At 43.8% G+C, this 288,358-nt stretch overlaps 2 protein-coding genes across 5 annotated transcripts; one reads left to right on the forward strand and one right to left on the reverse strand.

Moving 5' to 3' along the window:
• The first annotated feature begins 4,721 nt into the window (after positions 1-4,721).
• On the forward strand, positions 4,722-42,992 carry OTULIN (OTU deubiquitinase with linear linkage specificity). Of its 4 annotated transcripts, none has more exons than XM_083188097.1 (10): positions 4,722-4,876; positions 7,171-7,335; positions 12,474-12,698; positions 14,450-14,701; positions 21,741-21,826; positions 22,877-22,974; positions 23,611-23,754; positions 28,175-28,294; positions 36,398-36,664; positions 42,758-42,992. In XM_083188097.1, the coding sequence occupies exons 3-10, from the start codon at positions 12,535-12,537 to the stop codon at positions 42,947-42,949; spliced, it is 1,323 nt and encodes a 440-aa protein (XP_083044223.1). In that variant the 5' UTR covers positions 4,722-4,876; positions 7,171-7,335; positions 12,474-12,534; the 3' UTR covers positions 42,950-42,992. The 4 variants fall into 4 exon arrangements, with proteins under 4 accessions (XP_083044223.1, XP_083044221.1, XP_083044222.1 ...); XM_083188095.1 differs by having other exon boundaries at positions 4,723-4,876; positions 14,447-14,701; XM_083188096.1 differs by lacking the exon at positions 4,722-4,876 and adding an exon at positions 4,954-5,193 and having other exon boundaries at positions 14,447-14,701.
• Positions 42,993-64,320: 21,328 nt separating this feature from the next.
• On the reverse strand, positions 64,321-194,718 carry ANKH (ANKH inorganic pyrophosphate transport regulator). Its single transcript, XM_083188099.1, has 12 exons — positions 194,213-194,718; positions 103,857-104,073; positions 92,761-92,879; positions 90,903-90,986; positions 88,587-88,757; positions 86,783-86,917; positions 84,160-84,252; positions 81,284-81,379; positions 76,828-76,957; positions 75,192-75,315; positions 67,200-67,299; positions 64,321-65,266 (listed from the first exon to the last, which is right to left on the reverse strand). Exons 1-12 carry the CDS (start codon positions 194,306-194,308, stop codon positions 65,150-65,152), a joined length of 1,482 nt encoding a protein of 493 aa, XP_083044225.1. The 5' UTR covers positions 194,309-194,718; the 3' UTR covers positions 64,321-65,149.
• Between the last annotated feature and the right edge of the window lie 93,640 nt (positions 194,719-288,358).

Below are 288,358 nucleotides of genomic sequence, written 5' to 3' on the forward strand. Positions count from 1 at the left end.
CATCGCAAAAAGTTTGGACACCCCTGCACTGCATAGGCTCCATGAGTGTTATCGTTAGTGTTTTCCAGCAAACTCTGGAGCAAAGATACAGTCATTGACGATATAGTCAACATGAGCTGCATTCAAATGATGGGGGGTGTGCATTAACGTCTCACGGGAGCATTGTTAATGATATAGTGCATACACACTAGACCAGGTGTAGCCAACTCCAGTCCTCGAGAGCTACCAACAGTTCACGTTTTCCAGCTCACCTTACAGGTACACAGGTGCACTAGTTACTGACTAACACATTTTAAAAGCTCCTCAGGTGCAGCTAAATACTTCACTTGTGATTCTGTGAGGAGACATGGAAAACGTTAACTGTTGGTAGCTCTAGAGGACTAGAGTTTGCTACCCCTGCACTAGACAATACAGTATGTAAGATATAAGGGGGTTATTCTGGTTAAGAGTCAACCAAACCCCGCCTTGCGAATGGCGGCCGTCTGCCACCCATTCCCAAGGTAGATTTGCATGCAGGGCTTGCGAACGGATGTTACACAGTTACATCCATATGCATCCTTGTGGTATCCTAGTGTTTATTCTAGCACCCGCTATATTTGAAAACCCATGCAGTTCCTCTTCCTTGCCTGGGGTGTCGCTGTCTGCTGTAGTGCTTCTAGCACAGGTCTGGTTTGCATATCAGTGCTGATATACAGAGGCCATAGGTTAGTGCCGCGCTCAGGTGGCTTTTTCAATTTTTCCTGAATTGAAAAAGCCACCTGAGCGCGGCGAAACTAGTTTTCTTGAGGAGTGTCTTACTGAACACGGCAGCCTAGGACCCAATGGGTACATCACTGCCGCTGTGCTTTTTGACCGACATTAACCTACGGCCTCCAAGTCACGTTCACTTTTAAAGGACCTGATCCTCGCAAGAGGGTATCTTCCACTACTGTGACACTGACCACTGCAGCCGTCCGCAGACATCAGAAGCGGTGAGGCAGACGCCGACAATAGAAGCGGCACGATAGACGCCGGTAATTTACCAACTGAGGCGCAAGCCTGTTTCTGGGTCTCTAATCACGCTGCCCTACAAGGACCTGATCCCCGCAAGTGGGTACCTTCATCCACTGTGAAACACATCACCCCAGCCGACCGCAAACAACAGAGGCGGCGCGGCAGACGCCGGCAACAGAGGTGGTACTGCAGACGCCGGTGGATTACAACTGAGGCGCAAGCCTATTTCCAGTGGGAAGGTAAAACCAGGGGATGCTGTAGTGACAACTATTCAGCCCTGTCTAACACAAGATTTGAAGTGTCACTCTTGCGTGAATAAGTGCTACTTACAACACAGGTGCCACTAACAACTATCAGGCATCCAAATAGTGAGCGGCAAGAGGTGATTAACCCGTCTCGTTCTGCACATTATTATACAGCTCTTCCTATTATAACTCTGGAGAGGTCTGAACCCGTGATGGGACTATAAATATTGGCCCCTACACCATCCAATCAGGACTTGGTAAATATTTGCTGCAGTTCAGTTTTTATATCCATTTTTTCATTTTCATTTTTTTTTCAATTTTTAGAATATCTCTATACGGAATATACATTTTTATTCTGTTTGCATGCATGCATACTATTCGTCATATGTAATCTGTGTTTTGTGTATTGTATCTATGTGTATATCGATTAAATCTTTATAGTGTACAGAAGGCGCCCACTGGCTCTCTTTTCTTTGTAAGCACTCTTGTTAGGGCGGCATCCCTATACCAGAGGGCAGCATTCTGTACCACACAGCACACGTGCCCCTAGCGTTAAAGAAAACCCCAATTGCTTACAGACCACACTGTGCTAGAAGCACTACAGCAGACAGCGACACCCCAGGCAAGGAAGAGGAACTGCATGGGTTTTCGAATATGGCGGGTGCTAGAATGAACACTAGGCGCATGCAATATCAAAGTGACTCTAAAGTGGACACTTGGGGAGAAATGGGCAGGAACAGACATCTGGCGATGTCAGCTGCCGGCCCCCGCACCTGCGTCATTGGCTATTAGCATAAGAATGCACACCGTTTTCATGGGAATGCCCATGAAACGCTGGGTGTTCCCATATGCTAAATATTGTATGCACCTTAATCTTTTGACTTCTGATTTTTACCTGAAGCAAAACATTGGACAAAAATCGTGTTAACTTAATATATCATATTTCTGTGCTAAAATTATCATGGACAATTGAATACACCCCTTTGTCTTGTTTTATTGCTTGCAACTGACTTTATATCCCTATATACTGTAAATGTTAATAAATCTTTGTACAGACATACTTTAGATTCTAGACATGCTTTTTATCACTATTGTTTAATATGGCGCCACATGGGTTCAGAATACTGTACATAAATACAGAAAAGAGCCAAAAGGGGTCAGGACACTGAAGTCATTATTAGGGTGGGAGATTAAAGAGAGAGCGAGAGAGGGAAAGAGATAGGGGGCAAGCAGCCTGCACTCCATCAGATTACTTGCCCTTGTGCCCTCTGGGGTAGACCTATTTTTACACTGCAATTTAGATTTCAGTTTGAACACACCCCGTTTAAATTTAAAGCCCCATACACACTAGGCGATCTTGTTCACAATATCGCTCAGAAGGGCTTTCTGGGTGATATTGTTAACAACATTGCCTAGTGTGTACACTCAATGTTGTTAATGATGTACGATCCCGAGGTCCTCGATAACGATGACCGTCGCTCCACTAGCTGACACATTGCTGTGTGCTGAGTGATCTTGCTGAGCCATCTAGGAACGCGCAGATCGTCCAGGGCAGCTGCCCCATGTGTAGGCCCCATAAGGCAGGAAAAAGCACATGAGGAGAGAGCACTGCTTGTGAGAGCTTACAAATTCTAAGTTAATTTATTTTCTTGTTTTTTGCTAGTGAACTTTCAATGAGAAATGTTTTAGTCTGTGAGACTCTGGAAAGTCTGTCTCATATTGTGGCAATTATTTAAAATGCTAAACCAATCTGGTGGTGTGGCAATTGTGGGTCCACAGGAAAGGGATGGGTCTAAATGAATAATTACGCTATTTTGGTCCGCCCCCTCAAAACGTGTGTTTCTTTGAGTTGAGGATGGGGCGTAATGATGATCAAGTTTGGCCCTGACCCCCAAAAGTGGTTTGCAGTGTAGGGATGGCCATCAAACATTGATGATTCAAAATCATTGATGGTTTTGCCATTGATGAGGAGAACCAGATAGTTTCCCTCCATTGATATCAAGCAAACAAATAGATTTTTTATTTTTCCCTAAGGGTCCGGGACACGGAGCATAGCTCCACCCCTGATGTATGTGAAGCTCTGCCCCTATGTTTTGACAGGACAGTCAAAGAAAATGGAAGACCATCGATAGGTAAAAACATTGATGGTTATCCATTGCAAAGTATATAACTATCGGCCAGTTGCACTATTGCAGTGGTAGCCAACTCCAGTCCTCGAGAGCTACCAACAGTTCACATTTTCCAGACCACCTAGCTGCTGCACAGGTGCACTCATTACTCACTAACACATTTTAAAAGATCTACAGGTGGAGCTAATTACTTCACTTGTGATTCTGTGAGGAGATCTGGAAAACATTAACTGTTGGTAGCTCTCAAAGACTGGAGTTGGCTACCCCAGCACTATTGCATACTTACCTCCCATCCCGGAATGGCTGGGAGGGTCCCAAAAATTGGGTCCCCCTCCAGGCCCCCCAGAAGGGTGGGTAAGTGTCCAGCATTTAGAGGGGACTCCCTGCATCAGCCCTGAATCCCCTCCCTCTGCCGGTCAAACACGGGCATTTGCGGCTCTTCGGGTAGTACCACCCCCTCCCTGAAGAGCCATGACTAGCGGTATTTACCAGAATGGGCTTGAGGCTTAACAGAGCGAGGCTTGAAGATGACAAGCCTCACCCCCGGAAAAAGCTGCAGTGTCCTCTCCGGGCTTCCAAGTTCTCCCCGAGAGGAGACAATGAAAGTAGGCAAGTATTCTATTGCCATCGATAGCAACAATCAATGGCAATGACAACGATGGCCATCCCTACTGCAGTTTCCTACAGACCACTTCAGCATAATGAACTAGGTAAGTATAATTTTGAGGAAATACATACAGATAACTGGCGGTCAGAATACCATACCTCCCAACATAACCCACTCGAGAAGGGACAGAATGCTCTATTCCTGGACTTCCGTCTTAATTTATGATTGTCATCACCTGTGTGGAAACACCTTTCTTATCACTTAACCTGTTCAAAGCAGGCGATGGCAATCATAAATTAAGGGGAAGTCCAGAAACAAAGTATTGTGTCCCTCCTGGAGAGGGTCATATTGGTAGGTATGATTGAATACCAAACCTTTCATCCCAAGAAAGGGAATCCAAACAGTGGTCAGGTAAGTATATATACTGATAGTATGAATTTAGAAGCAATTGGCCAGTACAATATTATGTATCTGAAATTATTTTATAACTTTTTGGACCCAGGCTAATTCATGACAGCAGTATCTTCACGAGCAGTCCAATATCTCATATCTGTCAGCTGTCAAGAGCAGCATGTGCAGCTGTGGTGGTGACAACAACCTGTCTCTCCTCTAGTCGTGCATTTCCTCCTCTCTGCCAGTGACAGTGTGATCACTGCAGTGAGTCTGTTCTGCTGTAGCCACAAGCAAAGATTACATTACAGCCAATAAGCGCCCGTGTCTCATAATGCAACAGACAAAGCAAATGCGTGTAGATCCTCTGTGATTGGTCATTTGCACAGAGCACGCTGATTGGATGTCAGTGACAGACTGGATAAGTTGGATGGAGCAGGAAAATAAGCAGCAGCAGCAGACGGAGACTCGGAATTGCAAAGATTACGCTACGTAGCGTCTCTCTGCGGCAGGTATGATTGCGTCACGTGTGTTTGTGTTGCTACGTACTTAGACGGCCGGGTCGTATTGCGTCAGCGGAGACCCGGAACCACACTGCGCTGCACGTTTATGTGTGTGTGCGGAGCCGGCGTTGCGGATACCCGGTTGGCCCACTGTGTTGTCATCCCGGCGCTGCTTCCGCTGCACCAGGGGCTCAGTCCCAGCCGCCGACTTGCCTGTCTTGCGCCTGAGCGCTCGCTGTTCTCATTACACACTGGTACTACTACAGGCTGTGGTGCTGAGAAGTGTCACACAGATGGAGCACCCACCATGCAAACCAGCAGGCCAGGTACTATTCCTGTTCACAGGGATGGGTCTGGCCTCTGGCCAATGTGTGTGTCAGTGTGCATGTACAGTGAGTGTGTTTGTGTAAGTCAGTGTACCCCTATACCCTGTACAGTGTGTGTCAGTGTGCCCCTAGACCCTGCACAGTATGTGTGTGTATACCTATATCCTGTAAAGTATGTGTTTGTATTTCACAGTGTCCCTAGGCCAGAGATAGGGAACCTTCTGCCCTCTAGCTGTTGTTGAACTACTCATCCCAGCATGCCCTGCTACATTTTTGTAATTTGACCATGCTTAAACTGTTGCAGAGCATGCTGGGATGTGTAGTTCAACAGTTGGAGGGCCGAAGGTTCCCCATCCCTGCCTGTACAGCGTGTGTATATATGTCAGTGTGCCCCTAGACCATGTACAGTATGTGTGTGAATGTCAGAAGTGTGCCCCTAGAAGACCGTGTAAAGTATGGGGCCCACGTTGCCTAACCTTACCTTCCCCCCCACAGCCTAACCCTAAGCCCACCCTTAGTACTTCCTTAAACCCCCTTTCCTCACCCTAACCTGCCCAGGTATACTCGAAATCAGCATCCTGGCAGTTAGGATTCTGGCGCCCGTATCTTCATTGATGCTGGGTTTCGAGCGCCGGTCTCCTGGCAGTAATCAGCTTGCCGGTGTTGGTTTTGTGACCGCAGTCATCTTGACCCCCAGCATGCCGGATGCATCTTTTGTGCACATATATTTTATTAATTATAGATATCAAGAGATATTGATACATGGATATATATTTATTTATATTTGACAGTTCAGTGTTCATCCTGTCATGGCATGCCACCCTTCGCTCCCTTCTAGCACAGGTGTTGGGGGCCCTTTCAGGATTTTGCTATTCTCCTACAAAGATGTAGTTACGCCCCTGGTGGCAGCTGTCAGTCTGTGCGTGGCTGAGTAGACAGTGATGAGCGACGCCACCGCTGACAAGATTCATGATGGCAGTGGCGCTCGTAACTCGAAGCACGGGGACAGCTGAGCCGAGACTCTGGGTCCTCTTTCCTTCCAGGTCCAGTCCAGAGTAATGTGTGTGACGTCATCTCACCACACGCCTAATGGGGCGGCCTGACCCCTAAATCTGGCCCTGAGTGGACTAGTGTAAAGTTTAAGGTATTTACCCTCTTCACTAAGGTTTTTAGTTGGTATCCTGGCACAAAATATCCCTACGGATCCCAACTCCGCGGGGGTCAGGGGTTTGCGCAGTGTGGGAGAGTTAGGATTACACTGTGGGTTAAATGTTAAAGTATCAGTCGGGATTTTGATTGTTTGGATTTCATTCTAGGATCCTGACTGGTGGTATGCTGTATTCTGTACTCAACCATCTGTGAGATCATTCCTTAGACCCAGTGAGATGGCTAGAGGATGTATATTATTAAAGCCCCTTTCAGACCTGCGACCTGGCATTGTGCGTGCCGGATCATTTTGCCGGGTGCAGTCTGATCCCCTTGTACACTGAGCAGCAAATGACCAGCTGAAATATGTCAACCCGGTAATTTTCTGAATTACACTGGTATTTCTTCAGTGTTAAAGGGACAACACAGGTCGATAATCCCAGGTTGGAGACACAGGATTTAAGACCCAGGTTGACCCTTTTACACTCAACAAATTACCGGGTAGAACTGCTTTACCTGGTAATTTCTTGTTCGGTGTAAAAGGGATATATATATAACAGTACTTGTATTAGTGTTAACTGCACTGATGCATGGTAATTTATAACCTAGTTCCTCTTTTTGCAAAATGTCAATATTTAACTTTTGTCATTGTTTGAACTACTTGGAATTACAGGTACAAGACTTGTTGGACGCTGCTTTCTGTGTCCTGACGTGTATTATCTATCTTGTATGTCAACATGGGAAAATCTGCAGTTGAGACACCTTATTAAACTTTCCATTCAACTAATCACTTTTGTAATAGTACAATTTTTAAACATGTTTCTGTTGCAGCAAAGAAGAGACACACATAACGTTGACAGAGGAAGTGGATTGTTCCCCTGAAAGCTCACAACAGCTCGAACCGGAGATTCTCAACTGTGCTGCAGATTTGTCGTGGTATAAAAGGACTAATACCTTACTTTCTGCTAGTAACAATGGGCAGGATATAGAAAATGGGTGAGTTCTCATGTTCTTATACAGAATTGCAACTCTGGGAAGTTATTACTGTTTCCCAATTGTTGTTTAATTTAATGATTTTATGCTTTTTAAAGCAAAAGTTTGCAAGATTCTATGTAATAGATACTTTATTTTTGTTTTAAAATGGCATTTCTTTTATTTTTTATTATTATTAATATCATTATTTGTAGTAGTACACGTGTGCATGAAAGGTTAATCATGTAACATGCTGTATTAAAGTTAAGAAAATAAAAAAACAATGATTCCAGTTTATTTTGGGTGAAGATTGCAGTTTAACCACTTGAGTGGTATGGCCGGAAATCTTCCCGGCTCAGCTGCGCTGCCGCAGCGGGCTGTCCAGGAATATTTCCAGGCATACCACGAATATCAAGGTGTGCGCCAGTAGTGCCTGCAGCTGTGCACCACTGGCGCATCACCTGCGATCGTACACCAGAGCTCCCCTGCCACTGCCGGTATTATTTGCAGGGGGACTCTGGAACGCTCTGGAGTTCAAGCGTCCAAGTCCTCTCGAGCCACCGCGAACATCCCCGAGCCTTGAGTCCATAGCGCGTGCACAACGCGATGGAGGGGGGGCACATATGGGGTTGAACTGATTTGCACCACTTATAATGGTGAGGTGGAACAACCTCTAACTTGGCCTTGCGCAGCAATAATAACAGAAAAGCATTTTCATTTGCATGGGGCTTCCATAAACCTACCACTGGCCCTGTCTCTGCCTGAGGGGGGGATTAGGGTGCAGGGGGAAAATGTGTGCCCCCCCCCCCACCTCTCCAGGACCACTTTAAGCCCTAATATGACTCATTAATGTATATGGAGTCACAACAACCAAATAAGATAGTTATAAAGGGTACACTCTATGGGTTGGGATCGTTGGGTCTACAGCAAGCTGGTCGACATGGTTCTAGGTCGATAGAGTCTAGGTCAAAATGGGGTTTTTCACCTTTTTTTTTTTTACCCAAATGTTGATATGGATACAGTTTCCAATGCATCGCTCGCAATGCTTCTGGCACGGTTCCTCGCTGCACTTCGCACGCTATTTTATTCTCCCATAACCCCCTAGTGGATGGTAGGGCATGAAATACTGCATGTCTCCTCAAAAAACAGTGAAAAACCCCATGTCCGACCTAATGACCCATGTTGACCTAACTGTGTCGAACCCACTCTATGGCTGTGTGCATGGGAACGGTAGTGAGAACGAATCAGACTAGCCGACTGCGAGTTGAAGCATACTGGAGACAAGGCTAGCTCATGGCAAGACCCAAGAGGATAGACCGCCCTGCTTGTGCATGCTTGCAGTCAGGTATGGGTCATTTGGTTGACCCATATTAAGTTGACATGGCTTAGGTCAACACCTGAAATCGGTTTGAAGGTCACTCAAGCATTAGGTCGACATGAGTTTTTCATGTCTTTGTGGAGAGAGCGTGTGTGAGCTAAGCATGTGCGGAAGGCTTGTAGGCTTTAATTGTGTGTTTTCACAGCATGTTTGAATCCATACAGGTCAATAGACATTTCAATATATTGACAGGTTCAGAGTTCAAGAACATGTTGTTTGAGATGCAGTCAGAGATGTATGAGTGAGTACTTGAAGCGTGAGTGTGAGGTGCCTTAAATTGCATTTTTCCTGAGTCTTCCTCCCTTAATCCAAAAATTTGCAATCATGCACAAGGATGATGTCACAAGAGCCTGTATTTTTAAATGTACAGTGTGACCACCTGTGGGAACTGCCTTCTGAGCACGTATCTTTTCTACATATCAGATAGTTACTGAACATCCACTTGATGTGGCCACATACATCTTGGCTTTTTTTCTCAATTTGTCACAACATGTAAAACACGGCTTAGCTGTTTTTCCAAATGTAGCAAGTAGATAGAGTCTAAAAAATTTCTGTAGCAGTAGAACTTGTATAAAGTAATAGATTAGAGAAGCAATTTTTTGGAAAAATCACAAAGTGTGACTTTTGCAGAGTCCAAGGTGTGCCATGTTGTGCCATACATGGTGCAGTAAAACCAAGATGTACGTGGACATACAGTGCATCCAGAAAGTTTTTACAGCATTTTTCACATTGTTATGTTACAGCCTTATTCCAAATTGGAATACATTTATTTATTTTCCAGAAAATTCTACACACAATACCCCATAATGACAAAGGGGAAAAAATATTTTTGGATATTTCTGCAAATATTTATAAAAAAAAAAAAAACTAAGAAATCACATGTACATAAGTATTCACAGCCTTAGTCAAGAAGCTCAAAATTGATCTTGCTACCACATTTTCTTGAGGTGAAAATAACTTAAAAAACATCATTGCTTTAGATGGGAGATCGGGCGCAATATAGCCCTTAGTATAGTATATGCTCTTCAGTATAATTGAGTCCTGGTAGTTTAGTGTTACCTAAAGGTGGTCACTGAGCGCATTGGTGACTTTCCCTTTTGGTAGGTGTTTCTCAGGATACTAAGAAAAGGTTGAAGAAAAAATAACATAGTATGCGTTTGGTAAAAAAATGAAATCCTAAAAAAGAAAAAAAAAGCCTCTTGCAAGTAAAGTAATCCAAGAGAAGAAGCCTGGCAATACATACTTACTGTAAGTCCTGGTGCTCATTCCACATCCCACGTTTTATAGTCCTGAAAAATGTATTATTTTCCTTCCCTCAAAAATTCAGGTGTTTATGAAATAGCCAATTAACTACTATATGGCAAAAATTGTGATATAAAAAAAAATAATAATAATTTTTGAGGTGGAAAATGATCACTGCTAATAGACCTCCCCCCCCCCCCCCCCCCCCCCCCCCCCCCCAATGTCTCCCATAGCCAAAGTGCTTGGTACCAGAGGTATTTTTTATATATAATTTTTTTTGTATATTGGAATATAAGTATATAAGTCTAAACACGGAATGCGGATATGTTTCATATAGACCCTTTTTTTTTTTTTTTTTTTTTTTTTTTTTTAAATAAAAAATTCTTATTAATGAAAAGATGGAAAAATATGTTCTGACAAAGGCTCTGCCTTCAGATAGCTGTAATCTTTTTATAGGTTATTATTTATTTATCTATTTACACTTTATTGTCCTGGAACATAACATTTAAATTTTGCCTTCTACAATGATTACATTTGTACCGACAGTAGCACAATCGAGTTGCTATGAAAAGTGAAAGCATGACTATAAAATGTAAGAAGAAGCTACAAAGATCAATCCTTGTATTTAGTGAAGGTTGCGGGAGGGCGCATGTAGGGAAAAACAGATGAAACCAAATCTGTATTTTTTTTATTTGTTATTATGAATAACCTATGTTTATCTCTGGTTCCAGATGATAGGTTGACAGTCAATAAGTCAACACTATATGGTCGATGCACGCAAAGGTGGAGATGTGAAAGGTCGACATTAGTTTTTCCACTAACTTGGAACAGTAAAGCAGCATGGCTCGATGCAATACACATGGTACACATGCTCAGGTGCTGACATTGACATAATAAAAAAAGAAACCTTTGCTTTGTCGATTTTGTGCATGTCGACCTCTTGGTGTAGACCTATTGACTGTCTATCCTACAATCCATACCCATTCATCTGGGAGGAGTTGTACTGGGTGTACTAAACCTGCAACTTGATCAGCTTCCATTGTATAGCTCGTGTCTCAGAGCACTGTGATGAAGATGCCGCCAGGACTGGTCAGAATACATATCTACAAGATTGTATGGTTAGATCGGCCATGGCAGAATACAATTCTTTCCTCATGCAGGATTTACAAAGCTCTATGTACAGTAGCAAATATAATGCTAAATGGTACCTATGTAGTATCTGGGCTGCCGATTTTTTTGATTGTATGCCTTAAGTTAAGGCATACAATCAGATGCGATGCGATATCGCATCGCATGCGACCATCGGATGCGATGACCCGATTTTTCCATAGGAATCAATGTTAAAATGGACTGAGTCCATTTTAACATGGAATTGAATGGGAAAAAGGGGTCCTTTTCATACCCCTACTATCCAAGTGGGCATGGAGTTGGATATAAACCTGTGGCGAGCCCGAAGCGTGGCGAGCGGACGGTATTCTGTGTCCCCTCGCGGGGCTCGCCACGCTTCGGGCTCGGTGGCCCGCTACGCTCGCCACAGGTTTATATCCAACTCCATGCCCACTTGGATAGTAGGGGTATGAAAAGGACCCCTTTTTCCCATTGAATTCCATGTTAAAATTCCTATGGAAAAATCGGGTCATCGCATCGCATCCGATGGTCGCATGCGATGCGATGTGCCCGATCCGACCCGATTTAGAAATCGGCAGCCCAGATACTATATAAGTACCTGCTAAATTATTCTCCCTTTGACTTTTTTTTTTTTTTACATTAGCATATACCTCTTCTGGGCGCTTAGGAATAACTTCTAGGTCACCAGTAGCTGATTTACATCATGCTGTACTGTTACTATACAGAGGTGTATTCAGAAACCCGATAAGAGTATCTATGAATAAATTGTGTGTAGAAAAATAACTCACTTTTTGGGTGTGAGAGAAATTCCTGTACTTGCTGCGGGTTGGGATCATTTGGTCAACACCATTAGGATGGGAAAGGTCGACATAGTTACAGGTCATTAATTCGACAATGTCTAGATCGACAGTCAATAGGTCAACATGGTTATTTTTTACCTGAATGTCAACATGGACACAGTTTAAAGTGCACTGCTGCGCTCACAATGCGTCGGGCACAGTGCCTCGCTGTGCTCTGCACACCATTTTATTCTCCCACCACGCCCTAGTGGATGGTATAGCATGAAATACCGCCTGTCTGCTCAAAAAACAGTGAAAAACCCCATGTGTTGACCTGACTGTCGAACTTATGACCTTTCGACCTAGAATCATGTCTACCTTTTCCCATGTTGACAGACCCATGTCGACCTAATGACCATCATGCTGTAGACCAAATGACCACATCCCACTTGCTACCATTTTCTGATGCACGACAGCTTGTGAATTGCTTATGTCTTGCTTTTCTAGTTCTGTCAGTTTTCTGTGCTAGCTTGCAACCTGTGGGAGTGTAAGGATGAGTAATTGATGACACGTTTCATGGAAACCTTTACTACTGAATGAAATTCCTCACAAGCAAAACATCTTTTAATATTTAGAAAAAAGCCTGATGATTTCCTGGATACGGAAGAGATTTCTACTGACCAGCTTCAAGGAATAATGGCCTCTGTGCCCCTGAATGCTGCTGTGGTGAATGCGATTACAAAAAGGTCATCTGGCGAATGGACCACTGCAGGTGATGGGAACACAAACATGGGAAGCCTAATTGACTGCAGCAAGCGGTCCAAGTTGCTTCAGGATTCCCATCCTCAAGTGATTGATGGGTAAAGATTTGCTATTTTACCTTTTTCCCATCCTCCATGTATCTCTTTACTTTACTAACATATGAGGTTGAAAAAGACATAAGTCCATCGAGTTCAACCTATTTATAAAATTATATATATATTTTTTTATCCTATTGGAACTCCCAGTATGCGTTTAATGGTTGTATCACTGGATGTTTTTCTCTGCTAAAAATAGGTCCAACCCTTTCTTAAATATATTAGGTGAATCAGCCATCAGAACCTTTTCTGGCAGATAATGCAAGATCTTAACTGTGAAGAACCATTTCCTTTGCTGTGTGTGAAATCTCCGTTCCTCCTGCCTTAGGGTGTGACCTCATGGTAAACAGAGCACCTCACAGTTCTCTGTAATGGCCCTTCATGTATTTATAAATATTAATAATGTCCACCTCTTACACACTTGCAGAACAAGTCAGTGCTGCACGAAACGCCCACTTCTCCTCGGCTGCACATCGTAAACACTATCAAGCCATATAGGGGTCTTTTTGGGGCCTAGTTTTTCAAACTGCCATCCTGTCTTGCGCTGCAGTGCCACTCTTGCATGAGCCATGTGTTTGTGCCGCACACTTGTGTGGCTTAGCATAGTTATCCAGCTACCTCGGTGCAACCGTTTGCCCTAAAAACAATATTGTGAGGTGTTCAGAATAGACTGGAAATGAGTGAAAATGAATGTTTATTGAGGTTAATAATCACGTAGGAGCAAAAAAAAAAAAAAAATTCTATTATTTTTGTTTTGGCAAAACCCATTAGAACCCAAAACCTGAAGGTAATCGGAACCCAAAAACGCAAAAAGTGGCCGGTGCACATCGCTAGTATTTACAAATACATTTTGTCTGTGTCGCTAATGCTTTTTCCAGTCTGTGTAGCCAGAGGGCTACTCTATGCAATAATGAGGAACATTGACTGCTAAAGTCTACATGTGTGTACACCGTTGTGAATGAGTTTGTGATGGCTCCAGTGGGCTTCTATATTTTCTGGGTGGAGGCTTCATTTGCGATGCTTAGCAGTTCTGTACCCTAAACATTTGGAGCAGCATAGGCATGTGTGTGTACAAACATGAGTTATGCCCAATGTTTCTTAGTTAAATTCTTGACATCCTGGTGTAACACTTTAGTGAAGTCATTGAGGCTTTCCTGACCCTGATATAAATGTATTACTGTGATAAATATATAAGCAAGATAAATTATATAGCATAACAAAAATAAAGGTAATCCATAAGCAAAAATGCAGTGTTTTAATAACATTATTTCTAATTCTTGTGTTAACACCAAAATACATTAGATGCAAGGTGAGCTGTTGACATCACAGCAAGAGTTGCAGACGCGGCCCAATCTTGCCAACACCCTCTGGGTGCTCCGAGGAATGGGCAGGTTGCTGACATGCTGTGATGTCAGCCGCCCGCCCCTGGCAGACAGGTTTCCACCTGCATTTGCATGGGGATGCCCAGCATTTTCCTGGGTGCACCCAGCATTGCGAACTGCGCCCCTCGTGTGGGCGACATGGAGACTATGCAGTCTCTGAGGGCGCATGCACAGAAGTCCCGTATGTGCAGAGCTTCACAATCGGTCCCCTGTGCAAACATGCGGGGGATCAAACAGACCCAAATCGGGGCCTCTCTGTCTTGTATAGTATTTTGTTATTTCATCTAGTTGAAGCTTGAGAAAAAATAATACAAACTCTTCATATACACCGCATCTGTGAGTCACATACTTTGTCTCATTTTGTTTTAGTAGCCATGATTCAAGTAGTGAACAAACACATTTGTCAGAGGTTCTGGCAAATGTAAACACCTGTGAAGACTCCAGAGATGATGATGAAATAAATAAGTCTCATGCACCAAGTCATGAGTCTCAGGACCCAGAACTTAGCATCGCAGAGGTTCCAAATCAAAATGCATCTGATGGGATCAGCAGTTCACAAAGAACAAACACAAAGAAAACTGTGGTACAGTCGTGTGCAGTAGAAAAAGATTTGTCCCTGGACATGTGAGTAATTAAATTGTCGTGATGAAGTTAGCAAATTCCATTATTTATTTATGCACCTAGATTATTACCAAATTATCTTTTAGGTCAGTGATTTTTTTATTTTTTAACAATATTAAAGAGTTTTAAGATGTCTGTCTTCATTTCAAATACGTTTTGACAGGAATGAAAATTGGGTACTTGTTTCCTAGAACGGCGCCCACGATTTCCATCGTATGGGCTCCTAAAAAATGTCATTGCATCGCATCCCCTTGGAATATTGCGGCATGCGATGCGCTTTTTAATTGTACAAGCACTCATGCCATGAGATGTGATGGGTGCTTACAATGAGATGTAACCCCCCCCAGTATCCACTCCATCCCGAAGCGTGGCAGTACACGTCCTCCAAACTTTTCATACCCCCCACTATCCACGTTGGCGTGGAGATTATTTTAGATAGTGTGGCGAGCACAGCGAGCCACCAAGCCCAAAGCATGGCAAGCGCTGCGAGACCCTTGTGGGGACACGGATTACTTCACATGTATTCCGCGTCCCCTCGCGGGGCGCGCTGCACACGCCACACTTTGGGCTCGTATTCCAGGTCCGCTCGTCACGCATCGGGATCGGACTCCACGTCCCCTCACGGGACACGCCGGACTCGGTGGCTCGCTGCGCTTGCCACACTATCTAAATTCAACTCCACGCCAACGTGGATAGTAGGGGTTTTGAAAAGGTCTGAACGCATACCACGTCCCCTCGCGGGACTCGCTGCGCTCGCCATGCTTCGGGATGGCATGGATACTCTGGGTTACATCTCATTGTAAGCACCCATCACATCTCATGGCATGCTTGTGCAATTAAGCATCGCACACCACTAAATAAGGTACACGATGCCATGCGATGGGCGCCGTGCTAGGAAACAATTACTGAATTTAGTATGGCGTACTTATGATCTTTCCTGCTACAGAATTGCTGTATGCTGCTGATAGTACTCCTGTACCTGTCACACTGGCAATGAAAAATTGCTTTCAAGTAACTTCTTGATTTGTTATATGAAAAAACTTCACGCTGTGTTTTTCCTAATGTGTTACTGTATTAAAAAAATAAATACTTCCTGAAACCCTAGTGTGCCACTACAGTAAGGCCACGTCCCCATTGACATGGTTACTAGTGTTCACATTCGCTGTGAAACTCTACATATGGAGAAAAAAAACCTGCAGTAATTACTAATAGTGGGTACATTCAATTAGCCTAGACTTGTATTTACATAAGTATAATTGAAGTGTGTGTGTGTGTGTGTGTGTGTGTGTGTGTGTAGTGTTCCTTCTAGGAACTAGGGCGGGGGGGTCGGACCGGGCCCACCGACATCACTACTTTGGGTGTGCCCGGGCCGCCGACCTCACAAAAGGGCGTGCCCGGCCGGCGTCACGCAAAGGGGGCGGACCCGGCCACCCGGAAGGCTGTACACTGCCGGGGAAGTGCCGGGCATCGCTATGTACAGCGGCGCCGGGCTTCCCCGGTCACAACAGCGGTGACAAAGGCAGGCTGTTTTAGTGGGGCGCTGCCAGAGGGGCAGGGCGCATTTTTCACTTTAAAAATCGGGCAGGGTGCAGCGCCCTGCTAAAACAGCCTAGCGGGAACACTGTGTGTGTGTGTGTGTCCTCTGCTTTCTACTCCCACTGCCCAGTCTCTGCAGCGCGGGCCCTGGGACACTGGACCCTCCTGGGACACTGGCCCCTCCAACAGGCCCGTGTAAGAAGTACCTGCTCACCCCCCCTCTCGACTGAACTGAATATAACACCATAATCAGACTTCCTTAAGTGGATACTTAACCCCTTGAGTGGTGGATTTTTCTGGGGCAGGACAAACTTACCAGGGCAGGCTTGTCCTGCCCCAGATATACTCACTGCAGAAGGGGCAGCTGCTGCATTCTACAGCAGCCCCTGCAACCCTGGGGGCTGCTGCAGTCTGCTTCGGCGGTTTACGCCGCTTGGAGAAGTTTGGGGCCACTTGAGGGGTATTGGGGTGCTCAGCCGTTTGTCTGTTTGGGCATTCCTGTGTTTTGACGCCCGCACGGCCGATTCTCCCTGAGTAGCGACGAGGAAGATCAGCGATGGGGAGGAAGATCAGTGACAGGGGGTATGGTGGTTCACTGCTGGGGGCACCCTTTCTTTATAGTGGCATGCCCTGGAGACCCTGCTCCTGCAGCACAGTTCAATCTGAGAAATTTTTGGGCATACCACCGAAGGGGTTAAAGGCCTGTAAGGGTCCATTAAATGAAAAACATTTTTCACTTTACGAAACTTTTGAGAATTGCATAAACTTTCCCCCATCTTTCGGACGGGCCTTAAGACTAGTCATGAATAATTAATGATGCTTATATGCCACATTTAAGGTCGCAAATACTATACAGGGCTTCATATAAAACATGTACAAGTTGAGTGCGTGTTGTGCCATTGCTGGTGTTTCCAAACCATTGCAGTGGCACATTGTGATGCTTGTGACTTATTGACTTGTGTGTGTGTGTGTGTGTGTGTGTGTGTGTGTGTGTGTGTTCACACAACAGTGCTAATGTTTGCTTTGCATTTAAGTTCTGTTGTGTTCCGTGACAGATGCACATCTGAGATTTTCCATCTGCCAAACCAGAGACATATGGTTTGCTAAAATTCACTTGCCTTATGAATTACTCTTACACATCCTTAGGATATCCTTACATAGCAATAAGGATCAAATAGGGTTTAAGGGCAACAACATGGTTAAAAAGGGCAGACTAGATGGGCCGAATGGTTTCTTTGACTACTACTATGTTCTGCAACTGTGAGTGTTGATTGCCAACATTGCTGTGAGCAATACGCCAAATATTGCTCACTGTTTTTTTTATTTTTTTATTTTTTATTTATTTTTTTAGTATACATAAATACAAATATAGCCAAGTCTTTTAATTGAAGTTTTTGTTAAATATTTCACCCCAAAAAATGAACTGTCCCTTTGAGCGGCGCTGCCATTTTTTTTTATTTATTTTTTTCAACATTCAATCTTTATTTCAAATTTTCATATTAATAACAAAGGGGTAAACAAAATAACATAACAAAGGGAAGTTGGAATTGAGGGAGCAGGGCGTACAGAGGTATTGATGATTTAAAGTACTAACAAAGGTAAGGACAAAAGATAAGCAAAGTACATTGAATATGTTAGACATCAGAGGCCGTTAAAGGTGACTCGTTTAAATCAAAAGGAGAAGGCTGAGACTGTGACATGGTATGTGTTGATGGTGCTCCCTTTCCCTCTGTGACATAGACATGCCATGGGAGCCAATTAATAACAGGAGAAGAGAGTACTGTGGTCTCCATTTCAAAATTGAACTGAGTTTTAGAGACCACTTTGTCAAATGGGGGTATGAAAGGGGATTTCCAGTGTTGGGCAATAGTGGCTCTGGCAGATAGTAGGATATGGCCTAAAACATAGCGGGCAGACTGGGGTACTGAGCTAGGGTACCAATGTAATAGAGCCACAGAGGGGTCCGGAGATAGTGTGAGACCGAGGACTTCAGAGATGAGGGTAAACACTTTAAACCAAAAAGACTGTATAATAGGGCAATCCCAAAAAACATGGAAAATGGTACCTTCATGGCTGCATAGGCGCCAGCAAAGTTTAGAGGTAGCAGGCCATATTTTATGTAATTTAGCTGGGGTAAAGTACAATCTATGGAGTAATTTAACATGCATTTCAGCATGATTGGTACATTTAGAGAGGTAAAAAGACCTATGGATAGTTTCCCATTGTTTCAGAGTAAAGGTGCGTTGGAGGTCATTCTCCCAATTCAGTTGAGCAGGGGACTTAACTAGCGAATCCGGAGGGGACAGTAAGTAGTACCAAAAGGATATGGCCCCACGTGATGAAGCTGTAGTTAATCTCTAAAATATGGTCAGGGGGGGCATGGAAAGACTGGAGATCCACCCACCTTTTCTACCCAACGTTTAAGTTGGGAGTAATAAAACCAAGCTGAGGGGCCCAAGGGAAACTTTTCTCTAAGGTCAGAGATTGATAGAAGAGAGGATTGTGAAAAGAGGCCTGTAAGAGAGTCAATACCCAGGCTTTCCCAATAGGAAATATGGAGATGAGGCAATATCATATCTAAGGCCCTAAGGGATACATTCCTAGTAGGGAGGGTACAATCAAAATGGCTAGAGTGTCTAAGGTCCAATACTCTCAAGAACAGAAGCAGGGGACGGAGGGGAATTAGGTCGAAGTTGTCGGGGTAACCACAGAAGATCAGCAAGTGGAAAACCATGGTAGAGGGCACGTTCCAAGTCAACCCAAGGTTTAGAGTGAGGTGGGAGAGACAGATCACATAATTGGGAAAGTAAGGCTGCTTCATGGTATCTGTTCAAATCAGGAAGGGAGAGACCCCCTTGTGGCCGAGAGCGGGTCATACGAGTGTAAGCTAATCGGGGGGCTTACGTTTCCACACATATGTCAGCATCAATCTTCTCATCTGGATCAACAGTTTACTGGGGACAGCATAAGGAATGGAACGAAATAGATACATTAATTTTGGGAGTAACATCATTTTATATGCCGCTAACCGGCCTAACCAAGAGACCCCGTGGTTCATCCAGGACTCAGCTAAGGTAGTCAACTGGGTCAGCCAAGCAGTATAATTAACTGTATGAACATTTTGAATATTGGAGGGAATAGAAATACCTAAATAGAGCAGGGAAGTATCTTTCCAGTTAAAGGGAAAGCGTGATTTCAAGGACCTTACGGTCTGAGGAGTGATATTAATGGGGAGGGCATCTGACTTAGTGGTATTCAGTTTATAAAATGAGGCAGCACTAAAGCTATCCAGTATGTTATGAAGTGAAATTAACGAGGTCTCTGGGTCCGTTACAAATAATAAAACATCATCAGCAAACAAGCACAGTTTATGAGAAGTATCACCAATCTGTAAACTGGGGAAATTAGAGGATAAACGGATCATTTGGGCAAGGGGTTCAATGGCCATAACAAACATAAGCGGTGAGAGGGGGCACCCTTGTCTAGTTCCATTAGAAATTTGGAAGGGCGAGGAAAGAAATCCATTACTATAAACTCTTGCTGAAGGACCAGTGTAAAGGGCAAAGATAGATCGTATAATGTCCCCCTGGAGACCGAACTTGCATAGTACGGCGCTGCCATTTTTAATGGGTATTTTTAGGATATTTTGAAAAGGTACTAAAGGCTGACTGCAGTGTCCACTATGTTCTTAGTAATCATTGTAACTGTTTTGTAACGCATTTAAAGGCCCATACACACTGGGTGACTTTGAGCTGAAAGTCGCTCAAAACCGCATGTTTGAGCGGCTTTCAGCTCAAAGCCGCCCAGTGTGTATGGCCCAGCGATCACCGGGAAAGCCGTTCATCTACTGGTAATGCCAACAGATGAGCGGCTTTGAGGACAGCTTTGCATAGCGCCTCGGATCTCTTAAGCCAGTAATGTGAGGAGTCTGACTTAACAGACATTTCAGTGATTTTTCAGACTCCTTGGATCTCTTAATGAGCGATCAAAGTAGCCCTCAGAAACATGGAGCTGTGACCCCATGCTGAGATGCAGTGGTGTATCTATAATGTGTGCTCAGTGCACATGGGCCCTTGAGTCCCAGGGGATTTTTTTAATACTAACTCCCTGCCATCCAGCAGGAGCGCTGACAAAATCCAGGAAAAATAGTGCGGGTGACCTTTTTTCTGGCGATCTGCGCATGCACAATGGAGTCCGAGCGCTCTAGTGCTCAGACTCCATAGCGCAGTGTGGAGTCACACCCTACTGCTCCCGGGAGAGAGAGGAGGAGGCTGCACACGAACCTCCTCCTTTAATGTTGTCCCTGCTGGGATGGTGTGTGTGTGTGTGTGTGTGTGTGTGTGTATATATAAGCACACTTATGCTGGATATACATCAGTCCAACTTTTTTCCAACTAGTTATTTTGGATGGAGTAAAAAAACCTGGAACTGGATGGGTGCAAATGTTGTTTATAATTCAGTAATTTGCTCCCAAAATATGGAAATGTACAAAAACTGTCGTTCATACACGGTACTGTAGTTGAATCTGTTTGATTTAAACAATATGACTGAATGTTTTTGTCCATAATCCTGGGTTTGTGAGCAAATAGCTAATAGTCCTATGCTCCCATACAGCCAAATAGATGAATGGTTGGGTTAAAGTTGGTATGATGAGCAGATTACGGTACAAATGGTAGACCATGTCGACAGTCACTAGATCAAACACTGACTACTAGATCGACACCTTGAAATGGTTAACCTACCCAAAGTCGCCACACGCTTATGGTCGAGTTTTTCACTTTTTTTTTTTTAATCTGTCAACATGGACACCATATAAGTGATGCTGCACTCAGCACACTGTTATATTCCCACTCTATGCCCACTTTGATAGTAAAGTATGAATAACCACCTTTTTACACAAAAAAGTGAGAAACTCATGCCGAACATATCTATGTCAACAATTTCAACGTATCGACCATTAGTGGTTTACCTAGTGACACTGTCTACCCAGTGATCACATACGGGTGAGCATTGGCTTCTTATTATGCATGGAACCAGGCAATTGATGTTGCTAAGAATACACCATAAAATATAAGATTTGCCATGACGTGAAGGCATATACCTATAATAATGTGTGTTAAGCATTGACCTATCCTCCACTCTGAACTGCTTTCAGGTTAAATGAGCTGCCCTGTCTGTAGTTTGCCTCTTCCAATGTTTTACTGAATGAACCTATTTCTGTACAATTGTGTTCACAGCTGATAATATGAAGCTTCTAGTGCAGCAGTGGGCAGGCTGTATGCAGAGGGTGTAGTATGGCCAGCTCCTCACCAACATTGATATTATGGCTAGTGCTAGATGTACGTATATAGTTGTAAAGTGCAACGGAATCTGCTGCTATATAAGAAACTGTAAATTAAATAAAAAATAAATATAGCAAATTGTTAAAGATGGGATAAGGAGGAGAAATTATTTGAGGGCTCTTTTCAATGTTGTCCCTATAATGTCTATTAATGTATAAAAATAGGGATGAAGACCTTTACCGTGATGAGGAGGAAATTGAAAAAGAAAAGATACAGAAAGTAGCTCCTACACTTGAAGAAAAATCAAAAGGTATAATGGTTTGTTTATGTGCTTTTCCTCTTTCAATTTTCACCTGCGTTGTGGACGATGCGCACCATGCATATTGGACTAGATTGCATCGCAACTGCTTCAAAACTCATGCAATATGTAGTGTTCATTCTAGCACTCGCTATCTTTGAAAACCCATGCAGTTCCTCTTCCCTGCCTGGGGTGTCGCTGTCTGCTGTAGTGCTTCAAACATAGTGTGGTCTGTATATCTGCGCTGATATGCAAACTAGACCTGTGCTAGAAACACCACAGCAGACAGCGACACCCCAGGCAGGGAAGAGGAACTGCATGGGTTTTCAAAGATAGCGGGTGCTAGAATGAACACTAATATGCTAAAGCAGTGTGCGTTTTGAACTAGACTATAAACTATTTTGCAACCTTGTCCAAAAAGTGCTGCACTCACTTTTTGTACCTTGCAATATGATGTATGCAGGAGAGCGCATTGCATCGCAAAGTAGAATAGCAACGTGTGTGGGCACCTTTACACTGTTCATACTGTACAGATGGGGCCAGTCCCATCATACCTGGCACATCGCCAGAGATGACATCGCGGCCGATCCCGGGTTTGGCCTCCCTAGTTGTGGCGAGTGAAGCGAGCAGACAGTGGTGCTGCAAAGCATTTTTTTTGCTCGGATGCATGTCTCTAGCAGCGTCAACATTCATTTGCAATACAGAATTTCACTAGAGTGAGGTGGCGTCTGCACATTTGCTTAGAAGTGTAATTTGTGGCCAGCGATCAGGTCTGAATTAGGCCCATAGTACATACGTAATGAAACACCAAATTATAAAATCAAAGCTGCACTATTCAATTAAATATAAAAATGAACATACTCATTGTACCAGTATATATGACTAGAATGTAGGTGGAAAGAAGAGTACTGTTCCTGATAAGTTGAGAACCTACAAGATCCACTCATGGGTCTAAGGTTGGAAATGCAACTCATGATGGCATTGATGGGAAGCAGCAGTGCCAACTACTTCGCAAATACACATTGTGGAATGACCTCTGAAATTTTTTTTTTTTTGCCGTAGATTCACTTAAACTAGGGGTGGAACCAGAAGTTGACATCATAGAATATTGTCAAAGGGAGTGGAGAGGCACAACTACAGTAGCACAAACAATGAAGAAGGTATTTTATATGGACAATGTGTATATGCAGTGCTGTGCGCTAATCGTGAAATAGTTTACCAGACAACTTCGTTATTATCTTGGACCCATCGGAATTGGTTTATTTAATAATGTCCAATACAGCTGCACACCACTTCATACAATGGAATCTCTAATTGATCTGAGGTGTTGATTACCCTTCTCATGCGTTATCTTACAAATACAAAATACAAATGTCCGCATCTTCTGTTTCTTGTGGGGTGTTTTTTTTTTTAAAGGCAATTTGTGTACAGATATATTTATCTCCTAAATATACAGCTAAGGCCTGTTGCTACAGTTTACATAATCTATGACCAGCACTGATGTGGTTGCTAATGCCACATTATTATAACCAGCCACATATGTTTTTCATGCAGTCAAGATAGTATGTGGACAATGAAGGTGTATCAACATAAAAGTAAAGGGTTGCTGGCCTTTATTTTGTAATATTACATAATAAAAGCATTTACTTTACTTTGTTTTCAATTTTTATTAGTCAAGTATACAGTAATTTAACTTACAGTTCTACAGTATTTTGGAATGTTTCAGGTGATATGATCCTTTTTTGTGTGTTTTTATACAGTTCATTTACTTTTTTTTTAAATATATATTGTTACAGGGCTATGAAGAAGTGTCTCACTTTTTTGGTTCCATAAGACGAGTGAGAGGAGATAATTACTGTGCCTTAAGAGCCACTTTATTCCAGTGCCTTAGTCAGACTACAAAGCTTCCGCAGTGGCTAAATGATGACCATCTAATGGAAGTATGTACTGTTTATCTTCATTAATTCTGTTAAAGCTCACACTTTTTTTTTTTTTTTTTTTCTGTGCAACATAAATGTCATTTTAGTGTTAGCCAGCTACTCACATTTGGACCTTTATTCAATTTGTCAGCTGACATAGGGTGGGATGTATCAGTGCAAGTGGATGAAACCGATAAAAAGTATCTGATGGGGCGCTGGGTGGTGAGCTGCTGCAGTTAAATGTCACTCCCGTATAACAGATAATAGGTGAAAAAGGCATAACTGCTGTGTGTTGGTAGGTGACACCAAATTTGTTAAAACCATAAGTTTATATAACATAATTTTAATAAAAAAATATAATATATATTAAATTTATAAAATTGACATATATGTGAATAAGAGCAATAAATGGTAAGTGACTTGTGGCTCAGGTGGTCTGTATGAATTGTTATGGTCACTGATAGGTCATGCGACCTGTTGTGTCCTTTCCTGCTAGTACCTTGTTGATTTATGCAAAATTTTGGGAGCAAATAGAAATACTACTTCTGTAGCTTTATGGAGGATGCACCCAGGAGAACCAGATGCTGTGGTGCCGAGGCTGGTCTGGACACTGGGCTCTTGCAGGGCTGGAATGTATGACCAACATAGGCAATATAGAACAGGAAGATATGGGAACATTTACTTCTACTAACTGTAGGAACTTGAAAATTTCACCTCCAAAAAGGACTGCACTTCCATTATTAGAGGAGTAAATCTGGAAAATGCTACTGAAGTAGAGAAACAAGTAAGGTGCTTACCTGGAGCCACAGCTCCAAGAGATAAAGAACGCATGCTAAGAATTGTAAAGGCAGCAAGAAAAGATGGGGAGGTGGATGTCCTCGTCCACCTAGGCACAAATGACCTGGTTAATCCTGACGTCATGGCCGTAAAAGATGAAGTTAGGAACCGCTCTAAAACAGGTGTCATTCTCTAACTTTTTCAGAAGTATTGCCAGTACACCAAGGGGAAGATAGAACTCTGAGAATCAGAAACTTCAATGTTTGGCTAAGGAATTCATGCAACGAGGAGAGATTTGGATATTTAGGTCAAAGTCAAGCTACCTGGCAAGACAGAGCCTTATATAAAATGGATGGCCTGCACCCATCTTCAAGGGGAACGAGAATATTAAGTGAGAAGTTTGGAAGCTTCATCAGCAACTATTTAAACTAGCAGAGGGGGGCAGTGAACCAAATAAGAATGAAGAAATCTGCTCCCCCAACCTAGAGGTATTGTCTCTGCAGGCAAATGGAACAGGAAGCCTATCCACTGCAACAGACGATAATGCCAATCAAAACCAAATAGATATAGGCAGGAAGATGAACATAACTAGCACCAGGAGAAGCACAAACAAAACTTTAAGAGCTATGTGTGCAAATGCTCGGAGCTTAGGAAATAAAATCACAGAACTAATTGCAAGGGATGAACTGGATATTGTGGCTATTGGAGACATGTGCAATTAAAATCATGACTGGGACATAGCTATACCAGGATATGCTTTATTTAGGAAGGACAGAATGGGAAGAATCGGAGGAGGGGTTGCAATATATGTGAAAAAAAGCATAGAGCCTACCTTAATACAAAATATTGAAGAAAAAACTGATAATGGTCTTTCTTAGTAAACCTTTTACGGTTTTACACAAAAAAGAGAAAAAAACTGCAATAGTGTAATACAGTTTTGTGAACAAATGTATGCATATATACTTTACAAGGTCTTTGTTAAGACTCGCACCCTTTAATTTTGCATACTTATTGTATACAATATTTGCATCGGGGGGGGGGGGGGGGGGGTGTTTATCGTCAATGTTAGATCAATTATATCCAATCCGGCATTCAACATGTAAAACAGGTCTGATATGGTGCAGTATTTTTAAATAAAATCCAAATAAATACATGTACAATGTTCAGAAAAGTGTGGCAGAGTGGACGCTCACCCAGCATGTGGTCCCCAAAAAATTGCAGACATACGAGCAGATGTTAACAACAATCATAGGCGTCCCTAGTTGGGGTTCGGGTCACGCAAGGTCCACACTTTCCTCCAAGGCTGGGCAATTGCAGCCCTCCAGATGTTGAGGAACTACACATCCCAGGATGCTTTGCATTAGTTTTTTGCTATGTGGCCATGCTGAAACTGATGCAAGGCATGCTGGGATGTGTAGTTCCTCAACATCTGGAGGGCCGCAATTGCCCAGCCCTGCTCCAGGCCAACGTGTTTCATTTATGTCCCTATAGATTGTAAGCTTGCAGCAGGGCCCTCCAACCTCCAGGTTGGTCTGTTGTTACCCAGTTTGTTTTATCACTGTCTACAATTGTAAAGCGCAACGTAATCTGTTGCGCTATATAAAAAATTTAAATAATACAGTATGTACAAGCTTGATTCAAATCTGGGCTGTGTTTGCACGATTAAGAACCACAGTGTAAACCAGACACATCATTAACTTGTGATTTTCTTCTATGCAGGCCTGAGTGTTTGCTTATGAAATGTTCTATAGAGGCTTGTTGGCATAAACTGCAGCTGCAATTTCAGTAAATATGTTAATTTTATAAATGTTAAGTGATGTAAGTAAACCATATAGCAAAAATACATAATGTATAGATTTGCATACTTTGTTTTATGATTAATCTCACAAACCTTCAGCTACAAGATCTAGACAGATAGCCTAAAGATGGATGCTCCCATAAGATTCACAACTTTTGGAGAGTGTTTGTACACATCCACAGTCCTGTTTTATCTAGAGAAGATTTGCCCTGCTTGCTGATCTGATTTGATGGGAATCCAATAATTTATGACAGGGCTGGGCAACACCGGCCCTCCAGATGTTAATGAACTACACATCCCAGGATGCTTTGCATTAGTTTTGCTATGTGGCCATGCTGAAACTGATGCAAGGCATGCTGGAATGTGTAGTTCATCAACATCTGGAGGGCCGGTGTTGCCCAGCCTGGATTTATGAGATATGTGATCGTACAATGTCTGACAAAGTTGGAAGTGTGTATGCACAATCATTTATTCTGTCCAATATTACTACTACTGCTGATCTTGCTGTCACGGCTTTTTTTAGTGGATTAGACGGTATGTTGTAATGTGTGCACAAAAATATATATGCATGTTAATCTGGAGCTACACACATAATTGCATACCTCCCAACAGTCCCGATTTTATCGGGACAGTCCCGATTGTCAGGGCCTGTCCCGATGTCCCACCCGCGGGCGGCAGTGTCCCGCGGAGTGGGGGGGCTGTTGGGAGTCCCCCCTGTCGGCTGCTAAGCAGCGGGGAATAGACGCTGTGCGCATGCGCACAGCGTCTATTCCCGCAGCCAGGGGGCTGGGGGCATGGCTAGAGGCTCACTGAGCCTCTGGGTCATGCCCCCATAGTGGCAAAATGGGGGCGTGGCCTCGCGGGGGAGCCGCGAGTATAGGCCATGCCCCCAAAATTAGGCCACGCTGGGAGACCTGGATTATTGTGGTCCTGAGGGGTCTGTAATACCCAGCAAGCTGATTTTCGAATGATTCTGACTGGAGTGCTGCACATCTTGATCAAATATATATATATATATATATATATATATATATATATATATATATATATATATATATATATATATATATATATATATATATATATATATATATATATATATATATATATATATATATATATATATATATATATATATATATATGTATGTATGTGTATATATATATATATATATATATATATTTTTACACATTTGCCAGCAGGGGGCCGGGAGCCGTTCATTAATATTCATATATTCACTGCACTCTGGTCCCGATCATTACATATGCCGCATCGGGACCAGTGAGTGCAGCTCCTATCCTAGCCCCCTGCCAGCTCTAGGGGGGCTCTCCCTGAGTCAGTGCCAGCCCTCCTTCACCCCCACAGTGTCCGGTGCAGGCAGGCTTCCATCTTCCTGCCTGCAGCCGTCGCCCAGCTCCCTAGCGGCATTTACTGGGGGGATACAATTTGCCACCAGCGGCAGAGAGCCCGTGAGGCGCTGAATAGGGCGGAGGGGCGGCTGCCGCCGAGCGAATCTCCCTGAAGGGAGAATTGCGGCGAAAGTGCAGCGAATCCTACACAGGATCCGCTGCCGCCCACGATTCTACCCATGTGGACACTGGGCTCAGCTCACCTACAAAACGGTCAACATGCACACATTTTGTAGAATGGCCCCGGTCCCTACATCTGCTTTTCCACCAAACACAGCAGCATGGGAATCATGCTATATTGCCGTAAAGGGGTGGGGGGTTGTGACCACTCAGGACCAGTTCTGCCCGCTGGATCCCCAATCATAATGTTTCTATGAAAACCTTTTGGGTTTAAGTACAAATCTGAATATACCTTTTATGGAGCTTATGGTTTTATTAATTGCAATTTTTTTCACAGTTGCCTGAGGAGCTTATTAAGAAGTATGAATGGATTATGTCGTGGAGATTCTGGCATTCACATGGGAGCAAAAAAACCTGGGTGCGGATAAAGATGTTTCTGGAGCTGCTTAAGGAAAAGGTACGTGCAACGCATGTAATTTCTTCTTGGAGCTAGTGTATTTTACAAGCCTCAAAATAGGCGTCATCCTATTCATTAGCGAAGTATAGTGCAGGATATGGAAGTAATACAGTGATAATTTAGTTATAATTATAAAATGCCTTTGTACAATTGAATGACACATTCAATGTGTTTACAAATACCTTTTATTGCAGGCTAAAGATCAAGTACAATCTGCCATTAAACATTTTGACTCCAGGGATATTAAATGGTATTGACAGAAAGGAAAGCTGGCAATTTAATGCTAAGAATCGGTATTGATGCAGTCACTGCAGAATGATCACCGTGTATGTCAGACCTGTTTATGAACTTACCTGCTTTTTTACTTAATTTAAAGCCTGTATTATTGAGCGATATATCCTGCTCACTGGGAAGTCTATACCACGGGTATGGACCATAGTATAGACAGACCTTTAGGTCTACAAGCTTTAGGTCGACATGACTGAAGGGCAACATGACAGTCAAAAGGTCGACATGGGGGTTTTCACTTTTTTTTTTTTTTTTTAACCGGAATGTTGACAGTCAACATGGACACTAAAAAAGTGCACCGCATCTGCTCGCATTGCTTGCTGCGCTCGGCGTGCTTCGGGCACGGTGCCTCGGCATGCTGTTTAATTCTTCCACCTAGTGGATGGTTGGACATGAAATATTGCGTGTTGGTACATGTCTGCTCAAAACAAGTGAAAAACCCCATTTCAACCTTTTGACTGTCCACCTAATGACCATGTCGACCTAATGCTTGTTGACCTAGTGACCATATCCCTATACTACTGCAAATCTTGGCTGTTTATTTTTTTGTTTTGTATGTTTTATTCAGCAGAAGAAAGTCTGTTTATTTCATACACTAGATTTGTTTCAAGTTTTGTTTGATACTTACGTGCGGGATGTCGGTTGTCGGGATTCCAGCATTGGGATTCAGAGTGGTTTTGGGATTCCGGAACCAGTCTTCTGTCTACCAGCATCATGAGTGCCAGGATGCCAACTACATCCCTATGGCACCATCATTTGAAGTTGAGCAGTATCCCTCCTAGGTGCCTTTCATAGTTACCATCTTGCGGGCAAGTGTGGTATTTTTCCCACAATTTTGGCAGCATTTATGTAAAAAAAACACAGCAGCCAGTGCACCGCTGCCCTCTGTGATAAAGTGGCTAGTAGCAGTAGCAGCAGTACTTATGAGTCAGACTCATTACTGTATGCTGTGACTGGCTGGGCTGTAAGAATCAGGGGAGAGGAGATGCTCCACCCTTCCCTTTTCTCCCCTTCCTGTTACCACCATCTACCTGCGTCATGTGCCCACTACAGGAAAACACTAGACTGGTATTTAGCGGTAACTGTGCACTGGTTGGTAAATCAGTAGCCTGGGACGATACAAATAAAAATAATAATAATGTCTTAAACAATATTAGTAATTGCAAAAAATGGCAGCGATGTTAAATTAAAGACTGCAATATACAGTACACTGGAGTAAACTAATGAGGAATACTGTAGATAGTCCAATATCTCTCGTTTGAAATAGTGTCTCTCTGGAATTATTCATCTAGAAAAATGGCATATTGTATGCATGGCAGTTTCTATGGTTACCAAATGCAAACCTTTTATTTAAAGTACATTTTTAAATGTTGCAGCTAAATTGGCTCAGTTGATGTCAGGGCTCCTGTTCAGTCTAAAACTAAAGTCCCGTTTACATACATCAATGTTTTTAAAAGCAAGAAGTGTATCTTATGTTTATATAAAGAACATTACATCTCCGCTTATATTGAGCCCACTAATATTTTTGTGAATTTTTGGACATGAAAAAAGACGGCCACCTGACTGAGGGGTGCATGAAGGTGTGTAATATTTTAGTATTTTGTTCCTTATTTTGGTGGACTCTCAAATTTTACAGCCTTGCGAGTCCCCCAGACACCACCAGCACGGCCAGCTGTCCACCAGACACTGCCTGCGGCACTGTTGGCTCTTGGGTGGGGGCATAAAAACCTATGTGCATAATTTATTAGAAACTTGAAGGGCAGTCCCAATATTAAACAGAGGAAAACCTATTCGTACATTAGCCCGGCACTGTATACCACCAGAAGCTGGCTTTCACCAACTAAGGGTACCTTCAAATGTACGGGCTGCGTCAATTGTGCATTTGTAACAGTGGGCACACATTTCACCCATCCTTTGACTGAAGCTCAAAATGCTATACCATTTTTTTTTTTTTTAACCTGTGAAACCAAGTATACAGTCTATGTATTAATTTTTATTTATTTACAGTATCTTATATAGCACAACACTTTTGTTGGTAAGCTGCTCAATCAGAGGTGTTTCACTCAGGTGCCAAAAGGGAGGGGTAATTCTGTCTAGGAAAAAAACATTTGGTATCCCAATTGCACACTGAGTGAAACATAACTACATAATAATCACATAATGCAGAGATTTTGGTTGCGTATATCTTCAGATATAGGGCTAAGCCCCCAGGCCGTACGTCAAGGCATCTCTGTCACTGGGGGTCCCTAATACTGGGTATGGGTCTGGGGTGTGGGCCCCCAACATGCCGACACAGGCTGAGTACTCCAGTGCAGCGCACAAATGAAAATTAGTAGGGTTTAATATGAAGCACATAAGCGCTATGTAGGGAAGTGAAGGTGTGATTAAAATACAAAATATATACAATGTGATAGGAAAAAATAAGTGTTAATAAAGTGTTAGGGTGTGCCAACCTGGAGCAGACCAGCCCTACCAACACAGGGGGCACCACACTCCCAAACCCATCCCATCCGCATTATCTGATTATTATGTAGTTATGTTTCACTCAGTGTGCAATTGGGATACCAAATGTTTTTTTCCTAGACAGTATCTTATATAGCACAGCAGGTTCCGTTGTGCTTTACAATTGTATTAATGTGCCCGTAAGACATATGTTGATAAAACTACTAGGATGGTTAAAGAAAGGATTGGTTTGCGCAGAACCTCAATCAAAAGGCCTTGAGTTTTGTTGCTGTGAATACTCCTCTGGCGGCACACCATTTTCATGATGCTGGACATTGGCCCTTATTTAGATCTGATTGCAGTACAAATTTGTTCTCAAAATGGGCAAAACCATGTGCACTGCAGGTGGGGCAGATGTAACCTGTGCAGAGAAAGTTAGATTTGGGTGGGGTGTGTTGAAACTGAAATCTAAATTGCAGTGTAAAATAATGTAACCAGTATTTACCCTGCACAGAAACAAAATAACTCTATACATTTTACATCTGCCCCACCTGCAGTGCACATGGTTTTGCCCATTTTGAGAACAAATTTGTACTGCGATCAGATCTGAATAAGGGCCATTGCTTACATGATTTTGCTTTTCATACAGTACCAGTTGATCACATACCCTCGCTTGAGGAGGGGAGGTGACAGGCATAGGTTTCTTGTGCAGAGGGAATGCCAGTGGATACATAAACTAAATGTGCAGTCTCCATTTGGATTAAACGAGGAGTCCCCGTTTAACGGCTTTTCTCTAGTCAGTTCCCTCTGATATTTAGAAACTTGCTGTATTGTGCTTCTTCCCTGATAGTCATAATTGGATGCGTGCTATATATATATGATACCCAATATTCAACTTCTTTTTGCTTATTGCGTATCTAGGTTCTTTATTATTTTCATTTTATATTTTACATTTTTTCCCTTTTTTTTTGATCTATACTGTAGTGTTGGTGATGCATATTGATGTTTAAAAAGTAGCGGCTGGACAACAATGAAGTTCAATTTTTTTTTTTTTTTTTTTTTTTTTACAAAAAGCGCAAAACTAGTTATATTAAAAATATATGGTTACCAAATAAAAGTGAATTAAAATATAATTATGATTTGTATTCTAAATACACATAAAAACCTAATCCATTCAATGTGGGTTATCACAAACACAATCCGTTTATTTCTTAAATTAATAGTGCCATACGTCTTTTTAACTAAAAATAAATATTCTGCTTAATAGGAAATTAGTTCCTTATTGTGTATAGTGGAGAGCTCAATAGGGATAGTTACCAATAATGATCCTGCTTAATATAGGACCAAATTGACTCCAATATAGCAGACGATCCCAGACAGAAGTTGGTTCTTATCCAAACCGCACAATGGGTTACCAACTATGCCTTCCTTCCAGTGGAAGCCTTTAGTCCTTTGATCGCAAAGGTTAGGAACAGTGTCCACCGCCGTATGACGGACCTCACACTGTTTGCCGCACTGGTGGCCGGTCGGAAACTGCGTCCACTCCATCTGTCAGAGCTGGAGATCAGCAAGTGATCAGAGATGATGGTAAGCACCGTCGTGGAGTGTGAGCCAGGAGTTGTACTCGCTGCCGAGAACTGATGGTTAGTGGCCTGCTTATGGGACCCTCAAATCTATCTCTAGAATCAATCTATGGTATCCATATTTTGGCTACACTTAGGTGACACAGAACCAGTAATCACTGATGGTACTGTGGTTCACACTGTGGTCCATCGGGATTGCATTGTGTAGCATCATTGGAGTGGCGGGAGCTGATGATGCGGTGGCCATGTCGGCATGGCCGAGCCGTTCATCACCGCCTGAGCAGCCGAGGATGCGACACTGTTGCTATGACTACCGTTGTTGTATCTATGAGCGCCGTGACATACTAGATCAAAGAGCGCTCAGCTCATAGGTAAGCTACCTTTTTTTTTTTTTTTTGAGTTCCGGTAAGGGGTGTATACCTATTAGTTGACCCAACTTGCCACCTTGCACAGGTGTTTTGGCTTATGATAGCTTTATTAGGCTGGCTTGGGTCAGTCCCGGGTGAAGCTGAAATGGGCTTGTCGACTGCCACTCTGATGTATTGGATGGGTGAATATATGTGCCCTTAAATCCTTTCTTTAAAAATGTCTGCTTTGCATACCAGCCCACTTGCCTATCATGCTATGGATAAATGGATTGTTTCAATTTAAAAGGAGTGCTGCTTTTATATAGGTCTGCTTGCTACGGATATATGGTTTTTCTCTGTGTGTATGTATATAGATAGATATAGATCTGCGCATATTACAGTATATCAAAACACTTTGAACAGCCATGGGAGTGCCGCTTCCTGTATATGCGCTGATTGCTTGGCATTTAAATTCGGTGTCTGAGATGTACACAATCTTTGTTTCATGCACAAATTAAATATATATTTGTGTGTATTTCATGTGTTTGTACAACATAAATTCAAGCTACATCATTGAAATATGAAAGTATTCCAAAACACGGAATAATCCATTATCCAAATGCTTCTGTGTGTGTGACTGACTAACACACTGACTAATATTAGTAGGGCTCCTATATTTTACTGTAACTAATATTTTGCCTGGGAGAACATATTTCTTGTATAACAGAGGTGTAATATAACCAGGGTTGCCTACTTTTGAAAAATCATTTCAGGGAGAAAAGAAAAAGCCAGGGGGCGGGCCTTTGCGTCGCCAGGGGGCGGGCCTTTGCGTCGCCAGGGGGCGGGCCTTTGCGTCGCCAGGGGGCGGGCCTTTGCGTCGCCAGGGGGCGGGCCTTTGCGTCGCCAGGGGACGGGCCTTGCGTCGCCAGGGGGGTACACTACACGTGAGGAGGACTGGACCTGAGAGCAATGCTCTGCAGATAGCATATATAGTGAGGAGAACTGGGCACAGTGCAATGATCTGCAGATAGCATAAATGGTGCGGTCTAAGAGCACAAAGCAACCACTACAACTGAGCAAATGAAAGGCTGAATATTACACAAATGAATGGTGCTGCACAGGGACACCTTGCTGTAAAGAATTAATGTTTTTATAAATCCAGAAGTTTACACATGAGGCAGGCATTCCCCAAACCCTGCAGAAGCACAGGGCACCCAAAGGCATGGCATACAAGGGGGCATACTCAGTGTGTGAACTGATGTACTAAATACTAAGGTAGGAGATAGAGGGAACTGGGAGTGGGTGTGGCAATGCCAGTAGCACTGTGCCTTCCCCACAACAGCTACCAGGCCCCATACTAACAGTATGTAATAGGAGCAATAATACTGAAGAGCCATTACCTGTCACTGGACACCAGACACGGGGGCAGTGGGGAACGCAGTCCCTGCATGATGTGGCCTCTCCAGCAAGACGCCCAGAACTCCATTTCCCAGCATGCACGTGTCTTTGCTGCCGACTTGGCTTGCCGAGCTCTCTATCTGCCGGCAGCATGCAGCGCAGGACACGGAGAAGTCAGACTACAAGTCCCGGCAACCATGTAGCTGAAGCTACTGGTTGGCCAGCAGGTGGCGCGGCGTCATCGCGTCGGCAGCGTTATAGCGCGTACGTAGTGAGCGCAGATGCCTTCCTTAAGCAAAGCGGTGGCTACGGGAGAAAGGGGCCCTCTTCCGGGAGTCCGTGAGATGTCCCAGAATTCCGGGAGTCTCACGGACATTCCGGGAGAGTCGGCAACCCTGAATATAACTTGAATTTCTATTGCCTTTTATATTTTACCACATACTTTAATACTAAGCTTGTATTACGTAATAAAGATCTGTTAGTGAACGGAACATAAGGGTTTATTTTGTACGAATAATAATTCTTCTCTTAATCAGCTTTGAAACTTCATCACAAATGGATTTGTGGATAGGCAGCTGCCAGGAGTTTTAAATGTACCTTTTGGCAGGTGCAAAAAGCATGGACATGACTCACCCAGGCAGTGAACATGTAATGAACATCTTAACTCTAACGTTAGGGGTACCTTACCTAATCCTAAACTATAAATTGTGTATTATGAAATACATGTTAACCTAAATTAAAAAAATATTAACTTATTTAGTAGGGAGTCGAGCACAGAAATCCCTGGATTTCCAACATTAAATACAGGCCTGATGTTCAGTATTATTTTTGTCTGTCATGTTGTGTTCATGTTTTTTGTTATTTGACATCCTGCTTAAAACTCCATCAGAAGCTATGGATTTTAATGTTTCTGTTAAGGTGCATACACACTGGGAAATGCCCACTGTATCTGCCTAGACACCTATTAGGTCAATTTCCCATGTGGCTGATGCCCGGGTTGGGCAATTGGTATAATCCACTATGTTAAACCTAAAGGTATGGGACCCTTGTGTTTGCCATGTCCATAATTTTAGCATGGCTGTTTACCATTCTTATTCATATGTCATTACAACCAAAGTTGAGTAAAACCTTGAGGTTACATAGTCTGAATTGAGTCGGTGGGTGTTATAATTACCAGGCGTCAAAGAATAAATAGTAAAAATGTATTAACAAATAAAATATAAAAACATCAAAAGGAGATATTGGTTGAATTCTTACCCCTCAGGGTATATGGAGCCAGCAATGATGTGCACCCTGCTGTGGCCCCAAATACTGGGTAGATCCAACCAGAGTCCAGTCAGTCAGTCGCTGCACCGATGCGTTTCAAGCTTCGAGTGCTCTTCTTCCTGGGCACAGTGGAAATACTCTAAAGTGTTGTCAGTGGGAAAAATTAAAATTACTTATTTAAATTGAGATGTACATTGTGTAGTTGCAGTCACTTAATTTGATAATTGCATAAATAATGGCTTACTATGGTCTTCAGTCTTGGAGCCAGATGTACTAAGCTTGAAAAGTGATAAAATGTAGTGTTCATTCTAGCACCCGCCATCTTTAAAAACCCATGTAGTTCCTGTGCCCTGTCTGGGGTGTCACTGTCTCCTGTGGTGTTTCTAGCACATGTCTGGTTTGCATATCAGTGCTGATATACAGACCACACTGTGCTAGAAGCACTACAGCAGACAGTGACACCCCATGCAGGGAAAAGGAACTGCATGGGTTTTCAAAGATGGTTGGTGCTAGAATGAACACTAAAATGGAGAGTGTTATACCACCAGCCAATTAGCCCCTAACTGTCAGGTTACAGGCTGCATTTGAAAAATGACAAGTTGGAGCTGATGTATTGGTGGTTTATCACTCTCCATTTTATCACTTTTCAGGGCTTAGTGGAAAGAACAGAAATGTTGTGTTTGTTATAGAAAGAACATTGCAGCATGCTCTCCATCTGAGAAGAGCAGTGCTTGAATTCTGTGCTCTTCTGTCATGGTCTTATGTTTTTTGTTATACAGTGGGCTGAATTGAGTGAAATGAAGAATCCAGATAAAAAGCAGGCTGCTTGTGATGGAATCTTCCAGAATGAAGAGGAATACGCTTTGTATGAGGCAGTGAAGTTTTTAATGCTGAAAACTGCTATTGACTTGTATAATGCCAATGCGGACGGCAAAGAAGTACCTGTTTTCTCTTGGCTGCTGTTTGCTAGGAACACATCTAGTAATCCCTGTGACTTTATGAAGAATCATTTAAATCAAGTTGGGCACTCTGGAGGCCTTGAGCAGGTATGCTGTGTGAAGAGCAATAGTTGTATGATGACACAATCTATTCTGTCATTCATGAAATACATTTAATTTATAAGTAAGTTTTATTTATATAGTGCGCTTTCTCCAACAGAAAAACTCTATGACCACAAATCTTTTTTAATATTTTGTTTAACCACTTAATAATATATTAAAATATTTCATTTGTAAGCACAAATGTATATCAAGGGCTCAACTAATCCCGGGGGCCATGTCACGACCAGATTCTGCTTCCCGGGGACTATATTTTTTATGCATTGAGGAAGCAGAATCTTGCCCGTGGGCAGATCAGCACGGGCAGTGATTTCCCCCAACTCCGCTTCCTGACAGACTAGCGGCAGCAGTGCCCTGCCCGGCTGTCTTTAGGCTCCGAGCAGGTCCACAGCTATTTTTAAATTTTGCGCTAGCTCACAAGCCAATCAGGAGCCTTTATGGCTGGTTTCACACACTCTGGCTGCTGCCGGACGGTGAAATCCCGCACGGCCAGGGAGCCGTGCCGCACACATTAGTTGTGAATGGACACTATTGTGTCCATTCACACGGGACGGCCACGGCCCGGCCGCACGGCTGCAGCCGGATCCCATCACTGGAAGGGACGGCTGCCGGGCTGTGGCCATCCCCACCATTGTAATCTGCTGAGTGCGGCACGGCTCCCTGGCCGTGTGGGTTTTCGCCGTCCGGCAGGAGCCGGAGTGTGTGAAACCAGCCTACGGCTGCTCCTGATTGGCTGCCGGACTGCAAGCTTCAATTGACTCATGAGCCAGCACACTTTTTTAAAATAGCCTCGGACCTGCTCTGAGTCTGAATACAGCTGGGCAGCCCCAGCTTTCACCGCTTTCAGTTCTGCCTGGCTGATGGCTGTCTCCTTCCCGCAGGTGTCAGCATTTAACTCCTGCATGAAGCCCTTGGAATTTAGCAAGAAACCCCTAGCAATGACCATGTAGGTAAAGGACACTTAGGTGGCATAATGCGCATCACGGTGTGTGGCACACTGGGTAACGGTCATCACGGTGCGTGGCACACTCTGTAATTTTTTTTTTTCTTCACTTTATGGAATGTATGGGTTTTGGAATAATTTGAAAAACTGATATAGTGGATTTACTCAGTGGAGGATTTTAACTATGGGCTTCAGGTAAAACCAGCCACTTCCTCAGCGTTAGTGAAGCTATTGGATTCACTGTGAGTGGCAGTGATTTCTTATTGGAAGTCCTACCTGACAGTCACCCGCATAACAGGCAGTTCCATTGGGCGGTGTTCCCTCCCTCCGGTACTGCCAGTCCAGGCTGTGATAGTCAGTCAGAGAGCTGGCTTCCTATAAGAAACCACTCCCTACTGTGCAGTCCTAGCCTGCTTCTATGGGCTACAGCCGATACGCCATAGCCCATAGAAGTGAGGCTTTTGCAAATGAGCAGTACCACGACTGGAACTGCACATGTGCGCCGGGCAGGCTCCTGACAACTGTATTGTACAGGCATCGGGACACCTGGCAGCAGGTTCTGGTGCAGACCCAACTGCTTGGCCAGCGGCAGCCCCCCTCCTACTCACAGGTAGGAGCCACCGCTGGATTTAGGATTTTCTTTTAACATGCTGTAATCTTAAAAAATTTTTAACTCGCAACAAAATTGAAACCATAATACTTAAGTCAAACACTTTTATTTCTAACCCATTATATTGGATCTGTAAACTGTTAGTTTCAGTTTGCCTATCATTAAGACTTAACCACTTGCCTGGCATAGTCTTATGTGATGGGACAGAGCCAGGAGTAAATGGGTGTGTGCGTTTTAATTTAGATCCCAAATGTGCGCGCTGCAAAAATTTTAGGGCGTGACCATATAATCGCACCAATTTACATTACACCACAAAAGTAGTGCCCCTTAGACACACTTCACCATTAGACAGTGTGCCACACACCGTGATGCCCATTATGCCACCTGGGTCGTTTACCTACATGCTCATTGATTAGGGGTTTCTTGCTCAATGCCAGGGGCTTCATGCTCATTGCCACGGCCTAAATACAGCTGGGCAGGGCACCACTGCCGCTAGTCTGTCAGTGCAAAAAAAAATCTAGTCCCCAGGAAGCAGAATCTGGTCACGACATGGCCCCCGGGATTAGTTGAGCCCTTCATATACATTTGTGCTTATAAATTAAATATATTAATATCCAATTCAATAAAGTGTTTTTAATAATATAAGTAATATTTTGGTACTTGTGTACTAGCACGGCGCCCATCGCATCGCAGACCATAAGGCATGCGATGCGATGTTACGCGATGGCAGGCGATGTTATACAATTTTAAATTGTATGGCTTTGTATGCCATCATATCGCATATACAATGGTATGCGATTTAAAATTGTATAAGCACCCTAATGGGTTTTTCAATGTAAAAAGTGGCCCCTATAACATAATTAAAAGTGATGGGTGCTTAGTATGTTAAAAGCACCCCCACTATCAACACCAACCCGAAGCGTGGCAAGCGCAGCGGTACGCGTCCTACGACCTTTTCATACCCCTACTATCCACTTCGGCGTGGAGTTGATTTTATATAGTGTGGCGAGCGCAGCGATCGGTAGCGTAATACATGTAAAGTAATACGCGTCCCCTCGCGGGGCTCGCTGCGTTCGCCACACTATATAGAATCAACTCCACGCCGACGTGGATAGTGGGGGTAGGAAAAGGTAGTAGGACGCGTACCGCTGCGCTCGCCACGCTTCGGGTTGGCGTTCATAGCGGGGGTGTATTTAACATTGTAATTTAAAATCGCATCAGGTGTATGCCATGCGATTATATGTCGTGCAACCTAATATCGTGGGCGCCGTGATAATACACAAGTACCAATGTTTTTTTAGGTCGGTAAATTTTCTTTGTGGTTTTGTGGGGAGGGGGGGGGGTGTGGTTAAACAAAATATTAAAAGCTATTTGTGGTCATAGAATTTTCCTGTTGGAGAAATCTCACTATATAAATAAAACTTGTTAATGAAATATGCAGGCAGCACTATTGGGGACATGTAACTGGCACTAAATATGTGCAAGAAAGTGATTGCTTGGCATTCAAATTCAGTGACTGAGATCGTACACATATTTTGTAAGCTTTCCCAAAATTGTTTGCAAAGATTAAAATATGTATCAATTCAAAGAAACAAAACATTGCATTAAAGACTAGAGAAAATGTGTTATATAGACATTGTATTTACATTAGTTTCCCGATTGTAGATTAAACTGTGGACCTTATGTCAGTAGAGAGAGATATTTGAATTGGGCGTAAAAATGAATATCCTTACTAAGAACTAAGGAACAAAAAGGGTTGGCATTGTACCTGCCACACAAAATAAGGTTTTTTATAAGCAGTGGGGAAGATATTATAGGGGATGTTGTTTTTTTTTTTTTTTTTTCCTTTCGAACTACACTTGAAATGGTTCTTCAATGTCACTTGTACTATGTAGGATTAAGTCCGAATTTAGGGGAGACCGAATACAGCACACCCTGTATAACAATCCAATCAGCAGGCTGAGGTGCACTAATATTGTTAATGTTTCTAGAGCAAGTAGTATCACCCTTCCTCTGGCCAAAACAGACCTTATTAAAAAGGGAATACACTCAACATCTTACTGTCAAATTCCTTACACCCTTTTGCACTCGGCAGCCCTGGGATTTAGGTATTGCAGGTTGAAACAGCATATCTCATCACAATATCCACTGTTCTTTGTAGAGATTAGCCTCATGGCTGTCTCTCACCTCAAGTTACTATAGGGATGTTGGCTGTTTCGTGGGGATGCGGTCATCTATTAGAATGAACTTAGGTCGACCCCACTAGGTCGACTGGCAGGAAGGTTGACCTGACTTAAGGTCGACATGGGCCAAGGTCGACATGACTTAAGGTCGAATTTGCATAAAGGTCGACATGAGGAAGGTCGACTGGTCATAAGGTCGACATGGGTTTTTCACTGTTTTTTGAGTCGACATGTGCCGACAGGCGGTATTTCATGCCCTACCATCCACTAGGGCGCGGTGGGAGAATAAAATAGTGTGCCGAGCGCATGTGTGTCCGAAGCATTGCAAGCGAGGGTCGGATTCTCATTGCCAACTGTGTCCATGTCGACTGTGTCGACATTCGGATAAAAAACAGTGAAAAACCCATGTCGACCATATGACCAGTCGACCTTCCTCATGTCGACCTTTATGCAAATTCGACCTTAAGTCATGTCGAGCTTGGCCCATGTCGACATTAAGTCACGTTGACCTTCCTGCCAGTCGACCTAGTGGGGTCGACCTAATGACTGTAGACCTAAATGCAGTCTGACGAATGATCCCATTCCGTTTCGTGATAGTGCAGTATAACCCACAGTTATGCAGCCAACCAGCCTCATCACGGAGACCTGATTAGTCTCCTCATAGTGTGAGTGACAAAATGTTCATTTTTTTTAAAATTTTCCTTGGTTATACTTACTACAATAACAACTAAAATACACAATCTGAATTTTAAAAGACACCACATACTTTGTTGTGTAGTGATGAGTCAATATTGTTTAACTCTGCTACTTAACGAATGTGTCGTCAAAACATTTGTCACATATGGAAATGATGTGAGTAAAAGTGAAGCTTCCAGCATACAGTATTTTGTTATTCATTGACTGTTACAACTTTGGATGCAGTAACAGAATGAAAATATATGGAAGGACTAAATCCCAGCATTGTTGTTGTGATGGAGTGTTCCATGTTATGCTTTTGTAAGGACACACATTTTGACAGTGGATTATTTAGCAGTAATCCGCCTGGTTTCTTATGTAGAATCTGACATTTTAGTACTTTAGATAAAATCTGTATTTCCTTATTTGGTGATCTGCCCATATCCTTTGTTAGGTGTTCCCTCAGCTTACTTCCTGAATACTCAGCTCTCTTCCCCAACCCAGGCGGATCGATTACTTCCCTTCTTTTATCCATATTACCGATGTATCCACAAACTCTATATTGCTGCTGCAGAATCCAGTGTCTGGCATGCTGCGCTAATTACCACTGGCTGGTCCCCTAGTCAAAGTCAATGTATAGCGGCTGTTTGCATACAGATGGAGCTGTTCTCATCTGAGCGGCTCCCGGGGTGCCGATCGACAGCCCCCTGGCACAAGTGGCTGGTGGGTACGAAGAGAGCGACTCCATCTATATGCGTACCCCTAATATTCTCGCACCATGCATGTACACATCATGGCAACAATGTATGAGGACATATCTGTACATTATGCTTTACACTTCTGCTACTTATACCCATTTTATTTGTCAATTAAAAACTGAGGTGACGCCAAGTAAAAAAGTAGCTCACCCTGCAATGATGAAATCACCTTGATTTAGTACATCGTTTTTTAATCAGCTGTACATACATAGAGTTTCAGAGCCTAACCTTAACATAGGTCTGTGGCTGCATGCTGGCTCCCTGTTATCGTAAATCTGCTGCTGCTGCATAATGTCCATTTTTCCAGCACTTCCCCTCTGGCTGCCACCCTCTGTATTGGGGAGGTAAGAGCCAGGGGTCTGTTTGTTATCACACAGATTTCCTTGCCTCGCATCCCCCATTTCCATGGTCCAGGTGAGTAAGTGGAACATTATGACCGATGTTGGATCCCAGCTTTCAACTTCAGTCACAGTGTTGGCATCGTAGCTACATGCAGGAGACTTTTTTTCTACTTGTGATCGGATGAAAATACATTGCTACTTGCATGCACCATTGAATTTTTAAATTTTTTGCTTTTGATAAGATAGGAGAGTACTTTAGGAAGGAAAAACTTTACAAATGGGTTTTTAATGTATACAACTGTGCAATATGTAATTGCATTTATATATGCAAATTGACCAGCGGCATGTGAGGTACTGTATCACTCACCACACCAGTGCATCAAATAGTGATTAGCGTAACCACGTCTCCCCATTCTTGTCATGAATTTCAGCAACTGTACAAGGTTGTCTGTGACCATTTTATCTTACACTGTCCTGGTCGAACAACAGCATAAATGAGCAAATGACACATCTGTTTGACATATGGCATTATACAGTACATTCACCAAATTTTTATTTTTTTTCATTTTAGGTTGAAATGTTTCTTCTTGGATATGCATTGCAGTTGACCATAAAAGTCTACAGACTGTACAAATATGGAACAGATGAATTTATTACACAATATCCTGATGACCAGGCACACTGGCCTGTTGTAACGCTTATAACGGAGGATGACCGACATTACAATGTCCCAGTTAGAGTGTGTGAAGAGACAAGCTTATAAATAACTCTTTTCCCCCAACCCTTTATTAAAAGTTTATATTCCTGCCGTGGTTTATAATTATACTAGTCAGTGGTGTACTGATAATGGGTGAAAGGTGTCCGGTGCCAAAGCCACACACCCTATCACCATATCTTGAATACATACCTCTCTGGAGTTCCACGTTGGTGGCTGCAGCACTGCACACCTGCCTATTTCCTGGCATTTCACTCATGCGCAGTAGGGAAATTGCTAAGCATCTGAAGCATTCTCATATCTTCCCAATTTCTAGAGAAATATTTTATTTACAGTGGGCCCTGAACTGATTACAGAATTTTTACATCTGCTCTGCAAATTTCCCATAAGCCCAGAGGCAAACTGCAAACATTTGATAGGTAAAGGTTCTTTAAATTGACCGGTGAATGTCAACTGTTTTGCATTCTATATTTTTTCTGTAAGGTTAGAAGCTAACATAGGATGACTGTTTAAAGCATTTATTGTGGATCCCAAGACTATCCTTTGAACACTCTTTCAGGATTAATAGATAAACTAACATTTTATGCTTTTGGAAATCTAAAAAAGGCCACTCTACTATCACATACAGGACATTTGTATCATTTGTTAGCCCATTTTTAAGAAATTTTATTTGATAACAATCCAAATGTCACAAAATGTAATTGTCACATGCAGGAAAAGCCATGTCCAACAACATTTTGTAAAGGAAAATTCTACTGTTGCCTTGAATTTAAAAACCTTTTTATTTTTTTATATGAAAAGCTATTCGAGACAGAGCTATAATTTCATTTGTCAACCAATGCTGAAACTTAAAAGATACACAGCTACAGAATTATAAAAAAAATGGGTACTTATGAGTTATCCGGGCGCCCGATTTCTAATTCGGGTCGGATCGGGCACATCGCATCGCATCGCATGCGACCATCGGATGCGATGCGATGACCCGATTTTTCCATAGGAATCAATGTTAAAATGGACTGAGTCCATTTTAACATGGAATTCAATGGGAAAAAGGGGTCCTTTTCATACCCCTACTATCCAAGTGGGCATGGAGTTGGATATAAACCTGTGGCGAGCGTAGCGAGCCACCGAGCCCCGCGAGGGGACGGTATTCTGTGTCCCCTCGCGGGGCTCGCTACGCTCGCCACGCTTCGGGCTCGGTGGCTCGCTACAGGTTTATATCCATCTCCATGCCCACTTGGATAGTAGGGGTATGAAAAGGACCCCTTTTTCCCATTGAATTCCATGTTAAAATGGACTCAGTCCATTTTAACATTGATTCCTATGGAAAAATCGGGTCATCGCATCGCATCCGATGGTCGCATGCGATGCGATGTGCCCGATCCGACCCGATTTAGAAATCGGGCGCCCGGATAACTCATAAGTACCGTACCAAAAAATGTTTTAGGTACTTGTGGATAATCACGGCTCCCACGATGTGCATCGCATAGCAAAAAATCGCATCGCATGCAATTTGATCGTATGCGTTTTTTAACAGAAAAGCATCCAAATGCATTGAAATTAGTATCAAACATGTTCAATGGCCCCCAAATGTCATTTTTGAGGCTGTACCACCCCCACTATCAACGTGAACCCGAAGCGTGGCGAGGGGCGGCGGTACGCGTCCTACGACCTTTTCATACCCCCACTATCCACGTCGGCGTGGAGTTGAGAATAGAAAGTGTGGCGAGCCACCGAGGCTGTAGCGTGGCGAGCGGACACGGATACCTTCACAGGAGCTCGCTTCGGCCTCGGTGGTTCGCTCGCTGCTTTTCTGTTAAAAAACCGCATGCGATCTTGTAAAAATGGTTAAAAACTGCAAAAATCGCATCCAATCGCATGCCACTATATATGGCATGCGATGGGAGCCGTGATAATCCACAAGTACCTTTTTTTATTACAGTTGCCACGTATGCTGTGTATGGGACATTTCTATTATTTATAATAGAATGCCCAAAAGGTCATGCAACACTTTGCTGGTCAAAATAGTGATTGTTGCTTTATTTGCATAAGAAATGGAATATTACAATGTTTAACCGGAAAAGACTGTAACCTAATCAGATACAGCTGCATTCTCAAACTGAAAAACATGCATGCCACAAATCATTTTAATCAGCTCAGCAAAAGCTGCATGTGTCCTATTTGCAGTGTAAAAAATTGCAATAAAGACCCCTGGTGCTGCAGAGTGTGCGACTAGAAAAGTTGTTCACGAAAGTAGGCTTGATGTATGTCACCAACATTTTAAAAATTAGTTTACGTAAACCCCAAAAACTTAATGTTCTAAAATAATTTATTCTGCAAGGCCTGAAATGACAACTTTGTGGCCTCCAGTGTAAGTGATTAGGCATGAGTACACAACCATTTTCGCAACACTCCCACAATACTGTATCTCTGTGTGTATAAATAGCCTATTATCCCAGGAACACCCAATATGGTTCATAGATATATATATATATATCTGAGAGAGTGTGTCTCAAGCAGAGCAGTACTGCAACACTGCACACTCACATGGTAGACAACATGCGCTGTGCAATTTTCTTTTAGCTACTTAGATGCATGCACATTTTTAAAATATCAACAATTTGCGTGAATATCAACATTGCTTCTGACCAATTGCATACTATAGAAGACTTCCATTTTAGCTCTATAGCAGCTATTATATACAGCATGGGTTGACAATTTTAGCAGAGTAGACACAAATACCTCTAAAAAGTTTCTTCTTACCTATTTTTGGTACTTGTGTATTATCACGGCGCCCAATAGGTTGATCGTAGTACATCGCATGCGCAGCGATTTTCTATTGTACAAGCACCCTTGTGAGTGCTTACAATGTTAAATGAACCCCCACTATCAATGCCAACCCGAAAAGTGGCGAGCGCAGCGGTACGCGTCCTCCGACCTTTTCATACCCCCACTATCCACGTTGGCGTGGAATTGATTTTAGATAGTATGGCGAGTGCAGTGAGCTACCGAGCACGAAGCGTGCCGAGTGCATGCGGATGACTTTACATGTATTCCGCATCCCCTTGCGGTGCTCACCACACTATCTAAAATCAACTCCACTCCGACGTGGATAGTGGGGGTATGAAAAGGTCGGAGGACGCATACCGCCGCCGCTTACCATGCTTTGGGTTGTCATTGATAGTGGGGGTCGTGTTGACAATTTGGGGGGGGGGGGGCATTTAACATTGTATGCACCCATCAGGGTGCTTGTACAATTAAAAATCGCATGCGATCATATCGCATGCTATTTGCTGGCATGCGATGCAATATTTATTTATACATTTTGCCTTTTTCACGCGAAAATCTATTTAGTGGTATGCGATGTGATGTGATGGGCGCCGTGATAATACACAAGTACCCTATCTTCTTTCTGTCTCTCAGCTGAAAGTATCAAATGTGAGTAGAACCGTGTAGAGCTGGGGTAGCCAACCCTAGTCCTTGAGAGCTACCAACAGTGCATATTTTGCAGGTCTTCTCACAGAATCACAAGTGAGCTAATTAGCTCCATCTGTGTATCTTTTAAAATGTGTCAGTGATTAATGAGTGCAGTTGTACAGCAGCTAGGTTGTCTGGAAAATGTGAACTGTTGGTAGCTCTCGAGGGCTAGGGTTGGCTACCACTGGTGTAGTGTTTTGGTGTTTAAGCTAAGTAACTTGCCTGTTACTGACAAGTTTGATTGGTCTCTGTGGTGTATTGCAACTAGGGATGCCAATCCCGGAGCATTTTTTCAATCCCGGGAATCGGGATCCCATAGGTCACTCTGCACAGGCCACAGTGCTGTACTTCCGGTGCTGAAACCCGCTCGTCTCCCCTCCAGTCAGTGTCACGGAATAATGGAGGGGGAATGACCGGAATCCTCTCCCTGTCTGACCCCTCTCGGACGTTCCCCTCTGCGTCGGTAACAGCCGGGTAGCGTCTGAGCACCCAGTAATAGACTGTACAATCCCTAAATCCCGGGATTGGATAGTCCAATCCCGGGATGGAAATCCTGGACATTTTGGGGCCAAATCCCGGGATCCCGACGATCCCGGGATTGGCCACCCTAATTGCAACAGTAAGCAGGGACAGCTTGGATTCCCCAGGGGTCTTCTTGCTAGTACAGATTTATAGATTCAACCACCTTCTTACATGTTTGGTGAACTTATGGTGGTATATACTATGGACTTGGGAGACTATGGGAGAGAAGATGTATACAGTGCAATGCTTGGAACATCTACTGTATGTAAGAAATACCATTTCGACAAAATGCAGTATATGAAACCATCTATAGAGCAAACATCACCATTTATAAATAACCCTCTTAGGCCTGCTTTCTTACATACTTTACATACTATGTATCCCGGTCCTCCTTTTGTAATTTTTCAGAGCCTGTTGAAGGGAATTAAAGAACAGCAATCTCATCACCGTGTGTGTGGAGCTTATGATGAGCCTTTATTTGATTGTTACAAATGTTCAATGTTCTTTATATGTGGATTGTACTGTATACCTTTAAAACAAAAAACACCACTCACATTTATTAACATTTTAAGCATTTTAATTATATGTAACAAATACAAAAATTTTCCTTAAATCAATGGCAAAAATTCATTTAACAAAAAAATAGGTGGCACAATACACATAGGTCATCCACAAATTCAATATTTGGTAGCAACCATTTATTGTAAAAGAATCTTGCACAATTTAATTATAAAAATCAAATCACAGGTTCTCAAAGTCTGTCCTCAACACAGTGCATGTTTTGCACGTCTCTTCACAGAATCAAGTGAAATTATTAGTTCCACCTGTGGCTCTTCTAAAATGTGTCAGTGAGTAATGAGTGCACCTCTCAGATGACCTGGAAAAGATGAACTGTATTTTAAATGAAGAACTCCCAGCAGTGGAACGATGTTACCTTATCTCATTGGTCAGGGAACTCGGTCCTCATTACCCCACACAGTGCATGTTTTGCAGGTCTCCTCACAGAATCACAAGTGAAATAATGAACTCCACCTGTGGACCTTATAATATGTGTCTGAGTAATTAGTACACCTGTGCACCTGCTGGGTTACCAGCAAAACATGCACTGTGTGGGGTAATGAGGACCGAGTTCCCTGACCACTGCTTTATCTGGTATAGTTCATGAGCACAACATTGAGAGGACTGCACATTGCCATTTGTTTCAAGAATACAATAAGAAAAGGGAAAGAAAATTTGACTTGCCCACATTGCTCATCCCAAACCGCCATCACATGCTTCTTAAGCTGTGTACACACGGGGGCGATAGGGGCTGAAATCGCTGGTAATATGGTCGCTGGCGACCGTATTGCCAGTGATGGGAGTGTGCTGGGATAAATCGCCGGGTGCGCGCTCCCGTTTTCAGCCCCGTTCTAATCGCTGGTCGCAGGAGCTTGCTCCTGCGACCAGCTGATTACCTCTGCTGCTCCCCTGGCAGAGGTTCTCTTTCACCAGCGACCATCTCTGGTCACTGATGAAAAGGAGACACTGAGCAAGATATGGCTGAGCAATATATCTCCCACATGTGTACGGGGCTTTAGATCTTCCACTTGTCACAAATTAGCCCCATATGCACCAAAACCCTGCAAATCCTCAGACATCCCATATTAACGAGCACCATATTAACATGGGCACACTGAGCAGTTGCCCAGAAATCTAGGGGCCTTGGATCAGGGGGAGATCTAATCAAGGGGCATCTGCCTCCCTCCCCCCCCCCCCCCCCCCCCCCCCCGGCTGCTACCGTGTTTCCCCGATAATAAGACACTGTCTTATTTATTTATTTTTCCTCAAAAAAGACCATAGGTCTTATTTTCGGGGGAGGGCTTAAAAAATGCCCCAGTCCACAATTCCCATCCCAGTCATCCATAATGTAACGTACATGCCCCCACCTGTTTGTGTAAGGGGATCTCTTTAAATGGATTACCGTACTGTAACGGTATTGTTCGACCAGCCGGCGCTGTGTGCTGAGCAGCAGCCGCGTGATGTGCGCGGCATGACGTCACGCCGCGCCTACCGCAATGCATCCCTGGGAACGGGAGCCGCGGTGTTGCAGGCGAGGTGAGTGGGCGTGAGAGGAGGGCAGCGGGGGTCAGCGGGGCTGAGCGGGGGCTACACTTATAAAATACATAAAATTACATGGGAAATTTGATACGGCTTAATTTCGGGGGAGGGCTTATTTTGGACCAGCGTCCAAAATCTGGGGTAGGGCTTATTATCGGGGTAGGTCTAATTATCGGGGAAACACAGTATCTATCTCAATAAGGTTATCACTAAATTGGTACATTCAGACCAGGCTGGTTTTATACCGGGACAGTCCACCTCTTAATATTAGATGTTTTTATTCAGATCTCCCGGCCTCTCACGGGGAGGAGTCCTCCTCTGTTATAGTATCCCTGGACGCAGCGAAAGCCTTTGGGAAGTCCTGCAATGTATGGGAGTGGGATCGGTGTTTGAGATGGATTCAATTGCTATATCACAAACCTGCTCATGTTCCTGTGAATGGCTTTATTTCTCCTCAGTTTGTACTGTCTAGAAGTACTAGACAGGGTTTCTCTTTGTCCCCAGCCCTTTGTGCTTTAGCTATAGAGCCACCGGCATGTCTTCTGCGTACTCATCCTAATATTGTCGTCCTTACATTAGGTAATCGGGTGGACATAGTAGCTTTGTATGCAGACAACATGTTACACTTCCTTCACAATTATACAACAGCTATGCCTGCAGTATTACTGGTTATTGACACCTATGGGAAATATTCTGGCCTCAATATTAACTGGGATAAATCATCTATTCTTCCCCTTAGAAGCAGTCCTCCTTCCAGTCCTTTGATTTCCCTTCCTCTGGGGTGGGTTGATTCTTTTAAATATCTGGGAATTTGGGTGTCTAATGCCATTAAAGACTACAATATCCTTCTATACAATATAAATCTATTACCTTTTGTTTTCATATTAAAGGGAAAGGACTAGATCCTGGTGTACACTCCCCCTCACATTTACAGGGCGGGTTAGTTTAATTAAAATGGGAGTACAACCTAAATCCTTTATATTTTTTTTTTGCAGGCCCCAATTTATCTTCTCGTTTCCATCTTCTGTAAACTGTATGATCTCCACTTTGATATGGATGGACAAAAGGCCACGTATATGGTTGGATGTGCTTACCGGGTCTAAAGGCTCTGGTGGCTTCGCGCTTCCTCATTTTCAATACTATTATTTTGCAGCTCAGTTGGCGCATCTATGGCTGTGAGTGCAGGACAGTATTCAGGACTCCCTTCTGGCCCTTTTAGTCTTTCAGGTATTACCAGGTCATACACCAATGCAAGTATTGTTGGGTGACAGATTTGCTAGCACTGATCCCCCCTTGTTTATCCAGGTCCTGAATATTTGGCGGGCATCTCCTATATTAATACATTTTCATGCTTTTGACCAGGATACTTTCTTATGGGGTTCCTGCCAGTTGACAGAACTTTACTCCCTCTGTCCTAGAGAGGTGTGGGACAGTAAAAGTATTACTATGATTGACCAACTATATCAAGATGGGATTCTTAAAATTTTCACCCAGTTAAGATAGTTTAGTCTTCCCGCTTCATATTTAAGTTTTTGCAACTTCGCCACACGCTGACTACCAGAAATATGTATCCATCAGTCCCCATTAAAATCTTTCCTTTTACATTTAAGCCCTCAACGGACTCTCTTGTTTGTAAACCTTTTTTAATGTCATACCATCAGTCCTCTACTCTGCCCCTATTGCAGCAGAGCTGGGAATCAGAGTTTGGTAATCTTTCTGAGAATCAGAATCAGCTTTATTTGGCCAGGTATACTTGTGTATACTAGGAATTAGATTTGGATTGCTGTGTAACAGCCAGGATAGGAACAAGTAAAACCGTGACAGTACATAGATATATATATATATATCTATCTAACACCTACAAATATGTGTATCCTGATGATAGACATGGGGAACATATATTTGCTGAGCTGCACAGCACCCAGGCAGCCATTCAGTGGCGCCACTTGGTGATTGCACCAGACAGATAGGTAACAAGTGAAACAGTACAGATATAGAACACGTGCAGATGTCCACTTGAACATCAACGTTTCCGTCCACTAGGGACTGTCGTCAGGAGTTATAGCAGCAGCTGCGGAATCTGTGTGCGCTATATAAGAAACTGTTAATAAATAAAATAAATAATCAATCCAATGTAATCAGCACAGCAGAACCATGCAGCATTTCCTGCAGGCTGTAGGAAATGCTGCGTGGTTCTGCTGTGCTGATTACACTGGATTGATTATGCTGCTATAACTCCTGATGATGGTCCCTAGTGGACGGAAACGTTGAGTACAGATGGAGCCGGCCTCATTCTTGCAGGGGCTGGCGATAGTAGCGGCCGGCTCCCGGTGCAGGCGCATGAGATGCTTGTGCGCCCCGTCGCTATGGATCTGTCTACGGGTCATAGCCGCCCCGCTGTCCCCCATATCCCTGCCAGTCTCCCTTAAGTGGCGGCGCCGTCCTGAAACTGGGATGCGCATGCGCGTGAGACGCACGCGTGACCCAGTCAGATGGAGCACCTCTGCGACAGCGAGGACATTCTGGCGATCCCCGGCCAAGGAAAAGAGGCGCTCCATCTGTATCTCTTATGATGTATTTGATGCATTTTCATTAAATCCACAGCTGGTTTTAAATTGCAAAAAGATTGGACAGTGCTTCATAATTTTTATCTTTTTTTTATTTTAAGTTTCTTTTTCTTTGCATTGTTTTAATGTTTGTATGTTTTGAAAATTTAAAATAAAAATGACACAATTTAACAAAAAAACTACATTTTAGTACTTTGAAATTAATGAGGGTGAGCATGTAATGTGCATAAGAGGGAGAGTGATATAACTAATACTGTATATATTGTGTAAGATGGACAATGCAGTATCCTGAAATGTTTTTAAGGACCATATATGGGAGCTAACAACTATAAAATATATAAAGGGAGCATTTATCATAAACCCCATATAATTCACTGAAAAAGATAGAATAATGTATAATATTGTTATGTATACATAACAACCAGGATGTGCAAAGACTAATAGTAAAGCAGAAAGGGGAACCACCAGTGTTGCTAAAGCTGCTGTATCGGGAGGGTGTAAAGCTCCCAAAGAGTACAGAAACGAGAAAAAAGGCTAAGATGCAGCGCTAGGTTTTTGCTGAAAAGAATTTATTACAAACTATCTAAGAACATTTAATAATAAAATATCGGTACTTATGTATTATCTGGACTCCCATGTTAAATGCACCCCATTTTTTCATACCCCTACTATCCAACTACGCATGGAGTTGATTTTATATAGTGTGGCGAGCGCAGCGAGCCACCGTGCCCGAAGCGTGGTGAGCGCAGCGAGCCCCGCGAGGGGACGCGGTCTCATAAGAAAAACGGTAGTCCAGATATTACATAAGTACCAAATAATATATATATATATTTTTTTGGGTAAAAGGTGATAATAAATGGGGATAATTCCAGCTAGCATTCAAATGTATTGGAGATAATCAGTTTTTATTCAAATCAACACCAATGGATGTATATTTACCAGATTTGAATGTCCCTTTTAGGAAGAATTGAGCAAAGTCCTGGTGATTACCCAGTGATGGATACCAAAAGTCACTCAGATTTTTGAATAATGCAGTTTTGTGGTATACCAATACCCAGTTTGAGTACTGCAGAGTGAAACTCAATGGTGGGATCCAAAATGGTGGTGTAAACTGGTCCGGACAGGGTCTGGTATGATGGCTCCAAGAATGGCTGGAGGAGGTGTGAGATGGAATGTCTCTCCAAGTGCAGGCTGGAATGGGAATGCTGTGGCTCAACGCGTTTCAGCGTGTTTACACGCCTTCATCAGAAGCAGGAGCACATTTTATTATTAAATGTTCTTAGATAGTTTGAATTAAAAACAATTCAGCAAAAATCTAGCACTGTATCTTAGCCTTTTTTTCTTGTTTGTGCAAAGACTAATAACTTGTGCAACAATGACAAATGGTAAATGCTGTAAAAGCAACAGACCTTTGTACAAGTATGCCAATTTATTACATACAGTACATGCAGTGAACGTGATGGAATGCCTTGTTATATAAGCAATAAAGGTACTGTATAAAAATGAATAAAAGTCAGTGTATGCATCCATTGAAATTACTAATAGAAATAGTCTGAATCCTGCAATGACCATTTTCTAAAAAGGCAGAAGATCCAGATCAATGTTAAATCCATTTGGTGGTAAAGCTTTTAATTGATACATCCTGGTTTCTGCCTGCTACTTCCTTGGTTACTCTCTCAATGCAAATAAACTTTAGTGCTCTATGCTAACTTTGGTACACTACAGAAAAATGTTTAGACTCTTTCACACTAGACCCTTGTTAATGTACTGGAGGCTATTCTCTTATGTGGGTCTTTAGGGGTTATGGGTCATATGGTCCACTATAAGAAGGTTGACAGTGATTAGGTCTGCATGGAAATGGTCGACATAAGGTTTTCTTTGTATGCTGGACACAGCATAAGTGTACCATGTCCCCTCACTTGGCTTGCTTAGCTCGCTGCATTTCGGGCACTATTATATTCTCCACCTTTGTCCACTTGGATAGTACAGTATGAAAAAACACTTGTTTTGGATAAAAAAAAGGTGAAAGACTTCTCATGTTGACCAATTGTATATGTTGCCTTTTTGTACATGTCAACCTTTTTTCATGTGTCCACCTATTGACCGTCAAACTTTTTATTGTTAAATTGCCGACCATATATCTTTAAGGGGGCTGGAAGTTATTCCCATGTATTGCAGACCACCACAACAACAAATACATGATGTAATTATTAGCACAGGTGGTATTTTCCTTAATCTTTTAAATATTATGGGCAACGTGATTTGAAGTTGTTGATTTTTATCCCTGATTTATACTGCTTTCACATTGCAGAAATGGGTAATGACACGGTATTCTTAAATGGGACTTTAAAGCGGGTCTGAGCCTTGAGACCTTTCACATTGCAGGTGAAAACTGTTTTAAAAATCATTTAATACCATTCAAAATTCAACCCGTTTAACCCCCAAGGGACATGTTTCAAGCCATTGAAATAGAGCTGTTCAAACTGCCCAAAAAACGGCTTCAAAACGCGTAGGACTCTGCTTTTTAACCGTGTTGAAATACCGGTTAACTTTAACTGGTAAATCAACTCTGGCACTTTCACATTGCAGCCTTAAACATTTTAAAATGGGAAAAAAACTGCAATATACCGTTTTAAAAGTGCGATGTGAAAGGGGTATGAGATGCCTGAGACAGGTTTCTTGTTTTGTTAAACTGGATTTAGGAAACATGGACAGCAAGTTTTGTTTAACATTGGATGATCTCTTATAAATCACAAATTGGAAGGTAAAATATGTTGAAAAAAGAGGTCTTAAACTGTGTACACACGCTTCGATTTTTCCCTGTTTTGATTCGATTTTGCTTATAGAAGCAAAATCGAATCCACATCAAATGGTTTTTAGGACACTTTTGATCTGCATTCCATTCGATGTTCGCTCCCGTTTTCTTAAAATCGAACAGAAAAATAGACTGTGCAGCCAAGGAAATATCGAATTTGGCATATGTATCAAAGCTGAAGAAAGATAAAGTACCAACCAATCTGCTCCTGTCATTTTTCAAACACAGCCTGTCTGTTAGCAGCTGATTGGTTATTAGGTTATCTCTCTAGAAGCTTTGATGCATATGTTGTTTATATTTAGTTTATTCTTTCACATGGTTGACTGGGTTGATCGTTCTGAATAAGGGTACGGAATGTTTTTCACCCTTTAAGTGCCAAAGAGATGTGCACGATATCTGCTAAAAATGCCCGGGTTCTAGTCGAGGAATATGAATCAATTTAGTTAAAGTAGGAAAATTATCTGAAATCAATTAATTGAAATTAAGTTACATATTGCACCAAAAACCACAAATGCTGCGAGCGATGCTGGCATTTTTAGTGGATATTTTGCACATTACGCACAGCAACTTTGGCATTCAAAGGGGGAAATTTACGAAGATGGGAGTTCTATTTCACATTGGATGTTGCTATGGGCAGCCAATCAGAATCTACGTCTTATTTATTTAGCTCCTTCTAGAAGATACTGTAAGAGAGTATTAACATCTTGTCTGCCGAAGAGATTCAGTTATTGTAGTTAGTTCTAGGTTGCTTAATTAAAAATGGCTACATTTTATTGTTTTTTTCTTGGGGAGGCTACGTCTATACTTTCTTTTGAAGTGCAGCTGGACCATTGTCTCAGTCTTTCTAAAAACCATCAGGTTCCATGTTCAGTGAATCCTCTGGAGTGGTAATATTGCTGTGAGAATCCACCCTTTCCTGTGATATGTCTGAATCGCTGTTTAACTCTCACTTTCTTTGTTGCAGTAAAATGGTAACAGTGAAAATCAATTGTGATGTTGCCAAATCCCAGCTATGCAAATTGCTGATCCTTCAAAGATTTGTTCCTCATAAACACAAAGGTCTGAAAAATACCTTAAAAGTGTGGACTTCAACGATTACAGATATATCATTGGCATGTTGGAGATAGTAGCATGCTAGAATTCCACAATGTGGGGATACATACACATGACTGTCAGTTGGGATGATGGTGTTCAGAGTACCAATAGGGGTCAGGTGTGTATACTTACCCTCCCTTTCCCCCCTAACCTTCTCTCCTAGCAATCTAGCTCTGACACCCTTTCTAAGTGCCTAACCCTCCCTCCCAACAACCTAAACCTAAGTGCCCCCCCCACTCCAGTGCCTATACATAACCTCCCTTCACTTAACACACACCGGCATACTTCCAGCAGTCTGGATTTCTAATTAATGCTGTTACTGGTCTCCCTGCGGTAGTCAGGATTTAGAAGTTGAAACCAAAGTATAAAACATGATTCTGCTCAGGTTTAGGTGACTCAAAGAGAAAAAGTGAGGAAACATATGCTGCCCACGAGACCCAGAATATGTCTAGCAACTATTGTAAGGCAGCGGGCCTTGACCTGGAGTGATCTAAGAACTCGGCAGCCATCATTCAGAGTTTACACCAGATTGTGCATTGGAGACAATTTTTTATTTAAGTTTTAGTGGGAATAGAGAGGGTACCAATATCACTCTCACATATGGAGAAAAATTATTTTGGGCAGGAAAGGCAAGTTTAACTAAGAAAAGAGATAGATGTGGAGATTATATGTAAAAATATCCTGACATTTTTTCAATTAGTGAACCAGCAATGGTTCTGCAAAACATCCAATGCCTTTAAGGCCTTGATGGCTAACCTTGACAATCCAGATGTTGTTGAACTATACATCCCAGCATGCACTGCATCAGATTTAGCATGGCCAAATATCAAAACTGAAGCAGAGCATGCTGGGATGTGTAGTTCAACAACAGCTGGAGTGTCAAGGTTAGCCATCAAGGCTTTAGGAGATATGTCTGTAGTGCCTCATCTTTCTGTGCTTTGAACAATAAATGTAATATTCCTTTCTTTCTTAGGTTACATGACATAACTGCCAATTTGTCTGTTTAAATTTAATTTAAGTGTAGTGCGACATATGTTTGTTTAAAAAAATAAATTGGAACTAGAATCTCATCTTTCTTTGGAATTTTGGTACAGGAACAATTATTCCTGAATTTGAAAAAGTCTGTTTACAGACTCATATATACTTCTGTTTGTCGGTTGTCTTCTTGTTGTTGGACCTGAGATGCCCGATAACATAACTTTTTTCTATTATGTCTGTTAACCATCCTCTTTTCCCATTCAGCAAAGCTTGTAGGACACTAGACCTCTGGACATTGAACAGCCGTCCCCAGGAGATGTAATGCACAGGCTGTATGACCGGAGAACTGTACTGCCAAATTGGTATTCACCTGGTGCAAAAACACGAAAACAATAAACATGCGTAAATGTGTGAACAGACTACCAGGCAGCTGCATGACAGACCTGTTCCTCCAAATCTCTGTGTCACACTGCCCAGGTGGTAGTCCCTACCATAGTGGAATGTGCTAACACCCAGCCTGGAATTGATAGTGATCGTGTCTGACTGCGAATGATGTCCTGCTCAATGAGAATGTAGAGATATGTGTCTCTGAATTCCAAGGAGGCCAAAAGTGTATTGTGCCCTGATGCTGTGGGTCACCGATCAAAGAGATTCTATTTGAAAATGTTTAACACACAAGTTGGTGGTCAAGGTGCGGAGATTCAAAATCTGTTACAGAACAAAAAAACAAGTTTAAGTAAGACCCCAGTTTCTGCTCTAACGGTGACACAGGGGAGGGATGCAGTTTTCTGAAATGAGAGAGATGATAGACTGTGTCAATGCAACTCTTTTCTTGGGATCCAGAGGAGACAGACCCCAAAGGTCTATAACATAACCTCTGTAAATTATGCCTAGCACTCAGGAATCTGAATAAGACTCCATCCAAAGGTTTCTGAACTGGAGCAACTGCTCCCCAACTACCATACTGGGTTTAGAGGGACCATGTCAGGCACTTGAATTTGCTAGGGGCTTGGGGGGGGGGGGGAATTGTGCCCTTTGATGCTGAATCCCTGGTCAACTGAGTTTTAGTGAATGCCATACCCTAATAGAAGGGTCCAAAATGCATACTCCATGTCACGCTCTCAGGCTCATGACGTTGATCACCAGACCAGGGATTGGCTAGACCTGATGCAGAGGTTCGAAATCTTACTATGCTGATGGTTCTCGCCAGTGACATATGGGCTTTGCCGCACCAGAGACGCCGGTTGCGGTCCCTTGATCAGGTTCTCCACTTAGGACTTATAAACCTTGGTAACCTGGAGTGGAGTGGAGTCAGGAAAGCTCATGGTCTTCATAGCCATTTCAGGATCAAATGGGCAAAGCAGGTACAGAAGGATAAGGCAATAGAAAGTCCACGGTCAGGCCATGTCATACACGAGGAGGCACAGTTCGCAGTACACTGGGATGAGGCAAGAGAATAATCAGGACAGCAAGCCAAGGTCAATCACAGGTAGTCAAGAATCTCTGGATAAGTCACGGTAAATGCTGGAGCAGGTTAGTGAACCTACCTGTATACTCCAGCAGAGCACCAGGAGGTGCCTTTTATAGAGATCTAATGAGCTACAGCTGTCAGCACTGAGCTAGAGCCTCACAGGTTCCTAATGGCCTCACCCAGGTCTGCAATGCTCTGACTAAAACAGGGCTGATTAGCAGCATGCAGCAGATCAGAGGCAAACAGGACAATATCCTTTAAATGCACCTCTTGTGCGGCGCGAGCACCCTAAGGAGTCCGCGTGAGTGTCTCTGCCGCTACGTGAGACTCCTGCGCTTACAGGGACACTGGAAGCCGAGCACCTGTTGTTGTTGCTAACAGTGAGTCCGGTGCTGCAGGAGGCCTTACTGCCGCCCAGAGCACTAGACAGCAGAGAATCAGACGCCAGCCCAGGACCTGTTGCCACCACTCGCTTCTCCTGCAGACCCTGGAATGGATGAGTCACCAGAAAACCAAAGGTTGTGACGCTCCACTGCTTAGGCATAGTTACCAGAAGGAAAGTACCTCCCTGTAGCCTGGGCAATTTCAGTATTTAGCTCTGGGCCAGGCAGAATGCCCCAACCAAACAGAAGAGCCTTCAATTAACGTCTCAATTCAGAATTGTCTGACTTTGAGCAGAGCCACAGAAAGAACTGTAGCAGAAAGTTTAACTGTACAGCAGCCCAAAGACAATGTGCCTGAACTGAAGGTAAATAAAAAAATAAACTTCCAGTGCCCCACAAGCCTTACTGAAACAGAAAAATAGGTTGCAACAGCAATACCTTTAAGTTGCCACATTTAATTTCCTGTCTTCACTTCTGTTTTTTTGATAAGCCTGGTTACCTGCATGGTTACAGTACTAGTATAGTCTGGGCTCCAGAAACTGAGGTCCATCCTATGAACCCTTTTACTATTCAGTACATGTTTGCGATGCATACCTGCAATAAAAAGTTATAATGGCATCCTAACTCCTGATGCTGCTGCTCAGTCGAAAGGCAAATTATTTCTCGGTTTTATATAAAGCAGGAGATCACACTGTGCTCCTTTTCCCAAATACAAAAGTATGTTTTACATTTTTTTTAGATTTGGTTAGAGGAAAACATTTATCTAGATTCTGGAACAGTAGCATTTTTATGGCAAAGGGCAAATAGCCTTTGTTGCAAGATGGGTACATTCTTACATTCAAAAAGCCTATAACATTAACAAATTCAAATATGAGATCATATCGAGCACAATCTACTGGAGCAATAGCAGCTTCCTGGGCAGAGAAAGTATCTCCATTGTATTAAGAACTATGGGGGTTATTCAGACCTAATCGCATGGGGAAGAAGTGAAGGATTTATTTGTTAAATATGTTTCGTTAACCTATCAACCCATTTATACCATCGTCCTTCCATGATTTGTAGTTTCATTGTTACCAATATGTTGGAAATGACGTATTTCACAGCTTGTGGTGCAAGACAGGTAAAATGAAGGTCTACATATCCCTATAAATCTTATTTCCCTCTCCTCTATGTGCAGTGGCGCAGTGGCAGACCTAAACCATTGGGGTTTAGAAAAAAAGAAGTTGTTTGCAGATGCACTCCTGATGGATAATTGGTATAGAATCTCAATGAGGATTTCATCTATTTCTAAAACCGTGGGGGCACCTCTTATCCCACAATGTAGTGAAATAAGAGGTCAAAAGACACATATAGGGTCTTATTCTGGTTGACTCGTAAGGCTGCGAAATTCACAGCCTTGCAAGTCCATCAGACGCTGCCCTCCACCCGCAGTGCCGGCCGCCCAACCTCGCACGCAGTACACCCCCCAGCAGTGAATGGATGATTTACATAATCATCCATCGCAGGCAGGGAAGTCATTGGAATGACGCCGACCATCGAATGATTTCTCCCTTGCACGCAGTTCAGAGTGACCGATATAGTCACTCGAAATTGCGGGCACCCTGTGCAAGGACAGGGTGGGTAGCTGACATCCGGTGATGTCAGCTGCCCACCCCCCGCATGTCTGTCACTGCCTCATCCGCCTGGGAACGCCCATGGAACGCTGCGCATTCCCATATGCTAACGGGGCTGGCTGGTGCCCCCACCCTTATCCGCCCCCCCCCCCCCCCCCCCCCCGCTCGGCGTGTGAGAAACGGGCATGTGCAGACACCAAAACATTGGTCCTCCGTGCGAATGCATGGAGGACCAAATTAATCAGAATAAGGTCCATAGTGAGAAAAAAAATAAAGAGTGTGTTTGTAAAGTTTAAAATGTGGGCAGAAGTAGCTGGAGCATCCTCCAATTGTCCATCAGGAGTGCATCCGCAAACAACTTCTTTTTTCCTTCTTCTTTTCTAAATGACGACTCTCAGTTGGTCAGGATAGCATCCACGCTGTTGCAAACCCATACGCAGCGGTCCCTTGCCCGCCTATTAGAGGGCATCAATCTAATTTATGTGCAGAATCCCAAAAAATTATAATTTACCTAAACCATTGGGGCCCTGAAGCTTTAATTGTTACGGAGGGGGGGGGGGCTTTGCAACCAATAACAATAGTGCAATGTCCAACAAGGTCCAAATGTCTGCCTCCCACCCCCTTCAATGTTCACCTCACAGAACTCTCACTTCATCTCACAGCACTCTCCTCCCCTCAGCTCTTCCCCAGAATTATTATCTTACTATAGACACATCCTTGCCCCGGGCTCTCTCTTCTCTTTCATTGCTCCCAGCCTCATACCTAGTATGGTCACACTCTAAGTCACACCGAGCAGTTCTGCACGCTGCCAGGAATTGTAGTTTACAGCGCATACGCTCTTTATACTATTTAGAGAGCACAAACCACTGTGGGGTAAATGTATGAAGCAGTGTTAAGGGATTAGAAGTGAGCCAGCGGAGACATGGCCCATGGCAACCAATCAGCACTGAAGTAGCATCTATAATTTGCATAATATAAATAGTGCATATATAGTGCAGCTGATTGGTTACCATGGGACACTTCTAACTTATCACTGCTTCATACATTTACCCCTCAGTGACATACATCCAAGGTGTTTTGGTTGTCATAGTGTTATTGGTAAACTATAACCATACAGTAAAAATAAGGACAAAATCAGATTGTCAGTATACATATGTACAAGCAAGACAAGTGATGATTCTGTCACTAAAATAACCTTGGGGGTTATTCTAGTCCATTCTTTCTGACAAAATCCTTCTTAGATGGACAAAACCATGTGCACTGCGGGTGGGGCAGATGTAACTTGTGCAGAGAGAATTAGATTTGGGTGGGGTTTTTCTTCAAAGTGAGATCTATATTGAAGTGTAAAATCATGCAGTCAGTATTTTCCCTGCACAGAAACAAAATAACTCACCCAAATCTAATTCTCTCTGCACATGTTACATCTGCCCCCCTGCAGTGCACATGGTTTTGTCCATCTAAGAAGGATTTTGTCAGAAAGAATGAACTAGAATAAACCCCCTTATTAGGAGAAGAAAAAATCTTAATTGATGTTCTTGACAAACTCATTAACTGAAGCTTAGGTTTATTAGTCTGCATTTTCCTGAATGGTAGCCCACAGATTCCACCTTAAATTCCCAATATATGGGGTTCACCGCATGTTAAGCCCCAGATGGTGCATATTATGCCGATTTACTCTTTTTTTTCTGTTTTGCTGCTCCAAAGCCTGCAAGGAAAAATTGGGCTTCATGCAGTGATGCCTCACTGATTGTACTGTATATTGTTGGTCTGGGCTGATAATTAGCTGCAGGGTTTAATTGACTTGCCATTAAATGTTAAAACATCAAGAAGCCAATGGAGTGATTGAAAACAATGAAATGGAAAACTATAATTAGTGTTAAATAAAAAAAACATAGATACATTAGAGATGGATCATTAGGAGCTACTGAAGCTTTGAAGCTATAAGTATCTTAGGTGATACCAAAACAATCTTTTTTCTTTATTCTTAAATCCCCTTATTTCTTTATGAAACACTCCTGAAAATCGCTTACGGAATCCTCACATTAGAACAAGTGCAGGGTGTGGCATACAGTACTGTAGAGCAGAGGCATGTGATTTATTTCCAGATAGAACTCTGTTAACTCTTAACTTTGTTAAAACAGGTGTGAAAATTACCAAGCAAACATCATAATGACCTGTAATATTTACCTTTATATAGGAAATCTATTTTTACGCAACCTTTGATATTTTAATTTATATAATGTGAGTGATGCTGGCATTTTTAGCGGATATTTTGAACAAAAAGTGTTAAGGCAAAGGCCAGAAATGAAAATGGGAACTATCACAGCAGTACAAAACTAGTAGTCATTTTATGATAACATTGATGAAAGTTTATTTTCATGTATTTGGGGATTTATTGACCAGGCCTAATGGGAAACCAAATCTAAATATGAACATCACAGTACATGACATACCAGTGTTCACAAATCTGGTCAGGAAACTGATGGACAGTGGCAGAACTCTGGGAGGCAATGGAGTCATCTGCCGCCGGGCTCCTGCTCCCAAGGGGGCACCTCTCCTCCCCTGAGTTTGAATCAGTTAAATGAGAGCCGTTGATATTGCTTCTGTGGCTGACTCCTCCTCCCAGCAGAACCATAGATGTCACACTCTCATTATTCATAACATATGTACATGCATACATCTATTTATATAAGATGATGTGTGTTCGTTGGGGGGGGCACCAATATTTATCTTGCCTCCGGGCAACTGGGACAAACTTACGCCACTGCTGGTGGAGTTTTGTAAATAAATGCAACCCTGACCACACTGTTTGTATGCTTAAATTGTTAGTAAGGAAGCTGAGCTGGATTACAAGCAGCTCTATTCTTAAAAATATTTCATTTAGCTGAATAATTGCAAATAAATGTACTCCTAGCAGCCTGCATCTGTTATTAAGATCATATAATGTGTGTGAAGCTGATAACAATGCTACAAAATATATACAAGACAACATGATCATGGTTTCTTAGTTTAAATGTTTTATTGTATTCCCTTTAATCTCTACACTAAATGAGTCTCACTCTCCCGGCATTCAGTAAATGTGTTGTGTAACACATTCAAATACATTTCTTTTATTATAGTTTTAAAAGTAATTGGTTTTCCAGCCATAACCCCACACACATTTTAAATATATTCACAAATATCCAAAAATACTGTTGATTATATTTCTAGTCAAGTACCCAGAGAGAAAATATTATTAAAAAAAATAGTCCACTTTGACTTCTGCGTCTCCAGAAAGGTAATGACCAGAAGGAAGATGGAGCTTCATTGGAAATAACTATTCATTACAGAATCCATCGAACATTAACATGAAGTGAGTGTAGCAGAGAGATACATATGCTATGTCATATGTATTGTGTTTTTATACCACATGTATGACAGTTCAGAGATTTGCAAAGAGCGTAGCAGGGATAAAAATAAAAAAGGCATATTGCAGAGTTTTCTGAAATATATACAACAGTTCTTTCCATGAATGTTTCACCTCAACTTAAAGTGCTAGACTAACATATGAAGACAACATAAACATGCGGTATATAATTTTATGATCAGAACGAAACAAACAAAATAACTTATGGCACTAAATAAATAGTATAATATAGTGTAGGAAAAGTTCCTTGACTGGACATGGAAAAAAAAAAAATTGGGAGTATAAAATATTACTGTAAGTTACCATCCCAGTAGTGCCCATGTCTAAATGAAAGTTTTAGTATAATGAAGGACTGTGTAGCTGGTGCCGTCTTTCTTTAAAAAAATAAATAAATTCTTATTAGTGATGATGATAGATAATTTGTAATTTTTGTAATTTTGTGCTCTTTATAAATGCATTAACTGGAAAAACGCCGGATACTTGAGTCTATCCAATATAGAAATGTCTACAATCACTGAATTCGGTACTTATGTAGTATCTGGGCTGCCGATTTTTTGATTGTATGCCTTAAGTTAAGGCATACAATCAGATGCGATGCGATATCGCATCGCATACGACCATATCGCATGCGATGACCCGATTTTTCCATAGGATTCAATGTTAAAATGGACTGAGTCCATTTTAACATGGAATTCAATGGGAAAAAGGGGTCCTTTTCATACCCCTACTATCCAAGTGGGCATGGAGTTGGATATAAACCTGTGGCGAGCATAGCGAGCCACCGAGCCCGAAGCGTGGCGAGCCCCGCGAGGGGACGGTATTCTGTGTCCCCTCGCGGGGCTCGCTACGCTCGCCACGCTACGCTCGCCACGCTTCGGGCTCGCCATAGGTTTATATCCATCTCCATGCCCACTTGGATAGTAGGGGCATGAAAAGGACCCCTTTTCCCATTGAATTCCATGTTGAAATGGACTCAGTCCATTTTAACATTGAATCCTATGGAAAAATCGGGTCCATCGCATCGCATCGCATGCGATATGGTCGGGTGCGATGCGATGGACCCGATTTCAAAATCGGCAGCCCAGTTACTACATAAGTACCCTGAATTTTAATCACAAAACTATTAGCGGGTTCAGAAATGTCTGCAAATAACAGTTGACTTTAACTCCTCTTTAGATCCAGTTCAATATTTGGTTACTAGCTATCTACTAAACTGTTAGTAAATGCAAGTAGACATACTGTAAACTTCTTGTGACAAACCTTAAGGAACTAACATTTCAAAGACAACTTTTTTTTTTAACGTTCAAGACAATAAATTAATTTTAATAGAAAACTAATTTCTGGAAAATGTTCAATTTAGGTGTGGTATAAAAGCACGCTTCTCTTTTGCAGTGAATTCACCAGTGTGGTGTTTGTGTTTCTGAACAATAACTCCCTTTGCAGTATAAACGAGAAAAAAAAATGAATTATAATCTAATGTATTAAAACAGAGGTTGATTAAATAATAGGACGGCAGCTTTGTTAACAGCAGAGACAGACAGCAATGCTTTGGTTGATAAATGAAAATTGTCCAATGAAGCTCAATGTAGAAAACGCCTATCCAGTAGGATGTTGCTAATTAAATATCCATGGATTGAGAAGATAAATGCATGGTATTTGTAAAGCGATGAGCCTATGTCCGGCTCACTCTATAGCAAGCATACCCAGTATGCTAAACATTGGAGCCTTCTGTAGTTTCCATACTAATAAAATAAACTGATTGAAGACTGAAGACAGGGAAGGGCCATTTGTACTTCTGTTGCAAAGAGCCACCCAGTTATCTGATTATTCTCCATCTTCTCTCAATTCAACAATGTCTGTTAACTCCTCACTCTGAGGCATGTCAGTCATTGCTGAATCTTCTCCTTCCACCGCAGTCTCCGTCTCATTTTTCTTCTTTTTCTATGGTGACAAAAGAACAGATTAAGACATGACCTTCACAAAGCAGCCATATTATGGCTGGGAAAGAATACACGTCACAAGTAAATTAGGACCAAATTAGAAATCTATTTATACTGTATATAGATTACAATTATCAAAGATAGGATGGTTTATAGTTTAGATTAAAATTCTACAGAATACTGAAAACTATTTTTTAAATCAATTCTAATAACTTTATACAAACCTAATGCTGAAACTGAACAAAAATAGAAGTTTCTTCAGAATAGACATGTGTTGTATTCAGATGTAGATGAGAAGGTTTTTGTTCTTTACATTTTTATTTTACCGATCTGACACATGCTGTAAGTATTTACAAAACACAGTGAGCAGTATTCAATGTTTTTTTCACTATGTGCAGCGAATCCTGGTTAGGATTCGCTGCACATTCACATTCACCAGGTTCCGGAGGGCTGGTGGATTTGCACCCAGTCCTCCCTCTCCCCCTATTCAACACGTCAGGGGCTCGTTGCCCCTGACGGCGAATTTTAACCCCACGGCAAATGCCGCAGGAAGCCGGGGAGGACGGCGGAAGGAAGGGAGATGGAAGCCTCCCTGCCTGCGCCGGACGCTGCACACAGCAGCAGGGGGGAGAAGGAGGACTGGATGGGTCTGGCAGTGCAGGGTCAGGTAGCACTGGTGGGCAGGGGGTCGGTTCCCATCCACTGCAGGGACCCGCCGCTGATCTCACATACACCGTAGGGACCCCCTGCCCACCAGTGCTACCCGACCTGACCCTGAGCTACCAGACCACGCTGCATGCCACCCACCAGCAAGCAGCGGGTCCCGGCATTATCAGGGAGAAGGAGGGCTGCACTGGTCCCACTCGTGCATATGTAATGAGTGGGACCAGTGCAGGGAATATGTAATGAGCGGCTCCCCCTGCTGACATCATGTGTAAAAAAAATTAAATATTCATGTGCTGCAAGCAACCCGATTCGCCGAAAAAAAAAACCCCGGTGAATCAGGAGCATTGAATACTGCCCCAGTGGCTCGTATCTCCTCCAAAGACAGATACTATGTATAAAGTATGTTGCTATGTACATTTTATATTCAGCTGATCTGATATTTAATTATTTCCCATTTCACTAGGAGCCATAAAATAATAAATATAAGACCGCCTTAAGAATATTGGAAAGGTTGTGCAGCTGATCCTCTATAGGTTAATGAAAATATAATTATACAATCATGAGTATATGCAATTTGTCAAGAGCTTAACAAATGTATCTTATTTATTTATTAACCGTTTCTTATATAGAAAATAAAAAGTGGAGGGGTTTCCCATCGCAACCAATCATAATTTCTCTATTGTATTTTAGAAAACTATAGTATCTGATTTGTGGCTATGGGAAAGACGTCTACTTTAGTAAATTCTTATTTTAATCTCTATATTTAAACTGCACTATATTAACTAACTGCACAGGGTAAATTTTTTGCACACTTTCTTCTAAGTGTTTTACTTTGCTCACAACTTTTAAATACATTGCATTACTTTAGTAGAAGTGCAGCCTTTTCCTTGTTTACATACTGGTTACTGCTTAGCCTAGTGGTCCAACGCCCCTACTTTCCCTAGTCGTCTTTTGTCTGCATGTGCTGGCGTATTCAGGCTGACAAATTCATGCGTACATCCCATTAAGGTTTTCATTTGCATTTCAGTAGAGAAAAACTGGCTTATGTACATGGTATTCTGGATCAGGACAGTCACTAACTATAAATGGCATTGAGAGGTAAAGTATTTATTTACATTTTAAGTTTCCAACAGGGCACAAATAATACACAATATATTTCACCGCTAGATCAACATAAGAAACCTAATGTCACAAATGATTGGTAAATTTATAAGAGGGCATAATATTTAGCTGTCTAAGGACTTGCTCACCAGGACCTTATGTTTTACCTGTTTTCGGTATACGTAGCAAGATGCAATAGCAACCATTGTTGATTCGCCTACAAAGCCTGCGAGAAGGGATCCTACTCCTAATGTGGCTCCATGGACCCTGCATTAAGAAATGGCACAATCAACATGTATTAAAAAAATAAGCATAGTGTACGTATGCACAGTGTTTGCAATGCATTTTGTTTGACTTATGGTAGCAGACCTTTAGTGAATTGAAGCAAAACAGCAAATATGATTTATGTCATGGTCTCCACTGTGTGTATGTATAAAAGTAAAGGGTACTTTAAAGTAGTACATATATAGGTATAGATATGTTCTACTATAACAAGTTTTAAAACGTTGATTCATAATTTCAGACATTGGTGTTTGATTTAAAAGTCTCTGCAGTGCCGTCTGCTTTACAGGTACGGAATACTCCGATTGGTAGAAAAATAATATATTAAATAATTCCAGATATATATTTCGTGAAGAGTATACCCGTACTTTGTTTATATACTAATAATATCCATAACTAGTACAGAAACCAATAATAAGCCTCTAAATGGCATTTTCCATTTTAGAGAGTACAATTTTCCCTATTGTTTGGATGTTTTCTCTTGAGGACTGCTGACCAGAACAGTATCACCTGCACCAGATAAGGCAAAGCCCAAAAAAAATTCCCAGGGAAAGCTCATTAGGTAAAATGTATATGTCATTGTTCTGTATACTATGTGAAGGCTGCACATGCTAATTTTCTAGAAGCGTAGCAATTGTGTAAAGTGTCAAAACAGTAAAGCATGCAAACCCTTATACACATTCATTTTAGTAAAGAAACACATTTTGTACTACATTTAAATGTCAGAGTATGTCCTAAAAATGCAATTCCACAAAACAAAGGGTAGTATTGTTTCATTGTTGCAGAACCATTTAAATATAATAATTTTTATTCAGATTTTATTTACATGTTTAGCTATTGTACCTCCTATTTTCCTTTATTTGCTACTTCAGGGGAAGTCACTGATCGAATAGAATTAACTTTTATAATGAAACAATATTTAACATTCTCCCCAAACCCTTCCGTCTAAATCAACAAGTGTTCAATTCTGCGTGTTCATTGTTTACCATAATAAACTGTCCTTTAGTGGTTCAAGAACAATAGCAATTGTTTATTGACTACAATGTTCATATTGAAAGCATCCATCCATTTAGAAAATGCTGTGCAGAAAAGTATAGGGAGATTAATCCTCCTACAGTGTAAAGTGTCTCTCTCACTGGTCGCACTGTTTCAAGAATATCCCATAGCTCAACTCATTTTTTTTTATGTCGAAAAGCAGTTTGGGAAAGTAGGTTTCTTTACAGTGATCTCTTGGCAGCATATTAATGTCATGGCTAATGTCTGCACAGTATGAAGATGATGTGTGTTCATTTTCTTAACACTGTGGGGGAAATTTACTAAGATCACCATTCACTGCAGATATTGTGTATGAACGAGTATGACTATAATCGGACCAAAAATACGGTGTGAGAACTCGGCTAATCTACAAGCTGCTGTGTTCTCAGGATTTGTATTTTCAAATGTTGAACTCCTTTGTATTTCACTGCCATGTTTCCCGGCAGCCAAATACAGATTAATGTGAAGCATTGCATGGATCAGTCAGATGCATAAAAAGAAACAAATACTTAAAAAAAAAAACTGCGTGGTTCTCCCCCCTCACAAGTATAACCAGCTCCGAGCTCTTGAGTCAGTGCTGGTTGCAAAAATACAGGGGACAAAATGAATAGGGGTCACCTGTATTTCAATAACCAGCACCCGGCTCTTGGACCAGTCCTGGTTACAAAAATATGGGGGACAAAAAGAATAGGGGTCCCCCAGATTTTTATAACCAGCACTGGGCTCCAACAGCCAGCGGTGTCATGCCACAGCCAAGGAAATCTTTTTAGATAAGTTCCCCCAGCCAAAACGCCCTGGCCGGGCCCCTGGGGAAATGAGGACCACCCAATAAAGGGGTCCCCCCTCCTGACCCAGACTGAAGTCTGGGGATGTCCCTGGCCCCCCTGGGATAAGGTATTGGGTTTTGTAGTAGAACTACAAGCTCCAGCAAGCCTTCCCTATATGCAGGGACTTGAAGAACCAAAAGTCCAAGCACCCGGGGCATTAATGGGACCACTGGGACTTGTAGTCCCACTACCGAACCAATACACCAAAAACAGACACATAATAAAGTAAAACTTTATTACGTACACCATCCATACATACCTATAGGGTCCCTTTCTTAGAACTATCCTCTTCTCCAGTAGAATTCCAAATGGGTACTGTGAATAAAAATTTTACTCCCCTGTCTTTCTATTCTCTCTTTCTCTCTATTTTTCCATATATACATGAAAAATACTCTTGTTGGACCACGTCACTCATGTAATGTAGACCTGACTTCTGCTCATATCTCTTGTACTAATTTTTGTCTCCGTACCTGATATTGTACCTTCTGCTTGAGTTCCAACTAATAAAATGTGTTTAAAAAAAAAAAAAAAAAAAAAAAAATTTTACTCCCCACCCCACCGGCATAGATCGTGTCCTCTTCACTCCAAGTAGCATCCACATGGTAAAATAAGAAACAGTCATTCTTGGGGAGAAGCCACAAGTGTAAAGATGCTTGCGGCTCCTCAGTCTGATGGTGTTGGGTTTTTATTTATTTATTTTAACCCTGTGGATTGCCTACATGGACTGAAGAAGACCGATCTATGGTAAGCATTTTTTTCCACAATACCCATTCGTATATCTACTGGAAAAGTGGACCAAATCCCAGCATGCATGGAGAGACTTGCTGGGGCTTGTATTTCTACTAGAAAAATGCAATACCTTATTTTTAATTTTTTTTTTTTTACACTTTATTGCCATCAGCCTGGCGCCCACGACACATGGGTGCTGTGGACAGCTCCAGGCTTCAGCCTGAGCTGGGACCCCTTTATTGGGGGGGGCCGCCACTCCCCCAAGGACCTGGTTCATGCTTTGGCCGAGGGAACTTATGTAAAAAGTTTCCCCTAGCTGTGGCATGAAACGGCTTGCTGTTTGATCGCAGTGATCGTTATAAAAATACAGGGGACTCCTATTTTTAATTTTTTTGGGGTTTTGTAACCAGGACCTTCCCAAGAGTCGGTTATATAAATACAGAGCACCCCTATTAATTTTGTCCCTTGTATTTCAGTAACTAGCCCTGGCACAAAGACCCCGGGGGTTGGTTGTATTCGGGGAGGGGGGATGCAGTTTTGTTTTTTTCTAGTTATTTTTTTACACACCGAATGGAAAAGATGGAAAATGTGTCGCATTTTCCCTTATTTTCTGCTGAATTCACGGACAAATTCAGCAGTACAAATGCTAGTAAATTTTGCCATCAGATCAAGAAAGTTCTGTCAATGGTGTCATTCACACAAATTTGACTGGGCTTGCCATATGTAAATACGGCGAATCAGCGGAATAATAGATCAGCCAGACGCCGTGTCCCAGTCGTATTTAATTTGTACCTATTTGGTCTTAGATTTCGCCCTATGGCTTCTACCATAAGGCATCTTATATTGTAAGTTCAGGGTACTTGTTTCCTAGCACGGCACCCATCGCATAGCATACTTGGTGGTGTGCAATGCGATATTCATGCTAAATTAGCAGGAGTGCTTGTACAATGAAATATTGCATAGCATTGCATGCCAGCAAATGTCATGCGATGCAATGCGGTGCGATTTTTAATTGTACAAGCACCCTGATGGGTGTTAAATGCACCCCCATTGTCAACACCACCACCACTATCAATGGCAACCCGAAGCGGGGCACGCTGCGCTCGCCACGCTTCGGGCTTGGTGGCTCGCTGCGCTCCCACACTATCTAAAATCAACTCCACACTGACGTGGATAGTGGTGGAATGAAAAGGTCGGCGGACGCGTACCGCCGCCCCTCGCACGCTCGCTGCACTCGCCACGCTTCGAGTTGGCATTGATAGTGAGGGTAGGGTGACCAACTCATCCCTTTAATCCGGGACACATATTAATTACACAGGTTCTGTGGCAGTTTAAAACCAGGTGAAATGGAGTCTTGAGGTGTGGCAGTTTAAAACCAGGTAAAAGCCAGCCACAGAACCTGTGTAATTAATATGAGTCCCGGATTAAAGGGATGAGTTGGTCACCCTAAGTGAGGGTGGCACTGCCAATGGGGGTACATTTAACATTAAAAGCACCCATCAGGGTGCTTGTACAATAAAAAATCGCGTTCCGCTATATTGCATGCGATGCAATCTGATTGTATGAGACGTAATACAATCAAAATCGGGGGTGCCGTGCTAGGAAACGAGTACTAAGTTCAGCCTTAAGTTAGCTACACTTTGCATTTCAGCACCTGTACACCTCATTGCCCAAATTCGCTCAAAAGTGCTTGCAGCCCTATGGCATAAAGGGCAGCTGTTAAGGTGCCCACACACTAGAACGATTTTTGGGCCGATTGGCCGATTTCCGATAAATCGGCCTATATATTGTCCGATTTTTATCGAAAATCGGCCGATTTTTGTCCGATGCGCGCTCCCATGCATCTTTAGCTGAATCTTCTGATCTTACGTGCTGCACAAATGATCAGAAGATTTAACAAAAGATCCATAGGAACGCACACGGGATCTTAAGAAAAATCTTTGGTAAAGATGTGCGCTTGCCTGAAATCTTTTGTCCAGGACGGAAAAAAGATTTCAAGGCTAATTTATGTGCACATCTTACGATCGCAGATCTTTCTAGTGTGTGGGCACCTTACTGTGCTACTTTCAGGTCTGGAAAACTAGCACCCAATTGGATTGACCCCTAAATGCATAAATCACAGAACAATTCCAGTGGCAAAAACATATTGTACAGTATATTTGTATTCAGAGGTCATTGTACAATGCCTGCAGCACTGCTATGTCTTCTGACTCCCATAAAATGTAAGCCTATCGTGTTTGCATTAAGTCATCTTTAAGTATAAAAGGTAAGTTATAATTGGTCTGTCCACATTCCACAAGAGAAAATCATTAACATTATAGGACCTTGTGCAACAAGTGAAAGGTGTACATAATAATGTTTAGCACAGACTAAAGGTGCCCACACACTAGAAAGATCTGTGAGCTTAAGATTTTCCTTGAACTCCCCGTCAGTCCTGGACAAAAGATTTCATGCAAAGAGCAAATTTTGACAAAGATTTATCTTAAGATTTCAGAAAAAAAAAAAATCCCCTTTGGTGGTATGCAAGGAAAGTTTCCGGGCTGAGCCGCGCTGCTCTGCTGTCGTGGGCTTCCCCGGAAGATTACCGTGCATGCCACTGACATGTGTGCACCCGTCGTCGCCCCCCTCAAAAATACACCCCACCCACCCCACTGCTACCCCAGCCGATTTCCCGGTCCCGAGCCCCTGAATACCCGAGCGCACGAACGTGCCCAAACACCTGAATACTCAAGCCCGCCAAAACACCTGAGCGCACAAATGCACCAAGCGCCCAAATACCTGGGTGTGCCCAAGCACATGAAAACACATGAGCGCACGAGCGCAGCTGAACGTGCCCGAATGCATGAACGCACCTGAACACATGGACGTGCCCGAATATCCAAGCGTGCCTGAACACCAGAATGCCCAAACACCTGAGTGAATGAATGCGCCCTAACACCCAAGTGCACGAATACCCAAGCACCCCCAAGTTTGTGAAAGAACTCAAACACCCGAGCGCACAAATGCTCCCGAATGTGCACAACCATCTGAGCGCACAAACGTGATGGTAAATGCCTAAACACCTTAACGTTTTCGAACCCCTTAAGCGCAGGAACTCACTGAAGTGCACAAATGTGTCCGAACATCCTAGCGCACAAACATGCCCAAATGCCACAACACACCCAAACGCTGAGCGCAGGAACGCGCATAAACGCAGGAATGTGCCCAGATGCCAGAGCGCAGGAACATAACTGAACACCAGAGCACAGAAACTTGCCCACGCATAGGACCGCCCACAAACATCCGAGCACAGGACCGCCCTCAAACACCGAGCACAGGACTGCGCCCGAGTACAAGAACATGGCCAAACGCAGGAAAGCACCTAAATGCCAAAGCACAGGAACGTGCCTGAGCGCAGGAACTCACCAAATGCAGAAACACACCCAAGTGCAGGTCCAGGCCCAAAGACAGTAACTCAAATGAACACAGGAATGCATCCAAATGCCAGAGTGCAGGAACGGGCCTGAACACCCAAACGCGCCCGAATATCCAAGGATGCCTGAACACTCGAGTCCCACAGATCTATAGCTGCTTCTTCTGATCTTCCAAGCAACAGGGAAGATCCGAAGATACAGCTAAGGATCTGCAGGTGTGCGCATTGGTTAGCGATCGTTCACAATTGCAAACGATTGGCAGTAAAAATTGGCCGATAATCGCTGTAGTGTGTGGGCACCTTAAGTACTGTGGTGTTAGAAAGTCTAATAACCTTTTTGAATGTTTAAAAATGTCTCTATAAATGTGACCAATGATAAAATAATTCTTAATACGAAAAACACATGAAACGCAAACTACTTTTTCATTAATTTTTTAAATCTAAATTGTGTTTTATAGATGTGTTTCTATAGTTGGGAAAACAGTGTTTTCTTTAAACAACATTTTCTTTTAGTTCAAAGATTGCTTTTGCAGACTCACCTCAAAATTTTTAAATGGGCCACTATTTTTTTTGGGGGTGGGGATAATCAACGGGGCGCTGAAGCTTCGGAGGTCTGTCGGAAGTGACTGTCACATGGCCACTCAGACCCAAAAGAAGCTGCAGCGGCTGACGGCAGCACTACAGATGGTTTGTCAACAGTTTATCATGGCAACATATCACCCGGCAGACATACTAAATATCAGTATGGTCACTGTTGACATGATTAGCATTTTGACAGTTTGACCGTGTCGACATTCTCAAGTCAACCTGTTCATTATCAACCAATCATACCAAACCAAATTGGGTACTTGTATACTATCACGGCTCCCATCGCATGCCATATGTAATGGCATGCGATGCGATTTTACCGGGTTTTTAATACATTTGTGAGAAAAATCGCATGTCATCGCATGCCATGCGATGGCATGCGTTTTTGTTCAAAAATGCATGCAAATGCCTTTAAATTAGTAGTAAAGATGTGAAATGAACCCTAAATGTCATTTGTCACACTGTACCACCCCCACTATCAAGGCAAACCTGAAGCATGGCGAGCGCAGGGAGCCCGCGAGGGGCGGCGGTACGCGTCCTACAACCTTTTCATACCCCCACTATCCACGTCGGTGTGGAGTTGAGAATAGAAAGTGTGGCGAGCGCAGCGAGCCACCGAGCCCGAAGCGTGGTATCCGTGTCCCCTCGCGGGCTTCACAGGTATCCGCGTCCCCTCGCAGGGCTCGCCACGCTTCGGGCTCGGTGGCTCGCTGCGCTTGCCACACTTTCTATTCTCAACTCCACGCCGACGTGGATAGTGGGGGTATGAAAAGGTCGTAGGACGCGTACCGCCGCCGCTCGCCACGCTTCGGGTTGGCGTTGATAGTGGGGGTGGTACAGTGTGGAAAATTACATTTGGGGTGCATTTTACATGATTTTAACACATGTCCATGATTTTTGAGAAAAATGGAATCGCATCGCATCACATCGCATGTGATGCGATTTTTTCCTGTACGATGCCCATCGTGGGAGCCGTGATAGTATACAAGTACCCCAAATTGTTTTGTGTAATTTGCTTTATTGGATTCTTTTCAAGGTAACAATTATTCTGAAATTTGTATTCTAAAGTGTTCCCTTTTTAGCACCACTGTATATATGTATCAAAACATTTATTCATTGTGATGCAAATGATTAAATATTCTCTGTAAAGCGCTGGAATAAATATATATATATATATATATATATATATATATATAATATGTAAATTGTGCAAGCACACACAGGTGGTATTGTATCACAGCACACAAGGTCATGGTTTTCCATTCTATGTAAAAACGGAAACTTACCCTAAGTAAGGCAAGATAATAAGACTAGAGATGAGGACGATAATTCTTAGAACTGAGCTTGGTGCCAGCACAAATGTCTTCTTGAGTGTCATCAACCAGCCAGTTAAGTGGGCCCGCACAGTGACTTAATAGGGATAAAAATAAAAAAAAAACGAACAAGGTAGTAACACAATGTAAATTGTAACATACAGTATGACCTAACTGCTTCTGGGTGCAAGTGAAGCATAAACAGCATTTCTAATTTAATTACTAGTGTCAAATCTTGTAAGTGAATTCCTAGCAATTATGCATATATATATTATATATACCGTATATACCCGAGTATAAGTCGAGGCACCTAATTTTACAACAAAAAACTGGGAAAACTTAATGGGCGATATTCAATGAGGCTGATTCGCCAGGTTTTTATGGCGATTTTGTGCTGTTTGGCGAATTTCTGAATAAAACGGTGAATCACCCTATTCAATGACCAGATGGCGAATACATTTCAAGGTTTTTTTCGCCATGATTCACCGAGTAGCAATTGCTATCTTTTTATGGTGAAGTGGAAGGTGAACTTTTAAAATAAAGTGTTTTGTTTTTTACAATTGGTGTAAAAAAATCTGGAATTTTATTCTGAGGAGGGGCATGCTATTTTTATTCATGTGCTGTAAGCACATGAATATATATTTAATTAAAAAAAAAATTATATATATATATATATATATATTTTTTTTTTTTACACAGACCAGCCAGCAGGGGGCCGGAGCCGAGCCGCTCATTAGATATTCAAATATTCACTTCACCCGATCATTACATATTCATGATCGGGTGTAGTGAATATACCCGGTCCCCTGCTGGCACCCCCGGGGGGCAGCCTGTGCTGCCTGGCTCCCAGGGAGCCCACCTCCCCCCCACAAACGTTCTGGGGCAGGCAGGGAGACTTCCATCTCCCTGCCTGCCACCATCCTCAGGCTCCATGCGGCGTTCGCCGCAGGAGCTCATATTCGCCGGTCAGGGGCAGCGAGCCCCTGACTCGTTGAATACCGGAGCCGGCGAGGTTCCGGAACGCGGCGACCAGTGGCGAATGTGCAGCGAATCCTAAACAGGATTCAATGCACGTCGCCGGTATTCACATTGAATACCGCCCATTGACTTAAGTGGGACCCTCACTCGAGTATAAGCCGAGGGGGGCTTTTTCAGCATAAAAACTGTTCTGAAAAAGTAGGCTTATACTCGAGTATATATAATATATGTCTGTACAGTACATTAGTCAGCATGGAATGCACTGTACCATGAAAGAACTCAGTTTACACTTGCCTTCTCACATAGTACCTCCCAACTTTACCTTTACTGCTTCATTCTCTAGGTCAAGGATCATAAGAAATATAAAATGTTAGCAGTACTGTGCTGGCTCATGTAAACTGAGTAATTGCAGCTGCAGTAGGATAAAGACTGGAAAACACATAGTGTGACTGGCATTCTCATTAGAAAGGAGAATGTAACATATTATGTAATTGTGTAATCTGCCAACTACTGCATAGTGCAACTCACACACTTGAAAGTGAAGTTATACAATTTACATAATTTTGTAGATTATTTGTATTATAAACCTATAGCAAAAATTGCAGGGGTATCAATATGCTATTCTACCTACCTGGCACAGGGAAGAAGGAAAATAACCTCAAAGGAACCACACACAGCTCTGCAAATGCAAAATCTACTCCAATGATATCAATCAGAATCTTCTCGGATACATTTGGAGTCCAGAACATCACGAAGCACAGCTGCGAGTAAAGATAGGACAATTATAAACCATTATTTTTGTAAAATATGCTGTGAAAGGTTACATTCACTTCAAACTGCAGTGTGCCTGACTCTGGGATCTCTTGTGCAGTGATGGAGAATCCCTTCAAAAATGCGACCACCTAGCCAGTTACCACTAGCTGGTATTATGGGGGTGTCAGTCAACAGTAGACCCTGTTTCCTCATAGCTCGCTAAATGGCCTCACATGGGTAAAAGACCAGTTATTAAAGGTCTGTGTGGCACAAAGGGAAGAAGTCCTGGGACCTCTACTACATGGGTATAGAATAAGGGGCCTGCCGTTTTAAAAGGATATGTGTAGAAGTAAAAATATTCTGAGACTGTTAACCCTAACCGCCCCCTTCTGTATCCTAAGTATATTCCTCCTCTATGTGAATAACCATAAAAATCAAGAAAAAACTTTGTCAACCTTTCTTGTCGACCATTTGCATGTCTACATTTGACCACGTGACTGACATTTAAACGTTTGTCCCTGCTGACCATCTGGTGTTGACCAACTAATACCCTTTTCACACCTCACTTATAACCAGGGTTATTGCTGAGTCGTCCCAGGTCAGGTGCATTCCTAAAGCACCACAGTGAATAACCTGGGTTGAGCAACCCAGACTCAGATTTGCCATGTGAAAGTAATATAATTATCTATGTATTTTCTATCTATAATCTGGATACCCCTTGATACCATCTCTAGTGTGCCTAGCCGTCTCTCTGCATTTTCAAGTCATATTCCAGAACCTTCTTAAAATTAACATTTCCAAAACATCTAATTACTCCTGCCCTCCAACACTGTTAACAATGCTACACTCACTGTTTGAGTGTTTGATGCCCGAGGGTCTAAGTTCCTCCCTTACCTTCTCACCCCTCATTCAGTCGCTCTTACAAACCTGCTGCTTCTGCCTTCACAACTTTGCAGGATTAGTCCTCCCTCACCTTTACATCACCAAAACTCTTATCAACTCTCTTTATTGTTGAGTATTCTACCTTCTCTGCATGGCCTTCCTTCCTCCCACTCAGATGTTCCCACATCATCCCATACCTAGCTGCTAGATTCTAGAATGATTTTCCTTTTTGTGTTCTTCCTCCCTTCTCTGCTAACCATTACACTGATGCACTATACCCCAACATAATCCAACACATCATCCTGACACTCCTACCTACCCTCTCTTTTCGGCTAACTACTATCAACACATCGCTCCAACTCAATTAAACTAGAGCAGCTTTGAATACGTGAAACACTCCTTAAAATCGTATTTATCAAACTTTATTTGTCCACCTCCTCTGCAGACCCGTCCCAGCCTGCATCCCCACTCCATTGCTTTAAGATTGTAAGTTCTAACAAGCAGGGCCTTCCTTGGCCTTCTGTTCTTGCCTGCTCCCATTCTGTTGCCCCATGTATCCATGTCTATTACTTCCTGCATGTTTACACTGTTAGCTATAATTAAACACTTATGTGCTGCACCTTGCATATCTGCTTACACTTTTATGCTATCTCATTCTTACATTTTGCATGGTTTACCTGCTCTTATCTAATCTATGTAATATAGACATTACTTTCCTCTGCTGCAGACTTATGATGTGCCTTATACATAAGAGATAATCATCCTATGTACACTGAGCATCAATCATCTTGCTCTGTTCACCATACAGTTGCTATATACATAATTCTGTAAATGCGTACAAAAGTAAATAGGTGTAAAACATAACCCAGCAATGTGTAACCTTTCCTACGTAGTTACAATCAGCCTCATGTGATTCTCTTTCCACTTCCATCTCCCTATGACAGTGAGGAACAGAACAAAACAGGGGTTGTCAGGGTCAGTAGTGCTGACTCCAACAGACCTTATCAGCAGTTCTTCCACAGTGACTCAGCAGACCTGTTCTGCTCACATACGCAGCAATACATGTACTACTGTACCTGACAGGACAGAGATGATGATGGCACAGGCAGGAGAAACACTTAAATTTAATAAGATGAGAGATTCAGAAAATTAGAGATTTGGTAAGAGATCTTTTTTTTTAAAGTAGCAATCATTTACACTGCAAAACCAGTTTGTTTATGTAGCTTAAATGATTGCCGCTTTAAAAAAACCTGGAGATTTCTTACCAAATCTCTCACTTTCTGAATTTCTTATCGTATTAAATTTCACCCTTTATTTCCAAATAATAACCTAAAATATTATTATATCTCTGCAAATTTCCTCTTTTCTAAATAAGTTCTATGACAATTACTCACACCGGTACAATCACAGCGGCTCAGTTACTGCTGATGGGCAGCTGATAAGAGTTGTAAATGTAATAGGCCGCGAGTAGCTGGAGAGGCGGGTGTTTGTCCGAGAATGGCCATATTTTTAAAGTGGCAATCATGTACAAGGCAATTCTAGGTTGGTTTTACATTGTAAATGCATTTTAAATAGGGTTATTCTATAACAAACTCCAGCTTCTTTAGCTACTCACATCCATTTATCCCAAGGAATTTTTTGTCAAAAATGAACCACATCCTACTGGGATGTCATTCCTTATGGGATGGCATATCTTGTGAATTAAGCAGTTAAGGATGAATACACAGGACCTCATGACAATAGGAGCAATGCTTAGGTATACTTCAATAATGAATTAGTGTATTAAGGGTCCGATTCAGACCTGATTGCTGCTGTGCTAAGTAGCAGTAGTCAGTGATCAGGTGAACGCTGCCCCGATAGTGTAAAACCCTGCCTTGCAAATGATTGTGCTCCCTGTGCGGATAGATGTGTATGGCTGCTAATCTATCCATATCCATTCGTAAGTCACTCACCATCGAATGATTTCACTGATCGCAAGCTCTGAGTAGCCAGCCACTTACCCGGCGGCTGTGATGTAATCAGCCTGATGGAGGCTCGCGCTAACGACAAACACCCTCCCCTAAAACACTTGGGCACGACTGCGTTTTCCCTTGTCATGTCTGCATTTATTCCGGCACGCCTGTATTTTTTCTAGGGCGCCCATGAAACAGCCGGTTCCCACCCCCAGACGCAGCTTCCTGTCAATCACCTTGCAAATGGCTAGAGAGAAAAAAAGTAGCAGGATTCCTTCGCTAGACGGCATTGCGCACGCGCGTTATGGCCCAGACCCTTGCACAGTATATGTGGGATGCTGGAAATAATACAGGAACAACCAGAATATCAATAGTGTGCAATATGTGCCATTTATGGACCATCAGGCAGACATTGGGGAAAGAGCACATTGTAAAACTATATAACATTCACCTTGGTATCCGTATTGTTATTTGTTGACACTGTTATCATTGTTAAACTGTGTACACATGGGCCCTTATTCTGCTTGGTGCGGCCGGAGCCGCATATGCGGCTCCGACCGTGCAGGCGAATCCCCGCCTTCCATACGGATCGCCACGGCCGTCCGTACGCGGACATGTGGCGGTCCGCATGAAAATGGCGGGGGATACGCCTCCACCATCTTGGAGCAGCCCCCTGCATTCGATGGTCACCGACCATCGAAGGCAGGGCCGCACGCTCCACCAGCTCCCGCAACCATAGACCTCACGGACACTTGTCCGTGTGAAAGCATGTATGGGGGCGGGCAGCTGACATCCGGCGATGTCAGATGCCCGCCCCCAACACATGCGTCACAGCCTCATTACCATGCGTACGCCCCGCGTTTGCATGGGAACGCCCATGAAACGCGGGGCGTATGCATAGGGAAATGAGGCTAAGTAGCCCCTCACGCCCCTATCCACCCCCTTTGCGGCGGTAAAATAAAATGTGCGGCGATTTCGCCTGCACATGCGCAGAGTGCCCTCTGCACATGCGCAGAGCGAAAACATCGGCGGAACGGCCGCAAGCGGCCGTTACCGCTTAGATCAGAATAAGGGCCATGGTCCGATTCAGTGTCATTTTTGGATTTCATTTGGACTATATAGATTTGAAAATGACCCTGAATCAAACAGTGCTAGCTGCGTTCAATGCAGATTCGGCTCCAGGATCGCAAGAGGAAATAGACTTGCTAGGCATGTCTATTTCTGTATCGATCTGCTAGATAGAAGGCAGTTCCATGCTGCTCAATGCAGCATCCCATCTCCCTCCCCCCGCGCTCCATCCCTCTTTCCTGGACGATGCTTGAACCCGGCAGTCGTCGATGGCATTGATGGCCGCCCGGTCAGGCCTGTGTACACGGCATTATTCTTATCTCAGCAATAAAAAAAATATTGGGCAAAATAAACAAAGAACCATAAACTCATGTACTCTGCAATGAGGTCTAGGCCGTACAAGCTATTTGCTTACCGTACTTGTCTCCTTACCGTTAGGGAAAGAGCCATGCAGACAAAAGTGAAGTTCTTGATGTTGCTTTTAGTCACCATATTCCCACTGTTAGACAATTTATTGCTAGGATTAGTCTAGAAAAAAGATAATATATTCAGTTTTAAAACATATTTAAAAATATAACAATTTTTAGGGGGAATATTTATCAAAATTTTGAGAGACATGAAGTGGAGAGAGATAAAGGGCCTGATTCGGATTTCAAAGCATAGCAAAAAATCAAGCAACTGGGCAAAACCGTATTGCACTGCAGGTGGGGCAGATGAAACATGTGCAGAGAGATTAAGACTGGGTGGGGTCTGTTCAAACTTTAATCTACAGATGGAGCCCCACTCATGCTTTCAGGGGCTGGCGATAGAATTGCCAGGCCCTGCCAGTTGTCGGAAGGGGCCCGCACGCGCAGAGACGGGCAGGGAGCCGCCGCTGACTGACTGGGATGCGCGTGCGTGTGAGACGCCCAGTCTAATGGAGTCCATCTCCGCCAGCGCTCGCCAGCAGGGATGTTCTGGCTTTATCTGTAAATTGCAGTGTAATAACAAAGCTGTCTAAGACTTGTGGGCAGCATGCAAAGAAACTGGTATTTACCCTGCACACAAAAAAATAAAAATTGCCCCCCTTGCATGGCAACATGGTTTGTTCCAGACACAAATTTACTTTTTTTTTTGCTTTACTTACAATTCTGAATCAGACCCAAAGTAAAAATCAACTTTTGTCATTTTTAAAACATGGCCTGTAAAAATACAGGTACAATTGAAGCGGATTCGTTAGTAGTTTATATCTCTCCAAGCTTTAATAAATATCCTATGCATTTAATTAATTAATTTTCTTAAATTAACATTTTTAGATTTTAATCTCTGTTTTTTTCTACCACAAGGCAATCTAGAAATATAAAAGTTAAAACTTAAAATGTGTATTCTACTAAGAATTAAGCACCCTGGTGAATCTATAATGTGTGCAAGGGTGCCCATACACCGCACACCTAGCTGCAAATATTACTGGGAAATAGGCTGCCCTAGCAATTCGTACATGTGCATTAGAGATGTTCCCAGCATACTTGCCTACTTTTGAAAACTAGTTTCATGGAGATTATGGTTGGTAGTAGATGAGCCCTAAAGCAGTTAGTAAGAGCTACTGTACTTGCTAAAGTTATGGGAAATGGTGCAGATGATTCAATGTAAATGTATCTACATGTATCTCTCATTCCTTTTTTCCTCCAATAATGTTACAGTGTAAAGTGGGCTAGGTGAAATGAGGGAGATTGCTAGACTAATGAGGGAGAGAGGGAGATTGCTGCTATTTCAGGGAGTCTCCTGCAGAATGCAGGAGGGTAGGTAACTATGGTTCCCAGGAGTGCAGTACGGACCATCTACAGCAACACCGGAGAGGAGGGGGACCTGCACACGGGCCCTCTTGACTCTTAAAATGCTTCAGATGAAAAAAGATTTACTATTCATGAAAATCAACTTGGGAATGCAAAATCACTCTCAATCCAGCTCTTAGTGGTATCACTACATTAAATCAAGACACAATTTTAATGTGTTAAACCAGCTACTGTATAAATAATGCTGTTTGAATAAATGAGTGTGAATACTTATGTAGTAAATGTGAAAGTGAATCTGTGACAGTGGAATTATGGGAGAGGAGATAAGCACCCTAGCTGGCTAGGGTGCTTATCTCCTCTCCCATAATTCCACTGTCCTGTTCCCTGAAGTTCCCTGAAGCGGCCCTTATTCTGGATGACTCACAAGGTGGCAAATTTGCATCCTTGCAAGTCCCCCAGATGCTGCTCACCGGTCTGACCGCTCACCCTCGCTCGGCGGGTTTGCCTGCATGGCTGCAAATGGATGTTTACATAAAATCCATTCGCAGACCATGGGAAAACACCCACATCATTCGATGTTTACCGACCATCATATGATGTGGAGAGTGCACGCATATCTAAGTGACTCTCAAGTCACTCCGATTTGTGGGCATACTCGACAGGAACTGGGAGGTCAGCTAACAGCCCCCCGCACCTGCGCCACTGGGTCATTTCCATGGGAACATCTAACGTTTTCATGGAATCACCCATGAAACGCTGGGCATTCCCATGGGCGAATCCCCCAGTTTGCCACCCCCTGCCCGCAGTCTTGGGTGCGTGCGCCCGACAAACACACTGTTTGCCGTGGCCACACGCACCTGGCACAGAAATGCGCATTTAAGAAACATTGCGCTCGCATTCTAATTTGCATGCTAGCGTGAGAACCAGAATAACCCCCAGTGTGTATACAGCTTGCAATGACTATGTGCGCCCCATGAGATCTGCATTGCAAAAAAAAAAAAATAGACTATATTGTGTACAGTCTAGTGTTCTAAAATCTCAGTGTCTGTATGCGCCTATACATGTCATTGTTTATATGTTGTATTGTCTCCCCCTTGTTATGTTTTTAACAGTAATAGGGCACCACCTTGATACTATCTACATAGTTTTTGTTTTTAGTGTTTTTATTGCACATGACCGCAAAAACGTTGTTATTTAAATTATGTATTTTCCTTATTCGTACATAGCTTTGAGCTGTAGTTTTTGTTTGGTGGAGTAATGCATGATCAACATTGGACTACTAGAATCAAAAAACTTGAAGATATGCTGAGTGTTCTATACAAAGCTGTCTGATCCCACTGCCCATATGCACCAGTAAATAGTTGTAAAGTTACGGTATACTATCCACACCTCCTATATGAACAAAATGAACAAAAATAGACACACTATCATTCTCCTAACTAAAAAAAGGTCTTGCATAATAAATAAATAAAAATAATATACTTTATATTGCTCTCCAAGCTGATACATTTTCTCGATTATTATAGTTAATATTACCTTGTCAAAGGCAGGATACACCGCGCGGATCTCTGTTAGCCAACCGTATGGCATGTGTCCAACAGGGTATGTAGCCGTAAGAATTGCCACTGCCTGCGAATAATATAGGTAAAAGCTGATAAATGCTGTAGCAAGTGATACATCACACAAACTCATATGGCTTTGTTAAGCAGTGATATTTGTTTCAATGATTAATAAAACTTATGGCTCTTGAGATTGACATTATTGTTAAATATATTAAATTACGCAATTAAGTAGAAACTTTTTTTTTTTTCTTCTTCTTTTACTATGCACAGTTACTGCACTGTAAATTCCATAAATCATCAAGGACGTGTGACATACATTGCTGAGAGGCTCCCCTGGGGACTGCTGAGTCCTTTTTCTGTGCAATTACAGTAATGAAAACATCACTCATTTTTCTAAAACGAGCAAAGATGAAGATGATCACAGAAATATCACCTGGAAAGATGTCTTGTCATGCTAGTCGTAGGACCAAGCAGCTAAACAGACTGGCCCCTAATTCTCAAAATTCTCATAAACAATTGCAGAATCTTGTAGTACAAATATTTATTGTAATGCCTTTTTTATAGGAACATAAATCAGGTTAAAAATAACCGAGGGAAACAAAACAATTAACACCACCTACGTCACTGCTAACGTATGCTGGAGTAGGATTTTTTTTTTTTTTTATGAATGGTGGGATTACATTTAGAACGACCAGTTTAAAAAAAAAAAAAAAAAAACTTTCTAGCAAAATGTGAAATGTTATCAATTCAACGAGTATGGCAAGTGTCTGCATAATTAATAAATTCATGTCAGGCATGGGCTATTTCACACACTCCGGCTCCTGCCGGGCGGCGAAATCCCACACGGCCAGGAAGTCGTGCCGCACACAGCAGTTAATAATGGACACGCGATGGTCACGATCCCACCACTGGAAGGGACGGCTGCCGGGCTGTGGCCATCCCCTCCATTGTAAACTACTGTGTGCGGCACGGCTTTCTGGCTGTGTGGGATTTCGACGCCCGGCAGGAGCCGGAGCGTGTGAAATTGCCCTTAATCTATATGTATATATGAAAGGTTAACTACTGCTCATATCTATGAGGTGAAGTACCACTACTAGAGGCCACTCGACGGACCAAATGACTCCTTTTGTGTGCTAAAAGATGTCATAACAGAAAGTGAAAGCAATTTTTACAGGGACACTGGTCGGTTTCAAACTTACTGGGGTACTTGTTTCCTAGCACGGCGCCAGCAATTTTAATTGTATCCGTCGGGCCCCAAAAAATCGCGTTGATCGCATCGCATGCAACCAAATCGCATGCGATGTGATCAATGCAATTTTTTTACATTGGAACCAATCTAACATGGTCCCTGAGACCTGATTTTACATTGGCCCCAATGTAAAATGCCCCCCAGACCCCAATTTTCATTGTATACCCACCCTCATGGGTGAAATGCCCCCCCATTGTTAACGCCACCCGACGATCAACGCCAACCCGAAGCGTGGCGAGCGCAGCGAGCCCGCGAGGGGCGGCGGTACACATCCTCCGACCTTTTCATACCCCCACTATCCACGTCGGCGTGGAGTTGTATAGTGTGGCGCGCGCAGCGCATTACTTCACAGGTATTACGCGTCCGCTCGCCACGCTTCGGGCTTTGTGGCTCGCTGCGCTCGCCACACTATATAAAATCAACTCCACGCCAACGTGGATAGTGGGGGTATGAAAAGGTCGAAGGACGCGTACCGCCACCCCTTGCGGGCTCGCTATGCTTTGGGTTGCCGTTAATCGTGGGTTGCCGTTAATAATGGGGGGGGGGGGGATTTAACATACACATTACCCATTAGGGTGCCTTATAATGGCATGCGATGGACGCGATCAATGCGATTTTACATAGCCGGCTAATTTAACATTGCTCCCTATGTAATATCACGTTGATCGCATCGCGTGCCATTATAATGGCATGCGATGGACGCGATCAACGCAATTTTCTCATTGCCGGCAATAAAGGCTAAAAATAGCTAAATATCGCATCGGTCGCGTCCATCGCATACCTTAAGTTACCTTAAATTAAGGTATGCAATCACTCACGACGGGCGCCGTGCTAGGAAACAAGTACCCTTACTGGATATGGAGAGAGGTAGCTGTGAAGACAGAGATTGGAGGTAGGAGCAGATAGGGACTGGGGGTGGGGTGGAGAGTTCCTGGGCTAAAACTGTCACAGCTTAAAGAGAAAGTACATTGCGGAAGCCATCATTTTGACTGGCTTTGAACTAATTCTTAATAATCTTCTATCTATATGTGACACATGGTGACAGAATTGTCTTTCACAGCTTTTTAGTATGAGCAATGGGAGAAAGTATAGCTTATGCACATATTCAACAGGAAAGCTTCAACACCGCAAGTTATTCTGTGCTGCTTGATGGGGAAATGTATGGGATGTTGCTAGATGCAGTCTGCTGCTTTGGGATGTTACAATGAAAATACAGTAATATTATATATACAATTACATACATATGTTATTTAGCGCTGCTGCAACAAAATAAATGTTTTACTCCTGTCTTTATACTCCAGCAAATAACAATCCTAACATCACTTAACAGTCGTGAAGCCTGACCTACCTCAGTTGCTGCTGCACTGCCACCCAAGTCTCGTGAAACAAAAAGGTTAACAATGGGTCTGCTGATCCGTTGAGTGGCCAAAATAAGTGCTAAAGGCCACCAAAAACTCAACATCTTCTTTATTGTGGCATCTCCCTGCAGAGAAACACACTAGGTTAGAGCAATAATTATCAGAAGAAAATTGTTTTTTACCAGATACCCTATTCAATTTAGTTTTAGATTGTTAAAGTCCTATAATAAAAAACACTCACAAACTGGTCAATAAAGTGTAGAATAGAACATTTTACATGCTCATTTAAGCTATTGGACCAGATTTATGTGGTGAAAAAACAGACTAAACGGTGAAAGACAGGGATGCATATACACATCCCAGCATGCTCTGCCACAGTTTTTCTATTAGAGAATGCTACAACTGCGGCAAGGCATGCTGGGATTTGTATTTGCCCAACAGCTGGAGGGCTTGATGTTGTGCACCAGGATACAAGACATAGCTAATAGTCAACTGACATCTTGAAATGTAATTAAACATTATGATCTCAGTAAGATAATTCACATCACTGGAAACGTACAACATTTTAGATTCTAAATACCAGTTAAACAATTAGGAAGTATTTAGGGTTCTTGTTTAGTTTCACGGCGGCAGCATGGCCGCCCGCTACTTCCGGGTTTGGCGCTCGGCAAACTTTCTATAATAAAGTCCATGCCAACGTGAATAGTTCATACCCCCACTATCCATGGAGTTGATTTTAGATAGGGTGGCGAGCGTAGCGTGGGCGAGCGAAGCAAGCCCCGTAAGGGGACACAGACGCTGCTGCGACTGAGACTCTGCCGCCGTAAAACTAAACAAGTACCGTATTTAGGAAATGTAGCCAATATGGCAGAGATAAATAATGAAACGTTTAAAGAAAAAAAAAGTATAGTATGCCGGTTTAGCTTAGGGTAGGGGTTCCCAAAGTTTTTGAATCACGGCACTCCAAAGCATCAGAAATGTTTTCACAGCACCCTTAGGCTAAAGGTTTCTCATTGAGAAAGTCAGAAACAAATATTAAGTTAAATTTATTGTGTTTATATTTCATCCTTAGGATAAGTTATGTGGTAATGTACAGGATTCCCTTCTGTTTGTCCACAATTTGACTATTATAATGGACATAAAAAACTTGAATTGGTCCTGGACCACCAACTCAGGGCACCCCTGCAAGTCCCCCAAGGCACCCCAGGGTGCCACAGCACACAGTTTGGGAACCACTGGCTTAGGGTATTATACCAGCTTATTGATCGCATTTCTGTAGTGTTTTTCTAGTTCTTTTTTTAAGTGACTTTTACTATTATTATATTTTATTTATAAGCTGCCACAAATATTTTACAGCGATGTACAATGGGCAAACACTAGAACAGTACAGGGACAAAATTAACATTACAGTAAAGAGCACAGGAAACAAAGAACATCACAATGCAATACACATTTCAGTAAAAATGTAAGAAGTGAGGACATAATCAATGTACTACTAGGGGCTGACAGCCATAGATAGAGATGAGCCATAGCCACCTGGAGAGTATGCAGACAAGGATGGTCCCTGAGTAGGGAGAGCTGTAAGTGAAATGTGAGAAGAGGGCCCTGCTCTGAGGAGCTTACAATCTAGTGGAAAGGGGCATCAGAAAGATGACACGAGGTGCAGTTCATGAAACTATAGTGAGTATGTACGAATGACAAGTAATTGCTGCATATGTTATATACTGCCATAGAGCTGTGTCGTTTATGAATGATCTTGACATATATCTACTGTGTTTATTATCTCATACATACTCCCAGCTCTGGTCCACAGCTTTCAGGAATCTTATCATGTATATTTTTGTAGTATCCCAAGCACAAAGTGGTACATCGCACAAGTGCTCCTATATATAAGGACAAGATTGGAATAAGAAGCGGTTCCCGACATTCCAGGTGACTGTGTAGCAGAATGGCAACAAACACAACCTACAAAGAAGGAAAATAAAAAATAACATGTAAATAAAACAGTATGCAAAAAGTATGCCACCCCCTGCATGATAACACACATTAATTATGTAACATCTCATCTCAAATCCCAATAATATCCGGTGCATGTGCATATTTGGTATATTGAACATGTGTAGTACATACATATGGAAAGTACATGTCTACAACGGTGAATACAAGATGGCATCAGTGATTCATTGTATTGGCCTATCCCTATCGACCTTTTCTGTGTTGAACTTTTGCTTGAGTTTACCTTTTTCCAGTATCGACATTGTGCATGTTGACTTTTTGGGGACAACTTAGACACTGTCCACCTAATTACTGATGACCCCATGATCCACACTGAAATAAGTAACCTGTGACTTTATACCGATTCCTTTGCAACAAATATACTAATCCCACGTATCTAACACACTACTGTATAAGCAAGTAAGAAGAAAAACTAAGAGGAAGGAGCACAACCAGAAATCACTAATATGGCTCAAAAAGCTTAGGTGTATGAGGATACATATGTACCATGTAAAGAGCAACATAACTACAGGAACATGGCTATAATACAATAAACAGAAGAGCAGTAAGAATGTGTGTCCAAACACTCTAACCAACTGGTCTAACAAGGTTATCATTGTAGCCTCTCTGTTGATAAATAGATTTTTCGCTGCTGACGGCCACAGGTTAATTGATGTGCTTCTTAGGTCATACATAAGTAGAATTTTTATTATGAGATGTAAATTCTAAATGTACTGTAAATAATACTCATCACTCATTAATGCTCACATTAAGCACACATCACCCCGTGTACGGACCCCCGCGTAGCCATCACCCGCTAAGATATTTAGTGCATACATTAAATATCTAGCCACATCGAAGGGGCTATATTACTTAGCATGGATCGCTGAGCACACTATCGCCCTGTATGTATGTGGATTTACAGCAGTCAGAGCAAAGGTCATCCCTAAAATTGGGACATTTGGGAAGTGTGCACCATATATATTACATTAATTCTTGGTTTACAAATTATGCATACAGAGATCCTTCAATAACCGAGCATCCACCTACAAGGTTTTGGACCAAACCTCAATGGTAGCAAAAGTTAAAATTTAGAAGTGAGCTGGAGTTTCTGCGGCTTTTACTAATGATTACATAGACCAATGAGGATTATCCTAAATATATGAAATTGCTGCATGTTGTGCAATTGCTGCACTTTTACAAAACCTTTGCGCTTCTTTATACTGTACTTACAAAACCTGCTGCTAATTTCTGCAAGCTCTGTATAGGCTATATACAGCCATCATATATTGAGCTTCAAGGGGTAGTATCTTCCTTTATATATCTGGTATATACCCCAAGTAAAGAGAATGGAATAGATTGTCATGATAGGTTTAGAATATAATTAACTAAATGTTTCTGTGGTTGAGTAATGTATTAAATCTTTTTATTAAAGGCCAGTAGGGGAATTCACGGACATTACAAGTAAAGTAACAGACCTCCTCCTACCATTTCCTATTGAGGCTGACATAGATACAGTATTTGGGGACTAATTCTTAATCAGATGCAGCATCAATATCGAACACAGTGGATTGATAACTTTGTTTGTGGATGTGTCTGTGTTGAGCTGTGCATACATGCCAATTTGAAATCTTAACTGCAACTCTGCATGTACAAAGCAGAAATGTAAGGACCCTTCGGACAGGGAAATAAATGGTGCACAGCAAAAAAAAAGAAAAAAACAGACGTGTCGGAGGTGCAAATGTTTCCATACAAAGACGATGCCCCACTCACATTGGAGGCCACACTCTAATTGAGAAAACTTCTGTTGGGACAATCAATGTCTAAAGATGAACCAATCATTTTTCAACATCTTGGACACTGACAGTGGGCATCTTACTCCATGCACATTTGGACACATGGATTTAAACTTAGGAGTACTTTGGTACTACCAAGTACCATTAACATGTAACTAGTAAAGAGGCTACTGAGTTTGTTTTTGCTCAACATATTAATTAAGCAAATATTAGCCGAATCTTATAACCATGCAGTACATTTTTTTTACGTTGTTGTAGAAAGCACATGACAATTATCTTATACATATTACACCAGTACAATAGAACTTGCCTACAGTACCTGTGCTATGACATCAGAGATAGAAGCACATCCGACTAGAAAGCTGTGTTTGTGCTTAAGCAAAATGCCAGCATGTGTCCAGGCCTGTCAGAAAGTAAAATAATCAGAAAATAAGGGTTAATTGGGTCTACAGGTTTAGACAATAATGAACAATAACAAAAAAATAGACAAACAGTACAAGGCCAAAACAATCAACAGACTCAATCTTTCTTTATATTAAATACTAATTAATAAAAAAAATATGCTCTAAGTTTTGCAATTGTATAAATTAGTTTCTGTGCAGTTAAATGTATGCTATTTATATGTGTTAGTAACCAATTAACTCAAAATGTATTATTTGTAATTATTTTAATTACAACATAGTTTGAGGGAATGATGTTTTTGCTTTAACTGTAAATGTATCTCGTGTAATTATTGTAGAAATAATTGGCTTAACATACATGCATAGAGAGCAGCATCTCTAAACAATTGTAACACAAGTGCTCATTACAGTGGGGAAAAGTATAAATTATATATGGAGTATCCCTGGGCTAAATATCTATACTACTGAACAGCAGAAGCACGTATCGAATATAAATAAATCAAATATATTGCAAGTTTGCATTTAAGTGAAAGAAATGGTCATGTGACCTTTTTCTTTTTTCTTGGTTACAAAGGAAAAACTGTTAAGAAATTGAACAATAGAACATTAAATAGACTATCAGTTTACAAATACCTTATTTTCAGTAAATGGGTTTCACATTCCGTTATATTTAAATCTAAAATTATGTATTTTACTAAATACCAATTATTACTGAAGATGAAATCAAACGTTTTGTAACATACAGTATTCATTAACTGAATTCAAAATCACTGCAAATATCTATTAACCACTTAAATGACAATTTTTTTATGAAACTTTTTTTTTAAATGAATGAAGTTAAAAACTTATTTGTAAAAATAAATTTCAATACATTTCAATTCTGTATTTAAAAAAATATGCCAAATTCTTGTTCCGCACAACCGAACCCTAAGTCCTTTGCAAAATTACCACCTAGACCCCAGTAACAATGCAACCCCAGAAAATATCACGTACAGTGTTAAAAAATACAGTGACCAAAAAAAAAAAAAAAATTGTCATTACTACCCAACTACTTTGCCAATAGAGCACCAAAGAGCATTATTCACCCCTTCTATGACATTACACTGCCTTCACCCCATAATGCAGAACGTAGCGGACAGTTTGTAGGATGGGATTGACGAGTCTGAAATTTCCCTCCACGCAATGTTGGTAGCAACACATGTCCCCCAAAGTGTAAGCAGTTTGCATGACATTAGGGTGCACAAATTTGGAAGTCAGGTCAGCATTCATAGATGGCTACATAACTGCCGGGAAGCTGGAGGAAACCTGTTTTGCAGTGGAAAGGTGTGAGCACTTCAATAAATGCCCAGCTGGCTTCATATTTTTTAGCCATTATATTTATTTATTTATTGCAAACTAGAACTTTGTGTTGCTTTGTTTGGCGTTTGGGGGACTGGTGGTGTGGGCTTGCCACTGTCCTGTCCCGGTGGGGCTGTGGGTGATGGAGTGATTGGGAAAACTGTTACACTTCTGTTTGTCCACATATTTTATGATTGGAAGCCACTAGCACTGTATTTGACTATCATATTGACCAGAAACAATGTGATTTAGTCTTGGACCAACCTCTGACACCCTTGCGAATGCCTTGAGACACCCAGTTTTGGAACCACTGAGTTAGATGCTTAGCTATGCATCATGGGAAATTAAGCCCCAACCTAGGACTAGAAGATGCCCCAGAATAAATGGCATATATAATTCACATTTTGTATCTACAGTATTAGATAACATAGTACCCACCATAGCATCCATAAAGGGGAACGCTGCCAGATAAAGGAAGGCCTTCCGTGTTTTATTTCCCACAGACTCATCCACATGGTGAAGTTTGTTAATAATATAATATCCCAGCTCACTATATGCTGTGAATGAATATAAAAAGAGCAGATCATGTCAGTTATATATATTATATGCAGCCTTCAGCACTGATTTGCAATACATTACTCATATTGTCTATCAAGTTATGTAAGGAAAGGAACAGCAGACATAGGCCCTTATTCTGATTGACGCGGACTTTACCGCATTCTTACGGATCGCGTCTTTTCGCCGTCTGCGCATGCGTGGAGAACGCAACGCGCATGTGCCACGCCTAGACTCCGTACCAGTTCGGCAAAATCCCGTCCAAAACTGTTGGCCGCAATCAGTCGGGAAATATGGGCGTATTATGGGCGTCATGCGGAATGGCACATGGGCGTAGTTTCAAAGTGGGCAAAACGGGGCGGAAACATGGGCGGACACGGGGGAGTACACTTATGTTGGGGGGCGTACATTCGGAAACCACTCCGAATGCACGCGATCAAAAAGGCCAGAAATGTGCGGTGTCCACAAGTGTACTATTGCTTTGCGTACACCACTCGTTCATGCGGTAGGCGAACGTACGCCTAATGACTACAACCATTAACACCTGAACCCAATAGAATCTACTCCTTTACTCATTACTCACTAATAGGACGCTTGTCAGTGCTTTAATTGAAACCATTGCTGCTTCAAGGAACCCGTACTAAACACCCACATATGCTGTACTTGTCAGACACTTTCAAACTGCTAACAATGGACATGACAGAATATTAATACTAGCAATACCCATGTGTATTTGACATGTACTCATGAAACCACACATTTTGGGTAAAGTAAACACATTTATTTATATTCATGTCACAGTCAATGGCAGTGTGATGCAATGACCATAAAATAATACATACAAACAATAAACAACATGGCAGGAATGCCGCAAAATAAATAATAATACAAAACAAATATAATTGCACACAGATGGACTCCAGCACCTCCTATGTGCCACTGCACATGCAGCCAGTGGGAAATGATGAGGCTGCTGGCCCTTCTACAGCAGGGCAAGCTGCACCTGACCATTCAACAGCAGGGCACCCTACACCTGGCCCTTCTGCAGCAGGCCAACCTGCAGCTGGCTCATATGCACCATCAGCAGAATCATTTGGAACACAACCGGGGACTTCACAAGATAGTACCATGGCCATCACTTCAAGTACAGCTGACAGTAATGCCAGGCAAAAGAGGGCAACAGGGGAACCACAAAGGACATATGAAGCAAGGCCTCAGCTGGTTCCCCTCAGCACGTGATTGGACACAAGAAGCTGACACACACAGCACAATGGAAGATTTGGGAACACATAACGGCAGAGATTAATGCAGCCACAAGTTCATTTCCGACCACGTTTGGCCTTGGTAGGCTCCTTGGCCTGTGCAGCAGCTCTTCGGGGACGGCCAGATGCTGGGGCAGGTGGAGCAGATGATGTGGAGGGGTTGGCTGGTCTACCCCTCCTGCCAGCAGGGAGTGTTGCCGCTGGTAATGCACCAGAAACGGATGCCATTAGGACCCTGTTGCTGGTAACCAGCTCCACCATAAGCTCATTATGGTGGAGGAGGAGATCATTTTGGCGGGTGGCTTGCTCGGCCAGCACCTGAGCACTTGCAGCCATGGCCTGCATGCTCGCAGCCATGGACTGCTGGGTGCTGACCAAGCTCGCCAGGATCTCCTCGGTCCTACGCACCCGTTCTGATGCCAAGTCTCCCTGCTGGTTGATGTCCCCAAGCACCTCGGCCAAGGCGGCCAAATCGGCTTGGCCCGATGCCTGCTGCTGCACAGGCCTACCTCTGGGGCCAGGTGGCACGGACTCCTCCACCTCCTGAACAGAGTCGTCACCAAGCGGTGGGGTGTCTGTGGGCAAAGATAAACACAATTAGGAGACATTCTACGATAATTACTTGCCCAAGTTTATGGCATGACCAATATTTACCTTCCAGAAAAGACGCAAACACTTCAGCTGGGGCCTCGCTATCCATAGTGCTCACCCCCCGGATCTCCTCAACTGATATGCAGCTCTCGGCCATCACCTCCAGGGGGGTGAGCTCTAGCCCTGATGGCATGGGGCCGGCCCCAGATGTCTGGCTGTGGTCCCACCGCTTGGTCAGCTTCCTCTTCAGGTTGGTTTTGAAGTCCTGCCACCTGCAATGTAAGTTGACATATTAATACATGTCACTCCCAATGTTAGCTGTTGCAGCCATTGCTCTGTGCTACATATTACAACATGTGATTATTGTCCCATATATAATATTACATGCAACTATGATATCAACCGTTACAATACACATTCACAATCACCCTACTCTAACTCACAATGAAATTACATGGCAATAATGTATGTGTATCGTAACAACCTCACGGGCCATTTGCTAAATGCATCTAAGCATCAATTCAATCATTACTTGGCTATTACTGGCCACATGTATCACAAAACAACTTGCCTCTTCTTCACATGGTCCGTCTCACGAACTTGTGGCGCTACTTCATTAATCTCTGCCGTTATCTGTTCCCAAATCTTCCATCTGCGTGTGTGTGTCAGCCTCTCGGATGGACACTCTATCCAATCACGTGCTCGGGGAACCAGGATGGCCAGCTCCTGTGCTTCATATGCCTTATTTTTTTTGGGTGGTTCCGCTGTTGCACTGGCTCGCCCCTTGCCACGTCCCTGGCCACGCCCCCTGGCACCAGTCGCTGCACTTGAAGTGCTGGCCATGGTACTACCTTGTGAAGTCCCCTGTTGTGTTCCAAACAATTCTGCTGATGGTGGATATGAGCCAGCTGCAGGTTGGCCTGCTGCAGAAGGGCCAGGTGTAGGTTGCCCTGCTGTAGAATGGTCAGGTGCAGGTTCCCCTGCTGGAGAAGGGCCAGCAGCCTCCTCATTACCCACTGCCCGCATGTGCAGTGGCACATAGGTGGTGCTGGAGTCCATCTGGTCAAATAGTTGCTGCAGCACTGGGTCCACCTCTGGTTGGGATCCAGACATGTTAGCAACAACATTGTCACCTTCTAATACACCTTTATATACTGTTTGTGTAATCTGTTTGGCGGACATCAGCGGCAGCTGCGTTCCGTGCGTGAGCGTACGTCGCTGGTTTTTCGCGCCGCATACGGTGGCGGAAATTCCATTGTGTAAAACCTGGCGAAAGTTCGACATGAAATACTGGTCACCAATGCTAACATTGCATAGAATCTTCTGATACACCTGTGACTATTGCTCAATACACATGCTATTTGCTAGCATGACATGACATTTCATTCATGACTACTGTGGTATTGTGGCGTTTTAGTGCAAGCTAAAAGTAGCCCATTCCCTTAGAGAATCCAGGCCACAAGTCATGCAATACTCATCTCTACTGTTATAGACCACACATGTGAGAGCCCTATAAATAATGTCTTCCTGCTAGAATCATTTGTCTTCAGATCTGGACTTGTCAGGGTCTAAGGTAAGCTCTTCCATGCTCCTTGTAGATATGATATCCATTAACAATGTAAGTGTATGAATGTATGCACTATTGCCTCACTGACTACAGATTGTTGGGCCAGCAAAGTGGTGTATTATTATTGCAACATGTCACATGTTCACTATTTCACTCACAGGGCTTAAACCTGTGTGGGTTCATCTATTGCAGGACAACATGTCCCAGCAATAGATGAAATGTGTCATAGTACATGATGTCGGCAAAAAATGCTGACACCTTTATCTGTGTGTTTTGGACGGTGTGTATTGAGTTCATATTATTGTGTCATCATTAGAGAGTCAAATGGATCTGCGGGATTTCATGGGGCGCCCATCTATTGTACGTATTGAAGGCTACAAATCTATTTGTAGTGGGATATGGCCATTATGTGCATAGGTGCATCAGTATTTATGTTCATTTCTTTATAGGTTGCAGAAGCTATTATGCGCTACATGGAGAGGAGGCTAAGGGCACTTGCGGCTCTCCCCACTCGTCGGCCAAGGAGGCCAGGACGTGCTAGAATCTATCGCACACGGGTGACTCTGTTTGCTATGCCCGATGATGAGGTACTTACTAGGTACCGGTTACCGCCACATGTCATTCTGGATCTGCTCACCTTAATTCAGAGCGATCTGGAACCTCTACACGGGATCACGACAGCAATTCCGCCTCACACACAGCTGCTGGCGGTGTTGCATTTCTGCGCCTCAGGATCATTCCAACAAGTAGTGGCAGTACTTGCTGGAATATCTCAGCCGGCCTTCTGCCGAATCCTGAGGCGTGTGACGTCGGCCATGTTCAGGCGCAAGGGGCACTTCATGGCCATGACATTTGCCACCGAGACCCTGCGCAGAAGCCAGCAGGCCTTCCATCAAATTGCTGGCTTCCCTAATGTGATAGGGGCTGTGGATGGCACCCATGTACCATTTGTGCCTCCATCTCGAAGTGAGAAGATATATAGGAACCGCAAATTGTTCCACTCACTGAACGTGATGGTGGTATGTGGCCCATCCATGGAGATTCTCGCCTTCAACTCGAAGTTTCCCGGAAGTGCCCATGACTCTCATGTCATCCGACAAACCGGGATATGGCATAGACTCCAAGAGCTGGAAGGCCGTGATGCGTGGGTTCTGGGTGACTCCGGTTACCCATGTACGCCCTGGCTACTTACGCCGTACAGCTACCCAGCACCGGGCCCACAGGAGGCATTCAATCGGGCGCATGTTGCCACCAGGCAAGTGGTGGAGCGCTCAATTGGCCTTTTAAAAGGTCGATTTAGAGTGCTCCACCGCACTGGTGGTGACTTACAATATGCGCCTGAAATGGTGTCGAGGATCGTGGGCCTGTGTATATTTTTCCACAACATTGCTGTGCGGCGTGAGATACCCTTTGATGAGTGGGAGGTACCATCTGAGCCGCAAGATCCGCCCATGCGCCCATCCCGCGCCCCTGAATGCCGGAGGGGATACCAGCTGCGGGACTCTGTGGCGCAAAGATACTTCAGGTACATGTTATTGAGTTGACATAACACACCCATTTTAGTCACAATCACCCCTTCAAATAAGTCCAGTGTGTTAGTTGTCAGTGTTACAAAACGAACATTAGCCAGCCTGCCCTCCTAATGGCAAAGAAATAGGAGATATTTAGCATATGTGTTTAGTTTTGGGGGAAGTTCAATATAGGTGCTAATTATTATACCTTGGACAAGGGATCTTATGTGTTTGTTATATCTTCATTATTGTAGTTGATACTATCCCTGATGACTGGTGAGTACATTGATTTATTCTATCATGTGTTGGGGATTATTTCCTGTGTTGATGTATGATTTGTTTGCATATATAGATATATATCTATATATGATGTTGGAATTTATTCACATGTTTCAACATTTCAAGGAGCATGCAGGCAGGCAGGCAGGCAGGCAGGCAGGGCTGGTGTATAATGCTGGTTTCAGGATACCTGCAAGTGTGTGTATGTGTCTTTTACACATAAATGTACGCATACACATATATGCATAGAGTAAGTAATGCTAACTACAGCTATGCCTTGCTAAGCTATAGCACGCGTTGCTTGGCGGAGCGCGGCCTTATTGGATTTGCTAAGGGCATACACACTGTGTTTTATATATATCAGATTTGTTCATTGGCATACATCAACACTACGGTTTTGAAGGCATGCGAATTTTTCACCATTTGTGTTGGCGCAGAGACGCTGTTAATGTTAAAATGAACAATAAAGTTATTATCACAAATAACTGTGATCAACCAATGCCACCACCTGATTGGTTGATAGATGCCATTGTCAACATGGCGGAGACACGAAGGGCAGAACCCTTCACGCATGAGGAGCTCAGGGTTCTTGTCTCCGTCATGGAGACAAGGCTGGGCCGTGCGGGGCCCTTCATAACAAACCGCCATAAGCGGAGGGCGTACACAGCGGCAGGGCGCCGAATTTACGCCCGCACTCGGGTGCGGAGGTCCCTCGGGCAGCTGGAGAGGCGGTGGTCGGACCTCCGCAGGCGCCAGCCCCAGCTGCTCACACAAATAAGGGGCGAAATTGCTGAATGTGAGTATTTTAGCTATGAAATTTCGCACTTACAACATAGCATATATAAGCAATAAAATGTGTCTCATGATAAGTGGGTGTCCATGGGTTTAAAAGTCCATAGACTCTTATGTGTGCTTCTTCCTGGTTAACATGCAGTCATGTGCCTTTTATATGTCATGCCATAGCATTGAGGATTCTGATGCATACAATGTGCCCAATCTAATATGTGTTACACATTGATAAATGCCTGGGTTGTAATGTGTGAACAAATGACTAACAATCACATAATAATTTAAATGTCACAATTTGGAGTCCATTAACAGTAAGGAGCTACTTTCCTGCATCGTTTGCCATCATTATCACCCTTCCATGTATGTCTTGTTATGGATGAATAAATGTGCCCCAATGAGCCGACATTGACCATGATGTTTTTTTCTACCACACAGCACGAGCCCGAGCCCGACAGGCCCGTGAACAGGCGGAGGCAGGCCTGGCCCAGGACGAGGCCCAAGACCCCCAGGAGGAGGTGGCGGCAAGGGTGGAAGAGGAGGAAGTGGAGGAGGAGCAAATGGTGGAGGAGGAGGTGGTGTGTGAGGAGGTGGAGGAGGAGGAGGTGGAAGAGGAGTTTGTGGCGGAGGAGGAGGTGTTGGTGGCGGAGGAGGAGGTGGAGGAGGAGGTGCTGGTGGTGGTGGAGGAGGAGGTGGAGGAGGAGTTGGAGGAGGAGGTGGAGGAGGAGTTGGAGGAGGAGGTGGAGGAGTTGGAGGAGGAGGTGGAGGAGGAGTTGGAGGAGGAGGTTGTTGTGGTCGAGGAGATGGCGGAGGAGGGGGCTGAGGAGGCCACGGTTGCCCCGGACACATCAAGTTCCGAGGGGGAGGAGGCGTGCCAGGCACCGGACTCGCCGCAGATCGGTATGTTTACATAATGCATCATTCATGAAGTAGTTGTACTGGTATATGTTATGTAGCACTGGTGATTAAAAATTTTGGGCACATACTAATCATATAGACCCCAAAGTGGGTAGCTACAGATACAGGTACGGGTTAGATGGGGAGTCCAAGGCATCCATTTCATCCAGGACACCTCTCAATTACACAGGTTTGTGGGATGGGTTGGAGGTCCATTTGGACTGCCACATAACCGTTGTAGTTAAACAGGATCCAGGAGTAAAGGGATGTGTGGATCATTTGTGGATTAAAATCACCTGCTGCAAGCGTAGATTATGACCCATCAAATAGTGGCATCGATATTGTTGGTGAATGTTATTTATAAACTGTAGGATGTATGCTCGAAATGGAGTATGGGCCGGCCTACCTTGGAATGGCGTCACAAGTTGGCAGTGTCCCCGGAGCCTCCTCTACCTAAACCCCCCCTGTAGTTCTGATTTATTTTTGTCACTCACAGAATTGTAGGTTGGTTTAGACAGAATTATGATTTAGAGGATGTGTATTGTGCATTCCTGACATTTGCATAACTCCCATGCCACCAACCATCACTGAACTTAGACTGAGCAGATTGTGACAAGTTGTTATTGACGTAGGCCATGACCTGCTTGACATTGGTTAGTCATGGGTGGGTTGTGACTGAGAAGAAACAATATGACTGTTATGTCTTCTGCAGAGTTAAGGGTCGAGGGCAAAATAGACAGTATGTAGTAAATAAGTTTGCATGTATGTATATATGTATGTGTCATATATATTTATCTATGTGTGTCTCTATCTCTCTACATAGATAGATATATATCTCTATATATATATATATACACACATGTCACCTAGCATTTGTGCAATTTATGTCGTAGTATGTGAAATGTATGCATGAATAACATGACTAATTTTTGCCCCTTTGACATGCCCACAGATGACACCACACCGGCAGATGAGGGGGTGCGTGGGGCCCTCCTGCGAGCAGAGCACCATCTCCGGCTCCTTCAAGCCGACTTGCAGGACCTAAAAGACCTGCTCATTTAATGTTTCCTTTTTTTTTGTTTATCATTATGTTAAATAGATATTTTAATAAATTCTTTATGCAAGTTCACAGTTGTTGGTTTTATTAGCACTTTAAATAGTATATGTGTAGAATGTTTATAATGTTTGACACAGGGTGTAATAGAAACCATTGCACTTACATTGCTGTAAGGGTTAATGTGTGCTATGCATGTGTTAGGCATGCTTGTAAGGATATATTGGAATCTAATTGATTCCAATTACAAATAAGCTGTTTTTTATGAGGGTAGGTAATTGAATAAGTGGGTCATGTGATGTATTGCAGAAGATACTTCATAGTGGGTTGTTTGGCGGAAATCCTCCGCTTACGTGCGGTAGCACCGCTTGGCTCCCGTTCGGATGCGGTATTCCCGAGCATACTCTGTAATACTCTGTAATACCGTGCCGAATCGGAGTGTTTCTCCCGCACACGCATGATTTGTATGTCGTCCGTAAACACGCCCTGTTCTTAAAGAGTGAGTCCGTCCGAATGCGGAGGACACGTGGGCGTTTCTACGGACGATGGCCGCACGCGGCAAAACACCGTGGCGTGCGGACCGCACCGTAAGAATGCGGGAATATCCGCACCGATCAGAATAAGGGCCACAATGAGGATGAACATAACAGATAGGGTTCTTTGTGCAGTATGTTCAGCTTTAAATGTAAACCACAAGAAAATAACATTGAGATTATTTGCTGCATACAATTTAAGACTGTCGGTTGCTGAATTTCCATCTTTATTTCATGAATGTAGTATTCACTGCATTGTTTGTTATTACTCGGTGTACCTTCTCTGGCTACATAAATGTGTGCACATTATTCAAATGGGAATGAGAGAGAGGGGTAGTTTACTAGATAGACGTTCATTAAGTTGACATGATCAATATATCAACATTTATCATGTGGACACTGCTAAAATCCTGACATGATAGAATGTCGACAAATAGTCCAACTACGGCAGCAGCAGATTCCAGGTTCTGACGGTCATGTGACAAGTAGTTCCAGCAGATATCAGTGTTAAGTGGGTTTCAATGAGTAGAATCCTCCTGTCATTAAACCATGAGCAGGTGCCTAACCATAACCCCACACATAACCTAATTCTGACCAACCTCCAGCAACCTTTGCTGACATTCCAAGAATTTGCATGTCGACATTTCAGATGTCGACACTGAACATGATGGCTTGTTGCCTGTCTACATATTCACAACTTCGACATCATACTGTCAACATTGTTGTATCAACATTATGGTGGTCAATATTGGGAATGTGGACCTTATGAGTGGATAAATAGATAGACAGTAAACCCCAGAGGCGTCACCAGGTGTGGTGACACCCAGTTAGCACTCTGCAATGTTAAACCCGCCATGTTGCCCTAAAAGGGGCGTGGCATGTATCAAAGAAGCATAAACTGGCAGAAAACCTGTTTTAGGCACTCCGATGGCATGGCCAGCATCCCCGGAGATGCTGGCTGCCCCTGAAGACAGTGCTGTCTTACCCCTTTCGAGGGTACACCCAGATGCGGGCCGCACTCCGCACACCTGGATAGTGACACCACTGGTCAATCCTTAGGAATTATTTGATTTCTCTGTAAGTTTGTCATAATGTGTGGCCTGATGGTCATCTGAATGAACAAACAAACACAAGACTGACAACACAAATATTGCAGTATATTTTTTACCCATACATAATAAATCTTTTTAACATGTAAGTCTAAGTAGAAAAAAAAGTATATCAGCCCCTATGCTAATGAATTCATAAAATGTAAATGCAAAATAAAATACTAGAGGAATTGGTCAGCGTTGCCCTGCCTCAAAAAATCCACTCTTACATTTTGAGTTTGCTATGCATGAAGTAGCCCCAGCTATTTGGAATATTCTTATTTGGTACCGTTATCTAACACCTTCAAAGACTAGAGATGACTTTATCATCTTGGACCGACTGGGACGCTGCTCCAGATACTTTCCTCCAGCGGCCTTATTCCATCAGCCATATATAAGAGAGGATTCATTGGATCGAGTGTGTACAGCTCCAGCCTGTCTCCTCCAGTGGTGGTACCATGTGGTAAAGTGCACTTACCCCTATGAACTGCTCTCCAAATCCACTTTATATTGCTGAGAGTCCTATCTAATCCCTGAAAGTGTGGAACCTGGATATTACTATTTTAACCATGCGTCTTTTTATGCTTCTTTGATGCCAGTAAAAATATTATTATTTATTTTATTTACAGTCTCTTATACAGTATAGCGCAGCAGATTCCGCTGTGTTTTACAATTGTAAACAGTGATAAAACAAACTGGATAACAACAGACACACTTGGAGGTAAGAGGGCCCTGCTGCAAGCTTACAATCTATATTATTATTATTATTATTATTATTAATTAGCGCTGCTATTGTTGATAAAAAAAAAATTCAAGGAATTTTGCAGCTCAACAGAAGTTGGGCAAGGCAACAGGGCTGATCTGCAGCTACATGAAACCTTTGGATTAGGTTATAGCTGCCAAGGGAGGTTCATCCAGTTCACATCATTTTTCTATCCTGCACTTTAAATGCTTGCACAAGGCAGTCAGTGAAAAACTCAAAAAGGATAATTGTGTGTTAATAGTTTAAGCAAAATGTATATGTCTATTCTTGTAAATGACCACTATCTACCTATCTATAAGTATATATATATAGAGAGAGAGAGAGAGAGAGAGAGAGAGAGAGAGGAACATGCATATGAATATATATAGAAGTAATTCTTACAACATGGACTAGGGGGTACATTTACTAAGATGGGAGCAACCAATCACATTCGATCTATTATCTAGAAGATGTTAAACAAATAAGAAGTAGAATCTGCTTGGTTGCTATGGACAACATCCATTCTTCAATAGAACTCCCATTTAGTAAATTTGCCCCTAGTGCTAACATATTATCCAGTTGACAGCAGCCTAGAAAGGAACGGAAAGGCTTACTGCACTCTGACATCATGCTCTATAGGGCATTATGTATATAATAGAGGATACATACCTATAAGTGTGTGAAAGACAGCAGCCACAATGCCTGCCACAACCATACACAGCACGGCCTTTGTCCGGTCCCTCTTACTGTTCACAAACACAAGGCCAACATTTTTGAAGTCACTCATAGGACCCGTAAAAAATTTCATCAGGGAATATGCCAGGCCATAGCTGGCAAGCATCTCAATGGCATCTTCTTTGACAGCAGCAATACCCCGATTTAAAGCCTGTGGGGAAAGCAAGACATAAATGAAAGTTTTACTGCTACTAATAGGAACTGAACATATAAATCCCTAATATTTACTGTTCTTAAAGAAAAATGATGGCCTGCTTTAATAAAGTGTGCCCTAATATGCAACAGTATCAATATTTTACCACTTTTGAAATCTTTTAAAATGTCCCACCCTCAATTGAATTCTCCCCATACTGTGCATAGTACACATAAAAATATTTTTTGGGGGAGTCATGGAACAAAGGCACACCAACTGTTTGTGCCACCAATAAAGAGTAATAATAACTAGAGCACTATACAGCACCCAGCCAATACAGTCATTAATAAGACCAATAGCAATATCCAGTACGAAGAGCTATTGCTGTCTTTCTGATGCAGAATTATACCTAACAACATAGATGTTTTGCTTACTTATGCAAACCCTACAGTAAATGATAGTACACATGGATACCTGCAACACATTGTCAATGAAGAAATGAATAAAGACAAATAAATTGACATTGACACTGTAAAAAGGTAAAAGAATAAAAAGCCCTTTCACTGTGCTTGTTGCCTGTCTGCCAGGCTTACATGCTCTACTTGACAGCCAAATAGGAAATGCTGATCAAACATGTGATAATATGAATGCTGTAATAAAATCAGTGACATCCATTATACAGCAACGTTTTGTAACATGTCATGCAGTAAATTTGCTCAGCCTCCTACATGCAATGTATTGTATTCAGAGAACCCGCTAATACAGAGGAAATGTCAGCCACAAACTACACTATGTTTTGTAATGACTGAATGTTAAGTCAAGATAAAGTGAATGCACAAAAGAACAAAATGATTGCTTTTATTCATTGCCTGTTGAGTTCCTGTCACCAGCTTGAAATGGATGCTTTTTGTGTGACAGATATCTGTATAGATTAATGAAAATATTTTTTGGGGCCAAAATTGAAAGCCAATGACAATAGTTAAAAATTTGTTTTAATGTGCTATGAAATTTTATGATTATATATCAGGAACCATTTCCTGAGTGAGGAGTCTCTGACATGACCACTATGGTACAGTAGTCAGACCATGATTTTGGGCTGCCTGTTAAGAATATTCACAGAAAAACTCTCCAATAGGTGGTTTACATAACTAATATGCGTAAAGATTATATAGAGAGTGGACTACTAACTAGAATCTTTCTAATATCAACCATGATCCAAGGATGCCATACACCAGGCCTGGCCAACCTGTGTCTCTCCAACTGTTATGAAACTACACATCCCAGCATGCTCTGCCACAGTTTTAGCATTTGCTAACAGCAATACTGTGGAAGGTATGCTGGGATGTGTAGTTTCAAAACAGATGGAGAGCCATAGGTTGACCCTGCCCCAGTAGCATGGAAACTGACCTGTCATATTTGACAATACATACATTATTGTGTGGTCAGTGAGATGTGATGGCAAACATAAACATATCTATATAATAATCTGCTGAGGTCTGTCTCATCTCTGACATGCACAGCGTGCACCTCAAGAGCCAACGATCCCCAGTGCAGCAACGGGAAAGACCTTAGAGGACCGTGTACAACTCTGCGGGAGCTGAGAATAGGGGAATGTAGAGCTGAAGGGAGTCCGAGGTACCAATGACACTTTTCTACTGACATAAAAATCCCAGGATTTTGCAAGTGAATGCGCATCAACCCGGATAAAGGGCAGTATAAAAGCAAACTACACAGGGGGGAATCTTGGGTTCCTGCTCTTTACCTGGATTGGGGCCGAGACTCGGAAAATTGTCACAGCCACAGCAAAACAGCCCATTTTGCCACATTAGGTTTGTGTAAGAATCTTCAAGCATACTGGTTGCAATGCAATGAGGGGTATTCAATGCCGCAGCGAGCGGCCGGCGAGGGGGTTAAACAGCGAGGATTGCTGAAAACCACCGATCCCCGCTGTTTAACCCCCGCGCCGGCCGCTCGCTCTATTCAACGTACTGGGGAAATCCTCGCCGTCACAGGACGGCGAGAATTCCCCAAAACAGCGAGACCCGCGGCTGCTGCAGAAAACTCGCAGTTTTTAGCCGCGGGTCTCGCTGCTTCTGGAGCCGCATCCGCCAATTCCCCCTCGCTCAAAAAACGGAGCGAGGGGGAATTGGCGGATGCGGAGGCTGTGTTGAATGCTGTCAGGGTGAGTGGTGACAGCGAGCAGGAAGACCTGCTCGCTGTCACCACTCGCAAACAGCATTGAATACCTGCCATTGTTACTAACATGCACATGTGGACTGTGCTGATTAATTTGATGTATAATGATACTGTGATCCTTCTAGAATTAGGGTGGGGCAGAACGCTGTGGTACAGGGGCAGCATGAGGTGGGCTGGCGACACTAGTGCAGGCCAGGCATCTACAGGGGTGCTGGGTTTCCCCCAAGTGCACCAGAGGGGTTGGATGGTATTTTGCCCATTAAAAATCAGGCTAAAACAACCGAGAGTGAACACTAATACTTGTATATCTGTGTGCGACTAAGTTTCTTATTATGTACACTGTAGACAATATTACAGTTTATCTTAAAACTTGTCAGTGGAATGGCAGATACCAAAGTGGCTGATGGCTGGATACCAACAGAAAACAACAGATGCCTTGGTACTTGTTTCCTAGCACGGCCACAATCTTCTTGGTCGTGTGCCTTAACTTTAAGGCACACGATGCCCACGATGGACCCGATTTTTTCTTTCAAATCAGGTCCATTTTACCGGCAAATGGAAAATCGGGTCCATCGCGTCGGTCGTGTGCCTTTAATAAGGCACACGACGCGACCGACGCGATGGACCCGATTCTCCATAGGCTTCAATGTTAAAAATATTTTAACATTGAAGCCTATGGAGAAATCGCGTCCATCGGGTCGGTCGCGTCGTGTGCCTTAACATGGCACACGACGCGACCGACGCGATGGACCCGATTTCTCCATAGGCTTCAATGTTAAAATATTTTTAACATTGAAATCGCGTCGGTCGTGTCGGTCTTGTGCCATTATAATGGCACAAGATAAGATAGACTTGATTAAGTCCATCTTCACATAGTAATCAATGGGAAAATGGCCAATATGGGCCATTTCTCATTGTATATGGCCCCGTCATGCCCCCACATTGTAAACGCCACCCCACTATTGACGCCAACCCGAAGCGTGGCGAGCGCAGCGAGCCCGTGAGGGGCGGCGGTGCGCGTCCTCCGACCTTTTCATACCCCTACTATCCACGTCGGCGTGGAGTTGAGAATAGAATAGTGTGGCGAGCGCAGCTAAAAAAAAAAAAAGGTCGGAGGACGCGCACCGCCGCCCCTCGCGGGCTCGCTGCGCTCGCCACGCTTCGGGTTAGCGTCAATCGTGGGGTGGCGTTACCAATGAGGGGCCATTTCAACCATCAGGGGTGCTGAAATTGGGGTCTGGGGGCTATTTTACATTGAATCCTATGTAAAATAGGGTCCCAGGGACCATTTTACATTGGATCCAATGTAAAAATCGGATCGCATCGGTCGCATCGGATGCGACCAAATCGCATGCGATGCGACCGACGCGATTTTTCCGACACGACCATCCCGATGCTAATCGGTGTGGCCGTGCTAGGAAACAAGTACCGATGCCTTTTTCGGAGATGTGGTTTTCAACGACTGGAGCTCCCTCTCACTGGGGAGTGACCAATTCCCCCCTCTTGGGACTTGGTGAACTGTATTTACTGCACATTTGTTACTATTGATTTTTAATCCATTTTTACTATAAACTTTTTTTTTTAAATACTACATTATGGTATGTCTTTTGAATGCCCTAGAGTCTAGACAGATACCTTGGAGCACTGCTTCCCATCCCATTGCTGGCACACACACACACACATGTGTGTGTGTATGGGTTGGATCCTGTCAGAAGACTGGATCGCAAAGCACATTTTTTTCAAAGTTGAATCTGCAGCAACAAGTCATGGCCACATTAAATAGGTCATGGACGATATTTCCAACTATCGTAAATATCAGCCAGGATTAAATACACCCCTAAATGGATTAAAACAGTTGTCCTTTTATGTAAAGTGTGTTATGGTGAAGGCCTCAGTTAGTACAATATAATGGCTATGGTATAAATAATAGAGTGACTCTAGGTCCACAGTCATTATTAGGTTGACCACTATTGGTCTACAGTGGGTAGGTTGACACTTTTAAATGGTCCACATACTCAAGGTCAACACTGACAGAAGGTTGAAACAAGCAAAAGGTCAACATAGTGTTCACCATAGGCTGTGTAGCCCCACTAGCAGCGCCCTGCTAGAACAGCTTGCTGCCTGTCCCCGCCGATGTGCATGAGGAAGCCCAGTGCCGCCGCAGTTGCCCGGTGTCTCCCCGGCAATGACTTCGGCGGGGCTGGACCCACCCTCCATTGGTGATGGCGGTGGCCCGACCGCTTTGGTGACAACGGCGGCCGAGCCTGCCCCTTTAGGTGATGGCGAGCTCGGTCCATCCCCTTCATGCTGCCCCTGTGCAGCACCACCCTGCCCAGTTCCTAGAAGGAGCACTAATAGACATGGTCGACACTGAAAAGGTTGACCCGAGTTTTGCATGTTTTTGTGTCTATGTAGACATATGTCGACATGGGCACTGTATAAGTGTACCGCTGCACTCCCCATGCTTCCTCCACAGTGCTTTGCTGCACTCGGCACACTATTTTATTCTCACTCTATGGGCCTTATTCTGGTTGAATGGGACGGATGCGTACTTCGGCCGGGCACCGAGTGTTCTTAGCCCCGCCTACCATACAGATCGCTCACGCCGTCCGAATGCGGTAAGATGCCAAGTGAATGGACCGCAAGTGGGTGTTTCATGTGAACACCTCCCCCATCTGTGGGAATCTCCCCCAGTCTCCGATGGTCGCACCGAGTGCTCCAGACCACTCGGACATTTTCCCAGTGTGAAAGCAGGGATATGGGCGGGCAGCTGACATCCGGCTATGTCAGCTGTCCGTCCCCCACACGTGCTTCGCAGCCGGATTACCATACGTACGCCCAGCGGTTTCATGGGAACGCCCATGAAAAGCGGGGCGTGCGCATATGGTAATGAGCCCAAATAGCCCTTCACGCCCCTCTCCACCCCCTGCTCGGATGGTTCCGTACAATCGTTTCTTTGCATGGAACTCACGTCGTGTTCGGACGTGCAAGGCGTTCGCACATGCGCAGAAACGCCTCTGCACATGCGCAAACACAAAACATTGTCCGGGCGTCCGCACACGCAGCCATCCGACTCAATCAGACTAAGGGCCTATGTCCACTTGGATAGTAAAGAAGGAACCAAGTCGGTCATTATAAAAAAACATGAAAAACTTGTGTAGACCTTTTCAGTGTCAACCATTTAAAGGTGTGGACTGTCGACCATTAGTGGTCGACCTAATGATTATTGACCTAGAGTCAATCATTACCCAATATAAGAGCATACATTTTACACAGGTAAAATAATTTGCTAAATTGCATTAACTTTTCTCATTGCAGCTCAGATTTTATATTTTGAGCTTAGTATTTGGATCATTAATGGAAAAACTGTGACATAAAACACATGATTTGAATAAGCAGAAGCTGAATTAAAATCATATATTCTCCATCTGCCTACCACATCAAAGTCATTCTGCATTCTGATCACAAGAAACTGAATAGAGGTCAGGAAATAATAAAATATGAGACACTGAAGAGGAACTATTTTTGTATGAGCACATTGTTTTTTCTTAGTAGAACAAAAAAATGATTAAATGTGAAATAAAGATATCTACACAGGAAATTATTATTGTGCCCTACAACCCAAAAAAAACAATCTGAAGATCCACACTGGAAAAGTTATTAAACCCACTATAAACTATACACTATGTACATTTTTTTATCACAAATAAGGAGAAAATGTTAAAGTTTTCTGTTCAGGGGCACTTTGGAGCCATCTGAATTTTATACAATCGAGAATTTTAAAAAGGTTATAAACAATATGCATTGTTTTGTCATGTGAAAAAATAATCAAAATATAGACTCAAAGGGTGAGATTTAATATGATGAGAGATTCAGAAAGTGAGAGATTTGGTAAGGTTTTTTAAAGCGGCAATCATTTACACTGCAACTAGGGTTACCACCTTTGTGTTGAGCGATTCCCGGACAGTGACCGCCCCTTGACACACACCCAGCCCACCCATTGATCCGCCCCCAGCCCCGCCCCTTGACCCGCCTTATTATTATTATTTTTTACATTTGCTTCAAATCTATTCTTGATTTCGCACACAGTAATACCATATACACGTTACGTCACACACACTGTAATGCCCATTACATGTTATGCCACACACTGATGCCTATTATATATTATGGCACACACTGGCCCTTATTCAGAATCGTGCGGTACGGCCCGCGTGCGGCCGTACCGCCGATGTTTTTTGTCTGCACATGCGCAGAGGTCATTCTGCGCATGTGCAGCCCCCTTCGCCGCAGACGGATTTCGTCCGCCGCAAAGGGGGCGTATAGGGGCGTGAGGGGCTTCAGCCCCTCATTTCCCTATGTGTACGCCCCGCGTTTCATGGGCGTTCCCATGCAAACGCGGGGCGTGTGCATGGTAATGAGGGCATGACGCCCTCATTACCATGACATGGGGGCGGAAAGCTGACGTCGCCGGATGTCAGCTTTCAGCCCCCTTACAAGCTCCCACACGGACGATTGTCCGTGTGGTCTGAGCTTGCGGGAGCTGCCGCGGCGTGCGGGCCTGCCTTCGATGGTCGTCGACCATCGAAGGCAGGGGGCAGCTCCCACCATGGTGGAGGCGTAGCCTCCACCATTTTTGTGCGGATCGCCAGCCGTCCGTGTATGGACGGCCGTGGCGATCCGTCCGGTGGGCGGCCCTTGGTTTGTGCGGTCGGAGCCCCGTGTGCGGCTCTGACCGCACCAACCAGAATAAGGGCCACTGTGATGCCCATTACACGTTATGCCATGAGTGGACAATTTAAAAAAAAAAACAGGGAGAAGATGGACAGTGCGCGCCGAAGGCGCGCACCAAAAATTTGCCCCATAATGCCTATTACACGTCACACATCCATATTATACCACATGCCATAGTGCCTATTACACATTATGCCAGGGCTCAACAATTTTTCCATAAAAGAAGGACAACAGTGACCGTGCGCACCAGAGGCCATGATGACCATTACAAGTTATGCCAGGGCTCAACAATTTTTTAAACCTATGGATAACACCGTAATGCTTGTTACAAGTCCCACACCCATTACATATTATACCACATGCCATGATACCCATTACATGTTATGCGACACACCGCAATGCCCAATTCATATTATGCAACATGCTATAATGCCCATTACACGTTATACCAAACACTGTAATTCCCATTCCACATTATGCCACACACTGTAATGCCCATTACATATAATATCACATGCCGTAATGCCTATTACATATTATGCCACATAAGTGCCGCTTACCTACATGCTTGCTGCTACGGGTTTCATGCTCTATGCCAGGGGTTGCATGCTCTATCAGTCAGGTCAGCAGGAGCAGAAGAGAGGGTCCCTGTTGAGGGCAAGAGGGGACCCTAGGGCCTGCTAAGGCAGGGGGGCAGCCTCAGCCACAGGCAGCCCACACAGGGCTGGAGACAGCACTGGCCTGCAATACACAGTGGTGGGGCTGGGGTGGGCAGTGGAGGGTGCCTCAGTAGTCTGTCAGACAGACACTGACTGGGACTTGGGTCTCTGGGACAGCTGGTATGGTGTCAGTGTCACTCAGTCTGGACAACAGGCCAAGCATTAAAGCAGCAGGGGGCAACTTAGGGCTCCTCAGATAGCCAGTGCCAGTGTGCCACACAGCAGCAGCCATGGGGGGGGGGGGGGGGGTGTCACTTTTACTGTTACTGATGGTAGGCAGTGGAAGCACACTAGAATGGCTGGACATGCAGCATCCAGCCTGATGTCAGCCAACCTTATAATTAAAATGTCGTCGGAATCCTTGACACTGACCGTGACAACTCTCTGGCACAGCTCACTGACAATGCTCCCTGACACATCTCTCTAACATTGACACTGCTCCCTGACGCTGACTGACACTGCTCCCTGACGCTGACTGACACTGCTCCCTGACGCTGACTGGCACATCTCTCTAACATTGACACTGCTCCCTGACGCTGACTGACACTGCTCCCTGACGCTGACTGACACTGCTCCCTGACGCTGACTGACACTGCTCCCTGACGCTGACTGACACTGCTCCCTGATGCTGACTGACACTGCTCCCTGACTGACACTGCTCCCTGACGCTGACTGACACTGCTCCCTGACGCTGACTGACACTGCTCCCTGACGCTGACTGACACTGCTCCCTGATGCTGACTGACACTGCTCCCTGATGCTGACTGACACTGCTCCCTGACGCTGACTGACATTGCTCCCTGACACTAAACTCCACACAGACATAGGCATTCATCCACACTCACGCTACTTATCTAAGAAATAAAGACGCGTACAACTGAATGGGCTTAAAGGGGACGGCTTATTTATTTTGAGCAGGGGCGGCCTATTTGAATCTAACTCAAATTTATGTCCCTGCTCTAACTAAGGTGGCGGGCAAAGAACGGCATGCAAGATAAATAACATTGCTGGAAAATAACAAAGTAATAAAAATAACAAACTCCGGATCTAAGGGTCTCCTGCCCTTAATTGCCAAGGACCGGCCACCTGCCAGCGTCCAAGACAACGGCACAATTTGTAAGCGGACTTTTCATAAAGGGGGCCAATTGCCCTTAAGGTCAGGGGGTTGACCTTCTGCTTCTGCCCCTGACCTCGCAATATCACTTAAGGCAGAGCTCACCACTCTGCCCGAGTCCTCAAAAAATTGGGCCACCTGCCCTAACTTACAAATGTCCGCAACAATTTACCCTATCCGAAGTAGATGATCGTTAAGGTCCAGATGTGGGCCCACCTGGATCGGTGATGCCCACATCTCGACATCAACCACCAGCTAAGTGTAGATACAGCTCTAATTTAAACTACCGTTCTTTCCGCCAAGACAAAAATAAGCCGACAACAACTAAACAAATAAATGCGCTCGACTTCTCAAAATGAATTCTGACCAACAATTGGGGTGGGAGGGAGGGCAACGTTTCCTGAAGCAAGAGGCAGAATCTTCTGGAAGCAAGAACATCACCCCATCAATCTCCACCTCTGACCTCAAGCAGCCTATCCTGGACCGTCATTCAAATCAGCCGGCCCGTCAATCAAGATAAGCCGAACCCCCGGACCCAGATCCAGTGTGTGAGCTAAGGATTCCTGCCAATAGCCAGGTGAGTTTATGCTGTTTTCAGCCAGACAAGCTGGCTTCTACAGTCTTAAACTCCACACAGACATAGGCATTCATCCACACTCACGCTACTTATCTAAGAAATAAAGACGCGTACAACTGAATGGGCTTAAAGGGGACGGCTTATTTATTTTGAGCAGGGGCGGCCTATTTGAATCTAACTCAAATTTATGTCCCTGCTCTAACTAAGGTGGCGGGCAAAGAACGGCATGCAAGATAAATAACATTGCTGGAAAATAACAAAGTAATAAAAATAACAAACTCCGGATCTAAGGGTCTCCTGCCCTTAATTGCCAAGGACCGGCCACCTGCCAGCGTCCAAGACAACGGCACAATTTGTAAGCGGACTTTTCATAAAGGGGGCCAATTGCCCTTAAGGTCAGGGGGTTGACCTTCTGCTTCTGCCCCTGACCTCGCAATATCACTTAAGGCAGAGCTCACCACTCTGCCCGAGTCCTCAAAAAATTGGGCCACCTGCCCTAACTTACAAATGTCCGCAACAATTTACCCTATCCGAAGTAGATGATCGTTAAGGTCCAGATGTGGGCCCACCTGGATCGGTGATGCCCACATCTCGACATCAACCACCAGCTAAGTGTAGATACAGCTCTAATTTAAACTACCGTTCTTTCCGCCAAGACAAAAATAAGCCGACAACAACTAAACAAATAAATGCGCTCGACTTCTCAAAATGAATTCTGACCAACAATTGGGGTGGGAGGGAGGGCAACGTTTCCTGAAGCAAGAGGCAGAATCTTCTGGAAGCAAGAACATCACCCCATCAATCTCCACCTCTGACCTCAAGCAGCCTATCCTGGACCGTCATTCAAATCAGCCGGCCCGTCAATCAAGATAAGCCGAACCCCCGGACCCAGATCCAGTGTGTGAGCTAAGGATTCCTGCCAATAGCCAGGTGAGTTTATGCTGTTTTCAGCCAGACAAGCTGGCTTCTACAGTCTTAAACTCCACACAGACATAGGCATTCATCCACACTCACGCTACTTATCTAAGAAATAAAGACGCGTACAACTGAATGGGCTTAAAGGGGACGGCTTATTTATTTTGAGCAGGGGCGGCCTATTTGAATCTAACTCAAATTTATGTCCCTGCTCTAACTAAGGTGGCGGGCAAAGAACGGCATGCAAGATAAATAACATTGCTGGAAAATAACAAAGTAATAAAAATAACAAACTCCGGATCTAAGGGTCTCCTGCCCTTAATTGCCAAGGACCGGCCACCTGCCAGCGTCCAAGACAACGGCACAATTTGTAAGCGGACTTTTCATAAAGGGGGCCAATTGCCCTTAAGGTCAGGGGGTTGACCTTCTGCTTCTGCCCCTGACCTCGCAATATCACTTAAGGCAGAGCTCACCACTCTGCCCGAGTCCTCAAAAAATTGGGCCACCTGCCCTAACTTACAAATGTCCGCAACAATTTACCCTATCCGAAGTAGATGATCGTTAAGGTCCAGATGTGGGCCCACCTGGATCGGTGATGCCCACATCTCGACATCAACCACCAGCTAAGTGTAGATACAGCTCTAATTTAAACTACCGTTCTTTCCGCCATATCAGTTCAAACTTGAACTGACCCGCCACCAACCTAATGACAAAAATTCCCTCAACTAAACCTCTAAACTTCTCAATGCGTCTATCAAATTCTGAAAAAACAAGTCCATGCCGCCTATAGAGAGATGCACCCCATCAGGCCTGTACAGGGTCTCGTCTCTAAAGGATATGGCCTTGTGCCTGACGACCACTCCGCCCTCTGATACTATCGCCCTGCCGACTACAGAATTTATCCGCCTCCGTACCAAATCGATGGCACCCGGATTGAGTGCATCTCTCCAAACCCTTCTAGGTATAATCTCTGACCAAAAGAAACGGCAAAATCGCCATTCTCTGCTCAGATCCAGCAATAAATTCCTAATCTCAATTCGTCTATTGAGACCGGAACTATGCGTTAGGTCGTTGCCCCCCAGGTGAATGATGACAAAAAGTGGGTAACCAAATGACCCAACCGACTCATCCAAAAGACCCCTCAACGCGGACCACCTCATACCTCTACGCCCCAGCCAACGGATAAATCGCGTTTCAGGGAAACGTTCCGTATCCGTGGTTACCTGGGACAGGGATAACCAATACATAAATGAATGCCCCACCATCCAAATCATATAGGTGTCCAAGCGTTGACCTGTAAGTCGAAATGATAGATACTGTTAGAAAATTGAAATAAAGGCAAACATCTGGCAAAATTTTAAAGGGGGGCCCGGGAGATTCCCTTAAAGGTGATTTTGGAGTTCTATATTAAATTGTTGATAACTAATAGGACTGTGATTTGGGTGATCTATTTAAAACTAATTGATTATTTGACCCACTTAAATTCTGTATAATCATACCTGTTGCTTCTCACTCTATGGGAAAAGGGGGGGGGGGGGGGGTCACCCGATTTGACTTGAGGCAAAAAACACAAATCTTCCACCAGTTGGCTAGAGCCTAATTTAAGACTGGTGATAACACAAAAAATTCCTCAAGGCCCCTCAAACACTAAAGCGTGTTTGGGCGAGCGGCTACTCCTCAAATGGGCTCACTGGACTATGTCGGCCTGATGTATCGCTTAAATGCACCAGACCGCCATCTTCCGAGTGCTCGTATGTCGACCTGAGAGCAACCCGCCGCAGCGGCTGCCGAAGCGGCGCCGATACGGAAAGAGTGTGTCCCAAAGTCGGCTGGAGAAAGACCCTGATGCAATATACAGCGCCTGAAAACCGACCTAAACTGGAAGTTAGTAAGGGGGGACCCGTCGATGTGCATCAGCCAGGCCCCGGGCAATTGGGGCCGCAACTCCACGTAAGCCAGAGCCGCCGCCACCGGACAGATCCGGCGGTCGCCACTCCGACCCAAATGGACCCACTGCCCCCTGCCTGCTACATCAGTCTTTGAGCGCTGTATCTTGCACCATAAACCGTCGAGGTGCACGTCGACATGGCCGAACAGCATAGGCGAGGGAGATGCCCTGGTTGCGGACACCAGTTCGCCTACTCTGAACGCCCCATGGAAAGCCATGGCAAAGGCCAGCCTGAAAAGTCGAACCTCGTAATCGTTTGAGCAAATTACTCTTAGGGACCTCGAGATTCGACGCAACCGTCCGGCATCAATCGTCCGTCGCCTGTCGGGCAAAACCGGCCTGGCTCTGGCCCATCCCTTTAGCATCCTGGAAAGCATGAAAGACTTGGTGATGTCTCTCTTCCCACCAAGACGCAAAAAGAATGATATGCCTGCCAGAGAGTGTCCAACAAAACTTCTGGACTTACCCTCCGTGTACAGGTTCCATACATAGGCATTAATAAGACGCTTAGAGCTCTTACCTGTGCCACCCTGCTCAAGCATGAACTCGCTCCAGCGCTCCCATGAGGCCAGATAAGCTCTAAATGTAGCTGGCGCTAGCGACCGCAGGGCCAGCTCCTTTACCCCTCCAGAGGCACCTGCCATAAAAAAGATGGACATTGTTCACCATACTTCTGGGCTAAAGGCACAAGTTGCCTGAATCTTACCCATTCGAAACGGGACAATGCATCCTCTACTTCATTAAGAACGCCTGGGACGTGCTTGGCTCGCAACGTAATGTTGTTCGCCAAGCACATTATCACCATCCGTGCTAAAATACGCAAAACTGGGAGAGATATTTTGCCCATGGGTATAACTCTACATGCGAAATTAAACAGGCCCAATAAAGATTGAGCCTTTCTAAGTGTTAACTTAGCAGCCGCGATGGCATAACGTATTTCGTCATGTAACCGGCGTACTTTATCTAGGGGAAGCTTACCCGGCCCTAGCTCGGAATCAATTTCAATTCCGAGGTACACCAAATCAGTAGTAGGTCCCTCGGTTTTTTTCCCCCTGCCCCGGGAACCCCGAAATCTCTAAATAAATCAAGCGCTGCTTCTAGTAACCTAAGGCACAGGTCAGAACTTGGAGGACCCACTAAAAGAAAGTCATCCAAATAATGAGTAAATGCTGTCGGCTTCCGACACTTCCTGCAGGCACCACTGCAAAATTGTGCTAAAGCGCTCAAAATAAGCACATGAAATGGAGCAACCCATGGGCAAACATTTATCTATGTAAAAAACCCCCCTTCAATTTAAATCCCATGTACTGAAATGCGTTCCTATGTAAAGGTAATAATCTAAAAGCTGATTCAACATCCAATTTGCACATGAGGGCACCAGGACCAATTTTTCGAATGATGTCTATAGCCTCCTCAAACAAACAATAATTAACTGTGCACAAATCGTCATTGATGGCTTCATTGACAGACGACCCTCTAGGACAAGAAAGATGCTGAATCAGCCTGAACTTCCCTTTAACTTTTTTGGGAACCACCCCAATAGGGGACAAAATTAGTCCCTCAACTGGTGGTGTTGAAAACGGGCCTGCCATGCGACCTAGTTTTACCTCGGCTTCAACTTTTTGTGATATTATGTCAGGCTGCATTGCCCATTATTAAATGAATAGCACCTACCATGGCCATGCTTCGTATTACTCCCCTTATTAATATTATTGTAAGGCCTGCTCCCATACTGTCTTACCCACCCCTTATTCTCAGGAGCCCTAATAGGTGTAGCTGATTCGGCAACTTCGCCGTATAATTCTAAGTCTTACTTTCCAAAATCGTACACCTCCCGGCCATGCTGCTTCCTCCTAAACTCTTCGCCATAGACCCGCCAACCGGGACCGACGTAAAAGGTGTAGAGTTTATGAATAAGGAACTGGTATCTCACCAGGTTGACATATTCATCCGGATGTGTCTCTAAATAGCAGGCCGCAAAATAAAGTATGCCTCTTACCCAGTTATTATAAGTGCGAAAGGCATCCTCGCTAGCGGGTCCTTTCTTCCTTGCGGCTAGAAGGGCCCGTCTGTCTTTGCTTGTTAAAGCAAAGATATCTACATAGCGCCCCTTTCTGATCCTATCTCTAGCCCTAGGACGCAAACCCCGCTTAACAGCGGTGTTCGCGCACTGCACTGCATCAGACTCAACCGATACATTGGAGGACCCGGAGCTATGGGACCTATATTCCCTACGCCTCTTCCGCCTTCGTCTCCTCACGACGCCGTCCGAAGATGACTTATCCTCGGAAGACGTCGATGCTAATGAGGAATCAGAGGTTTCATTTCGGCGCCGTCTCTTACGAGACTTTGCAGATCTTTTCCGCTTAGCTTTCTTCTCTACCGATGAATCCTCTGACCCCCCACTGCTGGACCCTGTATTATCTTCCCCCGTCCAGTCAGGATCATTTGTGGACTCACCAGTATCAGACGATGCTGCCCTCCTTCCTCTACGATCACTTCCTCCTCGGCTTGAAGAATGTCCTTCCATGGTTCGCTCGGCGGAATCCTGACCTGTCAATAGAGGTTCGTTAACAACCCCCATCACGGTTGGGACATTCGGCGATACCCTTTCAGCAGAGGAAATAACCTTGTCCCCTCGTGCCGCAGCAATAGTTGGAGCTATTGCTTTGGCTATGAGGTCAGATACTGACTCCAAAGTTGCCGGAGGGTCAGTTTTTCCCTGCCCACCTGTTCCGGTGGTTAACCGAGGAGCCACTGCCGACACCACCGCTGCGCATATAGATGTAAGCGCCGATGTCCCTAATGACACGGTGTCACCTTCCGTGTTTCTCCCGGCAACCGCGTCCGCATATGAGCGACCCGGTTGCGTTCTGGCGCTTTGTGGCGCCATATTGTTCTCCCTTGCCTTCTCTGCGACTAACCTTCTCCTCGCTGTCCGTCTAGATCTGGCGTTAGATTTTTTAACCCCCTCTACCGGATTCATTTCTGAACCACTTTGATGGTCCCCTTCACTACCCCCACCTTCTTCGCTTGAACCAGCGAAGGGGGCTTGCTCTTGCGCCCTGGATTCGCTGCTCTGCGAATCCACTTCATCTGATTCACCGCATGAGGATACGGATTCATCCGAATCCTCGCTATTGTCCTGCCACGTAGCTACGGCCGATTTAAACATTGCGAATTCGGCTTCGGTTAGCTTATGCCTCATATCTTCAATAAATTGTCCCCTGGGGTTGCTAACATCACTAATACCACCAGATGGCGCTGCTCTATCATTTATATTCTTTCTTTGTCCCTGAGACCTCCTGCCATTATCTCTCCTTCCAGCAGAGGGCGCTAGGGGCATGGAAGTGCCTGCAACACAGTCTGCACTGTGGTACGTATCAGCCCTGTTCTCTCTTCCCTGCCTCCCATTACCCTCAGTGCTTATATGCACAGGGCCACCCTTATTATAACCTGGGCGCGCTGCCCTTCCTTTTTTAACTTTTTTACCATCTTTAACTAAGGGTGCGGGACCGGAGTGACACTCGGCCCCCGCACCCCTTATTTCAACAGGTGAGGCGGCAGCGTCAGGCCTAGTGCCTGCGCTCCGCCTGGTAACCCGGCTGGCTGCTGAAGTAGCAGCGAGGGAAGCAGGCTCCGTTGCCTGCGTCCCCGCTGCCCTCCCCCTTGCGCGCGCCGGAGCTGTCCTAGCTCCCCGCCCGCCGTCGGAGCCTCGCGCAGCAGGAGGTGCATCCGCACTCCTGCGCTGCGCATACCCCTCTCTCCCCCTCTGCCGCCCGCCCGCTAGCACTACCCGGGCGGGCGAATCAGGTACTTGCGGCCTACCCCGCTTGCGTCCGCCCGCCCGAGCACCGCGGCCGGACGGCTCCATCACTCGGCCTCTTCCTCGCCGCCCACCCGCTTGAGTACTGCGGGCGGGCGGCGTAGCCACAGCCAGCGGCACCCCTGCAGGGGCGACTATAATAGTTTTATTTATGGCCCTTCCAGCAGCAGCCCTTCCCTTTATGGCAGCAGCCGCCTCAGCCCCCCTTCCACGCGACGGTGATGGGGATAAGCCCCTCTCCTCACCGCGGACGGGAGGCCTGTTCCGGGGCCTAACTACGCTGCCAGCATAGGCCTGGCAGACATCTAGGCCTGGCAGACAGACTTTTAGGCCTGGCAGACAACTAGAATAGGACAGAAAGGAATTAGAAGAGAGAGAAAGGTTTATTAAAGACTAGGAAAAGAATAAGAAATTATAGAATAGATATAGAGGAAAAGATATATATTGTCAATAGCACTTGAATATAAGAAATTCTCTGTACTCAACAGTCCTCTCCAACGTTTCCTAAAGCAAGAGGCAGAATCTTCTGGAAGCAAGAACATCACCCCATCAATCTCCACCTCTGACCTCAAGCAGCCTATCCTGGACCGTCATTCAAATCAGCCGGCCCGTCAATCAAGATAAGCCGAACCCCCGGACCCAGATCCAGTGTGTGAGCTAAGGATTCCTGCCAATAGCCAGGTGAGTTTATGCTGTTTTCAGCCAGACAAGCTGGCTTCTACAGTCTATCTCTCTAACATTGACACTGCTCCCTGACGCTGACTGACACTGCTCCCTGACGCTGACTGACACTGCTCCCTGACGCTGACTGACACTGCTCCCTGATGCTGACTGACACTGCTCCCTGACGCTGACTGACACTGCTCCCTGACACATCTCTCTAACATTGACACTGCTCCCTGACGCTGACTGACACTGCTCCCTGACACATCTCTCTAACATTGACACTGCTCCCTGACGCTGACTGACACTGCTCCCTGACACATCTCTCTAACATTGACACTGCTCCCTGACGCTGACGGACACTGCTCCCTGACGCTGACTGACACTGCTCCCTGATGCTGACTGACACTGCTCCCTGACGCTGACTGACACTGCTCCCTGACGCTGACTGACACTGCTCCCTGACACAGCTTTCTGACACTGACACTGACTGATTTAAAAAAAACAAAAAACAGAAAACTGCTTGAAAGGTAGCGGAGGCTCAAGGTCCCGGGGATGAGGTGCTGCCCCGTCAGGAGCACTGACATGGCGCTTCTTACGCAGCAGCAGCCGCAGTTACACTTACTGTTCTGTCTCATGTAACTAGCAGCGCGTCTGCTCCCACAGGTACCACACATGTCCCGCACATCTGCCTGCTACAACGCCACCCCCGCCCGGCTATTTCAAATCTCACGGTCTAGCAGCCAATCAGGATCCACCACTCCTGATTGGCTGCTGAACCGCGAGATTTGAAATAGCCGACGAGCAGACTGTCAGACAGGTCTGCACAGCGGCTATCTCTCCCCGTGTCAACTCCCGGCGCATCTCCTCACCTCGGCTCGCGCGTCGCGCTCTAGTAAGTCACTAGTAGTGGTAGTGGCAGCGCGGTTCCCGGACATTGTATAGTCCGGGAACGCCACCCGTCCGGACTCCAGACATCTGGCTTAATTACCGGACTGTCCGGAGTAATCCCGGACGGGTGGTAACCCTAACTGCAACATTAGTTTGACTTTGCAGTAAATGATTGCCACTTTAAAAAAACAGGAGATTTCTTCCCAAATCTCTCACTTTCTGAATCTCTCATCCTATTAAATCTCACCCAGAATCTATTTTGTAAACAGTGTTTTTAAAAATGCACATCAGAAGAAATGTAGCACACACAATGGGGGTAATTCTGTACCGCTCACTAAGCAGCGGTCCTTCGCTGCTTAGCGAGCAGCTTAATATATAAATATATAAATAATAAATATATATATATATATATATATATATATATATATATATATATATATATATATATATATATATATAAACAAGAAAAGATCCTAACCCACGCTAGTAGAGAATGTAAGCAGCACCTCTGGGAGAATACCATTAGGTAGGATTTGAAGTTTAAAACGAGAAAGAAAATAGGTTCAGAGGGCGCTGATATTTAACAGGAAACTCTTACAAAAACACATTTATGTAATCATATTTAATATAAAAAGCTTTTTTACAGCTCAGAACATTACACTGTGAGCATAAAATACAAATAATCATCAATTGTACATAAAGCAATGAACTGCCGAATTGAAATCCTTTAAGATGACGGTGGTACAATCAAAGTCTTTAAGTACTGTAAATTGCGCATGCCTGTCATCCTAAGCTCAGCTATGAAGTGGTAAACTGTTGTGCTTGTAATTGTACACAATCAGGCAACCACTAGAACTGGTTTTTGCCTTGATGAATAATTTGATTTGATCCTGGACCACCAACCCCCAAAAGAGCCTCATGGCACTACAGGTTGCCTGGGCACACAGTTGGCAACCACTGGAATATTCCAATTATAAGTTTTCATTTACTCGACATGCTCAAAACTCATATCTAATATCCCCTCTTCCACTACTAGTGCGTACATTTAGATGAATGTAGCAATACACAAACACAAAAGAATATAACACAATGATTAGTTATAAAGAAAATAAAACCATATTTAAGCTGTTTGCTGAAGGGACATGCGCTCAGTTGGCCTGCTAAAATCTCTATTGAGGGGTGTAACTAGATATTCGTAGGCCCTATAGCAAAAGTTTGTAAGGGCCCCCTATTTAGCGACTGATGGTGATAAATGTATGTAAAACATATTACTTACAGGCATGTCCAAACTATGGCCCTCCAGCTGTTGTGAAACTACACATCCCAGCATGCCTTGCCACAGTTTTAGCATTCCCTAATAGCAAAACTGTGGCAAGGCATGATGGGACTAGTAGTTTCACAACAGCTGGAGGGCCATAGTTTGGACATGCCTGGCTTAGACAGTAAATATGGGCCCCCTTCAGCTCTTGCTTCAATTGCTTTAGTATAAATAAATAAAACATTAATACAGATATCCAGAAACTCCCTAGCAACACTGTGTACAAGTTCCTATAAGACATTCAAATGAAATGCTAGTGCCATCCAGAAGCAGACAGCATGGCAGAAAAACACAGCAATGAACATTTTATTATGTTCTTGCCTGAGCTTGTAGAATCCCATCTGTCAATGTTCCTGTCTTTATATCACAGACATTGTTATTGATGTACAGTACTGATTCATATTATTACATAGTCCTATTTATACTCCAAGAAAAATTCAAGATATTTTGACAGCTTTAGGTCAAATGGAAAAGTACTAATAAAAAGCATTTGTTATATATCATTATTTTTCAGGATGCCATGGATATAAAGCACAAATAGAGCACCTTATACAGTACATCCAGTGGCGCTGAGAGTGGACTGGGTCTGGGTTTATTGGTGGGGCCCGTATCAGCTTCTAGCGGGTGCCTCTTGGAGAACACATAGATGCTGGCACCTATGGGAAGAGACTACCTGCTGAATGCACACAACCCCACCCTTACCCATCATGTGAGTGCAGCAGCTGCCGAGTGGGACAAATATCCCACTGTGCGTTCGCTTGCATCAAGTTTTCCCATGTACCTATGAGTGCCAATATGTAGAAAAGCTGGGTATTGTATTAATGGCATGACTAAATTCTCCCCACTGTTAGGTTAAAATGAACAGGATTGAGGAAATCCTTAAAACATGACCTGTCAAGACTACTTAAAAACTGATTTGATTTAATCTGCTTTCATACTATTATACAAAAGCCTCAACCAGCACCAGACTATTACAGCCTAGGAAAAGACAGCCTTTTGCTGATAGCATTCAGGATCCCTCCACTATAATTGGCCAGTGGGTATTGGGATAATAACCAATACAGTAATACTTCTTGCACATCGCAAATTTTGCATTTTGCACTGTATCTGATCAGTTCAGCGAACCAGCAATATTGTCGACTCGCTGATGTCATGCGAGGGTGGGGCAGGGCGTCACCGTGAGGGGGGGTTTAGAGAAGCACTGCCGCTCGACCTGATTAACCCATTCACATTGCAAAGTAACATGGCAACGAATCAGTGAGAACCCTTCTTTTTTACCGGTTCCTATTGCCGTGTTGCTACCAGTTTGCTGGACCCGGTAACCTCTTTCACATCCCACCAATTACTGGGTCGAACCGGCATGAACCTGGTAATTAAGTGCAATGTGAAAGGGGTATGAGTAAAGATTGCATTATCACTGTGGAAATACTGGTATCTGCAGGCCTTGGTAGCCAGAAGCTCCATGGTTATACTGGAACTTGTAGAACTGTTAAGTGCCAGCATATCCATGGAAAATAATTTACAAATGTAGTAGGAAAGTCCTGTACCTACAATGTGTCCCAACACCTATTTGCCACTTTATTAAACAACTAGTTAGACAGTGATCCTGTCTTCTTTTTTTCCAAAAAGTTGCTATTAAGGCACTGTATGATGTACAATAAAATACATTGTATAAATATACAAGTTGTACATTGTATAAATATACAAGTTGTACAGTTTCATTATTTCCAATGGAAAAAATCGAGACACTATATATTGAGTACTTGAACATCCATACATAAATACAATTTGGTAATTTACCATTAAACATTGTAACATATCGTCCATCCTCTTTCTTCTTATGTAAAGCCATAGGATAAAAGAAATAGTGACAGGTGACACTGATATACTCCTTGAGGATCCCTAACATGAATTATATTCCAGACTGGCACCTGATTGGTTAGAGCATGAGAAAGACACTTTTGATTGCTTAGTGGACTCTCATTTCCTCTTTTGCAAAATGTAGACACCCTTTAGTGCTGCCAGCATGCATGCATATTGAGTACTGATGCAGAGTGAGTCTGGGCTAAACGTATTAAGCATTAACAAGTGATAAAGCGGAGAGTGATAAAGTACCAGCCAATCAACTCCTCACTGTCATTTCTCAAACCCAGCCTGCAACATGGCAGTTAGGAGCTGATTGGTTGGTGTTTTATTATTTTTCATCATTCTCCACTTTATCACTTGTTAATGCTAAACATATCTGTCCCAATGCTGGTGTAAACTGCCTGAGATCAATCTGCCCAGAAAGCAGATGCATGCATAAGCGCCTATGCAGACTTGTAATATTGTGGCATTTATGCCTGAATGGGAGTGGAGAGGTGGTATAAGAGAGGAACTGAGGGCGGGGGAGTCATATTATGCCAAGTGTGAAGATACTGGGTTTCAGATCACTCTGGCACATTGGTAGATGAACACCAACAGTGTTTTCGTGAACAGAATGGGTTATAAACAGCACACTTCTGTAATCCAATTCCACACAACAGTTCTTAAAATGAAATCCTGTCGGAGCATCACATCCATCTTAGCCTAGGATCAGTGACACATCTTCAGTCCTCAGTATACAGTGTCCCAGATACATATCCTGGGTCAATGTTCCCAAAGAAGCAAAGAGAATTACCTCCTAGCCGAGGATCCATAATTCAGCTCCCAGCCGTCACCATAGCCCATGTTGATCACACTGATAATCCCCTATGGCAGTGATGGCTAACCTTGACACTCCAGCTGTTGTTGAACTACACATCCCAGCATGCCCTGCATCAGTTTTAGCATGGCCAAATAGAAAAACTGTAGCAGGGCATGCTGGGATGTGTAGTTCAACAACATCTAGAGTGTCAAGGTTAGCCATCACTGCCCTATGGGAACACCCTTCTACTGTAAGGGGAGTTAATAAAACTTCAGATTGATGGGGTCATTGCAATATCCAGCCCCCACTACATCCTAAAGTCATCTCTCTGAGACCCTGATGGTACTCACTCCTTGCAATAGCTCATTGTTGTACAACAGGGAGTAAACTGAAGGAATAATGGTACCTTAATTCACTCGAACTTTGAGTGTTCCTGTGGTGTGAGTAAACAAACATTGCTTGAGTTATGCAATAGTTTATGATACAGTGCCTGACTTGATAATCTAATTATTGTTGTTCAGGCTTGTTTCTTTAGCATAAGTAAACAGCAGAAAACCAGGGCAAACATGAATACATTACCTAGACTGTAACAGAAAACACAATTGCATATATTACCAATATTAAGGCTGGTTCAAATACAGCATAGGGGTGAGCAGCAACATACTGTTGGGGAAATGGGTAAAAAAGTACTGTAAATATTCAACTGGTTTTGTTGCACCAAGTATAATAAGGGTATGTATAAAAAGCCATATTTTTGGGGGGTGTTTAGGGGAAAAATAATTGTTTCCAGCACTTAGGAACCACTTGTGATTGGCTAATTGTAACTGCACTGCTGACCTATATAGGTGATTTATTTGTTGCTTAGACAGAGACTTAGAATTTTGGAGTGTGGATTTTAACAATGTATTACGAGACTGAGATTTGTACCTTAAGGCATTAAAAAGTTAATGTTTTATTGATATCTGATAGTCACGGAGCATTTCACAAGCAAAATGAGTGTATTAAAACATTGTTGAATGTTTATGTGACACATTCCTGGCACGAGATGAGCACATGTGCTTCTGGCACCAACTTGCATAAAACTTTCATGCATACTGGGGCAGGGACGAATGAGAGTGGCCAAATATTCTCTATAAAGCACTGCAGAATATATATAATAACTGATAATTAATAAAAATATGAATGTATATTGATTTCAATGCTATATTTTCACATGCAGTTTTGTTTCCCCTAATTACATTGAAGAAGCTAGTTTGCTCCAGGCCCTGTGTGTATTACATATACTGCTTAAACACAAAAATCCTGCATCTGGTCTGGTATTTTGAACACGGGTCTGGGTCAGATCCATGATTCCCTGGTCGGCACCTTTCACACTGCACACAGGTCCATGTATTCAATGTAGGTGCTTGGAGGTAACATCATCTCCAAGCACTGGGTAATCCGCTGGCCTGGACCCCAGCGGCATCTCAGTCTGTGAGGTGAATATACATTGCACACTGGCATCAATTCACCTCCTCCCCGGCACCGCTGCTGTCTGCATAGTACAGCAGACAGCAGGGGAGGCTGCATGCCCCAGCTCCCAACCTCTGGAATGACTGCAGGATGCTCCGGTCAGGAGGTATGAGCTCACCCATAATTGATGTAAAGGGGTCCCGGGTCAGATGACTCAGTTACCATTTACACTGCCCCTCAACAAGGGTCTAATCTGTGTTCAACCCCCAATATTTCCTGGGTTAGATTGCCAGGAAAGGTTATTTTTAAGGGACAGCTTATTTTTAAGGGGCCAATTTATACTGAGGTCTAACATGGTAAATGAGCTTGGTGTAAAAGGGGTATTACTGTAACTCACATTTTAATGTCCCAACGTGTCACAAGTTAAATTCTGATAATTCAGGCTGTTCTATTTGCAGGAGTAAGGGAAGCAAAATCAGACCAAGGATCAGAGTCAGATTTATCACAAGGCAACCTAGGCACCTGTCTAGGGCCCAGCAGGTCCCAAGGGGCCCCATAAAGATATCCTGGCCATCCAGGATTGTGCAACTACTGCGTGATGTTATGCCATCACATGGACCTGCCCACACTCACAGTCTCTTTGATGTTCTTTGATAGGATAAAAAATATTTGTAAAGTAAAGTGGGCAGTTAGTTTACTTAAAATGTTACACAGGTATACATACTGGTAGATGCTCATTCAGTTTAGTGATAGCCTAATTCAGATTTGTACGCAATGCCGATGTTCATGCAGCTGAGCAGTTATCGGTAAACTCTGCATGCGCCAAGGTACTCTCTTGATGTCACCTGCAATAATCAGAAAAAATCTAATGCTATGGATTGTTGGAGGGAGGAGGGCCCCAATTGGTATCTTCCTTTGGGCCCCATGAGGTCTAAATCCTCCTCTGCCACTGATATAAGAAATGGATAAATAAACCAATTCATATGCAATAGTAGCTACAGTGAAGGGCAGAGGAGATGTGGTTCAGCGTTATACAGCTACCATCGTAATATCTATAGTTTCTGACATTTTGTGTTAATACTGTGGGTAATAAAAAGTACAGTAAAAGCATTAACAGCTAGACCTGTGGCTCTGTACTATACAGAGACTGCATTGTGTAGCACTATCTTGATACCCTTCACATACTGTAATTAATGACTATTGCTGGTTTCAACCCTATCATTGAAATATTACAGTAAACCTTTCTCAAGATGGCATTCTGTTTGAACAGACTCTTGTGTTCTCTACTAACCAGCTCTATTATGTTTTCTTCCATTCACAGCATAAAGAACGCTCACATACTGAGCTCCTGATCTGGGAGAGAGCCAGCCGAGACCAAATGCCAGCTTAAAGACCCTGTGCAAATCCCATCTCCTTAGCACAGATACATTTCATCCAGGTGATGATCACAGTGGAATGGGCTGTTAATGTAACAATGACTTTTAGTGCAAGAGATTTACTGTAAAACTTTCTACAGTAAGTTTGTATAATTAATGTCATAACTACTGTATATTATCAATACATTAATAATATAAATCCAAAGTAAAAGCCCAATTATACAATAGCAAATATCATAATCAAAACACTCACACATATGACCGTGTCTTGTTGTATTCAAAATTAAAACATATTGAACCACTATTCACTCTTGTCTGCTAAGAAGGAACAGGGGCTACAGCTGGCCCTGAGTAGCCAAAACTGACAGTTAATATTGGAAAAACCCTGCCTTAAGACTCCTATTCACTAGTGCGAGGTATCTCATGCGATACCCCGACAGTTCCCGGACAGCTGGACTGCAAACAATACATTGTATACGGTCCTTTGGCATATGATGTATTGAAGTCGATCCCAGTCATGGCAGAAGGATATGATAAATATTCATGGCAGCCATGATGAACTGCGACTCTGCTCTGAGGAGCATGGGAAAGCACCTCGGAACGGAGTCGGGGGGAAAATGACATGCAATATGACAACTATTCATCTGATCTCTCGTTCCGAATCTCAGAAGCGAACGTGGCCATATCGCACTAGGGCATGGGTCCTCAAACTGCGGCCCTCCAGATGTTGTGAAACTACAAATCCCAGCATGCCTTGCCACAGTTTTGCTATAAGGGAGTGTTAAAACTGTGGCAAGGCATGCTGGGATTTGTAGTTTCACAACATCTGGAGGGCCGCAGTTTGAGGACCCATGCACTAGGGGATGGGGGCCTTAAGAAACCTCTATTTGTGTTGCAATACATTGGAACTTGGTGCAAACAACATGAATACAGGATTCAAACCAAGACTTGGGGAACTCTGTATGTACGGTGGATAATCTAGTAAAGTGACCACTGGGTGAATTATTACTGTAGAGATTCATCAAATGCTGGCAAGGCGGCAGAGCAGTTGTTCAGTAATTGCTAAAAACTGGCAATACTGCCACTTCTAACTAACTATCCAGTGCATATGTAAGTTATGAGCAATATATTGCTTATATTCTGTGCACACATCTTTGGAAAATAAAGTTAACCCTATTACCTCCCATAGCAATTTAGGACAAATGAGCCATTAATTAGATTTAAATATTTGAATTCACTTTTTCTTATCATCAAACACCAACTACAAATGTAATGATAAAAGACCATAACTGTGAAACAATTGTACTTTGTGCGCCAAGTTGTATCCTGTTCACAGTATTAAATCACAGCTACTGTAAGGTAGTAGCTGCATTGTAAAGCCTATTGGCAAAACTTTTCATCAGTTGCAGGCTAAGATGAAACAAATGTTTCCAGCGAAACCATTCAAATGCAGCACTGCTAATTTATTTATTCATTCATTCATTAGAAACAAATATTTAACAAACTACAATGTTTCATGTTTTCTATTGGGTGAAAGTGTAAAATACTCTTGAAAACAAAGAAAACAATTACATTGTTTTTTTTTTCCTGGTCTATCCTTCCAAATACATCATGGGAAGATGGTACCACCGCCCACACTGAAGGGTAGATTTATTCAGCTCGGTGAAGTGTCTGGTCTTTATATGTCCCTTATACTGGAATCTACCAAACAGGGGCCCTGGCGGGTAACTCCTGAGTGTAGGTGTGCAAAGCAGTTACTACCCGGATAGTGACCTTTTCCACATGAGGAGGCGCCCTGCTGTATAGAAAAGTGCAGGACACGTCCTTAGTACCCTCCAGACATACGTCTTCCTTCTCCATCAATGCATGGTCTGTGATATCAAGTGCACTGGGGGGTACTGGCATAGGGCGCTTCTATGACCTCTTACAGCACTGGTCCCTCCCATGGGAATCTGTCATTTGCTGAATTCACTGCGATCCCAATATATGCAGTAATTAAAGAAACCTGGAGATAAACCTCCATAATTATCTCTAATTGGCCGAGAATAGGATGCTTGCTCTTGATTGAAAGAAAGCTCTTTGGCATATTCAATTGTGCCAACCAGCTACCATTATATAAAGCTGTTGAAATAAGCACCTGGAGAAACCTATCTAGCAATATCCGTTGTCCTGCATATACAGATGATATACACAATAATATTGTTACGATATGCCGTTATCCTGCATATTGGTTCACATTTTACCCACCAACACTATAGTAATATAAATATGTGTAGGTGGGTAAAATGTGCGTATACATGAACACTGGGGTAGATGTATGAAGCAGTGATAAGGGAGAAGTGAGCCAGAGGAGAAGTGGCCTATGGCAACCAGCTGCTTTGTATAATTTTATATTATGCAAATTATAGATGCTACTTCAGTTCTCATTGGTTGCCATCGGCAACTTCACTGTAGAAGAAAATTAGGAGACAGCTAGCAATAAATCATAGAAGTAAATGAATGGTATCTTTGCTGAGAAGAGTCCCACAAGCATTTATGGTGAGCCATGACATTCGTTTTGTATTTAGCAAACAGTAAGGTTAGTTTGCCACTGTACCATACCACTTGCGCCATGTATAGATTGCCAACAATAGGGACACAATAAAGCTTTTCTAGTTTCAGAAGAGCCTTCAAGGCATTGCTGAGTCCCCATCAGATTGACAGCTACCAGGCATGTGCATTAGTCAGCAACCCAACACCAGCAGCCCTAGGATGTCCGCATCTCTGCAGAGTATGTCACCAAGGAGGCAGACACAACACTACCTCCCTGACAGGTAAGTCATGGTAAATACCAGCAATCAGATTCCAGATAAGACTGTTTAAACAATCCTTCTGCAGACCTGCTCATAGATTCTACATCCAATCCAGGCTCTACTCACTTGTCCAATTGTTCAGCAGACCTCTGATCTGCATCTGTTGAAACAATCTTTTGTCTCCAATATCTAAACGAATAAAAAAATTGGGGTCACTCTAAAAATCAATAACCAGCCCTGGATCTTTGAGTCTGGAGTTGTAATGGAAAATAGCAGAAGACATTTGGTTATACAGTAGGCCTCCATGCAATCACAATAGCCTCAAAACTGGTAAGCCCAGGGCTGGAATTTCTCAGTAAGGAAGACCCCAAAAATTAAAATGGGGTCCCGCCCTCATGAACAGCAAACTATGATTTGCACCCAGAGTGAAAGTGGGTGTGGGGTTAAGGGGATATTAATATTAAATAATTCTTGTTAAAAGAAAGGAGCGCATTTGTCATAAAAATCAATAAATGTATTAATAGTCAAATATACATTTCTAATTAGAAATGAAATTTAATCACAATGACATATGTAGGACACTTATGCACATACACAAATTATTGTTATCAGCAGTAAAGTGCAACACTCTCAATAGAACACACATAGGAATTAGACTTTCCAATTTTGCGGGTTAATTAACCCTTTCTCTATTAGGATAGAGTCCATATGAATCGTGTTAATTCCTGGACTCCAGAGCAACAGATGATTACTGTTACTATTAATCTCTGTATCTACAGATTAATTAATACTAACAGCAATCATCTGTTTATTGATTTATTGATTTTTATGACAAATGCGCTCCTTTCTTTTACCAAGAATTATTTATGCTTAAAATCTTGAGTGATACAGAATCAGAGCAGCAAACTGTTATAAATTTAAATTTCTTTTATATAAGGAATATCACTAACTGTAGGTTATTGAGCGCCTGATTTTCCCATCTGTGGTCTGCATCGTGTGTCTAAATATATCACACATGTGTATTACCACAGAAAGGTAATTGTATTGGGACATTAATATTGTTCTTTACATACATACAGGTTCAGGCAGGTCAGCCTCCGCATGCGGCACTTGGAGAACCACAAGTGCCAATATGCTGGGACATCAAGGACCCCTGGTACCTGCAGTCTGCCTGTACAGAACATATTAAAATAAAGAAACCGCTGAAGATTTTGGTAAATTATTGAGCAGCAACTACACCTGGGAGGCGGTGTCTTTTACGCTTTTATGCGTGACGCCTCCTTCCCAAGACTCATACCATCTTCTTTGAGCTTCACCTAGGGGGCAGGCGCCTACCCAGGGCTTGCTGCTTAACTCTGCAAGTAGCAAGTAAAGTATCCAGTTCCACCACAATGCTCTCTGACAAGTATTGCCACCTTTACCACTGCCACTGCTGTGTACCGTAGTGGCGTATGCTGCTGAGATCCCTGCTGGTCCTGCACCGCTACCACACTGATTGTGTGCTGGGCTGCCAGAACTGGAGATTGGTCACCTGCTCTGGTCTCAGCAGCCTAGGGACTACAATATCGATCAGCTGTCAGGTCTCCTAGTTTGTAAGCATTTTTAAAAACCAGGAGACCTGACAGGTGGAGAAACTGGGGTAACCGGCTGGTGTGTGGAGGGTACACACTTGTCCAATGTCAGACAAAATGGTCAATTCGGTCAGATCAAATGTATACCAAGCTTTACAGAAAGCAAGGCACAGGTATTAAGAAATAAACATACCTACATATATTACTCTCGGAGTATAAATACTCGGCATGAGCAAATTTGGAATATACAGTTCAGATCACTAACTGTAAAACGTCATAGCAAAATTAGTAAGAAGGGTTTCTTTACAGTAAGGGCAGTTAAAATATGGAATACTCTGCCAGAGAAGGTTGTGATGTCAGATTAAATTGATACGTTTAAAAATGGGTTAGACAAATTTTTAACAGAAAAAAGTATCCAGGAGTATAATCATTAATTATAGTGAACTCAGATTGGACAGCCGTTTTTGGTCATATTTAAAACTACAGACCTCTAAAACTAATGTCCAATCACTGAGTTACAATTTTACAAGCACAGTATTATTTTGTAAAGGGCCACAGAAGGGGATACTGGGCAAGTCTCAGTCTGTTCATTCCCATATTGCCTGCTAGTTTTGGGGCACTCTTGGCTAAAAGAGGGTGTGGTGATGTCACCATTCATGCTAAATTGCATCACTGTAGCCCCACCCCCAGCTTTACAATGCCAAAGGGCACTGTAAAGTGGGAACCAGGGCCGTGATTGTGTCATGAAATAGGCAAGTATGGTACACACACATATTAATGACTTTGTATAGGTATTCATTAACAAACGTTTATGAAAACATTGATCCTGTGATCTGCGAAAGCAGATGTGTTGCAAAATGTTGTGATCCGCAATGTTTACTATTTATATTCCTGCTACCAGCACCCAAGGCAATTCCTTTACTTTCATACTGTATGTGCAATGGCTCTTCCATGTAAGTCTAGAATGTGCACCAAATATTTAGACTCTATGGGCACTATCCTATTAGCCCTAATGCCACTTCAGATGGATATGGCGATGGCCATTATCGTGGTAACAAATTAGAATCCATTTAGGTACTTGTGTATTTTGGCGGCGCCCATCGCATCGCATACCATAACACATACGATGGTATGCGATGCGACGCGATATCGTACGATAGTGCACGATGGCATACAATTTTGAAATTGTATGCCATTGTACATGGCATACGATGCCATACGATGCGATGCGATGCGATTAAACATTGTATAAGCACCCTAATGGGTGCTTATACAATGTTAAGCACCCAAATGGGTGCTTACAATGTTAAATGCACCCCCACGCCACCCCCCACTATAAACGTGAACCCGAAGCGTGGCGAGCGCAGCGAGCCCGCGAGGGGCGGCGGTACGCGTCCTACGACCTTTTCATACCCCCACTATCCACGTCGGCGTGGAGTTGAGAATAGAATAGTGTGGCGAGCGCAGCGAGCCACCGAGCCCGAAGCGTGGCGAGCGCAGCGAGCCCCGCGAGGGGACGCGGATACCTTCACAGGTAAACGCGTCCCCTCGCGGGCTTCACAGGTGTCCGCGTCGCCACGGACACCTGTGAAGCCCTCGAGGGGACGCGTATAACTGTGAAGGTATCCGCGTCCCCTCGCGGGGCTCGCTGCGCTCGCCACGCTTCGGGCTCGGTGGCTCGCTGCGCTCGTCACACTATTCTATTCTCAACTCCACGCCGACGTGGATAGTGGGGGTATGAAAAGGTCGTAGGACGCGTACCGCCGCCCCTCGCGGGCTCGCTGCGCTCGCCACGCTTCGGGTTCACGTTTATAGTGGGGGGTGGCGTGGGGGTGCATTTAACATTGTAAGCACCCATTTGGGTGCTCAAAAGCACCCTTTAGGGTGCTTATACGATTTTTGGTCGTATAGGGGGTCAAAATCGCGTCGCATCGCATCGCATGCCATCGGGTGCATGGCATGCGATGCGATGCGATCTGTTCGTCGTACGACGGACATCGGGGGCGCCGCCAAAATACACAAGTACCTCCATTTATATAATAGGATAGCTCCCGGTTGAACCTGAAAACAACAGTGAAACAGAGTAACTAATAAAATACTCCCCATAGATGTGACATTATAACAGCTTTCAATTATGGGTCATTGTTTCGAATCCCACCATGGCCCTAACTGTGCTTAGTTAGTTTTTTTCTCCCTGTGCTTGCGTGGGCTTAATCCCGTTTTTCCCACAATTCAAAAAATATGCTGGTAGGTTAATTGTCTCCCAACCAAACTAACCCTAGAATGAAAGTGTGTGTGTGTGTGTGTATTAATGTGGTAGGGTCTATAGCCTGTAAACTCCACTGGGGCGGGAATAGAGGTGAATGGTCAAATATTCTCTGTAAAGTGCTGCGCTATATAAATACCTGTAATAAATAAATTATACTTAACTGATTTTGGTTCAAGTGATTTGAATATTTAAAAATTCCCCACAACTAATGGTTTAGAACAGAATTGACTATAGAATAATACAGTTGTGGCATCATAATTTGATCTGATTGTATCCCTTTCAATGCAGTAATGGGGTAGGAGCCCATAAGCATCTATAGAGCAATGCTCCCGCTACATTCAAGCCCTGGAATCTATTTCATTTTGAAGGCTTGACTTCACTTATAACCTTTGTGAGTCCCAGCCACATTAAAATTACAGATCCTTTCACATGCAGCCTGTCCTAACTAACAGTAGACACAGCATTTAATCTGCTGAAATATTCTATGCTGCTGGGAAGATGTGATCATCTTATTAGTTACATGTTGTTCTAGCTCCACCCTAAAACACATATCCGGATTATCTGGATAAAGAGCCAATTAAGCATAGTCCTTAAGTGACTACTATCCCTTGGGAAGGCAGAATAATTACCAGCATTTTTTCTTGATCATTTCACAATTAAGGTGACTATTTCATTGTGTGTGTGTGTGTGTGTGTGTGTGTGTGTCTAGATGATGTTTTAGTCTATCTCTGCAAAACAATCAATACAGCAGCTTCCACTCCATTTAAACAAATGTCAATATTCTAAAGGTGCATACACACGGAATGATGCTGGAAGCGTTCCGACATCGTTCAGAAGTGTATCAAATCATTTATCGTGCGTACACACAGAACAATTTGATAAACATCACAAGAGATTGGTCTATGATCTTTCTGCATGCACAAAAGATCAGACCATCGTTAACGATTTGCGGGTACGTTAATGATCCACGGAATTATTTAAACAATTAGTCCTCCCCATTAATCGGGAACGGCCCACATTGTCCTTCATATTGTTCCGTGAAGCAAAGTTTATATGCAAAAAATTTGACTATTTTCAATATTAAACATTTAAGCAGAATAACTCCCTTTATATTATCTTTATGGCTTTAAAATAATAATGGATGTACTAAAGGGTAAATGCGATCAAATACCCGAAAACAGACACTTTTCCCATACAGTATGTACAAAGATCAGGAATGCAATACATTCTGGGGCTTGGATGTGGTGGGTAATGCCAGCTTTTGCCTATAGGCCTCTATCCGCTCTATCCTGAGAGGGATCCATACATACAGATGGAGCCGCTCTCATTGTTTCCTCCAGCGTGCCATGGTGACGCTTTTGGCGCATCACTTTCGTAGTGCGCTCAGGTGTGCCGAGGTGCATTTAAAATATCCATGCTTAAAACACAAAACCCTGGAGCGGCTCATTCTCTGTGTACGGCATTACGGCTCCATCGGCATTACGGCTCCCTCTGCATGGGATCACTCTTTACGTAGACTCATGAGCAGTGGCTGTTCCCACGAGGTAGCATACTGTAGGCTAGTTGATAACTGCGCCGATCTTCATGCTGGTAACCTGTGTTCAATTAGAGTGTCATTATTTTTCTTATTGAAACGTTTATGAAAGTTATATTTAATAAAACTAAGCACACATGTTTTCGTAAAATCCTTGTTGTGCGACTCCATGCGGTGCAATGTTTAATATTACACATTACCCATGGTGTCTGTACAGCACCTTCCCCCAGTCAGATTGACTGAATTCTGTATAAGACTCTTCCACTGCATTCATGCCAACCTCCTTCTCTGTGAAAAGTCTCCCAGGGAAGGGGGAAAGGCGGCAGGGGGTGGGCTGAATACTTTGAACACTAATTCATTATGGGACGCTCCAGCATCAAGTTTTGTAAAGTGAAAATGTTTTTCATTTAATGGACCCTTATAGGCCTTTAAGGGTCCACTTAAGTAAGTCTGTTTATTGTGTTGTATTGAGAAAGTCAAAAGCTTTCCAATGACATACAGTATCACAATGCATGAAATCAACAGAAATAGCATGGACCCTTAAGACAGCACCCTTAAGGGGTCGTCCGATTAAACCCATGTTTGAACTTAGATCATCCCTTAAAATGATACGGTAGTGTGCAAAGTTTGAAGACGATTAGTTAAAGCGTTCAAGAGTTATCGTGGAACATCCATACACACATACACATCGTTCAATTATACTTATATAGATAGCTGTCTTAAAAAAGCATTTGAAATATTTTCTATTTTATAGATTCTTTACATAGTAGATTAGTAAATAAGGCCACAATGTATGCTTGATACTATTTTCAAGAATAGGCGCATATATACAAACAGTGCAGGATGTGGATTGCACACAGACCCATGGTCCTAAAGACCACACCTTACACACTGTACCTACATATTATACTATCCTCATCATTGCTGGAGAAATGACTGTAAAAAATGGCGTGACAGATACATGCACAGTAGACTATGGTACCTTGCGAGAGTCTCCTTGGCAACTGTGGCAGTGAGGGGGAGGGGGGCAGTGCCAGACCCCTCCTCTCTGTAGGTGAACAATACATAGCTACAGTACAGTGAATGCCAGCTGGGAATTGTAGTACACTTATAGTTTTACAACAGAATTGTAGGTGTTCAAATGACTACATTCAGATGTGTATTTTAAGAGGATCAAAGAATGATGATGTCATACGGTAGCGATCAAACAAAATTATAAAAATAACATAAAACTAGATCATATTCTACTGGCGGAAGCCCGAATGCATCCTGTAATGGCTGCAAATTTACATGTGCATGTAATTGCTTTTTTTCAGAGTGAAATTCACATCTGTGATGTGGTGCACAACAGCAGCCAACACTGCATCTGCATCCGTCCTTAAGTCTGAATCAGAGCAAGGTAAAGCAAAGCTCTATAGAGACATCTGCCAGTTTAATCTCTGTACGGTATTTGCAAACCCTATATACTGTATGGATGTAGTTGCTATTTGAGGCATTTCAGTCAATAAGTCTGTGAGTGATATAGATAGATTTTCATTGTTACTTTTATTACACTAGCTACAATAAACAGAGTGCAATTATATACAGTATGCACTTGCACTTATGGGACTTCACAGAGGTAGATGTTGCATAAGATTTCCCCTGAACTGCGCGGGAGCTTCCCGGGCGGGAGGGTCGCATACGATACACTGTATGTGGTCCTTTTGAATACAATGAATCATAAGTGATCACATCAAGGGCTGCTGTATCCAATAAATCTTGAATGCAGTCTCTGCAGCGATCTCTGGTCTTGTGATTTGATACTTTTCATCCAATTTCTAGGCCAGATCCGTCAGAATAAGATGAAAAGGGCCCAATTTGCACTAGTGTATGGCCACCTTAAGAGAATACAGTTCTCACACCCTACGTCAGGGGTGTCAAACTCAAATTCATCGGGGGCCGCATCAGCAGTTTGGTCACCCTCAAAGGGCCGCTGTATAATAATAATAATGCAATGACACCACAGGCTGCTCCCGCTGTATAATAATAATAATGCAATGACACCACAGGCTGCTCTCGCTGTATAATAATAATGCAATGACAGCACAGGCTGCTCCCGCTGTATAATATAACAATAGTAATGCCATGACACAAATTATTATACAGGGGGAGCAGCCTGTGGTGTCATTGCATTATTATTATTATACAGAGGGAGCAGCCTGTGGTGTCATGGCATTACTTTTATATTATACAGGGGGAGCAGCCTGTGGTGTCATGGCATTATTATTATACAGGGGGAGCAGCCTGTGGTGTCATGGCATAATGCCATGACACCACAGGCTGCTCCCCCTGTACAATAATAATGACACCACAGGCTGCTCCCCCTGTATAATATAAAAGTAATGCCATGACACCACAGGCTGCTCCCTCTGTATAATATAAAAGTAATGCCATGACACCACCACCAGATATATTGTTTTTTTTATGTAACTTACTGTATTTTATCCCTCAGGCTCCTTTACTGCTGCGGCTCCAGTAATTTCAATTCCACTCTCTGCGCCGCGGCCTGTCCTGCTGCGCCCCCCCCCCCCCCCGACTCGGCCTGCCTTCCTTCCTCTCTGCAGACGCGTGGGTGGGAGGCGTCATCGTCATGACGTCCCCACCCAGCGTCTGCCACTGCCTCGATAAGAGGGAATAGGCTGCCGGGCCCTCCTCCACGTAGCTGTGGAGGCCGGCGGCCATGTTCCTGTGGCCGCAGACATCTTAAAAGACCACAGGAACATGGCCGCCGGCAGTGCAAAAAAAACCTCTCAAAAAAGATCTAAAAAAAGAGAATAAAAGTTGAAGGCTGGCGGCGGCTGCGCGGGTCACATGATGAGGTCTGTCAGGCCGGATTTGGCCCGCGGGCCTTGTTTTTGTCACCCGTGCCCTACGTGGATCGGGTTGCCTGCAGAAACATTCATTTCATAAATACTTCTGTCTTTACTCACATGCCCTTTGAACTAGAACAAGTGCCTGCACACAGAGCCATTATGGACAAGTTATGCCTGTCTTTTAAAAGAAGCAAATCTGTACTGTCCAATATCTATGTTTGTTTCCTCTAAAGTCTAACCTGAAATACTTATTTTAACACAGATTTGTTATGATTTATTTTGATACAGAAAAGGTTTTATTCAAATACAACGGCGCAGATTTCACCAATGCAGCCCAAAAAAACACCAAGATTTATTTAACAGATAAATAAAAGCAGATAAATTAAGAAAAGCAGTGTCAATAGCTAGCCAAATATCCAAATGTATCAAAAAGGATGAGTTACAGGGAGATAACTTCATTATTGATGAAAACTATATTTTAATTTAAACTGATCAATACTGACTTAAAATGTGAAATGCATAAGTGTCTAGATCATTTCAAAGTTGATAGTCTTTTATAAAGAAAGAATATACAGTGTAAAATAAATAACACTTGATGTACACCTGTAAATTCCCGTTAGCAGCCAATCCAATTAGGTGCGAGTATGCTAATGAGAGTTTGATTCATTAAACTTGCTGATTCTGCAATTTAGAATTCCCTAATCCAAATAGGAATGCCAATTCAATGTAGTCAGGGTGAGGGTGTTCCAATTTCTACTGAATGTGACCTGGGAGAAGAGTATGAATAAGTGGGGAGACTTTCCGGATCACCAAAACAGTGACATGACAGTTTTATTAGTAGAATCATATAGAAGGCTGTTGGACGTAAGGAAAGTACAAGATGTTCTTAAACGGTATCTAATGGCTTATTTTTTTGCATTTAAAAATAGTATAATAATGAAAAAGGCTTACAAATGTTGCCTAATTACAAAGGGATTAAACAAATGATGCAAAACAAAGTCGAATAAAAGGTGCGTTTGGGGTCATTTGAATTTTTTTTTTTTATTAAAAACAAAATATAATAAAATACAATTATTTTTCATTTAATTACTTTACATACATTTAATTACTTTAAATACATTTGGGGTCCACAATCTAACAAAAAAGTTGATTTTGGGGTAATTTGAGGCCACTTATTTTTTTTTATCCCAAAATGCCATGTAATTATTGAGCAAGTTATGCTAAATGAAAACCTATATTTAGTGCCTAATTAGTCATTGGGGGTGTCCGATGGGTTCTAAAGCAAGTCTCAACATTTTTACCTAAAAGTAAAGAATTTTCATACCATTATTGAACAAAAAATGTGAATTTAGTGCCCCATACAGACCTGCTCGCTAGGCTGCATATATCCGGAGGCTAGTGAGCAGGGTAACGCTGCCCCGGCGAACGCAATCAGGCAATGATTGCCCCAACGGCGGCAACTGAAAATTTAGCCAAATGCACTTGCTGTGGGGGACTGCATGAGCTCATTAGACTGTGCTGATTTATTTGGGTAACACTGAGTCTCTGAATCTGTATACAAAGTGCAACTATGTACAAAGCTTATTCAATACCGGATGCAGTCAAAATCCCGACTGTCAAAATACCGTCAACCATTGACCGACGGTCAAAATCCCGACAAGGTCAACATACCGACAGGTGAAAAAGTCAACATGACTTTCGGTCGACATGGGTTTTTTGACCCGCCATGTGCCGACAGGCGGTATTTCATGCCCTACCATCCACTAGGCCGTGGTGGGAAAATAAAATAGTGTGCCCGAAGCATCGCGAGCGAGTTCTGTTCTGCTCCATATGTAAACTTAGTCACACAATATACAAGTGCATGTATCAAATTATCGTACATCCTAATCGATTTTTGTTGTGACTAAGGGCCTTATTCTAGTTTACTCTTTCTGACAAAATCCTTCTTAGATGGACAAAACCATGTGCACTGCAGGTGGGGCAGATGTTACTTGTGCAGAGAGAATTAGATTTGGGTGGGGTTTTACTTCAAAGTGAGATCTATATTGCAGGGTAGAAATAAAGCAGCCAGGAATTACCCTGCACAGAAACAAAATAACTCACCGAAATCTAATTCACTTTGCACATTTTACATCTGCCCCCCCCCCCCCCTTACAGTGCACATGGTTTTGTCCTTCTAAGAAGGGTTTTGGCAGAAAAAGTTAACTAGAATAAGGCCCTAAAACACAATTTCGGCAAAAAAAAAAAGATGCACGGATTAGCATCATTGCAAGGGACCTGGAGGCTCAATCAAGCATTGCATCTCAAGATGCATTGCGTATTGAGGCTAGATGAATGAGGACGTATCTGTAGATGAGAAAACGGCTGTGTTTTTTACTAAAACACGTGGATCAACAAGTAATTTTCAACAGTCTCAAAAACTTTGTGCAGCTTGCGGCAGTCGTCTTGTTTCCCTACAGTGCTGAACTTTTTAATCCTCTGGATCATGGATGTCTCTCTACAGCGGATCCTTCAGGTTATCCATGGTACTACACAGAGACTCCTCAATACACTAGATGATACCTTTATGGCTATATTCTCCCTTTCATGTACCCCTGAGGACTGTGAAGTATGGGTTGAAGACACTACATCTTTCGGTTTGGATCCTGTACTTTCTCTGTTTCCCGAAGCTCTACAATTGAGTAAAAGCCCCCCCCCCCTCTGATAACTCTGGACTATCTGGTGAAGGTGGTGGGGACGGTATGCCTCTTTGCTATAACCCTGCAATTTATACAGATCCTGACATTGAATGCATTCTGGCCTTGATTCCCTCAAGGTCTCTGGCTAAATTGGAAGCTTATTACCATTCTATGTTTTGTTGCTATGAGAGGGCCGTGGCTCCCCCAGTGACTCCTTCTATACTGTTGTCAGCTATCTTATGGTTCCGACTCTTGCTATATATGGATGCTGATTGCCCTCTTGCACACCCTGGAATGCCCTGGGATGAGTCTAGCACCTTAACCCTGTCCTTTCAAGGCATCAAACTTTGGCCGGACTAACGCTTTAAACCATCTTCCTATCGTTGAAGCCTTTTCCTACTGTGATCAGCTTTTTTGTTATTTTCTTTTATTATCATATTTTATGTTCTTTTTTTTTATTGGGGGAAGGTCATACAGGGTGGGGGGTTATGGGGGGGGTTGCTTCAGGTGGTTTTGTTTTTGTTTTATTGTATATTTTCCTTTTGTTAAGTGGACATTACAATTTCTTTATAGTACTGATTATTGATTTGTGATGCGGATATTCTGCTTAAATTCCCTGCAAGCTGGTTCTATATGCCTTACTGTACAACCAATATCTCCTTCTCTGCTACTGTCTATGTCTGGCCTGACAAACCCAAATGGCACCTTTGGGTAGTTGTGCTCTTACAACCTGCTAGTGACATATACCTTCTTTACTTTGTATATGGTCCTATTTTACCAGATCGCTACCTGTCGATTATGTCCAATGTATATTTTGCATTCACTGGGCTTTTTTCTTTTCTTCTCATTTATTTTGTTTGTGTGTGTTGTTTATTGCAAAAAAAAATCAATAAAAAATATTAAATAAAAAAAAACCGAAACATATGACCTAGGGGTGCCTTGAAAACATTTTGATGCTCTAGGGTGCAGTGATTCAAAAACATTTGGTAATCGATGATATAGGGTGAAGCTGCTCCTCACCTTTGTGGTGCCAACGCCAGCCACAAGAGGGTGCCCCATGGAGCTCCATTTGGGACAAGGACACACAAATACAGCCATCCTCTTCCATATGCTGCATCCTCCACCAGACACTGCCCCTATATGCACACTGCACCCACATACCCTTTAATATAGTGCCCCCTATATACTGCACCCCCATATACTGTTCCCACTATACAGGTATACCCCACACGCTGCACCACCTTCTCTATATATAATATTGCAACCACAGGTACCCACATGGCATACCTTTGTATATTATATTTAGATAAACTGCTCTGTATTCATAAATAGGACTATTATGTTAGTAAGATATTATTATTATTAATAATAATAATATACAGCTGCTGTTGTAGTGAAAGTGATATATTAGGTCCTATCAGATTTCCAACTAGTGTAGCAATGAATATATACCTTGTTGAGCAGATCGGCGGCTGAAAGCTCCACTACAGTAATGTGTAAGCAACTAGCGGTTCCCTGTTTACTTATTTAAGAAGTTATTTATGATATGTTGCACTCAGTACATTTTTTTACATAAACAAAGTTGTAAAATTGTCTATATAATGTAAGGGAATAGGGCAATTATGTGAATGTAAAAGAGCCATTTACAGTGCATGGCACACATTGTTCTGTACAATATCATGTTTAGGAACACTGTTGTGCTGGTACAGATAGCAACTTTTATGGGGTAATGCAGATGTGAAGCGAAAATATAACTCTATGGCATGTATTCAATGTGGCCGGCAAGGGTTTTTTTAATGGTTGAGGATGGATTGTTTTTAGCGAGGATCATCGAATACAAACCATCCTCACCATCTAACCCTCCTGCCGGCCGCTCGCCCTATTCTATGTTCCGTGGGGAATCCTGATTCCCTCGAACGGTGAGGTTCACGACTAGTGCAGCGAGCCCCCTGCATGTTGCCATGATCCTCTATGTTTTGGCGCTTGCCTATGCCGTTTCCAACTTGCTTTTTAGAAATAGCGAGGTGGAAACGGCGAGTGCAGGGGTCAGTTAAATACTGATGGCGGGCAATTACGGAGAGCAATAGGCACTGCTTGCAATCATATCTCGCCTGATCAGCATTAAATACACCCCTATGGGGGAAATTTACTAAGATGAAATGTCCATTTGATGTAAAACATGTCCAGACTCGGTGCCTGGCAAATTTATAAAATGTACGAATTTTCATGAACGGCAACTTCAGCTGAATTCACCTGTACAAATAATACACCATCTAAAGAACTCGACTATTTTACAATTATTCATAATGCTGAATTTGGCCATGACCGTTGACCGCAACTCACCTTGAGGTCAGCCTGAGTTGCTGGTTCCCCAGAGCCCACTACTTATTGGCTGAGGGAAGACCGAATTTCCCATTATCGGAAAGGGTCTGCAAGTGTCAAAACACTTACAGCTCCTCATTCCATTGGTTTAGGGATTGTTTTTTTTTTTTTTTGCCACAGCCGTGGATGCTACTTTGAATGAAGAGGATGCTATGTACACGGGAGGGTTGGTGAGCATGATTTTTTTTACATTAATAATATTAATTTAGAAAATTTCTGTTAACGTCTCTTATATGCATGCAATGTACCTTCATATAAGTTCAAAAGTTTCATTAACATTTCAATGCCATTCTCTAAGCCTCTGTCATCACCGTTACCATAGCAATAAAATCTGTGTGTGATGCAAATGTCTCCATTTTCAAACCAAAGTATAAGCAAAAATAACCTTGCTTATTTATTGTTTGCTAACAGTGTTTTAACTTTGTTCTATAGTGGATTGTTTTTGTAGTATGTAATAAATAAGTCCCAAAGAGATGCACAGTAATAGGAATGTATTGCTAATAATCAAAAATATCGAAAACACAGACATGATCACCATTTGTGTTCTCCAACAATCACCGCTAAGCAATATATAAGGCATCATTCATTTATTTGAAATTAAATTCATGCTGCTTTCCCACTGCAAAACCGTTTTAAGTTACAGGTAATCTTAAACGGTATTTAGCATTCCCACTGCAGCAGATTACAGTTTGAAATGCCATTTAAGTCCCATTCCCATTGCAGGTAAAACGTTTTAGCTCTTCAAAACGTTTTTACAGCATTGGTGTGCAGTGGTGCTAGTAATATATACATTGCTGGCCTGTGCCAGCAATGTATATATTACTGGCTGATAAATAATCATTGGTGTGCAGTGGTACCAATAATATATACATTGCTGCCCTGTGCCAGCAATGTATATATTACTGGCTGATAAATAATCATTGGTGTGCAGTGGTACCAATAATATATACATTGCTGCCCTGTGCCAGCAATGTATATATTACTGGCTGATAAATAATCATTGGTGTGCAGTGGTACCAATAATATATACATTGCTGCCCTGTGCCAGCAATGTATATATTTTACTGGCTGATAAATAATCATTGGTGTGCAGTGGTACCAATAATATATACATTGCTGCCCTGTGCCAGCAATGTATATATTACTGGCTGATATATACGTTACTGTTCCGTGTTCTGGCTCCGTGTTCAGCGGGGGGGCGGGGCGAGCAGGTCTCCGTGGCGGGGGGCGTGGCGAGCAGGCCGGGAGGGGCGGAGCGCCCAGCCTGTGTGGCCGGGCGGGGGATCAGGACTGCCGGGCGGTGATTGACAGCGGGACGGCGCCGGTGCGCGACAGCGGGACGGCGCCGGTGAGTGACAGCGGGACGGTGAGCAGTGGTGAGTATATGACGCTGCGGGCGGGGAGGGGGGGGTGGCAAGGGAGGGAGCAGACAGCTGGACTGAAAGCCGCGCATCTTTCAGCCCGGCTGCTGTATACAGATTCTGCGATGATGGCTCAAATATGAGCCATCCTCGCTGCATCTGCTGGTAAAACCGTTTAAGAGGCATTCCCATTGCCTCTTAAACGGTAGATTACCGGCTAAAACCCTGCTCTGAAAACGGGTTGAAATACCGTTTAACTTTAAACGGTATTTCAACTCTGGCGCTTTCCCACTGCAGCCTTAAACGGTATTTTGCCCTCAAAAATCGGCAAAATACCGTTTTAAGGCTGCAGTGGGAAAGGGGCATCAGTTGCTGATTTATTTGTTATTGTATACCATGGATGTGGCCTCATAAAATCATATAACAACAAACCATTATGCGGTTATCCATAGTACTGCAAGTAAAACATACAGGGGGAAATTTACTAAGAATACGATTTTTCATATTCGTATTCTTAATACAAACGAATACAAATTTGTCATAGCCGTTTGCAAATTTGTATTCCGGAGGGGAATTTACAAAGCAGTCATATACGACTGCTTTGTATTTTCCGATGGCGTATACATTCGCAGTGTGTAAAAAAATAAATAAATAAAAAAACAGCCGTAATCAGCCCCAGTCTCACAGAGCTGGTCCTGGTTGTAAAAAATCAGGAAAAATTTGAATAAGGTTCCCCTGAATTTTTAAAACCAGCACCAGGCCCAAGGGCCGATCCTGGTTCCCAAAATACGGGGGACAAAATGACAAGAGGTCCCCCGTATTTTAAGAACCAGCACCAGCCAGCAGGGTAATGTCACAGCCAGGGACACTTATTATATAAGGTCCCGACCCAACACATTACCCGCTGACTGGTCAGCCTGGGCAGGGGTCCTGGGGGAGTGGGGACCCCCCCCAATGAAAGGGTCCCCCCACTCCAGAATTTCCCTGCCCATGCTGAAGCCTGGGGCTGCCCCCGATGCCCCTGATAAATTGTGTAGAAAATAGATTAAAACTATTGTATATTGCTATGGAACTATTAGTCCCACCAAGCCTCCCCCGCATGCAGACTTGGAGAACCACAAGTCCCAGCATGTGGGGCATTAAAGGGCCCGCTGGGACGTGTAGTTCCACAGCAAAACAAATAGTTAAATAAACACACAGACACACAAGAAAAATAAAACTTTATTACATACATAGCCCACTCATACAGATACTTACCTATCTTGAGCCCGTAGGTAGCACTCCGTCCGTCCATCGATGCGTTCTGAAGGGGTACCTGTGGCAGCAAATTATGCTTTCAAGGGTCCTCTGGCGTAGATCGCGTCCTCTTCATTCCAAGTAGCATCCACGGTCTTTGCAAAAAAGGGATTTTTGTAAGAACTTACCGTTCGAATCCCTTTCTCTGATATGGTCCTGGTGACACAGCTTCACATTGGGGATGTAGGAGGGTCCGCAGGAGCCAGGCACCTATCCTAAAGCTTTTGGAGGGTAGGCTCCTCCCCTACTGCATCCCAGATTCCTCAGTTCAATCTTTCAAAGCCACTGGAATACATTAACTCAGTACAAACACCTGCACATATTATATGCACAATTTTAAATTTAACTTTTCAACCAATTATAACATGAAACATCATGAACACTGGCATACTTACTGAGCGTAAGGGAGGGATCGCTGTGTCACCAGGACCATATCAGAGAAAGGGATTCGAACGGTAAGTTCTTACAAAAATCCCTTTTTCTCTTTCAATGGTCCTGGTGACACAGCTTCACATTGGGACGTTCCAGAGCCGGTCCTTTGGGTGGGTACGCTCAGGTCTGCAGTTCTCATACTGCCCGCCCGAATGATGTGTCCACCGACGCGAACTCATGGAACCTATCGAATTTGGCAAAAGTATGAACAGATGACCAAGTGGCAGCCCTGCAAAGCTGCTCAGCTGCTGCCCCATGTCGAACCGCCCAAGAAGGTGGCGACTGATCTGGTGGTATGCGCATTAATCCTGGCTGGCACAGGCCTACCAACTTTAGTATATGCAAACGCTATAACAGAGCGCAACCACCTAGCAATGGTCTGCTTAGAAGCAGGCCAACCATTATTATGTACATCATACAAAACTAGCAGAGTATCAGTCTTCCTGACACTCTTTCCTCTGTCCACCTAAATGCGCAAGGCGCGCACAACATCCAAATTCCTCAATTTGCCCCTTTTTCTTGAACCCTCTGGGGTTGAAACACAGGCAGAACTATCTCCTGATTTAGATTAAAAGCAGAGAGTACTTTTAATAAAATCTTTTGGGGTACTGTCCGAAAGACAGCCCTATCATCATGATATATAAGGGAGGGAGACTTGCAGGACAGAGCTCCCAACTCCGATACTCTCTTTGCTGACGCCACCGCCAACAAAAATACCAGTTTCCCTGTAAGGAATATAAGGTCAGCCGACCTTAACGACTCAAAAGGCGCCTTTTGAAGGTACTCCAGAACCAGATATAATTCCCATGGCGCTACTGGTTGCTTGTAGGGAGGTTTCAATCGAGAAACCCCCTGCAGGAAGGTCTGTACTTCCGCTTTTAACGCAATCCTTCTTCAGAAAGAAATTGACAAGGTCGAGATATGTACTTTGAGTGACTGAAGGCCTAACCCAGAGGAAAGGCCATCCTGTAAAAAACCCCAAGAATTTAGCCATTTTAAATCGCGATGTGTGTGACTTCGGTCTTTTACACCATCGAATATAGGTCTTCCAGGCCCTATAATAATTTACAGAAGACACTGACTTTCTGGCTTTACTCATTGCGTTAACCACCGCCTCTGAAAATCCTATATTCCTCAAAATGGCGTTTTCAACAGCCAGGCCGTCAAAATTAATCGAGCTGAATCCAGCTGGTTGAACGGTCCTTGTTTTAGAAGGTCTGACCTCAGAAGTAGACGCCACGAGTCCACAGAGAATCTCTGAAGCCTCGAGTACCAGGACCTCCTTGGCCAATCTGGGGCCACTACAATTACTGGAATTGTCTGGGCCTGTATCGTTTTCAACACTCTTGCCAGCATTGGAACTGGCGGAAAATCATAAAGAAGATTCCCCTCCCAGGGGATAGTCATGGCATCCACTGCTTCTGCCAGTGGATCCCACGTCCTGTCATAAAACCTGGGTACCTGATGGTTGAACCTGTATGCCATCAGGTCCCTATCCGGGGTTCTCCACCTCATTGTAATCTAGTGGAATACTTGTGGATTCAGCCTCCATTTCCCTTCCATCAGTTCCTCCCTGCTCAGGAAGTCGGCCTCTATATTCTCCACTCCTGGTATGAATATTGCTGGTAATGCTAGAACATTCTGTTCCGCCCACAAGAAGATTCGGGACACCTCCCACATGGCCAGTTTGCTGCGTGTGCTGGTGATTCAGATACGCCACAGCTGTGACGTTGTCGGTCTGAATGCCTAAAAGGGAGCCCTTGTAATCTTTTCTCCCGCCAGAGAAAACCTCTTCCACACAGCCCTCAGTTCCACGATGTTGATCGGTAAGGCAGACTCCTCTAAAGTCCACAAGCCCTGCAGACGCAGGCCACGACTACTGCCCCTCAGCCTCTGAGACTGGCGTCGGTAGTGACTACCAGCCAGCTCCAGGACTGCAGGGACCGACCCCCCCGAAGGGAATCCACCTCCATCCACCATTTTAGGAAGGATCGAGTTTCTGAAAACAACACCATTGTTCTGACATCATGGTCTGAGTATTCCCTGACCAGCCTGTCAGAATGTTCCACTGGGACACTCTAGAGTGGAACCTGGCGAACTGTAACGTCTCGAAAGACGCCACCATCTTCCCCAGCAGTTTGAGGCACCTCCATACTGCTGTGCTCTGAGACCCGAGGATCTCCTGTACCAAGGCAGCCAGATCCCTGGCCTTTGCCTCTGGTAGAAACACCCAATGCAACTGGGTATCCAAAACAATCCCCAAGAATTGGAGTCTCTGTGACGGCACCGATTGAGACTTTTGTAAATTTAAAAGCCAGCCGTGAATCTGCGAAACCTGATGGTTTCTGCCAAGTGACTCTTCAACTTGTCTGCTGACTCCGCTTTAACCCGCAGGTCGTCCAAAAATGGAATCACCATGATTCCCCTCAGTCGAAGCACAGCCGCCATTTCTGACATTATTTTGGTGAATACCCTTGACGCTGTGGCCAGACCGAAGGGCAACGCCTGTAATTGCAGGAGAAGGTCTCCTATTGCACACCCCAATAGAGCCTGATGTTCTGGGTGGATAGGAACCTGCAAGTATGCGTCCTGGACCTCCATGGACGCTAAAAATTCTCCCTGGTCCAGGCTTAGCAGCACAGACCGTAGAGACTCTATTTTGAAATGGTCTACCCACAAATGGATATTAATGCCTTTAAGTTTAGGGTCAGCTGAAAGACCCGTTTGGTTTGGGCACCAAACACAGAGTGAAATAAAAGCCTTTTTTCCACTCTGGGGACCGGGACTACCACACCCTTCTCTAAAAGAGAATGAGCCGCTCCCAAGAGAGCTGTACGGAGCCGAGCCTCCTTTGGTAGTGGTGTAGGAATGAACCTTCTTGGTGGAAGAACTTTGGAAGGAATCTTTTAACCCTGGGTTATATTTCTAACTCAAGAGTTCCGGTCTAACAGTGCCCCTGCGTCTTTGAACAGTGACAGACGTCCCCCCTCCTTAATCACCGCCGGGCAAAACCCCTGGCAGTCATGCGGAGGATTTGTCCTCTCCATTGGTTTCTTATAAAAGGAACCAAATTTTGACTTTGGGGCCTTGCCCCTGGAGGACTGAGACTATCCCTTAAAAGACTGTCCTCAAAAGGACGCACCTCCTCTAGGGGAGGACCGAAAGGATGGCCTGAAAGCAGAAAACCTTGATGTCTGCTTGGCTGCAGGGGTAGGCAGGAAAGTGCTTTTTTTTTTTTTTCCACCTGTGGCCTGCTTAATAATCTCTTCCAGTTCTGAACCAAATAACAGCTTTCCTTTAAAAGCTAATGCCTCTAAGCCTTTTTAGACTTGTTATCTGCCTTCCACTCTCCTGGCATTCACAGACACTGAGAAAACTCTGGCAGCCATTTTGAGAGCTTCCTGCTCAGCCTGAATCACATTTCTGCAGCAGCATTAGGCTTCTCTGCATAGTAACAACACACAAAAAAAAGTATGTCAACTAGAGCACAGGTCACTGACCCACCAATCCTGGCCTTAGAGACCCAGACTGAAGCAATCAGAGGGCGGAGTGTAGTACACCCTTTTAACCATTGCCTTGCTTGAAGGCTTGCACTGGTAGCACAGTGGCTTTTGACAAGTATGCCACAGAAGCCTCTACCACTGGAACTTTCTCCCAGAGGTCTGCATGATCCTCAGGCATGGGATACAGGCTTAACCATCTATTAGGCATCTAAAGCCTTTTATCAGGGGTTTTCCAATAAATCTTGTAAACCCTCGTCTGCAGAGAGATATCATTTTTCTCACGCTGTCTCTTAAAAACAACCTTAGCAGGAGTTTTTACTTCACAGACACATTCAATGCCTGTTTAACAGCAGTAATCAAAACCTCCACCCCTGAGGATAAGGACTCTTCAGAAACATTACCCTGATCCAGGGTATGTCTGTGTACTCTCCTTACTCACCAGCAGCTAATAATGGCACTGAATCAGACCTTTTAGGGGTCCCCCCAGAATAACCATAAAACTTGTCAAACAAGTAATTTAAACCTGCTGATTCCCATAGCAGTATCCTGCATGACCTGTATAAGTCAGGATCTGTCTGGGTCCGAGGCAAAGAGCTAGACGGACTGCTGAGAGAATGGCAATGGTCTAGGGAAGTTACCAGCCATCACTCTGCCTGTCCAGTAATGCACCAAAGCATTTTCAGACCTGCCCCGGGACTTAACCCTCGCAAGCTCCGATGCACTACCCTCTGGGGTTCACTCCCCATGGGTTTCACAGCAGCGCAACAAATACATAAGCCCCCCTTATCTGCTCAGGGACAAATTACAGTGTACCATCACTGCAAGCGCTCAATGCATTAAAGGCTCCCTCCCCCAAAACCACAGACTGTTGCTCAGACATGATGTTCTCCATTAACACAGTCACAGCATTAAATGTACAAACATTATATACAGAACCAATATACTCAGTTCACTTAGCTTTCTGTAGTCTTCAGAATGGGGAAAGCGATGCCCAGGAAATCCAATCACTCTGTCAGGATCTGTAAGCCAGCTCAGCTCCGCTGCAAGCGTTCTGAATGGCGCCAAAACAGAGTGAGGGAAAGGACCAAGTCCCTGCTGCTGCGGGGTCTGTGACTTTTGGCGCCAACTACCCCCAGACAGCCGCTCCCATTGTAGGATCTCCTAGTTCCAGTATCTCCCCCTCAGCTGGGGACCACTCGGAACATGCCTGTAACAACACTGCTGTCCTCTCATGTCAGGAGCTCAGTGTGTAAGCTCCGCAGAAAATGGCCGCCGCCATCACGGAGCGCCTGCCCCCCATGATCCCCACCTAGCGTGAAGCCGGTTTCAGAGCGCTCCGGAGCCCAGGCAGCTTCTTAAAGGAAGCTGTAAGCGCTGCACAGGGAGGCCAGACAGCGTCTCCCTCGTGCACAGTGAGCTGACAGGACACGCTTCTGTCAGCTCCTGCTGCGCTAGCAGTGTGAGGATTCACTAATGAGAATCCTCACACTGTGCCTACCTAGCTAGTGTAAAAGTTAATAAAATAATAAAAACCCTAACCAACTCTACTCCTTCGGCTGCTCCAGCAGCCCTTTAGAATAGCACCCACTCCAGTGGGCACCTAACACGAACTGAGGAATCTGGGATGCAGTAGGGGAGGAGCCTACCCTCCAAAAGCTTTAGGATAGGTGCCTGGCTCCTGCGGACCCTCCTACATCCTCAATGTGAAGCTGTGTCACCAGGACCATTGAAAGAGAAACAAAAAATGCAAACACCCGACACCAGCGGACTGTCAGGAGGAGACGCAGGATGTTTGTTTACATCCTGCGGCTCCTCCTCCCGAATGCCGCTATTGGCCACCTAGCGAACCTAACAGCCAATCAATTCGTATTCTGTTGATGGAGTATACATTCGTATTTGCAAATACAAATACGAATGTGCTGTGAATACGAATTAACGTATTTTCAGGATAAGAATTGAGTTTTTATTTTGTGCCATAGTGAATGTGGATCTTTAATTCCTATTGAAAATTATTAAAATATTTTTTCACCTTATTGCTTTTCCTCCTGAAAAGAGCAGACATGCTTTTGGAGGCTACTATTGTTATTATAATTCACTAGGTACCAGCCCGTCACAATGACAGAACAACATAACAGTAATGTCAGCGCCTCCGGCTGTGTGCACCCGATTGGAGCAACACTTGACTTGCTCTACTGAACCCTATCAAGTGGCTAGTGGTGCCCAACACTTGAATTACCCCCATAGAAGTAAAGAGCCATATAGGATTTATAAAAACCTGACTCATTACACAAATATTGATAAAATCATAAAATAAATTATATATAAAGAAATTAATGGCAAAAATTACCCTTCCCAGATATACAGTAGCCGGGTACACATGTGTACTCACACATATGTTTACCCGATGGTTGGGGGCGTGCTGCATTCTGCAGCATGGCTTTCACTAGTGATGTCCTCTATGTACAGATGGCAGAGGACAATGCAAATGACCGCGCACATCGCTATCAATAAAGTGTGTACACACTACACGATATGCAGGTAAATATTGTTAACGCTGTGCGAATGATGGGCTGGCGTACCACCATTCACTGGGCGGATTCTGGTTGACTCGCAAGGATATTGTTAACGCCGTGCGAATGGTGGGCCGGTATACCATCATTCACTGGGTGGGTTATGGTTGACTCGCAAGGATGCAAATTCCCATCCAAACAAATCAACCAGAATAACCCACCATGAGTAGAACACACACTGATATACAAGGCAATTTAGAAAAGTAATCAGCACAGTCTGAGTGTGTTGTGGCTATGATGCATTTTCACCAAAAAAGAGGCTAGATGATTTTCATGCGACATGGCTTGCCAATTGGGGCTGTTTGGCGTGACTGCAGCAGATGTATCTGTATCAATACAAATATCTTCATATTGAGCTCATGTGACATCTGTCAAGAAGCAAATAGCTGGTGACCCATGTGGTTTCACTTGTATGTTTAGTATAATTAAAGTCTGTTGGTATACCAAAAAACATGACTACAAACACATGGCAATTGTCACACGAAAAAAACAAACAAACAGTTCATCCAAAGCAGGATTAACTCCCATCTCTGACTGAGAAATTTACTGGTGATTTCCTTTCATCACTCTCTATATCATGACCATTATTTCTATCAAAATGAGAAGAAACACATGCTATACATTGCATTTCATCCATTTTCATGTTTTAATAATGCACTGTGTATTTACGAACTATAAAGGAACAAAATGGGTTACTATTGGAAAAGTGGACCGAACCTAAGTGCTCAATAGAGTTGAGTATGTTTGGATGGTGTATGCAATAAAGTTATATACTTTACAACCCTTCATTCTACAGGTGACAGTATTTTTATCTTTTTTGTCATTTTCTTTAAACTTCTTTTATTTATTACAGCGCCCACCCTGATATCTTAGGTGTGTTTGTGTTTTCGCTGGTGTATTGTATTGGAACTCCAAGTCCCACCAGGTCCATTAATGCCCTGCATCCTGGGACTTGTGGTTCTCCAAGTCCCTGCGTGCTGGGGGAAAGGTTTGCTGGGACTTTTAGTTCCACAGCAGAACCCAATACTTTATTTTTTTTACTTCTTTTTACACTTTATATGCTATCAACTTTCCACCCACTGCCCAGGGGTGCTGGGAAAAGCCCCAGACTTCACCCCTGGTCAGTGTGCCACCAGAGCTAGAGATGTTTACAACAGTTTACAGCCACCACCAGTTCATCTGCTATTCACTGGTTTCTTGTTTTCATGTGAGGGCCAATGAATTTTATTTTTATTACCTGTAGGTACCAGTGTGATTGTTTTTCCTGGGGGGGTTTAATGTGTTTTTCCCTGTGAGGGTCTGATGGTGTACATTGACAATTTTAAAATATTGTTTGGTGTACTGAAAAATTTAAAAAAAGGGAAAAAGAGAGGAAGAGTCAAGCTTTAATGTCTGAGGCTATCCAATTGTAATTGTGAAAATGGCCACAGAGTGACGAAAAATGGCCATGAATTCGACATCTGCGGCCGTTTTTGACAAAACAGATCCGACTTGTCTTTCTGTCTGTTTTTCTGTAATCTGCCTTCAATGCTGACGGAAATGGCAGTATTGTATAGGCGACTGCCACTATTTCCACAGGCAGAAATAGTGGCCAAGATTGAATACCACCCTGAATGACTTATATGTAGCTCAATATATGAATATATACAATACTTGTATAAAAAAAAAACACTAGTGCACATTGAAAGCTCTAAGTTTCTAAGGTTGGATGCCATGGAAATATACTGAAATATGGTTTGAGATATTTGAAACTAGAGTTTTTTTTTTTTTATTTGCCTAGGAAAGAATCGGACACAGAAAACAGTGGAAATAGATGCTGTAGGCTGCTCCAACCTTGGTAATCTTGCACATTGCAACAGCCTCACAAGATATTTCCAACACATCTATAACCACATTACAAATCCATTCTGTTATGGATCAGAAAAGTCATGTTGCTTAAATTATGGATAAACACAGCACACAAGAGGGGATCTGTGCAGGCCATGCTAAAGTAAAGGTCTCATGGGAAATGAGACAGAGGCAGACACCCTCCTGTATTCCATCATAGGAGGAAGGCATGATTAATAGCTGTGAAGGCAGTCATGTACCACTCATTTTGGCACAGTTGTTTATGCTCCATTACAACTATTCACATAAACAAGGGTAAAAATACATATTATAACTAAATAATACTCAGCATATATGGCAAAAAAAAAATTCTAATATAATTTTAAAATAGGTGTTTTCACACCCTTTTTACATTATTTTACCTACTCTAAAATTCAGGTTCTGTGATCTGCCATGCATGCCTGATAGACCGAAGGTTGATCACAGATAAGGGGCCAGATGTACTAAGCTTCAAAAAGTGATCAAATAGAAAGTGATAAACTACAAGCCAATTAGCTCCTAACTGTAATTTCTCAAACTCAGCCTGTAACATAGCAGTTAGAACCTGATTGGTTGGTACGTTGTCATTTTCCATGTTATTACATTTTGATGCTGTGAAGTCCTGGACGGTATCTTAGTTTACTGCACAGATCAGATGACCGGGGTCATAGGGCAAGAGCATAGGATCAGATGACTGGAGTTCACCAAAAACTGGTCCTACATGTAGCTTAGCAGAGCGGGAAGAAGGGAGATATGGGGCACTTGAATAGGCACAGTCTTTGGGTATATTTGTCTTTCTCACAAGCTCTGTCCTTACATGCAATATATGTTACATCATTTCAATGTATTTAAATATTTAATTGTGATTTTTGGTGATTTTTATCACATCCTGGACCTTATTCAGATCCATTCGCTCCCCTGCGTGTTCGCACAAGGGAGCGATGGTCACCAACTGCACATGCGCATAAAGTTTTATGGGCATTTGCAGCTGCTTTGTGCAAGTGGGCGCGGCAAATTGCTTATTCCCCGGCCTGTTAGCACCTAGCATTGTGGTCGGGGGGCGTGCGGCAGAGTTGCAGCTGACGTCAGTGGATGTCAGCTGCCGCCCTCTTCCTGTACAGGAAGCCCCCAGATCTAAGACACCAGAGAGGTGTCTTAAGGTGCCCATACACGTTACAATTATTGTATACAATATTGTATACAATATCGCATCTCATAGCATATCGGTTTTGCGATGAGATCAGATGAGATCTAGTACGAAAAGTATGTGCTGCACATACTTTTTGTACTAGATCTCATCTCATCTGATCTCATCGCAAAACCGATGTGCTATGAGATGCGATATTGTATACAATAATTGTAACGTGTATGGGCACCTTTAGATCTACGTGCACTTGCAAAATCATTCGATGGTCATGCAAGGCTGCGAATGGATGTTTATGCTAAACATCGGGCGGCACATAGATGAAACACAAAGCTGTGAATTTCGCAGGTTTGTGTGTCAACCAGAATAACCACCTCTATCCGCATCTGGGAGGTAGATTGTGATATATATATGTCCCTATGTTTGAATCAATCCATTAAATAATAACTCAGGTTACCTCACAGTTGCACAGCATTCATTATTTTGGTACTAGTTATTTCACTTGTGATTCTGTGAGAAGACCTGGAAAACAATTGTTTCCGGTCCTGAGGACCGAATTTGAGAACCTATGGTTCTACTTGTCTACTTTTTTCACTCCTCTCTGGGAGATTGGGGCAGGGGTCCGCGGTTTGGGGGAGATAAAAGGACGCAAAATTCAGCACTTCACATAATTTTAGCCCCGTCCCCTCCCCACAAATGCGCAAAATTCATCTGCGAGGGCAATGCGGGAGACTTGCCCCGGGTGGCCAGGAGGGGGACACGATTTGCGGAAGCCTCTCGACCATCCAAAAGGGTAAGCAAGTATCCCTATGGCTTACATTTCAAGTAAAGTGTCATGCATTTGTGGAGGAACAGAAATTGTACAAGCTGATGGGAATTAGGTAGTGTCATGGCGTTCATGGATAAGTACAGAGAAGAGCCTAGTTTTGTGGACCCCTGCAAACACAAGATTTTATTTTACTGAATCAGCTGGAGAGATTAAGATGCAATCAACCAATCAGAAGTCCAGTTAGTGCTGCTAATATTCATCATTATCACTGCAGATAACTGCAGGAGCCACAATAGATATGCAAACGTGTTATCTAAAAGCAGTCATGTTCGATTGTGCCGTAATTAGTGTACATGAATACTACGTGTACTTGCCCATACCTCCCAGCATTTGTGCATCGAAATGTGGGACCCTGCACACACAAAAGGCCTCATTAGACAGATAACAAGTCCAGGTAAAATAAGTAGTGTATATAGAGCATAAACAATCAACATACTTTTCGGTTAAACAGTATTTTTTCATAAATAACATGTTTAACACAGTAATTACATAGTGTAAGCATTAGAGGATTATGTATAGGTTTCCAGAGACAATAAACCAGTTTTTCTTGTCTAGTCTTCATGCAATACAGTAGAAAATGTAGAAATACATGATATTGAAAGTTAACACTACAGCACCCAATGTATATGGAACAGTGACAGTCATTAGAATTGCTCACAGCCCTAAGAATCAAAAGGGATCTATGTACTACTAATACCACCATGACACCAGGATGCCGGGTCCCACTCGGGTTTTCGGACATGGCTCCAACCTGAGTACGACCTGGCCGTAGACCCTTGACACAGGCTCCCCACCATAACGCTGGGTGGGTGATGCCCCAGCACTTGGAGATGACATCATCTCCAAGTGCCGGGAAATCCATCAGCTGGGACCCCGCTATGCCAACCAACACGCTGGTGGCAAGCCCAGCACCCGGGAAAGCTGCAGGGCTGCCCCCAGCCTCTGTTAGTGAGATGAATGGATGCCGCATAGAGGCATCAACTCACCGACGCCACTGCTGTCTGCACAGTACAGCAGACAGCAAAGGATGCTGTATGTGCCCCCTACCCAACCTCTGGACTGACCGCAGATAACTGCGATCCGGAGGTATGGGCTCCCCCATTGGTGGAAATGGATCCTGTTTAAATTGCCCCTAAATCTGGGTCTTACCCATGTCCGACCATGAGCATTTTTAGGGTTGGATTCCCGGTTAACAGGGCCAGAATATTTTTTTTGGCCCCATTTACACCAAGCACCGACCCAGAGTGGTGCGGCAATAACCCGGGTCGAGGCTCTGGTGTAAAAGGGGTACACTAGTGGAATACATATGGCCAGACCGGAAAAGCGACACTGGCATAGCGATGGCGGGAATCACAGCAGGGGTCCGGTAGGTATACTTACCTTCCCCTTGACCCATTCTAACACTACCTTCCTAAAGCTTAACCCCCCCACACACACACACAGCCTAACCCTCCCCCGTTAGTGCTTAATCTTAATTTTCCTACCCCACAGCCTAAACCTAACCCTCCTGCCCTCATCCTAACCCTAAACCCCCTTCTAAGTGCCTAACCCTTCCTCCCTGCAGCCTAAACCCCTGGAACCCTAACCCTAAGCTAGTGCATAACTATAGGGCATAAGGCATAAAAACAGAAAAGGGACATTCAATTAAGTACTGTTCGAGTATTACTAATCCAAAATTCTTGGGACCAAAAGCAATTTTGAATAACGGATTATTCTGTGTTTTGGAATATATTTATATTTCAATGAGGTATCTTGAACATAAAATGCATTTATGTTGTATAAATACATCAAACACATGAAATACAAAGAAATATATTTTATTTGTGCATGAAACAAGGTTTCAAAACATGGGCCCTTGATGTAACATGTATAGAGAGTTAAATTTGTGAGTTATTTTGTTTCTGTGCAGGGTAAATACTGGCTGCATTATTTATCCACTGCAATTTAGATTTCAGTTTCAACACACCCCACCCAAATTTAACTCTCTCTGCACATTTTAAATCTGCCCCACCTGCAGTGCTCATGGTTTTTCCCATTTTGAAAACAAATTTGTACTGTGATCAGATCTGAATAAGGGCCATGATACAAAGTTTTATGTACTATCTCAGGCACTTACTTGCACATTTAGGGTGGTATTCAACATATATAGCGCCCAAACCACCATCTAAATTGACGGGAGATCATAGGGCGGAATTCAATTGATCCATTTTTTTGTGCATATCACGCATACGCTTTTTTCAACCCCCCCCCCACCTCACAGCGCGGGTCAGCTTTCACGGGTTGCGAATGGATGTTTAACATAAACAATTCGATGGTTGCCGACCATCAAATGATGGCGAATGTGCATGCCTATCCAAGTGACTCTCGGGTCATTTAGATATGCATGCACTGGGCGATTTGCATGGGAATGCCCAGTGTTCTCATGGGAACGCCCATGAAATGCTGGGTGTTCCCATGGGTAAATCGCCCAGCCCACCGCCACACGCCCCATGCCCACAATCATGGGTGCGTGCGCTCAGCGAACAGCCTGTTCACCGTGGTCGCACACACCCTGCACCTGCACATGTGCAGAAATGCATCTGTGCATGCGTAGGCGCAAAACATTGCTCCTCCTGAGTGAAGGGACCTGAATAAGGTCCATTGTGTAATCTTACAAACCACCTAAAAATTCATGGTGTGTCATTACAGCATTAGGTATATAGTGTTCCCCCTAGGAATTTTTGGGGGCAGGGCGCCGCTGTATGGGATGGGGGCGGACCGGGCCCGCCGACGTCATCGTTGTAGGCATGCCCGGGCCGCCGCGTCACCAAAGGAGGCGTGTTCGGGCCGCCGCGTCATCAAAGGAGGCGTGCCGGGGCCGCGGCGTCACCAAAGGAGGCGTGCCCGGGCCGCCGCGTCACCAAAGCGGGCGTGCCCGGGATTCCTCTGTCGTACAAGGGGGCGGACCTGGGGAAGCCTAGCGCCGCCGAGATTGCGGTGCCTGGAGCTTCCCCGGGCACAACATTAGTCAGGCAGCAGGCTCTTTTAGCGGGGCGCTGCTGGAGGGGCAGGGCGCATTTTGCCCTTTAGAAATCGGGCAGGGCGCAGCGCCCCGCTAAAGCAGCCTAGCGGGAACACTAGTATATACACATGTGCTACAGTATGTGCTAAATTATCATCAGATTCAGCTACATGCACGATCGACCCGATGATGCAATGACTGACTCACAGAAGCACGCTATAGTATGTACATACTTCTCTATGTATATGATTTTGTAAAGAACTACTTGGATAAATACTTTTCAGAATACTATGGAAAGTATATTCTGAAGACAGGAAAACCTAAAAATAACTACAGTATTTGTTAAAAGAGAAACCTTAGTTTTAAACCAAACCAAATGCTGTATTCCAACATAAAGCCTGATCCAAACTGCGATACACGATGGAGGAAGTATTATGGTTTGGGGCGGTTTTGTTTCAAAGAGACCAGAACGACCTGCCATCAGTGCCATCTATCATAAATTCTTCATCGTACCAGCTAATTGTTAGCAAAACAATCCATGAACTGAAGCTGTAATTGGTATTACCTGTGTGGAGATGTTGTTCATTGAATCATAGTTATTTTTGCATGCTGTCTGGTGTTTACGCAAACAGTGCTACTTATTTCCTTTGATCATTTAGCCACTTACAGTACATTCAGGTGTAACTCTCTTAATCTGACTTAATCTGTGTACACACAGTGAGATTTTGTGTTAGATTTTGACTATATGGTCAATATCGAATTGAACTCAAATGGACATCAAAGGTTATTCAGCCGCATTCGATGCCAATTTGATCCTGATGCATGCTCCCGATTAATGTAAATCGGACCGTAAAAAACTGTACAGGCAAGACTATATAATACAGATCTTTACTATATAGTCCAAATCAAATGCATTTTGCATGATCCCATTTCGATCCTTATCGAATTGGAATTGAATCGCAAGCAAAATTGCACCATGTGAACACACCTTGGTACTTGTGTATAATCACGGCACCCAAGATTTCCATCGTATTGATTGCATCGCATGCGACCCGATTTTTAACTGTACAGGCACCCTGATGGGTGATTATTATGTTAAATGCACCCCCATTGTTAAGGCTACCCCCACTATCAACGGCAACCCGAAGCGTGGTGAGCACAGCGAGCCCGCGAGGGGCGGCGGTATGAGTCCTCCGACCTTTTCATACCCCCACTATCCACGTTGGCGTGGAGTTGATTTTAGATAGTGGCGCGAGCGCAGCGAGCCACCAAGCCCGAAGTGTGGTGAGCGCAGCGAGCCCCGCGAGTGGACGCGGATTAGTTCACATGTATTCCGCGGGCGCTCGCCACACTATCTAAAATCAACTCCACGCCGACGTGGATAGTGAGGGTAAGAAAAGGTCGGAGGACGCGTACTGCCGCCCCTCGCAGGCTTGCTGCACTCGCCACACTTCGGGTTGGCGTTGATAGTGGGGGTGGCGTTAACAATGGGGGTGCATTTAACATAGTAATCACCCATCAGGGTGCTTGTACAATTAAAAATCGCATTGCATGCCATTTTAATGGCATGCGATGTGATGCAATATTTTATTGTACAGTGCGAGTCTTTGGACCAGAAAATCGGGTTCCATCGCATACCTTATTTAGTGGTATGTGATGCGATGCGATGGGCACCGTGATAATACACAAGTACCCACACCTTTACTATATCCATAGTTAGGAGCAGCCATCACTGAGGGTTGCAGCCAAGCTCTAAAAGACAAGTGAGATTTCTAAATCGTAAACAATTTCATTCAACTTTAAACTTGACATTTTGTTATGTACTGTCTGAAAATAGCTAGGAATAACTGATGCAATTCTCTAAGCTACTGTATGTGTGCTAATGCTAGGATCTTAGGAGATAAAATTCCAGAGCTAATTGCAATACTGACACGGGATGATGTGGATATTGTACCTATTAAAGAGTCATGTTGCAATGAGATTAATGACTGGGACATACTATACCAGGTTACAATATACAGATGGAGAGCCTGTCCGCCAGCCAGCAGGTTCGCCAGATGTCCTGAGCTGGAGCAGGCCGGTGGACAGGAGCTCCATCTGACGGGGACGCCTGAGCATCTCACGCGCTCGTGTGTCCTGTCAGCAAGGCGGCGGCTTCCCTGTCCATCTCTACTTCAGGGAGATGGGCAGGGAGTGGGGGCTCTGGGGGAGCTGCGGAGAGGTGCAGGGGACCGGTGGCAGAGGGTTCCGGAATGGGGCGTGTGCACATCTTGTGCGTGCGCCCTCCTTCCGTCAGATTGCAAGGGGCGGCAATTGGCGATTCTATCACCAAGGAGCAGCTCCGTTTAGAGCTATTCAATCTGTATTTAGTAAGGAAAGGCAGGGAGGAATCGGAGGAGAAATATCAAAATCCCTTTGGGTGACCATAGAAATGGGTCACTATTCATACTGGGTGATCTTAAGACCATCAGACCAGGGGCAGGAACTGGACATGAACCTATTACAGGACTACAATGAATTTAAATGGAGAGGTCATAATCATGGGAGACTTTCAGCTACCGTGGGGGAAATTTACTAAGATGAATTTGTAGAAAAAAATTGTATTTTCCTACGAAAATACAATTTTTTTTGGTGTATTCGTATTTTTGGCATTTACTATGCCAAAAATACAAATATTCGTATTCATATTGATGGGACATTCGTATTTGTATTTACAAATACGAATGTCTTCACCATCGATAGAATACGACAGGAATCACCATTCAAAAGAATGGTGGTTCCTGATTTACTAAGCAGCCGTATTAAAAATACGCTGCTAATTGGTGTGAAACAGCCACGCATATACGGCAGGAAAATACAACTTATTTTCCTGTCATATTTGGCTTTAGCCTGCATGGATCAGTCAGATCCGTGCAGGCTTTAGTGTTAAAAAAATAGTAAAATAAAAAAAAATAAAAAAAAATCAGCGTGGGGCCCCCACCACAGCTGAAACCAACACCAGGCTGAAAGAGCCGGGGCCAGTAATTAAAAATCAGGGAACCCGACAAATAGGGGTTCCCCGATTTTTAACAACCAGCCTCAGGCTCCAGGTCCGGGGCTGGTTCCCAAAATACGGGGGGACAAAATTACTAGTGGTCCCCCGTATTTTAAGAACCAGCCCCAGGCACAACCAGCCAGCAGGGTAATGCCACAGCCGGGGGGAGACTTTTTATACAAGTCCCCCCGGCCAAAGCATTAACCCTACCGACCAGTCAGCCTGCCCAGGGGTCCTGGGGACCCCCCCAGTAAAGGGGTCCCCCCCTCCAGGACTTACCTGACCAGGCTGAAGCCAGGTGCTGTCCTCGATGCCCCTGGGCGGTGGGCATCGAGCTGATACTGGTGTAAAAAAATAGATGAAAAAACTATTGTTTTAAACTGTGGAACTATGAGTCCCAGCAAGCCTCCCCCGCAAGCTGGGACTTGGAGAACCACAAGTCCCAGCCTGCGGGGCATTAAAGGGCCCGCTGGGTCTTGAGAAAGGCAGGTCAGATGCTTGTTTGCATATTGAAAGGAATCAGAAACAGGAAAAAAGAAGTAATAAAGCCACAGTATAGGTCATTGGTAAGGCCTCACCTGGAATGTTGTTTTCAGAAGGATATAAATACATTGGAGAGTGTACTTTTAATACATTGGAAAGCATACAATGAAGGGCAACTATAGGAACCCAAGTGCGAGGATTTCCATCAACGGCTTTACATCAACTTCCCTCCCGTTGTATAGAGGAACTCGGCAGGGGTGCCCTCTCTCTCCATATTTATTCGCTGTAGCTATAGAACCACTAGCCTGCCTTCTAAGATCTAGATTAAACTGTCTAAATCCAGGGCTAGATATGAGACACAATTTAGTATCTTTATATGCAGACGATGTGCTCGTGGGTATGGCCGATCCAAGCAGAGATCTTTTGGTAGTGACTGAGCTACTAAGACAATTCGGGGAATTTTCAGGACTCACAATAAACTGGAGTAAATCTCACCTCCTGATGGTAGATAAAGATAGTGCAAGTGGAAGCAGGGTAAACACACTGCTAGAGAAGGTCACCAGGTTCAAATATCTTGGTCTAGTGATCTCAGGAGACACGAATGACTTCCTGAAGGATAACATGTCCCCCATATTAATGGAAGTGAGAACAAAGTGCAGGAATTGGACGAAACTTCCCCTAGCATTAATTGGAAGAGTAAATCTTAATAAAATGGTCATCTTACCAAAAATTTTGTATCTCTTACAGCACTCTTCCCTATATATCAAAGAAAAATTCTTCAGAAGCCTAAACAGTATTTTATCTTCATTCATTTGGGGTAATAAACGCCCAAGAGTCAAACTAGCCACACTTTGGCAAGATAGAGAAAACGGGGGACTATCAATGCCCAACTTTAAAAGCTACTATCATGCGGCCCAATTGACACGTTTGAGCGCATGGGTTGGGACAGAAGCACCAACACATGAACTAAGTAGGCTGATAAAGTGTGTTGATTCACCTTTACAGACTTTGCTACTTAAGTCTACTTGTAGGAATTACCCTCCGATCGTAAATCAAGCCATTAAAATCTGGAGGGCGGTATGTAAACTGGGAAAGTATGAGGGGGTTGACCCAGATATATCCTTCCTTTCCCTCCCAGTGGCACAGGAGATAAAAAAACAACAAGGGGGGAAACTATGGGTTCAATATGGTATCGTGTCACTGGGCCAACTATACCAAGACAACATTTTTAAATCATATGAACAATTACAGGCCCAATTTGCATTGCCAAGATCAATGTTTCATAGATTCCTTCAGCTCAGAAGTGCCTTGACTCAATATAATAGAGGGAAAGAAGGTTGGTTGGTAGAAGCTCCAATTAAACTTTTCATTAACAAACTCTTGTCACGGAAACAAATTTCAAAAATGTATAAGTACCTTTCGAGTAATTTTGATGATGAAGGGCTGTCGCAGCTAATGACAAGATGGGTTAATGACATCCCAGAACTAAAAGAGAGCAGTTGGCAGACAGCCTTAGCCTCCCTTAAAAACGCAACAAATTCTATCCGAATCCAACAAGTCCAATTCAACATATTGCATATATAACGCCGGTCAAGCTAAAAAAAAAAATGGATCTGAAATCGATACTTGTCCAAAATGTGGAGAGGAAGGCGCTAGTTTTTGGCATCTACTATGGGCATGTAGTAAAGTAAAATGCTTCTGGGATAGAGTATGTCAGGTTATTGAGGGAATAGGGACAACACGGGACGTTATTTCTGAAAGTAATATCGTAATGGGGACATGGCAAGAGGAGGACATCTCGAGAGAGAGATGAGCTCCCTGCTATTGAACCTAACTGCATTAGCCAAGGTGATTGTTGCACGCTATTGGATGGCACAAAAAAGCCCTGTATTTGTGGAATGGATCAACCTTGTAAATACTACATATGAGCACGAAAAATTTATATACGCCTCTCGAGGCGCTAGCACTAAATTTTATTCAATTTGGCACCCATGGCACCAATCAGCATGGTATATATTCACAGGACAGATCACTAATTAACAGTAAAGCACATAGATACTTTATTTTCATTCCTTTTTCTAATTACACATTTAAGCAAGATCGGTTAGGATATAACATACTTAAAAGTTAGAAATAGCCACACTCACTTATTTAATTAGATTGGTAAGGTAAACACAATAGAGAGTACTTAATCCATTACAAATGCTATGACATAATCCATCTTAATAGCAAGGCAAAGAAATGATAATATCACCCTTTAATTACGGCCACATAAATATGGAAGACGAGTGCAGCAATCAACGCTGGCTAAGATAAATAGCCTAGACTATTCAATTCCCTAAATTGAGTGTTGAATAAAATTTTATGCCAAAACCCATATATGAGTGATTTACATGCAAAGTAACGTAACATGTTATCTGCTATACCTCCCTCCCTCCCCCTTACAAGATGCAACAGTATCCAGTTCTTTTGATATATTGAATATTGCCCCCCTCCGACGATGAATAGTGTCTTCGATATAACATGTATGTATTGATGTTCTGTAAGTTGTTTGTGTAATGTGTACTTTGTATTTCTATGTTTTTTTTTTGTTTTTTAAATAATATAAATAAAGACTCAATTAAAAGAAGGGCAACTAAAATGGTGCATGGTCTATATAAAAAATGTACCAGAAAGACTAAAAGATCGTAACATGCATAGTTTGGAGCTGAGGGAAAATATGGGTACATTATAGAAACTTTCAAATACATCAAAGTTTTTAAACAAGGTCCTGGAGGGAAATATTCTAAAAAGGTAGATACATATTAAAACACGAGTACATGCACTGAAACTGAGAGGTAGGTACAAAGAAAAGGTAGTGGATGAGCAGAACAGCCTCCCACCAGAGATGGTTGAGGCTAAGTCAGTAGAGCAATTTAAGAATAGGCAGATGAATATCCTTGTAAACAACTAAAGATCAAGTAGGGTTGGAGGTTTACCTTAATGCTGTGTACACACAGTACAATTTGACATTCAATTTTGACTATATAGTCAAAATTGAATCAGGATCGCATATACATCGTATGGAGATAGAACATGTTTTTAAGCTTTCTATCCCCATTCGATGCCGATGCGCACATCCGTTCAGCTGAAATGGAAAAGCCAGTGCAGCAATGACTATATAGTGCAAATCAGGGCCGGACTGGCCATCCTGGCAAATGCCAGAAGGACCGATGGCCTTGTGGGCTGATTTTTCAGCCAGGGTAGCAGCGGCTGCCCTGTGTGTGCTGCCGCACAGCCACAGCCCGCCCCCTTCCCCTCAAGGCCTCTCCTCCCCATCTGGAGTGACCCCTGACGTCCCAGCCCTGAGACTGACTATATCCGGCGGCACCAGTGGCGTAACACCGACCAGTGAGTGTATACAGAGTGCAGGAGCTTGCCGGCTAGGACATGGAGAGACAAGTCTGCTCTCCTGCTGCAGCGCACAGAATGCTATCTGCGGCAGGGGGAATGGGTGATGATTTGGCGGCAAAGCAGCAGCAGGGCCACCAAGAGGAGCCAGCACTCAGAAGATGGACATGTGGGGGAGCGGGAAGAGAGGAAGCCTGGAGCGTGTAGGTGGAAGTGCCGGTAATTTTACATGTTAGGGCAGCAGCAGCGCGGACGGGACTCCAGCGCTCAGCGTTGGAAGCCCTGTCCACTGACCGCAGGACCTGCAGTTAGTGGACGGGGCCTCTAATGCTGAGTGCTGGAGTCCTGTCTATGCTGTTGCAGCATTGTTGTAGCAAAGCCTTTTCTTAGTACTCAAATCCCCCCGTTTTCATCCCCTTTATTAATATGTGGCAAATGATTTCTCACCCCTGTAGTTAAATACAGCCCCGGCAGGTGGTACATAAGAGGTTAAAGATGTGCAGGGTACCTTGTGTAGCATTGTGTGTAATGGGCATCACGTTGTTCAGCATTTTGTGTAATGGGCATTACGTGTGAAGCATTTTGTGTAATGGGCATTTATGATGTGCAGCATTTTGTGTAATGGGCATTACGGTGTGTTCTATAATGTGATGCCACACCTCCTTTGAATGAGGCCACGCCCCTTTTTGCTGCACGGCTTCGCCGCTTAAGGGTCCTGCCTGCTGCGGGTGGGCCTGTGTGCTCAAAATGCCAGGGCTGATTTCTGGTCCTAGTCCGGCCCTGGTGCAAATCAAATGTAGATAGCATGAACTGTATAGAAAGAGGGAAAGAAAAGCACTCTCTTTTTCTGGGGGCACTCTTTAGTATATAAAATTATACTTTGCACTAAAGAGCGCCGCCAGAAAAAGAGAGTGCTTTTCTTTCCCTCTTTCTACATACAGTATATAGACCCTCAGGGGAGCACCGCCACGTGCATCAGTGTCCACTAATACTCTTAAACTTGGATGATTATTATTGTGGTATCTATTTATGCATTATACCTAACAGCTAATGCACAGCTTTTCCCATTCTCCCCCCTTCCCTGTTACTCAAGCATGAATTGTATGTAAATAGTACAGAGTTAGCAAATATTGCATAGCAATCAAATCTTAAGTCGCATAGCAAAGGAATATCACCATATGTACACACCATTAGGTTAAAAGGGGGCAGACTAGATGGGCCGAGGTGTTCTTATCTACTATAAAATTCTATGTTTATATTTCTCTATGGGTTGAAACTGGTTTGTAGAAAGGAATAGGAATATAGTTTAATCAATAATTCCCATAAACATTTCACTGTTGTGATTTCTGCTTAAGGGATCACACCAGTTACTGAATCATAGATACTAACATCCTTTTTCCTGTCAAATAAATTCAATGCAGGATCATTTTGATCAATAAGTGAATGACAGATTTAATTTTGTTTTGATTTTTTTTTTAAATTAATTTTTATCTGAAGATCTGAACAACATTGAAAATTACATTTATAGGATCTCAAGTGAGATCGATTTAGTTCTCTATTTACTTTTTATTTTACTTCCCCCATGTCTTCCCAATTTCTATTTGTGTCGGTTTTTTATTAAAACATCAGGTATAGTTATTTGTAAACCAGAACCCCTCAGCAAGGTGAAAGCCATCTTCATCCTAAAAAATGGTTAATGTAGTATCCATAAACGCAAAGGGCTTGAACTCCCCTCATAAAATGAAGGTGGCCCTGAACTATTTTCATAAGCTTAAAGTGCAGGTTGTGGTGGTCCAAGAGACACACTTCCAAAAGCATAATCCCCCCCTCTTCACCAACTCCAGATATCCCCATTGTTACATGGCCAACGGTCCCATGAAAAAAGCTGGAGTAGCTATACTAATTGCCCAGAACTGTGCGTTTCAGCTCTCCTCTAGATATGAGGACCCTGAAGGGAGGTACTTGATACTTGTTGGCCACCTGGACAATGTTGAGACCACTTTGGTCTCGTGTTATGCACCTAATGCTAAACAAATTGCATTCTGCAGAAATTTTTGTAGAACCCTCCAACAGCATATCAGAGGGGCCCTGATGATACTCGGGGATTTTAACATGGTTCTTGACCCCACTATTGACCGCTCACACCCCACACGCTCCCTTCATCAGTCTTTACCCCAAGACCCTTCCTCTAAGTTACGCCAACTATTAGCCGAATATGGACAGTTTGATGCATGGAGATCCAAGCATCCATCAGTAAGAGATTACACCTTTTATTCTCATGTACACCGGTCTTATTCTAGAATAGATATGGCATTAGTAGATAGAGTGACGCTTGCATCCATCAGCAAGATTGATATCTTGCCAATATCCTGGTCAGATCACTCCCCGCTTATGATAGTCTGGGAAGTTAGTAAACGCACGATTGCCCCGGGCTCCTGGAGATTGGGTACCCATCTTCTCACTAGACCGGACACTCGCCAGGCCATATCAGATTTACTAGATCTTTATATTGTCACCAATTCCCCCTCGGATACTTCTATTTTCACACATTGGTGCTCCCTGAAGGCGGTGATCCGAGGCTCTGCAATTCAAGTAGCTGCTAGACTGAAGCGTCAATATAAACAGCGCCTTGACTCGGCCGAAAGAAAAGCTGCTACGTTAGAAAAAGCCCACAAAGCAGATCCCCATAATAAATGCCTTTTTAGAGGACTCCTAGATGCTCGGGATGCGGTCAACACATTTACCCTCAATGAAGTTCACCGTAACATTCAAAGGCTCAATCAGAGATACTATACCCTTGGAAACAGGGCAAGCCGCCTATTAGCCCGCAAATTAAGGGGTCGTAGAGCCAAGGAACGCATACATGCGATCTACACCTCCAAGGGAGTTAAGGTTGTTGACCCCGTCACCATAGCCGATACTTTTGCAGAATATTATTCACAACTGTACAACCTAAAGGATGACCCCAACACCCCCCAACCGACTTTAACCAACATAAACAAATTTCTAGATAAACTAGATCTCCCCTCTATTGACCCGGAGACCTGTAGAGCACTTAGTTCTCCGTGGACACTAGGTGAAGTTGAAGCTGCAATAGAGTCTCTCCCCTTAGATAAAGCCCCAGGCCCAGACGGCTACCCCTCTAATTTTTTCAAAACGTTTAAACCCACCATTGCTTCGGTTATCTTATCAGTATTTAATGAAGCCTCTCACTCCTCCTCCTTCCCAAAGGAGATGCTGGAGGCTCGAATTGTCACCATACCGAAACCAGGCAAACCGCCTACAGCGGTGCAAAATTATCGTCCCATAGCACTGTTGAACACAGATATTAAAATATTCGCTAAGATGATAGCCAATAGACTATCACCATTACTACCCAATCTAATCCACCAGGACCAAGTAGGCTTTGTGCTAGGAAGACAAGCGTCCGACAACACTCGAAGGGTTATCAACTTAATGGAACACTGTCAATCGCAAGGTTTACCACTGCTAATCCTCTCCCTAGACGCAGAAAAAGCCTTTGACAGGCTTAATTGGGGATATATGAAGGCCACCCTACGACAGTTTGGGTTTGCGGATAAAATATTACAATCTATTTTAGCATTATATTCCTCACCATCGGCCTCAGTGTTCACCAATGGCTGCTCCTTCTCATTTAACACAAATGGAACACGCCAAGGCTGCCCCTTATCACCCTTGATGTTTGCATTGGCCATCGAGCCACTGGCGGAGTGCATTAGATCCACACGATCTATAATGGGGCCCGAGATAGGCACAATCTCCCACAAGATTAGCCTCTTCGCTGATGATATTTTACTATGCCTGCTAGAGCCTGAAACTTCCCTTACACATTTACACCATACTCTAGACTCGTACACAGATATCTCTTATTACAAGCTAAACACGACAAAAACCGAGGCCCTTCCAATTAATGTCTCAGGGGATGTCCTTAGACGCCTGAAAGAAAAATACAAATATTCTTGGCAATCGAAATCAATTAAATACCTGGGGGTGAATCTTTGTAGAGAAAGTGACTTGATGAGCTGCAACTATGATCCATTATTTGAGGCATTCGAAAAGATTATCAAAGATTGGATGATGCAAGAGATCTCCTGGGTTGGCCGGGTAGCGGCGGCGAAAATGGTTTTACTTCCCAAATTAATGTATTTATTTTGTACCATCCCCAGGCCTTTCCCTAAAACCCTGTGTAACAAATTCAACCGCCTAATATCTAAGTATATTTGGGGTGGGGCTAGACCGAGAATAGCTAGGTCGACCCTGACCGCAGCCAAAAATATGGGGGGAGTAGCATACCAGGACTTGGAGAAATATCACTCGGCACGTATGCTTAGCCAACTCAGGGACTGGTTTTCCCAGGATGCTCCCAAACCGTGGGAATCCATAGAGCAAAATGCAGTACTTCCCTTCTCCCTATCAGACCTACCCTGGTTGCCCAATACTGATGTAGGGCAATCCAAATGACCTTGGTGGCTTGGCATAGCCTGATTTCCTGTACGAAGGACACGGTATTGCCTGCTCCGCAGCTGTCCCTCCACACAATAGCCTTCACTATTCAGGACCTACAGTTCAATGCATGGCAGGATTTGGGCCTTCAGACCTCTTAGATGGGGGTGTGGCCCCCTTCTCCTACCTCCAATCTAAACACCAAATCCCGAGACAGGACTTTTATAAGTACCTTCAGCTACGGAATTGGTTACAGAAGTACTTGCCAAAAACTGCAGCACAGATTGGTCTCCCTAAAATTTTAACCTTTCTCCTCACGTCTCAATCTACAAAAGGGAACATCTCTAGGTGGTACCAGCACCTACTTAGCGTAGTGCAGAAAGTGAAGTTTCCTGCACAGGTTAAATGGGAAAAAGACCTCCCCAATACTTTCAACGAAGGGATTTGGGAAGCTATCTTCCAGACATGTTTTAAGCTCTCCAGGTGTATAAATCATTTAGAAATGTATTATAAATTAATTCACAGATTATATTATACCCCGGAGCAGTTACATAAAATATGGCCTGATGTTTCATCTGGCTGCTGGAGGAACTGTGGTATGGTAGAAGATATCTTACATGTTTTTTGGCTCTGCCCAGCAATTCAACTGCTATGGAGCGAGGTATTCTCACTCATCTCAAAGGTATTGGGAGTAGAGATTCCAATGGACCCCCTTCTGGCTCTATTTCATTACCTCCCCAACGAAATGGCCGGAGGAGACAAATACCTCCTGGGCCATATCCTGATAGCCACAAAAGCCTCCATAGCCCAGTTGTGGAAATCAGCAGAAATCCCCAATATATTAGCGATTGAAAATAAAGTACATAAACACTTTGTCTTTGAAACATCGGATGGCAATGGATCCACAGTGACCTCTTCTATGCATACGAGGTGGCTTAAGTGGCCCATATATAGGGAAAACTCAGGCCGCCCCTGTACACGATATAGTCCGGTCAATCTATCTTCCCTTAGATCACCTAGCTCGAGCTCATGTACCTCTGCCACGTAATTGATCTTCCTACTACTATGTAGTGCATTATTAAATTGATGATGTTGCATTGTATACCTGATGTATTCCCATCCCCAATCCCTCCCCGTCCAGTCTTTCTTCTTTTTTGTACCCCCCAATACCCCACCCCCTCTAACAGCTTTCATACGTGGTTAATATTACCATATGTTGTTACCTTATAAAAAAAAAATTCTCAATAAAAATTAAATGTGGAAAAAAGAAAATGACATTTATGTTGAACTACACATCCCAGCATGCCCTGCATCAGTTTTAGCGTGGCAAAGGGTTAATAAAAAGGTTTGCTTGGCAATATTCACACCTATTTTGTCAAATTCCCTTGGCACTGAAAGAGTTAATGGCTGTAATTGTAAGCTTGCGAGCAGGGCCCTCATACCTTTGACTGTCTGTAAGTACCCAGTTTGTATTATCACTGCCTCCTATTGTAAAGCGCAACAGAATACAGATGGGGCTGGCTTCATCTTTGCAGGGCTGGCGTTTTTTAAACGCCAGCCCCGCCATCACCGCCAGGGGGTGCGCGTGCACGAGACCCCTCGCGCCCCCCGCCATCACCCTCGCCGCCCCGAGCGCCACCCCTAACCCTGCCTGTCTCCCTGAAGCGGAGACGGGCAGGGACACGCAGCGTCCCCGCCGAGAGACTGGGACGTGCGTGCGTGCGTGTGAGACGCATGCGCGTCCCAGTTCAGTGAAGCCCCTGCCGCCAGCACTCTCCAGCGGGGAGGGTCTGGCGAGCCCCGCCGATGGATGGCAGGGGCTACATCTGTATGCTGCGCTATATAAGAAACTGTTAATTAATAAATAATAATTAAACTGGCAATCAAGCTATCTAACGTGTGTACAAACTCTTCATGCACTCGGTACACTCTCTAGCTACTGACTAATAAATTTGTCAGCATTCTAGAGCTTGAAATTCCAAGTATATTTATGTTGTTGTACACATGTAACAATATGCTCTCTAAGGATAAATAAGCATAGTGTACGTGTACTGTAAATAAGGAGGCTGTAGAAAACACTGTGCATTAAATATTCAGCACATCTGTATACATTTAGTGCACCCAGGAAAATGACAGTCATGAAGCAAAATCCATTGCATTAAACAATCAAGTGCACTATGAATATTTAAGTGAAGGCTAGAATCCATGATAATGGATTCAATGGACTAGAATTAATCCTTCTGTACGATAATAGAAGTAATCCTTCTGTGGGATCAGCTTCAATGTTTTTGCAGATATTGAAGACGTTATCAATTTACTGTAGAACTTCTGTACAGTACTTTTGTATATAAAAAAAATATATGTCTCTCTAATCTGAAAAGGACACAGGGCCTGAATTTTACTTGATCACTTTTCTGCAAAGTTGCAGATGACTGCGAGTAGATTGTCCCCAGCCCAAACAGAAAGTATACATGCGTAAATTTGTGAGAGAATTGCAAAATTCTCACAGATCGCCATCGCCGTAGCAACGAGCATGTGGGCCAGGGGTAGCCAACTCCAGTCCTCGAGCGCTACCAACAGTTTACATTTTCCAGCTCACCTCGCAGGTACACATGTGCACTCATTACTGACTAACACATTTTAAAAGATCCAAAGGTGGAGCTAAATACTTCACTTGTGATTCTGTGAGGAGACCTGGAAAACTGTTGGTAGCTCTCGAGGACTACAGGTGGCTACCCCTGATGTAGGCAATCAACACTTATTAGGCAAAACGTGTAATGGGCATTACAGAGTGTGGTATATGTAATGGGCATTATGGCATGTGGTATAATATGTAATAGGTATTATGGTGTGGCATAATGTGTAATGAGCATTACGGTGTGAGGCATAATGTGTAATGAGCATTACAGCATGTAATGGGTGTGTGACTTGTAGTAGGCTTTACAGTGTACATTTCTGTCCCGCGCCTTCAGCGCGCACTGTTCTTATTTTTGGTGTGAGTTTGGTGGTGTAGACTGACACACTTTTTTAAACTGCAATGCAGGCGGTACTAAACAAGCCCCTCTGACAGTGCAGTGCCCCACTTTTTTATTTTTTTTCAAATACATTTTTATTGAAAGATTTTCAATCAACATACAGTCCTGTGTAAGCAGCTAGCAGGTTCATAAAACATAGCAATCGCCAATAGCACATAATCCTACATTCAAGAGATCATCATCATACAGATGAATAATTGTTTGTTAAGATAAACAACCAGGACAGAAAAAGACACATATATCAAAGATTAGGAAGAAAAAGAAAGATAAGAAAAAAAAAAAGACTGAGAAGAAGAAAAGTAATGTAGTTCTCCCCTCCAGTCAGCATTCAGAAAAACAAATAACAATAGCAGTGTAATTGTTTAATTGTATAATGGGCTTCTTACCAATTATCTTAAAGCTTTCTGATTATCTGAATCTTTGTAAACCAACCACGGATACCAGGTAGTAGTGAAAGTCCTCCTATTCAGGGACTGTGTGGATGTAAGATTGCCCATAGTCAGTGGTGGCTCATACCTTCTTGGGGGAGGGGGGCTGCCTCTGGCCGCAGCTGCCTTGGGGGTACCGTGATGCAGGCACCCTCCTTACCCTGTCGCCGCTGAAACTTCCCCCAGTCCTTGGCACCTGTGCTTTGATGACAGGTACCAGGACTCGCGCATGCGCAGTATAAACATCTGTACTGCGCATGCAGCCAGCTTCTATGGGCTGCTTCAGCAAACAGCCCATAGAAGGAATCTTGGTCCAGGCGCCTATACAATACAAATGACAGGCACCAGGACAATCGCGTGCGCAGTACCTATATATTTATTTATTAACAGTTTCTTACATAGCGCACACAGATTCCGCAACGCTTTACAGAGTATAGTTGAACACTCACATCAGTCCCTGCCCCAGTGGAGCTTACAATCTATATTTCCTGCACACATACACACAGACACTCTAGGGTTAATTTTGTCGGGAACCAATTAATCTACCTGTATATTTTTGGATTGTGGGAGGAAACCGGAGTACCCGGAGGAAACCCACGCAAGTACGGGGAGAATCCCACCAAATGTGTATGAGAGTGCCAACTGCTCCTCCACATCTCCAGCAGGTGTTAGGCACTCCTAAGTAAATTTTTACAAGCAGGTCAGGGCAACGATACCAACTTTGTTGTGCGTCTCTTGTATCAATACATTGGTCCATGTGGAAAAGACATTGCTGAAGATCTCTTCCCAGTCATCTTCAACTAACAAATTCCCAAACTCCAGTTCCCAATCCTTTATAAACGCCCCACTTTTTTTTATTGTGAAGACCCCCACCCGGCTCCTTCATAATGCCATCCGGCAGGAAAAATGTTCTGGGGAGAACAATGTTATATATATTCATTACTGTAGCTTTAACTCACTCATTGCCACTGTACTTGCTATCACTCACACTAAATAACTAGCCAGCAATTTCATAAGACGTGGTTTAGCACAAGTGGCAGTAGCCAGATAATTAGGATATATACTGTTGGGGCAGATTTACCAAAGAGTGATATTCTTTTTAACACTTGTTACATATGTTTAATGGTAATCCAACCAATCGGCTCCAATCTTTTTAAAACACATGACATTTAAGATCAGATTGGCTGACGCACCATTTAAGGTTCATAACGAGCGATAATAAGAATATCTCTAGTTGTTAAATCTGCCCCATAAATAGGTAAACTGATTGGAGCTGGGAAAAGAAAATGAACAATGTTGCTACAGCATTACCATGAACAACAGGAAATACCGGCATATTTTTACAGCATCATAAAATCCTTCTTTATGGTGTACAGACACAAAATCTAAAACAATTTTTCACCAATATATTCTCCAATGATTCCTCAGGTAACATAGATTGCTTTTTATAGTTCTGCTACAAATGCATCAAGCATGATGCAACTGTGATCAACATTTCTTATAGATACAGACAACTATAAAAATGTGCCCTTGGCGGATAAGGTTTAAAAAACACATGTAGGGCCTGATTCAGGCATACTCGCTAGGCTGCGTATATTCCGAGCCTAGAAATCATTCTAACTCTGTTACGCCGACAAATGCACGCCCCCTGCTGCCCACATCCCCTAGCTATGCTGTGAGTGGATGTGAGCTTACACATCCGCTTGCCTGCACCTGCACAGAGGAAAAATCATTTGATGATCACTCACATTTGAATCCTTTTTCCTCTGTTCGGTTCTGAAAATAAGCCAGGACTTAAGGCCCCCACACACTGAGCCGATTTGGTCCAATTCCAAGAGATTGGGTCGTGACATCGGTCAGACATCAGATGTCTCACAATCTAACCCATCAGTGGCACATCGTGGGTGCTTTTTAGAACCCGCAATGTGTGAGGTCCGATCCTAGGTGTGTGCCAGCTGTGAAGCACGGCTGACACACACTTATGTGCAGTTAGCATCGGGGTCCGTGCAGTGGGGAGGTTGGCAGCATAGTCCATGGGGTGGGCAGCTCCTAGTGACAGGGGGTGGGCAGCTCCTAGTGGCGGGGTTCGGGCAGCTGGTGGTGGTGGGCAGCTCGTAGTGCCGGGCAGCAGGATTCCTCGGAGCATCGGTGGCGGCTGGGAGCTTTTAGCGGCATTTTGCCAGGTGGCGTGGCGGGATGCAGCTGCTGTATATTTGGAAATGACTGGCCAGACGTTGATTGGCTGAGAGAATTCTCTCAGCCAATCAGATGGGAGGCCTTGATTTGCTGAGTCATTTCAAAATATTCAGCAACCGCATCCCGCCCCATAAAATGCTGCTACAAGCTCCCAGTCGCTGCTGCTCGAAGGGACCCTGATGCCCGGCACTACGAGCTGCCCGCGTATGCAGCAGCTCCCCGGGATTACATGCAATAAATCTCATGCAATTTATTGCATGTAAAAATGGCACATCTTATGTGAGCCTCCCGAGGAGCTGCCGGGGGCTCTCAAGGGCAAACTGGTCCAACTTGACCTTAGGACAAATCGGCCCAGTGTATGGGAGCCCTTACTTTTGACATGAACGATCTTCGGGGAATTGAGGGTGGGTACTGACAACATGTGAGCCAGCAGGGGCATGTCTGTGTCCACTGTTTTTGTGGGCATGCCCATGAAATGCCCCTGCCTGTCAATAAAGCAGCAAGCACCCCGGAAATTGATAATTTTCCCGAAGGCGACTGCGCATGCCCCATCCCCCACCATTGGGGAAGGGGCCGAATTCGCACCTGTACGTACAGTTCTGAATCAGCCCCGTAATGTGTCATATAGAAAAGCTACAGGTTTAAAGAAACACAGGAAGCTTGATAAACTTAGAATATAAATAAATTACAAAGCTGCACTTGCATATTTTGCTATTCACTAGGTCAAGACATTAAATAGGTTGACATGTATTAGGTTGACATGGTCATTACATGTACACTTACTTACTATAGACAATATTCATTGTGATTTTATACTGCATTAGCATTTATTACTATATATAGCTGCTAATCCAGCTTAGATTGCTAATGGGCAAAGTTGCAGTTGACTGTGAGAAGTTAGCCACTGACCAAAACAGAAAGAAAACCCGCCCTGTGTAAATTTACGAGAGAATTGAGTGGATCGCTAACCGGCATCAACTGGTAAATCCATACATACGCAATTCCTGAGCCATCAAAAGAATTTTACTGCCTGTAAAATTGGTACGAAAAGCATTGATTTTAGTGTATGTCAAACTTCATAGTTTGTATGCTGTGTGTTTATGTACATTTGGCTACTATACTTATCACTCGGGTTACAACTGGTATAGTTTGGCTATGTGGTGTTCTCACACTCTTAGTACATCATAAGTAATTTATTCTTCAATTATTTATTTACAGTTTCTTATATAGCGCAGCAGATTCCATTGCGCTTTACAATTGTAGTCAGTAATAAAACAAACTGGATAACACAGACAGACTTGGAGGTAAGATGGCCCTGCTGCAAGCTTACAATCTATAGGGACATAGGAGGGAAACACAAGGAGAGGCACCAGTAATAGCATAGCAGTCCCAACAAATTACAAAGAAAGCTATATACAGTAATACATAAGTGCATACATTTTTTAAGTTTTTCAGCGACGTTCACAGCGTTTATTTTTCTACAGTATGTGCATTTTTTTTTTAAAGAAAACTATAGTAGATCCTGCATGTGTCAATGTTATTATGCTCCCAGAGGAATAAATATTTTTATAAAATGCATTGATTTTCTGGGCCTCATCTAAAGTTAACTGCAACTTTTGCAAAGAAAAAAAAACAGCATCTGTAAGTTTCCACAACTGGGTTTGAGCTTATGTAGCTCAAGATAATCATTGTTGACCTTTCTGAAGAGGTCAGCCATAATTTTTAGAAAAATGCAGTTGATTTGCAAGCTTTTGCACAAAAAGTTTTTCTCACTGAAAAATTATAAACAAACAGACAATCAGCTCCTAACTGCAAGCTACAGGCTGTGTTTGAAAAATGACAGGTAGGAGCTGATTGGCTGGTGGTTTATCACGCTCATATTTATAACTTTATAACATATACTTTTTAAGGCTTAGCACATATGGCCATAAAAAAAAATGTTTATACTGCAGTATTCTATGATTCAGCTTGGTGGAGAATTGTCTATTATTTACATAATTATGTAACAAACTGGGTAACACTTAATGGGATGCGATTTATAGTAAGGTTCTGAAATCGCACATTATCGCATTTTCCGGAATTGGGATTTTTTTTTAAAATCGACTATTTATTAGGATGCAAATTTGCAGGTGAAAATATTTGCGATATTGTGCAATTTGTAGTCCAAAAAATGTGCGATTTTAGAGACATGTTAATATGTGTTTTTTGTTTAAAAATGTTTTTAAAAAACCGGTCCCTGTTTTAGAAATTCTGGGGTCAAAAAACATAGGGGATCCCCAGGTTTTCTAAAACCAGAACCAGGCTAAAGGGTGGTATTGGTTCCCAAATAACGGGGGACAAAATTACTAGGGGTCCCCCGTAACCAGCACTGGACCCAAACAGCTAAAAGGGAAATGACAATGCTTGAACCTTTAAGGGGTTCCCCACTCAAGAGTGACCCCTGTCCAGGCTGAAGCCCAGGGCTGTCCCCGATGCCCCTTGGGTGGTGGGCATGTGGCTGATAAATGGTTAAAAAACTGATGAAACTATTGTGTAATGTTGGGAACAGCCCTGGTCTGTGCATGGTTCTATCAAACTCGCCATGTTGAAATGGGTCTATTTGTTTTGCGATTTTTGGTAATGTTTTCCAAAATGAGCATTCCATTAAATTTGCAAGTTGTATACTTTCTAATGGGAAAACATCTGGATGTGAATTGAAGTGTGACAAAAAATCAACAGGTCAGAATGTGCGATTATTGCAGCAAAAAGTGCCATTTTTACCGCAGTTCGCATCATATTGAGTTGGCGATTTCGGGAAAACGTGCAAATTCTGGGGGTTTTTTTTAAATAAAAATCGCAAGTGTCTGAATATCTCATTAAATGTCACCCACTATTTCTGTTAGCTAATCTTATTATGCTGCTCATAGCTGAAAACAAAATCTCACATCTTTTCCATATCAAAGCAATCATCTTAGTAAAAGCAAAAGCTGGATGAATGCTTGCTGTCATGCCAGAAGAGGACTTGTTATTCTGTGTGAGTGCTTCTCCTGTAGTATGCATGAGTGAATGGGAATCAGTCACTGAACACACACTTAGCTCTGCCAACAGGCAGCTGATTATAAAAACCATGGTTTCAACTTACCGGTACATGCAGCAGTCCACTAACAAGATCTTTAATTAAGGAAACCTGCAAGTGAGCCCTGTATGCAAGTCAATAATGGAGAAAACTGAAGAGATTACTATAAAGTGATAAGTGACCAATGACTGCTCTGGCTCTGGTTTATGTAGCACTGTGTAATGATACATTCTGTAGTTCTGCTTCTGTCGCTATATGTAGCTGCTGATGGTACTCTTGGTTGACCTTTTACGTCCTGAGCAAAGCACATTCCTGGAGAGATGTTCTATAATAAGCAGATTTTATGTCCTTACTATTGTTATGTAATATTTCATCACCTACAATGTACTGTGGTAATAACACAACTGAAGTCATTGACCTCCAAAAAACCTGGAGGACAACGACAAATTATTTGGATTTGTAGGAGACAGAAAAGTAGTTCCCAACCTGCTCCACACTTATCATGTGATCTATAGTTTGAGGTTATGGTGCAGTGAAGTTCTGTATTTTGAAGATGGTCTCCCTACTGAAATATTTTGAATAATAAATGTGTTTGAATAAGCAAAGGGCAGAGCACAGCTGCCATATTTACCCTCCCACCAATCAGGTGACCACTATGAGTTAATTTAGATTAGATTGAGATTAAGAAAGCAAGATTAGAAATATATGAGACACTGCTGAAGGACTTCTAACTGTATATACCCGATAAACAGAAAACCATAAAAAAATGTATACTCAATATAGTTTTATCTATCTATCTATCTATCTATCTATCTATCTAATCAGGCTTGAATTTTATTGATAAAAAGTTAGTGGACAGGACATAGGAATGGCCTGATTTATCCTGAATGGGAGGTATGTTTAATGATAAATAGATAGGATTTATTTTAAATGATACCCCTTCTGGTATGCATGTGCCCCAATGGTGTGAACGCTCCTAACTGAAGATTGCCATTCCTGAGAATTCCCATTCCCACCCCATTCTGCCTCTTTGGTCATGTTTGATATCAGCAAAATGCATGAATATCTGCTGCACATTTCTGAATAGAGGAAATGACAAACCACACAAGATACACTTTGCAAACTGACATACTGTACTACTCCATCATAGTCTATGGGCCAATGCCATACTAGAATATTTCCAGAAGTGCAATCAAGATTCCAATGGTTACAATTCAAACAGCAAGTCGTGAATGTCACAAGTGTATTCTGCAGCGTGCCACCTACAGTATGTAAAGTACATGAAAAGTGGGGAAATTATACTGAACCCCAAAAAGTGGGAAAAAAGAAAGCATGATGGTATAGGAGATGCAAGCCCTGTACACATTAGCCAATATGCTTCATGGGCAAACTCCCAGGCAAACTTTATTGGGTGTACACATTGAACGATATTGGTAAACGATATCGTCAGTAACGTCACCTAGGCCCCTCTGACAGCATGCACAGGCGAATGGGGACGTTAACGATGCGCGGAAGCGTGCATCTTTAAATATATGGAGCATACACACTAAGCAATTTTTGAAATCGCTCAGAAGGGCCAAAATGCCGGATATTTTTTTAAAAAAATTGCTACATATGTGCAGAAATGTACAAACCCCGACCCGCTCATATCTAAGGGATTAATAATTAATTTATGTTGGATTGGTTCCCTAGCAACCAAAAGTGGCTCCACAGGTAACATCGGCCCCGATCTACTAATGGTAATCACGAAGATCCAAATAGGGAATATATCATCATTTGATTCATTGGGCAGTATTCAATGACTATAATTGACTTGTGCAGCAAATCCTTTTTAGGATTCGCTGCACAGTCGCCGTGTTCCGGAGGGCTGGAGCCTTCGCTACCAGCCCTCACTGACACAGTATTCAATGCCGCAGGGGCTCGCTGCCCCTGATGGCGAATCTTAACCCCTGTGGCGTCCAGCCGGGGGATGGCGGCAGGGAGATGGAAGTCTCCCTGCCTGCCCCAGAATGTATGTGGGGGGTAGGAGGGCTCCCCGGGACCCAGGCAGAGCTAGCAGGGGACCGGGTAGGAGCCGCTAGCACTGCTCCCGATCGTGCATATGTAATGATCGGGAGCAGTGAATATATGAATATGTAATGAGCGGCTCTCGGCTCCCTGCTGGTTGTTATGTTTAAAAGTAAATATTTAAAAAAAAATTAAATATATATTCATGTATATATTCATGTGCTGTAAAAACCACAGCAAATTGCGGAGACTATCAGACGGCGAATTGTCCGTCATTTACTGTTCGCAGATGGCAAAAAGTGCACGTTGAATAGGGTGATTCACTTTCTGAAAACACAAAAATCACCTTCCGACACGAAAATAGCACATATTCGCCATGAATTGGCCTCATTGAATACTGCCAATTGAATGGCCTAGAGAAATAAATCACACACCAAGGCAACTACGCACAGCCTCATTTTAATAAAACCACAATTTATTTTTCTTGCACAATTCTTTATTTTTAATATTTCGCTGAAGTCTAACACATCTTATTAAAATTTATTTAAAGTTAATTTTTATGATATATTCTATCCAGTGCACCAAAAATAGACTTTTGCTCTCCTTTATCTAATTCTAATAACCTTAGTGTCTGAGGCTGCACCCGCTTAATAACAGCATTTATCTGTGCCAAGCACACGTAAAAGAGGGGTTCTTTCTAAAATTCATGAAAAAACAATTAGTCCTGGTGCGATATCCCTCTTTCTGCCTTGCTAACTTCAGCAACAATTAATAAGTTTTCATTTGGATATTCTCATTGTGAACCTGATACTTACAGTCAGCATGGAGCCACTGCTGGAATGTGGTCTAATAACAGAAATGGGAAGTACCTGCCATATGCCCCTGAGATATAAGAGCTGCCAGCTAGGGAGCTGGGAGAAGGCATAAGCCAGCCCAGAGGATAGACTAGAAGAACCTTCAATCTTCTTTCTATGTCCTGAATTCCTGCAGGCTTTGATCACTGTGGCTGCAAAAAGTGGGGTAACTGAGAAGTATTAGCTATGTCTGTCTTCCTGGCAGTAATGCGAATGGAGCTTTACCAATCGGCATCTACAGTAGTCTGAACTATATGCTCCAGTAGTAGAAACTGGTACAGGTTGAGTATCCTGGTCCCCTGGCAATGCCGATGGTCCCCTGACGTCCATGGTGTTCTCTGACGTCCACAGTGTCTCCTGGCGTTAAAAGCGGCCTTCGGAATCCTCTTCAGCGTCATCTCTGGTCCCAAGGGTGCATCGTGCAATGCATCCTTGGGACCGGGGATGCTGCTGACCGCCATGGACACTGGGGGACGAGGCAAGTATGAAAAAAGAGGCGGTAAAAATCCCTGAAATATTCTGAAAAACCACGGTTTTCGGAATGTTTCGGAATTTGGAATACATGGATAAGGGAGACTCAACCTGTATTATATCTGAATGCATAGATTTTATTACAATAACTATGTGATGTAGGGCCAGATTCTCTAAGCTTCAAAAGTGATAAATTGGAGAGTGATAAACAGCCAGCCATTCAGCTCCTGTCTGACATTTTTCAAACACAGTCTGTGACATGGCAGGTAGGAGCTGATTGGCTGGCTGTTTATCACTATCCATTTTATCACTTTTGAAGCTTAGAGAATCTGGCCCGTAGTAAGGTGTGTTGTGCTCAGATGCTGCTTGTAACAGGATTTGTTGTAACATACAGATGGAGCGCCTCTAGTGCTTGCGGGGGCTGTCAATAAAATCATCAGCCCCCGCAAGCCGCCAGGCCCCGCCATCTGTTGGAAGGTGGTGCTTGCATGAGACGCTCGTGCACCCTGTTCCGATGGAGCTTCCTGTCGTTCCCTGCCACCTCGCCAATGGCCTTTGTCCTAGCGCTCGTGAATAAACATCAGTTCATACTGACTTTTATTTGCGAAGGCAGGAGAAATCTTTCGATGCTCAGCGGCCATTGAATTAATTCTCCTGCTACAGGCTACATGTGAGGGGATGTGTTCTCGTACTCATCTCCTTGCATGTTACCTAGGGGATGCGGAGGTGTGCATTCGGCCAGGTGGCGTTAAGCCGCTCTAGAGAGCAGTGTTGAATTAGGCCCTAAGTTAGACATATTTCTGACAGCATCATCGGCAGCTGTGCATAATAAACGAAAGCCTCATCGTAATTAAATATCAGATAATTATCTTCATAATTATATTTGAACTTTTGCCAATTTTCAAAATTCTGTTAAGCTGATCTGAAGATAAGATCCTAAAAAAACTGATTGCGCTGGTTTCAGCAGCTCCGTCTGATACATACAATTAAGATGAAAATAAATAATAAAATATATATTAAATAATAATAATAATAATAAATAAAAAAAAAAAATAATAAAATTTTACAGTACCTTGTGAGTGTTTTTGTTTGCAGAGTGCACCAGTTGGTAGAGTCCAGGGGGGTGCAAATCTTTCTCTAGTTTCACCCTAACTTGACCTTGCACATATGCAGATTTGCGGATTTTGGGATTTACGTCTTCGATGATATCACCTGCAGGCGCCTCATGGTTGCCGAGTCTGGCTTAGCGGGTGTTCTAGCGGGTGTTCTCTGACATAATTGAAGACCGCCTCGGACCTCCAGAGAAAACTCCAGCCGCGAATCGGCATATGTGCAAGCCCAAGTTAATGTAACACTAGGGAAAGATTTGCGTCCCCCTAGACTCCACAAACAAAAACACCCAGAATGTACTGTAAACATTTTTATATATATATATATATATATATATATATATATTTTATTATTTATTTTATTACTTTATTCTCTATCTTTCTTAATTCTTGTCTTACTTCATTCTAACCACTCACTTCATCTTCTCCCTTCCCTCTATATCTCTCTATCTATAGATAGATAGATAGATAGATATATAGATAGATAGATAGATAGATAGATATAACAGAAAAAATAGACTTTTGTTTGCGCTAAATAGATAGTAGCAGCACTCTATATCTCCTCCCTGTTAGTGGAGAAAAGGAAAGATAGATAAAGGATAGATATGGAGTGCGCACCTTTTACACAATTCAATGGTAGACTGAATACAATTTTAAAAAAGTTAATATTTTAATAATCCGACATAGGATTCTTTAGTTATTTGAAGATGGAATGTTACCCGACGCGTTTCGTCATAAACGACTTCATCGGGAGAAAACATTATATATATATATATATATATATATATATATATATATATAATGAAAGATATATGAACATATATATATATATATATATATATATATATATATTTATACATATATACACACACACGCTTGGTTCTTTTACCTGTATTAGAAAACATAGGCCCTGATTCTGGTTGACTCGCAAAGCACTGTTATTTCGCTGCTTTGCAAGCCATGTAATGCTGCCCGCCGCCCATACGAGCGTCAGCCTCCCGCTACTCTGTGAATGTCCCCCCAGCACTGCGAATGGATGTTTTGCATAAACATCCATTTGCAGGCTCGTGTGCAGGCCCTAAATCATTTGATGGTCGCCAACCCTAGAATGATTTCTGTAGCGCTTGCAAATCTAAGTCGGTCTTAGATTATCCCCATACGTAAGTGGACACCCAGTGTTTTCGTGGGTACACCCAGGAAACGCAGGATCCCCTACCTGCCTCCGGCACGCCCCCCCCCCCCCCCCCCCCCCATGGAAAAACGCCTCAGAGACTATGCAAGTCTCCGAGGATGCTCACAGTGTAGACCTGCACATGTGGTCCACGTTGCCGAACAGACACAAGTAGAGTGACTGCTTACCTGGCTCACACTTCAAAATGTTAAATACCCTTTAATGCACAAAAATCACACTCCTCCCATATAGGAGAATATATGCTGGGAATGTATTTAAATGGGAAATGAATTTAGCTGCCAAATATGGATGGAAAATTGTGCTAACTACTGTTTGCTTTAATATTTCTAATGTTGTTCATAGAAACAAATACAAGCTGTTGGAATCCTTAATTAAAAAAGTTCTACTAATCTATTACAGGGTTCATGACCACGATCACACTGTATAATCACTTACCAAACCTGTTACTTTGATTTCAACTTTTCAATTACTTTTCTGGGGTTTTTTTTCTTCATTATCTTTAGTCTTCACGTGGATTGAACATGTATCGGATATACAGGTTTCATATTTTCTGCATTCTAAGGCTAGCAACATACTTCAGAAGCTTTTCTGAACACCCGTGTTTTCCAGCCAATAGACATATTAGGAAATGTGACACACGAGCTCTCAGAGATAGAGAATTCCACTGAAAACAATTAGAAGTGATGTGCACATTGTTGCTGCTTCTTCTTGCATCCCACAGAGATTGCCTATTTAATAAAGTGTCAACAGTGTCTAGGTCCACAGTCAATAGGCAAAAGGTTGACACAAGCAAAATGTTGACATGGAAATGGTCAACATAAAAAGTTCAACATGAATTTTTCCTGGGGGGTTTTTTGTGTCAATTTGTAGATTTCAACATGTGGACTCCAAATCCCTTTGCCTACCATGCCTTAGCATCTCCTGTATGAAAAAGTCCAGAAACTCTTTCCATGTGTCCACCACCGCCATGTTAACCTCTTGTTTGTGTAGACCTTTTGCCTATGCTGACCTTGTGCATGTGGACCATATGGTGTCAACCTATTGACTATTGACCTATCAAACAGATACCACAGAGATGTGCAGAAAAAATAGCTCTGTTAAGGGTACTGTAATGGGCAAATATGGGGGCAGCCATATGTACTGGTGATGTTCGGCAGCACATCACTCATAAATGAATCCCTACCTTGAAGTCTAATTCACTCTAGAGACGTTTTGGAAATTAGGAAGCAAGTAGAAATCTAGGTAAGTCGTCAGGTATGGGAAGAGTGCAGTGGACATTTCTGTACACAACTCTCAGCTGTATATAGTACAGTGGAGCTGAGCAGCCAAGTATATACATTGGGTGTTAATTGATCATGACGAGATCCGGAAAATTGAATCCCAGATACTGTAAGTAAGCTTTGGAGCTCAAAGGTTAACCTAGGGACAGTGGATGAAGTTGTATGTAACATTTTGTGGCTAAAAGTGCTATATCTAATTCAAAATGTTCAAATAATTGACCTTTATATCTAAATATCTCAGTTTCTTCTAAACGGAAAATAACACCTTCATCCACACGCCTCTTCAATTATCCTTTAATGTATGAGAACACCGATGCAACATTCTTGACAGCCAAAATACTTCTGTGACAGAGAACTATCTTTGAAGCTAAAAGCTTTGTGCCACTTAAATATATTGTGCTGGGTTGTAAGTATGTCATTTATGTTCTTGAAAAAAGCAAGTGTGAAGTTTCTTACGCAGCACATTCCGAGGCTGGACATAGTGAGCCAATTGCTCAAAATTGTTGCTAGATCAAGATATGATTGGGATGAAGCAAATATAAATCAGGTCGCCTGTCAAACTTGGCAGGCTGAAGACAATGGGGAACAGCCAACAAATAGATTATTGAACTTCGCATACCACTTCTTGCCAAAATACCAACAAACAGTATATGAACAATTATTAGGCAACTTAAACTATATGCCCAAATTAACTGTATTCATTTGTCTAGGTGTAAACTCTGTATATGATTTGCAGACATCACCATATAAATCACTATTGTTCAGTGATTTACTTCTCTCCTACTAGGGGATAAAGCATGCTGGCGGTTGGGATGTCGGCAGTCTAAATGCCAAAACAGGAATTCCAAAAATGGTCAGAAGACTGGCACTGGGATCCGAACATCACTAAAATGCCAGCTTCAGAATGCTGACTGTCAGCACCCACATCGTAAGTATGCCACGGATTAGGGTTAGGCTGTGTGTGTGTGTATGTGTGGGGGGGCTTAAGGTTAGGCATTTAGCGGGGGGGGGGGGGCAGATGGTCAGGCACTACACTAAGGAAGGAGGATTAGGCTGCAGGTAGGATTAGGATGGTAATGGAAAGGTTAGCATATGTTCCTAAAATGCATGACGATCATCAATATCCTGCTGTCACTCTTCTGACCGCCAGAACCCTGAGTGCCGTAATCCCGATACCATCCCCTACTAGGGCCTGTATCAAACCTTCTCAATAGTACAAACTGATAGGTTCCTTAAAGCAAGAAATTAGGTTCTAACTAAAATGTTATGGAATGTACCAGATAAATTATTAAAATGTTATTGGTTGCTATGGGTCATTTTTTTCACTCGCCCTCTTATAAGGTTTGATAAACTGTCCCATTAATCATTTCCATAGACCATTTGTTTCAATGGAATTCATGCATGTAGAGAATTTGCTAAAACGAAACTTATATGTTAGTTGGGCGCCCACTAAGCAATTTGCTTAGTGGGCTATTCTGCATAGTGAAATCGCATCGCATGGGCCATTTTAGGGCTATGCGATGTGTGATGCGATGTTCCTATGTCATTTATTCACTGCTCTCTCAGCCCCGGGCCATCCCATCTGCTGCAAAATCGCATGCGATTTTATAGGGTGTGCGATGCCATGACATAAGGTATACAATAATATGGTTGTATGTCCTAAAAATAGCTTTTACTATCTCCTACTATCCACGCCACCCCGAAGCGTGGCGAGCGCAGCGAGCCCCGCGAGGGGCGGCAGAACGCGTCCTCCAACTTTTTCATTACCCCACTATCCACGTCGGTGTGGAGTTGAATGTATATAGTGGGACGCGGAATACGAGCAAAGCGAGGGGACGCGGAATACATGTAAAGTAATCCGGCTATGCTCACCACGCTTCCGGCTCGCTGCGCTCGCCACACTATATAAAGTCAACTCCATGCTGACGTGGATAGTGGGGGGTATGAAAAGGTCGGAGGACACGTTCCGTGGATAGTGGGGGGGGGGGTGCGTAAAAGCTATTGAAAAAATATTTTAAAAAATAATTACATGAAAAAAATCGCATCGCACCGCATGCCCTTAAAATGGCCCATGCGATGCGATGCAATTTCCCTACGTTACCATCCGTATGCTAATTTGGCGCCCAACTAACATATAAGTACCGCTAAAACTAGTTAAATCTGCAGTTTCCTAATGACACAATATGCTAAATTGAATAATAAAATTGCTATTTACTAGATTGGAGAGGTGGAAAATTAAATCATGGTTTTACACACAATTTTGAGTAACTTGCAACTGCGGTGCCCTTATCCTGATTGTCTCAATGGTATTCACTTTTAGTATACAGATGCTTTACACAAAAAACACATCTAAGGAACTAAAGCCATTATCTAATATTAACATGTGATAAAAGCGATTTATAACAGAGCTGAATAATATACAATAAATAACTGGAGTGTTTATTTGTAGTCATTGCTCGGAGAGCAAATGGAAATGCAAACATTCAACACAGAAGTACAATATGGATATCATTTAAGGTAAACATGTGGTGATTCTAGCCTTTATCGCCGGCGATATGGTCGCTGAGCAACAATATCTGCGGGTGTACAGTGTGCGCTCCTGTGACCAGCCCTGGGGTGCAGGAGCAGCGGCTTAAGCAGCCAGAGAGTCTCGTTTTTATCAGCAACCATCTCTGGTCACTGATGAAAACAGGACACTCAGCAATATATTCCTCAGCAATATATTGCTGAAGAATATATTGCTCAGCGATCATATAGCTCCGTGTGTACGGCACTTATAGGCCCAGACCTGAGCTTTTGTTATTGATCAACTGATGTTTTTTACAGATTGGGAATGGCTGAGTGCACAGCAAGAAATACAACCAGAAATGTGCCCTCTTCAGCCCTTTATCTCATCACAACATTCGCTCTACTTTTGCTCTAATTCCGCTTCTCTATCTATTTGAGCAAACTGCACAACCTTGGCCACATTCTCCATAAGCCTAGCAGCCTCACAGAGAACGTAACTGTACATGTGTAGACCGAGGAATACTGCTGCATTTCATCCTATATGAACCTTCCTAAAATACCTCTGTTAACCCTTTCAGGTCCAATGTCTAGTCAGGCTTAACAGCCCTAGCCCTAGTAGCAGATCCAATGGTGAGACACTTTAAAATAAGAACATTAACATCGTTCAACGTTCAACGTACAGTAGACCATTTCTGAATAAAAATGTATAAAAAAATTACAATTAATTTAAACATTTACACCAGACTGTTTGAATTGCAAAAAGAAAAAGAATAGCTTAGCAGACATGCTTTACAGACATGCAGTTTGTGGACTGGTTGATGCATACACAAGGGCCATATCAGTTAGGTCACAGTGATTAAGGGCGGAATCTTATTAGCCACATGTGACTTACTGTGTCTAATTACCTTGCCAGGAGCTATCCAATTGGTGCTGCACTTATTTGGGATCATCTGCGTTAGGGAACCTACACATGGGGAGATGAGCGTTCTGAGCGATGCTAGATCACTCAGAACGCTCTGATCGCTCAACACACAGCACTGCGCCGTTGAGCGTTCTGTCCATGAGAACACTGGCCCTGACACCGGCAATTATAGATTTATCCAGCCTGCTGGATAGTAATCGCTGGGGCGATGCATGGGACCGTGCATTGCTATCGCTATGCCCCTACACACAGAGCGAAGTTGGGGCATTTTCTAAGCGATCTAGTGAGATTGCTTAGAAAAAGCCCGGGAATTGCTACATGTGTAGACCCCATTATGCAGACATGTCTGTGAGTTTTCACAGATCCCATGTGTTTTAGTGAGAAAAACAAACAAATTCTAAGGGGGGGGATTGTAAAAAAAAAACAGAAAAACCCCGTATTTCACGTCTGAATTCTTTTTTTTTTCTTTTTGCAGCTAATCGAATACCCCCCTTACATTTTTTTCATAAACCTGTGTAATATTACATGTAGGCAGGCGCACCAATTGTCTATAATGAAAATGTGTGTGTGTGTGTGTGTGCGCGTGTGTCAGAGGTGGGAGGATCACACAGTATTATGTAGCAGAACTGCAGTGGGATCACATAGTAACCATGAACAGTAGACATTTCACTTTTGGGATTTTGTGGTGCTGAAATAGTGTTAGGGCACCCAACATATTTTAGCGAATAAATAGTACACCCACATTGCCTGACATTTGTTTGAGCTACCAAATCCACTATATTTCCTTTTAACGGCCAAGTGAAAATTAAGCAGTTCTAAGAACGTCTACTCATTTATTAAATTATTTTGGGTGCTTTAGTGCTTTTCAATAACTATCCAATGTGAATCAAAGATTTGTGGACTGAAAGGGACAAGTAATGAGACACCAAGGAGCCCTAATTAGAAACACCATGTTAACAAAATGTTACAGGCAAAGGCCAGATGTATTAAGCTTTAAAAAGTGAAAAAGTCGAGAGTGATAAACAACCAGCCAATCAGCTCCTACCTGTCATTTTTCAAACTCAGTTTGTAACATGACAGGTTGAAGCTAATTGGCTGGCTGTTTATCTCTCTCCATTTTATCACTTTTTGAAGCTTGATAAATCCGTCCCACAAGCTTACTAAAACAGCCAAGTAAAGGTGTTGCCCATAGCAGCCAATCAGATTCTGTCTATCATTTTCTACAATGCAATAGACAAAATAATAGTTACAAATTGGATTGGCTGATATGGTCAACATCTTACTTTAAGAAGCTTTACTAAATCTGCCCCAGATTGTCAATTGCAGTCAATCCTCTGGAAACGGCCATTTAGTAAACTTTAGGTAGTATAGGGGAGATTAGGATGTATGGGGGAAGATTAGGGTTAGTGTGAAGGGGGTAAGGTTAGGCACTAAAAGGGAGGATTAGGGTCAGTGGCATATCTATAATGGGTGTAGTGTGTGACGTGCACACATGCCCCTGAGTCCCATTTTTGTAATACTTACCCTCCAGAGTCCAGCGTCAGCGCAGGAGCTGCAATTTTTTCAGCGATTTGTGCATGCACAGTGGAGTCTGAGAAATCACCAGAAAATGGCCACCTCACCATTTTTCCAGAGGTTTGCGCATGCGCTGTAGGGTCTGATGAGCTCTCTACTGCTCAAACCCTAATGCTCCTGCTGCTGCCCCTGACCGAGAGGAGAGGGCCTGGCCAGAAGAGACTGCACACGGGCCTCCCCATCTCTTAAGACGCCCCTGATTAGGGTTAAGAACTGAGGGGTCCGGGGTTAAGGTTAGGCTGTGGGAGGGTAGGGGTGAAGAATGGGTTTAGGATTAGGAACTGGAGGGGGTTGGTTAGAGTTAAGCTGCAAGAAGGGAGGGTTAAGGTTGGTGTGAAGGTGGGCTTCTGTGCATCGGGATGCTGCTGTTGGTCTTCTGACCTCAAACATCTCGATACCATCATCATTTCTGTCCTGCTCCTGGTCACCATATGCACTATTATTTGGGTACTATTAAAACAATAGAATACTAAACTTATTCCCCTTTCAGACATACTCCAAAATCCCAGGTTTTTACACATGAACGTGCATCAACCCGGGAATTTAGTATGTCTAAAAGGGTCAACCCGGGTGTTAAAACCCAGGTCTCTGACCCTTCTTTTTACCTGGGTTGAGGAACCAGGATTTACGACCCAGGTTGACCCTTTCAGACATAAGAAAAACTCGGGTTTTTCAGCAAATACCAGGTAGAACTGCTTCACCCGGTAATTTGCTACTGTGTTAAAGGGTGAAGGCTGCACCCGGGAAAATGACCCAGCAATCAAAATGCCGGGTAATTCCTGGGTAGCATGTCTAAAATGGGTATTAGTAAACAGGCATGTGCACACTAATGTCATCCTAATATATGCACTATCAGGGCAGGATTACACATTCAGCAGTGACCCTTGCTTGGCAGAATGTGTAAACATTGATACTGTATGTTTACAAGAATGGTAGATAATATCGCTCTATCATATTATGGTATTACAATACATAATATACAATATATCCATATCAGATCATCATCAGATCATCATCAGATTGTTGGTATATTGCATAAATATTACATCATAAAACATAAAAGCTCAAGTAAATGTATATCACATCCAGGGTATTTTGTCCTAAAATACATACAGTACATGCTCACATTTTAGTAATGAAAGGAAAGGTTTACATAATGCTAAATTGCATAATCAGTCAGGGCAGAGTGCATTTTTAATGACTGTGCATGGGAGATTATACTGCTCAGTCTGTCAAAAGCTTGGGACATTGGGGAGTTTATGTGATAAGGTGTGAACAAGGCCACACAACAGAGGCCAGCTTATTAACCCTTACTGCACAGAGCTGTGCACATACAGTAACTGTGAGGGAGAGATGCACAAGAGTACGCAGGGACCACATGACTACACATTCACCTTTCTAAGCATCCCACAGTCACAACCACCTCACTGCACCTGTGCTGTACCATTCACCTCCATCCCTGATTACATGCACCCCTGGGGAAGCACCCAACTACTAAGAAGATACACATTATATATACACACACACACACACACACACACACACATATATATATATATATATATATATATATATATACACAGTGTTTGTGTAGTATATAGTATACAGTATATGCTGTGTGTGTTGCCACACACTGTAAACCTCCATGGCTGCCAGCTGTACCGGTCCCACAAGGCTTACCTGCTCCCCGAAGTCGATGGCTATATTGGTGATGCCCAAAGGAACCAAGAAGCGGATGAGAGGCCAGTAAGGAGTGAGCGCCGGCAGTTTCACCATGATGATGCCACTCGCACACAGGCGGACACACACACATGTGATGCAGCAGCAGCTCTGTGCACAGCAATCCCCGGGCGGCTGCCAACCTGTACAAGGATAACGGTCCGCATGTGGATGTCTAGCAAGAAATGCAAAGGATCAGGACCATCCCTGCCCTCCCACACAGCAGTGATCTGCAAGCAGGAGGAGGAGGCACGGCACAGATAGCTGCTGACAGATTTTCCATCACCAGATACTGGGGAGAATAGGAAGAAAACAGGAGCAGCAGGCTCATGCAGATCCCAGCTGGAAATAGTGTGTAGAGCGGTGTCTGCGGTATGTGAGAGGCAGGTTGTGCACAATCTGAGGTCACTAGTCATGTGTGCGTACACGGCTGTGTGCTGCTCCTCTCCTCCCCCTCTACAGTATATCAGCTCATGATGACAATGAAAGGGGAAGGACAGATTACGATCCTCTGCTCGGAGGGGACACCATACGGCCGCATGTGTGTACAGCAAGTGCACCTCTCTCCACTTATCCCGGCTGTCACAGTGCATGCCCGCCGCTCCCGATGGCAGAGCAACTGGTGCCCAGGGTACAGAAGGCACTGTGTGTCATGTGCAGTTCCTTATGCCAGTCTACGCAGTAACAGGGGGCACTGCCAACCGGAGAGTATGTCCCAGCTTCCAGTGACTGGCTCTGGTGCCGGCATGGTTTAAAGCTGTTCTGTGCTCAGGGTGCCCAATAGGAATGATGCATGAGTTTAACCTTAACACTTTACCTTGTATTTACACAGCTTAATACAGTACAGTATGTATGCTGTGTATGACAAAGATAACTATTTATAATCCAGTGATAACCCCTGATTTTCCTTTTCCACATGAATGGCGGAAGAATTAGCCAATCAGGTATTCAATGCTGTGGGCAAGCGGCGACAGCAAGCAGATTTTCCTGCTCGCTGTCACCACTCACTCTGTCAGTATTCAACGCAGCCCCCTCATACGCCAATTTCCCCTCGCTCCATTTGTTGTGAGGGGAAATTGGCGTATGCGGCTCCAGAAGCGGCGAGACTCGCGGCTAAATACAGCGAGTTTTCTGCATTAGCCGCGGGTCTCGCTGTTTGGGGAATCGGATTTGCCCAGATCGTTGAATAGAGCGAGCGGCCGGCGTGGGGGTTAAACAGCGAGGATCGCTGGGTTTCTGCAATCCTCGCTGTTTAACCCCCTCGCCGGCCGCATTGAATACCTGCCAATGGGAGGTATTCAATGCTGTGGGCGAGCGGCGACAGCGAGCAGAGCTTCCCGCTCGCTGTCACCACTCACCCTGTCAGTATTCAACGCACCCCCCTCATACCTCAATTCCTCCTCGCTCCATTTTTTGAGTGAGGGGGAATTGGCGTATGCGGCTCCTGAACCAGCGAGACTCGCGGCTAAATACAGCGAGTTTTCTGCATTAGCCGCTGTTTTGGGGAATTCTCGCCATCCTGTTCAACCCCGTCGCCAGCCCCATTGAATACCTGCCAATGTCTGAGCCAGGGCAGGATGTTCTACAGGAAATACTGGCAAAAGTCCATTTTCAGGATGGGGCTGCATTTCCCATGTGTACTAATGGGGTTTCAGTATGCTGGCATTACTACCATGTAGTCGATGGCTATATTGGTGATGGCCAAAGAAACCAAGAAGTGGATGAGAGGCCAGTAAGAAGTGAGCGCCGGCAGTTTCACCATGATGATGCCTCTCGCACACAGGGGGTTCTATCCTGAGTTTGCTCTGAGAGGAGTTATTTGGACTTGGTACATCTACATCTCCAGTGTTGAACTGAGACATGGTTGGGCCATGAGGAGAATGCAGTACTATGATACCCAGTAAAAAGGCATAATTAGTTGCTGGAAGGAATATAATAAGCTATTATAGGAGCACATCATACTCTAGTATGCTTTTATATTAATGGCCTAATGGGCCTGGAGCTAAAAATGTTTAAGAGCCTATTTTGAGAAGTGGAGGATGTCATGCCAATACCATGTAGGCATGTAAAACCCATACACAATAAGCACCAATGTTTTCCTAAATACTGTATGTACCTATACAAAATATACACAGATGGATTTCCCGTAACTGAAGTCATAAGGTATAGACCTTATAGGAAAGTCCCAAACCTTCGTCCTCCGCACAATCTATGGTATCCATTGTGGAAGGAGTCAGACGCCTGAACTGACTGACAACTCCACACTGTTTACACAAAAAGAGTAGAAAGGATATATGGTGGAGAATATTCTAATCTAAGCAATAAAAAGTTTATTCACAAAAACGTCACACAAACAACGTGTGGTATGCACATGCTGTTGCTAACTTCGGACATATAGGAAAATGTACTAAGATTGAATGGGTACGAATGAACCTGTTTGATCCTATCTGCGGCTGGGACCCGATGATCGGCAAATGTACAAATTGTCGTAATGGTCCAAGCTGCCACTTTTACGAATGGCAACCTTGGCCAATAGAACTTGGCTGCATGTGGCCATAGAGGTCTATGCGGTCATATAATTTACTATCATTTGTATGAGCAAATTCATCTGCAAATTTGGCTCAAAATACGACTTGAGAATACGCCACAGTTTTCATTCGTATTTGCTGAAGCATGCAGGATCAGTGAGATCCGTGCATTCTTTTATGTGTAAAAAATAGAACAAAAATAAAATTAAAAAACTAAGTGGGGCCCCCCCTATGAGCATAACCAGCACTGGGCTATTGGACTGGTCCAGGTTCCAATTACCAGCACTGGACTCCTATGGCCATTGGTGTGATAACATAGCCAGGGAACAAGTTTAATATAAGTCCTGTGGCTGTGCGATTATCCAGTGACTGCTCAGCCCCGGACGAGGTACCTGGGAGAGTCGGGACTCCCAAAAAAGGGGTCCCTTTAGGACACCCAAGGTCATTGATGAAGCTGGAGCTAACCCACACACCCATGGACTGTGGGTGCCAGGTTGATACTCTTTGTGTAAAAAATTGAAATAAATAATGTTGGGTTCTGCTGTGGAACAATAAAAGTCCCAGCAAGCCTCCCCCACATGCAGGTACTTGTGGTGCTCCAACTCTGCAGCTACTTAAATTTGCCAAGTTCTCAGTTCGAAAATACAGACGATCACGCCAAAGCCATTTGTAACCATTTGTATAGCGGCTCAGCCATTACGGGCGAATCTTAGTAAATTTCCCCCAACTCTGCATATAACCCATAGTAGGCTTGTACTGTACAAATACACTTGATTCTCAATGTTTGCTTTGGACAATAAAATTACATTTGTACTGCACTGATCATAAAAAATGTTTATTCATACCAGTGGCGTAACTACATTTTGGGCGCCCCACCCCCCCGCCGTTAAAGGGAGGGCGCCCAGCCACTCACCCGCCCCTCCGCCCGCCGCACCAACCCCCGCAGTCTTACCTAGATTCAGTACGCGCTGGTCCCGGCTCCCTTCTTCTGCTATGAGGACCACCACAAAATGTCCGCCCCCATACAGCAGACAGTTTCAGAGAACTGTGTGCTATATGGGGGCGGCCATTTTGTGGTGGTCCTCAGCAGAAGAAGGGAGCCGGGACCGGACCAGCGCATACTGAACACAGGTAAAGACTGGGGATGGGGGGGGTTGCGGGGGTTGGTGCGGCGGGCGGCGGGGTGTAACGTAACTATAGCACTGCAGCCCCCGGTGCCCGCACATGCATAGCGCCACCCCCGCGGTCGCGGGGGCTGCGGTGCTATAGTTACACCACTGATTCATACATTGCATTATAATGGCGTGGAGCTGGACCCCAAAACTGCAGATGATATTCAGGAATATTTATGTATACCTTGTAATCTTAACTAACTATATATTGATAGAATTAGTATTGCTTTATATTTACATATTATATTTGTAAAATTAATCCAATTTCTATGTTATTGCTGTGCAGTGTCATTGTATACGTACAGTCTGCCATATGATTGTATAGCACTTTGTGTAATACTGTATAATAGTGTATGATGATTTGCATCCATATATACATGATCCTCATTGATTACTGACATATTTCATGCTGTCATGGGTTACAACTCAACTGTCTTTTTTGAATTGTTCCACACAGTGCAAGTGAAATGGTGCCCATACACTATCTTCAGATCTGGCTGGGTTGGAACAAAAACATGGTTATGGATGAGTCACGGTTTGGCAGCTTTCCAGCATTTCTAAGCAAATGGTGAACTGTCATTTGCTGTCATCCATAACCATGTTTTTGTTCCAACCAGCATGATCTGAAGATAAATCTGCATGTGTATGGCCACCTTAAGGCTTCTTTAGGGAAGACATGAACCTACTGACCCCAACCCTCCCAACACCTCAAAGTTGCAATAACCATTGTCCAGTCCCTCAAGTGAAAGTGTGGTGGTGTTTTTGTTCCAACCAACCAGATCTGAAGATAAATCTGCATGTGTATGGCCACCTTAAGGCTTCTTTAGGGAAGACATGAACCTACTGACCCCAACCCTCCCAACACCTCAAAGTTGCAATAACCATTGTCCAGTCCCTCAAGTGAAAGTGTGGTGGTGGTGTCTTAAGGTCCATACACACTGGAAGTTTTTGCCCAGCGTGTATGGATAACGATTATGGAGAAGCCGATGCTATGGAAAGCCGTCCACTCCCTTGCTCATCTGCTGGTAATACCAGCAGATGAGTGGCCAGGGCAGCAATGATGCAGGAGCACGCATCACCGCTCATCACTGCCCCATTCGCACTGGGCGACTTTCTAGCTGAAAGCTGCTTAAATGAGTAAACTGAGCGGCTTTCAGTTGAAAGTCTATATGAAGGTGAAAGAACACGTACTGTACACCACAGCGGCTACGAAAGATAGTTACCTAGGGTGTTTTCCAGCACCCAGATTCATTTACACACGAAACCAAAGGTGGAAATATCTTTCACCAGCGCTTGATAAAAAGGAATGGTACTTCCCTCAAAATTACCATTATGCTTGTTCCCAAATGAATGATTACACTGGGCAGCAATGTAAAAATGGATGAACGAGATGGAGACCAGGTATCAGGGACGCTGGGATGCAGTCATGATGGCAGATTACTGTTGGACTTTGATGAGAGACATCCCTGCTGCTGAGCATTCTAGGCATTCCAGGAAACATAAAATCAACACCTGAATTTTGAACAATGAACGCTTAACATGTAATTGACATTACTTAGTAACTAATAACTAATCTCTGCTATACAATGTACACTGTTTTGTTTAAAATGTAATTAATAAATTGTGTTTTGTTATAAAAAAATATTTTCTTCTGAAAAACCGAATTTGGAGATTAAATATCAACAAAATTCACAGGTCATGTCAGAAAAATGCAATAAATTTAGTTCAAAGATTGCAGTTTCTTGAAACCGACTTAGCACAAAAACCTGACTTGATGAAGAAAAACAGATGTCATTTTCAGATTCAGGGGTGCAAAAATGTTCTGAATCTGGTCCAAAACCTTAAACAATTTTGAAAAATATCTTTTTATATATAGTATAGATATATATAGTATATACAGATGGGGCCGGGCTCTTCTTTGCTGGCGAATCACCAGAACGTCCCCGCTGGCTCGCCATCTGACTGAGACGCGCGTGCGTCTCCATTAGCGGGGCGACGGGAACCCTGTCCGTCTCCGCTTCAGGGAGACGGACAGGGTTAGGGGGGTGCGTGCAGGCGGCGGGGACCCCGGGTGACCGCCAACAAGCCGGCGGTGACCCGGGGGAAGCGCTGCAAGCGGGACGCGCGCGCCTCTCATGCGCGCGCGTCCCCTTCTCGCTATACAGATGGCGGCTGGCGGGGGATGGCGGCTGGCGTCGCCATCGTCATCCCCTGCAAAGATGAGCCATGCCCCATCTGTATATCATAACGCATAACAGTTTTAATGGGATATAAACAAAGCACACATATACAATCAATGTAATACCAGCATGGGATCTCCAAACGTGACATAAAACATATAAAGGCACATAAAAGGCAATAAAGTAACCAGTGCAAAAGGATCTGGGGGTATTTCCCAGATGGAAAAAGTGGGGTCTTGCGGTAAGATGCAAGAAAAGACTGATTTAGTCTTACCTGGGGCACACTTAAATGAATGTATGATGTGTTATTGTGGTTTTTCTAAAACATAACTTTTAATTTCTATTTCTAAAAAGGAGGGGTGACATTTGTCACTTTTTCTGCATCTTATGGCTTTGAGATGCAGGTGTATTGATAATTCATAAATTATGAGACTTATAAACAATTGAACACAGATATCAGCATTTTCATCATCTAGATGCGCAAAATTTTTTTCTCTGTTTAAAGAATGATGAACATATTCGCTTACGCTCAGATATACGCAAGATGTCGGTGGGGAAACGGACGATACCCGTCCGTATATGGTGGCGTACGTTCTGTTGTACGCCAGTTATCGGTGGCTAAGAGGGGATCCGTCCGTGTACGGTGGCCTACGCTCAAGTGTACACCACTCCCCTTTGTCGGTGTTTCTGACCGTCCATATGCAGATGTTTTGTGGGCGGACTTACGCTCACCGTCCGCTTACGGGAAACGTATGGTGAAACGGACCGTAAGTACGTTGCACCGACCAAATCAGAATAAGGCCACATGTGCGGATTTAAAAACCTTTTCTCAAAGTATTTCCCAGATGGTAATGAACTGTAAAGATGACAGTTCAAAACAGGCATGACTTGTAATGTGTAAGCCCGGGTCACACACAGCATTGCTCAGCAAAGTGTCCTCAGGGCCGTCTCTGCACCTGCGCGCCACTTCTGCTTGCGTTATAGTGCGCCAGCTTCTCCCGTCAGTGTATCGATTCCAGCCATGTTTCCTTGAGTTTGATCACGTGGTCTGATACGGGTGACCATTTATAATAGTGATGGCTAACCTTGACACTCCAGCTGTTGTTCAACTACACATCTCGGCATTTCCTGCTTCAGTTTTACTATTTGTCCATGCTAAAACTGATGCAGGGCATGCTGGGATGTGTAATTCAACAACAACTGGAGTGTCAAGGTTTGCCATCACTGATCTATACTAATACACTTTCGACCCTTACCATGTATTGGAAAGGGGACTGTATTTGGCGAATTCCACAATAATCTTCTCTGCTGTCCTCACCACTCTTTGCAGTCTTTGTTTGTCAGATTCATTGGCCCCTCCATACCAGATAGTAATAGAGGAACATAGAACGGACTCCACGATAGCAGTATAAAAGAGTTGCAGCAGCTCCTGCGGAATATTGAATTTTTTCAGTTGCCTCAGAAAGAACAGCCGCTGTTGGGCCTTTTTGGTAATGGAAGTTATGTTGGACTCCCATCTGAGGTTGCAAGAGATTTTTCTCCGAAGGAATTTGAAGGCCTCTACCCATGACACAATTACCAATGGGACCTTGACATTTGGTTTCCTCCTGAAGTCTACTATCATCTCGACTGTTTTGATGGGGTTTAGGTCCAGGTTATTTCTGCCACACCACTGTGAAAGTCTGTCCACTTCCCCTCTGTATGCAGACTCATCTGCCTCCTTGATTAGGCCGATGATGGTGGTGTCATCAGCAAATTTTATGATTTTTACTGACTGGTCACTCGAGATGCAGTCATTAGTGTAGAGGGAGAAGAGCAGGGGGGAAAGGACACATTCCTGGGGAGCACCAGTGGTGATCGTACGAATGGCGGATGTGAAGGCTCCGGCTTTCACCACCTGTTTCCGTGCCATCAGGAAGTCCGCAATCCAGGAGCAGGTAGATTCTGGAACTCCTAGGGAGAGAAGTTTGGGCTTTAGGATAGCGGGGGCAATTGTGTTAAATGCAGAGCTGAAGTCAATGAATACGACCCTCGCGTAGGTGCCTGGATGTTCCAGGTGTTCCAGGACATAATGCAGCCCTAGGTTAACTGCATCCTCAACTCTTCTGTTTGCTCGGTAGGCGAACTGCAGGGGGTCGAGATGGGTGTTTGTCACCTCCCTCAGATGGTTCAATACCAGTCTTTCGAATGCCTTCATGACCACTGATGTTAGCGCAACTGGCCTGTAGTCATGGGATGCAGTTACAATCCCGGCGGTCGGGATCCCGGCGTTCAGAATCCCGACGCCGGAATCCCGACCGCCTAAATGCCGACACTTTCTCCCTCCGTGAGTGTCCACGACACCCCTGGAGGGAGAATAAATTAGTGTGCCGAGCGTAGCGAGGCACCGGGCCCGCTGCGTGGCGAGCGCAGCGAGCCTGCAAGGGGGGGCGATCAACGTCCCCCCCTTGTCGGCATTTTGGCTGTCGGGATTCCGGCGTAGGGATTCTGAACGCCGGGATCCCGACCACCGGGATTCAATACTGAATCCCTTGAGAGCAGTATAGTATAAACAGAGGTTTCATGCTAAGAAATCTGAGAGAGAAACATCTATCACAATCTCACAGAGATCCCAACTAAGAGAAAAAAGTGGATGGACAAGTTGCAGAGAAGTGATGAGCTACAGAATCTTGCAGAATTGCAGAATTTTCTGCTGAAGCCGGAATCAGAGGGAAAGCTGTCAATGCAACATACTGCTTCGTGAGAACTTCCAGTTGTTCTATTACATGTTTCCATGCTCTATATAGTCATCTACACATTAGACACACTGGGCCTGATTCAAAGTTCCAAACTGGAACTCCTTTCCATCATGGTTGTGACCCAAATTATTCCTGCATCAGAGCATTTACGTGGCTCATGGTTTCAGTAGTGTCAGCTGCAGTAGAGACTCTGGCTACACTGGTGTCACTGAAGAGCCCCTGGATCAGTGTCTGCGCTGGATCTCCCCATGCTGTAAATGGAAGCTGGACCCAGATGGACCCTTTCCACTGAGCCTTGACCTGGGTCCAAAGCAATAACATGGGTTTTAGTGGCAGTGGAAGAGTTACTGTACATCTTACTCAAGTGATGCTGAGACCTCTGACTGCAGCCATACCATTAGAACCCTATATCACCAAGGGGAGTTATTGAATCCTCCTTGCACCTTCATTTCAGACAGCATTGTAACTGTGCTTATTGCTGTGCAGGATCTTAAGCATTATTCATTACAGTATACTGGAAAGACCACTGTATTTCCTACCTAATACTTCTGGATGTTGACAATACAATCTTAGCCTAAGCATTAACCCTTCACAGAGATACACCTAAGAGATCAGCCAGGTCGGCTTGACTGTGAGAATGGCCATGAAAAGGGGAGGGGGAGATGCAAAAGTAGGGCGGGGCTACTATTACACAATTCACCATGAATCGATGTCAGGGGTAAGCGGGGGACAGTGGGGTGTGTATGCTGGGTGCAGGAGACTTGCCCTCTTTTTCAGGTAGCCAGTAGGAGAGTAGACAAGTATGCTATAAATGCAGCCCTGGCTGTATAGATTACAATTTGAGGTACTGTAGCTGAGTTTTTAAATTAGTCTTATATCAAAAGTATTAGGTGACCATAAGGCCCATATATTAACACCACCTTTGAGATAGAGCTATCCACTAATTTTTCACTTTTATGCTACTTTTCCATCGACTGTTTACCAAATCCATATGCATTACAAGTATTTTTTATAATTCTTCCTGTGTAAAACAATGTACAGTACTTGCTAAAATGATGAGACTTAAAGGATGACCTATGTGACTTTGGTTTTATTAGTTGTAAAATAGCTCAATTCAAACCAGCAGCAGTGAGAGAAGAAAATGTTCCAATTAGCAAGTGTAAGTTTTCATACTGTAAAACTACCCAATGTTTTGATCTGGCCTCAACACTTTTGCATTCTGTGGACATTGATAAAGCAAACTATCTTCACAAAGGAACCGTAAGTTACCTATTTGTGTTTCTGAGCCTGATTCTGATTTGGGAATCGAATAAGAAAAAGGAAGAAACTGTGTACCTGGTGTTGTGGGATACGGTCACTAGGTCTACAACCATTAGGTCGACAAGCATTAGATCGACACCACTAGGTCAATATGCATGAAGGTCGACATGACTGAAGTTCGTCATGCAGAAAGGTCGACATGACTGAAAGTTGACATGGGTTAGGTCAACAGGGTCATCAGTTCAACAAAATCATTAGGTCGACATAGGGAAGGTCGACATGGGGTTTAAAAATTTTTTGGAACTGACATGTGCCGACAGGTGGTATTTCATGCCCTACTATCCACTAGGGTGTGGAGGGAGAGTAAAATAGTGTGCCGAACTTAGTGAGGCACCGAGCCCGAAGCATGATGAGCGCAGCGAGCAGTGCTACATTTCAGTGTCCATGTCAACTGTGTCAAAAAATTTGAAAAACCCCATGTTGACCTTTTGACTGTCAACCTTCATCATGTCGAATGATTGAGCCGACCTAATGACCCTGTTGACCTAACCCATGTTGACCTTCTTGCATGTCGACATTCAGTCATTTTGACCTAGTGGTGTCGACCTAATGCTTGTAGACCTAATTGCTGTCAATTCAATGATCAATACCTGATGTAATACAAACAGGGCAGTAGCGAGCCTGGCCAGGTCTAGGTACTTTTCAGAGGCATGGCCTTGCACCATTATGAGGCCTACACACGTTCCAGATTTTTGCCTATTTTCTAAGAGATCTGACTAGATTTGACTAGATCACTTAAAAATTAAATGAAAGCGCTGTGTGTGTCGGGCCTATATTGATGTGCGTCCTACACTCGCGTCATTATTGTCGGGCTAGATATTTTTTAAGAAAAGACAGTTAATGCCAGCTGGGAGTGGGCTGGAAAGAAACCAATCCGCTCACAGTGCGCCATGAGTGACATTGCGGGGCTGCAGATCTATCTCTCCCCGCTCAAGGAGGACCTCAAGAGAGGCAGTCTCAATTCATTTGTGTATATAATTGAGTTACATATGGACAAGGGACAATGAGATTTATAACGGAGGAACTGCTAAAGAAATATGGAAGAATTTAGCTATATAAATATACTGGTGGAATTGAGATAAAACAAAACAGAATATAACCAAATGAAATAAGATACAATGGAACGAATGACTTATGGGGCTAATGATTTTGCATAATAGGACTTTATTTTCGGATATATTATATATTGTGGATACAACAAATAATTTATATGTATACACATACACAGGATAAGAATTAGATTAACCCCTTCACGACATTTGACGTATATATACGTCATGGCCGGGAAGTACTTCCCGACACATGACGTATATATACGTCATGACTTTAAACTGTCACTGCGTCTAGAGACGCAGTGACAGAGGGACGATGTCTGCTGTCCCTGACAGCAGACATGTCCCTGCATGCCCAGGGGGGGCTGCGATGCCGCCCCCCCGTCGGCGATCGCTGTGATTGGCTGTTCAGTGTGAACAGCCATTCACAGCGTTTTCCTGTGTTACCAGCGAATCAGACGCTCGGTAACACAGGTGTCAATCACCGCCGGGCGTCAGGGGGCATGAGGGGGTCATCGGTGACGATGACACCTCACCCCACCCTCACCCCACCTGCCCCCAAGGCTGTGATTGGTCCGTGGGACCCACGGACCAATCACAGCCAAGGCGCGACATTTAAACTAACGGTGACTGCGCTGCAGACGCCATTCCGGTCTGGAATAGCGTGCAGAACGGTCACCGTGCTTGTCTGCCGTGATACCGACCTGATCCTTGCCTAATACTTACCTGATCCTTGCAAATACCTTACCTGATCACTTGATCACTGCTTGTAGCGTGCTGGACGCTTCCTGGATCTGACTTCCTGAGACTTCCTGCTGCTGCTGCAGTGTGATAGAGAGATAGAGAGATAGAGAGAGAGATAGAGAGAGATAGAGAGATAGTGACAGAGAGAGCTATATTTTGTGTCTGCTACCCCCCCTTTTTGGGGGTGCAGGGGTTTTATTTTATATATATAACTGTCAGTGCTGCTGCAGTGTCATAGAGTGATAGATAGTGATAGATAGTGATAGATAGTGAGAGATAGTGAGAGATAGAGAGAGATAGTGACAGAGAGTGATAGAGAGTGTATATTTTGTGTCTGCTACCCCCCCTTTTTGGGGGTGCAGGGGTTTAAATAACTGTCAGTGCTGCTGCTGCAGTGTCATACAGTGATAGATAGTGATAGATAGTGATAGATAGTGAGAGGTAGAGAGATAGAGAGATTTGTGTCTGCTACCCCCCCTTTTTGGGGGTGCAGGGGTTTTATTTTATATATATAACTGTCAGTGCTGCTGCAGTGTCATAGAGTGATAGATAGTGATAGATAGTGAGAGATAGAGAGAGATAGTGACAGAGAGTGATAGAGAGTGTATATTTTGTGTCTGCTACCCCCGCCTTTTGTGCTGATCACTATATCTGAGGTGATCAGCAACTTTTTGGGGGCGCAGAGGGTTTTTTTTTTATATATACCTGTCAGTTGCTGCCAGTTGCACTGTCAGTTGCACCAAAGGTTGTGCACCTGCTGCCCCTCACTGGTAATCAGTGTCGCATCACTGATCACCTTTTTTTTTTTTGTGGGTGCTGTGTGGTCTTTTTTTAATTTTTTTTTTACACACACTGTGATTTTGTGGGTGTCCTGTGGCCACTGTGCGCTGATCAGTGACGTACATCACTGATCAGCTTTTTCGGCACAGGGTTGATCTATTTTTTTTTTTTTTGATCAAATTCCTGTTGCCTTTGAGCGCTGTTCAGTGACGGACGTTACTGACCAACATCTGTGCTCAATTTTTGGCGCAGGACCTTTTTTTTTGTTTTTTTAACCCCTTCAATTTTTTTTTTTTAACCCCTTCAATTTTTTTTTTTTTTAACCCCTTCAATTTTTTTTTTTTTAACCCCTTCAATTTTTTTTTTTTTGTATAAAGTATTTTTTTTTTTCTGCACTACATACACACTACACACTACATACCCCCCGGGTTGAAATAAAGTTTGTACCCCCCCCCCTACACTATACACGTGTTGAAACATTTCACTACCAGTAACACAAAAATAAAAATGGCATCCCAAATGTCATCCCAAATGTCATCCCAAATGTCATCCCAGTCATCCAGAAGAATGTATTCAGTGGAGGAGGCATATGCCATGCTTGCCTCTGACTCTGACACAGCCAGTGATGCAAGCGGGGAATTTGAAGGATTCGTCTTAAGCTCCTCTTCCTCCTCCGGTGATGAGGGACCCCCTCAAAGACGCCCCCGTAGATCAGCTGAGACCCCCCCCCCAATAATTGATCTAGTATGGACCCCACCACCAGACAATTTTGAGCCCCAGGTTCCTGAGTTTTTGGCCATGCCAGGAATCCAATTTGATTCCACAGGTCTCAGAGAAATTGACTTTTTCAAATTATTTTTCTCTGATGATTTTATAAATTTAATGGTGGACCAAACTAATTTATATGCCCAGCAGTTTATTGCTCAAAACCCCACGTCATCATTTGCAAGGTGGACCCCTGTAGATGCAGTAGAGATGATGACGTTTTGGGGTCTGGTGCTTCATATGGGCATAGTAAAAAAGCCACAAATTAGGCAATATTGGAGTACAGATGTTCTGTACAGCACCCCATTTTACCGTATGGCCATGACTCGGACTCGTTTTGAGGCAATCCATAAATTTATACATTACACCGATAATGCACAGTGCCCACCCAGAGATGATCCCACCTTTGACAGGCTATTCAAAGTCAGGCCGGTCATTGATCATTTCAGTGCCAAATTTGCAGAGCTATACATCCCTGATAAATGTATTAGTATCGACGAGTCCCTTATACATTTTAAAGGAAGGGTTAAATTCCGCCAGTACCTTCCCAGTAAGAGGGCAAGGTATGGCATAAAAATGTATAAGCTGTGTGAAAGCACCACAGGGTACACCCACAAGTTTAGGGTATATGAAGGGAAGGATTCAAGAATTGAACCGCCAGAATGCCCCCCCTCCCTCGTAGGTGTTAGTGGAAAAATTGTCTGGGATTTAGTGCACCCCTTCCTGGATAAAGGTTATCACCTCTATGTGGATAACTTTTACACCAGCATCCCCCTGTTTAAGGCCCTTGGTTCAAGAGGTACAGCAGCTTGCGGTACTGTGCGCAAGAACCAAAGAGGCCTCCCCAAAACACACATTGCCCAAGTACTAAGAAGGGGTGAAAGCAGGGGAATATGCACCGAAAATATGTTGTTGGTCAAATATAAGGACAAGAGGGATGTCCTTATACTGACAACAATTCATGGAGACAGTACCACCTCCATCCCTGTACGAGGTACCAGTACCCACACCTCAAAACCAAATTGTATCCTAGATTACAATAAGTACATGGGCGGAGTGAATCTTTCAGATCAGGTACTGAAGCCGTACAGTGCCCTGCGGAAAACAAATATCTGGTACAAGAAGCTGGCCGTGTATATCATCCAGATGGCACTGTATAACGCTTACGTGCTATTCCGTTCTACCGGCCAGAGGGGGACATTTATGCACTTTCAAGAGGAAGTCATAAAGGGCCTAGTATTTGGGAACCAGCAGGCAGAGGGCCCCAGTACTTCTAGTACTGGCCCCCGTATTGTACCAGGGCAGCATTTTTCCAACGAAATCCCCTCCACTGCAAGAAAGGGCAGGACACAAAAAAGGTGCAAAGTTTGCTATAAAAAGGGAATAAGAAAGGAAACTATTTTTCACTGTGAAACTTGCCCCGACAAACCCGGCCTATGTATAAAGGAGTGTTTCAAAATATACCACACATCTATGGATTATTAGGTTCATCATTTCACCGTGCTTCGGGGGTCTTGCTAATGCCACATAGCACCCACCATTCATTCCACCAGAATCTGAGCTGCAAAATCCAAAAATCACTCCTTCCCTTCTGAGTCCTGCCATGCACCCAACTGGTATTTTTTGGTCACATGTGAGGCATTGCCGTACTCGGGAGAAATTGGGGCACAGACTTTGGGGTGCTTTGTCTCCTTCATTCCTTGTGAAAATGAAAAATTTTGAGCCAGAACTGCATTTTTGTGTAAAAAAATGTAATTTTTCATTTTCACAGCCCAGTTGTACCACAATTGGTGAAACCCCTGGGGGTTTGAAATGTACACTATACCCCTAGATGAATTCCCTGAGGGGTGTACTTTGCAAAATGGGGTGACTTGTGGGGGGGTTCCACTGTATTGGTAATGCAACATAGCACCCACCATTCATTCCACCAAAATCTGTGCTCCAAAATCCAAAAATCACTCCTTCCCTTCTGAGTCCTGCCATGCGCCCAACTGGTATTTTTTGGTCACATGTGAGGCATTGCCGTACTCGGGAGAAATTGGGGCACAGACTTTGGGGTGCTTTGTCTCCTTCATTCCTTGTGAAAATGAAAAATTTTGAGCCAGAACTGCATTTTTGTGTAAAAAAAATGTAATTTTTCATTTTCACAGCCCAGTTGTACCACAATTGGTGAAACCCCTGGGGGTTTGAAATGTACACTATACCCCTAGATGAATTCCCTGAGGGGTGTACTTTGCAAAATGGGGTGACTTGTGGGGGGGTTCCACTGTATTGGTGCAACATAGCACCCACCATTCATTCCACCAAAATCTGTGCTGCAAAATCCAAAAAACACTCCTTCCCTTCTGAGTCCTGCCATGCACCCAACTGGTATTTTTTGGTCACATGTGAGGCATTGCCGTACTCGGGAGAAATTGGGGCACAGACTTTGGGGTGCTTTGTCTCCTTCATTCCTTGTGAAAATGAAAAATTTTGAGCCAGAACTGCATTTTTGTGTAAAAAAATGTAATTTTTCATTTTCACAGCCCAGTTGTACCACAATTGGTGAAACCCCTGGGGATTTGAAATGTACACTATACCCCTAGATGAATTCCCTGAGGGGTGTACTTTGCAAAATGGGGTGACTTGTGGGGGGGTTCCACTGTATTGGTGCTTTGGGAGTCTTGCTAATGCAACATAGCACCCACCATTCATTCCACCAAAATCTGTGCTGCAAAATCCAAAAATCACTCCTTCCCTTCTGAGTCCTGCCATGCGCCCAACTGGTATTTTTTGGTCACATGTGAGGCATTTCCGTACTCGGGAGAAATTGGGGCACAGACTTTGGGGTGCTTTGTCTCCTTCATTCCTTGTGAAAATGAAAAATTTTGAGCCAGAACTGCATTTTTGTGTAAAAAAATGTAATTTTTCATTTTCACAGCCCAGTTGTACCACAATTGGTGAAACCCCTGGGGGTTTGAAATGTACACTATACCCCTAGATGAATTCCCTGAGGGGTGTACTTTGCAAAATGGGGTGACTTGTGGGGGGGTTCCACTGTATTGGTGCTTTGGGAGTCTTGCTAATGCAACATAGCACCCACCATTCATTCCACCAAAATCTGTGCTGCAAAATCCAAAAATCACTCCTTCCCTTCTGAGTCCTGCCATGCGCCCAACTGGTATTTTTTGGTCACATGTGAGGCATTGCCGTACTCGGGAGAAATTGGGGCACAGACTTTGGGGTGCTTTGTCTCCTTCATTACTTGTGAAAATGAAAAATTTTGAGCCAGAACTGCATTTTTGTGTAAAAAAATGTAATTTTTTATTTTCACAGCCCAGTTGTACCACAATTGGTGAAACCCCTGGGGGTTTGAAATGTACACTATACCCCCAGATGAATTCCCTGAGGGGTGTACTTTGCAAAATGGGGTGACTTGTGGGGGGGTTCCACTGTATTGGTGCTTTGGGAGTCTTGCTAATGCAACATAGCACCCACCATTCATTCCACCAAAATCTGTGCTGCAAAATCCAAAAATCACTCCTTCCCTTCTGAGTCCTGCCATGCGCCCAACTGGTATTTTTTGGTCACATGTGAGGCATTGCCGTACTCGGGAGAAATTGGGGCACAGACTTTGGGGTGCTTTGTCTCCTTCATTCCTTGTGAAAATGAAAAATTTTGAGCCAGAACTGCATTTTTGTGTAAAAAAATGTAATTTTTCATTTTCACAGCCCAGTTGTACCACAATTGGTGAAACCCCTGGGGGTTTGAAATGTACACTATACCCCTAGATGAATTCCCTGAGGGGTGTACTTTGCAAAATGGGGTGACTTGTGGGGGGGTTCCACTGTATTGGTGCTTTGGGAGTCTTGCTAATGCAACATAGCACCCACCATTCATTCCACCAAAATCTGTGCTGCAAAATCCAAAAATCACTCCTTCCCTTCTGAGTCCTGCCATGCGCCCAACTGGTATTTTTTGGTCACATGTGAGGCATTGCCGTACTCGGGAGAAATTGGGGCACAGACTTTGGGGTGCTTTGTCTCCTTCATTCCTTGTGAAAATGAAAAATTTTGAGCCAGAACTGCATTTTTGTGTAAAAAAATGTAATTTTTCATTTTCACATCCCAGTTGTACCACAATTGGTGAAACCCCTGGGGGTTTGAAATGTACACTATACCCCCAGATGAATTCCCTGAGGGGTGTACTTTGCTAAATGGGGTGACTTGTGGGGGGGTTCCACTGTATTGGTGCTTTGGGAGTCTTGCTAATGCAACATAGCACCCACCATTCATTCCACCAGAATCTGAGCTGCAAAATCCAAAAATCACTCCTTCCCTTCTGAGTCCTGCCATGCGCCCAACTGGTATTTTTTGGTCACATGTGAGGCATTGCCGTACTCGGGAGAAATTGGGGCACAGACTTTGGGGTGCTTTGTCTCCTTCATTCCTTGTGAAAATGAAAAATTTTGAGCCAGAACTGCATTTTTGTGTAATAAAATTTAATTTTTCATTTTCACTGCCCAGTTGTATCAAAATTGGTGAAACCCCTGGGGGTTTGAAATGTACACTATACCCCTAGATGAATTCCCTGAGGGGTGTACTTTGCTAAATGGGGTGACTTGTGGGGGGGTTCCACTGTATTGGTGCAACATAGCACCCACCATTCATTCCACCAAAATCTGTGCTGCAAAATCCAAAAAACACTCCTTCCCTTCTGAGTCCTGCCATGCACCCAACTGGTATTTTTTGGTCACATGTGAGGCATTGCCGTACTCGGGAGAAATTGGGGCACAGATTTTGGGGTGCTTTTTCTCCTTCATACCTTGTGAAAATGAAAAATTTTGAGCCAGAACTGCATGTTTGTGTAAAAAAATGTAATTTTCCATTTTCACATCCCAGTTGTACCAAAATTGGTGAAACCCCTGGGGGTTTGAAATGTACACTATACCCCTAGATGAATTCCCTGAGGGGTGTAGATTGCAAAATGGGGTGACTTGTGGGGGAGGTTCCTAACTTTTAGCACTTATGGTGCCTAGAAACCTACATGGTGCCTAAAAAAAAATCTCATAAAAAGGAGGCTCCAAAATCAAGTAGGTGCTCCTTCTATTATGAAGCCTGTGGTTTGGTCAACGTGCACACTAGGGCCACATATAGGATATTTTTGAAAACAAAAGAATTGGGGGAATCAATTTTTAGTCACATTTCTCTAGTAAAATCTACTGTATTTGTTAGAAAAATGTATTAAAATTGAAACTCTGCAAAAAAAAAGAAATTTTGAAATTTCACCTACACTTTGTTTTAATTCCTGTGAAACACCTAAAGGGTTAACAAACTTCCAAAATGCTGTTTTGAATACTGTGAGGGGTGCAGTTTTTGAAATGGCATCATTTATGGGGGTGTCTCACATACAAGTCCCTCAAAGTCACATCAGAACTGAACTGATCCCTAAAAAAATCAGTGTTTGAAATTTTCTTGAAAATTTGAGAATTTGCTATTCATATTGTAAGCCTCCTAGTGTCCAAAAAAATTAAAAGGAAGTTGAAATAATGATGGAAACATAAAGTAGACATATGGTCTATGTTAGTTAATAACTATTTTGAGTGGTATGATTATTTGTCTCACAAGCAGAAAATTTAACATTTTGCAAATTGCTAAATTTTCCATTTTTTCACGATATTTTGGTATTTTTCACAAAAAAACACAGACTGTATCGACCCAAATTTACCACTAACTTGAAGTACAATGTGTCACGAGAAAACAATCTCAAAATCACTGGGATAAGTAAAAGCAAAAAAAAGTTATCCCCACTTAAGTGAGACATGTCAGATTTGAAATAAAGGGCTCTGTCATGAAGGCACAAACTGGCTCTGTCATGAAGGGGTTAAAATGATTAATGCTGAAAATGTTTTTTTACTATTTACAATTATTGATACTTTATTTTGTTTAATTATATATTCTTTTTCTCTCTACTCATATACATTAACAATATTATCTACTGTTTTCTATATATAAAAAGTAAAAAAGGAAAAATTACCCTTATTTTTATTTCTATTATTATTATTTTTATTTTTATATCTATTTTTATTTTCCATAATATTATGTTTATATACTTATATTATTATTATTATCCACCATTGACTTCTGACTATATTCCCGATCTTTACCAACTATGATTCATTATGTTTATAACCATATATGCACATATATGTATCCTCTTATATGATTTTATTTTATTTATTTATTCATTAAAAAAAACATTTCTGAATATTGGATATAAACATTATGTGTATCTGCCTAATTCTCCAATGGATTAGCAGCAAGCTACTTCTCACCAACAATAACCATAATAAAAGTCGAGCTAGCACCTAAATCAGGTGTGACTTAAATGCGGTCTCTATCGTAAACGTCCAAAGCTATTTGGATTCAGCTATCATATAAATATTAAAATACTGTTTCAAAATGAATATAGACTACTGTGAATTGTATTGGACACACTGTTTGATATATCATTTGTCTTGTGTCTTATCGTAATTTAAAAGTTAGAGTATATGAACGAGTCAGCCGGCTCATATTAATTGATTGATTGTGAATTGATGGTTTAACAAGCAGCATTTTAGCCTATATAAAGCACCTTTACTGAGTATCAGTATCCGTCTTGAAAAAGTTCCCAGGTGATAGAGGGAACGAAACGCGTTGACGTCATAGTTACCCGGCATTGGGTCTCCCACATCCTCCACGCTGTCACGCCAGCAAAGATCATACTGCTCTTACGGACCCGCATATCCCGGCGCCCGGTTCAGCGGTGGCGCGAGCAGCCGGCTTTCAGCATATCCCGCCCATCCAAGGAGAAAAGGAAAACCACTGACACCCCTAGAATTAGGTGTCCACCTCTGGATCTTCTAAAGTGCCTGTCACGGAGTGGAAATCCTTAACCCAGCAGCGCAAGCCGCCAGCAGTGGGTGAGATACCAAAAAAAACCTGACATTTGTATATTCTATTATCTCTTGCTCACGGGGACTTTTAAGGGAGAGGAAACAAGTATCAAATAACCTGCTTGATGACAACCCTGTTCTCCTACAGCAATACAGCCAAATAAATAAATTTCTGCCTGTATGTACACATGCTAAGAGACTGTTGCTGCTCCTACAAAATTTCCTATATATAAAAACAGAGGCTACATGGACTCTCATGATCTTTAATGGCCCATAGCTCCATGGATACTTATTGCAAGTCTATTTGAGCGTTTTGCTACAAAGTTCTTTGTTTGATTATGTCATAGATGAATGTGGAGACCTGATTGCTAATTGCTGCTATTTTGAGCTTAAAAAGGCTTGTTTCATTTATTAAATGTATTGTAATTTGTATGTATATTAAGATTTTGTGATACATGTGATTTCATTTTAATATAGGATATAAAATGTATACTATTTTTCAAACAGTGTGTCCTCATTTATTCTGCACAATCAGAGACAATCGGAGCCCCATATAAGATATCAAGCAGCGCAATACTCACCAATATAGATATTTCCTAGATATTTTTGGTACTTGTTTCCTAGCACGGCCACACCGATTTGCATCGGGGTGATCGTGTCGGAAAAATCGCGTCGGTCGCATCGCATGCGACTAAATCGCATGCGATGCGACCAACGCGATCGACCCGATTTTTACATTGAATCAAATGTGAATAGGGTCCCTGGGACCCTATTTTACATTGGATTCAATGTAAACTATTCCCCAGACAACCAATTTTACCCCCTCAACGCCACCCCACGATTGACGCCAACCCGAAGTGTGGCGAGCGCAGCGAGCCCGCGAGGGGAGGCGGTGCGCGTCCTCCGACCTTTTCATACCCCTACTATCCACGTCGGCGTGGAGTTGAGAATATAAAGTGTGGCGAGCGCAGCGAGCCCCGCGAGGGGACACGTATTACTTCACAGGTATACGCGCCCCCTCGCGGGGCTTGCTGCGCTGGCCACGCTTCGGGCTCGGTGGCTCGCTGCGCTCGCCACACTTTATATTCTCAACTCCACGCCGACGTGGATAGTAGGGGTATGAAAAGGTCGGAGGACGCGCACCGCCACCCCTCGCGGGCTCGCTGCGCTCGCCACGCTTCGGGTTGGCGTCAATCGTGGGGTGACGACGGGGCCATATACAATGTGAAATGGGTCATATTGGCCCATTTCACATTGTTTCCTATGTGAGATGGACTTAATCAAGTCCATCTCATCTTGTGCCATTATAATGGCACAAGACCGACGCGATGCTCCCGATTTCAATGTTAAAAATATTTTAACATTGAAGCCTATGGCAAAATCGCGGGCATCGCGTCGGTCGCGTCGCGTCGGGGGCCATGTTAATGCACGCGACCGACGCAATGCCCCCGATTTTGCCAATGCCGGCAAAATGGACCTGATTTCAAAGGAAATCGGGTCCATCGCGGGCATCGTGTACCTTAACTTTAAGGTACACGATGCCAGCGATTGTGGCCGTTCTAGGAAACAAGTACCATATTTTTTAAGCATACTTGAAATATCTATTCATCGCCCGTGTTCTCTCTATTGAGAACATAGGCAGTGACAGATCGCTCAGCACATATCGCTGTTGCAGCGCTGTGTGCTGAGCGATCTGTGCTGAGTTATCTAAGCGATGCTAGATCGCTCAGCACAAAGCTCCTATCAACCTATGTGTAGAATAAAAAAACTGAAACAAATAGCACTTTAAGCAGCTACCTGGCTACATCACAGCATGTGCTACTGCAGCTGCCAGTAACAGGGGACCCCTCCATCAGACTTGGGCCGAGTTCTTTGTACCCCCCTCTCTTGCGCCACTCAATGCAAGTTGTCCAAAACATCATTCTTTACATGCAGGGTGCAGTTGCATGTAGTCCACAAATAATTGGAAGCTTTATATTTACATGTCAGTTTCAAATTCAGTTTGGGCAAGCCTCAGAAAATTGTAATTACATCTACCCCATCTGCAGTGTAGTTATACCACTTTAAGTCAGACAGAACCTGAAATATCTGACTGGGAAGAGCAATTAACAGGCTTGGATGGGGACCACTGCTTTGAAGTCAGATATCTCCGGTTTCCAAGGGCCGATTTTTTAAATTCTTATACTCATGGAAAGAGGGGATCCTCAGCTTTCAGACTAGGGCCCTTAGACTCCTGGGGGGGTTTCTGGGTACTCAGAAGCGTGCGCTACTGTCTGGTTCTGGGCACAGTAGAGACAAGCTACTAGTGTCGATCAAAGGGGGAGAGTCCCAGCTTTTGGAATATCTGACTGGGGAGAGCAATTAACAGGGTTGGATGGGGACCACTGCTTTGAAGTTAGATATCTCCAGTTCCCCAGGTCCGATCTTTTAAATTCTTGTACCCATGGAGCTTTCAGACTAGGGCTCTTCGATTCCTGGGGGAGGGGGTTCTGAGTACCCAGAAACCCCCCCTGCGTGTGTTACTGAAGATCCCCGACTGCTTCAAACGCTCAATTATTATTCCGGTTCCCAAGAAGTTGGCTGTGAAGGATCTAAATGACTACGGATTCAGTATTGAATCCCGGCGGTCGGGATCCCGGCGTTCAGAATCCCGACGCCGGAATCCCGACAGCCGAAATGCCGACAAGGGGGGATGTGGATCGCCCCCCTTGCGGGCTCGCTGTGCTCGCAAAGTGTCTGCATTTCGGCGGTCGGGATTCCGGCGTCGGGATTCTGAACGCCGGGATCCCGACCGCCGGGATTGTAACTGCATCCCCTCTCAAGAGACTAAATTCTCTCTGGAGTTACTTTTCTGTCCACCTCAGCTCCAACCAAGATGGCACCGTCACTTCTAATGGTCCTAATGCTCCTCTGCTTTCTAATTGCCATCTCAGGCAACTGCTGTCTCAGAGTCATCAGGGATCTTTTTCTCATCCTGCTGACAATGATAACTTTTTTACATTGAAACCCCATCTGCAATCTGCGACTGACCTGGGATACTGAAAACTGTCCGATGTCGAGGCTTCATATATACTTAGCCCTGTCACACTGCTGCCAAAATATGGATCATTGCCACTCACACAGGATGCTTGGGGTGACATCCTATAATCCAACAGCTTCCAAGTCAATCGGAAGCCTTTCCTGCATGACTGGGGTCAGCAATGACTCGGGTTTGTCTTTCACACTGCTGCCAACACAGGTTGGACCTGGATCAGACCAGGATTGCAAAATCCAGGTTGACCCTTTTACTCAGAGGCTGGACCCAGGTCACACTGGCTTGCTCTGGCAATTACCAGAGTTCTCAGCTCTGTGTGAAAGGGGTATTCCTGACTCTCACCTGTCCTCTCTCCAATTGGTTTGGACTCCAGAGGATTGTGAGGGATGTTGTCTTCTGTAACAGTACAGCTCCCAGGCAAAATAAAGTGTTTCCTCATTGTTGTGTGGTATCACTGTAATACTAAATGTCCTGTAACTAGTTTGTAACCATTTTTCTACAATATTGTAAAAAATTTACTTTATACTAAGTATATTAGGCGCAAGAAATCAAAAACAAATTTGATTGCCAAATAATTATGAATGATCACAGCTATAATTAATTAATGTGCTGCTCCCAAAAGAATCACTCAAATTTAACCTAACAATATACTATATCAATTAAGAGAGCGCACTGTGTTGAATTATTTAATAAGTAAAAAATATTAATACATTTAAAAAGACCATACAAAACGACAATTATGTTAAAAATAATAATAAAATATATATCAATCATCACTAATTAATTGATTGATATATCTTTTATTATTATTTTTAACATTATTGTCGTTTTGTATGGTCTTTATAAATGTATTACTATTTTTAACTTATTAAATAATTGTTGGATCAACACAGTGCGCTCTCTTAATTGATATAGTATTGTTAGGTTGAATTTTTCTACAATAGCGTGATTTATTGTATGCCCTGGAAACTGTTTTGGGCATAACACTGGATTTTACACCCGCACCTCTAACTTGACACCACCCATAATCATACACTGTGGCATTTATTTGAATAAAAAAATCAGCGATCACAATTTGGGGCTGATAGGACTACCAATGAGCAAAGAGCAATCAAAATCTGAAGGAGCAGCTCTTCATGGCCTCAACCTTTTAAACATGTTGACCTAATACATGTCAATCGTTTTGCTGTCGACCTATTGCAAGCTCCATATGGCTCTATAATAATTATTTTTATGATTAATCAATCTTCATTTCTTTTTACTAATGGGACCTCTGATAATGTGACTAATTTGAACATCATTTGGAATGGAAATAACATTCCATTCACAAGTAGTGCAGCTGCCCACTTGACAATAAACCTCTGGCTTCCTCAGGAGCAATTGTCATTTGGTCCTGAGGAAGCCGGAGGTATATTGTCCAGGGAAACGCGTTGAGCCTACAAATATCTCCCACTGCCATCCCAAATCATATGGACCACCAACCATTTGGGATATCTGCATGATCCCTAAAGTTTTCAGCTACTAGAGCAGGGGATGGGAGCCTCAGGCCCGGGGGCCGTATGCGGCCCCCGTATCCGGTCTGAATGAGGAAGTCCACCCACCCGGAGTCAAGTACAGGGGAATTCTCACGAGAGGTCGTAGTTCTCGTGAGATTCCTCTTAATCAACAGCAGCCGGAGACTATCAGTCCTATTCAGCATCAAGCCACCGGAGGGTGGTGCGACTACCTCTGGACAATTTGTAAGAGAAATTTTTACATATGGCCCCCGTAGGAGTTTTTTCCCATACAAACGGCCCTTGGTACAAAAAAGGTTCCCCACCCCTGTACTAGAGGATACGTCTAAACGGGAGGCTTGAGCTCTTGAAATTATAGAGCATTCCAGGATTACCACGTCACCTTATGAACTCTGGATACAAATTATACACCAGAAGATCATTTTGGATGGTAATATACACTACAACAAATTTCCACTTGTCAGCAATCTCTTTATAGAGAATCATACATCACGTCAATTATCCCTGTGATATATTGTTCATATATTGTTTATTATATGTTTTTATTGCTTTATTATAGATGATAAATATTATATTAAGAACCGTCTTGTGTAGGATTATTAGTACAGCCAGCGCTGGCACAATCCTTTTCTATAAACCCCTGGAGGAGAGCATGCAATCCTTGGCATCAAGCATGAAATATTGAAACCCCTGGCATTGAGCATGAAACCCATAGCAACGAGCATGTAGAAAAGCAGCACTTATGTGGCATATTATGTAATGAGCATTACAGCATGTGTTATTATATGTAATGGGCATTACGGTGTGTGGTATTATATGTAATGGGCATTACAGTGTGTGGCATAATGTGTAATGGGCATTACAGTGTTTGGTATATAACGTGTAATGGTCATTACGGTGTGTGGTATTATATGTAATAGGTATTCCAATGTGTGGCATGTGTAATGGGCATTACGATGTGTGTCATACTGTAATGTGTAATGGGCGTTATGGCATGGTTAATATGTATTGGGTGTGTGACATGTAACAGGCAGTAATGTGTAGATTTTTGCCACGCGCCTTTGTCGTGCAATATCCCTATTTATGGTTTGTCTGGCTCCTACACTTTGATCCTGGCTCCTACATTTTGTGTGCAGGATGCAATGCACAAGCCCAAACATAAATGTCATTGTGTTCTAAAGTTTTGTCATGTAGCCACTCCCCCTCCTGTCACATGGCCACGCCCCTGACCACGCACCTGATGACGCCCATTTTTTTCAGCGCGCGGCACAGTACCACTAAGAATGTTTTTCTGCTCGCACCACTGCATAGAGACTAATCCTATTCAAGCTTAATATTTATTATGAGACTAGAGATGGAGTGGGGGTGTCCCTGGAGGTGGGGATGTGGGTTAGATTGTATTCAATTTATTATAAGTTATATATCCCAGGGCCAGACTGGCCAGCTGGCACTTCTGGCATATGCCAGAGGGGCTGATGGCCAGATGGGCCGATTTCTTCTTGCAAGGTGGAGGCTCTACCTCCCAATCGGCGTACAGGGAGAGCCTTTTGGACACGCGCTGGGTCCGGCGGCTCTCTCTGTGTCGCCGCCGAGGTCCAGGAGAGAGGGGGGCATCACAATCCGCTATTCCCCTCTCTCCTGCAAGCCGAGAGAGGCAGCACATTTACTAGAATTTAAAAAGGTTTACAGTTTATGGTAACAAACCTTATCTTATAAAGCTCTAACGATATGATACAATGTTTCATGGTTAAATACCAAATCCTCTTTGTGTACCAACAAAATTATCCTTGCTATCTACTGAATTTTATATAGTAACTTCATACACCATTGATTTGTAAAGGCCCCTATTGACTAGCATGAGGTGTCACATGTGATACCTCCCATGCGATACCCCACCTACTCACCCGGCAGCTCCTGGGTGGCTGGACCGCATACGATACATCTTATGCAATCCTTTAGCATACAATGCATAATATGAGATCCCAGTCATGGCTGCGGAATACGACAAATATTCAAGTCAGCCATATCAATTCGCAAATCCGATAAGAATGAGAACGTGCCTCGGATAGGAATCAGAGAGAAATGCATGCAATATGACCACTTTTAATCCGATCCCTTGTTCCGGAGGCTCGGAATCATAAGAAATACATATCGCACTAGTGCAGGGCTGGGCAATTGCGGCCTTCCAGATGTTGATGAACTACACATCCCAGCATGCCTTGCATCAGTTTCAGCATGGCCACATAGCAAAACTAATGCAAAGCATCCTGGGATGTGTAGTTCATCAACATCTGGAGGACCGCAATTGCCCAGCCCTGCACTAGTGGATGGGGGCCTTAATAACGAAATTATACAAAATATATTTTTACATAAATTGTCTTTATTGTATGACACACAGTGCCCTAAAAAAAAAACAATTTTTAAAAATCATAGCTTGGATCAGCAGAATTAGCAGGTGGCATATCTCACCTACACTATACTATTTCTAATTTTGTTTCATTTCAGCTATACTTTGGCCTGCAATATAATAAAACAACGGCTGATGTGTTATGACATATATTATGAGCACTACTGTACCCTTCAGACATCACCAGATCAAAACATATATTACCATTATGTGTTTTATGGCTTTGATCCATCCCACTACAGGAAATCTTAGTACTATCATAACCGTCTGATTTTGTGTCCTTCTGAATTCATACACTCTCCTCTTTTTACTTACTTCCAGACTTTCCAGTGACCCAGCCTTTCCTGTTTCTCATCCGAGCATCCTACACATTTGGTTTAGCTGTGTTTATTCATTTGTCACACACCCTGTTGCTGCTGTGTTCCGAATCAATGAGTTTTGTTCTGTCTCACCCGCAGAATTCTTATCAGGACTTTGGCAGACATTATTTAACAAGTTTCGAAAAACATACAGAATGAATGTGTTTCCTTAGCTCTTCATAAAATAAAATAAAAATTATTATTGCAACTGTTTTAAGAGTGGAAAATTACTTAGTCATGGTTTGCAGTGGCTCAAACAAGGTTAGCATCACAAATCCTGACACCTCACATAACCTGAAGCTTATGTGCTCTAGAAACAGAAACTGTATATTTTCCATCAAAAAGAAATAAATGACATTAAAATTATTGTTTTGGTTAATAAATGCAAATCAGGTTCAACACATACCCATTATTTTTAAAAGTTTTTGCCATTAGTAAAAAATCTGGAAAGCTGCAGTTAAAATATGTCATAATGGGCAGATGTATTAAGCCTGGTGATGATATAAAGTTGAGATAAAGAGGGGATAAAGAGGAAGGAGATAATGCACCAGCCAATCAACTCTCAACTGTCATTTTTCAAACACAGTTGTTTGGCTGGTGCATTATCTCTTTCCACTTTATCTCTTTACCATGCTTAATACATCTGCCCAATGTTCTGTACAGCAAACATAAGTGTTATCCTTTATAGAACTAACTTTTGTTGGTGAATGTACTGGCTTGACTTGCAGACATGTTGCTGTTCCACGAATGGATGAGATAATCTATTTTATAAAATTCACATGGATGAAAGATCCAAATCAGAGTCTAGGCTGAAATAGAGAAATGATAGATTCATTGGTTGCTATGGGCAACATCACCTCTTTTCATTTTTATAAATTGTACTAAATTTACCCCTTATTGTTCTCTATAGTGTAATATTTTCTCTTCATGTGATTTCACCAACACCTTTGCTCTATAGGTGGCAATACACTAATGTGCTTTCTCGCGGCAGTGTATAGCCATCCGATCGCCCTTGAACCACCCGGGACCTTCCCGGGTGGTAGGATCAGTTGCGATACATTGTATTCTGTCCTTCAGATTGTGATGTATCGAATGCGACCCAGTTCCCTGCCAACCGAGCGAGGGCCCAAGTCAGAGGTCAGATGTGCAGACAGGAGCGACCTCTGACTCAGTTCTGATGCGCGAAGGACCGCCTATTGGATCGGATGCAATTCACATGCATTTCACCCAATTTCTCAGCACTATCAATAGGAATTAGGGGAAATTGGCCCAAATCTCATGTGTATGGAGGCCTTATCCCTTTTCATCTCCTTCAGCTGAGGCCCCCTGCTGTGAAAGTATTATTTATTTATTAACAGTTTCTTATATAGCGCACACATATTCTGCAGCGTTTTACAGAGAATATTTGAACATTCACATCAGTCCCTGCCCCAGTGGAGTTTACAATCTATATTCCCTACCACATGTACACGCACACACAGACATTCTAGGGTTAATTTGTTTGGAGCCAATTAGCCTACCAGTATATTTTTGGATTGTGGGAGGAAATCAGAGTACCTGGAGGAAACCCACGCAAGTACAGGGAGAATATACAAACTCCGCACAGTTAGGGCCATGGTGGGAATCGAACCCATGACCTCAGTGCTGTGAGGCAGTAATGCTAACCATTACACCATCCGTACTGCCCCAGAAATCTCTCAAGCATTTCATTAATCTTGACCATATACAGTACATCATATATAAATATACATTATAATCAGTATCCTGATCTCTGGAGGTGTGAGGATGTATGCTGTGCTGTGTCTTGACAAATGCCCTCTAGTGGCCGAAATGCTGTCTGACTACAAAGTAAGATGTAATTATTCTAAGAGATACTATTAAATACTGATCTTTTTATCTTGGTGAGTGCCCTTATTGGATTAATATCTTCTGGATATAATATTGGGGCATATATTATGTCACTCTAAAGGTGCACCCCACAAAGCTGACGGATGATGGTCGTGAGTGCGGATACCCCATATATATATATATATATATATATATAGAGAGAGAGAGAGAGAGAGAGAGAGAGATAGATAGTATGGGGAAATAATTTATAACACAAAATAATGTCCGAATTTATTTGTTACTGCAATGCACTGTAGATCGGGATCCTTTTATTTATTCATGCTTTGAATAAATAAAAAAAAAATTCCCAACTCTGGACGTCAGGGGCCTCCTACAGATAGAGCTGCTCTCAGCCAGCCCGCCAGCTCACCATATTGCAGTTTCTGGCGGAGCTGGCGGTTGGCAGGGGCGGGGTGTACAGTACCTCAACTTGGCAGGCAGGCAGGCTGGCTTTGGGAACGGTTGGGGCTTCGGTGCAGGCTTCAGGGAGTGTTAAAGAGAATGGGGCACACGCGCGTCTTGTGCGTGCGCGCCCCATTCCAGATGGGTGGCAGCCCTGGTGGAAGGTGATAGTTGCGGCAGGTCCCCGTCTAACAAGAGCAGCTCCATCTGTACATTGCGGGTTTTACAGATCTACTAGTTGGAGCACAGGTGTATCCATCAGTTGCTGACTTATTTTAAAAGCTCCACAGATGGTGCTAATTATTCCACTTGTGATACAGACAAGGGGTCCCCAAGGATTGGAGTTTCGAAACACTGATCTATGGTGTACACTTTCCACTATTATATACTACTATTCGTAAGGGCCGTCTGAAAGTATATGCTTATGCAATTCTCAAAAATTTTGTAAAGTGAAAATGTTTCTTTATTTAATGGACCCTTATAGGCTTTTAAGGGTCCACTTAAAGGAGACTGTTTTTTTTGTGTTGTATTCAGTGCTGTTGAGAGGGGGGTGTACTTTGTACCCGGGCCATGGTATGTTGGAGGGACCCGGGTCCCGAGCACCCTCCCCCACCGCAGAGACCAGGCAGTTGGAGTAGAAGGCAGAGCCTGCCACAGCAACACAGCCTCTCTCCCCCACTCAGCACGCGCTGCTCAGTGCCATGTGCTGAGCAGGGGTTAGAGGCAGCTGCAGCAGTAGCCTGTGTGCCGACACACAGCCCTCACCCATGCAAATTTTTGACAGGAACGTGGCCACTCCCCCTTACATTTACCCCGGTCTGTTTTTTTACTGGGGCTTGGCAGTGCTTTCAGCGGACCTGGTTGTATTCAGAAAGTCATAAGCTTTCCAACAACATATCTGTCCTTGTGTTTCCCTCCTATGTCCCTATAGATTGTAAGCTTGCAGCAGGGCCCTCCTACCTCCAAGTCGGTCTGTTGTTACCCAGTTTAATTTGTCTCTGTTTACAATTGTAAAGCGCAACGGAATCTGCTGCGCTATATAGAAACTGTAAATAAGTAATAATAACTAAATAACATAACACAAATGCATGGAAACAACAGAAATACCATGGACCCTTATGACAACACCCTTAAGGGATCATCTAATTAAACTCATCTTTCAACTTGGATTGTCCCTTAAGGTGATAAGATACAGTAGTGTGCAAAGTTTGAAGAACGTTAAAGGATATGAGCGTTATCGTGGAACATCCATACAAACACACACACACACACACACACAATTCTAGTTTAGGCATTTGTACTCTTAGGTCTAGAGACATGCATGTTGTAAGGGTAAATGAAATCAAAATGTGCATGTTTCTTTATAGTCCATATTTTCTAGTGATCATTCATGGCGCATGTACAATGTTCCACAAATGGGCATATGTTATAATTGTCATCAACCCCAGTGTAATGTTTTTCCAATCTTCAACTGTCATTGTTGGCTACCCTGGGCCAACTATAGGCTACTTCTTCTTAGCAGGCAAGAGCGAACCCTGCTGCGGTTGGATACCTTTCTAATAGTGAATACGATACTACATGGTCATAGTTTCTTCCATTTTTTGACCAATTTATACATCGCTAAATTCGGAGCAATTACATATTAGTTTTCCTTATCAACATTTTTTTCTAAGATTAAAATGGTAATTGGGTTAATTTATTAATCCGCAAAGCTACAGTTAATATGTATTAAAGTGTATTTTTGCCACATCAATACAGCAATGCAATAAGCAGCCATTTAAACTTTTTATGCAATATATTACTGTATGCTATCCATAAAGTGGTAATGTGTTAAACTATATGTAGCACATTATATAATTACTTATATTTAATCTTTAGAATACTAACCATGGTATGTATTTACAAAAGAATATTGGCATTGTTTTTAGTAAAACAACCTAATATGTAATATGTAGAGAAGAGATATATAATTTTGGGTCGTGGTTTTAGTTAGTTAAGTATTTTCTGGTTAAAGTTCTGTTACAGCTTCCACAGGAACTCATAGTCATGGAGGCATTCACCCAAACCACAGACAAGGAGGATTTTTTCCCTGTGGGCCAGACTAAATGAATGACCATGAAAACAAATGAAATAATGCAATTCAGAGAGGATACATAAATGTACCGTGTAACATGACTAACATTCAATGCACAAGTGTGCTCCACGACACTCTGGTCAGAGTTTTATGATGGTTATTTACTAGCCTTCTGTCAAAGGTGCAAATGTTTCTGAAAACCTCTATAATGAATCAAACGTTTGATTTAAGGGTTCAACATCACCAGGAAAAGTGAGACAACCAACGTTCAGTCTCTAGTCATTGAAGAAAGACAAAAAACATAATACATGTGGTCCTCTTTTCTCTTGAAACTGCATTCAGTATTTATTTTTCCCAGGGTGCTCAACTTGTTCAATAGTATCCACATATAGGGAACATAGAAATAGACAAATACAAATAATTCAGGAAGCTGAAGCAACTGGTAAATCTAGTCTATGTTTCAACAACCTTCCACAACCACTATAATGCCTGTGATGCAGGCACGGAATAGATGCCAGATTAAGACCCAGTGGGGCCCAAGGCAAGGTACCAAATTGAGGCCCCTCTAGTCAGATCCATTCATAATCATGTGTAATAATTATCTATGTATTTTCCTGAAGGTTAGATTTGAATCTATGAAAATTAGCAACTATGATTACTACAGTATTTATATAGTTAAATAATTAATGGTAGCAATGGACGGCTTTGTTTTTGACCTTGCCCTTTTAATATTGATACTCAAAGTATTATAATGTTAGCTCCCCTTATCCTCCCCCTGACACACACACACACACACACACTATCAAATGTGTTGGACACTGGTAAGAAAAGATGAGAGACAGGGCGAGTGGGCGAGGGTGAAAGACAGATAGTGGTAAATGTAAAAAGATTAAATACTGTATGTGCAGGGGTGGATACAGAGATGATCAGTGTCACCCGCCCATCCCCCGTAACACTTCTTACCTGTCTTACCTGACTAATACTAGCCAGTTAGTGGCAGTGCAGAAGCATGCTGTGAGGGGAGAGAAAGACAACTGCTGCTCAGAGGCCTCCATGGCCCTCCACAGCTCAGCACAGCGGATTAGCAGAAGTCTACTTTCTCTCCTTGGATGAGATATACTAAGCCTTGAAAAATGATAAAATGGAAAGAGATAAACCACCAGCCAATCAGCTCCCACCTGTCATTTTTCAAACACAGCTTGTGACATGGAATTTAGGAGCTGATTGGCTGGAGGCTTATCCTTGCTCCATTAGACTCTCTCCAATGTTACAAAGCTTCCAACAGGCACTGAAAACTCACCTATTCATCAAAGCGTACCCTTCCGCTGCATAACCTAGTCCTGAGGCTGGTCCTCTGACCCCCTAAAAACATGCCTTGACCAACTCTGCCTACTTACATCCTGCTATCAAGCCACCGCTCATTTGCTTGCACCTCAGGTAACCTGTCTGACTTCCCTTCCTATTAGATTGTAAGGTCCTCAGAGCAGGGCCCTCTTCCCTCCTGTTGTCAAGGCCCTCTTCTCTTAACATTTCACTCACAGCTCTTCCATACTCAAACACTCATCTACCATCTTCCTCCACATTCTCATCTCCATCTTTGGACACCAGCCCCTAGTAGTACGTTGATACCATCCTCACTGCTTTTATTTAAGCTGTAATGTGTATTGACTGTGACGCTCTTTTTACCTGTATTCTATTTTGTTATTTATTTACTGTGATGCTAAGTTTTTTCTCCCTGTACTGTTCCTTTAAATGGCGCTACAAAACACTTGTGGCACCTTATAAATACAATGATAATAATAATAACTCTCCTTTTTGTCCCTTTTCAAGCTTAATACATCTGGCCCCTTGACTAATAGGCCACTGTGTTTCTATGAAGTGTATACACAGTTTTTTGGGGGTTCAATCGCACAAGGTCTGAAGAGTTAAGTGTGAATATTAGTATCTGGCCCCCTGTGAATGTAGATATTTTAAGAATATAGATAGGGATACAGGGGTGTTCTACCACAGACAAATATTAACAGAACTTGGTTGGAGACAGAGTAGGGATTGTCACAGGTGTGGTGCACCAAAAGAGAAAAAACCTATTACACATTAAAATGTACCTTTTATTGGGTTAGATTAAAACTGCGAAATATAACAAACTACATAGAACATTGAACGGCGTGATTACAGTGAATATTAAAAACCTGCACGTGCGGTGCTTGCATGTAGTGACTCTTTATTACAGAGATCTCTTTGAATGTGTTACCTTCACCCTTTTATTGCTAATGGCTGGATTTGCCTATATATTCAATTTAGTAGGGTTAATTATTTAAAGGTATATCTCGTGGATCAAGTCTTTGTCAGAAGCTCTGACCTTGGACTTATTTCGGAGATGGTGAGGTCAATCAGTTTCAATTTTAATTGACTGGTTTTATTCACTGATTGGAGAGCTGGGATATCACAGAGTAAGTGGTATCATCCGATCTTCTAGTGTGTATACGTTTGGTTCACACTGGAGACATACACAAGCATTAATGTGCTTTGTTAATGTTCCTATATAGGTATTCTATTACTTTATCATATAGCCTGGGATCTGTTTTGGGGTAGCAACCCAGTGGAGTCCCCCATCAAATCTGGCTTTTATACATAATTTAATTTTGCACATTGGTTACACAAATGATCTCACAGTTTTGTACTTACCGGACTGTAGGATACAAACTGATTGGTCTTTTAAGCTAATCTCCTGTTGTATATGATACTATTTAAACAATGTTGCAATTTTATTTCATTTTTATCTGTGGCAGATTTCCACTGAAATCGGAAACATATAATATTCCTGACAGTTTTTGTCAACAAGTATCTAATTCACTGATAACTTGTCCCCAGGCAAATTCAGCGGTGAGGTGGCAGATCTGTGTGATACTGCCAGATTCACCTTGTGAGCAATTGCCGTGAGTATATTAAATTTTTTGTGACAAGCACGTTTATATTAAATGGAGTAGCAGCTCTAAGTTGTGCTGCAGGTTCTAATATGGGGGACAGCTCAGACGTATAAAGAATTAGTGTGCCGCTAGATTGTTCAGGCACATGTTTAAACTTTGAATAAACGTAGGTTGGTTGGATCCCAGAGCCTCCGTCCTGTTGCTTCGGAGGTGCTCAAAGGAGTCCCCCGTCAGGTCAGGCTGTTTAATCTTTGCCTGAGAGAATCGTATCATACATTAGGTATATGATGGTACATTAAAGTCCTTAAAAGGACTAGTATTGCAGACACAAACTTGGATATCTATATAACATTGGAGTCCTGAAAAGGACCAGAAGTTCAGACACAGACTGGAGTATGGTACATGCAACGTGGCCGCACGGCAGTAATTGCCGGCGTATGCTTCGCAGATCTTCCTCAGGGCAACCCTGAAGTGGCAAGCAGGGGTATACAAGGAGTGATCAAACTGATCCCCATCATATCCATCCCCGGAGGGATGTGCAGTGAGGGACATAGATTAGGTACAATGAGATGAGGGAGTAAGCGGGGAAGAAATTATGCACAGAGATGGTAGTGAGGGGACAAACAAAATGGAAAATGAGGAGGTATATATTATATTGTCCTAATGTTATAGTAAGCAAGGGATAGGTTTCCATAATGCTCATTTACATGACATGAAAATCTATACAGTGAATGGTTATATATATTTTTCGCATTATTTATTTTTTTTGTATTTTTGTATCTTGACTTTATGAGGATTAAATGGGTTGTCATATAGCTAAATATCTATTCAGAAATATATTCTGTCAGCAGTTTCAACTTAAATTATATTCTACCTCTTATTCTGCCAGTGCATAAAATGGGGGTGTGTTGTGCAAGCCAATTGCTGTGCAAACACATATTACTGTAGCCAGCAACTCTAAATAATTTGTTACTACATTTCATGTATTGGTCCAAAGATAAAAGTGGTCATTAAATCAACAAGTCTATGCTAACACTGCCAATAAAGCATGAGTAATGGTGTGGAAAATAAATTGTGTTTTCAAACATTAGGACTAGACGTCAAGATAAACAGGTAAGTGAGTTTGATTGCAAAGCAGGAAGACAGACTAACAAACTGTACAATAAGTCCCTTTATCCATTGAAAGTTACACAGATGTTAGAATTATTTATGTTGCAAACTTTTAAAACTTGCGATTTGTGTGTTTGAGTGAAATAGAGAGAGAGAGAGAGGGGGGGGAGGGGGGGAGAGGTAGAGAGAGAGAGACATAAACAGAAAAAGTGAGACCACCTTCCTTCCAGGTGTTTATAAGTGCACAGGTACAATTCACATTTTGCTGTTCTATGTCCTCATTCAAGGCTTTCGCCAAGATTAGTTGTTCACTGTTCATACTTAAAAACAGTTACAAATTTTCCGATCTATGGACTAATTCAGCAATAGATGGCTTTGCAAAGCCACACATAAACATCTTTGCAAATTTGTCAATTGAAATTGCGAATGCATAAGGAGTTGTCAGACACTTCTTTGCTGCTTCTGCGATCCCAGTGCTGCGAACAAGGTTGTAGCCTGCAATCAACATCTCGACCTCAGGTTGAACATCGCAGGATGCCTGGAAGTATGCATCCAGAGAGGAAGGCCCTGGTCTTGCTATTCCTGGAAAATGGGGCCTGAGCGGATTCCTGATAATCTGGAATCTGAGTTGGAATTTGAAGCACCAGCTACGGCTGAATGAGGTCCTCAGTTTAAACAACATCTGGTTCAATTATCTGATATTTTTCTTTATTTAAACAATGTAAAATTAACAAAATTCTCTTTGCTTGTTTTTAAAGCTCAGTTTCAACTACGGTTTAATCCTGTCTCCCATCCAAACAACAGTTGGAGCAGTCAGGAAGACCTTTGGCCCTTTTGTGCAATCAGGAAGACCTCTGAATACATGAGGACCAGAAAATGTATTTAAAAATTCTGGAATTGAGGGTACCTTGGCAGCGTGGGGGGAAAAATGGTGGCCACTAAAGTATTTTCACTGTCCATCCAAAGGAAAATGTGAAATATGCTTACCTACAGTATGTACCAAGCCAATTGGGAGGTTTAATGCTATTAATGTAGATCAGGAACCATAAAGTCACCCAAACAGATTATTGGATTGAAGTTCTTTAAGACTCTTGGAAGAGAAGCCAAGAATAAGAGATTACATTTCACAGAGTTGATCCATTCAATCCATGATACATAAAACTTGTTCCAAGTTTACAAGTCAGCTTTAAGTGTCTCAGCCAGCGGAAGAGTGTTAACTGCTTATAATTCCTCAGTGCTTTGTAATGTAAGACTCAAGATATTTTCGTTTATTAGACTGCCATTTAAAGTCAAAGTTCAGTTCAAATAGTTTACTCAGTGCATTGAGACTTTGTTGTCTAAAACTTCAGTTCACCTTATACACTGGAAAAACATAATTCACATGGATTTCGCAATAGTTTGTGAAGCAAGATTAAGTTGTGTAATAGTGGGCCTTATTCTAGTTCACTCTTTCTGACAAAATCCTTCTTAGATGGACAAAACCATGTGCACTGCAGGTGGGGCAGATGTTACTTGTGCAGATATAATTAGATTTGGATGGGGTTTTACTTCAAAGTGAGATCTATATTGCAGTGTAAAAATAAAGCAGTCAGTATTTACCCTGCACAGAAACAAAATAACTCATCCAAATTTAATTATCTGCACATTTTACACTTGCCCCCCTGCAGTGCACATGGTTTTGTCCCTCTAAGAAGGACTTTGTCATAAAGAGTAAATTAGAATAAGGCCAAGTGTGAGAAGTAAAGTAGCTACTTTTCCTGTTTTGAGTTACTTTGAGCTCAAAATCTCCTAGTGTATATGTGCGCGCAGTGAGTGCTGATGTGCGCTCCCACATCTTCGCTAGCCACCGCCAATCATCACCGGTATTACAGGATAAAGATGGTACCTAAAGATATCTTGTATGTGCAACTACCAGCTTGAAGCCCAACAAAGAACATTAAACTACTACGTTTAGCTATAAAAGAAAATTCAATCACTTTAAAGTTTACAAGTAATCTAAAGCTATCACAAAAAGGACCTGATCCTCAAGCATAGTTGCACTAAAGGAAAAATAAAATAGAATCAAATTGAACAAAATGTACTTGTTAACAAAGAGAAAAAAGAGAGAAAGGTAGCAGCACTCTAATATAGAGAATATCTAAGAATTGGATGATCTTTACAAATTATTCAATTAGGCAATCAATGTAAAATGACACAAAATATAAAAGACATATTATGATAAAAACATATTGATTGATATAAAGCTCATATCCACAGTATAGCAGCGGTATAAGGGGAGAGTCCGTTCCTATTAGGCCCAAACAGTTTAGATGATATGGTTACCACTCATGGTTTAGCAAACAAGATAGGCTGTATAGACAATGTCCAAGGTCCAAGTGGTCGGTCCAAAGTAAAGTCCAAAGTGGAGTCCACTGACAGTAAAAGATGAAGGCCAAGGAGATGGTACTAGTGAACAGTGGTGAGTATAAGTAGTGCCCCAGAGGTGGAATAAGGGGTCCAAATGAGAGTTCGATCCTGTCCGGCTGTTTCAGACTACAATCCCAATTGGGTGGTGGAGGGTGGGCAAGCACTGCCTGATGCGTTTCTCTGCACTTGGCAGCTTTATCAAATTTACTTGTTACTGTAAATTATTATTATCCAGATACAGCAAGCACACCATGAGGTCTTCTTCTTATGAACTGAGCTCTACTTCAGCGATCATAACATATAAACTGTTCCGGTGGGACAATTTGGTGACAGTGATAACAAGAAACAGAGAACAGCACCAAATTTTGTACCGTAGGACTGCATCACAAACATTGAAGTTTCTGACAGAACACGGTCGTCGGTCAGGGAAGAGACAGCTACTGATCAAGTTAGGTAACTTTTCATTACTTATCCAAACAACTATTTTGCTACAAAAAATGCCTGGCAAATACTTTATATTACACAACTTATGCATATATTGAAGGTGGCAATAGGAAGGAGCTGCCAACAAGAAAAATGCAAGTAAAGCATAAGGGCATACAGTATATTCAGTAGTTAGAAATGTGTTTAAATGGCCATCTTAAAAGCATAATGGTACAAAGGAGAATTGCTTTTCTATATTATAAGTAGATAGGAGCAGTTTGGCTTTGTTGAAAATCAAACACACCCAAAGTTATTTGAATCGAGTTCTGAATCTAAAGATGAACTTTGCATGTTTTTCTCTGGCATATATAAGTCCCTCCCTTATTATTGAACGTGCCATCTCACAATAGAAAGGTCTGGAAAGTAATGGGGTGCCGGATGACTCACCAACAGTCTGAATTCTGATGATCATTTCTCCTACATTAGAATCCCAACTGTCAGGAGCCTGACAGTTGAAATCCTGACTAAAGGTGCCCATACACTACAAGATTGTTCCCATGTGTTTTGTACTAAATCACATTGCATTGGATCGCACGCGATAAAATCGCATGCAATTTGCATGCGATTGCGTGCAGCACATACTTTTTGTTCTGTGCTATTAGATAACCATGGGAGCGCGCATCGCATGGTGCAATTGCACCGTGTATGGACACCTTTACATGGACTATTCTCCCTCGTGGGGGTCCACGACTCAATAGAGGGAGAATAGAGTAGGTAGCAAGCGCCCCTGCCGGGCTTCTGACAGTTGTTATTCCGATGTCAGAGAAGTGATTGTCAGAATCCCAACTGTCATTAAGTCATACCATACCGGAAGTAATGTTATTGATGTTTTAGGAACAACAAGAGGCCCAAACATTCCATTGTTTAGGCTGTTTTAACAAGAGATGAAAAAAAAATACTGAAATAACCAAAACATTTGAGGTTGGTTTTGTCAAAACCAAACCAAAACACGGGCTCCGTGCACATCTCTCTGATTAGATAAGCACTTCCCATGCTTCTTCATTCTCAGGGAGAACACAAGTACCACTGCATCTTATGTGTATGGCACAGCCAATTGGTTAGAAAAGGCAAAGCTGCATAGAATAACATTACAACCTGGAAGCAAAAATGTTTGGTTGATCCAGAGAAAGTTTTCCTCCTATGGTATATAGTTTGATTTTGTTAATATATTTGTAATGTCATGCATTGCTCCAAAAAATCTCCCCAAAGCAGTATGACTTGTGACAATAAACAGGTTACAAGGCTTTGGAGATGTTATGTCTGTTTGCCTTTTCATGTGTACTACCACTAGGGGGCACCAGGCACCTGTTGGACTTGTCTCTCTCTTGACTCTGTGGGATCAGGTGCCTGGTGTTAGAGACAATTGCTCATGTGAGACACCTGTTATTGGCCTATATATTCTCTCTGAGACCAGTACTCAGGGCTGGTCATTCCCTATCTGCCTTGTCTGCGTATTGGAAGGAGTTTACAGCTGTTACCTTGTGTCCTGTGCCTTGTATCCTGTACCTCGTGTCTTGTGCCTCAGCCTTCTACAGCCGTTTCCTCGTGTCCTGTGCCTCAGCCTCCTTCAGCCATTGTCTTGTGTCCTGTGCCTCAGCCTCCTTCAGCCATTTCCTCGTGTCCTGTGCCTCAGCCTCAGCCTCCTTCAGCCATTTCCTCGTGTCCTGTGCCTCGTGTATTTGTGCCACAGCTTTCTACAGCCATTGCCTCGTGTCCTGTGCCTCGTGCCTCAGCCTAAGCCTCAGCCTACTGCCAGACCACCTGCACCTGTACCCGGTACCTCCGTGTTTATTCTGCTATCCAGCCACGTCATATTTTGTTTCATAAAGTTTGTTCCTGTTTTCTGCATCAGTTCCTGTGTTATTCGGTTTTTCAATAAAACACCCCGCATTCCCCTGCATCAGTTTGTTCGTTGGTTTTGTTTTTCCTGGAGCACCAAGGGTTAACCTAACATAATGACCAGCCTAAACAGACAAGAGAATTCTAAGGATCATGTCAGTCTGGATTCTCTAATTAAAACCTTGTGTGCAGAGCTCCCAGGTGTTTGCAGGGTTGCTGATGACTCCTGTGAAAAAACTGCAATTAACCCTTTGCATGCAGACATAATTTTATTGCGTATTCAATTGGCTCAAGTCTGTGTCTTTTTTCCTGATTTTCTGAAGAAAATGTCTGCATTGCTACAAGTTTATTCTGCTTCTGGTATTCCTGGACATGTGACAGCAAAACAATCCTCCATACCGCAAGAGGGACCTACCATTTATTCCTGTCCTCAAGATACTCTTTTACCATCTGTCGATGTGGCTCCTAATGTAGTCTATACACTAACTGGTGGTCCTCGTGCTCCACTATCGGCTACAGAACGTGCCTTTCGCAGGAATAACTTTTTGTGTTTATATTGTGCCAGCCCCGAACACTTCTTGAACTCCTGTCCCAATCGCAGGCCTAAAATTGGGGAACTTCGGGCCAAGTCCCAGCCAGAGTCTCTACCCAGAGCTGCCCAGCCGGAGTCTCTACCCAGAGCTGCCCAGCCGGAGTCTCTACCCAGAGCTGCCCAGCCGGAGTCTCTACCCAGAGCTGCCCAGCCAGAGTCTCTACCCAGAGCTGCCCAGCCAGAGTCTCTACCCAGAGCTGCCCAGCCAGAGTCTCTACCCAGAGCTGCCCAGCCAGAGTCTCTACCCAGAGCTGCCCAGCCAGAGTCTCTACCCAGAGCTGCCCAGCCAGAGTCTCTACCCAGAGCTGCCCAGCCAGAGTCTCTACCCAGAGCTGCCCAGCCAGAGTCTCTACCCAGAGCTGCCCAGCCAGAGTCTCTACCCAGAGCTGCCCAGCCAGAGTCTCTACCCAGAGCTGCCCAGCCAGAGTCTCTACCCAGAGCTGCCCAGCCAGAGTCTCTACCATCTGAGGAATTTCTTGGGGGGAGGCCAACGTCCGATGTCCCGGTCTCCGCCAGAGGGTCCGATGTCCCGGTCTCCGCCAGAGGGTCCGATGTCCCGGTCTCCGCCAGAGGGTCCGATGTCCCGGTCTCCGCCAGAGGGTCCGATGTCCCGGTCTCCGCCAGAGGGTCCGATGTCCCGGTCTCCGCCAGAGGGTCCGATGTCCCGGTCTCCGCCAGAGGGTCCGATGTCCCGGTCTCCGCCAGAGGGTCCGATGTCCCGGTCTCCGCCAGAGGGTCCGATGTCCCGGTCTCCGCCAGAGGGTCCGATGTCCCGGTCCCCGCCAAGGAGCCTGATGATCCGGTCCCCGCCAAGGAGCCCGATGATCCGGTCCCAGAAGGGGGTTCCGTCTGTCTAGCACCAGGAGGGGGTTCCGTCTGTCTAGCCCCAGGAGGGGGTTCCGTCTGTCTAGCCCCAGGAGGGGGTTCCGTCTGTCTAGCCCCAGGAGGGGGTTCCGTCTGTCTAGCCCCAGGAGGGGGTTCCGTCTGTCTAGCCCCAGGAGGGGGTTCCGTCTGTCTAGCCCCAGGAGGGGGTTCCGTCTGTCTAGCCCCAGGAGGGGGTCCTATCCAGCCCCAGGAGGGGGTTGCTATTGCCCTGGCCTCCGGGTCAGAGGACGTTATTGCCCTGGCCTCCGGGTCAGAGGACGCTATTGCCCTGGCCTCCGGGCCTGAGGACGCTATTGCCCTGGCCTCCGGGCCTGAGGACGCTATTGCCCTGGCCTCCGGGCCTGAGGACGCTATTGCCCTGGCCTCCGGGCCTGAGGACGCTATTGCCCTGGCCTCCGGGCCTGAGGACGCTTTTGCCCTGGCCTCCGGGCCTGAGGACGCTTTTGCCCTGGCCTCCGGGCCTGAGGACGCTTTTGCCCTGGCCTCCGGGCCTGAGGACGCTTTTGCCCTGGCCTCCGGGCCTGAGGACGCTTTTGCCCTGGCCTCCGGGCCTGAGGACGCTTTTGCCCTGGCCTCCGGGCCTGAGGACGCTTTTGCCCTGGCCTCCGGGCCTGAGGACGCTTTTGCCCTGGCCTCCGGGCCTGAGGACGCTTTTGCCCTGGCCTCCGGGCCTGAGGACGCTTTTGCCCTGGCCTCCGGGCCTGAGGACGCTTTTGCCCTGGCCTCCGGGCCTGAGGACGCTTTTGCCCTGGCCTCCGGGCCTGAGGACGCTTTTGCCCTGGCCTCCGGGCCTGAGGACGCTTCTGACCTGGCCTCCGGGCCTGTTGCCTCTGTGACTCCTGCGCCCCCCTGTCTTGAGTCCGCTCCTGCTGATTCCATTGGGCATAAATTGAGGGCCGCCGTGTCGGCCGTCAGTTGCAATGTTTTTTCTTTCAGAGCATTTCCACCTGCCATGCCAGAAGTCCGTAAGGGTCCACCCGATGTGCCAGAAGTCCGTGAGGGTCCACCCGATGTGCCAGAGGTCCGTGAGGGTCCACCCGATGTGCCAGTGATCCGAGAGGTTCCGCCTGACGTGCCAGAGGTCCGAGAGGTTCCGCCTGACGTGCCAGAGGTCCGAGAGGTTCCGCCTGACGTGCCAGAGGTCCGAGAGGTTCCGCCTGACGTGCCAGAGGTCCGAGGGGTTCCGCCTGACGTGCCAGAGGTCCGAGGGGTTCCGCCTGACGTGCCAGAGGTCCGAGAGGTTCCGCCTGACGTGCCAGGGGTCCGAGAAGGGGACACCAGTACCACAACCCCAGGCATAGTCTTCGATGACACGGGGTATATTCCCGGAACTATCTTTTTTGACGGGAATATTTCCACGCTTAATGCCTTTTTCTGCCAGCCTTGGGAAGGTACAAATATGGAGGAATTGATTTGCCATATGTTGATGAGGTTTAGAGGGGAGTCACTGGCATGGGCGAATTTTTTGGTGGACTCTAAAGATCCAGCATTGCACGATTTGGCTGCCTTCACGGAAGCAATTACCAAAAGGTTCGGTCCACCAGAGGTTTGGGATATTTTAAAGGACTCCCTCCAGGCCTCTGGGCTCTGTAAGGCTACCTCATCTGGTACTAAGAGAAACAAGAAGAACAGGAGGAGAAGATAACTCTTAAGGCGTCTGGAATCCGCCTTCTTCAGGGGGGCATAATGTTATGTCTGTTTGCCTTTTCATGTGTACTACCACTAGGGGGCACCAGGCACCTGTTGGACTTGTCTCTCTCTTGACTCTGTGGGATCAGGTGCCTGGTGTTAGAGACAATTGCTCATGTGAGACACCTGTTATTGGCCTATATATTCTCTCTGAGACCAGTACTCAGGGCTGGTCATTCCCTATCTGCCTTGTCTGCGTATTGGAAGGAGTTTACAGCTGTTACCTTGTGTCCTGTGCCTTGTATCCTGTACCTCGTGTCTTGTGCCTCAGCCTTCTACAGCCGTTTCCTCGTGTCCTGTGCCTCAGCCTCCTTCAGCCATTGTCTTGTGTCCTGTGCCTCAGCCTCAGCCTCCTTCAGCCATTTCCTCGTGTCCTGTGCCTCAGCCTCAGCCTCCTTCAGCCATTTCCTCGTGTCCTGTGCCTCGTGTATTTGTGCCACAGCTTTCTACAGCCATTGCCTCGTGTCCTGTGCCTCGTGCCTCAGCCTAAGCCTCAGCCTACTGCCAGACCACCTGCACCTGCACCTGTACCCGGTACCTCCGTGTTTATTCTGCTATCCAGCCACGTCATATTTTGTTTCATAAAGTTTGTTCCTGTTTTCTGCATCAGTTCCTGTGTTATTCAGTTTTTCAATAAAACACCCCGCATTCCCCTGCATCAGTTTGTTCGTTGGTTTTGTTTTTCCTGGAGCACCAAGGGTTAACCTAACAGGAGACATGTTTTCTGCCCTGAAAACACAGTTTTTGTGCTCTGGGCAAGCAACAATGGGCCTTTTTCTGGTCCACATGCAACCCTGCGAAAATCACAGCATTAGGTGTGGATGAAACGTTGCTTGCACAGCTAACCGCCCACCACCCCCCTCCTTTGGCGAATACCCCCACACAGCTACAAATGAATGTTTTGCATAATTCGCTGACCATCAAATGAATTGGAAGGTGCACGCAAAACTAAGACACTCTCTGGTGTCTTAGCTATGCGTGCTCCCTGTACGGGAAGAGGGCGGGCAGCTGACATCTGGTAACATCAGCTGCCTGCCCCGGGACCTGCATCATGGCCTAATTTTCAAGGGAATGTCCAGTGCTTTCAGGGGAACACCCATGAAACGCTGGGTATTCCCATGGGCGCAGCCCATCACCGCCGCCCCACACCTCCACTTGCACTGCTAGGTGCGAACGGGGCGGCGAACAGTTCGCCGTGCCTACTCGCACCTACCATCTGCACATGCACATAAAACATTGCTCCCCCGTGCGAACGCGCTGGGGAGCGATCAAACCAAAACAAGGCCCAATGTGTCCAGAGCTCGGAAGCAACCAGGTATGGCAGTGGCATTAACCATTAGTAAAATTCTATCAATAGGCTATGACTAGCACTAACTTTGCAATGCAGTACATTTACCACAGACATACCATTTATCACAGACATAGTAACTGCATAAGTAATAACATATGCAATAAGTATAACAAAGGACTGGTCTCCCGATAAGAGTTGGGAATCCTGTGGTGGCCGCGAGTGGTGCTTGGTTGGATCCGATTGGATCCCTGTTAGAGGTAAATGCGGAAACAAGCCCATAGGCTTCTATGGGGTAATGCCAACAAAAGCTGGCAATGCATTCTGGTGCTTAGTATATATTTGAGTTGTGATTTGTATTTTATTAGTATGCAGCTGTTTGCTATGATGTTCTTTCTTTACCTTGTCCTTAGTACTAAATTAGAATATTTTCGAAACATTTCATTACAGTGTTGTATTTTCCTGATTCACACAGAACACTCAGTAAGTAATAGTAATGTCCCTACTACTAGTATAGCGTATTGCTGTTACAGTATGGTATTTATGTATGGTGTGTATGGATTAACATTAAAATACACTTTAGAACAGTTTGTAATGCAAGACTGCTATTATATTCATTGAATGCCAATTTGCGGTGAAGTTGTGAACTAGGAAAAAGACAGATTTTGACCATATTCACTTTGTTTTACATATTGGGTATACTTGGTAACTTTGGTTTGGTTGCGATTCAACATCCATATATCAGTTCCTGCCTTCTGCACTAAAAAAGCAAATATACAATTATATTGTAAAATTAGTTGAAAGACAAGTTCATAAAGCATTAAAAGGTATCATATGCTGCAAATAACATACTTCCAAAATGTAAGTATAAAATAAGATTGTGGGAGATGTAGGTGGGCAGGAAGACTTGTTCTGTTACACATATGTCTAGAAAGGAAATACATCCAAATTTGTTGAGAAGATGGAGAAGTGTAATTGCATATCTCCTGTGTCCAGCGGACACATAAAAAGGCTTTAATATGTTACTAGATAGTTCTTGCGCTCCATTACATATAAAAACTGTTTATTTAATATGTCGGGGGATCGTTGGAGGCCAATAATGTTTACTACAGTGGCTGCTTTGTTTTCCAGGAGGCAGGGCCTGATTAACAATGGATGGAGATGGAGCTGCAGCTCCAGACCTCCACATAAAAATAGGCCCATCACCATGACAGCATGATAATCCCCAGACAGACACCCGCTGGCCACATGGTTGGTCATAAATTAGAAGTATTAAAATTGGATTCCGATTTTACACATTTATGAAATTTTAGTACTTTTATATATTTAGGTAGACACTGGGGCATATAGTATATGGGTATTACTTGCCTACATGGTATTGGCTTCACCTTCTCCACTTCTCATAATACTGTAGGCCCTTGAACATTTTTCAGCTCCAGGCCCATTAGGCCCTTAATCTGGCCCTGTGAGGAGGAGAATAGTACCTACTCAGTGACGGTGCAAGATTTCTAGACACCTAGGCAAAGCTACACAATAGCTGCATCCCCAAATACCTTCCACCACAGGGTTAGCCTATGTGTGTGCGTGTGTGTGTGTTTAGGCTGCAGGGTATGTAGGCTAGAGTTAGGCACCAGCGGGAAGAGTCAGGGTTAGACTGTAGGATAGGTAGCTGCAGGCACTTGCAGGGAGGGTCAGCATTAGGGTGCAAGGGGGAGGGTTAGGTTTAGGCTGCAGGGTAGGAAGGTTAGGGTAAGACACTTGCTGGGAGGGTTAGGGTGCAGGGGAAGGGTTAGGCTGCATGGCATGTGGGTTAGGTACTAGTGGGGAGAGTTAGGCTGCATTGCATGTTGGTTAAGTTCTAGTGGGGAGGGTTAGGCTGCAGGGGGAAGTTTAGGGTTAGGAACTAGTGGGGAGGGTTAAGGTCAGAGCAGGGAAGTTAAGTTTAGGTTAAATAAACTTAATGGGCCCCTGACGGATTTCCTTTTTTGGGATGCTGGCGTTAGTATTTTAACCACTAGCATCCCCACCAGCAGTCATATAAATGTATCCCATTCAATAGTTATCCAATAATTATAATTAATAATTATATGGGAGGTATGGGAAAGAGGTGTATATAATATGCAAGATCCGATTGCAGTGAGGGGGTGAAATTTGCGGGGTGAGTTCATGGAAGCGTGAATATATAGGGAGTTGTGCTGGTAGTGAATATGCTAGGTAAAATCACAAAGAGAGGAGCAGACAGTGGCACAGTATAGAACAGAAGCTGGCAGGGGTGTAACAAGAACTTTATAGGCACCATAGCAACATTTGGAAAAAGCCCCCAATACTTAAACAGAGTAGACACCGAAGTAGGTATATATAGTATTGCCCAGGGGGCACTTTTACAGGTACAGAGGCACTTTCACTGCACTACTGAAATCTTTATACCCTACACTACATCACTGACTGCTCTATACCGTAAACTACATCACTGACCCCTCTATACCCTACACTACATCCCTGACCCTCTATACCGTAAACTACATCATTGTCCCATCTATACTCTACACTACATCCCTGACCCCTCTATACCGTAAACAACATCACTGACCACTCTATACCCTACACTACATCACTGATCCCTCTATACCGTAAACTACATCACTGACCCCTCTATACCGTAAACTACAACACTGACCCCTCTATACCCTACACTACATCACTGATCCCTCTATACCGTAAACTACAACACTGACCCCTCTATACCCTACACTACATCACTGATCCCTCTATACCGTAAACTACATCACTGACCCCTCTATACCCTACACTACATCCCTGACCCCTCTATACCGTAAACTACATCATTGTCCCATCTATACTCTACACTACATCCCTGACCCCTCTATACCGTAAACTACATCACTGACCACTCTATACCCTACACTACATCACTGATCCCTCTATACCGTAAACTACATCACTGACCCCTCTATACCGTAAACTACAACACTGACCCCTCTATACCCTACACTACATCACTGATCCCTCTATACCGTAAACTACAACACTGACCCCTCTATACCCTACACTACATCACTGATCCCTCTATACCGTAAACTACATCACTGACCCCTCTATACCCTACACTACATCCCTGACCCCTCTATACCGTAAACTACATCATTGTCCCATCTATACTCTACACTACATCCCTGACCCCTCTATACCGTAAATTACATTATTGTCCTATTTATACACTACACTGCAACTAAACCTCGTACTGCATCAGTGACACAGTTATACCTTGCACTGTGTCAATGACCCCACTATACCCTAAACTACACCACTGCTCCCTCTATACCCTAAACTACATCACTGACCCCTCTGTACCTTGCAATGTGTCACTGACCCTGCTATACCTGCACTATGTCTTTGACCCCTCTATACCCTGCACTACATCACTGATCCTCTATACCAGGGCTGGGCAACACCGGCCCTCCAGATGTTGATGAACTACACATCCCAGCATGCCTTGCATCAGTTTCAGCATGGCCACATAGCAAAAACCATCAACATCTGGAGGGCCGGTGTTGCCCAGCCCTGCTCTATACCCGACTATCTATACGCCTCTATATCTCGAAATATGACACTGACACCTCTTTTCCACCAGACAGTGCAGCAGTATACCTGAAAACATGGGTCACAGTGGGGTCGGGGGAAGTGGGCCATGTCTGTAGCTTACAAAACATGCACTGATTGCTGTCACCAATAGCATTTTGTAGGTGACTGAGAAAATGACATACAATTTTATCTTTTGCATTAACCCCCCCCACCCTCCTCCTGTTGCTCCACGCAGGGTGCTTGTTGTAGGGTGGAAAGTAACATGGGTGCTATCACGGGTGGTGGGGTGGAGGTGATTTTGCAAAGAGCGGACAGTTCTGCATTACAAAAGAGGTGGCTTATCCTCAGCACACAGCGCTGCTCTAACACATACTGCTGCATGTGCATCTACTGTACATCCAGGCCAATCATTTCTGCTGTCAGTGCCTGCTGATAACAGTTGGGCTACCATGGTGGCCCTGCTCCTCATCTCTTTAGGAAGAGGAGTTTAAATAAAGGAATTACTGTATATAGAAATATTCATCAGGAGCATGTGGTGCCGCTCTGTAGTGGCCAGCACCCATAGGCAAATGCCTAAAGCTGCTTTGTGTGTTTTTTACACACCTAAAAATATTGCACCCTATTATATTTCGCCCTTAGACTATGTATATGTTTTAATTTAAAACCATTACTATTAGGCAGAGCTATGCAGTGTGTTTACTTCATATAGCTAGAATTGAAGCTTAAAAAATTGAAAGCCTGAAGACAATGCATTTTGAGCATTGAAATGTTGCTGTGTATTAATACATCCATTTCTCTCTCTCTCTCTCTCTCTTTCTCTCTCTCATATTTATATTTAAGGGGGGCACAAAACTGCATCACAGGCAGCAACTGTAAAAAGACCCCCTCCCACCACATAACAGAGTGTTTTATCGTTGGATGTGGCATAATGTGAATTTTGGCGCATTCTGTGTGACTTAATGTGAATTTTGGGTTATTTCGTGTGGCATAATGTGTAAGGGGCAAGTATACTATTACAGTACACTATTGTATTTAATAACGTGTATAAAGGGTACATGATGTGATACACTACACTCAAGGACCCCCATCCTTTTGAGTGGCCACAACCCCTTTACCAAAGTGTGGCTCTCAAATATTTACTGGATGTGTTAAGCTGAAATAATTGCCATCCCCTGTTCTAGAGGAACAGGTCATGGGTTCTAATACAGCATGTGACATTTGTAAAAATTATGTTTAGAATAAAAAGAGTTGTCATGTCTATTGGATTTAGCCAAAGAAGCGATATCTATTGATGTCTTTCAAATAACTGACTCAAACTCAGAGGGGAGGAGAGGTGCCCTCTTAGGAGTAGGAGCCCGGCAGCAGATGACTCCATTGCAGTTACCCCTCTGTGCTGGCAGCGGTCATCCCTGACATCACAGACCCACCCAAAAAAAATTACCTGTGCATGCCTGCATTTTTTTCACAAACACACTGTGAAAACACAATGGGGAAATTTACTAAGAATACGAATACGAATTATCGTATTGGTATTCTTAATACGAATGAATACGAATGCATAAAGCTGTTATAGCCGCATGCAAATTCGTATTCCTGAGGAGAATTTGCAAAGCAGTCAAATACGACTGCTTTGTATTTTCCCATGGCGTAATAATTCGTATTTACCGGCCGTATATACGGCCGCTAATACAAATTCGTATAGGCAGCCTGCATGTAACCAGCCCCAGGCTCAAAGATCCGGTCCTGGTTGTAAAAAATCAATTGACATAGGGTCCCCCTTATTTTTTACAACCAGCACAAGGCCCAAGGGCCGGTCCTGGTTCCCAAAATACGGGGGACAAAATGACTAGGGGTCCCCCGTATTTTAAGAACCAGCACCGGGCCCAACCAGCCAGCAGGGTAATTCCACAGCCGGGGGGGAGACTTTTTATACAAGTCCCCTCGGCCAAAGCATTAACCCGCTGACCGGTCAGCATGGGCAGGGGTCCTGGGGAAGTGGGGATCCCCCAAAGAAGCCCCCCCCCCCCTCCAGAACGTACCTGCCCATGCTGAAGGCTGGGGCTGTCCTCGATGCCCCTGGATGGTGGGCATCGAGCTGATGAAAGGTGTAAAAAACAGAAATGGAACGCATACTGGGACTTGGAGAAACACAAGTCCCAGCATGCGGCCCATTAATGGGCTTGCTGGGACTCTTAGTTACACAGCAAAACCAATAGTTAAATAAACACACTGACACATAAGAAAAATAAAGCTTTATTTCCCAGAGTCCCTACATACTGATACTTACCTATCTTGAGCCCGTAGGTAGGTCGCCCTCCGTCCGTTTCTCGGTGGTCCATTCCTGAAGTAATCCATGGGGTTACCTGTGGAAGGAAATTATACTTACCAGCAGGGCCGGTGCTAGGGGATTCGGCACCCTCCTGCAAACAATAAATTTGCATCCACCCAAACTTTACAAAAGGAGGGGCGTGGTAACACAATAGTACTCCCACTCCAAATTACGGCACAGAGTAGCACAATCTTATTCACCTAACACAGTGCTGTAACTAGCCATTGTGGTGCCATGTGTTAAAAAACAGGGAGAGTGCGCGCCTAATGTCTGGCTTCATGGGGAATTGGCGTGGTCACATAAAAGTACCAATAACACCATAATCTCCATAACATATTATGCTTCACACCTCAAAGCCCATTATACATTATATCACACACAGTAATGCACATTATTCATTATGCCACACATATGACATTGACACACATTATGCCCCGAGTACTCCTACATTTGTAGCGTTGCTTATTCATAACGCCCACACCAGTCGTGAAAAGTAGTTGCTCTGTTTATACATAGTGCCCACACCAGTTGCTCAATGTAGTAGCGCTGTCTATATGTAAAGCCCAAACCAGTTGCCAACATTAGTAGCACTGCGTAACCATATGCCCACACAAGTTTCTGACAGTAGTTGTGCTGCCTATACACATGCCCACACCAGTTGCCGAAAGTAGTAACTCTGCTTATACATAACACCCACACCAGTTGCCAAAAGTAGTTGCTCTGCTTATACGTAGTGCCCACACCTGTTGCCGACAGTAGTAGAGCTGCCTATACACATGTTCACACCTGTTGCTGACATTAGTAGCACTGCCTATACATATGCTCACACCCGTTGCCGACATTAGTAGCACTGCCTATACATGTGCTCACACCAGTTGCCGACATTAGTAGCACTGCATAACCATATGCTCACATCAGTTGCCGACATTAGTACTGCCTATACATGTGCTCACACCAGTTGCCGACATTAGTAGCACTGCGTAACCGTATGCCCAGTCCAGTTGCTGACATTAGTAGCGCTGCCTATACAAGTGGCCACACCTGTTGCAAACATTAGTTGTTCTGCCTATACATAACACCCACACCAGTTGCTGACAGTAAAAGCACTGCCTATATACGGGACCACACCAGTTGCCAACAGTAGTAGCGCTGCCTATACACGTGCCCACGCCAGTTGCTGACATTAGTAGCCCTGCATAACCATATGCCCACACCAGTTGCCGACATTAGTAGCACTGCCTATACATGTACCCATACCAGTTGCCGACATTAGTAGCACTGTGTAACCATATACCCACACCAGTTGCCGACATTAGTAGCGCTGCCTATACAAGTGCCAGCACCAGTTTCCGACATTAGTAGCACTGCCTATATACAACGCCCACACCAGTTGCCAACATTAGTAGTGCTGCCTATACACGTGCCCACACCAGTTGCCAACATTAGTAGCGCTGCCTATACACGTGACCACACCAGTTGCCGACATTAGTAGCACTGCCTATACACGTTCCCACACCAGTTGCCGACATTAGTAGCATTGCTTATACACGTGCCCACACCAGTTGCTGACATTAGTAGCACTGCGTAACCATATGCCCACATCAGTTGCAGACATTAGTAGCACTGCCTATGCACATGCCCACACTAGTTGCCAACATAAGTAGCACTGCCTATACACATTCCCACACCAGTTGCTGACATTAGTAGCACTGTGTAACTATATACCCACACCAGTTGCCAACATAAGTAGCGCTGCCTATACAAGTGCCCACACCAGTTGCTGACATTAGTAGTGCTGCCTATACACCTGCCTACACCAGTTGTTGACATTAGTAGCACTGCCTATGCACGTTCCCACACCAGTTGCCGACATTAGTAGCGCTGCCTACACACATGCCCACACCAGTTGCCAACATTAGTAGCGCTTCCTATACATAACACCCACACCAGTTGCTGACAGTAGTAGCACTGCCTATACATGTGACCACACCAGTTGCCAACAGTAGTAGTGCTGCCTATACATGTGCCCACGCCAGTTGCTGACATTAGTAGCACTGCATAACCATATGCCCACACCAGTTGCCGACATTATTAGCACTGCCTATACACATGCCCACACCATTTGCCATCATTAGTAGCACTGCCTATACAGTACATGTGCCCATACCAGTTGCCGACATTAATAGCACTGTGTAACCATATACCCACACCAGTTGCCGACATAAGTAGCGCTGCCTATACAAGTGCCAGCACCAGTTGCCGACATTAGTAGCGCTGCCTATACATAACACCCACACCAGTTGCCGATATTAGTAGTGCTGCCTATACACTTGCCCACACCAGTTGCCGAATGTAGTAGCACTGCCTATACATGTGCCCACACCAGTTGCCGATATTAGTAGCACTGCCTATGCACGTTCCCACACCAGTTGCCGACATTAGTAGCGCTGCCTACACACATGCCCACACCAGTTGCCAACATTAGTAGCGCTTACTATACATAACACCCACACCAGTTGCTGACAGTAGTAGCACTGCCTATACACGTGACCACACCAGTTGCCAACAGTAGTAGTGCTGCCTATACATGTGTCCACGCCAGTTGCTGACATTAGTAGCACTGCATAACCATATGCCCACACCAGTTGCCGACATTATTAGCACTGCCTATACACATGCCCACACCATTTGCCGTCATTAGTAGCACTGCCTATACATGTGCCCATACCAGTTGCCGACATTAGTAGCACTGTGTAACCATATACCCACACCAGTTGCCGACATAAGTAGCGCTGCCTATACAAGGGCCAGCACCAGTTGCCGACATAAGTAGCGCTGCCTATACATAACACCCACACCAGTTGCCGATATTAGTAGTGCTGCTTATACACGTGCCCACACCAGTTGCCGAATGTAGTAGCACTGCCTATACACATGCCCACACCAGTTGCCGCCATTAGTAGCGCTGCCTATACAAGTGCCCACATCAGTTGCCGACATTAGTAGCGCTGCCTACACATGTGCCCACACCAGTTGCCAACATTAGTAACGCTGCCTATACACATGCTCACATCAGTTGCCGACATTAGTAGCGCTGCCTTTACACGTGCCCACATCAGTTGCCGACATTAATAGCTCTGCCTATACAAGTGCCCACACCAGTTGGCGACATTAGTAGCGCTGCCTACACACGTTCCCACACCAGTTGCTGACATTAGTAGCGCTGCCTTTACACGTGCCCACATCAGTTGCCCACATCAGTTACCGACATTAGTAGCGCTGACTGTACACATACCCACATCAGTTGCTGACATTAATACACACTCATGGCAGCTCATCCTCTCCTGTTCCTTGTGTCTTCAGTCAGTCAGTCTTGCTCCCTTGTAGCTCTGCCATGTATGCGCCATGTAGCCACGCCCCTGACGATGAACAGGTGATAAGGAGCCATGAGGGAGCTCTGTGCCTCAGGCGCTGCTGCCTGTCATGCAGTGTGACAGGTGCAGCAGCAGACAGCAGCCATGGAGGACAGCAGAGCATGTACAGCAGGGAGAGCACATAGTGGCAAATCAGAAGCTGCTAGGCGGGCAATAGCGGCATTCGGGAGGAGGAGCAGCAGGATGTAAACATACATCCTGCGTCTCCTCCAGACTGTTCGGCTTGGTTTGGTTTTTTTGCGTTTATAATTTTTTTGACAAGTCCGAAGAGGACGTGATCTATGCCAAAGGACCCTGGTAAATATGATTTCCTTCCACAGGAACCCACATGGATTACTTCAGGAATGGACCAACGAGAGACGGACGGAGGGAGCGACCTTCCTGCACGCTCAAGATAGGTAAGTATCAGTATGTATGGGCTCTGTGTAAAGGAAAGCTTTATTTTTCTTATGTGTCAGTATGTTTATTTAACTATAAGTTTTGCTGTGGAACTAAGAGTCCCAACAAGCCCATTAATGGGCCGCATGCTGGGACTTGAGGATCTCCAAGTCCCAGTATGCGTTCCAGGCTTACTGGGACTCGTAGTTCCACAGAAAAACCCAATTTTTTTATTTTTTACACCTTTCATCAGTTTGATGCCCTCCGCCCAGGGGCATCAAGGACAGCCCCAGGCTTCAGCATGGGCAGGTAAGTTCTGGAGGGGGGTAGGACCCCTTCTTTGGGGGGATCCCCACTTTCTCAGGACCCCTGCCCATGCTGTCAGGGGGTTAATGCTTCGGCCAGGGGGACTTGTATAAAAAGTCTCCCCCCAGCTGTGGAATTATCCTGCTGGCTGGTTGGGCCTGGTGCTGGTACTTAAAATACGGGGGAGCCCAAGTCATTTTGTCTCCCGTATTTTGGGAACCAGGACCGGCCCTTGGGCCTGGTGCTGGTTGTAAAAAATAAGATTATTATTGTTATTATTAACAGTTTCTTACATAGCGCATACATATTCCGCTATGATCCGTGCAATCTTCTGCCAAATACGCCAGGAAAATGAAGTGTATTTTCCTGGCGTATTTGTCCGGCAATTAGCAGCCGTTTACCGCTAATTAGCGGCCGTTAGGAATCACCATTGTTTTGAATGGTGATTCCTACTCGTATTCTATCGATGGCCTATCCATTCGTATTTGTACTTACAAATACGAATGTGTCATCAATACGAATAGGAATTTACGTATTTTCAGGATAGGAAATCCTGAAAATATGTATACACATAAAAAACGATTTTAGCTTAGTAAATTTGGTACTTGTTTCCAAGCACGGCCACTCCGATTTACATCGGGGTGGTCGTGTTGGAAAAATCGCGTCGATCGCATCCCATGTGATTTGGTCGCATGCGATGAGATCGACGCGACTGACCCGATTTTTTGATTGAATCAAATGTAAATCGGGTCCCTGGGACCCGATTTTACATTGGATTCAATGTAAAATATTCCGTAGACCCCCAAATTTAACAACATAAATCGCACCCCACGATAGACTCCAACCCGAAGCGTGGCGAGCGCAGCGAGCCAGCGAGGGGCAGCGGTGCGCGTCCTCCGACCTTTTCATTCCCCTACTATCCACGTCGGCGTGGAGTTGAGAATATATAGTGTGGCGAGCGCAGCGAGCCACCGAGCCCGAAGCGTGGCGAGCGCAGCGAGCCCCGCGAGGGGATGCGTATAACTTCACACACTCACGCTCGCCACACTATATATTCTCAACTCCACGCCGACGTGGATAGTAGGGGAATGAAAAGGTCGGAGGATGCGCACCGCCGCCCCTCGCGGGATCGCTGCGCTCTCCACGCATCGGGTTGGCGTCTATCGTGGGGTGACGACGGGGCCATATATAATGTGAAATGGGTCATATTGGCCCATTTCACATTGTTCACATTTTTTTCAATGTGATATGGACTTAATCAAGTCCATCTCATCTTGTGCCATTATAATGGCACAAGACCGACGCGATGCTCACGATTTCAATGTTAAAAAATATTTTAACATTGAAGCCTATGGCAAAATCGGGGGCATCGCGTCAGTCGCGTCGGGACCAATGTTAATGGTCCCGACCGACGCGATGCCCCCGATTTTGTACCTTTGCCGGCAAAATGGACCTGATTTCAAAGGAAATCGGGTCCATCGTGGGGATCGTGTACCTTAACTTAAAGGTACACAATCCCCACGATTGTGGCCGTGCTAGGAAACAAGTACCGTAAATTTCCCCCAATGTTTCTCTCCCCTAAATGATGGCTTCTTGTCCATCAAACTGTGACTATGCAGCTGCTATATATGTACATATATTAATTCACATTGTGGGTGTGACTGGATTGCGAATTCTCTACTTTACATTTCATGCTTAAGTAGGCCCCCATTCTTTTTATTTGTAATTTTTTAGCATACAATAAAATGGCAGTCATCATGATCAACTTGATGATGACAGATAGATGCGCATGTCCGAATGAATGAATAAAGCGTGGCCCGGTGCCCTCACAATGTGGAGTTAGAGACAGTAGGTGCAGTACTCGGACACTGAATGAAGGTAATAAACGTGTTGCTTGGACAACGTTTCGGTTTTATTAACTTTTGCAAAAACTTTTTTCAAGTCTATAGACTTAAAAAAACTTAATAAAACTGAAACGTTGTCCAAGCAACACGTTTATTACCTTCATTCAGTGTCTGAGTGCCGCACCTCTCTCTCTCTCTCTCTCTATCTATATATATATGTATATAGTTGTAGGGTACTGGGGGGCACTCTCGGACCTTCAGTAGCTAGAGGACTAAGAAATCACGCCTCACAACCAGGTAGTGATACAACGTTTCGATACAGTATTTAATCATCTTCAGGTACAACCTGACCTGTGGATAAGCACCAGTATATAAACATGTTGTAATCACCTCGTGCTGACACACTCAGAAAGGTGGTGACATCATTAGAGGCAGACACAGCTGCCAGTTAGGACGTCACTGTGTAAACAAAAGCCCAGGGGCGTAACTAGTACATTATGGGTCCCATAGCAAAATTTTGAAAGGCCCCCCCCACCATTGCCACTACAATGACTTTTGGGGGGTCAATTTAGTTCAGCACAATATGAATAGGGCCAGGAGGGAGCTCCCATGGCTAGTCAAATCAGCGTGCTGTTTGTCATAGAATGCCAGTACTCAAGGATGTTTAGTCACAAGTACTGGCATTCTCCGACTAATGTGCCCTGCCGCAATGCTGTTTACACCACACTAGGGCACAAAGCAGCATTGTGCTCACATCTCTCCTGGCATGCAAGCAGAAATCCTCAAGTTAAAAACTTAACATCCCCTTGATTTGAATAACCACAGGGAGCTCTCTGATGGTGCTGTGAGAGAAAATGAGTGAGTGTCAGACAGAGAAAGGGAGAGACATGGACTGAGAGAGGTGCCCAGGGAGAGACAAGGAGGGAGAGAGGGTGCCAGGGAAAGAAAGGGAAGAGAGAGGGAGTGAGAGAGGGTGCCAGGGAGAGAAAGACGTAGAGACAGGTAGTGAGAGAGAGTGCCAGGGAGAGAAAGGGGTAGAGACAGAGTGAGAGATGGTGCCAGGGAGAGAAAGGGGGAGAGAGAGAGAGATACAGGGAGAGACAGGGAGTGAGAGAGGGTGCCAAGGAAAGAAAGGGGGAGGAGAGGTTGTCAGGGAGAGACAGGGAGTGACAGAGAGTGTCAGGTGGGGGGTAGAAGATGAGAGGGGGAGGGTGTACAGGGGCGTTAAGGATGAGGGGGTAGAGGATGAGGGGGGAAGGGGAGTAAAGGATGAGGGAGGGTAAAGGACATGGGGGGGGGTAGAGGATGAGAGTGTGAGGAGAGGAGTAGAGGATGGCAGGAGGGGTAGAGGATGAAAAGGGGTTGGCAGAGTACAGTAAGTGGGTGGTAGAGGACAGGGAGGCTCTGTCCACAGTCACAGTAGCAGACGGACATGTACCTCTTGCAGCACAGGGCTCCCATCTCCAGGTACCGGGTCTTCAGTTCCTGATCCTCAGCACCTGCAGCGCAAAACTGCTTGTCCCCAGCATCACAGGGCTCCCATCTCTGGCGCTGGGTCTTCAGCTCTGTTTCCCAGAAGCTCAAACCTCCCTCTCCCCGGCATCGCAGCCCCTGAGGGATCCCTTTCACTGGTGCCGTATCTTTAGCTCCTGATCCCCGGCGCCAGTGACATAAAACTGCTTCCCCTGCATCGCAGGGCTGACTGAGGGCTCCTTCTCCTGCCGGGGCTCCAGCTCCGGATCCCTGGCAGCAATTATCTCCCTGTCCCCGGCGCATCACATGACTCACATCTGCGCCGCATCTTATGATCCTCAATCCCCGGCGCTGATAATAGGCACTGCAAGCACTGAAGGGGGCACAAGACAGTGTTCCCACACGCCCCAGTGTGCCCCAGCTATTTAAAAAAATATATAACAAAAATAAAAACAATATATAAAGGGTGCAGGGGATGGCCTGCTGGGACCTCGGGCCCCCCAGCCACCGGGCCCCATAGCAGTTGCATCCCCTGCACCGTCGGTAGTTACGCCACTGCAAAAGCCCCAAAGTGAAAGTAACATAGCGTACATTGAAAGAAACAATATACGTTGGAAAAAAAGATACAAATATATACATATATACACAAGTACAGACGTATTGGCTGTTAGCCGCTCCATTGATGTAGCAAATTATGGCACAGTATTAGCTTATAACATAACATGGCATTGCATGTGCATGGTTAACTGTTGAGTAAGGGTTAAGACATGTTGCGCAAGACATCAAATGGCAGCTCATTAATGACAATTGGGTAATTGCTCGATAAATGCAATATTTCCTGGCTTTCTATAATAATAATAATAATGACATTTATCAGAGAAAGCATTGAAGAACAGATTTTCATTGAGACCCCGCGGTGATATGGTGTCTAATTTATGGATCCAGCTAGTTTCCAAGCGCAATTCCCCCCGCGTTTGTCCTCTGGCACCATGTCGATCATCTTGTATCTTAGTGATGCTAGGGTATGTTTATGTTCGGCAAAGTGAGTGGCTACGGGTTGTTCTACCTTTTTGCCCTCCAGTGCCTTTTTGATGGCACTGCGGGCCATGCGCTCTTTAAACTGGCAGATGATTTTGCCTACATAATAAAAGCCGCAGGGGCATCTCAGAAAGTACACCACGTATTTACTGGTGCTGCTTAGTGTGTATTTAATTTTGTATTTTTTCGCTGAATGAGGGTGGACAAAGGAATCGCCCGTTTCCAGAAATGAACATGTGGCACATCCCAGGCATTTAAAATTGTCTGCTTTTTAGCCAAGAAGTGCATCTCTGTTGGGCCTTTTATCGCTATGTCTGTATGCACGAGTAAATCTTTGATGTTGCGCCCCCGTCGAAAGCAGGGAAGAAGGGACTTGCCGGCAAGGGATCTAAGGTTGCGTCAGATTGGATGACTGGCCATGCCCTTTTGCCTGTGGTAATTAAAAGTTTACTGGCCGTGGAGAATGTGTAAACCCATATAAGTGATTGGGATGCTTTGGTGGGTCCGAGAGTGCCGCCCAGTACCCCACACCTATGTACACCCAGATTTGGAGAAGGCACCCGGCAAGCTGTTCATATTACTCAGTGTTACCAGAGTGCCGAGCACCCGAATTGTATATATACAGATGGAGCGGGTCTCGCTCTTGCAGGGGATGGCGGAAGATTCGCCAGCCGTCATCCCCCGCCAGCCGCCGTAAGGAGACACGTGCGCAGGAGATGCGCACGCGTCGCCTTACAACGGGGCTCCCCCTGGGTCCCTGCCGCCTCGCCGAGGTTCGCCCGGGGTCCCCGCCGCCTTGCCGCCCCCCCAACCCTGTCCGTCTCCCTGAAGCGGAGGCGGACAGGGTTCCCGTCCCCCGCCGACGGGAAACTGAGATGCGCGTGGGTATGAGACGCACGCGCGTCTAGGTCAGATGGGGCGCCTCTCCGCCAGATTCTGGCGCTGGCGCAGCGCCAGCAAAGAAGAGACCCGCTCCGTCTATATATATATATGTATATATATATATATATATATATATATATATATATATATATATATATATATATATATATGGAGCTGGTGTCCGGCACTCATAGATAATAAATGCTCAACTTGCTCTGGTGCTCACCTTCCTTTGGGAAAATATATATAGTTGTTGCTGGTTGGCGCTCAAAGAGACTTTCATCCAATAAGACACTATACAAGTGTAAGTTTGTAGTCGACTACAATTATATAGTGTACAGGATTTAATTAATGGCGTACATTGTTATTAAGCAAAGTGGCTATTTTTGTAAAAAAATATTTTTGATTTATTATTATAATTTTTTTTATGAAGGCCAAAAATTATTTAGATGTTAAGGGGCGAAATTTAATAGGATGAGAGATTCAGAAAGTGAGAGATTTGGTAAGAAATCTCCAGTTTTTTAAAGCAGCAATCATTTATACTGGTTTTGCAGTGTAAATGATTGCCGCTTTAAAAAAACTGGAGATTTCTTACCAAATCTCTGACTTTCTGATCACTCATTCTATTAAATTTTCCCCAAAATGTCATTGTTACTTTAAAAAGAATATACCAGCATTGTCAACATATCAAGGCCAGTTCCTAAACCACATATCCCAAACTGACTACAACATGTTTTAAATGGTTACATGCCAACAAAATTCCATTCTTAAAAATTATAGCTGTAAACTTGGTGTGAGAATGTCGTTGGAACTTTTCAAAAGTAGAAGGGGTCAGGCAAGAGGTTCATTGGGTTTGAGGAAAGAGAAACTTCATGGCACTAAGGGGGTGATTCAGGTTGGTTTGCAAAAGCAACCTCCTCCTTTAATGGATAAAACCATCCTGCATTTCAGGTGGGGATGATGTAACATGTGCAGAGAGTTGGATTTGGGTCAAGTGTGTTCAAAGTGAAATCTAAGTTGCAGTGTAAAAATAAAGCACCTCTGTAGACTTGTATCCGCCGGAAACAGACACAATATAGGCTCCAAACCGAGGATCGAGCACAGTGGCCAAAATGTAGTGCTCTGACTTATAGACTGGCCACCCTCGTATCCTGGCAAAGCAAATGAAGGGCTTCATCTGTGGCAGTCCACCCCAGAGGTGTGACTGTGCCACAAGGATTTAATTGCAGCCAATGCTGCTGTTAGGAAAGACTGCAGCTTCATAGACACTGCAGGGATGTGAGGGGTTAACAGACCCAGCTCACATCCACGTGCAGAGAACCTGACACCCCCCTGATTAGCTGGCTGAGGGAGCGTGAGGAGGAACTGAAACTGAAACTGATGAGAGGGAGAAGTCTGCAGCAGCGTGAGAGAGAAGAGACTCATGTGCTGCCAGCCAGAGAGGAGACACTGTGTAGTGTGTGTCCAGTAGCCAGAGCTGGGCAGCGTGAAGTGCAGCAGCCAGGAGAGACCAAGAGAGAGAGCATCAAAGCAGAGCAGTGTGCTGGATATGTGAAGAGCAGCCCAGAGAGTAATGGGAGAAGAGGACAGCTTGTAGCTTGAACCTGGAAGCAGGCAGAAGAGTGACCCTGCAGAGGGAGAGAGGAGAACAGTGGAGAGGCACACATCAAGACCCATACCCCTGCATGTGATACAGAGAGCTGGGAGCCGCATGGTGGTGCATGGTGCACCTGGAGACACAAGAGCAGCACAGCTGGTGGTCCAACTGGCAGGAGCCAGCAACATATAAGGTACTGGAGTGCTCTATACCCCACCCAGCCTGTACCCATATTGCCCCATCACAGATTCCCCAAGTCACCCCCAGCTACAGGGATATTGTGTTGTCCCATTGCTGTCCTGAAAGCCCTGCACCAGGCATCCAGTGAGACTCCTTGCTGATAGAGCTTTATAAAAGAGAGTGTGCCTGAAGCCTGTCTTTTTGCCTTTAAATACAAGCGGTTACCCTAGGTAACGGGAATCGGCTTGTCCCTCTGAATGAGGATTGTTTTATTGATATCTCTAAAAGTAGTGTGCACACTGTTAGGGCCTAATTCACCTGTGAGGATTTGTGCGTCGTGTAGGGTTACCACCTTTTTGTTGAGAGATTCCCGGACATTGGCCCGCCCCTTGACACACCCACTGACCCGCCCCAGCCCCGCCCTTTGACCCGCCTTATGTTGATTTTTTTTTTAACCTTTGCTTCAATTTCATTCTTGATTTTGCACACCATAATGCCAGTTACATGTTAGATATCACACATTAATGGCCATTACAAGTTATGCCACACACCGTGATGCCCAATACACATTATGCCAGGACTCAACAATTTTTTTTCAAACGAGGGACAACATGGACAGTGCGCGCCGCAGGCGCGCGGCAAAATTTTCAACATAATGCCGACACACCACACACCCATTACATAGTATACCACATGCCATAATGGCCATTACATGTTATGCCACACACCATGATGCCCATTATATATTATGCCCATTACTCGTTATGGCAGGACTCAAATATTTTGTAAAGTAGGGACAAAACGGACAGTGGGCGCCGAAGGCGGGCACCAAAAAGCTCACTGTAATGCCGATTACGTCACACACCCATTACATAGTATACCACATGCCATAATGCCCATTACATGTTATGCCATACACTGTGATGCCCATTACACATTATGCCCATTACTTGTTATGCCAGGACTGATATGTTTTCTAAAGTAGGGACAACAGTCAGTGCGCGCCACAAAAAAAATCACTGTAATGCCGATTAAATGTCACACACACATTACATAGTATACCACATTCCATAATGCCCATTACGTTATGCCACACACCATAATGCCCATTACACATTATACCAAACACCATAATGCCCATTACGCATTATAGCAAACACCATAATGCGTAATGGGCATTTAGTACACTATGGCAAGTATTCAATGCCGGTGCGAGCGGCCGGCGAGGGGGTTAAACTGCGAGGATCACAGAAAACCAGTGATCCTCGCAGTTTAACCCCCGCGCCGGCCGCTCGCACTATGCAACGTTCCGGGGGAATCCTCGCAGTCACAGAACGGCGAGGATTCCCCTAAACTGCGAGAGCCGAGGCTAGTGCAGCAAACTCGCTGTAATTAGCCTCGATTCTCGCAGCTTTTGGAGGCACATTCGCAAATTCCCCCTCGCTCAAAAAACGGAGCGAGGGGGAATTTGCGAATGAGGGGTGTCAGTTGAATACTGACAGGGTGAGCGGTGACTGCGAGCAAAAAGTCCTGCTCGCAAAAAGTCCTGCTCGCAGTCACCGCTCGCCCACGGCATTGAATATATGCCTAAATGTATTAACAAAACGTATTCACAAATTAGGTAAAACCAAAAAAAGGGGATATGCCTGCAATAGTTTAATATATCTCCAGTGGGGCTGATGGAGAACTTAGTCCCACTTTGATGTATAAAGTACCGGGCTGTTGTGTTATAAAGCCAGGGGGTGTGTTGCAGGTAGCTGGCGTCCCTACTCCCTGCAGTGCACACACCCCTGGTTTACCTTTTGACAGGACTGTTCCCTGCATCCCACGTAGGTGATGAATGCTGTGCCCTCCTCAGTCTGGGGTGCGGGGGCTGGCAGTAAGCTTTCTCCGGAGTTACTGTATGATTGCCATGCTGTCACCGGAGCATTGCACCGACTGCCAGAAGCAACCCGGCACCAGTGGATCACACACGAGGAACACGCCTTCTAAGCGTATATAATACTGCGGCAGGTGGACTACTGGCTGGCAGGAAAGATAACTGTATAATTTTGATCCGGCACTGGGACTGGCTCACGCTGGGGTGCGCCCGCCGTCACGCAGCGCCGCAGGAGGAGAAGCCAGAAGCAGATGAAGAAAGCCGGAGCCGGAAAGCACATGATGAGTGAGAGTGACATACAGTCTCTCCCTCCTCCGTGCCGCGGCAGAGTGTAAAAGTGAGTGAGACGGAGCGTCCTCATGTCAGGTGGCAGCAATTCCCGGACATTGTATAGTCCGGGACAGCCACCCGCCCGGACTCCGGACGCCGGTCTCAATTACCGGACTGTCCGGAGTAATCCCGGACGGGTGGTAACCCTAGCGTCGTGGGACCATGATTGCTCTCAGGAACTGCGTGTGATATCTGAGACTGTAGTTAAAGGGTGTGCAGCGCCACCCATTGGACACCTTGAGTTATAGTATTACAGGTGTAGTGAAGCATTCTAGTGATGTCATGTTATTGTCTTTAATATTTCTCTCTTTGATGTCATTTTCTTTGTGGTTGTTTTTTTGTCTTGTTTATTGATGTTTGCATATGTGTACGAGTGTAACACAGCGACTAGTGCAGGTGTTTTCCTTAATAAATATTTGTCGCTGCTAAACGTTTTTAGTGTTGTCTTCTGTGGGTCTCTTTGGGTTGTCCTGTTCCCTGCCACAGGTTCTCCAGCAGAAGCCGCGAAGAATCCAGAAGCCGCCGCCGTCACCAGCTCCAGTTTTAAGGTACGCCATCTTGCACCACACCGTACAGGGGCACTGTCACACATCCACAAGACCTATATGCTTTGCGAAATTGCCATGCTTTAGCTCCTCCTTCACTTTTTCCAGCATCTTCTGCAACAGCCTGATCGGGGGAATGACCTGACTCAAGCTGGCAGTATTGGAACTGACTTCACATGTGGCAAGTTCAAACAGCTGGAGAACCTTGCACAGCACAGAGATCAGTCTCCGCTGCACTTGAGTCTGGCATCCCCCCTCCTTTGCCTACAGGTATGCCATAGGTGGCTGTGTAGGCTTGATATCCTGGATAGAAGAAGAGTTAGTTATGCCAGTGTCATGGCCTGCAGGACTACCTCCAATCTGCATTGAGGAGGAAATTGGAGGAGTGGCTTATTGGTGTGGTTTTCAGGTGCTTCGTTACAACAGGATCAATGGATTTAGGCATCACTGGACTGCTTACAGTCCTTGCCACAGTTTCTGAACTAAACAGTGACTTATGAATGAGCCTTAGGTGACGTATAAGTGAGGATGTCCCTAGGTGGCCAACGACCTTACCCCTGCTTATTGCAGCTTTACATAGGCTACATATGGCAAGGCAAGACAATTGTTGTCTGGATCTGAATAAAAATAATTCCAGACCAAAGTGGTAGATTTTTTGGTCTCCGCCCAGGCATGGCGATAGCCTTTTGCATTCTATGAACAACAACGGTCTCGCTTGGTGCCTCATTTAAGCAAACCATATCACCATTAGCATCCTCCTCCTCAACTTCCTCCTCAGCGCCAGCTACATCAATATCCTCCTCCTGGTGTTCTTCAACATTGACAACAGAGCGTGTGCAAATGGTGGAAGGATGTACAGTGATGGGAAGGTCAGGCATTGCAACCACCAACACAATTGGACTCTCCTTGGGGATTTGTGATACCATCTAAGAACACACAGTTGTTTGCTGTGCTATTGACAGCTCAATTCTCTTACATTTTCTAACAGTGGGAGGAGGAGGGCTTTGATTATCGTGTGAAGTAGAACCACTAGTCATGAACATAGGCCAGGGCCTTAGCCGTTCCTTACCACTCCTTGTGGTAAATGGCATATTGGCAAGCTTATGTTTCTCCTCAAAAAAAATTGTAAAAAAAAAATTCTTTGTGTTACTGAACTTTGGCATTTTGGATTTTACATGTCCTCTATGATGACATTTGGCATCGGCCTTGGCAGATGATATTGATGGCATATCATGTTTCATGTTCTATGTCATGACTAGAGGCAGCAGCTTTAGCACTAGGAGGAAGAGGTTCTTGTTCTTTCACTATTTTATCCTCCAAATTTTGGTTCTCCATAATCTTTAAAGGCAGTATCACTAAACTTGACTTACTGTATGCAGCAATATCACTGGAATTTAACGGCAATATTACTGGAGCTATGTAGCAGTACCACTTTAAAGTCCAGTGATATTGCTGTATAGTCCAGTCCAATGATACTGCTGCAGTTCCAGTTCAGTGATATTGCTGCATAAGTCCAGTCCAGTGGCTCTGACTTTAAAGTCAGAGCCACTGGACTGGACTTATGCAGCAATATCACTGAACTGGAACTGCAGCAGTATCACTGGACTGGGCTTTACAGCAATATCACTGGACTTTAAATGCAGTATTGCTGGGCTTAGGCAGCAGTATCTATGTACTTTAACAGCAGTGCCACTGGACTCAGAGCCGGCCTTAGGCATAGACAAATTGGCAATTGCCTAGGGCATTTGGAATGCCTAGGGGCATCAGCAGCTTCTGCTGATTAAAATGATATGCAGCATGCCTATATTCTGTGTGTGAGTGAGGCTGTATCTGCATATGAAATACTGTAATGTATTCATTGAAATCACTGTAACATAGCATTCCGTATGCAGGTACAGCCACAGTCGCACACAGAATATATTTATGCCACATATCATTTTAATCATCGGAAGCTCCTTGTGTGTGCTGGTCATAACAATGCAAATAAGACGAATTTTCAGCAAAAAATGCACCCAACGTTAGCAGAACTGGCCAGGAGCTGCATGGCTTATTGAGTCAAGATGTATGAGGAAACATCTGTATCCAAGCAGAGGTCACAGTGTTAGCGGCTGTGTGAGTGCTGTCTGCGGGTGGGTTGGTTGTGCAATAGTGTTAGGCATATGTGTAAGGGGCATTATGTGTGTCACTAATAATTATGTGTGCATTAATAATGTGCGACATATGTTTAACAGGCATTATGTGTGTCATATGTATAAGGGCATTAATAATGTGCAACATATGTGTAATGGGCATTATGTGTGTCATGTGTATAAGGGCATTAATAGTGTGCAACATATTTGTAAGGGGCATTATGTGTGTCATTATATGTATGAAGGGCATTACTAAAGGTTGGCATAATGTGTAAGGGGCATTATGGTTATAAGGACATTAATAATGTGTGTCATGTGTAAGGGGCATTACTGTGTGGTATTATCAGGGGTTCAGAGAGAAAGGGGTAGGGGGTACAAATTACCCAGGCCAAAAGTCTGATGGAAGGGCACAGTGGGGGCCTTGGGCCCCCTCTCCTTAAGTGACAGCAGCAGCTGCAGCTCTTCTCCTCTGCCCAGCACACACTGCTTTGTGCTGGGTTGCAGTGTGGCCATGGAGGTGCTTAAAATACAATATTTTCTCAGGATTTTTTTCTAAGGGTATAATGTGAATGTGAGGAGTAATGTAAATAACGTAAAGTGGTACTACTGTGTGATGTAACGTGAATAAGGGACACCATCGCATGATATAATTTGAATAAAGTGGCACTGCTGTGTGGCATAATTTGAATTGGGGGTACTATTGGGTGGCCATGCCCCTTCCCAGCAAGAACACACCCCTGTTTGGGCTGCGCACCGAATGTGTGCACTGTTTCTATTTAAAATATTGCGGGTAGGAGCACAAAAAAGAGGACTGCTATGATGAGGGTTGATGGTGCTGGGAAAGGGGAGCAGGGTCAGAGGCAGAACTAGTGGCGGTGCTAGGGGGCACCAGCCAAAATCTTGCCTAGGGCGTCATTTAGGCTAGGGCCGGCTCTGACTGGACTGTACTTATGCAGCAGTATCACAGGACTGGAGTTATGCAGCAGTATCACAGGACTGGATTTTTGCATCAGGGTCACTGGACTGGACTTATGCAGCAGTATCGCTAGAGTTTAACTTAAGAATTACTGGACTTATGCAGCAGTACCAATGGACTTTAACAGCAGTATTACTGGAGTTATGTAGCAGTACCAATGGACTTTAAAGTCAGAGCCACTGGACTGGACTTATGCAGCAGGGTCACTGGACTGGACTTTTGCAGCAGTATCGCTAGACTTTAACGGAAGTATTACTGTACTTATGCAGCAGTACCAATGGACGTTAATGTCAGTGCCACTGGACTGGACTGGACTTATCCAGCAGTATCACTGGACTGGGCTTATGCAGCAGTATCACTACACTGGACTTATGCAGCAGTATCACTGGACGGGACTTATGTAGCAGTATCACTGGACTGGACTTATGCAGCAGTATCACTGGACTGGACTTATGCAGCGGTACCAATGGGGGGAAATTTACTAAGATGTGTATTCTACCTCACATATGATGTTGCTATGGGCAACCAATCAGATCCTGTCTACTATCTTCTAGAGGGTGCAAAATAAATAAGAAGTAGATTCTGATTGGTTGCCCATAGCAACATCACATGTGAAGTAGAATACACATCTTAGAAAATTTCCCCATGGACTTTAACGTCAGTATCACTGGACCGGACTATACAGCACTATCACTGGACTGTACTATACAACACTATCACTGGACTGTACTATACAACACTATCACTGGACTGGCCTATACATCACTATTACTGGCCTGGCCTTTACAGCACTATCACTGGACTTTAACAGCAGTATTACTGGACTTATGCAGCAATACCAATGGACTTTAACGTGAGTGCCACTGGACTGGACTTATGCAGCAGTATCACTGGACTGGACTTATGCAGCAGTATCACTGGACTGAGCTTATGCAGCAGTACCAAAGGACTTTAACGGCAGTGCCACTGGACTGGACTTATGCAGCAGTATCACTGGACTGGACTTATGCAGCAGTATCACTGGACTTTAATTGCAGTATTACTGGACTTATGCAGTAGTACCAATGGACTTTAACGTCAGTGCCACTTGACTGGACTTAAGCAGCAGTATCACTGGACTGGACTTATGAAGCAGTACCATTGGACTTTAACATCAGTGCCACTGGACTGGACTTATGCAGTAGTATCACTGGACTGGACTTATGCAGCAGTATCACTGGACTGGACTTTTGCATCAGTATCACTGGAATGGACTTATGTAGCAGTATCACTGGACTTTAATATCAGTATTACTGAATTTATTCAGTAGTACCAATGGACTTTAACGGCAGTGCCACTGGACTTATGCGGCAATATCACTGGACATTAACGGCGGTATTACTGGACTTATGCAGCAGCACCAATGGACTTTAACATCAGTTCCACTCAGTGGCGTAAGTTTGCCCCAGTTGCCCGGAGGCAAGATAAATGCTGGTGCCCCCCCCCCCCATATATATATATATATATATATATATATATATATATGGAACAGAGGGGGCACTTGATGGTATTACCATTTTTATTCTTTAAAAAGAGTAATGATCATTCATAAAAAGTAGGGGTATAGCATAGCACCCATACCAAATCATCCGGCAGCTGTGGACATAATTACCACATGGTTTCAAAAACAATCCTACTGGCACAACTGCTACAGTCAATGATGTTTTATGACTAGCGGGACCTCCAAGTGGCTTTCGCAATGTCCAGCACTGCCAGACGCTGCAGGGTCCCGGTGGCTTCTCAGTAGCCTAGTTAGTAGGGAAGCATCTTGTGTCACTCTGGCCACATACACACCTCACTCAGATGCTCACATACACACCACTCACTAAGACGTGCGCACGCACATTCACACCTCTAACTCAGATGCCTACATACACACCTCTCACTCAGATGCCCACATACACACCACTCACTAAGACGTGCGCACGCACATTCACACCTCTCACTCAGATGCCCACATACACACCTCTCACTCATGCACATAAACACCTCTCATAGAGATGTGTGCATACAACCATAATTAAATGCACAAACAAACACCTTATTCACACAGATGCTCACACACACATGCCTTATTCACACAGATGGTCACACACACACACACACACACACACACACACACACACACACACACATGCCTTATTCACACAGATGCTCACACACACACACATGCCTTATTCACACAGATGCTCACACACACACACATGCCTTATTCACACAGATGCTCACACACATGCCTTATTCACTCAGATGCACACACACACACACACATGCCTTATTCACACACACATGCCTTATTCACTCAGATGCACACACATACACACAACTTTTACTTAAAAATACACACACACCTATATTAATTAAACAAAAACAACATTCTCAAAAAAAAAAATACACACAAACACTCCACACAAAAATGCTCAAACAGCCTATTGCTGCCAATATTTAATACCCCCACCCCACATGTGCTACACACACAGTGCAGCAACAGCGCTGCAGTGCCTACCTGCAGGCTGCAGCTATCTCCCCATAATGGAGCAAAAGTCGTCGTCTACACACAGTCCGGGACAGCTCTCAGCCTTGGAGGAGCTCCCCCTGGTGTCAGCCAGCTGCCGACTCACACTGTCTGTGTGAAAATGAATACAAGGAGGCAGCTGGCGTGACACAGCTCCTCCGTCTGATGACAAATAAATATTTTCATCTGCGGGGATGGATCGGCGGCCAGTGGGAGGCAATGGAGAAGCGCCCCCTTAAGACAAAAAGCCCGGCGGCAAGCGACTCCATTGCCTCCCGCAGTTCCGCCACTGGTTCCACTGGACTGGATTAATGCAGCAGTACAGTATCAATTGACTGAATTTATGCAACAGTATCAATGGCATGGACGTATGCAGCAGTATCAATGGACTTTAACGTCAGTATCACTGGACTGGACTGTACAGCACTATCACTGGATGGGACTATACAGCACTATCACTGGACTGGCATATACAGCACTTTCAATGGACTGGCCTACACAGCACTATCACTGGACTTTAAAGGCAGTATTACTGGACTTATGCAACAGGACCAATGCACTTTAACGTCAGTGCCACTGGACTGGACTTATGCAGCTGTATCACTGGACAAAACTTATGCAGCAATGGGGCAGATGCATTAAGCCTTAACAAGAGATAAATGCAAGGGTGATAAAGAGAGATAAACGTCCAGCCAATCAGCTCCTTACTGACTTTTTTCAAACACAGCCTGTAACATGGCAATTAGCAGGTGATTGGCTTGACGTTTATCTCTCCTTATCACCCTTGCATTTATCTCTTGTTAAAGCTTAATACATCTGCCCCTATATCACTCGACTGGACTTATGCAGCAGTATCACTGGACTTTAACAGCAGTATTCTTTTATTAAATAAAGTATTTTTATTCATCAGGTTATAAGTACAGGACAGAGCATAATTTCGAAGTATGTACATATATAAATGTCAAATGATAGCCAGCCTTACATGCTGGATTGCACATTCTGGTAACATAAAATGCTGTCTTAATGTATATTCATGTTAAGTACAATAAAAATACTAGTTAATAAAAGGATATGGTGTCCCTGCTCTGTTCTGATTGGATATCAATATTTAAAATTTTCTATTTATAACTTGAAGTACATAAGAGAAGGAAAGAAGAAGAAAGGAAAATAAAAAAGAGAAAGAGAACGTTTGTCATGCATTGAATGTGTATAGCAGGAATTCCATCCCATATAGGGTAATGCATTCTCGTCAAGTCATAGATTTAAACAGTGATTATTGGTATATCGGGGTTATCAACACCCAGTTCTGTAGTATCAAGAGTGTGAGGAATGCGGAGACTCCAACCACCTCTTCCAAAAATTTTCAAATTTAGGGAGAGTGCCACGAGACATATAAACATATCTTTCATGTTGCACGGTGGAGTTGACTAAAGCCTTCCACTCTACCAGTGTAGGCCCCGAGCTAGCCATCCAATGCCTGGCTAATATGACTTTGGCTAGGGAGCATAAGTTAATCACATATTGACCCTCTATATTAGTCAGAGAGGTATTTTCTTTGCTTCCCAGCATGCACAGTTTAGGCGTCAAAGCCTGCTCAGAGATCCCAGTGGATATAATCCATGATTTTACAGCAACCCAAAAAAGAACTAACCAGGGGGCAGTCCCAGAGGAGGTGCCATAGGTTAAAAAAAAAATGACATTTTGGGCAGTCCGAGGAGGCTCGATCACAGAATCTAACCAGAGTATGTTGAATAAATTTGTGACTGAAATTAAGTGTTTCAGCAGTCCCTAGTACTGTGGTACCCTGGGCACCTGCCCAGTGTACCCATAGGTTAAGATGACCATGACTGTGGGGCACACACAAATTCAGCATATTCTCATCAATCTGCCATCAATAATGTAAGTTCCATTTAGATCTCAAGTAAAATAAGTATTTTGTTAGAGTTCATTTTGCTTACAATAAAAATAGATATACCTCAGAGTACCCTACGTGCCCACTCATCTACCGCAATTGAAATTCAAATACAGTATCATTACAAACGTCAACCAAGTCACACCAATAATGTTGTTGAAGCAAGACAGGCCACAAAGAAGGTTATAAATAAAATAAATCATTTTTAAAGTGTAGGCTGCTTCCTGCTTGTGGTTTCCAGCTGCACAGCCGGATGTGATGTATTATCTACAGATGGTTAGTCTTAAACCTACTTGCCACGAAAACCATTATCCAGTATGTGTTTCTGCCAAGTTCAGTTTATTTCCTGTTATGTTTATGTACAAAATATATCTTTCCTTCATTTTATGAACTGAAAACCGTGTCAAGAAATCTTAAAGCAAAAATATAATAAAAACAGAATTCCGATTTCATGATAAATAGTTTTTTTCCATTTCAGTGACTAATCAGAGCTAAGAGAAAGCATCCCACACAGAGCACTTAGTTACCAATTACTATTACATACAACCCAGGCATGCATTATGCATATTCCTTTTGTAATCAAAATGTAATTGGTAATTAAAACGTCTGCATACTTACGGATATGTGTTCATAATGTTTACTTACATTTTGTAGCTTTATATTGAGTTGTACATAAGTAAAGATAAATGCAATTTTAATTCTAGAGCATAAACTGTTTATATTAACCCTTTAAGTGCCAAGTGAATTTGTCAAAATAGGTGTGAACATTTGCAAGCAACCATTTTATTCATCATGATGACCTGTCATGTGTTCCTTATATAGGAAATGTCATCTTTTTTTACACAATATTTTTTTATTGAATTTTTCTAACAAATGTGAACGACGCTGGCATATTTAGTGGATAAAGAAATAAAAATGGATCGCAGCGCTTGAAAATACTTATGGTAAGCACTAGAACCCAATTGGACTGATTTTACAATTAAAAAACATTTAATAAACATATATGTGACCCAGTGCCAGAATAAGGACAAATTTTTGTGCTAAATTTCCAACGTCATTTCGAGAGTTACTCCGTCGTCATGACCAGTGTTGCTCCTGATGACAGACTAACTCCCGAAACAACGTCGGCCATTTAGCACTAAAATTTGCTGTGTTTTCACCAGTTACACCTACAGTATTTATTTTGCACTATATACAGTATATATATATATATCTTATAGCCCTGTCTTTCTTTTGACGAAGTCCGTGTGACGAAACGCGTAGGGACGTGGCCTGGCGCTGATCGAGGTGTAGAGTGTAACCACTCCAACAAGACCGGAGTGTCTGCTTTATATGCTGTCAAAGCTGCGGTTGTCTGTAACCGCTTATACGGGTACGTGATTCATTACCTGCACTGAGCGAGTGGTTTTTAAAGGAATAAAGAATTTTACCTTTTGATACACGCACTATGGAGCGCTTCCTTTTCTTCTAGATTTCAGATTTTCCTCACTTGTCCAAGTGATTGTTTGGGAGCTGCCAGCCACGGAAGTGTGGTGTTAAGTGCATACAACATTGTTCACCATCCGGGACTTGTGACGTTCCTACATACAGCTAAGGACTTGCGCATTTTTCTTTTCTTTTTTGTAATATATATATATATATATATATATAAGGTTGGTGTTGAACCAGCACTCTTCTGTCAGAATAAATTGCCCAGGTGCCCACTAAATGAATGGGTACTGTGAAGGAAGAAGTGTCACTCTTGGGTCTTTGTTTATGATGATTTAATCGGTTAAAGATAGAAACAACATGTGCGGCATGGCCGACATTTAAATACAACGGCGGGTATTTTCCTCAAGGCGCCTGGCACATGAACAAACAATAATAACGACCGCTAGCAAGCGGGTAACTTATATACTTACAATCCTGTAGAGTCATGGCTGGTAGCCGAGTGTGGCTCGGTCTCCGCTTCCGCACGTGGTTGTGTCCCCGTCCACTGACGTCATCCTTTCTGGTCAGGAGTGCCTGGCAACCGGATGCGTTGCCTTAGTCACTCACTGTATTAGCTGCCTCCCATTATTGTTTGTTCATGTGCCAGGCGCCTTGAGGAAAATGCCCGCCGTGGTATTGAAACGTCGGCCATGCCGCACATGTTGTTTCTATCTTTGACCGATTAAATCATCATAAACAAAGACCCAGGAGTGACACTTCTTCCTTCGCAGTATATATATATATATATATATATATATATATATAATATGTAGATCCTGGCACTCCACGATACAGGGAGAACAGCTGCCTGGGTGCTGCACACGGAAAGGATAATAGACTGTAGATAGTGTGGCACTCCACTGGACTTGAAATAAAGACAATAAGCGTGGTTGTAGACCGACGTTTCGGATTTTACTCCATTTTCAAGGTATTGGAACAACTTACAGTACATGAAACACTCACCTAAATATATAACCAACGGACAGTTCCAGTCAGCGTACTGCGCTGCCTGCTCCACGCCCCCGTTCACTTCCTGCCGGGCCTGTCACATGGTGGGGACCGAGATACCACTCACACCAGGATTCCCGTGCAAGCGTCCTGGTTGCTGGGCAACCTGACAGCGCAGATCGCTGTAACTGGGGAAACACAAGAGTAAAACACCAAAAGTGAAAAATAGCAAAGTTACGTGCAATAATATGTAAAAAACATGATGCAATCAACTGGATTTAGCTGGAGGAAAAGGGGGAGAGAAAGACACAAGGCAACAGCAGTAACAGTAAAAGCATATTATAGGAAGATGTTGAATGAAATTTGTTCATTAAGTCCTTTGGGTGATACAGTCTGTAGCTTAAAGATCCAGCGAGACTCCAACTGTAGGAGTTTTTTATTTCTGTCGCCTCCTCGGATACTCTCCGGAACATGGTCAATAATAATGTAGCGTAAGCTAGCAAGATTGTGTTTCAGGAGGGCGAAGTGCTTCGCTACTGGCTGATCGTTAGCTTTGTTATTCAGGGCAGCTCTAATTGCTGAGCGATGTTGGGCGATTCTTTCACGGAACGTCCGGATCGTTTTCCCGATATAACATAGTCCACATGGACATTTGAGAAGGTAAACAATGTAAGAGCTGGTACAGGTAAGAGCGTGTTTAATTTTGAACTTCACACCTGAATGTGGATGGCAGAATATCTTGGTGGCGATCATCGCATTGCAAGTAATGCAGCCTGTACATTTGTAACAACCGCCGGGTTTAGTTCTTGTATTGGGCGGAATTCGTGAGGATAGGTCGGTCCTGATGACCCAGTCACGTATGTTGCGGCCTCTGGTGTAACATGTCATCAGGTGGGTTTTTTTCAGAGTGGGTAAATCTTTGTCATTCTGGACAAATGGCCAAAGTACTTTGGAGGTAGCTTTGATGGTTTCATCTGCAGTATTGAAGGAGCGGACCCAGCATAATTTATCGGATTTAGTGCTGTCTTCTGTGCGTCTAGCAAGTGTGTCGACACGGGGCATGTTGTCGATTTTGTCTCTTGCATTCTGTAAGATACTGTTCGGGTAGCCGCGTTGTTTAAATCTGGCAATCATATTGTCAAGTGCTGGTTCAAGGGACTCAGGTGCACTCGTTATCCTCTTAACGCGAAGAAGTTGGGAGAAGGGGAGACCGCGTTTGAGGGCCGGAGGATGGTGACTCTGGGCTTCCAGCAGGGTATTGCGATCGGTGCTTTTCGAGTAGATGCATATGCTGATGTTGCCTTCAAGTATGTTGATACACACGTCTAGGTAATTTACCGTTGTTTGGCTCATGCAAAAGGTAAATTTTATAGGACACTCCATGGAGTTAATGTCAGACATAATAGTCGAGAATTGTACCTCTGAGCTTCTCTAAGAAGGCACCAGAGCACAGTACAACTGTGTCCTGAATTGGACATGACGATAAGACCTGAGTGCCAGGTCCATCCGTTTGAGATATATATATATATATATATATATATATATATTTAATAGTCCAGGAGTTAGGAGGCACTCAGACAAAAAAGATGTCACAGCCAATAAATCAAATAAGCATCGCTGTAATCAGCGCCAATCGCTTTCGAGGTTGATACCTCTTCTTCAGGGCACAACATACACTATATATATATATATATATATATATATATATATATATATATATATATATATATATATAGTTTGGATGGATGACCGGCACAACCACAGCTCCGACGCTAGGTAGGTAATGGTTGGGTGCCTTCACCAGTAAGAATAGACAATGGTGTGGATAGGTGCGGCACTCCCAACGATAATAAAGTACACGAAACTTATGGTAAGTTTAGCAACGTTTCAACGTCATTTATTAGACGTTTTCATCAGGCTTAAAGTCAGAACAAACATTACCTACCTTTATACACCACAGTGACTGCTGATGCTGCACACGCTGGCCCATTTCCGGGTCCCACAAACGTGACGTCATCAGTATGCGTTAAGTGCTCCCATCACCAAGACAACTAAGACTAAACAATAACAGATACGTATGAGCATGTTAGAAACGGCAATCGAGTCGACATATGCGACATTAACTATGATATACGAATGTAGACATAATACAAATGCAAATCAAAACCATACAAGCAGGTGTGCATGTACGTGGCATATAAACAAATAAATAAATGTCAACTTCCTAGCAAACTAAATTCGCTGCAAAGCTGCTAGACATCAGACAAACCGGGCAACAAGCTAAGCGATCACAGAGCAGGGGTCAGTGGTACATAAGCAGCGTGCGGATAAATGCGTACGCAACGCATAATACAGAATGCAAACCCAGGTATATTTAGAGTATGGAGTATTCATTTGCGCGTCATGCAGCTTAACCCCATTAAGCACTAATCCCACAAACCCACTAAATTGAGCATTTGGGGTTAAGCTGCATGACGCGCAAATGAATACTCCATACTCTAAATATACCTGGGTTTGCATTCTGTATTATGCGTTGCGTACGCATTTATCCGCACGCTGCTTATGTAGTAGTAGTAGTAGTAGTAGTAGTACGTTTATTTATAAGGCGCCGCAAAGTGTCCGCAGCGCCGTACATAGCAAACAAAAAACACATTACAAGGTAACGTACAGGGTGTGTTGAAAGATACAGTATAAATAGGGGTATAGCTGGTCGAACTAAAATCAGCATCAGTTCAGAAGTAGGTGTCAAAATTGTCAAGGAGACTGAAGATGAAGTAGAGGAAGGGAAGAACAGGACAGGTGAGGTAATGAGGTAGGGTGAGTACGTGAGGAAGGAGGGCCCTGCTCATAAGAGTTAACATACTAAAAATAGGTGGGTGGACGAACGAAATACAATAGGATAAGTAGGAACGGAGGGGAACGGAGGCAGGATAGGAGGATCAAAAGAGGTTAGGAGGAGGGATAGGCTAGTCGAAAAAAGTGGGTTTTGAGGGAGCGCTTGAAGGAGGTAAGGGAATCAGATAGCCTGATGGGTGGCGGTAGGTTGTTCCAGTGCAGGGGGGCAGCGCGAGAGAAATCTTGGACACGGGAGTGGGAGGAGGTAATTAGGTGAGAGGTCAGTCGGCGGTCAGCGATGGAGCGAAGAGGACGGGAGGGAGTGTGGATAGAGATCAGTGAAGAGAGGTAGGGAGCTGTGGAGGAGGAGAGAGCCTTGTAGGTGGTGGTGAGGAGTTTAAAGAGAACTCTGAAAGGAATGGGGAGCCAGTGAAGAGATAAACAGAGGGGGGAGGCGGAGGTAGAGCGGCGGGAGAGGAAGATGAGCCTAGCAGCAGTGTTAAGAATGGATTGGAGAGGTGCGAGGCGGGTGAGAGGTAGCCCAGAGAGAAGGATGTTGCAGTAGTCAAGGCGGGAGATGACAAGAGAGTGAATGAGAATTTTGGTCGCTTCAGTGGAGAGGAATGGTCTGATGCGTGAGATGTTGCGTAGGTGAAAGCGGCAAGACTGTGAGAGAGCACGAATGTGGGGGGTGAAAGAGAGGGAGGAGTCAATGATGACACCGAGGCAGCGCGTTTGGTCGGTGGAGGTGATCTCGGTTTCACCAATGCTGATGGAGATAGTGGGAGAAGAGGGGATGTTCGGGGGATGGAAGATTAGAAGTTCAGTTTTAGCCATGTTTAGTTTCAGGAAGCGTTGGGTCATCCAGGCTGAGATGGCCGTGAGGCATTCGGAGACCTTGGACAGGAGTGATGGGGATAAGTCGGGGGAGGAAAGATAGATTAGGGTATCATCAGCATAAAGGTGGTAATGAAAACCATAGGAGCTGATGAGGGTGCCCAGAGAGGTGGTGTAGAGGGAGAAGAGGAGAGGGCCAAGGACTGACCCTTGGGGAACACCGACTGGCTGGGGGGTAGTAGGAGAGGAGGAGCTCGGAGTGGAGACAGAGAAGGAGCGATCGGAGAGGTATGAGGTGAACCAGGAGAAGACCGTGCCAGTGATGCCAAAGGAGCGGAGGGTGTTGAGCAGGAGAGGGTGGTCAACAGTGTCAAAGGCAGCCGACAGATCAAGCTGGATGAGGATAGAGAAGAGGCCTTTGGATTTAGCCGATAGTAGATCGTTAGTGACTTTGGTCAGGGCAGTTTCAGTGGAATGTAAAGGGCGGAACCCGGATTGGAGGGGGTCTAGAATGGAGTTAGCAGTAAGGTGGCTTAGGAGACGATTATAGGTCAGACGTTCTAGGAGTTTGGAGGCAAAAGGGAGGAGGGAGATGGGCCTGTAGTTGGATGGAGAGTTGGGGTCCAGATTTGTTTTTTTGAGAATTGGGGAGACAAGAGCGTGTTTGAAGGAGGAAGGGAAGATCCCAGAGGATAGGGAAAGATTAAAGAGGTGAGCCAGGTGAGAGCAGACTGATGGACTGAGACGACGGATAATATTGGAGGGGATAGGATCGAGCGGGCAGGTGGAGGGAGAAGCGGATGTACCACTGACCCCTGCTCTGTGATCGCTTAGCTTGTTGCCCGGTTTGTCTGATGTCTAGCAGCTTTGCAGCGAATTTAGTTTGCTAGGACGTTGACATTTATTTATTTGTTTATATGCCACGTACATGCACACCTGCTTGTATGGTTTTGATTTGCATTTGTATTATGTCTACATTCGTATATCATAGTTAATGTCGCATATGTCGACTCGATTGCCGTTTCTAACATGCTCATACGTATCTGTTATTGTTTAGTCTTAGTTGTCTTGGTGATGGGAGCACTTAACGCATACTGATGACGTCACGTTTGTGGGACCCGGAAATGGGCCAGCGTGTGCAGCATCAGCAGTCACTGTGGTGTATAAAGGTAGGTAATGTTTGTTCTGACTTTAAGCCTGATGAAAACGTCTAATAAATGACGTTGAAACGTTGCTAAACTTACCATAAGTTTTGTGTACTTTATTATCGTTGGGAGTGCCGCACCTATCCACACCATTATATATATATATATATATATATATATATAATTTAAAGATAGGGCACGCTTATAGTTTTGCCACCAATAAATGTATTGAAAATGATATTTGTGGTAAAACAATAATTTAAAATAGTTTTTAATATATTTTTTTATTTGTTAAAACATAAAAACTAATAAAACATTTGTGAAATCAAATACAGAAATCCATTTTCAATTCCTTCATAACTGATATGGATGATAACCCTGGTCTAGATGATAACCCAACACGTTTTGTCTTAACGACTTCTTCAGGGGTATACGCTCCAATCCACAGATAAAATGGTATTGGAGATTTCTGTATGTTTAAAGGTTCATTTTTTATACTGGGCTCCTCAGTTGGTATGAGTACAGGTTGGTCCCAACAAAATTGGTAAAATCGAGAAAGGACTTAGGACTGGAAGAAGGTGCCATGGTGTGTTCATCCAGTGCCAAGGTGTGTTCATCACATCTTGGCACTGGATGAACACACATACTAAGCTGTATGATGCTGCTGGTTACTTCTTTCAGTCCTATGTCCTTTCTCTATTTTACCAATTTTGTTGGGACCAACCTGTACTCATACCAACTGAGGAGCCCAGTATAAAAAAGGGACCTTGGTGGTGACAAAACTATAAGCGTGCTCTATCTTTAAATGATCAGTCACCCTTTACCCTCTGCTAACAGGGAGGTCCTATAGTGCAGCGGCTACTGTATTACTGTACTACTGTTTACTGTACGCAAACTGGAGTCTTATTATATATATATATATATATATATATATATATATATATATATATATATCACTTCTACTTGCCTGCCTGCTGTAACGGTGAACAAGCATTTGTTGTCTTGACAAAGACCCTAGAGGGTTGAAACATCGACTTTACTAATGTGACTTGCAATAATAAAACGCGCTGACTTAAGCTGCCTTGGTGAGTGCCCTCGCTTTTCATTAATAATCTGAACTGTCATTTGTTTTCCCTCTGATCAGTCCAGTTACTGCTTTGTCCATTACCCACAGTATGTTCATTATGCATGTTTATTATGCCATTTATTATGCCGTTTGTTTCCTTAATTTGAAGCCACAGGTTCGTTGTTCATTCTCCTCGCAACTAACCATGTTTTTGCTAAAACATATGTAATTGCTAGCGCAAGGTTGCGCTTGGTATTAAGAATCATTTTTCTTATGTAGCAATCATTGTCGGCTGCCGTCACTTTTGACGTTACAATATTAGATGATCATGTACGATACAGTTAATCGTTTATTGCCGCTCAGCCTGACTGTGTCACACATTGACACCCTTGCTGCTGTTTTTAAATTTGTTCACTTTATTTCATTTCACAGGTTTATTTGGTAGCACTATCTCCCACATATCGCCCCCAGCTCTGACAGCACAGGTCAGCGCAGCTGCGCTATGATGACGTCATTGGCTTCCAAAGGGCGCACTCACAGGGAGTTTCTTGATCTTTCACTGGATGTTTGTCACATGGTTAACTGCTATAAATGTAAGTACTGTCTTTCTTTACTCTGTATGTCTTGATAAAGGGAATTACATCCCGAAACGTTGACTTAACAGACCCGTGTGGGCCTCATTATTTCAAGTTGATCCTGCTGCAAGTTGCGAGTGCCTATTTCTGCAATTGCTCCTGTATATATCCCTCCTAGGGATCTTAGAGCACCGCACAAGCTGACCATCTGATAAAGTGGAGTGCCGAGCATCTTCTGTCTATATTATCCACGTATTCTACACGGCATACGGGGAGCTAAGGCACCGCTTCGTTTCTCTATCTGTGTACAAACACACAGCATCCAAGATCTTTCCCTGCCTGCACCTCATCACATGAGGACCAGCCAGAGTGTTCACCACAGCAGAAGGTGATGTTGAGTCAGGAACCTGTACCAGGCTTTAAAGAACTCACCTTGAACATTGGACAAGAATTAGTACTCACTGATTCAGACGCGGAACAAATCCTATTCAGAGACCAACTTAAAGACGTTGGGACAACCGACACTGCAGAACAACTAACCACAGCCCTAATTCGTCTGAAGAAACGAGAAGTAGATTTTTATCTACACGGGGTTACCCTTTCAGACTACTACCCGGAGAAGAAAATCCCACGAGGGTTTAGGATTAAAAATATCCCGACTATTGGACGATCAAACCCTGAGTTCTGCAAGAAGTGGACATCAGTCCTCAATAAATGCTCGCATGACCTGATACTGCTGGTTGTAGAAGAATCCAAAAGAGAGCTTACTCTCGTCAGGAGCAAAATTGAGGCATTTGAAACAACCAATTTATCTGCTATAAAGAACGATAAATCCCAAGATTGGCTGGCACGCTTGAACGAACAAGTTGATCAATATCGCAAAGAACTTATACAGTTCAAAAAAGCAAAGTGTGAGACTGTAAACCAGGACTACGCTGATTTTCAGGTATACAGTTGGGCATACGGTAGGGGACATCCCTCAGAGAAGATACGCACCTTCCGACGCAGACAGCACCTGGATACTGAAGAATCCAGTGGCCTCATCACCTCTAGCGACTCAGAATGTGCCAGGGCACCAAGGGGCAGAGGCAGAGGACGAGGAGGGCAGAGGCCCCCTCTCGGAGTTTTAACAAGAGCCAGGAGGGGCCCCACAGACGTCCTAGAACCCGCCGTGGAGGGTACTGGACGAGGCTCCAGAAAAAGGGACAAGTCCAAGAGGACATAGTGATAAATCTTTCATCTAGAGAACTGTCCCAAATAGAGAATGACGTCCTTAACAAAGGCCTGTCCTTTGTTCCCACGACCTCCCCTGATGATTTCGAAGATAAGATTGATCTCTTCAAGTTTGGCAGGAGGCTAAGACTAAGAGAATATTTTGGTGACAGCCAAAACACCACCACTATTCCCCTGCCCATCTACAAGCAATCTCAGTTTGACCCCAAGTCTAATAATATTGCGATTAAGTTGTTCACTGATCATATGGAACATCAGATCACCGATCGCCCTACACACGATGAGACCACCATCTACAATTTGTCTTCCGAATAAAAACAAGCGTTAAAAAATCTGGGAAAGTACACAGACATTGTTATCCGCACCGCGGACAAAGGGGGAGCTTTGGTGATCCAGGACTTAGAGGATTACAAAGTGGAGATATACCGTCAATTGGGTGATCAAGAAATCTACAAACTGCTACGTGAAGATCCCACTCCAATATTCAAAGCCGAATTGGATGAATACCTGGACAATGCAGTCAAAGCATCCTTGATTCCGCAAAAAATACGTGAAGCACTTACCATCATTCACCCTAAAGTTCCCCTCCTGTACACCATACCGAAAATCCACAAGGATCCCGTGAAACCGCCGGGCCGGCCAATTATTTCGGCCAGAGACTCCATGTATTACACCGTTGCACAATTTCTAGACTTATTCCTTCAACCCATCGTTCAACACCAGTCCACGTATTTAATAGGACACTAATACGTTTCTGCGCAACCTGATGAACCTTCCGGACATACCTTCCAATTGTATTCTGTGTACAGTTGATGTTGTATCGCTGTACACATCGATTCCGCACCAAAGGGGACTAGCAGCTGTCAAAAGGGCAGTAGAAGCCAGTGACCTATACAGTGGCCCGGACTCTGAGTTTTTCATTGGTCTGTTGGACTTGGCATTATCACGTAACTATTTTTTATTTGATAATCGTTTCTATATGCAATGCTCTGGGGTTGCTATGGGGTCTTGTGTAGCCCCTAGCTTAGCAAATATTTTCATGCACCAGGTTGAAAGAGACATATTTCTGTCTGATCCTGTGACCTCAGGTGCGTTGATTATATTTTATCGCTACATAGACGATATTTTTCTGATTTGGGGGGAGAGTGAGGATAAATTCCATAAATTGATGCAAATGGCCAACATGAGTGACCCGTCCATTAAATTTACGTATACCTGCAGTGCCAATACTGTAAATTTCCTAGATGTCACCGTTACTAAAAACAATGACCAGAAATTAGTAACCACAGTTTTTAAAAAACCCACCGACCGCAACACCATCTTGCATAGTACCAGCCATCACCCCCCCTCCCTAAAATGGGGTCTACCTTATTCACAGTTCCTACGTGCAAAAAGAATTAGTAGTAGACAAGAGGATGCGGTATTAGAAATTGATCAAATGTTGATAGATTTCCTCAAGCGTGGTTACCCATACAAATTGTTAAAAAACACCAAAACTAAAGTGCTTAATCTGGACAGGACTACCATCCTGAACACCACCTCGGCCAAGGGTACTGAGGACAAAATAGTGTGGAACCAAAAATTCACGACACACACTCAAATACTCATGAAATCGGCAAGACAAATCTGGCCGATTATTGCCACCAATAAATCTCTCCCAGCACTGCATGATAGTAAATTCCTCCTATCATTTAGACGAGGTAAAAATATTAAAGACTGCGTAGTGCACAATGACATCAGTAAGTTTGCCAACAAGCCCAAGGAACACTTTCTTACTAGAAAGAACGGCAATTACAGATGCCTAGGATGCATCACTTGTTCCAACCTGGAGACTGGAGATTATTTCTTTCACCCCAGGACGGGAGAAAAATACAAAATAAGATTCCCTTTGACATGTTCTAGCAAATACGTGATCTACTATATAAAGTGTCCATGTGGACTTCTTTATATTGGTAAAACCATAACGCAATTTAAAGAAAGAATAGCCAATCACAGGGCATCCATCAGAGCAGCCCTTGAAGGAAAAGGTTCTGAACAGCCGGTTGCTTGGCATTTCAAGACCCACAACCATACCTTGCCGTCTATCAAATATAAAATGATTGATAGTATTCCTCCCTCCTTAAGAGGGGGAGATCGTGATATGGCTTTGCTCAGACTTGAAGCCCATTGGATCCACAGACTACAGACGGTCCAACCGTTTGGCCTCAACGAGCAATTACTACTTAATTGCTTCCTTTAATTATCCCAACCTCATTAGTAATCTGAACTGTCATTTGTTTTCCCTCTGATCAGTCCAGTTACTGCTTTGTCCATTACCCACAGTATGTTCATTATGCATGTTTATTATGCCGTTTATTATGACGTTTGTTTCCTTAATTTAAAGCCACAGGTTCGTTGTTCATTCTCCTCGCAACTAACCATGTTTTTGCTAAAACATATGTAATTGCTAGAGCAAGGTTGCGCTTGGTATTAAGAATCATTTTTTCTTATGTAGCAATCATTGTCGGCTGCCGTCACTTTTGACGTTACAATATTAGATGATCATGTACGATACAGTTAATCGTTTATTGCCGCTCAGCCTGACTGTGCCACACATTGACTCCCTTGCTGCTGTTTTTAAATTTGTTCACTTTATTTCATTTCACAGGTTTATTTGGTAGCACTATCTCCCACATATCGCCCCCAGCTCTGACAGCACAGGTCAGCGCAGCTGCGCTATGATGACGTCATTGGCTTCCAAAGGGCGCACTCACAGGGAGTTTCTTGATCTTTCACTGGGTGTTTGTCACATGGTTAACTGCTATAAATGTAAGTACTGTCTTTCTTTACTGTGTATGTCTTGATAAAGGGAATTACATCCCGAAACGTTGACTAAACAGACCCGTGTGGGCCTCATTATTTCAAGTTGATCCTGCTGCAAGTTGCGAGTGCCTATTTCTGCAATTGCTCCTGTATATATCCCTCCTAGGGATCTTAGAGCACCGCACAAGCTGACCATCTGATAAAGTGGAGTGCCGAGCATCTTCTGTATATATATATATATATATATATATATATATATATATATATATATATATATATATATAGAAAAGAAATATAGAGTGCGCTAAATACAGTTCAACAATTTTAAAACAATAAGCATTTATTTTTAGTCTTCACAAAGACTTTCGATTAAAAGGTACAGCTGGTCTGTTATTGATACAGATGGTGTTGTAGGCCCAACGCGTTTCGTCAATAAATTGACTTCATCAGGGGCTTAGCGAACAATAAGTCAGCAAGGCGTAAAATCACTTAAGCCGATTTAGCGGATCACATACAGTGTCCAGCAAATGACGGAATCATACCCAATGCACAGCCTGAGTGGGTGGAGGGTGTTACTTCACCAGCACTTCTAGCTGGATGTTCTCCAGTGAAAGTATAATGACTTGCATATATGACACAGGAAAGCTGAAAATACGTCTGCGGGGTCAATGACCTAAAAAAGTCATTCACACAGGTGTGTTTCAGAGATGTGCCTTAATAGGAAAAGGGTAAATAGCGTCACAAGAATAAGTGCAGATGCAGTAACAAAATGGTCAAAGACCTACATCAGTTTTTCAATAGTTTTCAGGTATGGTTCCTAAAGCACTTCAGAACTTTTAGGAGTAAAACCGGAAGTGTACAGCTAGGGATCCAAAATCTGTGACGCTATTTACCCTTTTCCTATTAAGGCACATCTCTGAAACACACCTGTGTGAATGACTTTGTTGGGTCATTGACCCCGCAGACGTATTTTCAGCTTTCCTGTGTCATATATGCAAGTCATTATACTTTCACTGGAGAACATCCAGCTAGAAGTGCTGGTGAAGTAACACCCTCCACCCACTCAGGCTGTGCATTGGGTATCATTCCGTCATTTGCTGGACACTGTATGTGATCCGCTAAATCGGCTTAAGTGATTTTACGCCTTGCTGACTTATTGTTCGCTAAGCCCCTGATGAAGTCAATTTATTGACGAAACGCGTTGGGCCTACAACACCATCTGTATCAATAACAGACCAGCTGTACCTTTTAATCGAAAGTCTTTGTGAAGACTAAAAATAAATGCTTATTGTTTTAAAATTGTTGAACTGTATTTAGCGCACTCTATATTTCTTTTCTATCTCTATTTGCCTATCTGGGCCCGGCTAACAGGGTTCTATTAGAGTTGCCGCTTTCATTACCATCTTGGGCGCAATAGGGGAACCTTCTTCCGTGATATATATATATATATATATATATATATATATATATAGAAGAGATAATCCGGCACTCCACTAAAGAACTAAAAAGGCAGCTTGCTCCTGTGCCTTCCCAGAACCACGCAGGTCCAACACAGGTAAATCAGGCAACAGGCGTCACTCGGAGTCTTGAAGTAAATAAAGTGCTTTATTGCATATCAGGTGACCTACACCAGTGTTTTGAGCCAGTACCCTGAGGACGAGCACTGGGCTCGATACACTGGTGTAGGTCACCTGATATGCAATAAAGCACTTTATTTACTTCAAGACTCTGAGTGACGCCTGTTGCCTGATTTACCTATATATATATATATATATATATATATATATATATGGATATAAAGGGTGGTACTAGCGCAGGTGAATCCCCACTTTCTGGATATAAGTGTTCTTGCACTGTCCTGTGTCAGATCTTAAATACACTCCCCTTTCTTCTTTGGGGTGGCAGCACCTCTCCTGTGGGTTCCTGGTTCCTGTTCCCGTGAACCCTGTGTGTGGAAGGTCTGAAAAAAAGGGGGTGAGATGGGCAGCTCTATTGTAGTATTTTAATAATCAGTTTGTCTCCCTTCACCACATGAAGACACACCCCAATTCTAAAGGTGTACCGTATAAGCTGGTATTCCGCCACTGTTTTGTGAGCGTCTTCCAAAGATAATTCAATCAGCAACCCTCAAGGAATCCCAAAGGCTCCCTCCTTGGTCCTTTCCCCAATGTGAATTGCTGTTAAAGTGGGAAAATTAGGATGCAGCAACCAGTGCCCAGGAATCATATAGTTTTCTGCCACCGAGGCAAGCTGATACTCTCGAGACTCAGAGTGCCGTTGCTCATACGTGTATATATATATATATATATATATATATATATATATATATATATGTATACAATGTAGTGGGGGCTGCAGCACTCAGTTCAAATAAAAGACACGGCAGACGTAGTTGCCAACGTTTCATGGCCAGAGTTGCCACTCTATCAAGGTGCCTGTTCACTGGCACCTTGATAAAGTGGCAACTCTGGCCACGAAACATTGGCAACTACGTCTGCCGTGTCTTTTATTTGAACTGAGTGCCGCCGCCCCCACTACATTGTATGTTTGTTTGACTCCTTGGCCGGAGTCTAAACTAGGAAGGCACCGGATTTCATTCATTTCACCGCTTGCTGGGAGTGCCACTGTATCTACATATATATATATATATATATGTAGAAAAGTGGATTAAGGTGGATCCAATCAGCGCTAATTTGTGGTTAGCTAGCACCAGTCAGAAACAAAGGATATGAGCACCCTTTAAAATAGACACTAAAAGTTCCAAGTTTGAACTGCAGCTTCCTCCAAAGTAATTCCTGGGACTCACAGGAACAAGCGACAATCTGTACAAAAAGAAACACAGGAGGAGCGCTCCATAGTGTAAAACCAGATATGATTTAATAGATATAAAATATCCACGGTACAGTCAATCAGTACTCGTACCGTTTTAAAAACAGCAGTGGGCTGGTTACCACATGATGTATATATAACAAGCCAGGCAAGCCTCCTACCACCATCCGGGGCAACTGCAGCACGACACGGAACCTCACCGAACACTCTGTGAGGGAAGCGGTGTACCGACAGGCTGGAGAGGATCAGATGCGGCAGGGTATTCCCGACAGACACAGAGCTCGCCGTCACCAAGGCCCGCCCTAATGCATTTCGTAATCCACTTCGTCAGAGGGCGTGCCTGGTGGCCGGCAGCTCCAGACTAAAAAGGACACAGTGACCAATGAGAACAGAGTATGCACGTATCTGCACCAGCACATACGATACTGGTCTTACAAAGAAATGACCGCACATGATATACATAATAAACGTACAGGTGTAAAAGAGAACTATCGTATCTAGTTTTCAACCACATTATAGCTTAAAAGCACATTTCTTTAGAAGCAGGTAATATGCGCAATCCAGTGTTGTCAAACTTAAAACAAAGAAAGGAGTTTTTTTTTTTTTTTTGATATGGGCAATTTGTTTCCGACAGCCTCTAGGTCGGCAGTTAATAGAAAAATTATATATATGTGAAATTAGATCAGTCGACACAGCAGGTAGATCTCCACTGTCATCACATAGTGTCCAGAGAGACAAAAATATAAAAATATAGGGCTCATTTGCGATTTTTTTTGCACCAATAGTCGACAGGGCTATGTCGACATTTTTTTTTTTTTTTTTTTACTTTTTTTTTAAAAAGGGGGCATTATTTAATTCTATGGGACACACTTATGATTGTGCACATTTCACAATATATTTATGTACAGACACGTGCATAACATATAATAAAACATTTATACACTTAAGGACTTCCGGTGGGCGGGGCGCCTAGAGCGGCCGCATTTTAGAGAGGCTCCCTCCTCACTAAAGAAAATCCTCAGCCATCGTCCTCCTAACTACTGCAAATCCACACAAAAATATCCCCATCGTGTGCTACAGGCAGAGAGGAACACGAGGATATCTTTATTGGAGCCGAAATTACTTTGTCCACCGGGGTCCGACCCTCAGCACAGACGGCCAGCATGACCGCCCAAGCGTAGGGCGCGAAACAAGGCGCCAAGCCAGCAGCACCAACCGGTATACCTACTAGCCGGGGGAAGACCGCTGAGACCAGAGGGAGAGACCATCCGGGGAGCGCTCCAGGAGGAGACGCAAGGCGAGGCACAGTCCCGGAGGAGACGCCGGGACCGAGCGCGACCGCGTCACCAGAAGCGCCGGTGACCGTCGTGCCGGTGCGGACAGACGCTCCGGAGAGCAGCAGACATCCCCCAAGACCTCCCCGCTCTGTGTCCCAGGCGGCAGAGCGGGAGGATCGGAAGCCACATCCCCCCGACGCCGCTGGACGGAGCGGGACCTCGGTGACGGCTGGACCTGCCGAGGTGAGGGATAGCAAACTCCTCAAGAACCCTCTGAAGATCCCCTGGTGCCCTGTGAGTACTGCCCACCCGCCCCCTGGCCCCTGCGCGGTGACCTGTGTCCCTTATTGATATCCTCCACGATCCCTAAACCAGGGGTGATACCCACGTGGCGACGCTCCCAGCCCCGCCAGCGGAGAGACTGGGCTACCCAGGCAGAGGTCAGACCCATCAACCCTGACACCCGAGTGGTGTAAGTTATCACATAACTTCCCCCAAGGAGGGCACCCCTGGGTCGCCCGTTGCTGGGGCTCACCCTCGGGGCAGACGCCCGGACAGACAACCACCTTGCTCTGTACCTTGGAGGATTACCCCCCTCTCAACGGAGACCTGGCCCCATACCCTGAGCGGCAGTTTCCCCTGCCACGCCACACAACGGGTCGCGTTGTGGGGACTGAGGAGGTGTGGTGAACCAGCGACATCTTGCCAGGCTGTCACAGGCCCCCCCAGACAACACAGGACAGAGGCCCTGCTGACTGCCCATTACCTCCTGTTCGCTGTTCAGGACTGCCCTAGGCTGCCCCCCCCCCCAGACTCAGACAGCGTTATCCTGCACTAACAACTGCTGGGAGAAGTCCCCTAGACCTGTGATACAGCCTTTTGTGGAAAGTGAAACACATTACACGTGCAACTCCACCAAGCCTGCCTGTGCCTCCACCTGTACGCTTAGGGGGGGCACGCCAGACACCCAGTACAACCATTGCACCGATTGCTACAGCCTGATCAAGGGAACTTGGACTCTTACTAAACGAGACTAATACATCCCGCCCTGGAAGGCAGAAAAAGTTTATTCACAGGTTTTCCCCGTTCGCAAAATACCCCTGCTTAGGAAAACCCCAATAGAGTTTCAGAACTAATACAGTGCTCTAGCTATTGTTTAGTTTGTAAGCCTTATTCACCTGTGCCACTCTGGTCTGGATTGGAAAAAGGGGGTATCCCTCCCCTGGACCAGAGGCGCCACCTAGAGTTAAGTCTGGTTATTGAAAAGAACTGGTTAATAGTGGGCTCTGAACTGTAATTTTCTGTGTATTAACATCTGCTCGCCATCTAGGGTTCTGTATTGGAATTGCATTGAGGCGAAAATTTTACTTTAACCTTGTTGAACTCTTACACTGATAATACCCTACCTGACGGTTTTGAATGCTAACTCCCTAAACATCCAGACGATTCTCTGGGTGATTCAAGAGCATAACAACGTTAGTTGCACAGATTTGGCGAACAGCTGTAAAGCTACTCCAATACCAGATATGTAAAGGGATAATGTAGTCCCACATGGGGTAACTAGGCCCTCAGAACTTCTCTAGACTATCCAATAGGTTTGCCCTTTTTACCTGTACACTGGTTTTTGTCTATCGCCGGGCACAAAAACATAGTGACAATTGTGCTGCCTTGAGGGGTATGGACAAATTCCTTGAGAGGAATTCCCTTACTCAACCCTCAAGCTCCCCTCAAGACTCCGAAATGAAAAAAAAAACGCCAAAAGACAACACAAAATGCTTCCCCCCCCCTCCCCCCCACTATTCTCCTCTAATACCCAGACGGGGAACCACTCCAGCTGTTCATCCCAATCACAGCCCATACCCTCCCCCGAGGACAACGCAAAGGTCACTATACAAATGCTGATGCCCTTGCTAGATAAGAAATTTGAAGACCTACATACCAGGCTGGAGGCCTCTTTAGCTAAAATTGACTCCAATACGGCCAGAATAGCCACAACAGAACAACACATCAGCGATGTAGAAGACTCAGCCCAGAGTATGCGGGCATTATTAGACAGGAGGGAACAGACCATAACCACTCTTGCGGCCAAAGTAGACGAGATGGAAAATAGAGACAGAAGGTGCAACCTTCGATTCATTGGGATACCAGAGTCGGTTAGGGGTCAACAGCTGGAGGAATTCATAACTGTGAAGATAGCCCAAGCTTTAGGGATCTATGATGCCACTAAAATGCTGCAAATAGAAAGAGTGCATCGAATAGGGCCAGAGAGGCAGGACCAGGCAGATAGACCTAGACCCACAATTGCCAAATTTCTAGACTTTAGAGCGAAGGAAAAAATGCTCCTGGCCTACAGAGCAGCTCAAACCCTGTCAATAGATGACCAGAGAGTCCTGATCTTTCAGGATTTCTCGGCCATAGTGTCACAGAAACGAAAAGAATTTTCTCCGGTGTGCAAAATACTGATAGAAAGAAATCAGAGGTTTGCTTTAATGTACCCGGCTAAATTAAGAATTATGGAGAACGGGCGCCCTAGATTCTTTACTGACCCTAATACTGCCAGGGCCTTCCTGGAAAGAGGCCCCTCTCGTTCTCCTGATAGACAGCCAGATTAACAAATGATGGATAGTCTAATTCACTTTCCCTGTTTACTAAACTCCTAGAGGCCAGTTGCCCCTATAGATGGTTTACATATTGCTACTGTATTTTTTGTCTGTTTAGGTTATCAGAGCACCTCATATGAAAAATTATGAGGTCCTCAGCTGGTTCAAAGAGTGGATCCCACTCTTTTCGGTTCAATTTATAAAAAAAAAAAAATAAGAAACACCACTCCAATGTATGGTTTTGTATAAGATTGTTATATTTCTCAATTTACAGGTTAATATGTGATGCTGCATTGTCTTGGTATGTTGTCCCAGGGCTGTCCCTCGGCCACATAGTCCTCTTTGTCTTCATCTGCATTCTAATATGTCCTTTTTTCTCTGCTAGTGCGCGGTCACCTCCCCCCCACAGCGTCGATCCATGTCTGCAGGGCTAGATAGTCGGCAACCGCAGCAAGCCCCTCCTCAACTACACTTGCTATCGTGGAATGTTAATGGCCTCAACACGCCCATTAAGCGTAAAAAGGTAACCTCCCACATCAAAAAATTTAAACCAGACATCACAATGCTCCAGGAGACCCACTGGAAGGGGGACAGTGATTCCACACTAAGGGCGCGCTGGATAGGGGACTGCATAACTGCCTCCTACAGGACTAAATGCAGAGGGGTAGCGATCCTACTCCACAGAAACCTCAGATACCAAATTCATGATTCCCTAGCTGACAGGGAGGGACGATACTTGCTTTTAGATGTGGAGATTGAAGGAGTATATTTCACCCTACTGAACCTTTACGCCCCAAACGCCTCTCCCGAGCAATTCCTGTCTGGGGTCTCCCAGATCCTGGCGGGACGCACTGTTCATAAACTAATAATTGGGGGGGATTTTAACTCGGTGGACAGCCCCACTTTAGACAAATCCCCACCCTTCCTGGGCCGCCCCCCGGCCTCATGGAGCTATATCCAGGCCTTAAAAACTGACTTCCAACTTTGTGACCCCTGGCGTTTGCTCCATGACACAGAAAAATCATTCACCCACTTGTCCAGAGCACATCAAACACTGTCTAGAATAGACTATTTCTTGATCCAAAACAGCCTCATGTCAGAGGTGGGGAGGGCGGAGATACATGAGATTTTGGTGTCGGATCACGCCCCGGTATCTTTGAGCCTGCAGCTGAGGGCCGGGGAGGGATCAGATAGACTTTGGCGTTTTCCAGATTATCTAGCTAAATCAGAACAATTTAAGAACTTCCTCAAACAGTCTTGGCATAATTACCATGATGACAATATAGAACATTGGGAGGATTCGGTTCTGTTCTGGAGAACGTCAAAGGCAGTAATGAGGGGACTGGTGATGCAATTCATATCAAAACGCAAAAAAGAAACAGCACAGCAATACAGGGACTTACACAAGGAGGTGTCCCAGTCATTCAGGGTATACCAGGCCTCTGGCTCCCCCCCTGACTTGGAGACCTACCTAAATAATAGGAAACTACTCGAATCTTTCCTCACCGCCCAGGCAAGACTCAAAATAGATTACACAAAACAAATGTACTACAAATGGGGCAATAGGTCGGGACGCTTATTATCCCTCATGTCAAAACCCTTCAAAAAGAGGTCCTTCATTACCTCCATAAGAGATCCAGCCAGTAATAGAAATTTGTTCACCACTAAAGAGATATTGACGCACTTTGAGGATTATTACAGAAATCTGTACAAAGACTTCCCAGTTAATGGGGAAAAACAGGAATCCCTGTTGACTGAGGCCAATCTACCCCCCTTATCCCAGACTCAAAGGGACGCTCTCATGCGAGATATTACTCCGGAAGAGCTACATACAGTAATAGCGGGTCTTCAATCGCATAAATCACCGGGCCCAGATGGCTTCTCAGGAAGCTACTATAAGCTTTTAGAAACAGAATTAACCCCCACATTAATGGAATTATATAACAACATCCTTAAATCTAAACCCCTATTCCCATCATTCTCTGAGGCGTACACCACACTTATTCCCAAGCC

Source organism: Crinia signifera, chromosome 5 (genome assembly GCF_055691185.1).
Source record: "Crinia signifera chromosome 5, ASM5569118v1, whole genome shotgun sequence".
Lineage (NCBI taxonomy): Eukaryota > Metazoa > Chordata > Amphibia > Anura > Myobatrachidae > Crinia > Crinia signifera.

What these genes read in the sequence shown, in the direction of transcription:
- ANKH (XM_083188099.1), bottom strand. Translation starts at nt 194,308, where the DNA reads ATGGTGAAACTGCCGGCGCTCACTCCTTACTGGCCTCTCATCCGCTTC. An exon ending in CCATCGACTTCGGGGAGCAG is followed by an intron (nt 104,074 to 194,212) that starts GTAAGCCTTGTG and finishes CTTTCCCCACAG; the next exon opens with GCTTTAAATCGGGGTATTGC. An exon ending in TCCCCTTTATGGATGCTATG is followed by an intron (nt 90,987 to 92,760) that starts GTGGGTACTATG and finishes ACTTTCTGACAG; the next exon opens with GCCTGGACACATGCTGGCAT.
- OTULIN (XM_083188095.1), top strand. Translation starts at nt 12,535, where the DNA reads ATGGCCTCTGTGCCCCTGAATGCTGCTGTGGTGAATGCGATTACAAAA. An exon ending in TAGCACAAACAATGAAGAAG is followed by an intron (nt 22,975 to 23,610) that starts GTATTTTATATG and finishes ATATTGTTACAG; the next exon opens with GGCTATGAAGAAGTGTCTCA. An exon ending in ACTCTGGAGGCCTTGAGCAG is followed by an intron (nt 36,665 to 42,757) that starts GTATGCTGTGTG and finishes TTTTCATTTTAG; the next exon opens with GTTGAAATGTTTCTTCTTGG.